Source organism: Leptidea sinapis, chromosome 12 (assembly GCF_905404315.1).
Source record: "Leptidea sinapis chromosome 12, ilLepSina1.1, whole genome shotgun sequence".
In the NCBI taxonomy this organism is placed as follows: Eukaryota; Metazoa; Arthropoda; class Insecta; order Lepidoptera; family Pieridae; genus Leptidea; species Leptidea sinapis.
In genome coordinates this window covers 3,772,242-4,013,860 of record NC_066276.1, presented here as the reverse complement: position 1 = coordinate 4,013,860, position 241,619 = coordinate 3,772,242, and the positions used below count along the sequence as shown (strand labels likewise).

The following is a 241,619-nucleotide window of genomic DNA, read 5'->3' as shown; positions in this document are numbered from 1 at the left end:
CCGTTTCTAGGTATATAAATATAATTTAAAGTGCCGAATTTAAGAAAATATTAATTGTTTGAAACATTTCGTCACATATTATGTACATAGATAGGTTAAAACATAAGATTTAAATCGTGAATAAATAAAAAGCCTCAAAGATAACTAAAATATTTCTTCTATCTTGGATCGTGATCATGTTCGCTTGTTTGCTTTTTTAGATTTTACAACAGCAGTGCCCACCTGGCTTGGTTGATTTAATTAAATACTTCCGCAACGCGACGTGATTCAGATACGAAATACTGATAAGAAGTAATTCGTTCGTAAAAATATTGAGAACAGAGAAGATCTTTAAAAATATTCCGACTATTTATCATGTACGTATCTCAATTAAAGTTTTTATAATAATACTAGCTGACCCAGCAAACGTTGTAATGCCGATATTAAAATCGCAATACAAAAGTAACTGTTGATCGTAGATTGGTGAAAATTTGAAGATGCTTGTATTTTTTAATGCTGACTCATAATTTTTACTGTTATTACAAACAAATTTAAAACAAATGTCAAAAAAATTAAAAAAAAAATTGGCGTTGATCACCCGTAACATTTAGGGGGATGAAAAATAGATGTTGTCCGATTCTCAGACCTACCCAATATGCACTCAAAATTTCATGAGAATCGGTCAAGCCGTGTCGAAGGAGTTTAACTACAAACACCGCGACATGAGAATTTTATATATTAGATGGCAAACTCTTTAAAAAGAATTTTAGCTACGCTACAGACTCTGTTAGAAGTCGTAATAAAAATATAAAAATAGCTTATAATATTATTACTTAATTAAAATCTTGAATTAATAATTTTCTATTTTAGATTTATGAGATATTAACTGATGCCTGCGACTTCGTCCGCGAAGATAATGGATTTTTAGAAATAATAGGCAAGTTTGGAATTGAAGATTATCTCATGTTCTATTACAGTTCCGGTTCCCGTTTTCGCTCCTGTTCCCAACATATTATATGAATATCTCGAGGAAAATGCTATGGCAAACTAAACCTAGTATTGGTATAGTTATAGCTCATTGACGTGAATTTCAGTTTTTCACAAATCCCACAGGAATCATGGTATTTTCCGGGATAAATTGTAACTTATATCCTTTCCCAAGCTTTATTCTATCGCTGTACCAAATTGCATCAAAATCGGTTCATTAATTCCGGCGTAAAAGCGTAACAAACAAACTTACATTTATAATATTAACAGCCGTACCCGCCCGCTTCACTGGGCAAATTTAAAGAAGGAAACAAATTAAACTTTATTCATCTTATTACAAATATAATTAAAAAAAACAAGGAACCATCTTGGATAAATTTCGCATCGAATGGTGGTAGTTTCATGTCGATAGGATCAGTGGTTTAGGCGTGATTGAGCCTGAAACAAAGACCATTTTCATTCAATAATAATAATAAAATCATATTGACACACTTTTGCACAAATTATTGCCCCAAATTAGGCATATAGCCTGTGTTAATATATATATAATAACACATATATATAATAATAAAAAATGAAAATGGTCTTTGTTTCAGGCTCAATCACGCCTAAACCACTGATCCTATCGACATGAAACTACCACCATTCGATGCGAAATTTATATATATATATATATATACTAGCTTTTACTCGCGACTTCGTCCGCATGGAATAGTTACTTTGCGCAGCATTTATAATATGTTAGGATACTTTGCATAAAAAAGAATCCTGGGAGAGTTTCTTGCGCCGCTACTTCTCTCTCAGAGCGCCATTTGTTTCCGAAGCGGTAGTAGTATAAGAAATGACATCAAAAAGAATTCTAAAGGAATCAATTTTGAGAAAATAAATGCCTTTTTATACCTTTCCAAATAATACACACACACAAACTGCTCTTTACGCCCGCTCAGCGCTCTTCTACGATACAGCGTATATTCCTTGTCATTGTGGACAATTTCTATAATAGTATTTCCCTACGAACTTTAATCTCCTATTTCATACCCATGTAGGTCAAAGTTTCAAAAATGCTGAAACGAATGTTTATAAACTTACTTCTTATCAAGTAAGTAAATAGGTACTATGTTACATGGTTTCATCTCCGAAAATGACGAATTCCCATGCAAACTTTCCTTATTTCAACCTGTTTATAGCCTTTTAAAAAAAATAGTAGCTTATTTCCTTTACTAAGATGTTTTCTATTTTTGTTTCAAATATAATCAAAATCGAATTCGGAAAGGTTAGGCGTGAAAGCGTGACGTTATTTGGATATACATACGAATTTTCATACACTATTACATCCCTACACAGGTTGAAATTTTAAAAACGATATAGACTAAATACTTATTTATTTCTTATCAATACAAAGCTAAATGATGCATTGCATGATCTTCGATAATGACGAACTTCCATACTAACTTTTATCCCCTATTTCAACCCCTCCATTTATTATTTCGCAAAAAAAGATAGCCTTTGTCCTTTTCTAAACTCTTGTCTATCTGTGTACTAAATTTCATCAAAATCGCTTCGATGGTTTAGGCGTGAAAGCGTAACAAACAAACTTACATTCACATTTATAATATTAGTAGGGATATATATATATTTATATAGATAGTAGGGATATCATGTCTAGTGTTGATGCATGCTGTCATATTGTCTACATTCTTTCTCCACATCATTCCTACATTTTCAGACTCCTTTAGTTCTTAAGATGGTTTATGATGTCGTGCAACTCTATAAGACCACAACCAGAAGTATCATCTTCAAAAGAGCACGAAGTTTGTATCTTTGCCAACAACCGATTTTCGTAAGTTCATAGCTGAAGCTTGGGGCGATTTGGAAGCGAGCCAAGAGGCGCTGATTGCTACTATTGACTCAGATATAACTTCATATCGACTGGTATTAAATTTTCCTTTGTAAGAGATTAATTGCTGCTGCTCTCGAACAGCCAATGGCTTGGATTAATGTTCTAATGTTTCAGATTTGTGCTTACCAAAAGCTTTATGTACGGTTTACTTTTTTTAAGGATTATTTATAGCTCTTAAGTATTGCTATGACATGAAAACGTTTACTTTTTCTTATCGTATACCTATATACTTGAATGAATGTAATATATCGTCACTCACCTTACTTCTACTAAAACCAAAGTACGTAAAAATTTCTAAGTAGAATACGGCAAGGTGGGGACAGAGGATGCTTGCCGGCGATTACTACGTGAGTGCCGGCAGAATACTTAGGGCTAGCACTTTCGAGCTATTAAATGACAATCTATCTGTAGTATATATATATATAAAATCTGTGTGTAACAGTTTTTGTTGTCATACTCCTCGGAAACGGTTTGATTGATTTTTATGAGTAAATCTGAGAATCGGTCGTAATCTGTTTTATACCCTAAAAAATTTTGTTATTGCAAATTTATGTATTTGTTTATAGGGTGATACAACGTTTGCCGGGTCAGTTAGTAATTTTATTATGAACAATTATGTATCAATCTGGTATGGTAAGTAAAATTCAGATTTACTCTTGTTGTCTGTTGTGAGTAGTGACTTTTCAATAATTATATATAAAAGGCACATATGTTTAGGTGTGTATTACATATATGATGTTAGCGAAGATACGTACTAAAATGTTTGTTCAACGATTCCTTCGTGGATGCGATGTTGACAACCCTACACGCGTTTCGCGCTGTAGTCTTATGCTGGGGCTTCATTATCGGGCGATGTTTCGTGTCGCGCCAAAAACATCATCTACGCGATGTTCTTGGCTATATCTATGCGACAGATATGAATTATATTGAAGCGGTGAAGTGTAGCCGTTTGAATGACACACATCGCAATGCGGCGAATATTCGCCGTAGCCCGCTAATGAAGCCCGAGCATTATGTGTTCTTATTATTAGAATTAAACAGGGCCGAAATGCTTATCCATTACACTGACAACATCGGAATCAAGTAATGTTTAATTATAGTAATTTTTGTGATAGAAACTTCATTAATCTCACAAGTTTAAATTTAGATTTAAATCATGATATAATATTATGTGAATAGATTTATGATATTTTATATCTAGTCACTCTATAATAGTAGAGCAAACACAACGGTAAATTAATGAACTTTATAGTTTTGATAATAGATGGTGCAGGAACAGGAACTCCAAACTAGCATCGTCTTAATTTACTGAGTAAACAGAACTAAGCGTAGCTGAGTGTAAGATAGCTGTACTTAGGATTACTTGTGCAAGTATCGAAGAGAATTTATGTTCGCTTTAAGTTCGCCGCTGTGAAGATTGGAAAGGTCTTGGTGAGGAAATTGAAAGTCATTGTTTGTGTATTTCGGATGCAATGGCGAAATAATGAATAAAGTTTGTGGAAGCATTTGCGGGTGGCTAATATCAATTGATTGCTCGTGGTTAGCTTAAACGACCAAAATGCTTTTCTCGTGCTATATTTTGTCACATTGTACAAACGAATGAATTACCTCACATTTAAGAAATTAAAACAAACAATATTATGCATTAACTCATTATAATGTATGAATTAGTAAAAGTAAAATATTTTTAAGAATGAGTTAAAACGCGAATGTTACTTAAAAACTTACACAAGGCAAACCTATCATACGATTTCAAGTCATTCTTCACTAAATATAATAAACATTAGTAATTAAATGTTATGGGCAGCGCGTATCAATTACCATCAGCTGAACGTAGCATCAGCCCGTCTCGTCCTTTATTGTCATAAAAACAAAACTTTCAAAATTTTCTGCGAGGGACTAATATGTCTCAATCTATGCACACATCAATTTCATCTCATTACATTTGTGCCCAGGTTACCACCTATGTCATCATTCCGTCTCCTTTGGAGTATTGGGTGTTGTCCGATTAAGTTTAAAAAAATAAAATAAAAATTATCCCCTTAGCATTTTGTTACGAAATTCAAGCAATTCGAATGCGTGAGTTAGGGTAAGTTTTGATCATAAAAATTTGATTGAACATAAAAACAATAACAGAGATAATTTATTGAAGTAGGCGTTACTTTGCGGAAATCCATAACTATCCAAACGTTTTGAGTTTTCTTTAGTGTTTAATGCGGCAATATTTGTTTCTCCTCTACACGAGGCATCCTTATGAGATGTTGACTCGTCAAACTCTGGCACGATACGCCACGGTTGGTACTGAGGCCAAATACTAAAGACAAATATTGGCGGAATTAACACTAATGAAAACTCAAAACATTTGGATAATAAGAGAGAATTTCTTAATTCAGAGATTTAAAAACACAGGCATTCTTTATACACAATAACTCAAAAGTGTTTGCCGATATCAAAAGCCACTGTAGAACAACGAACGCAACAGAAACTTTACTATTTGTGGCTGACAAGAAAATCGATGAAATTCCAACTGCTGCTGAGGATTGGATTTATCACGATCTGACTTACATAATATAATAGTTTAATGGTTTCCTATATTTTGTGGGCTATAAATCTCTTATTAATAATCTGCTGTGTGAATTTCAACTAAATCTTCGTAAAGGAGTCGGATCATCCGGTTACATGATAGCAGAGTGGCGTGCATTGGTTTTCTAGCTAGGTATGCACTGTAGAGTCCTAGTTCCGCTTTACGGCCGTTCCCAATATTCAGTCTATCTCTTACTTGAGATAAAAATCGTAACTATTGTCGACCTTTCTGTCCTGATAAACTTATCAACGGTAACTCACCCTACCCGTACACGCTGCAGCTGTATGTCAATGGGACGACGTATAGCTTATCAGCAATAGAAGTTTGTATGGAAATTGCAATTCACACGTCCCAATATAAGGCGATAAGGATGACTTATCGGGCATATTGGGACAGCTTCAAATTATTGACAGATAATTACTGACAGTAGAAGCTAGTAATTTATCTCTATCTGTAGATAGTATATTGGGAACGGCCGTTAGTCGTACAGCGCTAGACAAGTTTTGAGGTCTAAATAATGAAATTTTTTGTGCTTCGTATATAGTTTCGTATTGCAGAGGAAACCTGTTTTTTTAATATCTGTTATTGACATTGTTTGAATTATTTACAATATTATTTAAGTTGATGTTCTGTAAAACAATTTTATATTGTTAAGCAAATTATTTTCCGTTCACATAATCATATATCATAAAAGTTAATGATTCTATCGTGTACCATGTACTACCAATATCTATACTTGTTTTACAGAATAGCTTAGAATACAAATTGCGTTATACCTCAACATGAAATTGCAAAGTAATAGCTTAACACTTAAGTTGTGTCGGGTAAAGTTATGATTTATCTTTGTGTTATGACTAAGCTAAGCTTACCCTTCTGATGGACGGCATACAACTTCTAAAGTAATTGTACTTTCATTAGTTACAAGCGGGCATTAACGTTTTGTATTTCTATTACTTTGCAACTTTTACTTCTTCGTACTCTTTCGAATTATGAAGACTTATTTTGACGTCTAGATTTATTTTCTATTAAAGAATACATAATAGTACAAGTACGGAAGTCTCACTCCGCAAAATCAGCGAATAATTCAGTTCTCACAGCGTAACTAACCTACATTTTCATTCACCTAGAAGTTGCCTCTCTTTCTATCGCGTGACTCTTACCTCTTCTAACGACCTTAGGGTTGACAGTCTGTGAAGTAGGTGACGTCACTGCTCGCTTGTGAGTCCCTACTAGCTGGCCTACTCTGTAGAGACCGCTGCACGTATTTACGATTTCGATACCTACGAGTGAGACAGGCCTATAACAGTACACCTTCAGTCTTTGCCTAAGATAATAATAATAGTAATATTATAGCAGCTGTTTTTATTTAAATCCGTGTTACTCACAGAACATCGGTGTTGGTACAGGTCAAATATATTCAGAACATTCGGAGGTCCTTCATCACGGTTATTGTAGTGGGTTCACGATAACGTCCCATCTCATACTGAGGTGGGCAAAGACGCTTTAAATAAATAAATTTAATAAGAATAATATCTATTAATAAATTTATTTAACGACAGCAATAATTGCCTACTTACTACTTCTAAAAACTAGTCTTGTATACCACACACACACAGAAGACACCAGTCTTCTCCACTAACACAACTATGTAGTGATTCAGCTTCTTTGAGCAATTTTTCAAATACTTTAATCCAAAATAGGATATGGAATCAATTATTGAACCTCAAAACCCACGCAAAAATTTATAAGTCAGACCAGAAGAAAGGTGCAAGAATCTCAGCGGGCTTCTTTTCTATTATCTTTATAATTTATATAGCGTGAGGGAGGTCGCTCCATACCTAATCTGTGATCATTTATGCTATATTACCCTTTACTACATAAATGTCTTTTGAATTATAATATATAATAAAAATGTACATTTGTACTTTGATTGTATTTGTGACCATTGTCACTGTCTGCTGTGCCATTGTCTAAGATCAGGTGTTGAAGATACTGCTTCAGCTTTGTCACAGCCCAAAGGTGTGCGTGCAGGGCTGTGACAACGTTGGTATAATTATAATGGATTATTGAAATCAATTCAGAATAACATAATTAATACATAAACTATGTAGTCTTGCCATAAATAATGAATAATTTTCAATTGCAAATAACATTTATTACTTTTACAGTGTGTTAGTTTAATATATTAATATAAAAGAATTAAAATATAAAAAGCTTATTCAAAGCGGTCTCCATTGGCTGCAATAAACAGTCCTTTAAACGTTGAGGCCAATTATCAATAGAAGCACGCACTCTTTCCATGGGAAAATTCTTCACTGCCAATCGTACGGATTCCTTTATCGACTTTAAATTATCATGGCATTTAGAGCGAGCCATATTCTCTAAAACTGACCATCAATCATAATCCAGCGGGTTAAGATCGGGACTAGACGACGGCCACTCTTCAGCTTTGATGAAACGTCCGAAACGTTCGTTTCCAACCAAGACTGGTTAGACCGAGCTTTATGACCCGAATCTTGCTGGAAGGACCATTCTTGGTTATTGAACATGATCTTGTTAAGGGGCTTCACTGCCTTCTCAAGAATGGTATCTTGGTACTAAGACTTGTGCCGATGCTGTGATACCTTTTTCACAAATTTATGGGTCAGTCACTCCTTCATAGCTAATACCCGACCAAACCTTCACTGAAGTCTTATTTAATAACTACATGAACGATGCGGGACGCGAACCCGCTACCTCTCGCTTTCCGGCAAAGCGCTCTTACCAACTGAGCCAACCGTTTGAGTGACGTATCGATGATAAAATCTTGTATGTTTTGTTGAACTCTCAGGTTGTGGCTTCATCTACAGAGTCTACTTTGCCGTTGATAACCTGCTCAACCCTAATATTGGCATATTAGGAAATTGACTTGAGATGTCGCTCTTGTAAATCTAAACAATTTGTTATATTTCAAAGTGATAACCCTCACTTCTAGGATTAAATTTATTATAGATATAAAATTTGGAAAACAACTATATATATTATATCTTTGAACGAGCTATTCTTGTATATATATATATATATTTATATATAATATAATCTGAATATCGGAAACGGCTCTAACGATTTTCATAAAATTTAGTATACAGGGGATTTTGGGGGCGATAAATCGATCTAGCAAGGTTTCAATTTAAAAAATGTAGTTGTTTTAATGAGAAACAGCTACAATAACATTATAAAATACAAAAGTAAATTTCGCCACTATATACTTACCTATAAGACTGTAATAGCTCAGATGGGATATTTGGTGATTCGAATCCAGATGTCCTATTAGTCTATTTTGTTCAAGTTTTGTACATTCTTAAAAATTCGAGCAAGGTTCGGTCGTCTGGATATTATATTATAATGTGTTCATTCCAAACAAATGCATCTAATACCATTTAATTACAAACTTATCACGCAGTTAATCGTTAAAGTAATTGAGCCAATATGATAAATGAATGCAAATTTATACATAGGTCATCAGAAGAGCTCATCAATTATTATAACCGGAGAGGCGACGCGGTATATTGCTGTGGAATCAAAACATACGAATAAATCAAATTTCGATTTGGCACTGCCAGAGTGCATGTTGATCGCGGCACGAATTGTGAATAAACAATCTGCCAAACTAAGTCTGGCCACTAATATTTGTTGCTGAAAATTACAATTTGATTTCAGATTTAGTGCCCGAAAAATAATTAAGCCCGATTAGCAGGGCATTGTTGAAGTTTTGACTACTTGCTTACCTACCTTGGGAATGGACCGGCCGCCATTAGGCTATTCAATTTATTATATTACCAGCTTTTATTCGAACTTCGTCCGCGTGGGATACTATGAGCAACTATGGGCAGAATTTTTAAATTGTTAGGATACTTTGCAAATAATACAAACACGAACTGCTCTTTATGCTGCCGGCGCGTCGCTCTTCTACGACAGCGTATATCGCTTGTCATTGTGGACAGTCTCTTTAATAGTATTTCCCTGTGAACTTTAATCTCCTATTTCAACCCCATGTAGGTCTCAGTTTCCAAAATGTTCGAACAAAAGTTTATAAATTACTTCTTATCAAGTGCCTCATTACAAAGTTTTATGGAATCATCTTCGATAACGACGAACTTCCATACAAATTTTCGTCCTGTATTTCAACACCGCTATTTTTTTTCGCAACAAAAGGTAGCCCATGTCATTTTCCAAGCTCTATTCTATCTCTGTATTAAATTTCATAGAAATCGGTTGAGTGGTTAAGGCGTGCAAGCGTAACAAGCAAACTTACATTCACATTTATAATATTAATAGGATATAAGTAGGGATTGTATCGAAATTTTATAACAGAAACAGTCCACAGAGTTTCATGCAGCCGTTTTTCTCAGGTCTGAGGCATACATTTTCGAATAGGTGGTAATTTTTGACTTTCAATAACTGATTTCAAATCGTATTTTGAATAAATATATTTGAATTTGAAAAACGTACATTCGTAATATAAGTAAAGTGTTAGTAATCAAACTGTTAATTTATCATTCATCATTTCAGACCGAAGACGCGGGCCTATGCCTTCCCCAAAGGTCGCCATGACGATCGGTCCTACGCTGCCCTCATACAATCTACTCCTCTGATCTTGACCAGATCTTCGTTCCATCTTGTGGGGGGCCTACCAACACTACGTCTTCCGGTACGTTCCGGTCGCCATTAATTCAATATTGATTTCAAATTGAATTTCTTCATTTTAGTGTAGTTATTAGACATGCATGTTAGTACGACGCACTAAGAACGTCTTATACTATTATTAATTGTTATTTATTTATTAAAGCACACCACACTATATACAACAAAATTTTCTTAACCTTATGTTACAATTAGTAGTTCGAAAGTATAGGACAATTATGGTGAACATAAAAATTACAAAAACTACTCTCTAATTACTTCTGAAAAATAGAACTTATACTATCGCTACAATAAAAACAAAATAAGTAATACACAAATGAAATTTCAAAACAAAATTTTATGAACGATGCGGGGCTCTGCCAACTGAGCTAACTGTTCGAGTTACGTATCGTCGTAACATATTAAAAACATAACAAATTGTTTAAAATAAGAAATGAAAGTACAAACTGTAGATTTAACCTATTAATTGAAACTATGGAGAAGAAAAAAAAATAGAATAACTACTTATTTGACTAATGCAGACAATAAGAATCTGACCAGCCAATTAGCGAATATATCATATTCGGAATTGGTATCGTTTAACTGTATTGCACTGGCGTAGAATTTGAAAGTATTACACTAGTATTTAAAGTAGGTATTATAAAAAAATGTGCGTTTTAAAAAAACCGACTCCAAAAACTGAAAAGTATCAAATAACTAAATATTTAATTTAATACACCCGTATTAAATTAAATATTTAGTTATCGTACCTTTAATATAATTAGGTTGATATTTATATGTGCTACCTATTGATAGGTTTTAAATCTAATTTATTAAGGTTCTAAATCTGTATTTATTAAGCTTGTGTGGCCTTGCGTGTCTGTCCGCTTGGGTTGTTTTGTTCTAGACGAAGCTATCCCGCCTCAAAGTCACGCGTGGCGAGTGTAGGTTATTACATTTGGCTTGGCACCGAGTTCAAAGCTATCAATATGTAGCACATACAAATAATAGTATTTTATTAATATTAAAGGTAAAGGTTTGCATAAGAGGTGTATTAAATTAAATTTTTAGTTATTTGTTACTTTTCAGTTTTTGAAGTCGGTTTTTTTAAACGTAGTTTATTTTTTATCTTTTACGTTTTCGTGTCACAATGTTCGTTCCCGTACTCCTCCGAAACGGCTTGACCGATTCTCATGAATTTTTGTGAGCGTATTGAGTAGGTCTGTGAATCGGCCAACATCTATTTTTCATCCCCCTAAATGTTAAGGGTGGTCCACACGATTTTTATTTTTTATTTTTTTGACATTTTTATTTAAATTTGTATGATTATGAGTCAGTCTCAAAAAAAATACATACAACTTCAAATTTTCACCCATCTTCGATCAACAGCTACTTTTGTATCGCGATTTTAATATCGGCAATACAACGTTTGCTGGGTCAGCTAGTCTTATATATAAAATTCTCGTGTCACAATGTTCGTTCCCGTACTCCTCCGAAACCACGTGACCGATTCTCATGAAATTTTGTGAGCATATTGAGTAGGTCTGAGAATCGGCCAACATCTATTTTTCATACCCCTAAATGTTAAGGGTGGTCCACACGATTTTTTTTTTTAATTTTTTTGATTTTTTTTTAAATTTGTTTGATTATGAGTCAGCATTAAAAATACACACAACTTCAAATTTTCACCCATCTACGATCAACAGTTACTTTTGTATCGCGATTTTAATATCGGCAATACAACGTTTGCTGGGTCAGCTAGTAATAATATATAATCAACCTGAATGAAAGCTCCAAAAAAAAAAAGCCGTATACAGAAAACAATTATATTGTCATCCAGGTAGAAAAAACTTTTCATATAAATGTTCATAAAATGAAAACTACTGGGCCAAGCTATGTAAAATTAAACTATTTCGCATCAAACAAAAGAAGAATTACGTAAATCGGATCATAAGCCTCAGAGAAATCGGTGTACACACATTTAAAAAAAAAACGATCGAATTGATAACCTCCTCCTTTTTGAAGTCAGTTAAAAATTGCAAATATTGCAAAATATTGAAATTCAGTGCTATTCATTTTCAATATCAATTAAGACGAGACTGATATTTAGCCAAAATACTGAGGTAAGGTAAATGGAAACGCTCGATGTAATGAGGAAAAATGTTTATTCTTTAAAGATAGTGGTTTACATTGATGATGATTGATTAAACATTGATGTTACACGAAATTTTCCATGTGACTTTGCTTACACTTCTGGATTTTACAATAATTCATGTAATTTGTTGTTTAAAGTATAATAGGCAAATTTAACGCTGACTAAGTATTTATTCATCTTTTGTTTTGTTGGGGTGTTATTATCAATATAACAGCCAACTTTCCAGTTGTTGTAGATGAAATTAAGACATAAAAATAAAAGAAATCAAGGTAAAGTTTTATACCTCTGGCTGTTTTAAAAGCAAACTTTTACTAATCAAACTTGTCTCTACGATATTCAGCGGCTGTCTTTCTTTATGTAAATTTTGGAACGAGGTTCCTTATCGAATGCTACGGGCTTGGCGGATGGGAGCTAGGCAAAAAAAGTGTGAGATTTTTTACTGTCATGATCCCGTCTGAGTCGGCCGCGTAGGGATTTTGTTGAATCATTATTTCAACTACAGCTTTCTAGTCAAGTTGGCTGAGTAGTCTAAGATTTGAGCTCCTGTTCACGAGAGGGAGAGTATGGGTTCGTACCCCACGTCTGGCAAAGATTTTTATACGAATAAAATTTGAAAACGATGAGGGACTCGAACCCATGACCTCTGGCATTCCTTGCCAGTGCTCTGCTAGCTGTGCAAACCGTTCGAGTTACATATCATCATAAAATCTTGTATGCTTTGTTCAACTCTCAGGTTGTGGCTTCATCTACAGGATCTTTTTTACTTTACAGTTGATAGCCTGCTCAAATTTTATTTGTGTATTAATCCTTGAAGTGAGGGTTATCACTTTAAAAACATAACAAATTGTGTAGATTTACAATAGCGACATCTTAATTCATTTTCCAAATATGCAATTCAGCAGGATGGAGCCACTTTCACGTTTTCTGGAAAACTCATTTCGAGGAGGGGGGACATTGAGTGTACCACAAGGTATTCAGATCTCTACCCGAATGATTATTTTTTGTGGGGATATCTTAAATCAAGAGTCTATGAAAATAATCCAAGAGCAGTGAAAAAGTTGAAGCCAAATATAGTGCAAGAAATTAACGTTATTCCACGAGCAACTTGTCAACACGTTTTTCAAAATCTACAAGTTCGACTACATGAATGTCAAGAAGGTGGAGGTGGTCACTTATATAAAACCAATGAGATTCGAAGTTATATTTTATTGCATTTTGAAACCGCTGATACAGTTAAGGGCCATTTAAAAACAGTATTAATGTGTCCTTCCGAACGAATCACAATGTCAGTCGAATATGTAATGGCAAAGATCGATTAAATAATTCCGAAAAATCCGGCGCTTATAAACTAAGTTGTGACACTTGTAACGGGGTATATATAGGTCAAACAGGTCGAAATTTCGAAATTAGATTAAAGGAACATATTGCCGCATTTACGAATAATCATCCCGAAAAATCACACTTCGCGAAACATTTAATTGATACAGGTCACTCACTCGGAAACAATAATAATTTTAATATTTTACATACATGTGAAAAAGGATTTCGCTTAAATGTGTTAGAGCAATTAGAAATAATAAAACACAAAAATAACAATATGTTTACATTGTTGAATGAACAAACAAATTTAGTCCCATCACCTTTGTTACGTGTCTCTTCCGGGGGTAATACGTCACAACAGCCGACCAATCACAGCGCGTCATTTCATGGGACGAGGGTATAAAAGAGCGGCTTTCGGCTCATTTGATTCGTCTGCTCATTTGATGTGTTTGTCTCGTGCCAGATTTGTGCTAGACAACACGTCATGAGGATGCCTCGTGTAGAGGCGAAACACGTGTCGAATTGTTTTAAAAACAAATATTGGCGGAATTAACACTAAAGAAAACTTAAATAATTTGTATGATTGAAGGAGGCTCTTATGCCACTACGTATTAATATGCAATTCCTATTTGTATTTCGCTTTAAAGGGCGCTGTAGCTACTGAAATTACAGCGAATTACTATGGCTTATAAATGAGGAGATCCGTAGGAGAACTATAGTCAACAACATAGCCCAAATGATTGCGAAACTGAAGTGTGCAGTGGGCAGGGCACATAGCTCGACGGACAGATGGCCTTTGGGGCAGAAAAATCCTCGAATGGCGACCACGTACCGGAAGACGTAGTATTGGTAGGCAAGATGGACAGACGATCTGGTCAAGATCGCTGGAATAGGTTGGATGAGGACAACGCAGAACCGATCTTTATAGCGATCTTGATAGGCCTTTGTTCAGAAGTGAACATCTTTTGGCTGGCATTTTATTTTTATTTAGTGTTATAATGAGCCCTAACCGACACTTTCTATCTATATATGTGATCGTTTTTATTTAAATCTATATGACTGTAAAAAATAATTATTTAAGATTTATTACCACGAAAAAAGTATGTTTAATCATTTGTGTATTTTCGTCAAAAGCGAAACACATAAGTTTTAACACTTGTTTGAATCACTAAATTTGACGATGACTTATTGAAGTTTGAGGCTCTGACAAGGAATAAGAGAAATGAGAATATGTAAAGGTTAGTAATATTCCTGCGGCCGTTCCCAATATTCAGTCTATCTCTTTACTTGGGACAAAAATCGTAACTATCGTTGACTTTTCTGGCCCAATAAACTTATCGACGGTAAGACACCTTATCCGTACACGCTGTCTGTCAGTGGGACGACGTTTTGCTTACCAGCGATAGAAGTTTGTATGGAAATTGCAATTCACGCGTAAGATATATAATAAGGCGATAAGAATGACTTATCGGGTATATTGGGACAGCTTCAGATTATTGATACCTAACAACCGACAGTAGAAGGTAGTAATTTATCTCTATGTGTAGATTGTATATTGGGAACGGCCGTTAGGCACAAACACAGCATTAGTTATAGCATCTCGATAGTTAGCTACGTATCACAGTAAAATCGAATGTTGATGAATTATGTACACTTATGAATGTTTGCGTATAATATTATATTATGTAGGCGCTGTTTACCGTGTGGTGTTTGACAAGCTAACCCGATAGACGATTAGATTATTATTTCATTATATTCAGAGCGTAGTCCATTTTGAATGCATTTGACTTGATATAGGTATATAGATAGGCACTACATGGGTATACATTTTTAAATGAAAATAAGAGTCGAGACGAGCAGGAGAATCAACTGATGGAAATTAATACGCCCTGCCCTTTACAATGCAGTGCCGTTTAGAATTCTTGAGATACCCAAAAATTCTGAGCGGCTCTACAACTGCGCTCGTCACTTTGACACATAAGATGTCTCATTAGCGCAGTAATTTCACTAGCTACGGCCCTTCGGACCGAAACACATTGATTACAAATTACTGCTTCACGGCAGAAATAGGCGATGTTGTGGTACCTATAATCTAGCTGGCACCCTGTGCAAAGGAGCCTTCTATTAGCTTAATACAGCCTCATTTTGCTGTTGCTCTATCCAATAGAATATGGAATAAATATACACTGTTAACAGTGTCATGGTCATGTTGAATTTCAAGTCATAAAATTTGAAACCTACTTACCTACCAGCGTAAGGGAATCCCGATCTTATCCCTTGCAAATTAAGGTCTATATGACATTACTTGAAGTTACATAAATAACCTGTTTATTCCTTATTTTTCTGCATTTTTTATAAACTGGTCTCCGCTGCGCTCCAACTAGACAACGCAGGCTTAGTCGCAAAGTGCGTCAACTAATACTACGCCCAAGTGGGTGTACTCGTGCCAGTCTCGAATAATGTGTGACGTTGACGTGCCACATGTTCTGCTAAACTTTGATTATAATTGAAACTAAAATGCCGGGTTGCGTAGTAAAACTTTTTTAAATATAATACTACAAGAAATAAGAAAGACACTTGAATTACGTATCAGTAAGTATTTTGTATTCTATTAATTTCAATGTAAAATAACACGAAGCGTATGTCACAAAATTTTAAAGATGCCATTGAGTGTCAAGATGCCACGCACACAAGCATCTAATAGTTGCCCTAATAGAAAAGCTATTGTTCTCAGGTAGTGCGGTATCTGGTTTGAGGCTTAATTTAAGGAGTTCCGTCATATATTATGCTTCCCATAGATATCATCATAGACCTGGATTTTTATAATTGTATTAATCTGTCCAAAGCTAATTTGTAATACTATTAACATTTGACATATGCCCACTCCAATTACTCAAACTGTTTAATTAATTTGCAATTTAGATTAGCAGTGCTACATAACTTTATTCCTTTGATGTAGGTTGTGTCAGTTTGATAAGCATTTCAATGACATGTTTTAGTCAGATAAATGGCAGGTTTCCAATTTAATGTACTCGTCTTTACCACAGTAGACGTAATATTACGTTATTACGTTATAATATTTATAATTACCAAAAAAGACTTATTAAACTTGAAATTGATTTCCTGGAAATGCGGAGAATGGCAGCCCAGTTGCTTTTTCTTTACAAACTCATGAACAACCAGTCCAGATGTACTTCAAAATATTGGCATTTGTGTACCAGCATTTAATTGTCGATTAGGAACTTATTCCCCAATATTTATATAATTTTATAGAAATAACTACGGATTAAGCTTCAATTCAAATTCAAATATTTTTATTCAAAATAGGATGTGACATCACATATTGAAAGTCAAAAAAACTACCACCCATTCCAAACTGAATGCCTCAGGCCTGAGAAGAACGGGCGCAACAAACTCAGCGGGCTTTTTTTCACCAAAAAATATGTTGTACAATTAAAGTAACATTTACAAAGTAACAAAGTAACATTGTACAATTAAACTTATTATTTAATAGCCTGAGGGCGGTCGCTCCATTCCCAATATGTGGTATCATTAAGAAAGTCATTTATGTTATAGTAACCTTTACTACACAAACGTTTTTTAAAAATTCTTTTGAATAACGTAATACCTTTGTTTAGAACATTTTCTGGGATATTGTTGTAAAAGCATATACATCGCCCGACAAAAGACTTGCTAACTCGATATAGCCGAGTAGTAGGCATTATAAGCTTATGTCTGTTCCTGGTGTTAACATTATGATTATGACGTTTTCTATCAAACTCATTTAACTTTTATAATAAACAGGTTTCCTCGTTATTAAAAAGCTTAAATATAAATTGGTACGTAAGTAATTAGCAGTAAATTCATTACTTTTATTTTTTTAAATTTGCTATCATAGCATTATTCTTAGCATTATTTAGTATAGTAACGTTGTGAATACCTTTAATTTTGATCATGATTAATTAGTAACACTTATTAATGTTTATCTTATTTGTATATGTTCAATTATGTATCTAATTGGTAAGCCTTATTAAATAAATAAATATGTCCTATATAATATAATATACCTCCCATTTCATTTAAATTTTATTTCTTAGAATAATACCTCCACAAAACCAATGAATAATGACCGCTTTTAATATACGATTACTTGTTTAATAGTAAATTAAAAATAATAAATACTATTTAGAATCAAAATTATATGTCATGTCATGAAAGTAAGACAAATTTTGTGAAAAACCTAGGAAATTAATTATGATTGCAAATTCTAACAGCCCAAATAATAATATGTAGAACACATTATTCTATTGCATCTGTGAGAAATTTAAAGAGACGTGTAAAGTTAAAATCAATAAAGGCAAGGAATGATCGAGAATGATGAAGTGATTTGCTTACTGAAATGACAAAAGAAGGAAATCGTTAAATATAAGTTGCAGTCGTCAATTTAGAATTGCTATTGAATTACGAAGAAATCGGCCGTAAGTCAAAAGGTCAATATTAGCTTACTGGGTCCAATCAGTACAAATAACGCACACTTACACATTCATATTTATCCATACGATTCTCGTTTCGGAATTCGGCGAGTCAACATCTCCTGAAGATGCTTCGCGTAGAGAAGAAAACGTGTTGAGTTGATAAAAACCAAATCTTAGCGGAATTGGCATTTTTAATTATGGATTTTCGTAAAATAGCACCTAATTCAATAAACTTTCTAACGTTTGTTTACTCGTATTTTCAAAATTAATTCGTAAGGATTGTATTACGTAATGCTGGGTGTTATGACAAAAGCTTGAATCAAAATCCCCTCTCTTATGTCAGTGAGTTCTTTTTAAGAAACTTTCATCTAAATTCCGTAAGTGCCGACATCCATGAGACAATAAAAAACATCTAAAATTTGTTATACATACGTCTAGCAAAGTGGCTGATAAATTAACGATATCACGATAACGATGCAAAAAAAGTATAAAAATAATTGCGTATTTTTATACAAAAAAAAATATTGAAATAGGCGTTACTTTGCGGAAATCCATAATTATACAAATGATTTAAGTTTTCTTTAGTGTTAATTCCGCCAATATTTGTTTTAAAAAACAATTTGACTCGTATTTCGCCTCTACACGAGGCATCAGCAGGACGTGCTGTCTCGCCAAAATCTGAACGAGACTGGTCTGACTAGTCACTAAAGAAAACTTAAATCATTTGTATATTTTTATACAATCTACTTAATCTAATTCTAGTTATGATTATTGTAATTTTTGGAGTCAGTGTCATCTAAGATTGGTTTGTAACTAACTACATACCTATAACTATTATAGGTGAGATGTGCTTGAGTTGTGAGGAGGCGAGAGGCGAGAGCGGGTCGCGGCGTAAGGACACCGATTCCGAAAACAACAATAATCGTAACTAGAATTAGATTAATTAATTAGATTGTATAAAAATATGCAATTATTTTTATACTTCTTAGTGCATATTAAATCTATTATTTTGGAATAGTGTTTTTGAAGTCGGTTGTTTTTTTGTTAAAAATTTTTTTATTGGTATAGACCAAGGTGACCAGGTCATAGGACCTCGTAACTATATCGTCCAAGAAGTGTTTGGGTACCTGTTTTGGAATGTCAAGGATAAAATAAAGGCCCATCCATGTTAATTTCTCTGGCAGAATTCCTTTTTTCATTTTTTTTGTATTCATAAGTTATTGTAACGGTTCGTTCCATGTTGTTAGTAATTTTGGCAATTTTTAAGCGATTCGTCACTTTTATCGCCATCTTGTTTCACCAATCAAGACTTTTTCACTCTGTGTCAATATGGCTTCTCGTGTTGTTTTAGTAAATAATTTTATCAAGGAAATAAAAGGAACTCTGTGAATACTTAACTAGACTGATTGAAAATAAAATAGTTAAAAACTCTAAATAGCAACAGCAAATTTTCAATAAAACATTTAAATAAATGAAAACGCCTTGTATTGGCAATTTGAGAGGTGTTGGAGCGGGGGATTGAGCCCTCTTCTGCAGCACAAATATTGTATTAATATCGGCAGCGCTGCCCCACAGCAATATACCATAGGACATAATACTATGGAAGTAACTAAAGTATACAAGTCGCGCCGCATCTATGTCAGTTAATTGTCTAACCTTTTTAACCGCGTATGCTGCAGAACTAAGTCTGGTCGCCAATTCTTCAATATGGGGGCCCCATTGTAATTTGGAATCCAGAGTAATGCCAAGAAATTCAGCAGATTCCACCGATTTTATCACCTCTCCGTTTAACAAAACACTTGCATCAACATTTTTGACATTTGGTACTGTAAATTTTATATATTTCGTTTTCTTGCGATTTAACAACAGGTTATTAGCGCTAAACCAGTACACGATGTCAGATAGAATATCGTTCACTTCGTCATACATAGCTTGGTTTCTTTTCACTTAGAAAATCGGTGAAGTGTCGTCCGCAAACAATACTACCTTATGTTTTTTCTCTATAAGATTAGGAAGATCATTTATATAGATAAAGAAGAGGAACGGTCCAAGAATAGACCCTTGTGGTACCCCCATACTGAGAGGAGTCCCAGGAGATCTCCTGCCATTCACGTCGACCTTCTGAATTCAGAAGATCGAGCGCAGTCCCCTTTATGCCATACTGACATAGCTTCCTGACCAGAGTTGAATGTTGAACACAATCAAAAGCCTTAGATAAATCACAGAAGATGCCAAGAGCATTCTGCGATTCCTCCCAGGCATCAAAAATATTCTTGATAAGCTCAACACCTGCATCCGTTGTTGAACGTCCCCTAGTAAAGCCAAATTGTTAAAGAGAATAATATGATAGCGATATTGCTATCTGTCTTTTATAGAAATTAAATAGGTGTAACCTATCAGATGTCAAACTAAATCTCCCTTTGTTAATTTTAAGTGAATCATAGAACACTACGTTTAATGCATTCTACAAGTGTTAATATTTTGTCCTAAGGTACTCTATTATTATTGTTAGTTTAGTTTAGTTTAGTTGTGAAGCTCTAGGAAGTACTAAGCAACAAAAAAAAAATACATTTAGGTAGGTTTTTTTATTAAAATAAGGGACGAGAGAAGCTAGGCAATCAGCTGATGATAATTGATGGGCCCTGCCCATTACAACGTAACTGTAATGCAATTATTGAAAAACCCAAAAATTCTGAGCGGCACTACAATTGCGCTCGTCACCTTGAGACATAAGATGTTAAGTCTCATTTGCCCAGTAATTTCTCTAACTACGGCGCCCTTCAGACCGAAACTCAGTAATGTTTACACATTACTGCTTCACGGTAGAAATAGGTGCCATTGTGCTACCCATAACCTAGCCGGCATCCTGTGAAAAGGAGCTTCCCACTGGTAAATGCTTAGAAGTGTGGGGACAGCTGTCGACGTGTGCAAATGACGAGTCGCGAGTCAGTTGTCTCCGGGCCCCGTTGCGCATTAGACGAGTGTTTATTTATATATAATGGTCGTGTAATTACTCGTTTGATTTAATCATGGCCCATGAGGAGATGACTCAATAGAAGTAATAGTAGTGGACTTATTGTTATTACCTCAGAATTGTTCTGTGTTCTGAGGTTATTACTATCTTTCTCGATTGTAGTTATACCAAGTGGCACCCTCACTTTCTTTTTAATCTCTTTGTAATCTCGCCCGTAATGAGAGCCCCAGGACCAACATAAATGGCTTAATATCGAGACGGCAAAACCATTGCCCTCAAATACATTTAACTAAAGTTCAACGTTACAATTATGGACATCCGAGGTTCGAGAGGGTGCAGAGATCGAATTTGGGATCATTATTTAAGTCCAGTGTTTTTTTGTGCAAATAAAGTGTCACATTAATGTGGGACGTTTTTATCTAAGAAGAGGGAGAGGGAGATTGACACCGATTGAGATAAAATGAGAAAGGGCGAACGTAGCATAAAGCACATGGCATCGCTAGTAAGTAGAATAACTTCGCTACTAGTGTTGTATCATGCAGGTTTAGTGCGCGGCCGCGAGTAAGTTGACCATCTTCCCTACTCGAGTCATATCGTATAGGTTGAGCGCGCGGCCGCGGAAACGTAGAACATATTCCCCACTTGCTTTGTATCGTGCAGATTCAGCGATAGTAAATTCGCGTCTAGCTATAGCCCAGCCCAGCTATCGCTATGATCGGTAAATATTTTCCTCCTTGCAGTCTTTCCAAAAAAAAAAAACTAGAAAACTGGCAACTAGACCAGTACACCATGTCAGAAATAAAAATAAAAGAAATTATATGAAACAGTTTAGATACCTATTTATTTTAGATCGTATTTAAATCGAATTCCAAGTCCGTAAACTTATTGTTTCATGAACTACAGTTTCACTCCATTAAGTTCACATCACTTAAATACGGAATACAGACAAACTCGAAAGCGCTGGAACCATTCAACCTTAGAAGTTTGTCAACTTATTGAAAATGCCTTTCAAGTTTTCGAAATGATTAAAAGTGATATTATATTTGGACTGGACCAATCGCATGTTGATCTTATTAGTAGATATAGTTCAATAATCTATAACGCTTATCTTGATCGATTGTATTAGGTGTTAAAAGGTTAAAAAAAATATTTGTTAATAAATTTATTGAATTAAGGTATTTCCTTTGCTGTCTATACATTGCGGTAAAATTTTGGGGACTGTAACTCAAAAAGCTCTATGAAGGTATTTTCTATTTTGTATTGCTTCTTGAGAAGTAATTTCTTTACCTTGTAAAATATTGTCCAAATCATGGAATAAAAGCTTGTCAGTTGGGGCAGGTCCAACGAGCAGATAGAGTTTCTAAATGTAGAGTAAATCAGTTTCTCGATCATCACAGGAGTGAACGTCGTAATATGTAAACATGCGATTATTGTATGGAATCCACGTTTCATTACATGTTCTCTTCTCTCCAACATTACTTCACTTCTGTGACGGTTCAACATTATAAGTGGTAACGCCAGTTGTCCAAATAACACACAACCTTTTCCTTAACCCCCTACACCTTTATCCTAGCAACTTAGCCGGTACAAGTAAAGAATAAACCGCGAGCCGCGACATCTATGGCCGTATGGCGTAATACACATTCCGTCAAGTAACCGCACGCGAAGGTTGAGCTCCCGCAACATTTAAGTATAAATCCAGGAAATCCTCGTATTCCTGTTGATTTGCCTCCGTGAGATCGTTGTGATTTCTTCGTTAAGTGTCCCGCGATATATATATTGTGGTTCGCCAGCACACTCAGGCGAATATAAAAGAACCCAGGATGTAGTCAAGGATGTGGACAAATACTACAAAACAAGAATAATTCAGTTTAACAATTTTAGTTAAAATTAGTTCATAAATCATCATGACGTGATCACAATGTGATGTGAAATTATTATTAAAAAAACATTAATTAAAAATACGTGCACGTGCACCGAGCCCTACAAAAACGGCCACACTCTCGACACTCGAGGCATTCGTGCTCAAGCTGTCGTACGGTACGGACCTTTCTGGGACGTCGTAACGCTGCTGTGTAATATTCAAAGGTGCTAAAATACTCGTTGCAGTTTTCTTTCCATGATCCAATTATAAGTGATCACCAGCAAGTCAACAGTAGTGATCACACCTTTAAAAATAATACAGAGGCTATTTCTTCGTCATATACTATTAAGAAATAAATCTATATCTCACTGTTTCAAAAACCGTATATACTTACGGTACTAATCCAGGATACTACACGAACAAAGTATTAACAGAGACTTTTTGTCCTCATTTGCAACACTTTCCGCTCGAAAATCCTGTTGTGACATCCATAATATTATTTAATTTGTTCATCCCTAGGCGCCTATACACCTCGCTGTCTTATTAAACCGTATCTTAGCTACGAATTTTCATTTGCAACAGCGATCCAACCCTCAGCGTGAATTAAATATTTTTGTATCTCTTTGTTCTCCACAGTAACACAATTGTGAATTATTTTCTGAACAAAAAAGGACTGAATTAATTCTTTTCATTAATGAGTTGTTTAATTTATCTCCATTAATTAATTAGAGTAGCAATTGAGAAGAAAAGATACAGAGATGTATGTTATCTTTTATAAAGAATCAACAGTAAAATAACTTATAAATCTTTTCAACACATATCGCATTATGAGTGAATTAAATTTTCAATGCAAGACATGGAATTTTTTTATAAGTATGGTCACATTTTTATTTGAATGCAATGAATTGATAAAAAACAATAAAACTTGCAATATATTTTAATCTTAATCTCACTACCCAAATATTCATGTCAGTATATCAACATCTCAAAGTATCTTTCTTAGTGAAATCTAATATACAGGGTGGTGTTTTGAGAAGGGGGGTGATGGCCAAGTCGGACAATACGAGACTTAGAGAAATCCCTCCGAGAGCCCTCGATTTATAAGAAACCAATAACTGCATATTTAGTTTTTTTTTAGTTTCATAAACTTTTGACGGAAATCGATCCGAATTATTTTTCAAAAAAAAAAAAAAACACAGCTATATTTTTGGACCAATGGACTCTTTTGCTGATAAGGATCAATCTTTGTCAAGAAAACTCTGAGTCTCGTAGTTTCCGACTTGGCCATGACGGCCCTTTTTAAAAAACCAGCCTGTATAAAATTCTCGTGTCCATGTGTTTGTTACCAAACTTCTCCGAAACGGCTGAACCGATTCGTATGAAATTTTGTGTGCATATCGGGTAGGTCTGAGAATCGGCCAACATCTATTTATCATACCCCTAAATGATAAGTTTGACCCACTCCTAAATATATTAATTTATTTTTTTGATATTTTTTTTTATTCTTCAATTTTCGCCCTTCTACGATCTACAAATATTTTTGAATCGTGATTCTTATATTATTTTGTTCCATCCACAAATCTGCAATAGGGTTGCAAGATGGCAATCGAATACAAAAATAATGCGCGCGGCTTGCTATGCTCGTTTCGCGCACACAAGACGTCCAAACTATGAGAACTTGTTTAATAGTGTACTTTGTACTTTCACGATACATTGCAGTTAGTAAATACATACAAATAAAACCACCACCAGCCCCGGCCTCTCTATTCGACATGTTCGTAGCAAATGAGTGGAAACAGACATTCGCGTACACAATTCGCTTTGCGTTCGTTTAAATCAATCTAACATTACACGTTACACTCATCTGAACCTGGCTTTAGAAATAATTGTATATATATATGTCTTAATTTGAATGTTTGATGTAGGTAAAAGTCAATTAACAGTCACGAAAGGTAAATAAAATATTCCTTAAACCGAGACGTGACCTTGTTAGCTTGTTTATAGCAAAGGAATTTATATCAAAGTAAATTAAGACTTCAAGCCGCAGTGGCCAGCCAGCTTAGCTTATTTAATGAAATATTTTCGCAACGCGACGTGATTTTGATAAGAAATACCTAATGATAAAACGCCAGTCATTCCTTGCCCGTCTAAAATTTAAAGAATTAGGAATTGGAATATGGAGTTTTGTATGTATTCGTTTGGACTTTGCTTATAAGTAATTCAAATTAAAATATTTTTATTAATAGCTTTTATTAATATTAACTATTGAACGTCAAAAACTACCACCTACTCGAAGTAGTGTGCCTCAGGCCTGAGAAGAACGGGCGCAAGAAACTCAGCGATTTTTTTTGTTGAGATACAGTATCGTTCAATAAAATTTATTTATTTAAATAAAGTTATTTATGTTATAGTAACCTTTACCACATAAACGTATTTTTACATTTCTTTTAAATTCCATTATTTTGTTTTGTACATTTTCTGGGATTATATTATAAAAGCCCAACAAAAGACTTACTAATTCGCCTTAGCTGAGTAGTAGGCATAACAAGTTTATGTTTGTTCCTCGTATTATCTATCTCAGTTTCTAGCAAATTCTTCAATGCGTATGAAGTGCAGTGTAATGAACATTATCAAGAATACTCATATTGAGATGCGACATTCAAAATGTTTTTTTCTTTAAATTTTTCTCTTCATTTCTAATAATAACAAAAGGTATGGGTATACTCGTATAATATATACATGGGTGCCTTCAAACAAGCGCGTATACCCTCTTTAAAGGCTGGCAACGCTCCTGTGATTCCTCTGGTGTTGCAAGAAAATGTGGGTGGCGGTGATCATTTAAGGTAAACGTAAACCCGTACGCTTGAAATTTCTATAAACTAACACTACTTTCATTTTTTAAATACTTTATGATGTGCAACTCGGGAAGACCACAACCAGAAGTTTCATCTTCAGAAGAGCACGAGGTTTGTATCTTTGCCAAAAACCGGCTTTCCTAAGTTCATAGCTGAAGTTTGGGACGATTTGGAAGCGAGCCAAGAGGCACTGATTGCTACTATTGACTCAGATATAACTTCATATCGACTGGTATTAAATTATCCTTTGTAAGAGATTAATTGCTGCTGCTTTCGAACAGCCAATGAGTTGGATTGAAGATGTAATATTTCTGGTTTGTGTTCAACTGATTAGGATAAGCTTTGTATAAATTTTGAACGCATGAGAACTATGACCGTAACTTCTTGTAAATCTACCGAAAACATGTACATATAATGTGTTGAGATAGGAAGTGTATCCATTTAAGAGATTTCTTTTTAATACTTAAACAATTTTTTAAATAATGTATCATATCGTATAAACAATTTGTTATTTTTTTAAAGTGATAACTCTCACTTCTGGGATTAATTACACAAATAAAATTTGATAACATAATTTATGAACGATGTAGGTTCTATTGCAAGCGCTCTTTCCACTGAGCAAACCGTTCATTTCATCGAGCAAACGGTTACCTAATAGTCAAGACAATTTTACAATATCATGACTATATCAAATCTAAAATATCACTACGGGGAAGCGTACCAAGAATACTGGCAGCATTTCCACGTTGGATTGTTGGAGTGACGTGTAATATTGGGGTTGAGCAGGTTATCGACTGTAAAGTAGATCCTGTAGATGAAGCCACAACCTGAGAGTTGAGCAAAGCATACAATATTATCAACGATACGTCACTCGAGCGGTTGGCTCAGTTTGTAAGAGCGCTCGCTCGGAACGCGAGAGGTCGCGGGTACGAATCCCGCATCGTTCATAAAATTTTGTTTTAAATTTTTTTTTTGTGTAATGAATGTAATGTTTAATTTATATTTTATTTAAAATAGCTGCAAAATAGGGTTTTCAAAAGCCGTCGTCAATTAACAGTTTTATTTTTTCACAATTTGCATTTATTATGCCTACATAATTGAATTAAGATTCAGTATTTGATTACTAAATAATGATCGTTAGTGAGCGAAGTGCGAATGAAACGAGTGAATCTAACATATTTCACCACAAGAACCTTAAAGTTATATAGATTGAAAAAATTATTGACGATAAAGACTTGTTTTAAACATACCTGCTTAAATCTTAAGTCAATCTTATTACATTTCAAGAATAACAGTTTATTTTTTTATGACAATAACGGATAGGATAATCAGGGGGTTCAGCTGATGGTTATTGATATGCCCTGCCCATTACATTGCAGTGCCGCTCAAGCTTCTTGAAAAACCAAATAACTCTGTGTGGCACGTCATTACTGCTTCACGGCAGAAATTGTACCCATAATCTAACCGCCATCCTATGCAAAGGAGCCTCCCACTGCTATAAATGAATTAGTACACATAATACAAAGGTTTATCTATTTCACTATAACTATTCACTAAATCATAGGAATCCAGTTATATAACACTGCTTATTTGAATTGCAAATTAATTATACAGTTTGAGTGATTGCAGTGGGCATGTGTCAAGTTCTAATTATGATACAAATTTAACATATAGACCAAGAGCTAGTGGCTATCCGAGTAACGGTATGTCTTTTAGGCTAGAAATTCTTATGATGATTAGTTATAGCTTATTTAGTACAATAACCATCACCTGGCCACGGTAGATTAATAAAAGAAGGACTCCGTGTCACCTGACATAACAGTGAAGCACCAAAACAAGCCGGTAAATGAGTAAATACATAAACTAACACCAGCCGATGGGCCGCCATTATGAGATTTGCCAGCGTCTGTGACAGATCAGTTTGCGTCGCAATAAAATATTTAAAAATACCGTCGTGCGTTGTGAAAAAGTGTAAAAACGAAACTATAAAAGTATTTGTGGCCATATATGATTATTTAAGGGAGAAAATATTGTGTAACATCTATGACCCGTCACCGCACAGACTCTAGCATAAAGGTGCTTCACTTGCGAATATCACGGCGCGGAGTCCTTCTTTTTTTACTAGTCCGTGCACCTGGCAAGCCTCAGAACTGCACGTCATCAACCTCTATATTTATGAAAGTGTTGGAAACATTTAAAAAAATTCTGTCAAGGACTTATGCTAGCCAAAACCACCTTTCAATGTACCAACTTACATTAAATCGCTTAAAGAAACGCGTCTATACATTTTTATAGAATAAAGTTTATTTTAATTTATACATAGTACACCCTTAGGTTAACCTGTTAGGTCAAATGCAATGGAACGGAACCCTTCTAGATGCGTTATCTCTGTCACAGCTTTGTTCCAAAACTATAAGAATTATACTGTTTAAACTTGGTAAATAGATGTATTCTGTGAACCGCATTAAGATTTTTACACATAAATAGAAGAAAAAAAAATTTGGGGGTTACCCATACTTAGAACTGAAATTCAATTTTTTTTTCATCAAACCCATACGTATGGGGTTTATGGATAGGTCTTCAAAAACGATATTGAGATTTCTTATTTTATTTATTTCTATGCTGAATTGTTTGCGTGAGAGACACTTCCAATGTGGTAAAATGTTTGTCACCCCCTCTGTAACTTCTAAAATAAGAGAATAATGGGACTAAAAAAATATATGATGTACATTAATTAACATGCAAACTTCCACCGAAAATTGGTTTGAACGAGATCTAAAAAGCAGTTTTTCTTTAATACGTCATAAATCGTATTATCAGTAACTTTAATTGAAAAAAAAAAATCGCTAGTATTTCAACATCGATCAAAGTTACAACGAAATACAAGAACTTTTTTATATTCTTTACTTGCTGCTACGGAACCCTTCATGGGCGAGTCCGACTCGCACCTGGCCGCTTTTTTTAACTCTGAAACAAATAAAATTATACCAGTGGGAGGCTTCATTGCATAGGAAGCCGACTAGATTATGGGTACCACAACGGCACTTATTTTTGCCGTGAAGCAGTAATGTGTAAATATTACTTTGTTTCGATCTGAAGGAGCAGGTAGTGGAATTACTGTGCAAATGGGACTTAACATCTTATGTCTCAAGGTGACGAGCGCAATGGTAGTGAGGCTCAAAATTTTTGGGTTTTTCAAGAATCCTGAGCGGAACTGCATTGTTATGAGCATGGCGTATCAATTACCATCAGCTGAACGTCCTGCTCGTCTTGTCCCTTATTTTCATAAAAAAAACAAAATTGTATAAAAAAGTCAAGCTAACACGAACAAGTTTTTTTTATATGTTTCCTACACTTTCAAAAATATAGGGGTTGATGACGTGCAGGGCTGAGGCTTGCCAGGTGATGGTTATTGTACTTAGCAAGATATAACTCATCACAATAAGAATTTCGAGCCTTACAGACATACCGTTACTCGGAGGGTTGACTAGCTCTCCTACTAATAAGCGCTAGAGTTCAAATATAAACTTAATGATATTTTAAACCTTTCAGCTTTGTTCATTAATTCAAAATGTTTTTACATCCTACTATTCCTAATAATATTATAAATGCGAAAGTTTATGAGTGTGTGTATGTTTGTTACTTCTTCAAGCAAACACTAATGAATGGATTTTAATTAATTTGTACAATAATAGCTTACACATGAGAATAACACATGGGCATAATATATAAACATAAGATAGTGTAAATTATCCAGAATGTAACGATAAATATCAATATTGCCACCACCCACATTCTCTTGGAACACCAGAGAAATCACAGGAAATCTACTGAATACCAATAGAAAGCCACATTGTTATGAGTGTCATATTTATGTTATACAGAGCGTCCCATAGTTATGGGACATGAAGGGAAAGTACCTTAAATATCGTAGATAGGGTAGTTATTTTTAAAAGTTACTTATTCTGCATTCAACATATCCAACAACTGAAATGGATATGGGCTGGACACATGATACGAAGTAAGACTGAGAAATGGACTAAAGAAGTGACAGAATGGTGTCCAAGATATAATACCAGAAATAAAGGAAGACAGCATCGAAGATGGGAAGATGATATTCTAAAGATGGCAGGTCCGACTTGGATAAGGACAGCAAGAGATATTTCTTTGTGGAGAAAACTTGGGCAGGCCTATGCTGAAAAGCAAAACAATCTAGAAACCGGTATCTAATATAGTAAATTATTACATAAGTACTTTTATATAATCAAATTAAAAAAGTAGATTTAGGATTAGAAATGTAACTGCACTTATTTATAGATATATATAAAGGCTTTTATTATTATTATTATTATTCTGCATTCAAAGATTTTCTAAAAATTACTTGCCTCGTCTGGGAATCGAACAGACTGAAATGTAAAAAAATAAAAACACCCCTACTTTTATGATACCAATCGAAAGAATGGCCAAAAAATAATAACTTTTCTTAAGTAACATAGTATTTTAAAAGAAAGGAACAACGTAAAATGTTTGAGTCAAATTTCAAGAAAGTAATTTACTGCTGAAGACGTTCGAAAAGTATATAAATATTGTCATACCATAGATAGCATTGATTATTTGAGGCATGTAATTTTTAGAAAATCTTTGAATGCAGAATTACTAACTTTTAAAAATAACATAAAGTCTTCTTTCAGTAAAATACGCCATCTTCGATATTTAAGGTACTTTCCCATGTCCCATAACTTTGGGAGGCCCTGTATATTAACCCGAATAATAAGCAACTGTTTCGTGATAGTCATATCTGTCAGAGAAAAAACAGTAGAACACTAAGGTTTGCCGGATCAGCTAGTACTTATATATAAATTTGTGATGCAAGCGTAGTAGTAGCTCAAGCAAACACAACGGTAAATTAATGAACTTTATAGTTTTGATAATAGATGGTGCAGGAACAGGAACTGCAAACTAGCATCGTCTTAATTTACTGAGTAAACAGAACTAAGCGTAGCTGAGTGTAAGATAGCTGTACTTAGAATTACTTGTGCAAGTATCGAAGAGAATTTATGTTCGCTTTAAGTTCGCCGCTGTGAAGATTGGAAAGGTCTTGGTGAGGAAATTGAAAGTCATTGTTTGTGTATTTCGAATGCAATGGCGAAATAATGAATAAAGTTTGTGGAAACTTTTGCGGGTGGCTAATGTTAATCCATGGATCACAATTCCATTATACTTGATTGTTTATATTATATTAAACATTACTGAGATATAGAATTGTTTTGTTTTTATTTATCAACGAAAAATAATTTGCGTTTTTTAAATTATAAGTTGAGTGATAAGAAAACTTGATTATAGATACGTGCATCATTGAATTCTACCATTAACCTATGAAATATCCAAATTTCGTAGCGGCATCGCAATTTACTTCTGATGTGCAGTAACTACGACTTAGGTGTTTTTGAATATTCGCTATGGTTTTTTTTTATGAAATTAAGCGAAGAGACGAGCAAGACGTTCAGCTGATGGTAATTGATGCGCCCTACGCATTACAATGCAGTGTCGCTCAGGATTCTTGAAAGTCCCCAAAAATTTTGAGTGGCACTACAACTTCGCTCGTCACCTCATTTGCCCAGTAATTTCACTAGCTACGGCGCCCTTCAGACTGAAACACAGTAATGTTTACACATTACTGATTCACGGCAGAAATAGGCGCCGTTGTGGTAACCATAATCTAGCCGGCTTCCTGTGCAAAGGAGCCTCCCGCTGATAAGTAAGTACAGCTTTGCCCAAACAAATTCGAAGCATCGTATACTTAAACAATTCGTTATTTTTTAAAGTGATAACCCTCAATTAATTACACAAATTAAATTTTAAAACAATATTTATGAACGGTCCTTCCGTGCGAGGGCTCGTCCACTAAACCAACCTTTCGAGTGAATAATGTCTTACATTATTCACCTTAGTTAATAAATATGATATGTCTTGTTCAACTCTCAGGTTGTGGCCTCATCTACAGGATCTACTTTACAATTGATAATCTGCTCAACCCCAATATTTGCACATTACGAAATTGACTTGCGATGTCGCTCTTTTAAATCTAAACAATTTGTTATTTTTTTAAGTGATAACCCTCAATTCTGGGACTTGATTATGAGTATTATGGCATGGAAGAATTAAAAAAAAAACAAACACTCACGCACTGAAAAAAAATTGGTATTTATTACACGCAGAGGTTTTCATGACAAAAATGGCAATGAATCTTTTAATATTTTTGGGTTAAGGAAAACTTTAATTGCTTAGTTTGTTAATATGCTAATATTGATTAAATATTTTTTGTCGATGATCTTCCTTTATTACATTTAGTTTTAAAAGAAGAAATAGAAGTTTTTAAAAATGTTCATATGTCTTTCAGGAAGAAATGAAATCAACTTAGGAAATTTTTATTGAATTAGGCGTTACTTTGCGGAAATCCATAATTATTCATTATATATTATATTGCCAAAATCTTGAAGATTTTGGCGAGACAACACATCCTGAGGATGCCTCGTGTAGAGGCGAAACACGTGTCGAATTGTTATGAAAACAAATATTGGCGGAATTAACACTAAAGAAAGCTTAAATCATTTGTGAAATCAACTTATATCGGTTAGTGAACCTTTGGTACTAATATTGTGTTAAGCAGATATGATCAGTGAAAACGCAACGAATACGCAACAAATAGTTTTTAAGTGCATACTTTATGATTTCTTAATATTTTTTAACATAAGTTCAATTCAAACCATTAGCTGTTCGAAAACACAAGTAATTAATATCGTACAAAGGAATATTTAATACCAGTCGATACGAAGTTATATCTGAGTCAATAGTAGCAATCAGAGCCTCTTGGCTCGCTTCCAAATCGCCCCAAACTTCAGCTATGAACTTACGAAAATGTGTTGTTGGCAAAGACAAACCTCGTGGTGTTCTGAAGATGGAAGTTCTGGTTCTGGCCTTCCGGTATTACATAACACAAGAGACCTTGAAACCTAACTCTGTAAAATATTATAGTTTTATTTCATTAGCTATGTATTAAAATAAAGCAACCATATTTTTTTATTTTTCAGAAGTTTTTCAACCAGTGTGTGTTGCCAATGATGATTTATGGTACGCTCAGAGGGCAATGTAGAGGGCTATGCTCGGAGTTTCCCTTTGAGATCGAATCAGAAATGAGGATATCCGTAGGAGAATCAAAGTTACCAACATAGTCCAAATGATGGCGAAACTGAAGTGGCAGTGGGCAGGGTACATAGTTCGACGGACAGATGGCCGGTGCGGCAGTAAAGTCCTCGAATGGCGACCACGTACCGGAAGACGCAGTTTTGGTAGGCCTCCCACACGATGGATAGACGATCTGGTCAAGATCGCCGGAATACGTTGGATGAGGGCAGAGCCGGTCCGATCGTCATGGAAATCTTTGGGGTAGGCCTTTGTCCAGCAGTGGACGGCCTAGCGGCTGATGATGATAATGAACCATATTTTTTTTTTCAAATTAAATCACTACATATTATAAAACAAAGTCATCCGCCGCGTCTGTCTGTTCGCGATATACTTAAAAACTACCGCACCGATTTTCCTGTTGTTTTCACCAATGGATAGCGTGATTCCCGAGGAAGGTTTGAGTATATAATTTCAGATTTTGTATTCATTTTTGGAACAGTTACGGTATATTTAATTGGAGGTCTGGTAAAAAAAATAAGCTGCCTGGGAGCTTTCAACGAAAACGTTGTCTAAACCCTTCGAGATATAACAAAATAGCGTATGGTGGAATTGTGTATCATATATAGGTCTATAGAAAAATCCTCCATGGCATATGTCTATCTATTAAGGATAACAGACTATATGTATAGTGAAGACATCCTATATTAAACTGAATCCTCATATACCTAATCAAATGAAAATGGAAATCAATTCCAGCTGGATAATTTGATGCTGGAATTAAAAGGCCGGTGCCAAGCTGTTTGCTTAGACGATTAGCTAACGACTACGTAGACTGTATAGTTCTATTCTCTACCATGTGGTTCAAATATTACTTCACGTGAAAAGTTAAAATTACACGAAATTACGATTTTTACTTTTTTTTCATGACAATAAGGGCCGAGACGAGAAGGACGTTCAGCTGATAGTAATTGATACGCCATACCCATTACAATATAGTGCCGCTCAGGATTTTTGAAAAACTCATTTGAGCGCATTTGTAGTCCGCTCAGAATTTTTGGTTTTGTCAAGAATACTGAGTAATAATGGGCAGGGCGTATCAATTACCATCAGATGAACGTCATGATCGTCTTGTCCCTTTCTCTTGTAAAAAAAAAATCCAAAGAGGTGAGTTTACATATTGTGCACCTGAACAGAAGTCTATGACTTCAATGATATCTCTTATTTTATGTTAAACATTAATACATACAATGCTCAAAAATTCTAAACCCAAAAAATCATGTTGAGTAACTCATATATAAACAACTTTGAGTTGAAGCCAATTTTGTCGAGGCCTGTTTATCGAGAATACGATGGAAAGAATTATTTAATAAACTTAACAAGGTTTACACGTGCAAAAGCAAATAACGTTATTAAATAACGCCGAAGGTATAAATTCTCAGTCACTCAATCACTCAACTTGATATGAAGATTGTTCGGCAAGCTTTTAGTAATATTTATAGTTTGATAATCTTGTATTCTTCACAGTTTCATTGTCATTTAGAACAAAGTTATTCGGCTATTTCTGGCATTCAAGAGACAGAGGGTCTTCCACAGGTCCTTTGCATGCCGAACTGGAGATTGACGTTGTTGCTGTGGACGGTTTTAAGTATTTTTCCGTGTTGGACTAAGGTGAATTATCGATAACTCATCGATAGCACCTTAGCCCAGCACTAGTTGCACTTGAATGGCTTAGGAACAATGAAATAGTGAGCAGTCTAAGCGAGCTATCGGAACCCTTCAATCCAAAACAAAAATGTTATTTTGTAGCAGAATTAGGCATACCAACGGTACTCATCTAGCTTGGATCCTGTGCAAAGCGAAGCATTTTCCTTAATTACATCAAGTAAACGATTGAGCATAATTGCATCAAAGTATTTTTTATTGAAGTACCAGCTGACCTGGCTAACGTTGTTTTGCCATATAAATTATATATGTAAACCTTCCTTGAGCTTCAACGAATCTATTACATAGGTTTCATTGAGATCGGTCGACTAGTTCAGGAATTATTAGGAAACATACATTCTCTTTTATATATAGATAGATATTAAAAACACTATAAATCGTCTCAAAAAAATTTACACTACCACTACAAAAATATTATAGAAGATTTGCAAATGTAGTATGAAGTATTTTTATTGAAGTTCATTTGAAAACACTTTTGCATCGTTACTAAAGTTTTTAACACTATCACCGATTCGTAAAGCTGCTCATAAGATGAAGAATAAGAAAGAATCTCTAAAATCAGAAAACTTTGAAAGACCCGTATACCCGTCAATGAAGAACTTACAATTAACATAAACTTATATAAAGCTATATTAAAGAATAAATTTATAATATGCAACGGAAAAGTAATTATTAGGCGATCTAGTCTGCAGACAGCTTTCTTCACTTATTTACTCACTTGTTCAATATGACTTTTAATGTGCTGCTTTAAAAATGTGCTTTAACTACTAAACCCGTGCAAATCTGCTTAAACCCAACTCTGCAATGTATTTTGGCTGGACCCTTAAACTTTTGGTCGGAAGTATGGTATTATTTATTAGTTCATCTATCCATCTTGTATTTTAACTATAAATGTTAGACGTGATCGTGTCGGACTTCATCAGAGCAGAAGGCTTGCTCTAAACGCCATGATAATTTGGAGTCCCTAAAACAATCCGTACGATTGGCAGTGAAGAATTTTACTTTTAGACTGTATTTTTTAATGTGAAAATAAGGGCCGAAACAAACAGAACGTTCAGCTGATGGTCAATGATACGCCATGCCCATTACAATGCAGTGCCGCTCCGGATTTTCAAAAAACCCAAAAATTCTCGCTCGTCACCTTGAGTCATAAAATGTTAAGTCTCATTTGGCCAGTAATTTCACTAATTACGGTGTCCTTCAGACTGAAACACAGAAATGTTTACACATTACTGCTTCACGGCAGAAAGAGGCGCCGTTGTGGTACCCATCATCTAGCCAGCATCCTGCGCAAAGGAGCCTCCCACTGGAATAGCAGCCGATGAATGTTGTTGTTTATTATTAAATTGTAAAAGTAATAAATGTTTTTATGTTTAAATATTATGTCAAAACGTCTAGGCCGAACTTTTAGAGAACCTACTGGGAAATCATAACCCAGCTCATACTGATGAAAAGATGTGTTGTTATATAATCTTGATCAAGTTTGTCTTAATAGGCTTTCGTTCTCTTTGCAAATAAGATGGAAGACCAGTTGAGTGTTCAGATTGATTTTAGATCATTTCATAAATAACTTTACAAACTTAGGTGTTAGCCGGGGCAGCTCTTTGATCGTACAACATGCTTAAGCATGTGAACTTAATGAAGTGAGTTTTGTTTGAGATACAGAATTAGTTTTTGAACCTGAGAGTTGATGGACACTAATGGGATGGTCTTGTCTGAGGAATCAGTTGAGAAGGGATCGATTCGACCACACGCTTACAATATACTATCGTAGAGACCTAGAAAGCGTGCGTGCAGAGAACAATTTCTTAGCAGTTTACTACTGTTTACTTATTTATTTCAAGGAATATCAACAGCCATTTACACAAAATAAAAACCAATAAAAACGTAGGGCTAATTACAGATATTCACTTATAGACAATAGAAGTAGTAAGAAGCAAAATTATAAAGAGTAAACATGTAATATCTATATATATAAAAATGAATTGCTGTTCGTTAGTCTCGCTAAAACTCGAGAACGGCTGGACCGATTTGGCTAATTTTGGTCTTAAATTATTAATGGAAGTCCAGGGAAGGTTTAAAAGGTGAATAAGTATGAAAGTGGTCGGAATCAAATAAAAACAACAATTTTGTTTTTCCTTTGATGTGTCCCCCGTCGTCCGATATTTGTTTTGTATGGACATATTTTATATGAGAGAATTTATTGACGCATGGCTTGACAGTTCTGCTGTAAAACAATTTCACTGCAACAACAGGGAGCATTCTTGATGTTATGATATATTATTGACAAATTTATATAAAACAATATTTTATTTATTATATACAGAACAACGTCTGTCGGGTCAACTAGTTATAATATAATAATAATTACACTTAATATTTACAAGTCAGTCATCGGATTCAAAAAATGATTTCATGATACATTGTTTCATTGCGTTAACAGTTGTATTAAAAATATCAAAATTAATTATTTCACTGCTTAGATTGTTATAGGTGGAGCTAGCCCGCAAGATATGACTATTGCTTCGGTAGTTAGTAGATGATTGAGATACATACAATAAACGGTTAAAGCGTAGTGCAGTTGACGAAGTTCTCAATGAAATTGTCGAAAGAAGATCTGCACAATCAAACATATTTTGAGCTATTTTCATGAAGAAAGCCATTTCAGAGATCATACGTCGTTTCTCAAGCGGCAGTTAATGTTGCTTTTTACAATGTTGCTCGTAGGACTTTGAATTGTATCTGTGACATTTCTAACTTCTGGGATGAAGTATACAAATTAGTACCAAAATTTATTGATACATTCGCGTGCGGACAGATGGGTAATTTGTTACTTAAACTTGAGACGTAAACTGAGAGGAGTGGGTTCGAATCCCGCATCGTCCACAAATTTTGGAACAAATTAAATTTGTAACGAGTACAATATCTCTAACGGAGAGCCAGAAAGATATAAAAAGAATCCGAATCAATTATTACTGTAACAGTGGGAGGCTCCTTTGCACCAGATGCCGGCTAGATTATGGGTAGGTACGGTGCCTATTTCTGCCCTGAATCAGTAATATGTAATCATTAGTGTTCTTCAGTCTGAAGGGCGCCGTTTGTAGCTAGTGAAATTACTGGGCAAATGAGACTTGACATCTTATGCCTCAAGGTGACGAGCGCAGTTGTACTGCCACTCAGAATTTTTTGGTTTTTTTAAAATCCTGAGCGGCACTGCATTGTAATGGGCAGATCGTATCAATTAACATCAGCTTAACGTCTTGTGCATTTTTTTCATAAAAAAATATATTGAAAAGTCGTAAACAGTCAGCCTTGAGCATTAGCTCCTTAGTATTATCAATATTAAAACGCTAACACATACATCTATCTCGCATTGTCGGGCTAGCAGGTCATGTATACGCTCATATATTTCAAGTCTATGGATTTGAGAGTGATTAAACAATTTATATGTATTTATATGGATCAGTCATTCTTAAGCTTTATGATTACATAATAAGAACATGGAGTTCCCGGCATGCGCGTGAGACACAACCGCCTCGCTCGATAGTTCTTACCTGACTGTCCGCTCGGCGCCCGCCCGGCACCCATTCTTGACCGCTTTCGCACCGCACACCGATTACACCCAAGCCAAAACGAGAACCGACAAGTACCGAATCATATCAAAATAAACTCCGGTAACAAAATGGTAAGAAAAAAGAAATCTGGGATGTTATAAGAGAAATATGTCAATTAAGCCCGCAAAAAACCTCGGCTAATGAATTATTAAGCTTGGCTTTCAATCCCCTGGAAACCCTAGAAGGAGTTAACAATTTTTTCACTAATGTAGGAAGTTCATTGGCTAACGAAATATTAAGTTCCACCAATAAAACCGAAGAACAGTTAATGTCCCAACAGGGAACATATGCACATAAAGGGAATCCAATGATGTTAAACCCCACAGATCCAATAGAAATTAAAGGTATTCTGGGGAACATAAAAATTCGCTGCGCACATGGCGATGATGGCGTACCTGCGAGTATATTGAGAAAGTTCCGGGATATCCTTTGCTTTCCTTTTGATCATCTTTGTAACCTCAGTATGATGACAGGTACTTTCCCATCATTATTCAAGCAAGCGATAGTTGTTCCAATTTATAAGAGTGGTGATAAGCTGTCCATCTCAAACTACAGGCCTATCTCACTACTAAGAGCCTTGAGTAAAGTATTGGAAAAGATGGTTAATTCAAGACTAAATAGTTACCTTGAACAACATAACCTGATAGCAAGTAACCAATATGGTTTCAGGGCTAAAATATACAGAAGATGCTGTGATCTCCTTTTCCAATACTGTCACCAAGCACATCGATCAAAGAAACAAATGCCTGGATGTATTTCTTGACCTCAAGAAAGCGTTTGATACCGTGTCCATACCTCTCCTACTCCGAAAAATGGAAGGCCTATACGAGGAATTGCACTTGACTGGTTTAATAATAACCTATTAGGAAGGACGCAAAAAGTAAAAGTATCAGAATATTTTAGCAAGAACCTAATGTGACACATGGCATTCCCCAAGGTTGCACGTTGGGACCAACGCTTTTTTTAGTATACGCTAATGAAATTTGTAACATAAAACTAGATAATACCTAACTTATTGCATTTTGCCGATGACACTGCCATAATATTTCATGGCAGAACGTGGAATGAGACCCGCACAACAGCTGAAATTGGACTTAGTAGGATCACAAAAACATTGTGAAATAATCTACTCACCATAAATGCTCAAAAAACCAAGTACATTTGCTTTAGCATAACGCGAGTCACCCAGCCCCCTTCTAATTTCAAACTTAAGCTACACACATTTCCCTGTAACAAATTAGAAGTCACTCCTAATGACTGCTCCTGTGAAGTACTCGGTAAAGAAGTAACCATGAAGTACTTGGGACTTGTCATCGACGAAAACCTAAAGTGGCACCCACACATTACAGCACTTGCTAATAGAGTCAGGAGGCTAATCCCCGTACTTAGAAACCTCCGTGACGTTGCTGACACCAAATTGACAATACAGGCTTATAAAGCACTATGTCAATCCCTACTGATCTATTGCATATCTGCGTGGGGTGGAGCAGCCTCCTCACACCTTATTCAGGTATAAAGAGCGCAAAGAGCTATCATAAAGGTAATGCTCGGTAAACCTCGTAAATTCCCTACTGAGGAACTATACAAAATCACTGAACTTCTTACGGTACGTCTGCTGTATATAGGGAGAAGCGTTACATGTTACCATCGGATACACCGAATTCCACCACTGGACAGTACTCCCCGACGTCGACCTGTAATACACATTCCCCGAACAAAGAGTTCATTTGCACAACGCCAATATAACTACATATTTGGGACGATATCTTTTCAAAAATATTAATACGAAACTTAAAATTATGCATTGTAATATATATGAACTTAGACATAAACTCAAGAACATGTTAAGAAACCTAAATTATGAAGCTACTGAAAATCTTATTCGTTAACCACTACATATTTTAGGTATAGCATTTGATAAATAAAAAGCTAAACACAAACTCTCACACACACACACACACATACACATACACATACACACACAAACACACAACACACGCCCTAAATTATATATAAAATAGTTTTTGTGTTCATAATTTGTTGCATAACTTCCATTGTTAGACCTTAAAATATGTTGATGTTTGTTATTTTACATTTTACATTGCGCAACTGGGAAAAGACTGACCCCCATGTCACGGGCTGTCCTAGCTTGGGGGTCGAGGGTAATTTTAAGCAAAATTGTATTTTTTTGCAACAAATAAAGATTTGTTATTATTATCTTTGTACTCGATCGTGTCTCAACATTCTTGATTACGACCACGGACTAGTAAAATAAGAAGGACTCCGCGCCGTGATATTAGCAAGTGAAGCACCTTTATGCTAGTGTGTGTGCGGTTACGGGATATCAGATACACAATTTTTTCTCCCTTAAATAATCATATATCTATAAATAATTTTATAGTATTGTTTTTACACTTTTCACAACGCATGACGGCATTTTTAAAATATTTAATTGCGACGCAAACTGATCTGTCACAGACGATGGCAAATCTTATATTGGCGGCCGATGGGCTTGTATTACTTTAAGTGTATGCGTCGGATTATTGTATTTACACGTTTACCGGCGGTGAGTGGTTTAAGGTGACACGGAGTCCTTCTTATTTTACTCGTCCGTGGTTACGACATGTGTATGTACATATTCAACGTATTCACTACTATTCAGTATCCTGATGTTTGTTCCCAGTGAACTCCTGCTGTGAAAGAATTTCATTAAAACAAAAGGGAGCTAATTTTAAGAAATAATTCTCGATGTTATGGAATATTATCGAAAAATTCATAAAAAAACAGTATTTACTATGTACACAACAGCGTCTGTCCTTCAGCTAGTGTATATTATTTTTTGATTACCTTATCATTGTAAACTCTAATAACAATAGATTCATTAGATTTATTGGCAATATTTTTCGCTTTTATAATAATTTCTGATATTCTATTCTCTGTACGTCACTTTTATAAGAGGTTCTATTCATTTTGAAGTTTATTCGTTGTATTATAAAATGTTAACTAAACGTGAAATGTGGTTCAATTGTTTATTTCCAAAATATATTCACAAAAATAATAACCCTTGTGATTAAAAATAAATAATTACTAACCTAAAGTAAACAATAACATAGCGGTTTCTATCGCGAATATCCTGTCAGTTATAAAAGTAGCTGGTATTGTAGCTACATAATAGCATTTATTTTGTAAAAAGCTCTGAGACAGAGAAGAATAATCAAAAAAAATAGAGTTTGTGCTATTAATTATTGTGCCTGAGAGAAGCAACCCTATTTTAAGGCTCCCTTTGAATTTGATAGGTAAATACGAGTGGGAGGCTCCATTGCACCGGATGCCGACTAGATTATGGGTACCAGAACGGCGCCTATTTCTGCCGTGAAGCAGTAATATGTATACATTACTGTGTTTCCATCTGAATGGCGCCGTGCTAGTGAAATTACTGAGCAAATAAGTCTTAACGTCTTACGTCTCAAGGTGACGAGCGCAATTGTAGTGCCGCTCAGAATTTTTTGGTTTTTCAAGAATCCTGTGGGGCACTCCATTATAATGGGTAGGGCGTATCAATTACCATCTGCTGAACGTCCTGCTCGTCTCGTCCCTTATTTTCATAAAAAAACCTTAGCTCTTAAGCTCTAGTAGAGATCTTTACATAGATATTTAGAATCTTAGATTAGGGATTTGTCTTAATGTTATTAATACACGTTAATGATGATGGGGTGCTCTCCAGTACCAGCTTCTGCCATTTGACTGCATACAACGAAGCTCGAATCATCGACGATCCAGCCATCTCTGATCGGCTTGATTCTTTGGCATTGCGTAGAGATGTGGCTTCTCTCTGCATCTTTTACCACATGGGGAGTGCTCAGAGAATCTGCTCGGGTTGATTCTACCAGCCAAATTCCACCACCGGACATTACGTGCAACGTACCACTCGCATCACGTTGACGTCTATCATTCCATAACCGCACGTTTTGCAAGAAATTTCTTGCTTCGCACAGCCACTTTGTGGAATCAATTACCGGCTGCGGTTTTGCCGAACAGATATGACTTAGGGACCTTCATGAAAAACGCATACTCCCACCTTAAGGGCTGGCAACGTATTTCTTGACACCTGTTGTTTCAGATGTCCATGGGCGGTTGCCTCACCTCTCCCCATCCCGTGAGCCTTTTGCCCGTTTCCCCCCTCTTATATAAAAAAAAAATATTTATGTCAGGCTTGTGCAATACTCGTCCATTGACAAGTTTGCTTCATTACAATCAGTCTATAGTTCTTGTGGGTTTTTTCTTTTTAGCCTTCTTGTTATGGTGACACTCAGTAGGTGCCTTGTATATCTTAGTGCTTTGAGTTAATTAATATTACTAAAACTGCATTTTCCTACAAAACAAACAACTAGGAAACCAGAAACCAGTTGCTGATCGATAAACCAGTTCTTGTAATAACATTACCTTGATGCAATTTATCGAAATAGATCCTTATACTATCTTTACTGAGAAGATCGACATCCTGTTAAGAGTGGAGATAAGTTTTAGTTCATTTCATAAAGTTGTAAACCATTCCCAATAACTTTACAAACTTAGGTGTTAGTCGAGGCAGCTCTTTGATCGGTTTGAGTGTTTAGTTTTCGAGTTTGTCTGTACATCGATATATTTAAGTGATACGAACTTAATGGAGTAAGGCTTTTGTTTAAGAAACTGAATTAGTTTTCAGTCTTGTAAGTTCCGCATTGCCTGGTTCAAATCAAAATATATAAAATGAATCTCTAGTCTCGCTTTAACTCAGAAACTTGACCGACATGAATATTTCTCTAATGATTTTGTTTTCCTAATTACAGGGATTGTTTAAATTAAAGGAAAATTGTAAAAAATCAAAGTTATGGCTGAAAAATCAAAAATTGAAAATGGTATTTTTGTACAGATTTGGGATAAGAGTACAAATCACTTCATATTATAAAACAATGACCTACGCCACGTCTGTCGGATCGCGATAAACTCAAAAATTACTGAACCGGTTTTCATTTTGTTTTCACCAGTAGATAGCGTAATTCTCGAGAAAGGTATATAATTCAGTATATAACTTGTTAAGTTTCTGTACATATTTTGTATAGATTAACGATAATTTTTGGAGGTGTCGGAAAAACTAAGCTGTCTGAGAGCTTTCAACGAAAACGTTGTGTAAGCCATTTGACATAACACAAAATCATGTATGGTGGAATGTTGTATCTTATATAGATCTACAGAAAAATCTCCAAAGGCAGTTCTCTATCTCTTAAGGATAACACACATTTTACATTTTTTTTTAATACATCTATACTTATAAATAAAAATTGGAGTGTCTGTTTGTAATATTGAAATAACCGTTTTTTACTTCATGTATATGAAAATATATATACGGTACATACACCCAAAATAACATTTTAAACAATTTTTTGTTTGTTCCGGCTAATCTCTGAAATGGCGGGACCTATTTTGGCGGGACTTTTATTGGCAGGCTTATCGCCTTATATTGACGCGTGAATTGGAATGTCCATACAAACTTCTATCGCTGGCAAGCTATAAAAAAATACGTCGTCCCATTGACAGACAGCGTGTACGGATAATGTGAGTTACCGTCGATATGTTTATTGGGACAGAAAAGTCAACGATAGTTACGATTTTTTATCTCAAATAAGACATAGACTGAATATTGGGAACGGCCGTAAGACTACAGTATTCCCGAATATTTACTTTTTATTTCTTTGGAAACAGCAGCGTCTGTCGAGTAAGCTAATTAATAATAAAATAAGAGACGAATGTTTGTTATTCTGTTTACAAAGGTCACAGAGTGTTTCCATAGCAACTACAAATTGATTGATATTATAATAAAAATTGTTCATAGAATTGTAAGCGATATTTCAGTTGTAATTATATCTTTAGGCCATTAAGAGCAAAGAGCGTGAAAATACTACGTAATAAGAGTCGAAACTGCCAAAGTAAAAATGAAATGAAATTTAGCTTAGTATGAAACGTGCCGTGATTTGACATAAGTATGTTTGAAATAGTCGTAGTTACAGTGTAGGGATTTGGCGATGAAGTAAAATCCGGCTTAGTGTGAAAGCGAACAGTTGCTTTAAACGTAGTGGATTTCGACTATCACCGTTTTTAACAGGATTATAGCCGTCATCTGTCAATCTATCAACTACTGCACTTTTCATACAATCAAGTGAATCGATTTTTTCTTAGAGAGTTTGAAATTAATTATTATGTTATATGCGCATGTAACATATTGCTGTATGCCGATCAGCTGCTATTTTGTTATTCGTGTTAACGACGGATATAAAGACAACTTCTTATTAATTTTACGTGATAAAAACCTTTATTTTTAATTTTTTTATCACATTTTAGTGCCTGTCTTAAATAACTCAGGTGAAATGTAGGAGCATAATCATTGGAACATTCACGAGTTCCTTACTAATGATAAAGTCTAGATTTTTGTCGTTAGGTCATAAAATAACAAAAAAATTTATGATCAAATGAAGTTTTATCTTCAATTGGGCAATAAAATAGATAAATACCCTCATTCTATGACATGTTTGATGTGTGTGTTGCGGCTGCAATACCGCACTTGGCGGGAGCCGCGCGGGGAGTGCGGGAAGTGAACAAAACCTGTCCTAATTAGCGTTCAAAATGAATTAATATACATTTAGAGAAACCACTAGTTCAATGTATTTTATTTTATTGCCACATCATTCCAATAGTATATAAAATATTATAACCAGCGCAATACATATTATATACAATCTCTAGTACGTGAGTAACATTGAAAATGTTTAGAACTAGCCAGTTAGAAAAATTGCTAATGAAAACTTTTTTATGAATTTCAATTTTAGAACTCATTGGTAACCTAATGTAGTATATTGCATTCATTTATCATTTGTTTTTGTGAATTGGCAAATCTAGAACTCTTGTTAAACGTGAAAATGAACCTAACGCGAAAAAATTTTCGGTCAATGATTTATTATGACTTCCGTTGTGGGATTACTCAGCAACAAAGCTATGATAGGCTGCGATTAGCATATTTTCCTAATGAAGCCTCATCTCGTGCCCCTATTTACAATTGGTTTAACGAGTTTTAGCGTGGGCGTAGCAAGCGATGATTCGCGTGAGGGATGTCCTTTAACTGCGACTACTGAAAACTGACACATATTAAAGAGGTTAAAAATTAATAAATTTTCTTGCAATTGTACACAAGTTTGCTGTCAGCTGTGCACTAAAAGCAACATGGTCAGCGCGTACGGATACGCGCTATGTTCGACCGACGGTCAGATCTGACGTCGGTTGAGCAATAAAAGTAGCCTAAGCAATCAACATTTTAGTCCTTCGAGCCGGATGTACATATTAGAATATGATGCGGGAATACAATAAAACAAGTCACAAGTAAATGTCCATACTATTCATAAATACAAAGAACAGACATATTTCTAGGTTTTTATTATTTCCCCAACCTCTAAACAATAATGAAACATTGCCATTTGTGTCACGAACATCTCTGCTAGTAATAAATACAGGGCAAGTACAAAAATCCTGTCGCAGTTTCAATAACAGTCCACAAGTATAACAATAAATTAGGCAATTTGTGGTCAATGCGAGCGTGTTGGAACTTCCAACGAGGTGTACCGTCAGTAATTAATTCTCTCATTCCCACTCTTAATCAAGCATCCGTAGTTACTATTGATTCTGTTGATCGTTTGGGTACTAGAGTGATTGGATGCTCTTCGTTTGTTTGAACAAATGCCTATGTTTCATTTTGAACATAGGATTTTCTGTTATTTACGCAATTTGTTAGATCAGGCACTTATCAATGTTTTCTATTCAAAAGCGACATATATAGCACGACTTCATTAAACGATGTATTTACAGTTATTTGTGCAAAAATGTTCAAATGTTTTAATAAATAACTAAGCCATCGTTTGTATGATATGTCGATTTTTTGACTTTTGCGTAGTATTCCTATCTATCCTAAAACCAAATTACTTAGATCATTTAGACGTACAGATAGACTGAGGTGGACAGTTGACCTCTATCCTATGAAATGCAGGCACACTAACATAAATTGACATACAAATCGTGAGTGCAGTGTGACGTAGGTAGCTTGTCATGCACACTATAGTAATAAACCTGGCCTATTTACATAGGTTATCTAGCAGCAAGAGGGTCCAACTGGACATTAAATTATTTTTTTAATGAAATTATGAAACTTATTTTATAAAACACTTATATTTTAATGATAATATAATATTTTAAAAAACTTATGTACAAAAGACACAGTGTGAATGAAGAAAAATAATTAGTATCTTGTATAGACCAGAGATAAAATAGAGAGAATGTGGTGTAAAGTCTTTGGAGGCAAAAACAAATAAATACTGGCGAAACAATTTCATATTTTTTAAAGTGATATCTCTCAAGTCTGGGATTTCTTGGACGTAATTCCAGGAAAAAACCACAGTCATGTCGATAAGGAGTTAGAACACAAAACTGGTCACGTGATTCATATTAATAGACTGACAAAAAATAGCAGCCCTACTGTCACTCTTTAAATGGCAACATGACTTAGTAGCCCAACCCACACCTATGTTTTACACTAATACTGATTAAACTTTAAACACGAATTCCTTCAAATGTGATGTTTGTGGCTTGAAACGTTTTTCAGGAACTACGTCCAATTATACTAAATTCAATTTGTGAAATTTGACGGAGTCCAAGAGGTCATTTGGTTACAAACTTAATTTATAGAAATACTGGCTGGTAATGCTGGAATATAAGTAAGGAGATATATTTTGTTTTTTAGAAATGGAGGTATTTGTTTTCAGTTACGTGCGGTTATTAAAATAATATATGCGTGTGCTTGTAAAATTTCTGTAAAGATCAAGTTAATTAAAATTAATAGGATATTGTACGTTCCATCAAAATAATGATTGACGCACAGGTTTGTCTTTTTTATTCCAGAGAACTTAAAAAACTTTAGTTCATTTTAGTGAGAAGAATAGTTAAAATATATTTCCTGATCTAAATAATTACGAATTCATGTTTGCTTTTACTAATCATGCAGCGAGAGGAAAGCAAACATTGTGAAAATAGAATTTGAAACATTAATACGAGTATGTACCAGGACATCATAAAACAGCGGAGCAGCTAACAAACCTCTATTCTCATTCGGGGACAAAAGCCTCTTCATACAAGAGGTCTGGGCACTATGCAAGCGGGTTGCAAGGATAGCTATCTAAACATAGAAATGTATGGAATACTTGGGAAATTGTATGCTCTACTAAGAGGCAATTTAGTTTCGAGCTTCTACTATATATGCTATTATTTATTAATGCTCATTTTTTGTTTGCATAAGAAATGATTGAATTATTCCACTATTTCCACCTTACCTTAGTTAGCTGGGAAAAAAATGTGCAGATCAAGTAAGTCCTATTAAAAATTCATTGCATAACATATACAAATAAATACCATATTATTATGGCAACAATGAGGTTTATATTTCTGTAATTTTCTTGTTTATAATATGAGAAGTATTTTTTAAGTACCAGTAACATGTTCTAGCTTACGTTTGTGTGTTGAACAATAATAAATAAAAATAATGTAATATAATGAATGATTGACTGTATTAATTCACATATTATCTCTTTAATCCGTGGGATATAAAATATCAAATGTATGCATAAAATTGAAAGAGTTTTAATAGAAATTCTAGTAGTTGAGTCCTATGAGAGGTAAGAACAACTGACATTGCCGTTTCCAACTTGTATGATCGAATGTGCTTGCTAGTCATCCCCACCATCTGGATGAGTGGCGGTCCTCTACAGTGCGGTTTTCAAGGAGCTTTCTTCCACCTACTACAAAGCTGTGGAATGAGCTTCCTTGTGCAGTGTTTCCGGGACGATACGTCATAGGTACCTTCAAAAGGGCGCGTATACCTTCCTTAAAGGTCGGCATCGCTACTGTGATTCCTCTGGTGTTGCTAGAGAATGTGGGTGGCGGTGATTCACTTAATACCAGGAGACCCATACCCACATTTGTCCTCCTTTTCCTTAAAAAAAAATACATTCACGTATTGCATTATAAACAATATTCCCAAATAATCACGAATTATATATAACATGTTCCATCCATCCTGATGTCTATATTCCTGTAAGGTTGCTTATACATTGTTATTCTCTAACATGTTAACATTATACAAAAACAAAATAGAAATTTGAGAACCACAAAATTTTCTAAGTGAATAAAAATGTATAAATAAAAAAAAATTCAACTTAAAATCTTGACTTTGTATGGGACTTATAATCCAAATTTTCTATTTTATGAAATAAATAAATTTAAAGCAATCTTAATTCAAGAAAATTTATCTGCAATTAACAAATCTATGCTATCGTTAGCTATAACAAAACACCGCTACCGAAACTATTGTCTTTAGAAACAAAAGTTGGGCGTCTCATCAAACCAAATATTTTTTAGAAATTTGACCTTGATTAATGATGACATTCGACTTGTTATGAAACAATTACTAATTAAATTATGACGAACTACAAATACTAATTTATGTTCCGATAAAACAGTCGTTATAAAGGTTTTTTATTTATAGACTATTTTTCTTGTTAAATATCAGAGACACATATACATATATACACAAAAAAAAAAGAATAACATATATGGTAAAAGAAAATGGAACTATATATTGCTCAAAATCGTAAATGACTTACCAAATTCTATTAGAGACACCAGTAACACAAAATCATTGTTTTTAGGGCGATGTAAGAGGCATTTCTTGGGAATGATTGCCGCTGATCATGGCCACATACTCTAAGAAATGCCTATTACTAATGGACATAGCCTGGTTGTCTCATTGTATCATTTTTTTATTATTTCTATTCTTTCTTTGTTTTTATTTTGCTTTGTCTCCTTTTCTATTTAATTCAGTCATGTTATTATATGTAAATTGTTTTTCGACTTTAATTCGATATTTTTAGAATAATAACTATTTAATATTAAAATATTTTAAGTTTAAGATAAGTATACTCGCTATTCCTCACATAAACACAAAGTTTCATGAGAATGGCTTAAATTGTTTAGTTATTTGTTCCTTGTATATTTTAAACAATAAATAAAAAAAAATTGTATTTTAAAAGGAAATACATCACGCCTTATTAGTTCTAAGTCATTAAGAGTTCATTCACTTTTCAAAAGTATTTTATTAATATTACCAATATTACAACTAGTTCTACTTATTTTGTGGTCAATTAATCATTTAATTCATTGGAAGGTCTAAAAGTCGTCAAATTAATATCAATAATTAATAAAATCATAAGCCAACCCGGCACGCACGTACGTCAAGTAAATTGCCGCCGCTCTGCCATGTGAATGTAATTAATTGTCCATCACAACCACGTGGGGCCAATTTTCTTATTTATCGGCTCAAATGCCCCTCCATTAGAGCGTGGGTTATTAGGGCTAACTAATTAATGGCACTCAATTAGGTTTTATTTGCTCTATGTGACTTGTGTAGAGTTTCATTGTAACGATGTTGCATAAATGGATATTCAATATAACGTTTATAGAAATCTGTGATGTGTTGCAAGAGTATTACATTTCATCAGTCCTTTTTTCAATCAAACCGCAATTATAATAAAACTAGCTGACCCGGCAAACATTGTTTTGCGATATAAAGTATAATTCACGCGATTGTTTTATAAGTAATAAAATATTGCCTATGTTATAGCCTGTACATCATTTTGTTCTATTGTCAATAGTTATTGCAGCGCACGCAAAAATAGGTTTTCGATTTTACACCTTGTGTTACAAAATAGCAATTTTATTACGGATCCCTAATTTTGAAAAAAAAACATAGCCTATAGCCTTCCTCGATAAATGGACTCCCCAACACTGAAAGAATCATTCCAATCGGACCAGTAGTACCAGAGATTAGCGCGTTCAAACAAACACTGCAGCTTTATAATATTAGTATAGATTATTAGTATAGATACATGGCGATAATTTTTCATTTTGGGATACCTAATTTATTTTTCAAATTTTATTTGTGTATTAATCCTAGAAGTGAGGTATATCACTTTAAAAACATAACATATTGTAAGTATACCTAATTTGAGTTTTTGTCACGGTAGCTTAGCTTGTAAATCTCTACCACATTGAGGGCTCAAGCGGTTGAGTTAATTACTGATGGGAGCATCAAGGTTGTTATAGAAAAAAAATGCCGTTTAAACATAAGACCGCCACCATTCATCGCTAAAATGTCTTCCCTTGTATCTCTCACGGCATCAAGAAACATACAGTTCCGTTCTCATGTTAGTAGTCAAAGTCAAATAAACTTTATTCAAATAGGCTTAAACTAAGCGCTTCTGAATCGTCACTATAAATTTTATTTTAAACTAGCTGACCCAGCAAACGTTGTATTGTCATCTAAAGTAATAAGAAGAAATTCAATGATTAAAATTTTTGAGGTTAAAAAAATAGATGAATAACGATTCTCAGACCTACAAAATATTATTAAATCGTCCATAAAATCTATCGTACTAAAATAATTATTATAGTCTCTCAGAAATTTAATTTGTGAAACTTAAGATTTATCAATCTAAATAATCTGATAGATAGTTAACAACTCTAGTGAATCTACCAGCTATAGTTAGCTACAATTAAGTTTTTTTTTTATAAGATAAAAACTTTTAAACTATTTTATAAATTTGATTTCTGAACGACGCCCCACACATCGAAGGAAATACAAAATCGTTGTTTTTATTTTATTCCAAGCATTTTCATATTTATTCACCTTTTAAACCTTCTCTGGACTTCCACAAATAATTCAGGACCAACATTAGCCAAATCGGACCAGACGTTCTCGAGTCATAGCGATACTAACGAACAGCAATTCATTTTTATATACATAGATAGATATATTACTGAATCTACCATATGCTCGTATAAACTTGAGCTCGTGAGAAGAACATATAAGAAAGTGAACGCCCACTCTTTTCAATCAAATAGAGTATTTTACAATGGCTGTAATATACAATATATGAGTCGTGCTTACATAATATAAATTATTTCATGAAAAGTAATAACTAAATGTATAAATATAAATTATCGTATATTGGATGCATCAATCTTTAGAGCTTGAACTCATTGTTTGTGTAAGGATCCTTCGTGAACATGATGGTCGTGATTACTGTCACAATTAGTAATTGCATTCAACAAATACAATGTTTCATTAACTCTAACAGGTCGACCTGGCATCACTAGCTGCACCCATTTGGTGTACTCAGTAAGGCGAGACATTTCACCGTAAGCCACCGCCTGTAGCTGTATAAGGCTAGAGTTACTATGGATGAGAGTTCTGACGAAAATTTGTTCTAATGAGTTCTGACGGATTCGTCAGAAGAAACAAACGCCTGGTATCCAACGACAGTGTTTACACTGGCAACGACGAACCCGTCAGAACATGCACGACGTCGTCAGAACCGTTCGAGCGTTGCCAGTGTAAACACTGTCTTTGTATACCAGGCGTTTGTTTCTTCTGACGACGTCGCATCTCGCATCCATAGTAACCCTAGCTAAGGCGTGAATTTGGCGTCACATAGAGTATTGTTTTCACCTCTGGGCGGGCGCTTCCCAATAACAGCTTATTCCATTTGACCGACCGCATACAACGACGAACGGCCCGAATCATCGACCATCAAGTCATCTCCGATCGGCTTGATTCTATAGCGTTCCATATAGATATAGGGTTGTTTCAGTTGATACGAGCAGTCGAGTTCCACCACCGATGCTGCATAAGTCCCTCAATATCCGGAGCGTTGCAATCGTACGGAGCATTGTCAAGTATGTGTACATTAGCAACAATTGTCTCGCAGTGAATTAACATAACGTAGATTTTTACGTCTTTTTTATGACAACATGGGACGAGGCAAGCAGGATGTTCAGCTGATGGTAAAATTACCATTGTTATGGGCAGTGCGTATAAATATACGCACTGCCCATAACAATACAGTGCCGCTCAAGAATCTTGAAAAACCCAATAATTATGAGTGCCACTTCAATTGCGCTTGTTACCTTGAGACATAAGATGTTAAGTCTCATTTGCCCAGTAAATTCACTAGCTACGACGCCCTTCAGACCGAAACACAGTAATGCCTACACATTACTGCTTCACAGCAGAAATAGGCGCCGTTGTAGTACCCATAATCTAGCCGGCATCCTGTGCAAAGGAGCCTCCCACTGGTCTATAATACAAGTGAAGAACAGGTTGGAATTACATTGTATTGAACTATGACTATCCATTCGTTCAGCTGATGTATCTATAAGGCGGTCAATTCTTCGTAGAATCCACCTAAATTGGATTCACTACCTGAATTTCCAGCACAATGATGTAATCAGTTCAGTCAATCAGCAGATCCCTTTCATAGTATTGTTACGTTACATTTAATAATGGTCTAGACTTGATAGATCCTATATTGCTTTCTATTGTAAATATGTTCCCTTGCTATTTAAGTCTTTTTTGAATTGACTAGTTTTGGGTCATTGTTCATCCTAACTCAAACTACTACTTTCTTATACTCAAATTTGAGTTAATACCAAAACTGCTAAAACGATTGTTCATTGCTCATTAATTTCGTAAACCAGTTCTTAGGAAGTATATGATATATTTAATCGCAAAATTTTGAAGATTTTATTTATTTGCCAAATAAACTAATTGATAGATAAGAAAAATATAGTTACTGAATACTGGGTGAGCGTGATGTAACCGAATTCAAAGCGAGCGAGTGAAGGTTTATATTAAATGATATTATGTACGGTTGTTTAAACAGATTTTCAAAATCTTCTTTTTTCTTATAAATTCAATGACGCCATCCATTTTGCATCATTTTCTAAGATAATTTATACGAGTAGCGGTTGTTTTCAATAATCTATCAATCTTTAGTTTAACTTACTAGAGATAGACAAACATATCCTTTTGCGCTTACTTACATTTTAATAACCTATCGTCATAAAGCATTGAACTATAACTATATTGGACATAACAATGGATAGATAAGTTCTTGTCATTAAACGGTTATAGCAATGCATCAGATACATTATTGAAACCGGTCGTAGATAGCGCCACTTACTGATAGATACCGCATAGCAACAAGTTAGGTATTACTTTTTCTACACCTCTTGTATCTGTCATTTATATAGCCACGATCATTAATATAAGTACATACTTTATTAAGTCTATGAAAAACTCTATAAAAGCAGTAGGCACAAATAAATATTGTTTAATGCTTAAATCATTAGACTATACATTTTAATGTCAATGTAAGAAAACAACTTGTTAATATAATTTGCCAAGATGCTTCTATGTATATTTTGCTATTTTTCAATTTTCCCGGATTGGCTATATCGGTGTAACCTTTGCCACTCCTTGAAGGAAATATGAAACCACTTACCAGAGATAAGTACTTACAACTTTTTTGAAGTTACATAAAGTGTATATATGTCGCAGGGAAATGATGATAACAGAGATTTGGTCAATTCCCTAATTAAATTTAATCAAATCACGGAGTACGAGTATGCTAAAAGAACAACACGATTTTATCATTTCTCTAAACAAATCTAGTGATTTGATCAAATTCCAGAATTGGTTCCGTGAAATGACAATAAGTGATGCCACGAAGGGGATGGCCATCCTCTTCGTGTTTTTTTTAATAATATGGGCCTGTCATGTCTTGAGATTTGATTTTGAAGACTTTGAAGAGAATGGTGCGTTAGCTTTTTATGAGAGTGGGGGAGTGAGCCAGGGGACAGAAGACATCTCCATCCCTCTCCTTCCCCTCTCACCTCCTCCACCTGCAACACGATACTATATTCTTACCTAAATTATGTCTAAGTCTTACCACATAAACCTTTTAAATAACAAAGAAAAAACTTTTTGTCATTTCACGGAACCAACTCTGGCATTTGGTCAAATCACTAGATTTGTTTCGAGAAATGATAAAACCGTGTTGTTATTTTAACATCCTCCGAGATATGACCAAATCATTGTTTTTATCATATCCATGTGACATATACAATTTATCAATATAACTCTTAGATAATAATTAATACTCTCATAAATGGTATCCTTAGTCAGCAATATAAGTTATTCCTCACAAAACAAAACATCTCAATGATATACGATCCGACATTGTTTTTATCATTAACTATAATGTTCTAGATGTCTTATGTTACCGATATATTCATCCATTACTCTATAAAGGCGTAGTCATTTATTACAACATACAATCGAGCCTATTAATTTGATTTCCCATACACAGTCAGCTAACGAGATTAGCCTGCGGTGAAACGTAATTTGTACCAGTTAAGGAAAATGTTAGATATTTTCTCAGGTTCTAGGGAAAATATACTTATAATAACATGTTTATTAGTGTAAGTGCTGCAGAGCAGTTATATTAGTTTTTAATCTAAAATGGTTATTTATTTTTATTTCACAATAGACAAACGGGCAAGTAGCTTTTATCTGTAATATCGGAGATCTTGAGGTGATATGGGTGAATTTTCACATGGATGCCACTGTCAGATCTGGACGAAATTGCAATGGCACTACACAACGTTACGTTGTTCCTTTCTTTTAAAATACTATGTTACTTAAGAAGAGTTATTAAGTCTTTGGCCATTCTTTCGATTGGCATCATAAAAGGGTGTTTTTTTATATATTTCAGTCGGTTCGATTCCCAGACGGGCAATTAATTTTTATAAAATCTTTAAATGCAGAAGTACTAGCTTTTAAAAATAACATAAAGTATTCTTTCAGAAATATAGCCTATCTTCGATATTTAAGATACTTTCCCTTCATGTCCCATAACTTTGGGATACCTGTATAGTTATATGTAAAAATATAAGTTTCGGGATAAGTAGTCACTAACATATAACATATAATTTACTAAAACCTTCTCCAAAGAACGCTGCATCTTATGAAATAAGTACTATTCCGGTCGGTTCAGTAGTTTTATAACTGATGGAAAAAATAGCTCTCCTTTTTAACCGACTTCAAAAAAGGAGGAGGTTCTGAATTGGTCGGTATATTTTTTTATGTTACCTCAGAACTTTCGACTGGGTCAACCGATTTTGATGATTCTTTTGTATTACAAAATTGGTGCTTCCCGTATGACCCCAATTTTGACATCCATGAGAAAACCATAAAAGTATTAAATTTGCATTAAGTATGTGCATGAAAAATGGACGAACAACTCAATATCAATTGAAACGATTTCGATTATTATTATGTTTATTAGAAACGATGTACTTAAAGGGTATTTTCATAAAAGTTTTGTGTAGTTCTGACTGCGGGATCCATAATTAAGTAACGGAATTCATCAATTCTTAGGATCAAATTAACGATATTTAGTCGAATCGTTTACATGCTATCCAGATTATTTGAGTTATCTGCCATAATTTCGTTATAGTACGGCTTTTGTCGTAGTCTAACATGATGATCAATAGAACCCCTTAACGACTTACGGTAAGGGTGTGATTTGTGGCAGAGTTTCAAACTGTCTGTGGTCAAATTATATTACGCTTACGTTTATTGCGGCATTGCATAATTTAGTAGGACTTCACATATTATTCAGACATGTTACTTAGTGTTCTTCAGATTAATTAATAATAAAAAAATAAATTAACAAAACAATCAACGATTCCAAAACAATAGATAAAATATACACTATATACATAAAGTATAAATATTATTGCATAATTTTATACAACCTAACTAATTCTAGTTACGATTATTGTAATTTTTGATTGGTGTCAGACAATATAGTTTTATAACAGCTACATACATAGTTGAGAGAGTAAGATGTGCTTGTGTTGCACCCGCGACTTGACGAGACGAGAAAGAGAGAGAGAGGATACCGATTTCAAAGATAAATATAATCGTAACTAGAATTAGATTACTGCTTTACTACAGACAAAGGCGCTGCTGTGGTATCTAAACCATATTCTGTGCAAAGAATCCACCACTGGTAATGTACGAAATATTAAACTAATCTTAAATTATCAAATAAACTTTAAATTTAACAGTAATGCCTTATGGTTAAAAGCAGTACACTAAATTACTCAATAATAACGTTAAATTAGCAGGTAAGTGCAGAACCAAACAACAATTAGTATAAATCATTCTGTAACCACAGCCTCAAGCATCCTGTAGGCTTTTCTTTCCAGAATCCATTCGCTCAATATTTCAAAACGACAAATTTCACGTAAACATACGTTTGAATAATTACTAACACGGTACTAATTCGTACCGGTGACGTATGTGAACGCTAATGGATTACAAATACAGATCTTGTCGCATTGGTGATAACTATCGCCTGATTTCTATATTCATTCATCTCGGCTAAATATTTTAATCTATTTGCTGTTTTTGACATTTCAATAACTGTTCCTGGTTGTGATCGAACGTTAAATTGAAAAAAAAAATTAATCTCTTTTTAATATATATCAGGTATTTTAGCTTGTAGTGTGTGACAATGTGACAGACCTGCGTTTTCTATTGTCTTTTTTATGTACACGATTATTTGCACAAAATTATTAACGCGCTTCGTAATGACGACCTAAAATGTTTAAAATGTCGATTTAATTATAAATCGAATAAAGTTACTCTATGTTTGCAAAAGATGGTGTGAATCTAAAGCTTTTTTATATAAGAAAAATATATAAATAATATCTCTGGGTGCAATATTAGGATTGGTGTGATCTAGCATGATTCTAATTGTTTCTCTGGGGAATGATAATATATTATTTCTTTGATTTATAAAAGTTATTTATTTGAGTCATCAACATTACATATATTACACATTTATATAAACTTTTGCTAGGTACAATTCTGATAATAAGTATATGTAACAATTAAAGATGAACACGTCATTCGGTTGTGGCATTGTGGTTTATACAGACAAAAATGTCTTAGTACTAAATTTATATAAGGTAAAGATATAATTTATGTGGTTTACAATGATGAGAATATAGGCACATAATACTTGGAAAAAGTAAGTCAGAGTTCAAGGTTGATGTGCAAGAACTTTTTTTTTTATTTATTTAGATGCTGCATTAGTGGAGTTAAATTAAATATATGTTTTATGGTGTAACAATTAAACATTTTATAATATATATATAGTTACATAATAACAAACTTATAAAACAATTAAAATAATTTCCATTAACTGACATTGAAATGATGTAAAAGGATGGTATGTTTAAAACAATGAGAAAATAAAAGGTGGTGTACGAAATGAAGGTATATTATCACATTTGCACATAAGTATGAACATATATTACATACTAGTTAGATGCTAGAACACTTTGAATTGACGCAATGTGCGCAATTTTGAATTAATATAAGCTCCATTTTACTATGTCATATATTTTGACTAGTATCGCAAAGCTCTAACATTATGTTTAATATTTTTTAAATTGTAAGGATACAGATTTGCGAGTGTGTTTCCTTTTCTATTAGTCAAGCAGTAACATTTACACATCCAAATAAAAGTTGCTTAACACGAGAGTTAAGAGATCAATTGAAAGATGTAAATAGTTCTAGGACACACTGGTGAGCATGCATGTTAGAATTCAGATAACTATGTGACGTTCGTGGACACTTGGCTTTTGGCCAACTTTATGCCAAGCACGTCATAGAAGCGTGAAGATATGTATGCTAGCATTACCAAAGATTCTAAAATCAAGTGAATTACGCCTTTAATTCAAACAAATTTAAATTTCTTTAAAGCATTTCGCTAAACTATTGCTTTCAATATCATAAGTCAATCCAAAATTTGCATTTCACTATGGACGCCCACATAAGTATGTTACAGTCATGAACGTTGAGGCAAGAAGCGAGAACGAAGATCATTCGGCACTCGTCGTGGCTAGGGTGTAATTGGCATGCGGTGCGAGTGCGGGCGAGCGCAGGCATTCAGGGAAGAACTATCGAGAGAGGCGGTTGTAACCGGAACACCACTTTTTATTACCGTTTGTGAAGTGTTGCATGATGATAACGTTTGTTGGGTGTTTTTATACCATGTGTTTGTAAGACTGTGTTTTACTTGCTGTCGTGTTAAGCACCCACAAAAATGGACAGCCACGAGGATTCTGACGCGACCGTGCTTGCCCCGTCTAGTATAACACTTGATATTAATAAATAATATAGTTTTGTGTCTCCTAAATAATGGAGGGCAGGTCTATTTATATCTATCTTCTTTTGATTAATGTTTTTTGTTCGTAACATATTATTATCGTTCTTTCATTTTATAAAATTTATCTTCTTATCGTTTTTAAATTTTGCTAACTGATTGTACTCACGCCAAGGTTATAGAAGACATAGTGATATACTTATATTGTATGAAATAATACAGATATATATAGTAATCGAAATGATTTGTAAAACGATGAAGCTGTGAATATTGACTTCATCAAGATTGGTAATGAATTTCTCGCCACTTTTTCTCATTAAAACTCAAACTTTTCCGAAGAAGTGATAAATGTAAAAAGAAAAAAAAACTTTTGACATTCCTGTAATTTCCTTGATCTAAATGAATAATGTGATTTTATTTGATTTTAAAGACGATGATAAGCATATTGGTCAAGTATCGTAAATTAGTTACTAATGAGAAGCCTGGAGCGGGTTTGATTTTCACAAGGATTACACAAATATAACTGAAAACAAAATTTTATGAACGATGTGGGACCCGAACCCGCGACCTCTCGCGTTCCGTGCGAGCGCTCTTTCCCACTGTGCCAACCCTTTCAGTGTCGTATCGTCATAAAATCTTGTATACTTTGTTCAACTCTCAGATTGTGGCTTCTTCTACAGAATCTACTTTATTTGTGTAATTAATCCCAGAAGTGAGGGTTATCACTTTAAAAAACATAACAAATAGTTTTCACAAGGATGTCTAGTTCTTGCATATAAAGCATTCCGCTTTAATTAATAATATCTTTTCATATTACTTAAAATATTTTTTTCGGACTTAGAACACCAACATATCAACATAATTGTAGCGGTAAAAAACACCAATGCGACAATCAGATGATACCCTGTTAGTAAATAATTTGTGTTATTTAATGTAGCTAAGTAAAATACATTGAGGTTTTTGTTCTAACTTGTATGACTTTGATTGATTTGTATCAACCCTAAGCCGCGCCTGATGAAAATAAGGGTTATATCTGTTCAATCTATCCACATTCGAGGCTTAGTTGAATATATCACAAGGTAATAAGCTCAAATTATCGAACTCTGTTAATCCCATAATTGTGAGGAATAAAGTTGAGTAAAGAATCTTTTAATCAATTTTATTTTAAAGCTTTAAACGCGTGTTTTAATGACAGTTTTTAATCATTAGATTTTTTTAAGCTTTTATGGCTCGAGTTCACCAACTACAATAAGATCGTTGATTACGTAACCGCTCTATTAACAGTTGTTTAAACAAGCCTTTTTTCGTATTCACAATGTATTTTTAACTAACGGTTTGCCAATCGATCGTTTTTGAATGAATGAGTTACAAATGATCCAATGATGTAATATGACTGCGTAAAGATGACACTATATTCATTTATAATTGCTCTTAACCAAATGACATCCAAAAATGGAAGGGTAACATTGGAATGCTGTAAAATATAATGCTTGTATTGTCAAAGTTATGTCCATAGCGTGAACGGCTTATTAACTTTCTTTCTGTCAATGTAAATTGCCATTGTTATTGTTGCCAAAGAAACAAGTAAACAAACATTGCATGTTATTTTTCTCATTTCGTTGTTTTCCTTGTGGAAAGTGTTGTGAATCAAACAACCGCTCGCTGAGAACTGACTTTATTTAAAGATACCCACATATTATTATAGTGTTCATTAACAAAATATCACAACATCTTTTCCCTTATTTTATAAAGTTAAAAAAAAAAATCATATAAAATATACTTAAACTAACTGGAATTATGTATACGTTATAATATACGTAATCCAATCTTAACATTTCATTGACTTAACTTTAGCAAGTTTTAGATCATATCATTATACAATATTATAATTAGGTACTGTTAGTATTGCATTATAAAAATTATATTTATTAGCTGACCCAGCAAACGTTGTATTGCCGATATTAAAATCGCGATACAAGAGTTTGATTGTAGATGGGTGAAAATTTGAAGTTATTATTATGTATTTTTTAATGTTGACTCATAATCAAACAAATTAAAAATAAATGTCAAAAAAATAAAAATAAAAATTTGGCGTGGACCACTCTTAACATTTAGGGGGATGAAAAATAGATGTTGTCCGATTCTCAGACCTACCCAATATGCACTCAAAATTTCATGAGAATCGGCGAAGCCGTTTCGAAGGAGTTTAACTACAAACACCGCGACATGAGAATTTTATATATTAGATTTAATCATGCTTCATTCCATAAAACCGTTAACGTTGATTTTAATTAATTATCATCTACCTATGTACCTTGTACAACATTTTTAAACTAAATTGGCACGTTCGCAAGTGTCGATCATAATAATTTTTACTCTTGACCTACTTACTTAACATGGTCTGGTAGTCTGAAGAGTCGCGGTGCGGTCTGAGTGTAAGCTCGTGCGTCGGAAGCCGGGTCTTTAGTTTGCGTCCCATGAGCAATTCAGCGGGTGAGCTTAAGCCGTCGCGAGGGCACGCTCTAGGGTTCAGCAAACCTAAATAAAAATCTGATCCTGAGTTAGTCGCTTTAATTAACACATTCTTTATAGTTTGTACGCTTTTTTCACTTCGGCCGTCAGCCTGAGGATAGTTAAGTGACGTAGTGATATGCTAAAAACCCCATTTTGCCCGAAAATCGGCAAATTCTTTCGAACTGTAGGCCAGACCATTGTCCGTCAGGACTTGAGCTGGAATTCCATAATTGTTATTACACACATATACACACAAACTCTAAAAAATTATAATAACGCTAGCTAACTTCATCTTTTCCGTTTACATGAATTACTGTTCACCGCTGTCACCATGTTGTGAATCAAACAACCGCACAACCGCTCGCTGAGAACAGCCTTTATTTAAAGGTACCTGCATATTATTATAGTGTTCATTAACAAAACATCACAACAGAAAGTCAAAATAGGAGAAAAACAGAAGCAAACACTAAAATCATCTAATACATTTAATTTACTACCTCATGGAGCAAAACAATTGTAAAACTATGTGCACTACTTGGCTAAGTCAATCAATCGGTTTACCTAATCAATGGTTAGTGCATCATGAACACAAAAATATTAGTTAAGGCTTAAACGGCCGTTTATAAACAGCAGTTTATTATTTAAACGTGTGTTGGTGAACTCGGCTCTCATAATAATGATACAACAACAAATTAATATTCGATTCCAATTGATGAGCATAATTAAGTGACAATCAGAATAAAGATTTTTATCTCTAAAAAAAACAACAAGGACATATCTTCATATGTAATTGATTTTTGAGCGTGATTGTAAGTAGCCCTGCCGATTACGCCAAATATTTTATAAGTACGTAAATTAAATTTGAAATCAAAATTTATGAAGTTGTGGGACTCGAACCCGCGACCTCTTGCGTTCCGTGCAAGTTCTCTTCCACTGAGCCAACCATGCGAGTGACGCATCGTTGATAAATCTTTTATTTCTTGTTCAACTTTCAGGTTGTGACATCATCTACAGGATCTACTTTAAAGTTGATAACCTGCTCAACCCCAATATTTGCATATTAGGAAATTGACTTGTATGTCGTTCTTTCAAATCTAAACAATTAATTTATTTATCACTTTAAAAAAATAACAAACTGTTTAGACTTACGAAAGTCTTCAAAAGGTATAAATAAAATGCTTAATTCTTGTACGATGGTAACTTTTGCGTGCATTTCGGCTCGCACCGATTTTTCATGCTATGACCGTTTAAAAAAATAACAAAATTTAAAAAAAAATACACTTTTAAAGGATTAATAAGCGTATAATTGTAACTGTGTTGAAACATTGGTTTGTTTCGTAAAAATTAAATTTTATTTTTATTTAAGTTACGTTTCATCTGCAGTCCTCCTGAAAACGAGATCTAGAAAGGTCTTGATAAGTCGGGTTAACTAAAATGAAAAATGTAACTTTTACGCAAAAATGTAGTGTAAAAACACAGTTAAAAATCACACGCGTTTATATCCTTTAAAAGTGTTTCATTTAAATGTGTAACACTCGCGTTAATCAAAGAAATAATAATAAGATAACTAAAATAAAAAATGATAACGTTTATGTGTTGCGGGACTTGTCAGAATGTGTTATTTCTCGATTTAAATCTTCTAAAGCTTTGTGGAGGTTGAAACACAACATAACATCATGTTAGCACAGCTGCCTTGTAGTCCACGAGAGCATGCTACAAGTCTCGGGAATGTTATTACTTTAGAATAGTATTTCTGTGAAATATCTAACTCACCGTTGGTTTTTATCATGACGTGAGCATAATAATTTTAAAATTGTTAGTATTTACTTATTTATTTTGGACTTAAATTAATAAAAAAAATATATAAATCGCTAATCTTAAATTGTAAAAATATTGTTTAGAAATTTGTTCGATGCTATGGCTGGTCCATGCGTCATGCTCGTCAAGGGGTGGCTGGATGATCTTGTTACCGGGAGGTCTGCTTGATGTGTTTTTTATTATTATTATTTCCTTTAAAGTTAAAGTTATTAAATATTTTATTTTATGAAATGCTCACCTAATGCCTCTATTTATTTACGGTATGTGTGGATTGATGCATCTATCCTCAACTACTATACTCAATAACTCTTGTGTATATATATAAGAATTAATTTACTTTTGACTTACTCGTGTAAGCCTTTCAGTTTTTGACATTTGAGTATTTTTGTTGCGTCACTTTGCAAATATTGTAATTGAAATGATTTGTAAAACAATTAAAATGTAAATCTTGACTTAAAAGAGTGGCAATGAGTTTCTTGCTACTTCTTCTCATTAGCTCAACCCTTTACGAAGTAACGGTAAATTCAATAAGAAACAATATTTTTATTTATTTTTTTGACATTCATAAGTGTCATTTCCGTGACCTACGTGAATAAAGTGTTTTTGAATTTGAATTTGTTGAATTAACTGAACTAAGGTGAAACTGTACAAAGAGCTGTTTTATTAATTGTCATTAATTGCCATCAAAGACGCCAGGAAAATCACTGTTTTCCACATATTTTTATATCAGCCATCAACGGCCCATATTGTATTTTGAAAGTCGAGAATAATATAATTCCTCATTAATCAAATTAATCCCCTACAGTTCATTTTATTATTATCATCCGTCCATTTTATTATGATCACAAGGGAACGCTTACAAATAGACATTTACGTCAATACTACTAATTGTAATAGAATATTGAAGAGGCTACCTGAGTAATAATTTAAATTTAGTTTAGTATGAAACGTGCTGTGAGATTTAACATAAGTTTGAAATAGTAATTACAATTGGGCGACGAAGCATAATCCGGCTAAATTTGAAAGCGCACAGTTGCTTAAAACGTAGTGGATTTCGGCTATCTCCGTTTTTTACAAGATTATAGCCGTCATCGTCAATCTGTTGCTGTTCCCAATATACTATCTACAGATATAGATAAATTTTCCTTCTTAATAAAACCTTCTTCTGTCAGAAATTAGCTGTCAATAATCTAAAGCTGTCACATTATACCCGATAAGTCATTTTTATCACCTTATATTGGGACGCGTGAATTAAATTTCCATACAAACTTCTATCGCTGGTAAGCTATACGTCGTCCCATTGAGAGATAGCGAGTACGGATATGATGAGTTACCGTCGATAAGTTTATTGGGACAGAAAAGTCAACGATAGTTACGATTGTTTATCTTAAGTAGGCCACAATCAGAGATAGACTGAATATTGGGAATGACCGTTAGAGAGTTTTGCTAGGCTGATATAGCCCAGTATAGCGACCCATATCGCCCAGAGGTAAGATAGCCTGTCCACTGAGCTAGAGGTTCTGGGTTCGAATCCTGTTAGGTGCAAAATTAATATAGAATGTTTTTTTCCGAGTCATGAATGTTTATATATGTATTTAAGTAAGTATTTCTTATTACGAGTAAATATATATCGTTGTCTTGCACCCATAGTTATCCACCCATTGTTTGGGGCAGGAAAATGTGTGTAATATTGTATCAATATTATACTTTAATCGATAAAATTATTTTTATTTTCTTTTAGTGACACTGAGAAACCAATAATTAGATAACACCCATGGTAGGCTTACAAAGGATGCCGGTTAGTTGTTGATCACAGCGACTTTTACTGCCTCGAAGCAGTATTGTGCAGTTATTTGTGTTCGGGAATGAAGGGCGCTGTAGCTAGTGAGACTTCGAGACCTAGACAAGGCAATAGCAAGGCTGCATTTTGGGCTTAATCAAGAATCCCATGCGGCACCCATTACATTAACTACTTGCTTGCCTCATCACATATTCTCATAAGACACTTAAGGATGTACCAAAAAATTACGACTTGTGTGGGTGTAGTAGGTATGTACCTATCTATATTTCCTTTTTAAACTTTTTTTTTTCTGTTATTTCAGGTCAGACTGCAATTCTTGTAAGTAAATATGTTTTTATTTGATTAAATGTAACATTTATTGGCAGACCTGAAATAAATATAGAGGAAAATAGAAACTTTTTTTAAATCATTGCAGAAAACGTATGGTATTTTTACTAACACAATATTAGTTTTAAGTAATAGGGAATTGTAAATGGTAGGGTAAAGTATGAAATTGCCGTTTTATTGTATAAGGTACTTCGAATTGACATTGAACATTCATGGTTTGAGATTTTTGAGTGAAACTTTTTTCGCATGGTACCAATGTAGTTCTTCTTAAGGTGTGCAACGTTCAATAATCGACTTTCAGTCGTTTTTTATTCAGCTTAGACAAGAAAGATGGATACTTCGAAAATTTTACTGATGTTTGAATACGAATTCCGACACGGAACTAACGTGGCAGAAACAGCTCGCAATATCAATGCTGTGTTTGGAGAGGGGACTGCTAAATGCTAATAAAATTGAAGAACGAACGTCGTGGAAGACCGCCCACACAGGTAAATAACAATAAATTGAAAGAGATGGTGGAAGCCGATCCTAGCCAAACTGCCTAGGATTTAGCAGCATGGTTTAACGTTACCATACCAACAATATTGACTCATTTGCATCTAATTAATGAAATAAAAATTTAAATGAAAAATGGGTGCCTAGTGATTTGACTGATCTGCAGAAAGAAACGTGTGTTGAAACTTGTATTGCCTTGTTGATTCGATACAGAAATGAAGGAATATTAGATCGAATTATGGCATGCGATGAGAAGTGGATTCTTTACAATAACTAAGCAAAAAATGCAATGGCTAACCCCATATCAAACGCCGCAATAGTGTCTTAAAGCAAAACTTACCAATAAAAAGGCAATGGTAACTGTTCGGTGGTCTCGGCATGGTGTTATTCACTATAGCTTTCTCCGATCTGGTCAAGCAATAACGACAGATGTCTACTGTGCCGAACTCCGAACAATGATAGCAAAACTAGCAGTGGAGCAGCCCCGACTCATGAATCGATCTTCACCATTATTGCTCCATGATAACGCGAGACTTCATACTGCACGAGAAAACGTTTTAACTTTACAGGAACTGCAATTAGAAACATTTCGTCACCCTCCGTATTTGCCTGACCCTGCTCCAACGGATAACCATTATAAGAAGTTATCTTCTCGGCAGGTGGTCTAAAATGCTTTCACACAGTTTTTCGAATCTAGATCACCAGAGTTCTATCGCAAAGGCATAAATGACGTTCCTATTAGCGGGAGCAATATATAGGTAATTATGATAATTATTATGCTAAAAAAAAAATGTGAAATTAAAAATACCAATTTCAATCTTTCATTACAAATCGGCAATATCATACTTTAACCCCTAATATTTATTATGTGTTACAATACTTTTTGGAATGAAAATTGATTGTTATTTCATGAAATAGATACATAATAAAATTTAATCTAATCTAATTCTAAGAGTAACAGAACTAGTAGATATATTCCTTTGAGCGTAAACTTTATAAAATAATTCATTATGGCATCATGTTTGGAGATAACTTATTCATGAGGTAATTTAATTGTTCTGGTTAACTTCAACCCTTCATTCCCGCGAGAGTCAATGTTGAACTCAAAATATTATGAGAAATATCAACCGGAGGACTTGTTGGCAAGTTCCCCAGTAATCTTGTTTTCTGGAAACCTGTTCTAACATGCTTACTTATACTCAGCTAATTCAAGCTCTAAAGGTTGATGCATCCTTAAGTAGTAAGTAGCCTTACTTGTGTATGACACCAGGGGGAGTGAGAGAAGAGCAGTTGACAGGCGCATTTACTCGAGTGGCTACAGAACTGAGCTATGGCAAGAAAACTCATTTGTGTGGTCTCTCCACAATTGTAGGTGTTGATTCTGTTGCGGAAAATATGAAAAACACCTTGTCACATCGTAAGCAAATACAAATCTATATTAATAGGAGAAAGAATTTGTAAGGATATGAACCCTATCGTAAGAAGTCAGAGCCCTAGAGTAATTTACACGCTTTTTTAGCATGAATGTGCAAAGAATACAATAATAATAATAAATTTCTTTATTGGGGTAACAGAGGCCCATATTTTGTTAGTTACAGGCTTAAAAATGATATATATACAATATATACTACGGTCGTAGTCTCTGCAGCAACATGTTTTCATTTAGTCCGATAAGTAATAAATAGTTCTTAAAGCGATATTTGAAACAAACATATATTGAAAGTAAACTCGCCTACTCGTATGGTCCAGATTTTTGTGAGCTAACTGAACCACATATCAAGCAATTAACCTACTGAGTAAGAAGTGAAATAAAGGCGACTTTTATAACAGCTATAATACAATAAAACTATGAAATTTTTTATAAAATCTTGGATGTTTAATAAAAAGTAAAAATATTTAAATAAAACTAAGAATATTCGTTTTATTTGTAAGTGTCGGAGCATTTTGAATTGAAAACTTATTTAGCGGCGTCGAGCACTTTACTTGGGATGGGTATAAAAAGTGAAACACATGACCTGATCAAAAATTCGTCAGAGTAAGACAGTCGTTGAAATTATGGATGGAAGTTGATTTTTCTGAGAGATAAACTTTTTAATGTAAAATAATTGTAATAGTTCTGAAGTGTTAATTTAATGTAATATAAATTGTCATTGGTTGCGCCACTTAGCTTCGTTACGTAGAATGAAAGGGCTAACTTGGATCGCGACATTATTCGCGAAGCGACCGTGAAGAGTATACGTCGACCCCCGCATCTCAAACGTGCGTTCGATGCGCGCGCGCGCCGCTACCTCATATAATAAACTTTTTATTTAATATTTTGAGCTCTTCATAATTTACATTAATTTGAAAATAAGCTATGTCTGTGGTAATAAAGTGAAGGACGTCCTGGCGAGGCCTACAGAAGATATCAAGGTTAGTCCCTGGAATTTTACTGCATTGAGGTAATTGGTATTACAAGGAGACGAACCCCGCTACCTTTTTTTCCATACAGTCCACTCAAAATAATCTCTTAGATTACCCATTGCGACTAGTCATTTTTGTGTAAGATAGCACAATAATACAATATTGTAAACCACATAAATGCTAGTACTTTTATACCTACTGATAAATAGAGCAATTCGTGCGAAATTATTAACAAAGCATTCCAAAAAATTCAAAAATGCACAACGTTCATCTTCAAGTTTTCACTTCTGCTCCCGCTCCCACTCCCGGAGTGTAACAAGTTTTTTTATCTACTAAGCCGATGTAGGCAGTTGATTTACTAAGTACCATATATTTTATATAATAAAATAATCAAAAAATAATATTCACATAAATCGACATATGTATAATACAGTAGTTATTATTCTCATATTTATTGATCGTCTTTTCTGACTTTATTCAACTTCCTCTTAATTCGTTCGGTATATGCTGCCACTATGTTGGACAAGAGTGGCAGAGCTGATGACTTCTCATCATCCTTCACTCCCACTTCAGCACAAAGCTCGCCACGTGTTTTACTTTTACTCGGCATGGCTGTCTCTGTCACCATCACAGATGCTGTATATAAATATCCGTTCCATTCCAGATATTCCCTCACAAGTTCGTTGATGAGCAATACCTCCTCTGTCGGCTCCGGGATGGTGTTTTTGTCCAAGTCTTCCCGATTTCTCAGTATGTCCGTGACTTTTGCTCTTATCTGTAATATTTTTATAAAAATTAATTGCTGTTCGTTAGTCTCGCTAAAACTCGAGAACGGCTGGACCAATTTGGCAAATTTTGGTCTTAAATTATTTGTGGCAGCCCAGGGAAGGTTTAAAAGGTGAATAAATAGGAAAATGCTGCTAAATTAAATAAAAACAACAAATTTGTTTTTCCTTTGATGTATCCATACATATTTACAATTCATCGTCGCGCGTTGCGAGGTGCGGGTGCTTGAATATTTTCTCCGTATTTTTATTCAAATTATTGCGATTCAAGTTTTAATTATTATTTTAAAAGTAGTGTTTCATGTTAAGTTAATATAAACCTTAAATATTACTTAAAATTACAGTTAGTAAGTGTAGCTACAGTGATTTACGAACTAAACAATTTTAAACAAAATCTTGTTCTGACAAACTTGCGGAAACGCGTAAGCGACGCGTCTTGCACAGCACTTACGACCTTTTTGCCACAAGCGTGCTATGCAGCGATGACACGAGCAGTTAGATCGTCGTAAACAAGGTATTATTCATAACACGTTAATTACCTACATATTTTGTACTGCTAAAAGATTGAATATTGTCATTGAAACAATGAGTTCTTGTAGTGGTTGTAAGCAATCCGTCGCCTCTGCTGAGAGATTAACCTGCTCCTTGTGTCCTAACCACTACCATTATGGATGTATTGGTTTGTCGAAGGAGAATTTCTCGAAGTTGTCTTCAAAAGCCAAGGCCGCTTGGAAGTGCCCAGAGTGCAAGATGCCTCGGCCAAAGGGTGACAACACCAACACCCCAGTGAAGACGTCGGATCTAGATCCATTGAGTGAGTCCAAAGTTCAAGTCGACTTTTCTTCATTCGACGAGCGTTTTAATCGGTTTGAGGAGGCAATATCGACAAAAATACATAATTTGGGATCGTCTTTGGCACACAACATCAACACACAGTTGGCGACACTTCAGAATCTAATACAACAGATACCAGAACTTATCAAAACCGTCGAGTTTATGTCTAGTAAATTCGACGAGATGCAAGGCGAAATTAAGTGTCTAAAATCGGAGGTGTCAACCCTTCGCGGGGATAATACTAAACTTCAGAATAGCGTGTGTGATTTAAACAATAAAATGTCGGAAATAGAACAGAGGGCACGCGAATCCAACTTAGACCTTCAATGTGTTCCAGAGTTCCCTAGGGAAAATCTTATTACTACGGTTATAGAACTGGGTAAAACCATTTCTTATCCAATCGCTGAAAGTGATATTATCTCATGCACCCGGATAGCTAAGGTCAACACAAATAGCAGCAGGCCGCGGTCTGTTATCCTCAAGCTCACATCGCCGCGAAAACGAGATGAATTTCTTGGTGCATGTTTAAAATTCAACAAATCGAACCCATTGGACAAACTGAACAGTTCTCACCTCGGCATAGCGGCCGATAAAACCCCTATCTACGTGTCTGAACACCTCTCACCAGCGAACCGTACTCTCCATGCTTTGGCTCGCACTTATAAAAAGGATCAAGGTTACAAATACCTTTGGGTGCGTCACGGTCGCATTATGATGAGAAAGGATGATTCGTCGCCTGCTATATGGATTAAAAATAGTGATTTTCTTAGTAAAATTAAGATCTAATTTTATTCGTATATTTTTTTTGTGGTTTAATGATTATCTGTAAATGCATAAAAGGCTCTGTTAGCAAATTTAGTGTATACTACCAAAACGCTAGAAGTATACGGGGTAAATTACAAAGTTTTTACTTGAATACCATGGAGTGCGAGTACGATATTATAGTTATCACTGAAACTTGGCTAAACAGTAGTGTGCTAGATGCTGAAATAATAAATGACAATTATAATATTTTTCGGAGGGATAGATGCAGCACTAGTAGTTCGAAGGATGAAGGTGGGGGGATTTTAATCGCTGTTTCAAAGAAATATAGCTCTTCTCGTAACACATGATGGGAAAGTGATAACGAGGACCTCTGGGTCACGGTTACAGGTTATACAGGAAAATCCTCTCAAATATTACACATTTGCGCCGTTTATCTACCTCCACCCATAACTTTAATTAAGCTTGATAAGCAACTATCTTCAATAAGTGAAGCCTTATTAAATACTGACAACGAAAGTGATGTCATTCTCCTCGGTGATTTCAATCTCAGCTTTATACATTGGGCAGCAGTAAAGTCGAACTTAGACGTAACTCTTACCCAATCGACTAACACTAACTGCAATTTAGGTTATCTTCTTACAGATTTTATGTCCCTTCATAGCTTTAAACAATATAATAACATCGCTAATAAAGGCAACAAAATTTTAGATTTAGTTTTTTGCAGTGGGTCACTGCAAGCTAAAGTACTTCCTTCGGATATCTCGTTAAGTAAAATTGATCCGTATCACCCACCATTACTTTCCGTATTTAATTTCCACAAACAGGAATTACTAAGTCCAAACAAAATTATAAAATACAACTTTCATCGCGCTAATTATGAAATTGTTAACAAAGAGTTAAGGGAAAATAATTGGGATAATATTTTCGAAACAACGGACACTATTAACCAAATGATAGAGAAATTTTATAGCATTATTAAAGGACTTATGGAAAAACACGTCCCCAAAATGACAGCTAGTAGAGGTAGATACCCTATTTGGTTTACACACAACCTTATCAGGTTAATTAAGGAAAAGGAGGCCTTCCGTCTGAAATACAAAAAAAACAAAATGTCCTCTCACAGAATACGATTTTCAAGAAGCTAGAAAAAGATGTCACACTCTAATAAATAGTTGTTACGTTAATTATAAAAAAAGTATAGAAGATTTAATTTGTAAAAATAACATGAAAGTACTGTGGTCATTTTTAAAATCTAAAAGAAAAAGTCAGGGAACGGTTCCAAACGTAATGACATTTAAAGGCACACAAGTATCGTCTCCCTCATCAATCTGTAATGCTTTTGCTGAACACTTTTCCACAGTTTATACACAACCAGATCATACGGACATTAGAATCAAGCCTAATATATTTTCTACCACAGATAATAACGCAGTTGCAGATTCAGCAAACAAATCTCTTTTCAAAATTTTATTAGACCAAAATTCAATAGAAAAAGCCTTGAAAAAACTAGACGATAGAAAAGGAGCTGGTCCTGATAAGATACCGGCTAATTTCATTAAAAACTGCGCTTCATCTCTGTCCTATCCGCTATATCTTATATATAATCGATCTCTGGCTACTGGGATATTTCCTGAAAAATGGAAGTCCGCTAATGTTGTGCCAATTCCGAAAAGCGGACAAGCGGATGATATAATCAACTACAGGCCAATTTCTATATTTTTGGTAAGGTTTTCGAATCTTTGATATGTCCTCATCTTTCTTTTCATTTGAAATCTATTTTAGTCCCTCAACAGCATGGTTTCCGCAATAAAATGTCTACCGTAACAAATTTAACTGAATTTACAACTCAAGTAATCGATAATATAGACAAGGGACACCAAGTGGACGCTATATATATGGATGTTAGTAAAGCTTTCGATCGGGTCAACCACTCAATGTTAATAAGTAAACTACATAACGCTGGCATTCAAGGAACTTTACTGTCCTGGCTCTCGTCGTTTTTGTTGTACAAACAACTACAAGTTGTGGTTTGCGGGTATCAATCAGATCCATTCATGGCTCCATCTGGAGTCCCTCAGGGATCCCATCTAGGTCCTATATTATTTTTAGTATTTATTAAAGACTTGTGTAACCATATAAAATCTTCAAATTTTTCGTTATTTGCTGACAACCTAAAGATTTTTAAATCTATCCAAAATCCGTTAGACTCGATTTCCCTTCAAAATGACTTAAACAGTATTTCCGAATGGTCTATTAAAAATAAATTGCCCCTTAATGTAAAAAAATGTCAGCATATAAAATTTACAAAGAAACGAATTCCGCTTAATACTTCATATTCTTTAAATAATGTTTTGTTAGATGAAGTGGAACCTTGGAATTATTTTAGACAAGAAATTATCCTTCAATACACACATAGATGTAACAATCAATAAATGTTACAAATTATTAGGCTTTGTTTGGCGTAATTGCAAAACGTTTAAATCATGTTTAGCTCTTAAAATGGTTTATTTTGCTCTAATTCGTAGTTTATTAGAATACGGCTCCACCTTTTGGAATCCATTCTATAAGGATCCTATCAAAAGAATCGAAAGAATCCAGAAACGCTTTCTTTTTTTATTGTCAGTACATGAAAAAAAACAGTTCGAGTTAACCTCTTATAATGATAGATTGCATTTCTTTAATATAACGTCACTAGAAAATCGTCGCTGGGTGAATGATCAAATGTTTCTATACAAAATTTTAAATCACAAATTAGACTGTCCCAATATCCTAGCCAAAATTAAATTTTCAGTGCCACGCGAAAGTGCACGTTTCACAAATTTCAAACCTTTTATTGAAAATTTATATAGAACTGAACTCGGTGCTAATAGTGTTTTAGAAACGATCTGCCGGGAGCACAATAATCTTTTCAAAACTATTCGTGTTGACATCCACTCCTCCTCCCCTCCGCATTACAAAAAATTATTGCAGCAATTTATGAGTGCAGAAACCACATAACGTATGCTTTGTTTTGATTTATATCCAAAATTTAATTTTTGGTATTTTTTTTTTCACTTGTTACTTCTACATTATAATAGTACAATACAATATTCTTTCATTGTAAACTTGCAACCCCGCACTTGTGCAACTCAAAAATGCATGCTGGTTTGCCTGAAATTGGATTTACACCATAATTTATACTTATTTTGTTATTTTTATAAGCTAGTAATAGTGTATAATCTGTTGGTGCACCTAAATAAATAAATAAATAAAAAAAAAAATTATGAGAGAATTTATTGACGCACGGTTTGACAGTTGTGCTGTGAAACAATTTCATTACGACAGCAGGGTGCATATTTTACGAAGTAATTTTTGATATTATAATATATTATTGACAAATTCATATAAAAACATTATTTTATTTATTATATACAGAACAACGTCAGTCGGGTCAGCTAGTCTGTAATATTTTTATGGCTATATCATTTTATTTCGATTTTATATTGTGTTATTTATTGTTTAGTTTTTGTGGTCATGTAGAGAGTATTTCTAAAATCAACACTGCATTAAAAAAAAACTGTGTTATTACAAAAAAGTTGAACATGTGTTGAACACTTGTTTTAAAAAAGTTGATAAACGAATAAAAGTGAACAATAAATCTATGAGTCGTCTCCAGAAGAAACAATAATATAAAAATTCGGTAATATTAATTATGTTATTACTTTTATTTGTAATAAGATGTAGTAAAACTCATACAGTACTTTAGAGATTTTTATTATATTTTACTCATTATTGTTATATTTATGAAATCTGTAACCTAAATTGTTACAATATTATATTCAAAATGAATTTCCAAATATAAATAAATCGAGGATAATAGTCACAAGAAATGAATTCCGTAAATTAATTAATTTTAAGTTAAGCATGTTATGGTTACCTTACCTCGGCCTGAAATTTATTCAGATGACCGCTTTTCTTCAAAAGATTTTTTATTGCTTCCAAGAGCTCTTTATCGGAAACTGCTTTGTTTTCGTTCATTTCATTAAAATATTCAATTAATTATGGATGAGATACTCGTTTCTGACGTAATTGATTTTGAAACATTACATTGATTGGATTATATTTTTTAATCATTGTGTCAGTTTGAAGCTGCGAATCACTTGTAAGAAAAAGTATATAATAAAACTCGTTTTGTTTATTCAAATAAGTATTCATCCCAAATGAATACCTTCCTTCAAGTCCGCCAACGCTCCTGTGAATCCTCTGGTGTTGCAAGAGAATGTGGGCGGCGGTGATCACTTAACACCAGGTGACCCGTACGCTCGTTTGTCCTCATTTACCATAAAAAAAATCCCTACTCTATGATTGAAATATATTGGTTCATATAAATCAAATATAAAAACAAAACAACAATAATCTTAAAAGTAACATTACTTTTAAGTATTTTTGTCAACGGACTATTGTGGTGTTTTTAATTATATAATAAAATTAAATTCTTATGCGGTTATTACACTTGACTGAATTTATTCATCTAAATTCAAAAGCAAATTTAGAGACACATTAGTAGCTTCTGATCATACTGTCCTAAATTTAGTTACTGAATCAGTCACCACTTAAATCGCGACGAATTCGTACGTGTCGTATAAGTACCAGGATGGCTCCAGTGTTGTCCAGCATCGAAATATTGGCCTTTGCCTAGGCCCTGGCCATTGGCTCAATTAAAATTGAAAAAATAAAATGAATAGGTGTTTTAGAACCAGCAGACTTCAGAAATGATCTACGAATGGATTCGAGATTGTTTGACATAATATAATTAAATCTTATGTCTCCGTTTATTCAAAAGCAAGAGACGTAGAGTAGATCTCTACTAGATTCTAATACTCCTACGAGACAGTATTAGTGCAAAAGAAATTTTGGCGCTGTTAGCCATAGCGAAAGTAAACTAGTGATGAAAACCTCAGCTAAACAAACATCGATGGTGGGAAACTATTTCCAAAAAAAAATTGTTTACAGAAAATAAACAAAATTAAATAAAAATGCAAAAGTACTTCAGTGTACTACGTTTCTCTCGCAGCCATTTGTATTATACGTCAAAATTAGTTCTCTTGACGCTCGTAGCGCTTCCAATAGGCACACAAAATTTGCTGTCAAACACAACTGCCTGTCTAGTGGTTTTTACTATATTTTTCGATCAGTGGATTTAAGTGAAACATTTCAGCTTATCAAGCACCCATGACAATGCAATAATATCAGTCTTATTTTTCTTAGCTTGTATGTTTGTATGTAACAGCATCCTTAAACGTGCTTTCCAACCACTTCAAATATCGGATTAAGGTCGGCCCGCATTAGAGCGGCGCTGCGCTTTACAAAATGAGCAATAGTGATTAGGATTAGGTCATTATTTCTTAACAAACGAATTATGAAAGGGAAAAATAAGAAGTAATTGATTGTTGAAATACCAAGGTCCAAGCTATCAAGAAGGCAAATATCACTATTTTTGTTTCCTCGCCTTCCTAATGATTGCATGATTTCACACTTACTTCAGAATGTCGAAGACAAAATTCGAAAAATTTTACAATGTGTCGCACAGAGCGTCACTGCACTGCGCGTGAAATTATTGTAGTGCGACATGTACCATACAAAATGATTGAAATAATATTTTGAGGCTTTGTGCCGCACAGTGCAGCGCTGCGCAGTGCCGTGGTAATGCGTTCCGGCCTTTAATTTGAACTTGGCAAACTTATCAAAGATCGATTGCAATTCAATAATTTATATAGTCTGTCCCATTTTTCTTACTGGGATCTTTAAAATGACGATCTTTTTTATGTCCGATACCCTGTAGCCAAAAACAAGGCACATGCTACATATATGTAGTACACAAATAAAATAAATACCTAATAACTAAATAATTGAAAAAAAAATCGCTTTAATAGAAATATAAACACAAGTTTAATATAAATGTTAAATAAGTTTAAATTAGGAATAGTATGATGATCAAAAATAACGAATTTTTTTATAAATTGTAAATATATATTATATACATATGGATATAATAGGATCATTGAGAAGTGTCCCAGGATTTTAATCACCATATTCAAATTCAAATTCAAATATTTTTATTCAAAATAGGATTTAAAATCACTTATTGAACGTCAAAAACTATCACCCATTCAAAAGAGACTGCCAAAGACCTGAGAAGAATGGGCGCAAGAAACTCAGTGATACAATAGGAAAAAAATTATAGACACATTCATATTAGAGATAATATTATAATAAGAAGAAACCATAACTGATTTATATTACTGTCATTCAAAATAAATATGTACGCAAACGTATTACAAAAAGAAATATTAAGACTGTATTAAGTTGGATAAAAAACAATGTCTCTCTCGGCGGCGCTTAAGTGATCCAATTCCAGTAATAGAGTTTGATTTGAGACAATTTTGTATGAGACACGGAAAACTCGCGTGCTTTCGTACGATTCGGTTTGTAATAGACTGTATTTCAGATGATATTGCCTTAGAAATGGAATCAAGTAATTGTCTGATTTCTTTCTCACTACCTTCAATGGCTCTGCACTTTGTATTATTGCTTAGGAGTGAATTGGTAGAAACCAATTATGTGGTGCATTGCGATTTTAATATTTATGTGATAAAGTATTGTTTTCGAGTTTTATTAATAATTGTTAATAATAGCTGTGTTAGTAATTTTCTGTGAAAATCTTAGATTAGGGATTTGTCTCCGCTGCGCTCCAACAAGATGCCGCACTACCTAAGAACAATAGCTTTTCTATTACGGCAACTATTAGATTCTTGTGTGCATGGCATCTTGACATTCAATGGTATCTTTTAAATTTTGTAACATACGGTTCGTGTTATTTTACATTGAAATTAATTAAATACAAAATACTTACTGATGATATATGACCCCAGTGTCTTCTTATTTCTATAATTATGCTACCTATTGATAGGTTTTAAGTCGGTGCCAAGCCCTAAGCAAAATAAAACTTAATATTATAAACCGCTTACTTACTCTAATTATTAAGTTCATCTGGTCACACGTGTCTGTCCGCTTGGGTTGTTTTGTTCTAGACGAAGCCAATCCGCTCAAAGTCACGCGTGGCGAGTGTAGGTACCTACTATTACATTTGGCTTGGCACCGACTTCAAAGCTATCAATATGTAGCACATAAAAATAATAGAATTTTATTTATATTAAGGGTAAAGTTTTGCATAAGAGGTGCATTATATTAGATTTTTAGTTATTTGATACTTTTCAGTTTTTGAAGTCGATTTTTTCAATACGTAGTTTTTTTTTTACTTTTTAGTGTCAGTAAGTAATAATTATAATCAACCTAAATGAAAACTCCTAATAAAACCATACACAAAAAAACCAATTGTATCATTCACGTAGACAAAAATTTTCATAAAAAATGTTCATAAAGTGAAAACTACTGGGCCAAACTATGTAAAATTTTAAATAAGACAAAATGGCAGCTTTTCTGCATCGAACTAGAGAAGAATCACGTAAATCGGATCATAAATCTCAAAGTTATCGGTGTACATAAATTAAAAAAATACCGATCGAATTGAGAACCTCCCTTTTGAAGTCGGTTTAAAATACAACTGATTACCACCGCCCCAAAAGTTTCGTATTAAATATTTCTAAGATTTTAAATGATAAATTCTCAAAAATTTGATGATAATTGCATAAAAATATATCATTACTAGCTGACCCGGCAAACGTTGTTTTGCCATATAAAGTATAATTCACGCGATAGTTTTATAAGTAATAAAATATTGCCTATATTATAGCCTGTACATCATTTTGTTCTATTGTCAATAGTTTTTGCAGCGCACGCAAAAATAGGTTTTCCATTTTACACCTTGTGTTACAAAATAGCAATTTTATTACAGATCCCTAATTTAAAAAAAAAAGGATACATACATACAAACATAGCCTATAGCTTTCTTCGATAAATGGACTGCCCAACACTGAAAGAATCATTCAAATCGGACCAGTAGTACCAGAGATTAGCGCGTTCAAACAAACAAACAAACAAACAAACACTGCAGCTTTATAATATTAGTATAGATATTTAAACCAGTACTTAGTTGTATGTCGTTTCTAGCAACAATTTCCGGATAGTATAAATTAAGGGAATTTTAACGATAAAATAAAAATATTTTAAACGCATAGTATCACGATATTTTACTGTAACAATGTTATTTTGATAATGAACCCAAAATAAAATTTATCAATAACTTAACTGTTAACATATTTTAAATAGTCTAATCACTATTTTAACCACGTATATTTACAATTTCAGCCATAATAAATATAACTGCCTTCGTAAGTCGAACAACTACAAAGCAATTTCAAGTTCATTTATATTTTATACTAGTTTTGTTCAACACTGGCATGGCGCACAGTTGATGGAGCATTCACTAACTTTGCCGTGGAATCACTCCATCGCTTGAGAACTTTCACTGATTTGCCTTTTATGAAGTAGCGAATTTTCAACGACTTGCAAATTGTATTCATGATATTCTAAGCGATGTACTAGCTCTGGGATTGTAGGAGAATGCCTGAAGCTTAGACCTTCTTATGATAATGCCAACATAGTTACTACTTACACGTCATTTTGTTTTGTTCGTTTTGTTAAATATGGGAATGTAATCGTGTAAATGAAATTGTAATTGTGTAAATAAAATTGTAATTGTGTAAATGAAATTGTAATTGTGTATTGTAGGGTCTTTTAGTAGGCTTTACGTCGGTTAAATTAAATGTAGCAGTAATTATTGATTGTGTTAGGTTTATAATATTGTTAAGTGAAACCTCAAAAATATTTGCATGTCTGTCAAGACGAAACATGTGCCTGCTCTTAAATTTGTAACAACTTTACTTGTGAATGTTTCTGGCAAATAAAGAACTTTGACTTTGAATGATAAATACTGTTAATAATTATCTATAGTTTTGACTAGACTTTTGAAGATAAGTACAATATTATGACTTTTTGCTGGTCTTCGTATATTCTATCCTTTTTAGTTAGTATTGAATGAAAGGACGACGATATGTTTCTGGCCACAACAATGCGATTTCAATCTATGTTGAATGTATGCCCTTAAATATAAAAATGAGTTCAGCAGTGCGTTATTAATGATGTTACGAGCTAGAATAATCATCTACAGTAAGCACCTTTTAGTTGGCTAATTAATTTGTTACCGATGAGCGTGGAGCATTTTTTTTAAAAGGACGATGGGCAAAAATATATGGAAAGTGGCACCCGACCCAATAGACATCCTTACTAATATTATAAATGTGAATGTAAGTTTGTTTGTTACGCTTTTACGCCTAAATCACTGATTTTGATAAAATTTAGTACAGAGGAAAATTTAGGACATAGGCTACCTTTGATTGCACAAAAATAAATGGAGGGAACGAAATAGGGGATGATTGTATGGAAATTCGTCGTTGTCGAAGACAAAACCATGAAACTTTGTATTTAGGCACTTGATAAGAAATAATTTATAAACATTTCTTCGAGAATTTATGAAACTTTGACCTACATGTGTATGAAATAAGACATTAAAGTTCACAGGGAAATACTATTAAAGATACTGTCCACAATGACAAGCGATATGCGCTGTATCATAGAAGAGCACTGTCAGCAGCGGAAAGAGCAGTTTGAATTTGTATTACTCGTATTTGTAAAGTATCCTAAAAAAATATGCCCAAAGTAACTTCAACACGGATGAAGTCGCTACAGCATTGGAAAGGAAATTTAATGTAGATAAAATAATTACCAGTTCGATATATTAAGATCGTCGTCAATAATATTTTTATATCAGTAATAGTTAAAGCTTTACCACGTGCTTAGTGGTAAAAGAACTCATTTTAAGGAGCAGTGCGTTATTGATGAAGTAATGAGCTGAGGTGATCATCGACAGTAAAAATGCAATGCCATTTTAGTGAGTATGACGAACCGAATAGTTTGTGTACGTTAACTACAAAATTACAAAAATAATGCCCACAAAGCAAGCCCACAAAGCGATTACTGCAAATACAGTAGTTTTTATATAAACCAAAAGAATATAATATATTCATGCTAATTTTAATGGTATTATTTCGTCACAGACATCTTTTACATATTGTTTCGACGTATACAATTTAGGGGAGAATTGAATTTATGTGCCACTCGTTGTTGTGGTGTCATTAAGGGTGCAGTCTGTAACAAATGCTCTGGGTATTAACGTAAGACAATTTGAGCTCAGTGGATCTTTAATGCATACGACACGATTTCGAGCTACGATCCATAAGTCTTTATAAACTAAACATATGTACTTTCCTTGCACATTTTTTTAGAATATAGGTTTTTTTATCAACTGTAAAGTAAATCATGTGTTTGAAGCCACAACCTTAGAGTTCAACAATACACATACAAGATATATCAACGATACGTCACTCGAACGGTTAGCTCAGTGGAAGAGAACTCGCACGGAATGTGAGAGATCGCGTGTTCGAGTCTATTTCGACTGCATCGTTCATTTTTTTGGTTGTTGTTTTGTACGTTGTGCATAATTATTAGTTAGATATATAACTTTTAAATATAAGACATTTTAAATTAGACGCGAGACTCGTGCCAGATTTTGGCGAGACAACACGTCTTGAGGATGCCTCGTGTAGAGGCGAAACACGTGTCGAATTGTTTTAAAAACAAATATTGGCGCAATTAAAACTAAAGAAAACTTAAATCATTTTTATAATTATGGATTTCCGCAAAGTAACGCCTAATTCAATAAAAGTAACCATAATATTAATTGTATATGTAGTTGGTAAGCCTTTCTTAATAAATAAATATAGAGAGTATGGCTGGCGGGGACCACATTTAATCATGACTCATTGAACAGTCAAGCGAACGAGTCATTAAGGAACAGTCCTTATTTCATAAAACACTTTTTTCTTTTCATCATTCATTGCAAAGTGCACCTATATGACTTTATTTTAGAATTTTATCCTGTTATCGGCTTTACGCCATGTCGGATGGTGTAACTGTCTCTCACAGACACTCTGGACAAATTACACCGCGCGGGTCTTGACCGGTCTTAAGAATCTCTTGTCGTCTTACATTTGTTTTCAATGACTGCTCTGTAGACTACGGCTGCCATTTCGTTTCAAGTAAATCTAGAAACGTTGTGAAGTGCAAAGTACACAGTTTAATGTGACTTAAAACGAATAAATGCAAACGATTTTGTTCGAAGACGACCGTCTTGGTACGAATTTTGTTTGATAAGTACTAGCGATTTACCGCTAGTTGCAGAAAGCATCCTTACAGTTAATGTTTCATTATATCACATGCTAACTTGGACTGTCAAAATGAAAATGAAAGTGACGGTATTTAATATATTTAATGATACATTAACTTTAAAGATGCTTTTTGCAACTAGAAGTTAATAAAATAAATAAATAAACAAAATAAGCCTTTTTGCTGTTACTAATTATAATTTTTATTTATCCTTAACTAATTGCTTACGATTTTTTAACTCCAAAGACTTCCACCTTTCTCTATCTCTCGCCTTTCTCATCCATTCTGGGCCAGCCACTCTCTTAAGGTCATCAATTATATACTTTTCCTTTCTCTTTAATTGGCATATCTGCATTTTTCAAAATCTCGCTAAGAGGACCAAAATCTTTTGTAGGTGTTGGCTATCCTTCTGTCAATTTCTTTAGGCATGGTGTCAGTTGCGGCTATAAGCTGACCTAGATAATTATACTCCTTTACATATTCTATTTTTCCATAATATTTGAGTTCGATTCAGGCAGGCACACGTGCCGCGTTATCTGTCCTCCTTCGAATATTTTTATTACCTGCGTTATCGCACTATCTGCTCAAGCCACCTGGGCTAGCTATTGTTATCGCGCGCTATTGTTCGGGACTCTGAGTCTCGCACCTGTTACGTTCCTTCGCGGAACGGAGCTTAGTTATTATCAGTGTTAATTACCCGGTTTTACGATCGTGTTAGTTAGCATCTGTGCTGTGTTTCGCGATTCTGCACGCTAATCGTGTGTGTTTGTGAGTTGCAGTTCGTGCCGTGTGTGTCTTCTCCGCGGGGGCCTACATCCAGTAAAGCGAAGTCTTAGGCTTAATTACTATTATTAATTTCTTTTAATTTTTGTATATTTCATTATTATTAATAGTATTTTATTAATGTACAAGTGTACAACTTAACTATAGTTGTCCACTTAATTATTATATTCCCCCTCTGCCTGACTCGGGCAGCGGGGGTTGTCACGCACTCAACTTAGCTAAATATTACAACCATGGCTTCACCAATGGTTGCCGACGAGGGCTTTTTCAGCGCTCTACTTGATAGGTTCCTTACGGAGAAGATCGCTCCGCTAATGACTGAGACAATAAATAAGACAGTGGATGCCGCTATCAAAGCGAAATCAAAAACTATAACTCGTCGTCTGACGTTTCGGGTTCCGACGGGGAATCCGAAATGGAATTAGGCAACATCTCCGATGTTAGTTCCGTGGCCTCGGTCAAACCGAGAAAGGTGATCACCCGATCAGCCCGCCCGCCTGTCCTTCAGGCTTACTTTGACGTGCAGGCGACCCCTAAGGTCCCCGCAGTCACTCCTGACCGCGCAAAGCCCGCGTACCGCCTCCGACCAAGCGCCCGCCCCCTATTTTTATAGGAGACCGAGGCCGCTGGTTGGTGATCAAAAATAGGATCCCGAAGACGGTAACGGTAAAGAGGTAGCGGACCACCGCGCCTTGACATCTCTTCTTAGAGAGCTGAGTGGGTTTCCACACGTACGCCCTGCCTGAGGAGAAGCGTCTGAGGGTCGTTATTAGGAACGTACCGAGAGAGATAGACGAGGCCGACATTCTGTCGGACCTCAAAGAGCAAGGTTACCCTGCACACGAGGTGCACCGTATGCGCGGCACCACCAACAAACAACCATTTAACATGGTTCTCGTCGTCCTCGACCTCACGCAAGAGGGAAAGGAAATTTTCAACATAAAATCGGTTTGCTCCCTTCAGGGCATCCGGGCCGAAGCTCCTCGCTACCGCGGGGGGCCCGGTCAGTGTCACAGATGCCAATTATACGGACACTCGGCACGCAACTGTGAACATACCCCGAGGTGTGTGAAGTGCCTCGGTAAACATGGCACGCCGGAGTGCCCTCGACCAGCGCAATGCGCGGAGCCCCCGGCCTGCGTCTTGTGCGGGGAGAAGGGGCACCCCGCGAGCTATCGCGGGTGTCCCAAGGCACCCAAACACAAGCGTCACTCAGGGCGCCGCCAGCCGCAAGGCAGAGCAGAGAAGGTGGAGTTCACTCCGACCTTCAAACCTGCGCCGCCTCCTAAGGTAAACGCCTGGGCGAGGTCTCCTCCGGCTGCCAACGCTGCCACAGAGGCCACTCTCGCGGCCCCCGCGCCCCTCCGGCCACCGCTAGCGTCTCGCCCGGCGGCGTCGGTCCCGCGACCGAGGCCATCGGCGCCCGCGTCCGCGGCAACAGGCAACCAAGGCGGCAGCGCCTTTGCCTTCATGTTTGAGCTGTCAGAGCTGTTCGACATAGATGAAATCACAGCCCTGGCCAGCAGGCTCGAGGCTGTCGACCCGCCGTCGCTCCTGCAAGTTATGGCAGACAACGCCAAAATATTCCGAGCCCTCACCGATATAGGGCGAAAGTATAAAAACATTCGCGATGCCTAATTACGTAAGCGGACGGGTTAAACCACATACGCTCCGTATAGCGTATTTTAACGCCCAAGGCCTTAAGCCTCAACCAGACTTGGTGAAGGAGTTCGCTCACGAACATCAATTAGATCTATTCTTAGTGCAAGAGACATTTCTAAAACCACGTATACGCGATCCGCGTATCGCTAATTACAACTTAAAAATGATCGCACTACCCGTATGGGCGGTACCCTTATTTATTTTAAAAGGTCTCTACACTGTATATCTATAGATCCTCCGGTCCTCACTAACATCGAGGCCTCTGCATTCCGAGTCAGTATGGCGAATCACCAGCCGATCACTGTTATTTCAGCTTATCTTCCGCCCAACAAACAAGTATTAGACACAGATATAGAAGCATTACTCGGCCACGGGGCCGCAGTCATAGTGGGCGGCGATCTTAACGCCAAACACTCCAGCTGGAACAGTAGAGCCACAAATAGAAACGGAATCTTATTAGATTCGCTGACAGACACGCTGAACTTTTCAGTAATAGCACCCGACGAACCAACACGTTATCCGGATAACGTCGCGCACCGACCCGACATTCTAGACGTTGCGTTACTTAAGAACGTAACGCTCAATGTAAATTCAATCGAGGTTTTTCACGAATTAGAGTCAGACCAACGGCCCGTCGTCCTAAATCTAGGCCCACCGGTTAACTTTCAACCACCGACGAAAACAGTGATCGACTGGCAACGGCTGGAAAAGGATCTCGAGTCTATCAAGTCCGACGACCTTGACCTTATACCGGACGTCATCGACTCGGTCGACACGGCTCACAGTGCTATCTCTCATGTGACGTCACATATACAGAATAGGATCAAGGCCTGCTCCAGGCAGGTTCCGACGATGCAACCGCATCGCCTAAACCTACCTCCAGAGGTCAGGAACTTACTCACACAGAAGCACAGAGCCACTAGACTTTACGATAGGTATCCGTCGGTCGAGAATAGGCGCCACCTCCGCTACCTACAGCGGATGGTACGGGAACGTATCGCGGAACTCCGCGGCGAATGTTGGGACCGCTTGCTCGGCAACCTTAAGCCATCACATGTGGCTTTCTGGAAGCTGCCTCGCGCGTTCAAACAGGAGCCGCCCACTGCCTCCTTTGGACAGACCGGGACTGCAGCCGGCGCTCGATGACGATGAGAAGGCTGAATGCCTCGTCGATAGTCTCGAGAGTCAGTGCTCTTCAAATGCAGCAGCCGACCCGACACACGTTGACGAAGTCGATCGTGAAGTTAAACGTCGCTCCGCTCTGAGCCCTTCAGGCGATGTAATAAAACCCACCTTTTACGAAGAGGTGAAGCTAATCATTTAGGAGCTTCACTCCAAGAAGGCCCCGGGGCCCGACACTATAAAGAATAGGGTTCTTAAAATCCTACCCCCGGTATCCCAAAACCCTATAAACCTAAAGCTAATCCGAGTAGCTATAGGCCTATTAGCTTAATTAACTTGATCGGGAAACTTTACGAAAGATTAATCCTCGCGCGTCTTAATCATTACATCGCGGAGCTCAACCTGATACCCGACATACAGTTCGGATTCAGAACCGCTCACTCGTGTCCCCAGCAGGCTCACCGACTCACCGAGTACATTCTCGTACGGCGTAAACTTCACGCTACCACGGCAGTCGTGTTTTTCGATGTCGCGAAGGCATTCGACAAGGTATGGCACAACGGCTTAGTATTCAAGCTGTATCAACTGGGAGTGCCAGACAGGCTCGTGCGTATCATACGAGCCTACCTTACTGATCGCTCCTTCCGATATCGAGTAGAGGGCACCCTATCCTCACCCAGACCCATCAGGTCTGGCGTGCCACAGGGTTCAGTCCTCTCTCCCACTCTTTTCTCGCTCTTCACGAGTGACATTCCCAAGTTTCCGAGTGTCCAGCTCGCTCAGTGCACTGACGATGCGGTACTCTACTTTGGCTCCGCTCTATTGAACCGCTCAACCTTGAGCAGGAACATCAAAGTGCTTCAAGCCGCCGTCGATGAACTAGGCAACTGGTTCAGAAAATGGCGGATTGAAGTGAACCCCACCAAGAGTGCAGCGGTACTCTTCGGTAACGCGAATAGCATCCGCGCTAAAAAACGACCGACCGACGTCGTTAAATTGTATGAAACACCCATACCGTGGGAGAAGGATTACAAATACTTAGGAGTCACGTTCAACAGCAATATGAACTTCAAGAAACATATTGATACGGTATGCAATAGAGCCCGATTTGTCCTCAGTCGCCTTTATCCACTTGTGTGTGGGCGAAGCAAACTTCCACTCAAACACAAAGTGACGCTGTACAAATCCATCGTACGGCCCATACTGTCATACGCAAGCGTCGTTTTCGCGCACACCGGACCGAGCTACTTACGTCGTTTGCAAGTAGTTCAAAATAAATTCACGCGCATGGCAACCGGAGCCCCGTGGTTCACCTTCACCGCGACCTAGAGCTTCCGACGATAGCTCAACACTTTAAAGAGATCTCGCGACGCTTCTTTGACAAGGCGCCTAACCATCCCAACATCTTGGTTAGAAAGGCATGCGGGTACACCCCCCCTCACCATAGTCTCAACCCAATAAGACGTCCCAGACACGTAACGGTAGACCCGGATGACGACATCACCATCGCGAACGCGACACTCACGCATACACCGACACAGACACGCACACACCGCCTTCGCAGGCGTAGGCGCGGTCGACCACCGCAAACCACTGGCACTCGTCGCTCTGACGATGGCCAGCGGCCCGCTCCCTAGATACACCACACATTGTTTTCATACCCGACGAGACGTTAGTCCTCGTCCTGTAATCGCTTCACTACACTCGCTCACACACGGACTGACTGACGGACTGACATACACCACTTACACAATCACAAACACACTCCACAAACAGACACAAACACAAACATACATGCACACAAACATTTACACTACGTACATACATACAAACACACATACATACAATCATAAACACATACATACACACTTACATACATTACACAAAACATCACCACACTCGCCGGCGAGTGTGTTCTTATCACCTTTTCATCTTCATTTTCATTCTCTCTCCTTCCCACATGCACACAGCCGGTCTGAGGTTCGAGTCTCCTTAGGAGACGCCCCGCGACTGTTGTTGCGTAGTCTTTGCGGCCTCCACGGCCCACGTCCTACTTCGCTATGAAAGCCAGGGCTGCTAACAGCACAGAGGAGGTTTTAGTCGGTATGGGGTGTCCGCTTACGCGGACACTCGAGTCCGACATATTACGCCCCGTTCCGGGGCGTAAATACGTAACCGTATTTCCTCCTCTCAAAAAAAAAAAAACATAATATTTACTAGAGGTTAGTCGTTTAATAATATCATTTATATATTTATGATTACATTTTTTATCTTAAAGTTTTCTAACCAGTAGTCCTATTTATTTTGTATAACTGTTATAAGAAATGTATCTGCTTCTTCTTGTATCATTTCGTCAGCGATGGTTAATCATTATAGATATTTTGGATGCAGCAACACTGAACAGAGATCCAAAGCTCAAGTCAGACGAACCCTTAAGGTTCTGATTATCCATATTAAGTTTTTATTTTAGTCAAACATTGTTAATTATGGTGTTAGAAATCATTATTTTTATTACCTATCTATTTTTAAATTATTCAATACTTTCTGCTTTTGTCCCTGTCTTCGTACGGTGCTCACGTTAATTGCTTTTGGACTTATCCTTTTTAGTTATTTATTGATTTAATTTATTGGAGAAAAAATAGAAACAAAAGATTAACTTTGCAGATGGTGGGGATGACATCCTTATTTGTGGTGTGTCGTGCGAAGGTGGAATTTGGCGGCAGGAATCAGTTGAAACAGCTCTTCGGAACACTCCCCGTGATAAATGCGGTAGAAGACTTACAATGAAGCGACGTCTATACGCAACGCCAAGTGATCCAGCCGTTCACGGAGCACTGGGACACTGGCAATTCGAGCTTCTCTGCTTTGCACGCGGTCGAATGGATCGAGCTGATACTGGGGTGTGCCAGACCAGAGATGACAGCAATACTCCATGTGTGCCGGCCCTGTGCTTTGTACAGCGCTAGAATGTAACTAGACTATCAATGAGGCATGTAAATGTGTCGATACGCATTATAAAGTGCATTTTCTAGATGCACATCAAGAATAAGTTTTGCATCTAGATACAAACCAAGGCCTCTGACAGATTTTCATGATTAAAGAATGTGGTCTCCTAGTTGAAAACTAGTATTTTGACACCTCCCTTCTTACTAGTTAGAGCCAAGATCCGATCCCGACGATAAGTCATATATTCTAGCTAAAATTGAGTGATAAGGATGACGATATGTGTTTGACCACAACTATGCGATTTCAATTTATGTTGAATGTATGCCCTTAAATATAAAAATCAGTTCAGCAGTGCGTTATTAATGATGTTATGAGCTAGGGTGATCAACTGCAGTTAATAAGCACCTTTTTAATTAATTTGTTACCGATGAGCGTGGAGCGTTTTTTTTTAAAGGATGAGAGGACGATGGGCAAAAATATATGGAAAGTGGCACTCCAATCAATAGACATATTTTATAAATCATTGGAAGGGAAATTTTATACAGATAAAATAATTACCAGTTCGCTTGTCTCAATTATCTGTCCGAGCGAACATATTTTGTTTTTAATAATATTGTTATGTCTTTGCATTTATGATCATACAAATAAGCCTCATGAATGAAAAAGAACATTAGCTGATGAATATTGGACCTTGGACTCTGAAGATATACCTACTAGGGAACTATTCGAAATCAAAAGGGATAGATATTTTATATTTCTTAATTAGAGTATTTTATTCTAATAATCTATTTTAACACAGATTAGGCGGTGGTTAGTCATATTATATTGAAACCATTGCTTATACCCGCTTCGTCCACGTTGAATAGTTTCTTTGGGCAGTTTTTTTTATCTTTTATGATACTTTTCATTTGAAATATATTATTTAATATACATACAAACTGCTCATTCCGCTGCTGGCAGCTCAGCTGGGACAGACAATCACGACAAGCGATCTGGTAATTATTTGTCTTCATAAAGTTTCCTTTCCAATGATATATAAATTATATCTATTGGGTCGGGTTTCAAAATGCCTTGGCTCCTTTGCTGTACGGTTTGTGTTCAAATTGAGAGGATCCTTTGTACAAGATGTTGAAGCAGTTTTTGTGCTTCGGATATTTTAAGCTTGTTAAATTACAAGACAACTAAGGCTGGGTTGCATGATATGAACCGTTATACTTAATATTGTTAAAGTTAAATTTAACGCGAGAGTAATGCTGACTTTAACATACACTGCGGAATGTGAACGACCCATATAGCCGAAAGAACCTGACTACTAAGCTAGAGGTTCGGGTCCGAATCCCGGTAGGTACAATAATTTATATGATGAATATGGATGTTTGCTTCCTACTCATGGATGTTCATATGTATTTATGTATCTTAAAGTAAGTATATTGCACTAAATATGTCCTGTAACCATAGTACAGGCTATGCCTAGCTTGGGGCGAGATAATTTGTGTAATAGTGTGTGAATATTATTATTGGTTATTGTAATATGTTTCACCTTCGTATTCCTTGGCATAGTTAAAGCTAAAAACTAAAAAAACTAAGTCGATACCGAATATTTATTTGAAACTTTTCACAGGTCTAGGTAAAAGTTATTGTTAATGTTTAAACAAAAAAACAACCGACTTCAAAAGCACTATTCCAAAACAATAGATTTAATATGCACTAAAAAATCTAATTAATTAATCTAATTCTAGTAACTAACAATTTATCTAAATATGTGTAGATTGAGAGTTGACTAAAAATTGTAGAGTTCCGTTACTTTGTCATGGATTCCGTAATCAGAAACTAACCAAACTCTCACCAAAATATCCTTGAAGTATATCGTTTCCAATAAAAAAAATCATCGAAATCGGTTGGTGCGATATTGAGTTATTCGTATTTATTATTTACTTTGCTATACTTATGTATAGCAAATTTAAGACTTTTATGGTTTTCTCATGGATGCCATTGTCAGATCTGGACTACAATGAGATCACACGGGAAGCACCAGCTTTCAAATAAAAAAAGAATTATCAAAATCGGTTCACCCAGTCGAAAGTTTTGAGGTACCAAACAAAAAAAAATACCGACGAATCGAGAACCTCCTCCTTTTTTGAAGTCGGTTAAAAATAGCTTTTACCTATTATATTTATGTAGCTTTAACTGGCAAAGATTGGACGGTTAACCGTTTAAGGTATAACGGTTAACCAAAAATTTACAAATACAAATTTTGCTTAACCGGTACTTTTACATGTTTGCTATTGTTAAAGTTTGTTGGTGCAAACCAGCCTAAGAATCTTATGAATGAAAGTGATGAGTAACAGTGGGAGGCTCCTTTGCACAGGATGCCGGCTAGATTACGGATACCACAACGGCGCCTATTTCTGCCGCGAAGCAGTAATGTGTAAGCATAACTGTGTTTCGGTCTTGACTTAACATCTAACGTCTCAAGGTGACGAGCGCAATCATAGTGCCGTCCAGAATTTTTGAGTTTTTCAAGAATCCTGAGCAGCACAAAATTGTTATGAGCAGAGCGTATCAATTACGATTAGCTGAACGTCCTGCTCGTCTCGTCCCTTATTTTCATTAAAAAAAAGGAGTAACATCGCATTAACGTCCAGGGCTTTCAAAAAGCCTAAGCGACACTGCATTGTTCTGCATAGAACTAGTCCCTATCATGTTATCCCTATACGTGATTACGTCACACATTCATAAAAAAATTAAAATTATTTATTTTATTACATGTAGTTTATTTCTTCTATCAATTTAATATTCGTCATTACTATCTTTCTTAAAATATCTACAATTGTATTTTTTTTAAACCTGATTTCCATAGTCGAATTCGCGAGTGCTGATCAGATACAGAATGTATTCATGTGTGTGTTCAATTGTTAATGTACTGTAGTAATTGTTAGTATGGGAGTTTTAAAAAGTTTGCACGATGCAGATTTCCCCTCGCAAAAATATGACAGGCAGTTTTGTATTAAGATATAGCACTATGGCTACTCCCCTCTGGTGTACGATTACCCTATTATACATTTAATAGAAAAAAAATGTAAGAAATTTATTTAACACCAACAAGACAACTAACAAAAGTATAATAATATTATTACAATTAATAATAAATGCTAAGTGTTGGCTTAATTATAGGTGTTACATATAATTCAATAACATAGATACAAACATATTTAATTAAAATGAATGCAAACATTATCGCTATATTTACAAATTGAATTAAACGTAAATGAATAAGAAATCAATAATATTATATTAGGTGAAATTGGCGTTTTGTATGGGAGCAACAAAAAGTAGAATATTTTTAAATATAATATATTTAATTAATCAAAGTATGAACCATTGATTTCTATGCACTTTTGCCATCTCATAGATAGTTCATTGATCCCTTTACTAAAAAAACCAGTCAGACGGGAATCAATAAAATCTGTGAAATCGATTTGGACTGCCCCATCAGAGTTAAATTTTTTCCCTTGCAAGAAGTTGTTCAAATTTCGAAAAAAATGGTAATCTGTTGGAGCAAGGTCCGGGGAGTACGGAGGATGTCTTAGACATTCCAATTGAAGCTCTTCTAATTTAGTAGCCGTCTGTTGTGCAGTGTGTGGTCTAGCGTTGTCGTGAAGTAGCAGTGGCGTGGAGCGATTGACCAGCCTAGGTTGTTTAGCCGCTAGCTTTTCCATCATGGTTTGCAATTGCTGACAATAGACATCAGCCGTACCGGCACTAGTCCAACAAACGCTTACAAGTAACTTTTTTGGGGTTAATTTTCGCTTGGGGCAGGATTTGGCTGGCTGGCCAGGATCCAACCATTGCGCTGAGCCCTTCGGATTATCGTAAAGAATCCATTTTTCATCACAGGTAATGATTCGGTTTAAAATACCTTCATTATTGTGCCGGCTCAGTAATGTAACGCAGCAGTCGACGCGTTTGCCGGTTTGCTTCAGTCAATTCGTGAGACCTTTCAAGCTTTTTAATCTTCCCAATTTGCTTCAAGTGAATTAAAACAGTTTTACCACTAACACCGCACCCTGCAGCTAACTCGGACGTGGTTTGCGATGGATCCGCTTCTACAATAGCCTTCAATACTTCATTATCAACTTGGGTCTCAGGCCGTCCACGGGGCTTGTTCTGCAGGTCGAAATTTCCAGAACCAAAACGTTGGAACCAAAAACGAACTGTGTTTTCTTTTGCAACATGACCGCCACATCATTCACCCTTCGAGTCGTTTCCGCAGGCACTAGCCACGGCGGAACTCGTACTCGTAAATAATGCGATACATACTTTAAGTTTTGCATTTTGTAAAATGAGTGACGCAAACAGAAAAAAACAGAAGAAAAAAACAAATGAATGACGGTCATCGAAGCACAAATACATGAGTAAATAGCTGTACAAATTTGAATTTGGAATTCCTTACCAAAAAGGAGAACATCGTGATTAAAGTGGCCTGTACGAAATACGCCAATTTCATATGTTAGGATCTAATATAATAATTAAAACATGCATCATTTCAATTATATAAAACAGACTTAAACTTATCAGTATTTATTAATTATTTGAATAAAATATACTTTTTGCCCATAATTTACAAAAAAAAAATATGAATATAAATGAAATAAATTCCGTTTAAATGACGAAATATTGGCTGAAAATATATCAATATCAACTTTTTTATCTTTTTCTTTATCCTTTTCTTTATTAACAGCAGTTGTTATGACGCCAATACATTTCTTATGTGATAATTTATATATAGCATTATAACTCAACATCAATCTATTAATTGGAGAATAGCGTCTTTGACGTGAGCGTGTGCTTTTTTCTACGAATGGCATAAAAGACGACGGCCTTATTGTCTTTAGTGGGGCACGAATATTTAATTGAGCTAATAAATAGGTACTATCAATGACGCCATTCACCAACTTATATAAGAAAGTAAGATCGAGGAGCTGTCTTCGATTCGAGAGTGACTGAAGCTTGAAGTACTATTATTTATCCTCGTAACTCGTAAGAGTTTTAACTAGATTATGATCGTAAGATAGATGCAAAAGAAATCTCTTTTGTATCCTTTCGATTCTTTGTGAGTAAATATTAAGGTGTGGATTCCATACAACGCTGCAGTACTCCAAGATACTAGATACCAAAGCTGAGTAAATAATTATTTCAGTGCGAGCATCCTTAAATTGCTTAAAATAAAGAACGTCGTGGATTGAAGTCCCGCATGCTTCATAAAATTTTGTTTTCAAATTTTATTTGTGCAATAATCTCAGAAGTGAGGGCTATCACTTTAAAAACATAAGAAACTATTGAAATTGACACACATAAGACTAAACAAAAATCCCCTAATCGAAAATAGGTCACTCAAACATAAAGTCATTCAAATGGAAAGTCAAAGAGCCAAGCTCTAAGGTATTCATTCAAAACGTATATCTACAGACGAACTGAATCGGTACAAGCTATCAAACAGTTCCTGAACTACGATTCATAGTCTAAGATCCCACTGCTCGATTCTCCAGGTACGTGTTTTTTTGATAAAACTTTTTTTTTTATGAAAATAAGGGACAAGACGAGGAGGACGTTCAGCTGATGGTTCTTGATGCGCCCTGCCCATTACAGTGTGGTACCACTCAGGATTCTTGAAAAACCCAAAAATTCGGAGGAGCCCTACAATTTCGCTCGTCACCTTGAGAGGTAAGATATTAAGTCTCAACTGCCCAGCAATTTCACTAGCTACGGCGCTTTTCAAACCGAAACACAGTAATGTTCACACATTACTGCTTCACGGCAGAAATAGGCGCCGTTGTGGTAGGTATCCATAAACTAGCCAGCATCCTGTGTGAAGGAGCCATCCACTGGTAGTAGGTAAAACTAATTTTAAATCTACCTTGTCTCTGTATTAGCGATTGCCTATAAAAAATTGGCCTCAATCACCAGTAATTAATTTTAGTTTAATTAATTTTGTGATTCAAATTGCAACTATATATGCTTTTAATAAACTTTACGTTATTTTAAAGGGAAATAATGTGTTTAAATGAAAAAAAAATGTTTGCTAGATCCCAGTCTGCCGCAGTATTAGGATTGCCAGGTGTAAAAATATACCTGTTCATATTTTTGCAGTATACAGTCACATGTTATTTTAATATAAAAATTGAAGTTTTATAAGTGTTGTGTGAGATGCGATTATTAAGATAATTTATTTGTTTGGTCTTACATTTGCTAGATAATGATAATAACTGTAGTGTACTGACATCTAGTCTTAACAGAGTATATTTTATCTATCATTGTCACTGTCACGACATTGACAGTGACATAAACCGTGTGACGTTGAGTGCTATATAAGGAATGCACAGTACAGCGGAAGGCCAGTTCTAATCGGCTATTGGTTGCGTGCAGACGTGTCCGGGTGTAGTGCTACATAGTAAAGAGTAGTTGTTTCACTCGTGAGCAAACGAGGAGCATTACAATAATCATAGATATATTATCCCACTGACGTTATTAGATTTGTAATGCAAATCATCGAGCGAGAACAAAGTCTGATTGCTTGCGTCAGTGTGAATTCTGAAGATTTTCTTTTATCGAAGAGTAACATCCAGGTACAGCACACGTACCCATTTCCAATCAGTTCTTATGCTGAATCTACGGAGTCTTTCCACAAAAGCGAGTTTTGTTTTGCTAACAACAAACATCAGGCCGTTACAGGCCGTTATCGTGTACGAAAATGGTCTCGTCTCTATCTCGCTCTTACAAGCCCTCTTTCACATTGACAATCTCTTACTTTACTATAATACATCTATGTTATTTACGGCCAGGACGTTATACGAATATTTAGTTTATTATATACATTATAAAAAATACAATAAACTGGTTAAAAAATAACAACACTACCTATTTATTTTTAAATTGAAAACATGTATTACACACACTGTGTCAAATATCAGCTGTTTCAGTTTATGCCATACATACAACCCATTGTCAGACGACTGTATTATATTCATTATTTACTCTTTGCTTTCGGACCTAAATAAAATTATGGAGACTAGCGTGTCACAGATATAAATATAAAATCCAAAGAGAATGTAAAAACTACGTATTGAGAGGCGGGACTACCTAAGTAAAAATTGAAATTTAATTTAGTATGAAACGTGCAGTGATTTGTCATAAGTTTGAAATAGTAGTAATTACAGTATGGCGAATGGCGACGAAGCATAATCCGGCTAAGTTTGAAAGCGGACAGTTGCTTGGAACATAGTGGAATACGACTATTTCCGTTTTTTACAAGATTATAGCCATCATCTGTCAATCTATCAATGACTGCACGTTTCATACAATCGAGTGAATCGCTTTTTGTAGAGAGTTTCGCTAGGCTAATTAACTATTACGTTTATAGAGAAGCCATGTCTATTATTATATAAAAACTTCATTTTTCAAGTCTAATCTAATTTTTAAATTCTAATCTAAGCACGATTTGAAAATGCGAAATTTTAAGTCAATTTCTTTAGTCAAGGAGACCATCAACCATAAAGTAGATTAGTAGTAGTAGTTCTATAGATGGTGTCACAACTCGAGTGTTCAACAAGATTTATGAATCATGCGTCGTCTAGACAGTTGACTTAATGGTCAGAGTGATGGGGCGTATCTCTAGGATCTGTTAGGATATTTTAAAAAAATCTTTAATATATATCAGTACATTTAAGTAGCATTTAATATTTGCTCATACCCTAGCTATACCAACGCTATCAATATCAGTACGTGCTTTATCCTCAAACAGAGAAATTTCAACGTTAGTCATCTCTACAACTGTTATTTGTTAGTTTATTTTTTGTTATTGTAATACTTATTCTATTTACACGGATCATATCATATTTAGTTCTCACTTGGTCCACAATATCTCATCTGTCTAAATAATAGTTAAAAAAACTAACGAACGCTTTAATAGGAAAATAAACTAAAAAGTAAAACTGTTTACAACAAATTAAAATTTGAAATTAGTTTAGTTTTGTTTTTAATGAAAGCGCTTTTTAAAGTTTTTTATCTTTTATTAATTTTAGCTTTTTTACATTATGCCAAATTTGTAGCAACGAATAATCGAAATTTACACAAATGCACAAAGACACAAACTGGAATATAGGAAATTAAAAAGTGCTAATCTTGTCGATCCTGGAACGGGTAATGGGATAGACTATTTAAATCATTGCATTGCTTTCAGTCTTGATAAGTTTGCGAAGTTTCACTCTAATCTATCGTTTCAAAGTAATCGCGTATTTGAATATAATTAAGAAAAGATTTCGTTACATAGATACATGCCATGCTAATAAAAGTGTGTTAAAAAAAGTGATAAAATAAATATTTTAAATTATGCCGCCGTGTTTTATTATAAAGTTTAGAATTGTTAGTGACAAAATTAATAAAAACTGTGAATTTTAAAATACCTGATTTTAATAAAGCTATCCTCAAAGGTCGGAAACGCTCCTGAGATGCCTCAGTGATGCAACATTTCAACCGTTCACCATCAGATGAACCGTATGCTCATTTATCCCCCTCTTCTATAAAAAAAGCCATAAAAGGTCATAATTGCGTCAGCTAGTATAAATCACAGGCACATCAGTGTTAAACTAGTTAAAATTAGGCTTATTACTACAACTGTGCTTATTTCTGCCGTGAAGCAGTAATGTGTAAGCATTACTGTGTTTCGGCCTAAAGGGCGCCGTAGCTAGTGAAATTACTGGGCAAATGACACTTGACAACTGATGTCTCAAGAAACTTTTAGATGTTATCTATCTTAACATAATAAGAGATAATTAAAGAATAAGACATCAATAGCGTACTGTCATTAACTCCATGCAACTTAACCTTAGTTCATTTGACCCATAATCAATCAGCAATAAATAGCAATGCATTTTCACAAAATACGCCTAATTCTATTAATTATAATCAACTATGTATGCATCCACATCTTTCAGGAGGCAATGACCACAATTCTCTTCTTTTCGACGAATGGTTGGGGTTAATGTCTTATATAATGTATTTTATAATATATTTGTGATATCTGTATAAATGTGCGAAAGTTTAGAAGCGTCAACTAAAAGTCTAGAAGTGGGTGATATTTATATATATTTTGTAAATTCCTACTCTCTGGGGAAACGATTCGAAAACGTTTCAAGCTAATAAAAGATGAGTTATGATCACAGTGAGGGTTTTAACCCGTAACCTTTTGCTTTGATATACCAGCTATCGAATGGACTCGATTAATAAAATATATTTAAAATGAGGTAAAAAGGACCAAAAAGTTCAAAGACAGTTTATAAATGTACAGTTTCTTCATTATAATTATTTTTTTCATTATTGATAAATCCATCATCATCAGTCATCTTAAGTCCTTTTAACATGGACTATGTGTCTGTAACGTTCAACAGTCCAGCCATATGACCTTTGATTTGATTTATACTTTTACCGTAAATCATTAATTTGGCAAATAGAATTACAACTAAAATATAATTTCATATAAATAAATCAAGGGAAATAAAAAGTAATAATCAAAATTTTCTATAACACTGCAGCTGGTTCCGAAAAGTATTTAATTTCAAACAACTATCATATTATAAAGATCTAATATTTTTGAATTTAATTCGCATGTCAAATTCAGTGATTCAATCTTCCAAATAATGAATGAGATAACGTAATTATAAGCGATTGATTGTTGTTTGGAACCATATTATATTTATTACCAAATAGGTTTTACGACTTTTATAATATATAAGAATGCATCAAATTTTATATATTCACACTTATAGACCATGAGCTATAGGGAAACAATGCCGAGCTCTCCCGAAGGCTCCCGATGAGTTGGAACTTAGAACGTAAAAGCCAGTTTAGTAGCAAGTTGAGCGCGAACAGGGAGGGTCGTGTCAAACTTTCCTGTTTTCGGTGTTGGTAAAATTATCGTGTGTTATACCAGTGTTTGGAACTCGATGTGAAGTGAACTAAAGACCCTTATTAAAATAAAAACTTGTTTCATTAAGTTTTTTTTTTAAATTTTAATGGGACGTGGCATCTAATGACTTGCAATTATTAATGTTGAAGTGTTTAGGTTGATGTCAAGATTATTTTCAGGTCAGTAGTTTTAAAAGTATAACATGAATATTCTTTTCAATGAGAAGCTTTATATTATAAATTCATAACTCTTGAGGGAGCTAACGTGACATATATTTTTTATACTTTTTTTTTGTTCAAGCACATATAAGGAAATTTTAAAAACTACAGTATAGTATAATATTGAATATGAACTTAATGTTGTATTTGAGAATTTAATAAAAGTATCAAATAGTATCATGGTATAGTTTGATTAATTTAAACAATTTTTTTTCTAAGACTAAAAATAATCTCCAGGGAAATTTTTCTTAGATCGTTTAGATTAGTTTTAACTATGGCACAACGGTGCCCAGTAGGAAATTTTTGAGAGCCGTTTTCTTATAAGATAAAATAAATAAATATATAAATGGCGTTTTTGGCTTTGTTATATAAAGCATATAACAAAAATTAATTTGGACCGACGAACGCCGGAATACGTTGGATGAGGGCAGCGCAAGATCGTCGGGAAAATCTTTGGGGGTGGCCTTTGTCCAGCCGTGGAAGTCTTCTGACTGATGATGATGAAATATTAATTTCATTAAAAATAGTTAAGATGTAGTTTAGTCATTATCACACGTTAATATTTGAGTTGTCTATACTCTTTTGTATTTTAAAATGGATGAGTTTAGAAAGTTAATCAAAAATTGCAATTATTCATTGGAACAGATACAATCGTATAAATGATACATTTAAGAGTACATTTACTGAAATCTAAGATTTTCTGGGCATTTATTATTTTAGAATCACCCTGGTCGTTTAGAGATTAGCTGTTATGATTGGACAGATATTGATGTCTTCAAAATTGGTTTTCTTTTAAAAATAATGTGTAAGCATTCCAAATATGCATTAGGTGAAAAGCGTTGTGTCTTTAAAAACAGACACATCATACATAATATAATGAAATGGTGACAAAGAAAGAACTCTACATTATTTTTTAAAAATATATCTTGAGAGTAGAACACACGTTCTACATAAAAAACAGTACCCAAAAATTGATTCTATAGAATTTTTCTCTATTTGTCTGTATATTATGTCAAACCAAAAACAACTAACTACTGAATAATTCAAATTTCGAATAATATTATCAAGAAGTGGGGCAAGATATTATATAGTTTAGATATGATCACGCTAGATCCAGGCTTAGTATTTTATCTACTTTATAGCCTCCAACAGCGTAATTTATATTGATATGATGATTCGTAAAATTATTTCTTTTATTATCTCAAAAACTGAATAGTCTCTGTGCGTTAGTTTTACATCACTCTTTACCTATTACTACCATTGGATTAATAACCTACCCATAGATTTAAATTAAAATTCATATATTTTTATTCAAAATAGGATGTGATATCACTTATTGAAAGTCAAAAACTACCATCCATTCCAAAAAGTATGCCTCAGACCAGAGAAGAACCGGCGAAGAAGCAATATCGTAAATTATATCTTATATAATCGTAATCGTCAATGAAACTTATTATTTAATTGCCTGTTGACAGTCGCTCCATTCCCAATCTGTGGTATCATTAGGAAAGTAATTTATGTTAACATTTACCACAAAAAAGTTTCTTAACAATTCTTTTGAATTTCGTAATACATTTGTTTTGAACATTTTCTGGGATCTTCTTGTTGCAAAAACATATACATCGCCTCACAAAAGACTTACTTACTCGACTTAGCCGAGTAGTAGGCATTATAAGTTAAGTCTGTTCCTGGTGTTAACTATACAAAGAAACGGGACAAAGGAACACCCCACTGACCTAATAGAGAGTCTGTTCTGTTTGTTCAACATTGATAACCTCATTTCCTAAATCAACCAGACTAACCGAAGTAGAACTGACACAAAAATAATTTAAGAAACTCGATTATTTTAATGCTTATTAGCACTTTTAATACTGTTTCGGGAATAAAAAGGAAAAATACATTATTGAAAGTACTACAAGTATTAATAAAATAAATTTTCAGGAATCTGGAAATCTTATAAACCTTAAGTAATGCTGCGTATCAGAATAAAAATATCAAGTCAAGTTTTGTCTCTCATATTTGTGCTTGCTACTAGCATTTCTAATATATTGGTTTTAAGATTTTTTAACTTTGATTGCTAACACTACATTATTTACTCATACGAGTAATATATCATTATTTTGTATTAAAGAAACAATAGTCAATCTTTACACATTATTAAAGATAAAGTAAGACTCCTTTCTTCTCTTCTTATACAACTTCTACAAGTCTAGCCTACAAGCTGCATCACGTCTACAAAATCAAGTAATTTCCTTACAAACTAAATTGATAGAAATAAAATTAAAGTTAAGCATAATACAACAGTTGAGATTAAAAGAATAATATTACGTTTATCTTGTATATTATTCCTCATTCGGCGAATTTTTCGCGAGTGGCTACCTCAAATTTGTGTAAACATAGTCAAAGAGGTTGTACAAATTGGTCCTGATTTGATTGGTCCTAAACTGATGAATTGCTTGCTGTTTACCCTTTTTTATTGAAGTGAACTCAACTCAGTTGCCGCGTAGAGCGATTTTTGATAAGGAAAATTGTAGGTTCGCGTCTCAGTTGACCTCGACATGCCCGTGACGTACCTAGTAATTAGGTGTGCATGTTATATTGTAGTGTATGATAGATTAACCAATGATCGCTTCCTCTTAAATCTCCGTGATCATTATATTCTTAGATCTCACGTCCAACATGAAATGCAAGAGCGTTTGAACCAAAATTGAAGTAATATATATTTTTTATTTAAGTAACCATAAGGCTTTAATACGAGTTTTTCAATATTTTATAACAATGCGATGATTGTATTTGTTATGGATGAATTATGTTGAAAATTTAATTTGCTTACTTTATTTGTTTTTAAACAGATTATGACTATTCTTTTTTAATCAACTTAAAACTAAAAAAAATACTTTATTAATCTATATATATATATATATATACATATATATAAAAGAGATTGTATGTTTGTATGTTCCCTAATAACTTCTAAACTATTCGACCGATCTCAATAAAATCTATTGTATTAGATTCGTTGAAGGTCAAGGAAGGTTTACATATATAATTTATATGGCAAAACAACGTTTGCCAGGTCAGCTAGTACGTTGATAAAATTACTTTTAATAAAATATTTCTTCAAAAGCCCAAAAATATAAATTTTTGATGCTAAAAAGTTTGCACTGTTGGATAGTAAAATTTTAAGATATTATATTAGAAGAAGTACATCACTTACATAAATAATATAAAGTTCATAATTCCAAATCTGAAAACTGTTACTGTTACTGTTCTGAAAAAATGACCTGAAATTTGAAATATTCGTGGTTATTGGAGTGTTTTCGTGCTATTAATTAGGTACTTAACTAAAAAAATACTAGAAAGATTGTTTTTCTAAGACTTAATGACAGTCTGAGAAAACTTTTTTCTCATCACACTTACATCTTTCGTAATTAGATTCGCTGAAGATAGTCGTTAGCAGTGACTGTAAAGTTGTATAATTAATATAATTTATAAAATAATAAAATGATAAGCAAGTTAATTCTGCTTGCACTCCCAACTTATCTTGACAAAAGAAAATAACAAATAAAATCTACCATAAAACATCGCAACCAGCAGTAACGATAGAGTTTTCAGATTAAACTTGTCAGTGAGAGACTTCTTTGTGCAGGATGCCAGCTTAGTGGTTAAAAACATATGCCACTAAGCCATTATGTTTCTCGGTTTGAAGGACGCCATAGCTATCAAAATTAATGCGCTAACATCATCAGCTGGAAGAAATCCACTTCTGGACGGATCGATAATTTGGAGTTGGGTACTACCTTTTTACGGATAATTCTATTATGCACTAGCATGTAATATTATTTTGCATGTGTGTGTTATAGTTCGGTTTATGGCCCTAATAACAACCTGTATAGCCGAGTGGTTAGCGATCCTACCTACTAAGCTAGAGGTCCCGGGTTCGAATCCCGGTAGGTGCAAGCATTTACATGATGATTATGGATGTTTGTTTCCGAGTCATGGATGTTTAAATGTATTTATGTATGTTTATATGAATTTATGTATGTTTAAGTAAGTATATTGTATTAAATATATCATTATCTTGTAACCCATAACACAGGCTATATATGCTTAACTTGGGGCAAGATAATTTGTGTAAAAAGTGTGTCAATAAGGCTCAATTTACGACCAAGTGTGTTAAAAACTATGTCTAATTGTATTTTCGATACTATATTACAATACAACATTGTAAACGTTAAAAAAATGGAAAATATGATAGGATTTTCTTGCTTCGACCAACCAAATGTTTTGGTAAAAGATAATAGATTTCTCCCAGGACCGGTACGTGAAGCCATTCAAAGTAAAAAACACTCAAATTTTGATAGGGAATACGGTCTTAGGATTATCTAACACCTAATATCCAATAATTTCTAAATTAAAACCCCAACTACACATACCAAAAATGAAGAGGACACTGTCAGTAAATTTTGCCAAATCCATCAGTCTACAGCAAATACCATCTCCGCGTAAATAAATGGCACTAAACTTCAAAATGACAAATACTATCTTGACACATTCATCTGCAGTTCCCCTTAAATAAAATAAAAATAAAAATGTAACTTTTACGCAAAAATCTTATGAAAAAAGATAAAATTATTTATTAATGAAGCAACTTTAACACACGAGAAAAACTATTGTTTATAACCGACGATTTCACCATTAGGTTTCGATATTAAAGTATTATATTTGAGAAAAACAATTTCGACTGATAATTACGCAATTAAATTGTAGTCATGGCTACGAATATGCTACACCGTAGCGGCGTACGTAACTCTGCGTAGAGTGGTCTACTTGAATTTTGACATTTTAATGATTATACTTGAAACTTAGGCAATTTGATTTATACTTTACATAACTTACTAGCTGACCCGATAGACGTTCTTTTGTACGTAATAAATTAAATACTATTTTTTATGAATATTTTTTAATTAAAGTCAATAATATTTCTGCAGAACTGTAGAACCGTGCGTCAATAAATTCTCTCAAAGAAAATATGTCCATACAAAACAAATATTGGAAATAAAAATAATTATGGGTCCCAAATCGAAATAAAAACTATCCTATCTCTCAAGTTGGACTAAACTGCATTCTACGAAGTAATCCCCATTAAATTCCGTTCATCCGTTCCGTTAGGAGTTCACTGGAAACAAACATCAGGACACTGGATTTATGATGGACCAAGGCTCATGAAGATACTATTGTATCCAAATTTATCATTCTATCCAAATATATTCAGGGCGATTCTAAATAAGTACATGTGCCTTTAGCGTTGCAGCTCCTGGAAGATTTAGTTAATCTATTCTCAAAAGTGACGCAAACTGTTAGCATTGTTGGATGAGGTCGCTCAACCAACAATTACTATCCGGGGAGTCCTAAATTATTATCTAACGAATATTTAAAAAAATTAACTCGCTTTTTAAGTAATCTAATACAGTTGGCGCTGGGACTACTGTTTTAACTCCCGAACATAGCAAACGTCGAAAATTTTCAAAGTAAATGCTGCGAGATTACTTGTTACACTTCCTGGTAGATATAGTTTTTACTACATATGATCACAATTGTAACAAGATTTAAAATCACTTATTGAAAGTCAAAAACTACCACCGATTAATAAGTAATTATACTAATACCCATACTTGTAAAGTGGGAGGCTCCTTTGCACAGAATGCCGGCTAGATTATAGGTACTACGGTACCCATGAAGCTGCAATGTGTAAGCAATACTGTGCTTCGGTCAGAACGACGCCATAGCTAGTGAAATTACTGGACAAATGAGACTTAACATCATATGTCTCAAGGTGACGAGCGCAGTTGTAGCGCCGCTCAGAATTTTTTGGTCTTTCAAAAATCTGAGTGGCATAAGTGGCATTTTCATAAAAAAAACATTCTAAATAGGACGCCTCAGACCTCAGCATCATATTAAATATTATTTTAATGTTATGAATATTGTTTAATGCATTTATTTTTTACAGAAATAAAAAACTATCTACGAGAACGATCAACCTAAAACTAAGAACCTTAAAAATAATAATAACATTATATTGTTTCATTTTAACACTTATTATTCATAAATTATTGCATAATACACATACTATGAGTATTATGTTTAGTGCTGACTTTAGTATGAAACCTAAGAAGTGAGGAAGTTTTAATTTACGAGCAATGTTACCGATTAACGGGATTTATTTACTTGTAACTCGACCTGCGTCGGGAAATAGCTTCTATTTATGTACAATGGGTTACTTCAGGAGGTTTCCGTTTAAAATGAATAAGTTAAACGGGAGACGCTGAATGAATATCCATAATTATTATAAGGAAATGTTTTAAAATTCGACTCATCCTTAATTAGTTCTATAATGTGGTGTTTAATATAATGTTGTAATTTATATTTGAGATTTAGAAACTGAAATTTATTCATACAATAATGGGATTTCTTTATACAAATTAAATTTGATAACAACATTTATGAACGATGCTGGACTCTAACTCTCAACCTATCGCGTTACGTGCGAGCGCTCTTCCTCTGAGCCAACTGTTCGAGTGACGTCACGTTCATAAATCTTGATATGTCTTCTCTTCATCTACAGGTTCTTCTTTACAGTTGATAACCTGCTCATTTAGATGTCGCTCTTTCAAATTTAAACAATTTGATCGCCTGGCCAGGCCATCCTACATCGTACATAAATTTATTTTCATATTATTATTATTATGATTTGTGTAATTAATTCCAGAAGTGAGGACTAAAAACTTAAAAAAAAATACCACCTGTCACTTTGCAACACCAGAGGAATCACAGGAGCGCTTCCAGCCCTTTAGAAAAGTGTACGCTTGCCCGGGCTAGGTTGCCTCGAGTCAACTAACGAAGCGTAATCAATTGGAGCAAAAATTATATTATGTTGCTAATGTTATTACTTAACTAGTTGACCCAACAGAGTTGTATTGCCATATAAAGAAATAAAAAAAAAAACAATAATTAACATTTTTGGGGTATAAAAAACAGATGACGACCGATTCTCAGACCTACGAAATATATCGTACTACAATAATCCTTATATTCGATTGCCATCTTGCAACTCTATTGCATATAAGTGGATTGAATAGAATACTATTAAAATCACGATAAAAAAATAGGTTTTGATCGTAGACGGGTGAAAATTTGAAATTATATGAAAAAAATTTATCAAAAAAAAATAAAAAAAAATTTAGGGGTGGGTGACCCTTATCATTTAGAGGGATGAACATTTTTGTGTATATCGGGATATTCACACAATTTTTCAAACAAAATGGCTTAGCGGTTTTGGAGGAGTTTAGTAACAAACACCGGAACACGAGAATTTTATATATAAGACTAGCTAACCCAGCAAACGTTGTATTGCCAATTAAAGTAATAAAAAAAATGCAATTATTAAATTTTTGGGGTATAATAAATAGATGACGACCGATTCTCAGACCTACAAATTATATCATACATAAAATTTATTCTATTCGATTGCCATCTTGCAACCCTATTGTGGCGGATCTGTGGATGGAACAGAATAATATAAAATTCGTGAATAAAAAACAGGGGTTGATCGTAGAAGGTTGAAAATTTGAAGTTGTACGTATTTTTCAATGCTGAATAAAAAAATTGTAAAAAAAAATATTTAGGTGTATAAACACCCTTATCTTTTAGGGGTATGAAAATTAGATATTGGCTGATTCTCAGACCTTCCCGATATACACACAAATTTTCAAACAATTTGGTTCAGACGTTTCGGAGGAGCTTGGTAACAAACACCGGGACACGAGAATTTTATATACATAAATATAAAAAATTGTTGTTAAGCTTAGTAGATGTCGTGTGTAAGTTCACTAAATTTTCAGAATAACGTTAAGTAATCCTAAGCTAAGTACAGAGAATATAATGTTGAAAAAGGAACCGTAAAGAATATTATTCTATAGCTCCACATTTTAAGTCGCGTGCAGGCGGTATTTTAACGAGTAATTTTTCGTTATTACAAGCCCTGATCCAATGTGATTACAGTTTTAATTAATTGAGTAAACAACAGTCTTAAAACGACTAGGCTTTATAGCACTGTACAGCGACCCTTTTGGTAACGGCGCAATTTGAAATGTTTTAATGGAACAATTTCATGTTAAAGACCTTAAAAATGAACATTTTTGTGACCCTTTAGCTAATCTAAATTTGCCACTTTACTCTCTAAATGGCTTATGGAAAATATAAATGAAATTCATAAGAAATAAGCATAATTTAGAAATTATGATAAAAGACAAAAAATAGTATATATTAATCTTAATAAGCGTTAAACTTACTGCATTTATTTAATAAATTTACCTATAATTCATATAATAATAAAAGCTATATTATTATAGCTTCCTGCACTGCTTTTTTCTTCTCAAAAACAATCAAACGCTTCATATTATGCGATTATTTTTTGCAAAGGTATTCAAGGATTTCGCATTAAGTATACATACAATGTAGATTATAATAATAAGAGTTAATTGATCCAAAAATCCATACAATATTGACCTGTCTTTGTTAGAGCTTCCCACAAAAATATCCTCAGAAAATTCGGTTTTATCTTAAGAACATGACTCATCTTACATCATTTGGATAATTTAACAAAATAACCGTGAAAAATAGCAATTCTCTGAATCAAATGCGAGCTCCACCTCGAAATACAGCGCGATTTTTGCCAAAGTGGCTTTGACAGGAAAAAAGTAAATTTGATGAAGGTTCGCGAATCTGAATGGATATTAGAAGTTTATTGGGCTACCTATAAAATTGATTTAAGCATTACGTAATTCTGTAGAGTAAAATGTGTGAATTCGATTGATAAATGGCCGTAAACAGCGAATAATAATAACCCCTTTATGTTTATTTGTTTAAAGATAACCCTTTTTATAGTTAATATTTTACATATTATCTTCTATGTTAAACATTTTTTATTTCTGTAGTGTAATTTTGAACATATTTCTTGTGTTATTGTGTTTGTCACTTAGATAACTTTCCCGCCATTTAAAATAGTTTTTTATATAAAATTTTGTTGGGCAACAAAATGAAATACAGTGCTTTGCATAAAGTCAATATTCTATAGTCGTCGGTTGTTTTAAAAATATTTCAATAAATACGTGAACGTGGGATTAATAATATATATAATATTAATATGAATAAGCTACGAGGCAGCCACTTTTTTATTTAAAATAATTTTGAAAATGCAAGATTTTTGGAAGTAAATTTCGGCGAAAATGGAACAGAAAATTGTTAGAAAAAAGAAGAAAAGTAAAAGATATTGTCTCAACATTAAGAAATAAATTCGGAAAGAAGGGTATATTATCTAAACTTGTAATTTATTCTTAAGTTCCCAATTACCAATTGCTACCTTAAAGGAAGGCAGTAAACCCTTGTAACAGGTGTAAAACCTGTCAGAGCAAGAGTACAGACTACTGTATCTGTATTTATTAATGCTGACTATACCTGCACATTAGCAATGATAGCATCTTACCAGTTTGTACTCCAGAGTATTTATGCACACCTAGTATTATGTCGAAATTTTGGTCACTTTAAAACCTTTTTTAAAGATTTAAATTAAATATATTATTAATTACTAAAAAAAATTAAGCATAAAAGAAGTGGACACATCTATACTTTTAACTTTTGTGTTGAAATTTTCAATTAAATATTATATTAAAAACTAGCTGACCCAGCAAGACGTTGTATTGCCGATATTAAAATTGCGTTACAAAAGTAACTGTTGTTCGTAGATGGGTGAAAATTTGAAGTTTTATGTATTTTTTAATGTTGCCTCATAAGCAAACAAATTTAAAAAAAAATGTCAAAAAAATTATATTATTTAATTATAAAATTTGGCGTGGACCACCCTTAACATTTAGGGGGATGAAAAATAGATGTTGTCCGATTCTCAGACCTACCCAATACGCACTCAAAATTTCATGAGAATCGGTCAAGCCGTTTCGAAGGAGTTTAACTACAAGCCGCGACTTGAGAATTTTATATATTAGATAAAATACTCGGTTGACTTCACAGTGGTCCTGGGAAAAGAGCTACATGACAATAGTTACCGCCATAAAAACAATACGTGAAAAGATCAAACTTGATTCCGTAAGTTTCTAGGTGAAAAAAGAAAAATAAAGAAACAAAGAATATAGAAGTTGAAAATAATGATGCCTTCCTGACAAGGGCGTGTAAGGGAAATACATAGAACCAGCCTATCCAAAAAGTGCCATATGAAGGGGAATCACATTTCAAATGGATTGATTGGAAAATGAATATAGACTATAGGATTGTTAAGAGAATAAAGTAACCAGACATCAAGAAATTAAGGAGAGGTAACAAAGAAGAGAAGCTTTAGAAGAATCACAGCTTTTCTTCAAAGCCAAGTTTAGATTAGCTAAAAGGTACTAGGAAGATATAGAGGAAAATATAAGAGAACACGGAAAAAAATTTATACCAACAAAGGTTTTCGAAAAAGAGGCAAATAAGTGAAATAAATATAATATATATGGGAATGAATAAAAAACGGCAAAAATTAACTTTCTGGCTAAATCACTGAAAAATTTCATTATGTATTATCTTGTATGGAAGAACCAAAATTTTTAGTAGAAGCATTGAAATTAAAAGACACTGATACAAAGGAAGTTTGGTCCTGAAGTCCAGTCTTATGAGTTAAAAAAAAACTACGGACCTCTGGGAGAAATAACTATCAATACCCTTCAATACTTGATAGCCAATAAAGATAACATCATAAGAAAAAATGGATGTGCAAATTGAAACTCCATGACCAGCTACAGAAAGAGATTTACATGATCCTACATAAAAACGGGTCATATTATAGTGTAAATGTTAAATATCTCAATCTATAGACTTAAACAGTGTTTTCTCTGCTGGAATAAAGTAGATTTCATGAATTCATTTAAAAAATCATTAAGTCTTTAGAGTATGATTGTTGTTTGAACTGCTTGCAACAAAATAAATTTTATGTGTGTGGATTATTATTATTATTATCCTACTAATTTTTAAGATAATTAAGTAAATAGGTTGAAATGGTAAATCAGGGTGCGACCAGTGAAATGTTTTAATGTATGGAGGTTGAAAGAGAGTATTAAAAATGATTTAAAGCTACACCAAAGTTATATTGAAAAATTTCTGCACGACATTAAAGTACAAGACAGTTTAAATATGTTAACAACCTGTAAAGCGAACTTCAAGTTAGAAAAATCTGAGGAGTACTCATGTCGAAAATAATGTGGTATGTACGACGACTACAAATTACAGATATAATATTAAGTTGTACTGTTACTTTTTAATATTAAATACAATTATTACAGTACATTAATTAAATTCTACCAGTGGGAAGCTTCTTTGCACAAGATGCCGGATAGATTATGGGTACCACAACGGCGCCTATTTCTGCCGTGAATCAGTAATGTGTAAGTATTCCCAGAAAATGTACAAAACAAATGTGTTACGAAATTTAAAAGAATTGTTAAAAAACGTTTGCGTGGGAAGGGTTATTATAGCATAAATGATTTCTTAATGACACCACGGACTGGGAATAAAGCGAACACCCTCGGGCTCTTTAATTATAAATGTTTACTGTACGATATTACATTCTAATCCATATTTTATATTAAAAAAAAAAGCCTGCTGAGTTTATTGCGCCCATTCTTCTCAGGTCTGAGGCAGTCTCATTTGAATGGGTGGTAGTTTTTGACGTTCAATAAGTGATTTTAAATCCTATTTTGAGTAAAAATATTTGTATTTGAATTGATTTTGAAGTAAATGTCAGATTAATGCCCACCATGAACATTATATCTATTTAAAGAGATAGTAAGGATATCTTAAGTGAACAGCTGATTATTGTATAGCTGATAAAAATAAGAATTATGACAATGTAGCAATAGAAAATTGTAATGGTGACGAGGAATCTGACGTTACATTTAGAAGTTCTGTTTCAGGATTGTTGTATAATTGCAGTATGCAATAACAAAAAATAGGTTGTCAACTGCGTGATAAATTTGATGGTTAATGAATGCCCATAATATATTTATTCAAACAAAACAAATCTTGCAACTATATTTACAATAATACTATGACTACATAAAATTAAAACTATCATTACGTGGAAGCGTACCAAGAATACTGGCAGCATTTCGGCGTTGGATAGCTAGGCTGATCCTTTGACCGAAATAGCTGCCAGCGCTTGGATTTCCAGTAGCCTTATTGAGGCGCGAAGATAGTACTTTAAACATTCTCCGCGCCTCTGGGCCCCACGGGCCTTGTATCTCGACAGCAAACGGCACAAAGTTGTATGATGACTCACTGAGACCGACATATTTGCGATGCTTTTTGTCTTCGGCAGTCGAAGCAGTACCCCATAATGCCTTGTTCATTATGTTAATCATCAAGTTATAAGTGTATGTACAGTACAATGAATTTACAGCATTGCTGTTGGATTTTTAGACCACTGTGTGCGTTTTTTTTATGTGGCGCAAGGATCTTAATTGCATACTTTTTTTATTTAAATTAAAAGGTTTTGGTTTAAATTTAAAGATTTATAAAAAACGCACTTGTTAAAAATGCTCTACATCCAAATAGTGAATAAAGATAATATGCCTCAACCTACCGCCAAGTGACTGAGTCATTCACAGACACAATTTGACACAGTTGGTATTCTTGTGATCTTAAAAATAGTTTTCATTATCAAAGTACTATTGCCACTTCCAATTTAAAGTTGGAATCTTAGTGCATATTTATGATATTTCAGGAAACTGTTCGAAGTAACAAACTGTTTGGAAACTTTGTTTCTCTCGGATAAAGGAAAATTTTAAGCTTGAAGCACTCTAAATTAAAGTTTTCATGGGCCATGTTTTATTCAAGATTAGTTAGAACATTGTGCATTTTTGTGAACTATTTGAAAGTGCAGCTTAAATGCATGGATTTAAAGTTTCAAGTAAAGATGAGCCGTTCCACTTATCGATTTCAAGAATGAAATTTCGAGTGCTACGAACATATCGTAGCTCTTTTGAGCAGATTGGATTCTCAAACACATAATACTTACATGCAACGTAACTGAAATTATTTTGCTTTCTACTTTCCAAATCATAAGCTTGAAGTTAAATTAATGCTTACGCCTTCTTCATATGATACTGGTATACTTCCTTGCTTTAAATTCCTCACAAATTGTAGAATAATTTCTGCTTTTATGATGGTGATATTATTTTGATCTTAAGTCTTGGGTTAAGTAAATTAAGAACTCTCGCGTCGGAATCCAATACAAAACCTTATTTTCTTTATATAGTTTTGTAGATGAAACATTTTTGTAGAATTTCAGCAGTTAGCTAATGAGGTTTATGACATAGTTCGCAGACAAACAGACGGCTGGATATGCCTACCAGTTACCACTCAACTAAGTCGAGTTGTTAAGTATTTTGTGGGGCGATGAATATTTCAATAATATTTATATATTATAGTAAATATTTTAATTCATAATAGGATATAAAATCATTTATTAAAAGTCATAAATTATATTATCACCCATTTGAAAATGCATGCTTCAGACTTGAGAAGTACGGGTGGAAGAAACTTAGCGGGGTTCTTTTGTTCTTCAATAAATATCGTACAAGAATTTTTTTTATTTAAAAGTCTGAGGGCGGCCGCTCCATTTCCAATCTATGTTATTATTAAGAAAGCCATTTTTGTTATAGAAATCTTTACCACACAAACGTTTTTTAACTTTTCTTGTGAATGACGAATGTTTCGCGTCTACACGAGGCATCCTCAGGAAATGTTCACTCGACAAACACTGGCATGAGACTGAATTGAATGAGTTTTTTTTTTTTTTTGCGCCCAGGCAAAGGGAAAGGGCTACCCTCCGGGATTACGAAGGGAGGGAGGTGGTGAATGCTCATGCATACCAACGCAGCCTAAGGCTGCGTTGGTTATGTGGGACTCACGTAAGAACCTAAGTGCCTACCCACTAAACACCACCTGAGGTTGGCTTTGGGCAGTGTGCCCTCTAAGCCTTCATCGTAGGCGACCATCTCTCGGGGAAGAGAGGCGCAAGCGGCACTCCCTAAGGAGTGTTCGCTGGGAATGCACAGAAGGTGCTGTCTAATAGAGACTTGGCGACATCAGAAGGATGATCACAAACGGGAGGTGAGGCTACATGTATCTGGTACCTGTCAATCCAGGTCAGACGAAAGATTGAAAGAGGAGAAATTTTAAAATAGTGATTTGGTTAGATCGAGTGATACGCCCCTAGGCTTCACTCGTACCGCACTATGTGGTAAGCGTTAAGCGCTTTAGGTATTACAAGGAGGCCACCAAATGGTGGTGCTCCGCCAGCGCAAAGAGGCGCTCCTTGGAGGACTTAGCCGTCCTGAGTTTTCGTGCCAGGACGGAATGTCGACTTCGCCTAGTGAGGCGTAGATTTCTTCCAGGTCTTTCAGGGTGCTTTGCACCTGTGACTGAGCCTGGGGAGGTACTACCCGCCTGGGGCCACTGAATTGAATGAGCCGAAAACCGCTGTTTTATGCCCTCTCGCATGAGTTGGCGCGCTGTGATTAGTCGTCTGTTGTGACGTATTACCCCCGACAACGATACGTAACAATGGTGAAGTAACCAAATTTGTGTGTTTCGCCTACACATTTCATACAACATTCATCATTTAAATAAAATCTTTTGAATTTCGTAAAACATTTGTTTTGAACATTTTTTGGAATCTTGTTGTAAAAACATATCCTGTCGTCTGTTTGTCAGCGCACTATCTCATAAACCTAATTACCTTACTACAGCCATTTAAAGAGCTTTTTATTATTTTATTAGCTTTTATATTCATATCCGACTCGAGCTTGGTCGATCTTAATTACTTAACCCAAGGCTTAACATCAAAAATCTATCACCATCATAATAGCAGAAATTATTCTACCAGTGCTGAGCAATTTAAAGCAAGGAAGTATACCAGTATCTTATGAAGAATGTGAAGCATTAATTTAATCAATATGGCTTATTATTTGGAAAGACCGGCAAATTAGTTTCAGTTACGTTGCATGTAAGTATTATGTGTTTGAAAATCCAATCTGCTGAAAAGAGCTACGATATGTTCGTAGCACTCGAAATTTCATTCTTGATCGATAAGTGGAAAGGCTTATCTTTACTTGAAAATTTAAATTTAAGCTGCACTTTCAAATCGTTCACAAAAATGCACAATGTTCTAACTAATCTTGAATAAAACATGGCCCATGAAAACTTTAATTTAGAGTGCTTTAAGCTTAAAATTTTCCTTTATCCGAGAGAAACAAAGTTTCCAAACAGTTTGTTACTTCGAACAGTTTCCTGAAATATCATAAATATGCACTAAGATTCCAACTTTAAATTGAAAGTGGCAATATTACTTTGATAATGAAAACTATTTTTAAGATCACAAGAATACCAACTGTGTCAAATTGTGTCTGTGAATGACTCAGTCACTTGACGGTAGGTTGAGACATATCTTTATTCACTATTTGGATGTGGAGCATTTTGACTGATTGCATTTTTATGAATCTTATAATTTAAACAGAAGTTAAAAAAGTATGGTAATAATGATCCTTACGCCACATTAAATTAAAAACGCACAAAGTGGTCTAAAAATCTAACAGCAATGCTGTAAATTCACTGTACTGTACATACACTTATAACTTGGTGAGCAACATAAGGAACAAGATATTATGGGCATTCATCATAGACCAAGTATAGTAACTAGACAAATTGATAGCTTCCGTCTCACTCACATGAGAAAAAGAAAAACTTATGTGAGTCTTACGTAAAGAAATTAAATGGAGTGATTAGATTTTTTGTTTCGCCATGCGTGCTGGTTTTTTCAAGGTCAGCACACCCGGTGTGCTAAACAAATTTGACAGCGCTGCACAGATATTTTGTTTACTTTTATTTGCGTCTATTAAAATAAGCTGTTATTGTTGTGAAACGTGTGAAATATCCACTATTTATTCAACATCAGTGACAATTTTAAGTAGAATCGAAGGAAATATGGAGCGATGTTGTTTTACGATGCAAAAGTGATAGAGATAGATCACTTGTGTTATATTATGTACCTACACATATAGAATATTATCTGTTTCATGTTGGCCACGCCAAACCGATGTCTTGTTACTATACTTGGTCTATGGCATTCATGATAACCTAACATCAAATTTGTCACGTAGTTGACAAACTGTTTTTTGTTATTGCATAATGCAATATTATTATAAAACACTCCCGAAAAAGAACTTCTCTAATCTATATTAATATATAAAGCTGCAGTGTTTGTTTGTTTGTTTGAACGCGCTAATCTCTGGTACTACTGGTCCGATTTGAATGATTCTTTCAGTGTTGGGTAGCCCATTTATCGAGAAAGGCTATAGGCTATGTTTTTTTTTTTCAAAATTAGGGATCCGTAATAAAATTGCTATTTTGTAACACAAGGTGTAAAATCGAAAACCTATTTTTGCGTGCGCTGCGAAAACTATTGACAATAGAACAAAATGATGTACAGGCTATAATATAGGCAATATTTTATTACTTATAAAACTATCGCGTGAATTATACTTTATATGGCAAAACAACGTTTGCCGGGTCAGCTAGTATGATATAATACTATAGATGAGTAGCATCAAAAAGAATTCTAAAGAAATCAATTTTGAGAAAATAAATGCCTTTATGGTCCTTTTCTGATGTGTGTACAAACTTCAATTAAGTAGTTTAGGCGTTATCAAACAAATAAAATTTGCTTTTATAATATTGGTAAAGATTCTGACATAACATGAATTCTTTTTAAATACATACAATAAATAAATATCGTTTATATCGTAGTAAATAGAATTACATAAAAGGTACATAGAAATACTTCACCAAAATCTTGTCAAATATATTAATAATATTACCGAAAATATGGCCTCTAACTTTGGCCGTTACGAAGTTGAAGCGATTATTGCCGATTTTGCGGTCGTAAGGATCGATAACGATTTTATCAGAACTTTTAATAGAATCTGCGAACAATGAATGTGTGTTCACGCATTGTTCGGAGATCTTTTATGTGTGTTCTCAGTCCTGATTTATTTTAATGACATCGTTGCGGGAAAGTTCCTGCACTAGCACCGCGAATGGTTGATCATAATATTTTGTTTAGACTCTACATTTTCTTTTATGAAATGAAACTTATTTTAATAGCAAAAAGGCCGTTTTTATTCCGTACTAAAAATTAATTATCATTTGAAAAACCAAGAATGTTAAGCTATAAACTATATAATGTCTTAGTTCGGCCTGCCAATTGGCAAAGGCCTCTTCCAACGATATCCACTCTTGTCTGTTTTGGGCAACTCTTCTCTAGTTAGGTTGTCCTGTCAATTTTATTTTCCGCTCAGGATTCTTAAAAACCCCAAAAATTCTGAGCGGCACTACAATTGCGCTCGTCACCTTGAGATATAAGATGTTAAGTCTCATTTGCCCAGTGATTTCACTAGCTACGGCGCCCTTCAGACCGAAACACAATGTTAACACATCACTGCTTCACGGCAGAAATAGGCGCCGTTGTGGTTCACATAATCTAGCCGGCATCCTTCGCACAGGAGCCGGCTCCGGAAAGACAACTTTCTAGAGTGATATCTTATTAATTATCAAAGTGCAAAAGCAATTATCAAAGTCGATGAGCTCAGTGAAAGAAACCAAAAATTCAACACTCAGAACAAACTCACTCATAATAGTTTAATGAAATTTATATTTACTTAGAAATAAGAAGACTTTTTCATATAAAATGCGAAGAAACTTGTTTCCCATTCTATTTTCTTGCGAAATATCAGAACAATAAAATACAAGTCTACCAAACCTTACCTCAAATGCAAATAATGCATTGTTTAGTAGCAAACGGTAGAAAATGTCGCAAATATCTCCACTTTCTTATTATTGTATCAAAAAAAAAATCATCATAAGACTTATGGTTTGTCATAGGTATCGCACTGGATGTTTTTTTATCTCTTTGTTACTACAAATGAGGATTATTCTCGAATGGTATCTATTAGTGCAGGGCAAAGTGGAGGGCCCCAGAGTGCGAGGAAGTCACCCATGCGATTGACCGATCAAATTAAGGCTGCTGTGGGCAGTCCATTGAACGAGACTGTCGGCCAGCGGGGAAAAGTGGCGAATGATCGTGGTGCGAATCACATGTGCCCCAAAAGATGTCACTTCGTGATGACCACGACCGCTCTGTTAAGAGTGTCACGAAGAAGAAGAATATTCGATAAACAACTTATTAACGGCCGTTTACAATAACCTATTCTTAGATTAACTTACTAGAGGTAGACAAATCTATCCTTTTACGCTAACTTACATTTCAATAACCTATCGATATAAAGCATTGGACTATAACTACATTGGACATAACTATGGATAGATAAGATCTTGTCACTAGACGGTGACAGCAATGTATTCGTAACTAGAGATACGTGATTGAAAAGTAAACATCTTGTTTTTTATAATAAATATTACGCCTTGCTCATTACAATACAGTTACCTCAGGATTCTTGAAAATTTTTGAGCAGCACCGCCATTGCGCTTGTAACTTTGAGTAATAACGTAATAAGTCTCATTAGCTCAGAAATTTCAATAACATCCCTTCAAGCCAATACCAGTGCTGTTGCGGTACACACCTACCTAGCATCCTGTGCAAAAGAGCCTCCCACTGGCACAAAATAGCTAGATATGTCAAGATTCATTTACGCCCGTAGATTCATATCAAATTTTATAACTCTCACAAAATTTCACCGTTCGATGTGACTTTAGTTATAATAATAATCTCATATGTTCAGTAGTGTTTTGTGAAGTTTGAGAGTTTCAAATAGTATTTTATAACAAACTTTTCCCATTTATAATATAATAAAGGGACCCGACTGTTCTGTCAATAGAAAAAAACGATAAGTATTCGGGAATAATTTTGTCCAAAACACTCCGATGGGAAATGTTAAATCAAAGTTATTGAGTTAAAAACGAAACAAATACGTATTTCTAAATGATTTATAAGATGCAGTAAATGATAAGAATTAGTATCGCATTTGTGTAAACAGCTTTGTCATTACCGCTTTATAATTTCCAATTTTTAGAAGTATTCAAATGTATATATACAATATACAATTTCACCTTACATTATTTTCTTACATCTCTAAGGGTTTAGACAGCGTTTTCGTTGAAAGCTCCCAGAAACCTTTTTATTTTCCTTCATCAAATATCGTTATTATATATTTAATGTATATACAAAAACTTAGCAAATTATATACTTAAACCTTCCTCAAGAACCACACTATCTAATAGTAAAATCAGAATGAAAATAGGTGCAGTAGTAGTAGACAGACAGACAGACGCAGCGGGGTACTTTGTTTTATAATATGCAGTGATTTTAATTCGGAATATCACTCTCCGATCGCACAGTCCCTCATTTTGTATAGATGAATATTGAATTCATCGGGATTTAAAAGATTAAACCTTTTATTAACATTTATTGCTGACTAAATGAGCACTTTGTTTAAAAACGAGGCCACTTCGTGTTATTATGAAATGCATGGATTCTCATATAACTGACATAGAATATTTTTCCCTCGATTATTGCTCATAATATATTCTACACAGAAGAACATTTAGTATTAAAATAATAAATTGCTTTCAGAATTTATCTTTTGAATAGCTTTAGATTTGAATGAGTTTTAACAGCTTAAACTAATTTGATTATGTGTTCCTTGAAAATAAGGTTTACCAGATAAGTGCTGCTTATTTTGAGTTGGTATAAAATAACTTCCTAGAATATTTAAAAATATTTCGTTATTATTATAATAGGTTCAAAACTGCTTAGTTTAATTAAAATAGTAGTCAAAAGTTGGATCTAATATAAAAAAAATTGCGTATGTAGTAAAATTAATAATTTATTCATTATTTTATAACATTAATTATTAAACCTTCCGATATCGGAAAATTTTGGCGCGCGCGTAGCGGTCTATCAATCCATATTATTTTACGTGTATTAAAAGATTGCTTATAATTAGAATAATTTGAGAGAATGTATCAGAAAGCTATTGAAACTAGCTATAAGACCAAGCAAAATAAACCATCTTATAAAAAAATATGGGTCTGAACTTAGTCAGGGCGTAGTGTGCAATACGGTGCTTTCGATTTTGGTGTATCTGAAAAAACTAGTGCCATATGGCACTTCCAGATTTTCGAAGGTCTGACACTTGTTATTGAATATATTATAAATTAAGCGTCACATTTTAAATCAATTATTTGAAGCACAATTTTTCATATAGTATAAAAGATTGGAAGTAAATTACGTGAATTTACTTCCTACTGTGAAAGTTTCTTGTAAAAATTACTTCAGAAACATTTTCTTACGAAATGTTATTTTATTTATTTTGTTTTAAGATTAAAATGATTAGGTTTTACAAAAAGAAAGCAATAGTATTACCCAAATGTTTTCAACACCAAATAATATGAATGGTCGTCGTTTAATTGGGTCCCTAGCAAGAGTGCGGGTAGTGTAGAAAGCGAAACGAACGCGAAGCGAAAGCAAGTTCACCAAGTATCTATTCAATAGTCATTAACAACCACAATTTCACGGCCAACGTTTGAAGTAAGAAATGTTTATTCACTCACTCATAGGTATATAGATATCGTTCAGGGTACTGTAGAAGAAACTTTTTCATAAATCGAGATTATTAAGATGTGGTAACTTAAACTAAAATAAAGGTTAATGCTTAAACGAAGAATTTGTCTCCGCTGCGCTCCAACTAGATACAACACTACCTAAGAACAATAGCTTTTTATGACGGATTTTTTTTATAGTGTAGTGTGTATTGGCTAATTGTAAACATGCTTGTTTGCGTGGTATCTTGACACTCAATGGCATCTTTCAAATTTTGTAACTTATATACGCTTCGTTTTATTTTACATTGAAATTAATAAAATACAGAATACTTGCTGATGATATTTGATCCCAGTGTCTTCCTTATTTCTTGTAGTATTATTAATACAAAAACTTCTACAACGCAACCTGGCACTTTAGTTTCAATCATTAGCAATGTTTTACAGAACATGTGGCACGTCAACGTCACACATTGTTAGAGACCGGCTCGAGTACGCCTACTTGGGCGTAGTAAAAATTGTCGCACTTTGCGACTACGCCTGCGGTATCTTGTTGGAGCGCAGCGGAGACCTAAGGTTAATGGTTCCCCATATCAGCAACTTGGGTACGGGAAAACATATTTCACGATTCAATATATTGTTTCAAATTTTATTACAACAATTTCAATTACGTAAGAAATCAAAAGCTTACAATTACGTTCCAAAATTTCTGTTATATATTACAATACACTATATAATTTAATTTATGATCCATCCGAAGGTGACAGGTCAATCGAAGTTGCCAAACACGAACAAAGGAAATATCAGATAGGTAAAGACAATGATGTACAACTGATTACTCGAAGATAGATAGACTCTATATCTCAGATAATTTATACGTCTAAGTAGAGTCTCTTGCTGTTAGACAACCGATAGAAACAGGCCAGGAATTTTTAGTGTGCGTGACAGGCTACGTTTAACACTCGCGGTTCGTATGACACTTTGTGTGCGTGCATTGCTCAAATTAGATGTTAGTTCTAAACTCAATTTTTTTTCTACGTTTTCGACTATCTAGACCACTGAACTCTACTACATACCATATGACTGACGGCTGTCAAAGTGCTTTTGTGCCTGTTTGATATTAGTCATTTTGGCGCTGTTGGCCATGTAGCGAGAGTCTGTGGTACTAAAACGAGTGATGACAACCTAGTGGTCAACACAGATAGTGAGAAACTATTTACAAAAAAAAATTACTTTACAACGTTGATTTATGAAGTATGTTGGCCATGTAGCGATAGTCTGCGGTACTAAAACTAGTAATGAAACCCTTACTTAACATCGATAGATGGTGGGAAACTATTTACAAAAAAAGTAAGTTCTTTATTACGTCGATTCTTTAAGTACAATAACACGGAAAACGAACGAAATTAATTCAAAATGCAAAAAAACTTCAGAGTATTGTACGTTCCTTCGCAGCCCTTTATATTATACGTCAAAATTTGTTCTCTGGACCCTCACGAGTGGCGCTTCAAATAGGCACAAAAAATTTGCTGTCAGGCACAAAAGCACTTTGACAGCTGCCAGTACAGTGATATATAGTCAGTCAAGGTCAGTGGCTGGAAAATATAAATAATCAGATATCCAAAAGTAGTTTTCATTACGTATGTTAAAGTATCACTTTGTCTACTTTAAGTACTTTTCGTAATGTAAAGTTTTTACTTCGCTCTTTTTTAAATTTTACCGATAATTTTTAACAATAATTGTTAATTGTAATAATTGTGCTTTATATTATTTCCAATAACCTACTTTATCAAAGCCAAAGCCACGGCAAACAGTACAGTAAACACTGAAAATTAATCCAAAAACAGTTAGGCGTTTGACAAGTGATATTTGTCTTTAAAATGAACTAATTCATCAATCACTCACCAATTAAAAGTAAAATTTTTGCATAAGGAATTAACAAAAATTATTCATTCTTATTGTTTCTAATTAACGTTAATTGTGATCTATCTAACGCTTGGTTTACGAGGCCCCAAATGTAATAACATTGCTATTGTTTTTGTATATATTACTAGCTGACCCAGTAAACGTTGTCTTGCTATATAAAGTAATAAAAAATTCAATAATTAAAATTCTTGGAGTATAAAATTCTATAAAATATATAAAATAAATGGGATTCTCAGACCTACCAAATATAACGTACTACAATAATCATTCTATTCGATTGCCATCTTGCGTATCTGTGGATAAAATAAAATCAATCAAAATAGGTGCTCATCAAAGAAAGTTTGAATAAAGTAAAAATAAAAAAATTGTCAAAAAAAAATAAAAAAAAATATTATAGGCGTATGGAAAATAGATGTTGGCTGATTCTCATACATACCCGATATACACACAAATTTTCAAACAAATTTGTTTCGAAGTTTTGAAGGAGTTTGGTAACAAACACGAGAGTTTTAAATATATGATATTTTCAATGTATAACTCCATAAAGCAGTTCGGTTGTTATCACCACCTACGCCGTAAATAGTTAAATACTTTCACGCCAATATAGGTCGCTCTTTCACTCATCCACTAAGAATAGACATTGATTTGTACTCACACCCGTGCATTATTAACGAACCTTCGGCATTGTCATAACGACTGACAGCTCGTTAGGTTCCAATAATATTTGTGTGAAGAATTATTCTATTTTTAAATACATAATGTTATTCTTGTGACTTCCGTTATGGAAAAAAAATAATGAATCGATTTCTCGTCAATGTGTATAGCGATCAAATAAAATGTTTTATGTTGATTATAAGCCCACGCATAGAAACCTATATTTTTATTTGTGGAAAAGGAGGACAAATGACCGTAAGGTCATCTGGTGTTGAGTGCTGGTTAGAGACGCCGCCGCCTACATTCTCTTGCAACACCAGAGGACTCACAGGAGCGTCGCTTCATTGCGTGTCTTCAACCGCATTTATCACGGGGAGTGATAACAACACCTGATTCATGCCGCGGAATTCCACCTTCGCACGACACGCCACAAATTAGGATATCGTCCCCACCATCTGGATGTGTGGTGGTCCTCCACAGTGCGGTTTTCAAGGAGCTTTCTTCCACGTACTACAAAGCTGTGGAATGAGCTTCCTTGTGAGGTGTTTCCGGAACGATACGACATGGGTCCCTCCAAAAAAACACGCGTACACCTTCCTTAAAGGCCGGCAACGCTCCTGTAATTCCTATTGTACGTGTATTGCAAGAGAATGTGGGTGGCTGTGATAACTTAACACTACCCGTACGCTCGTTTGTCCTCCTTTTCCATAAAAAAAGTGTACGCACTTTTTTGGTTTAACTAAAATGTAGTGTTACTTTCTACATTTTTAATACTCAATAATCTGATATCTATTATCTATCTATTTTTACATTTTATGATATGAGACGATCAAGTCGTCCTTATTTAAGATTATTTGGAAACTGTATTTCGATATGTCATTCTTAATTTCCAAATCTATATGGGTCTGATGCTTATATTAAATCTCTCAACAAAAATTTAAGACCAACAATCATTGACGATAATTTAGAATGCAGATTTTATGTCTCCAATCACACCTGACTTTTAATTTTAATTAATAGTTATTAATTTCAAAATCCATTTGTACAGTAAGCGTCTGTGATGACGACACATCTTCGTGTGCAATTATGTTATAAGTAATAAATAAACGGTATTTTGTGAGCATTTTATAAGCGATTGTTATAATTATATTCGCGACCATATTTTAGGAAAGGAAACGACCCGTCCCACGTCGCCGCCACAAGCAGTACCATTTACGTGAGATCGACATAGCCTGTCACAAGAACTCAACCAACTAACAAAAAATAATGTTCATAATATATTATTAGTTATATAAAACTTGCTACTAACTTCAAAATCTTTTTTTTATGAAAATAAGGAACGAGACGAGCAGGACGTTCAGCTGATGGTAATTGATACGCCCTGCCCATTACAACAGGATTACTGTACAACCTAAAATTCTGAGCAGCACTACAGTTATTGTGCTCGTCACCTTGAGTCATAAGATGTTAAGTCTCATTTGCCCAGTAATTTCACTAGCTACGGCACCCTTCAGACCGAAACACAATAATGTGTACACATTACTGCTTCACGGCAGAAATAGGCACGGTCACCACCAAGTCTAGTATTATTTTTTATAAATTACGATTTATGCATAATCAAAGTCAATATTTTTAACCTGTTTTCAGGCTCATTGACAACACTGCTAAGATAAATAAATACTTTGAAATATGATATATTTATTATGTGCATGTTGCAGTGTTATTATGCATTAGCTCAACCATTCACGAAGTAGCGGTAAATTCAATAAGAAACAATACTTTTAAGCTATTGCATAGCTTCTATTGCGGGCCTTGAGCGTGGAGACCGAATCCAGAAATTCCGTAACGAAAATATCCTAACAAACCCCATACTAGATGTATATAGATATTTCGCCACGGTCATTACAGTTGCCGTAGAACAGCGGTTATCACGATGCTTTTTGTGCAGAAGGTCCCAGGTTCGAACCTGGCATACGTCTTGATTTTTTTTAATTTCTTTAATTTTTTTATCACGTTTCTTTAATTTTTATTATTATGCCAAGTATTTTTATTTAGTTTCACTTGTCCTGTTGTCTGTCTGTAATAAAATCTTGCAAGTTAAATTTTACTCACTTCGCGTTTGCTTTTTTTTAATTAATTTTATCAAAAATAACCTCAATGTTATTACTTTTTTTATTTTCACTGTTGTTTTTTTTAAATATTAATAGTATGAAAATGTGTCAGTAGACAGTTGTGGTCCATTCAATGGGAAACGAGTGCCATCTTGTGTTAAAATATAAAACTATGATAAATAAATGTATCAGTTTCTTTTCACTTTTTTGGATCACTTAGTGTATCCAAAAAATAATCCGAGCAACTGGAGTAGGTACACTGAAAAAGGTTCGAAAATACTTGGTACAAATGGTAATAAATTTCCACTTATTTTGGCTGGCGATTTCAACATCAACTTTGCTGATAAAAAATCAGAGCGGTTCACAACTTTTCTTTCGAAAATATTGAATTTGAAAATGAATAATGATCCACAAGAATCCACAACAAAATATTGGACCACCATTCACGCGGTATTTTCCAGATATTTAGAAGATATCAAGTCCGAAACTTATGTTTCTTATTTCAGTTACCATAAGCCTATAGTTTCAATGATAAATATTCCTGAATAACCTACATGTATTTTCATATAATAAAAATATTTTGAACAATATTAACTTGTTATTTATTTAATAAAAGAAAAAAAATTGTTTTCTTATCGGTCACCACGCTCAAAAAGTGTAACTTGAATTAATATCAAAGAAAAATAAAAAAAATACTGCATAAATAAAATAAATAAATAATTATAATTGCATAAGTTGATAAAAAATGCTATGCAATAGCTGTACCGTCTTTTTATTTATTTTTTGACATTCGAAAGTGTCATTTCCGTGAGCTACATGAATAAAGTGATTAGTTACCTAGATGAAGCCACAACCTGAGAGTTGAAGAAAGCAAACAACATTTTATAACGAGGTGGTACTCGAACGGTTAGCTCAGTTGGTTAGAGCACCGGCACGGAACGCCGGAGGACGTGGGTTCGAATCCCGCTGCGTTCATAAAATTTTGTTTTTCAAATTTTATTTGTGTATGAATAAAGTGTTTTTGAATTCAGTAAGAAAAGTCTTGAACAATTTTTTAAAGGAACACTTATACACGACAATTAAACGTTAACAAAAGATATTCTCGTAAAGTGCAGTTCCCGACTTTCTACTTTATTCTTTATTTCAGTCACCATTCAGGTCCATACTTCCGATCTAAGGAAGCTACTACATTTCTGTTTTTTAAACTTGGATTGAAAAACCCTTCTTTCATCATTATCATCCTCCATATTATCACCAACCACAACGGTTATAAATATTGATAAAGATTTATTCTCAGGAATAGAACAGGTTAATTTTGCTCTAAATAAAAATAATTGTTATCCTAATATTATAAAGGTGAATGTCAGTTTGTTTGTAACGTTTTTACGCCAGAGCTCCTGAACCAATATAGTTGAAATTTGGTACAGCGATAGACTAAAGCTTGGGAAAGGACATAGACTACATTTCATCCCGGAAAAATCCATGGGTCCCGCGGGATTTGTGAAAAACTGAAATTAGCGTCAATGAGCTATAACTATACAAATAGTAGGTTTAGATTGCCATAGCAATCTTCCTCGAAATGAGATTCATATAATATGTTGGGAACGGGAGCAAAAACGGGAACTGGAATAGGATATGATATAATCTTCAATTCCATACATGCTTATTATTTTTAAAAACCCTTCATCTACGCGGATGAAATCGCGTGCATCAACTAGTAAAATATAAAGCCATAACAAAAACCGGAAATAAAAATTACTTACCCTGTATTTAATATACAAGTTTTATTATAACATTAAATCTATATGTACACAAGAATAATTTGATCGGTCTGAAAGTAATTATAATGTAGTTTAATTAATTATTACTTCGCCCAAAGAGACATCAATATCCAAACCAAACATCAGCATTTATAAATGGCCACTATTATAAGTTTAAAGAGATCGCACGAGCTCACATTAATTTGAATAACGGCTGAATTATTTGAAGTAATTGTACATTGAGTAGACAATTTGTATACTGTATATTATATGTCATTCTATTATATTAATTAGTTTATTTTCAATAAATTTTTCGCATCTCTATTTTATAAATACAGACAAACTTTTTGGCAGAGTACGAGCTCTGACTAAATAATAATAATAATATAATAATAATAATTTTGAGACACTTTTTACACAAATTATCTTGCCCCAAGTTAAGCATATATAGCCTGTGTTATGAGTTACAAAACAACGATATATTTAATACAATATACTTACTTAAACATACAAAAATACATTTAAACATCCATGACTCGGAAACAAACATCCATATTCATCATATAAATGCTTACACCTACCGGGATTCGAACCCTCTAGCTTAGTAGGTAGGATCGCTAACCACTCGGCTATACAAGTCGTCAAATTGGCCCTTTTTAGAGTCTTGCATTTATTGATAGATAATATTATTCCTGGATCACTTAGCCACTTTTTTGGGAAAAGGATTTTTTTTATGGATAAACGAGCGCACGGGTCACTTAATGGTAAGTGATCACCAACGCCTACACTCTGCTGCAGTACCAGAGAAATCACAGTTACCAGCCTGTATCCGCTTTTTTTAAGGTGCTTATGTCGATTTATCCTGGAAACACCACATAAGAACTCATTTCGGAACTTGAAAAAACAAAAAGGTCTCATTATTGTAGCCGACACCTTTTAAAATATTAACTATATTGTTTTAAAGGTTATCAAAATAGTTATTTCTTACACAAATAAAATTTGAAAACAAAATTTATGAACGATGCGGGACTCGAACCCACGGCCTCTCGCGTTCTGTGCGAGCGCTCTTCCAACTGAGCCAACCGTTCGAGTGACGTATCGTTGAGAAATTTTGTATCCTTTGTTCAACTCCCAGGTTGTTTCCAGGTAGCTCCCTCGTTTAAATTTTATTTTTGTAATTAATCCCAGAAGTGAGGGTTATCACTTTAAAAATCATAGATATTTCTGTTAAAGTTTGTTGATTTAAAAAAAACAAAAACGTTTTTCTATGCCTTAATAAAATCCAATTGTGATGAGATTTTTTTAGAGGAATTGATTGAGTTAATTGAAAATTAAGCTCGTATGTTTCGCGACAGTTTCGCGCTTCAATTTCGTGACAGATGGAAAGGTAGAATATTTTTTTTTAAACAAACAGAGGAATATATTGAAAAAAAAAACACGATTCTGTATTTATATAAAATAAGCCTTAATTATATTCTGCTCAAGATGATATCAAAAAAAAAAAAATGTATTATTTGGTTGTATGTAGAAGAATTCATTATTAATTCCTTGCCATATTTGAAAGTAACGTTTAAAATATTAATAAGTCTGTTAAAAGTCTTTTTTTGGTGTATCCACGTAAAAAAGCATTATTAATTATTCATGCCAATAACTCATACCTGGAGTGTAAACCACTTCACAAAGTGCTCGAAACATAATTAAATTTAAATTGCAAATTTACTCATAATGTTATTGTGCATGTTTACAAACAACACTTTAAGTTAATCACTAAATATATGCAAACAGAACCTTTAGTAAAAACGCACATTTTTTATTTTTCGTTTAACGTTTTTGCCAATTACATTTACAAAACGAGAATGCTTTTCTTTTTTATAGCTCGTACAAGTAAGAATACTGGGATATTTGTGTTGTCCACAAACTTTTGGCGCTCCACTGTTTATTTCCACAGTAAATTCGTGCACATTCTTTGTTGGAACTGTTTCGAGTAATTCAACAACAGACACTAGAAATATATTCAATAATCAATAATGTTATAATGCATAACGGAGCCGTCATAGCCGATATGATTTTGAAACTGAAGTGGCAGTGGGCAGGGCACATAGTTCGACGGACAGTAGTGGGGCAGAAAAGTTCTCAAATGCTGACCACGTACAAGAACTCGCAGTGTTGGTAGGCCCCCCACAAGATGGACCGACGATCTGGTCAAGATCTTTGTGTTCTTCGATATAATTTCATGGGATGTCTTGTAAATAGTTGGACGTAATTCCAGAAAAACGTTCCAAACCACAATCATGAAAATGAAAATGAGTTAAGAACAAAAAACTGGTCACGGGATTCATATTAACGGACTGACAAAGTATGTATGTATATAGCCCTATTGTCACTCTTTAAATGACAATAATAGCCCAACCCTCACGTATGGAATACACTAATATTTATTGAACTTTAAACACGAATTCCTTAAAATGTGATGTTTGTGGCTTGGAACGTTTTTCAGGAACTATGTCCAAGTGTTGGAAGAAATAATAACTTCTGATGCACCCAGAAATTAGCAGTTCAAATAATTTTAGAATTAATATAATAACATATTCTTTAAGAGAAATAATAAAAAATATATATTGATCAGTCAGCATCAATATCGTCTCATACCCAAGATATGTTTTTTGTTCTTAATAAAAAACTATTTGCTATTTAATTTGTCAAAAGCCCTTGTGAAATCCTAAGCCTAAGCCTAAGCTAAGGAGTAAGAAATGAAGTATATAATAAACTTATTTCTGAATGATTCGTATATTATAAAGTAATCAACAAGGAACAGTTTGTCTAGTAGATTTCATTCTTAGATTAAGGGTTGGTCCCCGCTGCGCTCCAACTAGATACCGCACTACGTCCTTCTCATTTCTTTTAGTTTTATTTTTACAAAGTTTTACTACGCAACCCACCATTTTAGTTTCAGTTATTAGCAAAGTTTAACAGAAAATTTGGCACGTTAACGGCACACATTGTTTGAGTCTGGCTCGAGTACGCCCACTTGACCGTAGTATTAGTTGCCGCAATTTATTACTACGCCTACGGTATCTTATTGGAGTGCAGCGGAGACCAATCCTTAATCCAAGATAATATAGAGATATAAAGATAATAAATTAAGTTTTGTAAGATCACCTATCAGCATATTGGTTTTGTACAAGCGATATAAATTTAAATTGATCATTTGATTTATAATTACATCAAAATGTTTTGAGTTTTCTTTAGTGTTACTTCCGCCAAACTCTCCACCACCAGTCCAGAGCAAGTGAACGTCTCCTGAGGATGCCTCGTGTAGAGGTGAAACACGTGTCGAATTGTTTAAAGACAAATATTGGTGGAAATATTACTAAAGAAAACTCAAAACATTTGGATATTTATGGATTTCCGAAAAAAAACGCCTACTTCAATATTTTTTTATAATTACAGGTAAAATAGAAAATTTCTCCAAAAGGAGATACCTTTTGGAGAAATTTCCTTTCCAGAAATTTTAAGCTTACGACTATATTTTGTTATATTTGAAAAACTAAATGGAACTCTTTTCGAGACTTTTCTACACTCTTACGAAATCAATTGAATGTACTCTTAAAAGTAAATTCCATTTCATCTTACCAAGTTATTTGATCTCATATCGTTACGTAACTTAAGTACGATCACGTATAAAGTTCATATTGTCCGCCAATACCCAGACTTATGCTATTCTAGTACTCCAAATAATCGATATCATATTCAGTCACCGTTTTTGTATTCTTTTTGCGTTGATCATAGAGGCACTTGTAAACATTAACTCCAATATAATTTACTTGTGTTTTCTATTAAATGCATATATTATTTAAATCAAATCAAATCAAAAATATTTTATTTCGTAGGTAAATTGCATTACTCTTAAAGTATGTTATGTTTTCATACAGCTCGTTCGGAAGGCAGATTTCCTTCGAGAAGAACGAGCAAGAAACTCTAAGGTCGCTCCTTTCAAAACAAAATAGTAATACAGGTTCATATTTTCAATTAACTTTACAAATTAAATTACAATATATGCAAAGTGATGCAACAAAATACACAAACGTCTATTACTAAATGCCTTGCACGAGTAAGTCAAAAAAATGTAAATTAATAAGTAAAAACATAGTTATAGTTATTGAATACACACTTAAAGTAAAAAAGTAGATGCATCAATCCACTTATAAGGTAAATAAAATAAAGGCATTATGTGAGCATTTTATTAGCTATTATATTTAAAATATATATTCATAATTACTATAACTTTAAAAAGAAAAGGAAATAAAAGAACATATTGCCTTCTTTGAGCTATTTCACATTTGATTTTCGAGTGTGTCGGCCCAGCCGCATCACTACGAAGCATTTAAAGCTATCCTAGCTTTCACACTGTCTCCATAACATTCACCAGTCATTTGAATTTTGTCATACAATGAATTTGGCACATACTCTTAAAAATATTATTAGATCTTAGATTCCACTGGTGTTGCAAGAGAATTTGGGCGGCGGTGATCACTTAACACCAGGTGACCCGTACGCTCCTTTGTCCTCCTTTTCTATTAAAAAAAATATATTTTTTTATTTAAATTTCTCTAAATAATCGCCTCCTTTGACTTGCCGCTCTTTAAATGAAACGGTACTTAAATAAAAGAAGATAAGTGGATTCTTTCGTCTCTCCGTTATTTAGAGTTTTCTTGTATTGAACTTTCATTGTCATTGATTATAGAGCAAAGGCTGCCGTTTGCACCATATTATATTATAATATATGTTAGTATTTAAGTTATATTTTGTTAATGTGGTTTCAAAAAAGTGTAATAAATAAATAAGTGGTGCCCAATGCTCTTCTGAAGCACTACGTACAATAACTAATAATTAGTGATCATTTATAATACTTTATTGGCCTTAGAAATAAACTTGGTATAAAGTTATAACTGATGATAAACAAAGAACATGCCATATGTTTACAATATCGTTGACAACACTGTCAATACAATGATAATTCTGAAGTTTTCCGAATGACAAGCTGCCTTGCAAATAAACGCGGGAAGCATTATACGTCCGAACAAACCATTCGTAAGTAAAATGTCTATTTGTAAACATTTTACATATTCTTGGTTTATGCTTAGTTATAACTTTATGGCAATTTTATTTGCAAGGCCGTTAATCTTTTATATATCAGTTATATCTGTTATTAGGTAATGTCAAAAACAGCTCTAACTTAAATATATTTGGATGACCAAAAGAGACTGAAAAGGCTGCACTGATTATGGAGTGTGAAACGGAAAATGTAAATGTTATAACTGCATTTTAAAATTAATTATTTCGTCAAACAACATAGTCACCAATTAGCGGCATCACCTAGCACACTAATTGGAAATTAGTGAAACGTTGGGATAGTATCGTACAAGTATTTATATATTTTTAATTATTCATTTGGTTTTAGTCCCTTAACAAGTATCTTAATATATTATATAAATCCAGTGTCCTGATGTTTCTTCCCAGTGAAATCCTAAGATAATGATCGGATCACTTCATAGAGTGCAGTTTAGTCCAACTTGAGAGATAGGATAGTTTTTCTTTCGATTTGGGACTTGTTTATTTCCAATTTTGTTGTGTGTAGACATATTTTCTATGAGAGAATTTATCGATTTATTGCCGCACGGTTTGACAGTTCTGCTGTGAAACAATTCATTATAACGACAGGGAGCATAATTTACGAAATAATTCGTGATGGAAATATTATTGATAAATTAATAAAAAACAGTATTAATTTATTTATTTGGTACCGAACAACGTCTGTCGGGTCAGCTAGTAGAAAATATTATAACAAAGTAAATATAGGAGACAGAATATGTTTTAAGTGTGGTTTTACAAACAATGCGGAAATCAAAAATGTAATTTTGAGAATATCTGTCTGTTCGTTTGTTTGTTTGTAAAAATAAAACTCAATAGATAGAGAAATTCAAATATGTTTATTCAAAATAGGATTAGACATGACTTATTGAAAGTCAGAAACTACCACCCATTCCAAAAATAATGCCTCAGAACAGAGAAGAACGGGTGCCACGAACTCAGCGGGCCTTTTTTTCATAAAAATAAATGGTTACAAAGTAATATTGTACAATTAAACTTATTATTTCATAGCCAGAGAGCAGTCGCTCTAATATTTGTGTGGTAACGGTCGCTATTATAGCAACCTTCACCACACAAATATTATTTAAACAAGTCCTTTGAATATCGTAATACTTTTGTTTTGAACATTTTCTGGGATCTTGTTATAAAAGCATCACCCCAGCAATCACCCCACAAAAGACTTACTAACGTGTTAACATTATTTAATTAACATTTTGCAGAGATATGAATAGGAATATTTGCATGCTATTACGATAAATGCAAGCATAGTATTTTTGCTTCTATATAGCGTCCAGGCGAACAATGTCGCGTTTTGCAGCTTGTTTTAATATAATGTTTCTTTGTAGCGTTACTTGAAGAAAATACTATATGGTTATAAATTATAACAGTTAATAGTTTTACAACAGCTGGTACAAGGAACTCAAAATTTTGAACAAAATACCCTTAATTTACGTAAATTAAGACTGGGTGTTAGGGAAATGTATAATTTTCAAAGAAACACTAAATTTCTTACAACTGTTTCTGGTTAGAATAGAACATATTTTTGCGGTTATAAGCCTATTTATTAAGAGCAGTTCGTAATCTTCGAAAGAATAGGTAATGTGTGCGCAATTAAGAGGGAGGAGGGAGTTCAGATATATAACAACCTGCCCTCAGAAATAAGAAATGCCAAAACATTGACTTCTTTAATAACATATGTAGGTTGTTTTATGTCTTATCTGTTTGCCTAACCTTGAATTGCATTCTGTACCCACCATAATCATTGTTGTTAAGTACCTACTATAATTTGTAAAATATTAATTTCTCATGTAAGTGACAATAGGTCTTAATGAGAATAAAGTTATTTAAACCTAATTAAGCGCTGTGGGCTTAGCTATTTAATATATTATTTAGATTGATTGAGAGACCGAAGGAAAAATACAGTGGTAATGAAATCACAACATATGTATTATTTTAAGAGCCTGATAACTTAAATTTAGCTCCAAAGGGTTTAAATTTTATTCAATTCATCAGCGTATTACAAAATTTCTCAAAGAAAGCCAAAGAAATTCAAGTAATATTGTATAGAACCTTCAAATTGATTCGAAACTCGAATCGCTAGTAGATTTAATTCCTTTTCAAGACATTTTCCGACAGTGGATTTTACTTATTTCTATAAACTGTATATATTTTATTATTGATAAACAAATGTCGGAAATCTGATTTTGATATACGTTTTGACTATGAACTATTATTATAATCTGATATATTAAATTCTCTTGTCACAGTGTTTGCTACCAAGGTCACCCGAAAAGGCTGAACCGATTTGTAAGAAATTTGTGCATATCGGGTAGTTCTTAGAATCCGCCAACAACTGTTTTTATAGTCCAATTTTGTTTTTTTTTTTTATTAATTTGTATAGCAATATTATTTGTTCTTTATTACAATTATTAAATAGTCATACCAATGACGTTCTATACATATAAACAATGCACATCATACAAAATCAAAGTCGAAATATACCACATGCCACAAATGACACCGTAATAACCTTCGACTGCTATATTTATACATTTCTGCGTTTACTCTAGTTTTTTAAGATATTATTGGTCAATAAGCAGCTATGTAAATACATATACAATACAATTTCAGTTTCAGGTGCGTATTTTGGATTAAGAACCCGATTTGGACAGTGACATCAGTGGAGTAGTAGTTAGATATTTTTTTAAACACAGACGAAAAAGAGGGTTGCTATAAGTTTTACTTTCGTCGGTCTGTCCCTATTTTCCGATCAAGTTGTGTTCAGTCGAGGGTTTTTTACGTTTTTAATCAAAAATCACACTCATATTATAAACGGGGAAAGTTTGTATGTTTATTTATTGGCTTGTGTTTTTATTAAATATACTATTTTTATTTACATAGAATTTAAATTCAAATATTTTTATTCAAAATAGGATGTGAAATCACTAATTGAAAGTCAAAAAACTACCACTCAATCCAAAATGATTGCCTCGGGCCTGAAAAGAATGGGCGCAACAAACTCAGCGGGTTTTTTTTATCAATTTCTATCAATATTTTTTACAATTAAAGTAACATTTACAAAGTAACATTGTACAATTAATATTATTAAAAATAATTAATATTATTTAGAAGCCTGAGGGCGTTCGCTCCATTCCCAATCTATGGTATTATTAAGAAAGTCATTTATGTTATAGTAGCCTTTACCACACAAACGTTTTTTAACAATTCTTTTGAATAACGTAATTCTTTCGTTTTGAACATTTTCTGGGATCCTGTTGTAAAAGCATATACATCGCCCCACAAAAGACTTGCTAAATCGACATAGCCAAGTAGTAAGTATAATAATTAGTTAAACTGGTTATTCAAATATTAAGTTCCTTGAATTAAATAAAATTTGTCTTTTAGACTTGGATATCTTTTTGATATATGCTTACACTAAGCAGATATCAAAATATATTTGTATGATAGCTTTTGTCAAATTTTAAATATGGTTAAATCCAAACAACTTAAATCCTAGTGATGAAATATAAATATGCTTATTTGGTTTGCAAATTTCTTCACATCACTCTCTTGCTACCAACTGGCGTCAATTCTCTTTCATTATCTCGTGTACAGGAAAGCTGAAGAATATTAGCTTTTACATATTTTGTAAATAAGTATCAAATACCACTAGGTAACGATACTTCTGTGATAACGTTTAAAAAGCACTATGTAGTATGTAATTTTTCACGTTCTTGTTAGCCGTTCACATTACACAAAATACAATATTGCTAATCGTTGCTCACCTTTAAAAAAATTTTAACAAAAAAACAACCAACTTTTAAAACTATAGATATAATATATATTAAAAAGTATAAAAATAATTACGTATTTTAATACAATCTAATTAATAAATTTTTGTGTTGGAAGCTTATTATAACATAAATGATTTTCTTAATGTTACCACAAACTGAGAATGAAGCTGACACCCTCAGGCTCTATACTTATAAATATTTATTGTACTTGATTGCATTGAAATCCAAAAATAAAAAAAAAACCCACTGAGTTTCTTGCGCTCGTTCTTCTCAGGTCAGTCTATTTTTAATGGATGGTAGTTTTTGACGTTCAATAAGTGATTTGAATACTATTTTGAATTTATAATATAATGTTTCAATGTCTGAACATTATAGAATGATTATAAATTTATTAATCACAATTTCGCTCCATCTTACTAGACTCGTAAGTTTTTTCTTGCGTGTAGTAAAACACGTCAAGCGACAAAATAAAGGTGGTATGCCCTTTCAAAGACAAAGTCAGACAAAAATAAATAACCCAGATATTCTACAAGAAAGCCTCTTAAAGTAAAACAAAACACTCTGTAAATTTGCATCTGTTTGTAAAACAGGATCAAATATAAACGCTAGAGACATCTTAAAAGCTATTAGGTGTATTGTTTTAACGAATGCTTACTTTAGGGTTGAAAATATTTGCATTCGTGCCGCGTTGAGGGCGCCTGAGGGCCATCAACACGCGGTAGGTCAAGACTTTTTAACTGGTGAAAATAAAACAGAACAGCTCTTAGAACTTTACGAGTGAAGAGACCTGGGTTTTTTTACTTTTCCAATTGTCTGCCGGTAGAATATTTCACTTTACTTAGGTTTATATAACAGATCAATCAGTCTCAATTGTTAATTTTAGATTTATTTACACAAAACAAATCTTTTAACTACATTTACAATACTATGACTACATAAAATTAAAACTATCATTACGTGGGAGCGTACCAAGAGTACTGGCAGCATTACCGCGTTGGATAGCTAGGCAGAACCGTTGACCAAAAAAGACTAACGGCTGTTCCCAATATACTATCTACAGATAGAGATAAAGAACTACCTTCTACTATCAGTTATTAGCTGTCAATGATCTGAAGCTGTCCCAATATACCCGGTAAGTCATGGTTATCGCCAGTTCACTGTTGCAATTTCCATACAAACTTCTATCCCTGGTAAGCTATACGTCGTCCTATTGACAGACAGCGTGTACGAAAAAGATGAGTTACCGTCGATAAGTTTATTGGGACAGAAAAGTCAACGATTGTTAGGATTTTTTATCTCAAGTAGGCCACAACCAGAGATAGACTGATATTGGGAATGGCCGTAAGACACAGAACATATTGGAAAAGGGAGTCGAAACAGGCGAAGTTTCACGAAGTCTTCTCGTTGAGAAGTCGTTAGTTAGGCTGAATGATCACCTAACCTAAAGTTAGCACTATGTCCGTCCGCTTATGACTAACATAAAACGAAGAATTGACCACGAAAAAGTTGCTGAATACGCTTAGACAGTTTACTTTGAATCAAATTACACTAATGCGTTAAGTCGGTGTGTATGCATGTAGGTTTAAGTTTAGACTTTAATTGGGTTCCATCTTTAGACTGCGTGTGCTTGTCATCTCAGTCTGATCAGAAGATTTTCCAGTTCATCATAAGCAAGAAAAGTTAGCTAATAATTTAAAGCTTTTTTGCAAAGATGTAATCTCATAGGATCATTTGATAGATTAACAAATTGGATTCGTTTTATAAATCCTATGTCAACGCGGATAAATATACGAGTAACAGATAGTACAACATAAATGTTGTCACAGTGTCGTATTCAATTTTCAGTTTCTGTGTTCAAAGAAAAAGTTTGGAAAATAATGAATTTACACAACGAAATTCCAGCCTATAAGTTGATTTGCTATCTTCTCGTTGAGAAGTAGTTAGTAAGACTGAATAATCACCTAACCTAAAGTTAGCACCATGTCCGTTTGCTTATGACTAACATAAAACGAAGAACTTACCACGAAAAAGTTGTTGAGCGTATCGTTTACTTTGAATCAAATTACTCTAATGCGTTGTTTTAGTCTCCCTTTACAAAAGTAGGGAACCCCTTGCAATTTCCTTAGATTATAGCCGCACGCAAACCCGACATTAATGTATTTCATTTCTTGCATTTATTTTTGCATTATCCTTCATTCATAAATGTGTAATTGTACTTAGGTAGCAAATGTGCCTGCTCGAATAAAAAAAATAACAAAGACAATGAAATAATTATTCTGATGTAAGAATGTATATTTTTTCTAATGATTAGTAAAATGGTACCGCAAATGATACTATTACTACATAACTACAGCAATCTTTAAACACTTATTATTTTGTACACTTCTGAATTATACGTATTTTAACCGACATCGAAAAGGAGGAGGTTGGATTAGTATTTTTTCCTTAAAATCTCCATGCCCTGCAGTATCACAACGGCTACTGCAATGGTGCAGGCATTGGGATCATCCAAAGGGGAACAAACATTGCTCCAAGGGTTGGATGCAAAAAAGAAACGCATCCTACCCCAATCTGCTGACTTGTGGTGCCAAATACGGCGAGTCGCTGGTAGTCTGTGACGTGGGCGTTGCGCTCTAGGCCTATAGGCACTACCCTCCTAACCAGGCAATTGTCAGACGTTCCGAGAGGGGCGTCAACACAGACCTGGTAACTATCGAGATGTGTAGTAGCAGAAGATTTAATAAGGAAGCCATGTGCCTGTACACATCCGGCCATACGGTAATGCAAAAATATGCACAGATTGCCCTGCGTAGTCTGTGGTACGCGACCCAAACCATTCGGCATTGAGCCCGTTGAAATCAACCAAAACTATCAACGAATTCAGCGGAGGGGATCTGTGCAAGCACGTCGTCAATTGCTGCTTGAACGCAGCCTATGAGATGATCCGTTTCTGCGTTACCACTATGGAACCTATAGACCCACGCATAGATGAGGACAGTCCTCAAAATCTATACCGACCCAGAGAGTACATAGGTCCCTAACCTCAAAATTGCCGCGATGGCGAGTGCAGATATCCTCCCTAACGTATACACATGACCCGGCATGAGGCAAAAAATTAAGCTCAATTATGTACCCGGGGTACGTTAAATATGACGTAAAAAAACACAAAGCCGGCTGCGCCGTCTCAAGGCTGGTCGTGACGGCGTTTAAATTGTAGTGAATTCCCCTGATATTGCAAAAGTTCACGTTGAGCATGGAGCGGAGTGCCGTGGTGTTACTGCCTCCTAGGACATGCGCGGCCCAGAATACGACGGGCAGTCCGAGCGAGAATGCTCGGGGAGAGATGCTCCGGCTCAGGTGCAGTCGGTATCCTCCTGGGGTAATTTCTCTTATAGAACCGCTGTCCTGTGCGAGTGTGGAAATTAACCCGGACGAGTGTTCTGACGTCATAAGACGATAGTCACCCTTGGGCCTGGGACTATTCTTTTTATTCTCTTTTATTTCTCTTCTCCCCTATTTCGCCCCGGCGAAGCACAGGGCAAAAAAAGATAAGGCAATAAAGATAAATTAACAAATTGGATCTGTTTTATTAATTCTTTGTCCTCGCGGATAAAAATACGAGTAACAGACAGTACAACATAAATTTTGTCACAGTGTCGTATTAAATTTTCATTTGCTGTGTTCAAAGAAAAAGTTTGGTAAATAATCAATTTACACAACAAACTTCCAGCCTATAAGTTGATTAGCTAACAAATACAATTGGCTGGATAAGCGAGGCCTCTCGAGTATTTAGTTTTGCTCGTCTCGCCGGCGTATCTGCTAATTAATGTTGTCTAAACATAATTAAACTACATTCCCAGCTTCCATTTTGCTATTGAAATAAATTGTATTATTTGAGATTTATTGAAACGTTTTATGTCAGTTGCAAGAGGGTGGTTATTTGTGTTGGCAAATGAGTGTTTGCACTTTATTTATTAATTTGCATAGTTTTTATTATTAATATAAGATGTACAACGAAGAGTATATTCCTTTCACTTGATATATTACTACTAGTGTGTTATATATGCATATTTGCTTATGGAGCAAAAGGATTAAGAACCTTTTTACCAGTGGGCTCCTGTGCAGAGGATGCAGTCTAGATTATTGGTACCACAACGGGGCCTTTCTCTGCCGTGAAGCATTACTGTCTTTCGGTGTGATAGGCGCCGTAGCTAGGGCAAATGAGACTTAACATCTAACGTCTCAAGGTGACGAGCGCAAATGCAGTGCTGCTCAGAATTTCTCAAGAATCCCGAGCGGTACTGCATTGTAATGGGCAGGGCGTATCAATTACCATAAGCTAAACGTGATGCTCGTCACTTTTCTTATTTTCATAAAAAAAGGTACCCGCCCATTTCCATCCAGAACACGACAGCACAAACGCGTTGTGCACTTTAGGAAAGAAAATATAATAATATTAATAAAATACAATAATTTGAAAGTTGTACCTAGTTGATAGGTTGTAAGTCGGTGCCAAGCCCTAAACAAAATAAAACTTAATATTATAAACAGCTAACTTACTATAATTATTAAGGACATCCGCCCGCTTATGTCTGCCCTTCCCTTTTTGAAGTCGGTTAAAAATATATCTATATATCAATCTTCTATTTATCTATTTTAATATATATATTTCTTGTGTGCGTGTGTATGTCACTGAACTCCTCCTAGACGGATGGACCGATTTTGATGAAACTAGAAAGTTTCATCAAAATGTGTGATTAAAAAAAAAACACAGAAGTGTGTCTTCAGGTGGATTCGAGGATGGTTTAGATTCACAATCGAACTACCTCCTAAACGGCTGGACCGATTTTGATGATATTTTTGTGTGTTCCAGTGAATTTGAGATTGGTGTGTGTCTTCAGGTGGATTTGAGAATGGGTTAGATTCACAATTAAACTACCTCCTAAACGGCTGGACCGATTTTGATGTTTTTTTTTGTTTGTTTCCGTGAATTTGAGTTTGTTTTAGATTCTCAATTCCGTCCATATTATATAATTCTCCTACTCATGTGTATGTTAGTGAACTCCTACTAACGGCTGGACCGATTTTTTAAATTTAAGACGTATGTACAGGACAACGTCTGTCGGGTCCACGAGTCTTTATATATATAATTCTTCTGTGAGTGTGTATGTCACTGAACTCCTCCTAGACGGCTGGACCGATTTGGATGAAATTTTTTGTGTGAGTTCAAGGGGATTTGAGGATGGTTTAGATTCACAATTGAACTACCTCCTAAACGGCTGGACCAATTTTGATGATATTTTTGTGTGTTCCAGTGAATTTGAGATTGGTATGTGTCTTCAGGTGGATTCGAAAATGGTTTAGATTCACAATTAAACTACCTCCTAAACGGCTGGACCGATTTTGATGATTTTTTTGTTTGTTTCAGTGAATTTGAGATTGGTTTAGATTCTCAATTCCGTCCATATAATATAATTCTCTCCGTCCATATAAATAAGAACTCCTCTTAACGGCTGGACAGATTTTGTAAATTTAAGACGTGTGTACAGGACAACGTCTGTTGGGTCTTCTAGTATATATATATAATGAAAATGGTCTTTGTTTGATGCTCAATTACTCCTAAACCACTGATCGTATCGACATGAAACTACCACCATTTTGATTCAAAATTTATCCTAAATGGTTTATTTTTCGAATACCAATGTTCCTTCATTATTTTTTTCCTTTTAAAAGTCGCCCAGGGAAGCGGGCGGGAACGGCTATTCTAATATATAATTATGAAATAATTATTATTAAACATTGTCCGTTTATTATTAACAGCAATTCATTTGCATAAAGTTCTTTTAAGTTTAAAAGGAGAAATGTAAATGACGACAAATCGATGAATAAATTTCAGTTCGTTACATTAAACATCTAAAGTGACTTCAACCAATGACTATACTTTCTACAGAACAAAAGCTTTAAGTTCAACCTATGCAAAGCTCTTTGGTCAGGAGCTTATTCGATTCAACATTTTTATACAGGAAATTGGATTCTCCTACGTCCGCATATATCGAGTGAAATAAGTAAATCCATTTGCTCGGTTTACCCTTTATGTAACTTTGGGAAAGCTTAAGCTCATATGCATACCAAAAACTGTTTAATATTGTGAACGAAATTTTTGATACGACTCTTTATTAACTATACGTACGTCACAAGTTATTAAGCTGTTGTCGGCAAACTTTTTAATACCCGACTCAATTTGTGTTACACAAAAGTATTAAATTTGGAAAGTAATTTTCTTTTGAATAGGATATTCTATATAAATCTTTTGAACGTAAGCCTCAAAAAGATTTGTACTTAAATGTATTTTTGAACATTATTTATAATTATTGTCAATAAATTAATTCACAATTTATTAAATACAAGTAAGTGCCCGCATATACCAGCGTGGAAATTTAAATGGGGTTCGGAATTAAGCATGAAATTTATGAATATAAGATATAGTATAAAATATATTCAACCCCCAATTAGGTATAAGACTTTGGGGTTGGATAATTTTTATGAAACTGAGATTCAGCAAAATTGAATCAGGTTTTGCGGTTATTATAGAATCTTTACAAAAATATCGATTATCGAAGCATTTTCGGTGTAATGGCATTAGTAACCAAAATACTTATTAGCTTATTTAGTCAGTCCTAGAAGGGATAGTACATTATACTATTATGTTTCATCTCTTCGGATGTACCAGTGGGAGGCTCCTTTGCACAGAATGCCGGCTAGATTATGGGTACCACAACGGCGCCTATTTCTGCCGTGAAGCAGTAATATGCAGTGAATGAAAATTTTACTTGCTACGGTGCCCTTTAGACCGAGACACAATAATGCTTATACATTATTGCTTCAAAGCAGAAATAGGCACCGTTGTGGTACTCATAATCTAGCCGGCATCCTGAGCAAGGGACCTTCCGACTGCTTATTAGAATACAACTTATACAATAGTATATTGAGCAAAAAGCGACAAGTTGTCGATTGCCACCGATTAGGTAATCGACAACGTCGCATGAGTTGCACATACTATTTTGTATTACAAATGCGACGATCTATGTATTATTTTTTGTAACTTAAATTATAATTTTATTATTTAAACTAAACTGTCAGACGCGACAACCTCAATTCAGTTTTGATATTTCGAAATTTGCGTGTGTCAAGTATAATTTTCGTGCGACAACTTTTCGCACTCAATGCACGAATTTTAAAATAGGCAAACGGCTCTTTATCAACCGCAAAAGGCTTGTCCCAAGATACTACTTTTCCCGCATGAGTAATACAAAATGGCTTTTTCTCCAATCCAATAATATCAACACAAAGGAATCATAATGTTCTAAAATCCCTTTCAGCTAAAAATTGCAAATTTAATAGAGAACAAACGCAAAACAATAATTTCTCAAAATATTTCATAAGCCATTGTAGTTTTAATTACAATTTACTGTTTCATGGCAGCACAAATAATAAAACTGGAAGCCACATACATAACAGGCATGAGTAAGAAATTTTCCGGGAAAGCGAAGAGGCTCTAGCTTTGTTACTGAAAACATTAAACGCCTAAAAGCCTGAAACAATGACTGGTTTATAAAATAGGTACCTAAAAGCTGTCATGAAAGTATTTTGCTTGGGTCTAAGTTGTAAAAGAAATGTTAGAGAATATGAAATCATTTGTCAGTTTTTTCCTCGGTGCTTTTATAGGCTTTGTTGTGTGAAAAGCTGTACTTTGTATGTCGTTTATTTGGAAAATTTTCACTTAAAAATATTTCATGGATGAGATTCGATCCCTTGACCTCGCGGTGTTTCGACTTCACAATCATAATAATCATTAAGTAGAAATATTCGAACTATAATTAGAAATAGAAATAGAACTATAAATCTTTCAGCCATATTTTCAACGACCGTTGTACGAAATTCCAATCAGGCCATGTGACCTGACGCGAGTTTAACATTTTAAACCTATCCAAAGAAAAGGAAGTTTCACTTCAAAAATAGTTTATTTCATAACTTTATAAAGTTAAAGGTTAAATTTCCGTGGTTTAGCAATCTTTCTGTGGTCGGTGATAAAAAAATAAAAGAGTAAAATTCAACATTTCAGAACCAAATGCAACAGACTATTACAATAGTGCAACGGCTTTTAGATAGATAGGGCATCATAAGAAATTATATAAATCAAAATTAATAAGTTTTAAATATATATATATATAATTAATATTTATAAATAAGAAAATGAGGTGGTATATATTGGTTGTAACTGTATATGTTATTACCTATTTGTTACAGATAATAATTATTTTCAAAATTCCGCCAAATAAGAATTTAAAAAACATTCTTTATTCTCGTGTCAATTCGACGGGGATACGACAAAGTGAGACTTTTTAGCGGTGAGCGCATAAATTTGTGCCTTATTAGAGTAAAACTCTATTAAATTTTGCGGTTTATAAACTGAGACTTGGCATAGCATAGTCTCATTTTAAGACACAAATTTAATCAAAAGTACTTTTTGTTGGTATTTAGTATTATCATGTTGGTTACATCGCTATAGACTTAAGTTAGTTTTTTTTACTATAAATTTATATTATTAGTGATAAGATGGTCTTAATAGTTACCTGTTTTTAATGACATGTCTAGCACATTAAAATGCAGTTACACTTAGCTCATAGTAGTAATGTGTTAAGTGTTTTTATTCAATTTATGATTTATATATTATTTTTATTTATATATATATATATTTTATTCTTAACTCTTAACTTCTTATTAATAACTTAATGAATCAATCCGAACAGCACCTCTGAACCAACATCTCTACGTAACGCCAAAGAATCAAACTGATCAGAGATGACTTGATCGTCGATGATTCGAGCCGCTCTTCGTTGTATACATCATTTAAATGGAGCTGGGGAGCACCTGCCCAGAGTTGAGAACAGTACTCCATGTGAGCCTGAGCATTTGCGCCTTAACTAGTTGCAGGCGTTGGCATATAGTGAAGTATCGCCTTACTGAGTACACCAAGCTTATTTTAAACCGAATTTACGTAAGTGACCATTTCATCTGCAACCAGACATCCTCTGCACTTACGGCTGTCCGTTACGCCGATTGTGAAAATTTACATATTTAATTTTATGATTATAATGAAAATCTTATAGCTATTTGAATACAGAACAAAATAAAACTTATATTTCGTATTTTTATCTTCGAAATGATAAAGTATTCATTTCTGTACTGGGTATTAGGCACACACTGTATTTTATACTTTTGTTGATACCATTTTCCAATCATCAATACAATACAGGTATTTAATTGTTTCCAGATATTTGAAGATGGCGTAACTGCGAGCAGGATGCAGACAGCAATCCTTGTGTTGACGCTTACATGTGTCATTTCCTTCACGTGTACACATGCTAAAATAGGTAAGATTATAGACTAATGGCCTTACAAATAAACATGGTATAAAGTAATAACTGACGACGTCGAATTAGCTTTCATGGAGTAATGATACGAGTATGGGTACCTTAAAATAAACCACATACACATTTATCAAGGGGAGCGCTAAGAGGAGCTGTTTGAGTTTATTCCAGCGGCCGAATTCCACCACCGTACATTACGTGCAAAGTACCGAACAAGAAAAAAGCATACCCACCTTAAAGGCTGGCAACGCATTTCTAGACACCTGTTGTTGCGGATGTCCATGGGCGGTTGCCCCACCTTTCCCCATCCCATGGGCCTCTTGTACGTTCGCCCCCCCCCCCCCCCCCTCCCATATAAAAAATACACTTTGTAAAATATATTGTAAGCAAATCTTGGCTTGCCACACATAGATTTAAAAAGAGTAAGAAGATGTTAAGAATTGAAATAATCGATGTCAAATTTAACAAGGAGAGAGACGTATAAACAAGTTTTACTATTTATGTAGTCAAAAATAATTATTGATGGTAAAATATGATTATTTTAAAATAACACAACTTAGATTATGGATTGGTCTCCCCTGAGCTGCAACTAGATACCGCACTACCTAGCTTTTTTATTACGACAACTAATAGATGCTTGTGTGCGTGGCATCTTGACACTCAATGGCATTTTTCAAAATTTGTAACATACGCCTCGTGTTATTTTACATTGAAATTGATAAAATACAAAATACTTACTGATCATATGTGATCCCAGTATTTTTTTTATATCTTGTAGTATTATTTTTATAAAGTTTTACTACGCAACCCGGCATTTTAGTTTCAATTATTGGCCGAGTTTAACAGAACATATGGCACGTCAACGTCACACATTGTTAGAGACCGGCTCGAGAACGCTCACTTGGGCGTAGTATTAGTTGCCGCACTTTGCAACTACGCCTGCGGTATCTAGTTGGAAGGCAGTGGAGACCAATCCTTAATCTATGACATAAAATATGACCTTTCAACATTCACCCTATTATATAAACTTGGTACTAAGTACAAACTTAAAACGGAGGTGTAAAGGCGAGGCGAATAATACAGAAAAGATTTTTTTTTATTCATTAACATTTACAAAATATATATTTATTATTGTCTATAAATAAAACCGGTAAATTTTTATATGATTACAAAGCCTACTTTCGTTTGACTTTAATTGTTAATGATGAATGGAATCTTTTTGAAGTAAACAAATTTATTTATATTAAAGATACGATTTTCGTATAGGATTTGTAATAAAAAGCTTCAAGGAAACAAGAAATTTTACCTTTCTCTACCGATGTGAAAAGAATCTTTAAGCGAGAACCTTTTTTACAAAGGGTTCGTGCATATACAAAGCGGTTAAGAAATTTTCAAGCAAAGATTTATTGGTTTTCTGAATTTATTGCCGAAACTATCAAATTTAATCCTTAGTCTTTCAATCTATTTTAAATGGAATTAGAAAAAATATTTACTGTCTTTACTCTTATATCCTATAGTTTATGTATTTGTTTATTTACAATAAGGTTCAATAACAGATAATAGGTCAAAATTATCATCTAAAGGTACAAGAGACTTTGTGTGATCCTGAGATCCAATTGAAATCGAATACAGCATTCATGAAATACATTAAGATAAGAAAAGTGGACACAACAGAAATTAGAGAAAATGCGGTTTAAGTTTGACATAAAATTACCAGATCTTAAATATACAAAATACATAATTGAATATCTATGGGTAATGCCTGAAAATAAATGATTTATTATTATTATAATTAAAGCTGATTGCTGAAAGACACAGCGTATTTAACATATTTTTCAGCTCAAACCATTTCACCGCGTACAACGCCTTGTGCCTGAACTGTCGAAAATCCAGTACTCTATACATGACTCTATGATGACTGGGAGAATCCCTGTTTTAACTATGAATTCCACCGTTACACGACACGCCACAAATTGTGCAATTTTTGAGTAACTTTCTGCAACTTTTCAGCGAAAATGTGTAATGAACATCTTTGGGGAGTGTTTCAAGCACGATACAAAATGGGTACCCTCAGAAAAAGTTACCCGCCGAAACATAAAGTGTACAGCTTTGGACACATTTGGAAACCGTTTTACGATGGGAGGTAATCGGGTAATTAATAATCCTCGTTGGCATAATAATATAAACGACAACTGCTACTTAGTATGGAGCAGAAATATTATTAAGTACTTGCTATTTGCAGGGCGGAGTTATTGGCTGTCCCACAATAAATACCTAGATTTATACTTTATTAATAAATTGTCTAACAAAATAATAAATAAAACCAGAACTACGTTTTAACCAAGACGACTCTGCTTGTTTTATTATTATTAACATCCATCAATTTAATAAAATGTAGCTTTAATTAGTAAGACATTTACGTTGAACTTATAGATAAAAGATTTATATGAAATATTTTTGCAGTTTATTATGGATTAAATATGATATGTCTGAAAGATAAACTTTTTAATGGTTTTTGACCATGACGTAAATAATAATAATATTGACACACTTTTCACACTAATTACCTTGCCCCAAGTTAAGCATATATAGCCTGTGTGGTTACAAGACAATGATATATTTAATACAATATACTTACTTAAACATCCATAAATTCATATAAACATACATAAATACATTTAAATATCCATGACTCGGAAACAAACATCCATATTCATCATATAAATGCTTGCACCTACCGGGATTCGAACCCGGGACCTCTAGCTTAGTAGGTAGTCGCTAACCACTCGGCTATACAGGTCGTAAATTATTGTTTCTTTACTCAAACTCGGAAAGTAATGTTGTTTTGATCTGCTTATTGGCTGGAATATGCTGCTTCCCTCCATAGAGAAGGATAAACTCATTCGAATTACTTCCCACCTAAGGGCCAGAATGAACTTTAAAATAGAACTGCTGTCAGCTGTGAAGTTTTGTAAAAAAATGTAAAAAAAAACGAATTAAAAAAATGCTGCGGCCATGTGTCTTTCTAAGCAGCCAGTGTGCACTTATCGCATACTATTTTGAGCGGATTAAGCCGCAATAATTACGCGGTGAGTTCCATATTTAAAATTTAAAAAGTCGATATAAATTGATGGGATACTAATGTATCTGTGACGGAATTAAAAAAAAGGTTATAATCTTATATGCTAAGATTTGAATATTAAAAATGAGTTCAAGCGATTCTGAAATGTTGACACCAGATTCAATTAAAGACGAGGCAAATTCAAAAGAAAAATATATAAACACATACAATGATTTTATAAAGTGGCGAGTAGAGATGAATATATAAAATCGTTTTTCCGTAGTGTATTTCTTACGTATTTTGATGGACTGTATAGCAAAGCCTTCTACGCTATGGAACCGATATTAAATGCTCATGAATACACTTAGTTTAAAAAACAATGTAAATTTCAAAAAAATCCATAATTCAACATCATTTTTGAAAAGACAGTCTCAGGGGCTTAAGAGTAGGAAATCTAAGGTTTTCACCTCTCATGAAATGGTTTTTTTTAAATGATCCTCCTGACGAGATATATTTTACAGTGAGTAAGTTTACCTAAGTATTTATGGATTTATTCTTAAAATGAACGTATTTATTACACAAATACTAAAAACAAGTGATCGGCAAAAATAAAATCTAAGATATGCCGAAGCAGATAGCAACATATTTGAATTTACCAAATTGTGAGCAGTATACCGGATATTGTTATAGACGAACGTCAGCAACAACGATTCTGGGGCAAACAAGACAACGTTAAAAAGACATGGAGGCTGGAAATCCAGCACGAAGGCTCCGAAGGCTACACTGAGGATTCAGTCCAAAATAAACTAAAACTTCAATCAAATTAACTGAAACTATAAAAATTCCGCCATGGAATCCATCGTTTGATGAAATACTAGAGTCTCCTACTTTTACAGATATATATCAAACAGCATAAACATTCCAAACAAAAATGTAACTTTTAATTTCACGAATGAAAAGTATAGTGTTAAGACGGGTAAAAGAATCAATTCCTACTCAAACTATAGTCTAAATACCTTGGAAATTGATTCTTTCGACCCTCGGTTAACAATTTACTATTCATCACCTGTTATCAGTGTCTTCAAAAACAATTGTATATAGTAATTACATATACGTAGTAAATATCTTCAAATAAAATATTTACTGCGATTAGCAATAAAGAGAAAGTTTTACTTGATTTGATCAATGAGACGATTTTGGAGATTTTTAAAGATTTAATTTATTTGATCAATGAGTAAATGTAAAATAGTAAAATTATTACAATGAGTCGAATTTACAGATACTTCTAACGAATTAAACAAAATCAACAAATAAAATTCACCAAATCAACTTAGAGAATAGAAACTGTCATAGTACCTGTTGTTGTTGCGGAACTCCTCGAACTTTATTCTGATAGAAACAAAGTATGATCCATTTTTCATATGTTTGCCTATTCTTTATAAAAGCTGCCTTTTAATAAAGAAAAAATAAATTTCCTTTACACTGTTCTATTATCTCTAGTTTCATACATGACTGAACTTTTATCAATTGGCCGTTCACTTCTCTTTGACGCCTGGTACATATCTTAACATATATAAATCCAGTGTCCTCCTTAATTAATGAATGAATTTTAATGGAGATTACTTAATGGAGTGCAGTATAGTAACAACTAGCGAGATAGGATAGTTCTTTTTTCGATTTGGGACTGATAATTACTTTTATTCCTAACTAGCTGACCCGACAGACGTTGTTCTGTATATAATAAATAAAATAATGTTTTTATATGAATTTGGCAATAATATATCATAACATCATAATTCATTCATCAAAATTAATTCGTAAAATATGCACCCTGCTGTCGTAATGAAATTGTTTCACAGCAGAACTGTCAAACCGTGCGTCAATAAATTCTCTCATATAAATTATGTATGGATACATCAAAGGAAAAACAATCTTGTTGTTTTTATTTAATTTAGCAGCATTTTCGTATTTATTCACCTTTTAAACCTTCTCTGGACTTCCACAAATAATTCAAGACCTAAATTTGCCAAATCGGTCCAGCCATTCTCGAGTTTTAGCGAGACTAACGAACAGCAATTCATTTTTATATATATAGATATTTGTTTTGTATGGACATATTATTTTCTATGAGAGAATCTTATTAACGCACGGTGTGACAGTTCTGCTGTGAAACAATTTCATTATATCAACAGGGAGCATATTTTCCGAAATAATTCCTGATGTTAATATCAAATATTACATGAGCCTGGGTTCGGATTCCGGTAGGTGCAATGATTTATCAGCTGATGAATATAATATATATTTTTTTTATAATATATATTATGTAATAAATAATACAGGCTATGCCTAGTTTGGGGCAAGATAATTTGTGTAAAATTGTGTCAATATTATTATTATTATTGACAATTTCATAAAAACGGTATTTTGTTTATCGTGTACAGAACAACGTCTGTAGGGTCAGCTAGTAGGGTCTAGGTTTGCTGCAAACTGTGAAATCATTATAAAATGTACGGATAATACAGTTGTCTATAATAAATAATATCTCCACTTGAAAGAAACGGGACAAGCACGATAATACCAAGAATAAGAGAATAACATCATTCAGTAACAAGCATTCGAGAGGTCTCACGCTACAATACCCTACTTGAAATTCTTTGTGAAGCTATATTGTGTGGCGCATACTTTGCAATCTTAATTTTATTTATGTTGTATTCCAAGATATTTTATACTTGATGGGATATTTTTTTGTTCATTTTCATTGTTGTCTAAATCTGTTGATGTTTTAATTGGCGTTATATTGTTTTCCACAAGAGTGTTGCTTCTTTTTACTGAAGTATTGGTAATGATAGCATTATAATCAAAATCACTTCATTCATGTAGGTCACGGAAATAACACTTATGAAAGTCAAAAAAATATTTTTCTTATTGAATCTACCGCTACTTCGTAAAGGGTTGAGCTAATGAGAAGAAGTAGCAAGAAAATCATAGACGACTATTGCTTATAAATTTAATATTATGTGGAAGTTACCTTTGAACCAGGCTAAGAAAAGTGAGTAATATTGGTACATTTATTAATTTTTTTCCTGTTAAAATATCATGACTGGTATAGATCGAATGCCGCATCCTTTCCGAACTTTTAGTTTGGAAAGGATGCGGCATTCGATCTCAAACAAACTCTTCAGATATTCTTCAGTGTTTTGTTCTAAATTTATTCTTTAATGTTACTAACAGTTTAGCAGAGCAGATAAATATTTTATAAATTAGTTATGGGTATGTATGTGGAATGTGCATTCAGGTTTCAGCTGTTATTTTAGTTAATAAAGATTTATATGGACATAATATATTTATACATCTGGTCAAGATCGCCGGAAATAGTTGGATGAGGGCAGCATAGGACTGAGCATTGTGGAGATCTTTGTCGGAGTTCTTTGTCCAGCAGTGGACGTCTTCCGGCTGATATGATGATGACACATATTTTTAATATTGTTATTAAGGGCTTCTTCATTTATTGCTCAGATATGACCCAGTACTCTCTGAACGGCTGGATCACTTGGCGTTGCGTAGAGATGTCGCTTCATTGTGTGTCTTCTACGACATTTATCACGGGAAGTGAGATGAGATGTTTTACCTGATTCCTGCCGCCAAATTCCACCTTCGCATGACACGCCACAAGTTAGGATACCATCCCCACCATTAGGATGTGTGGCGGTCCTCCACAGTGCGGTTTTCAAGGAGCTTTCTTCCATGTACTACAAAGCTGTGGAATGAGCTTCCTTGTGCAGTGTTTCCGGGACGATACGACGCGTGCGTACACCTTACTTAAAGACCGGAAACGCTCCTGTGATTTCTCTGGTGTTGCAAAAGAAAGTGGGCGTCGGTGATCACTAAGCACCAAGTGACCCGTACTCTCATTTGTCCTCCTTTTCCATGAAAAGTATAGACTAGTAACTCGTACTTCGTCTTTAAAACAGGCATCCAAAAGAGAAGGCAAAGCAAAGTCAATTTTTGCAGTGCAAATTTAAAGGAAAATGAGTTAGTTTAGTAAGATATAATACCTACCTTATAGATATTATTGTTTTAGGCCTATTTAAATAACCTTCTCTTAGTTTCGTAGCAATACCATAATATTATAATATACATAGCAACATTTTAATAATTTTTATGGCATTTTTCAACGAGTTTTACGAAGGACCACATTTCTATAAAGTTATTGTAATTAAAATGTATTTAAAGTTGTTCATGAACAATAAATATGAGACATGAGACTAGATTATGATTGTTTTACAGCGATAGTAATGACTGTACAATATTGTATATTTTTATTGAAAAGAGCGCAAAAAAGTATGCTGGGAGAGTTTCTTGCTCCGCTCGTTCTCTCTCAGAGCGCCATTTATTTCCGAAGCTTTATCCTTTTCCATTTATCTAGTATATTAGAAATTACATCTAAAAATTCTAAAGGAATCAATTTTGAGAAAATAAATTCCTTTTTATGCCTTTTATAGGAAAGATTTTATTGAGTAAACATTGCTTAAAATCCTAAGGAATGTGTGTTGTGAATTCGACTCCCAGAGCGGTCACAAAGTCCTCTATTAAATAAAAATTTAAAGTAAATAAGAAGAAACTCTAACGTACCAGAAGTTAAAATTTTATCTCTAAGTTTCGCGTTAGATTTCCCGTGGGCTTAGCAAACCTTGCTACTTAGTGCTAATGCCACTGTTAGTTTAGGACTTAGGAACAAGTATAATACACCTTGTTCTAGTTTATAATTACTTATTTAAATTTTACAATGCTGCTCTAAAATGTTCAGCTAAGAGCTGACTTGTTTAAAAACAGCCTTAAAGGTACATTTATTATGTAATAAAATATATTTTTGGACTTTACACCTTAAGAATCGATTTTCATATAAGTCGCCCGGTATGAGAAAAATATGGAGAGTAAAACCTACTCATCAAATGGGATAGTAACGTTTTTGGTGCGCATCATTTCTCGCGCACCCTTTCACTTTTTAGTTGTGTGTGTGTGTATACTTGTCTGTAGCCACCATACACAGTATACTGCCTGATAGCTTAAGCATGTAGTATAATATATCTATTAGGCTGTGCCAAAATGTAACTTCCTTGATGGAACCTAACCTTTTAAATTTGGAATTTTGAATTCCGCTTTTAACAGTTGTGTTTGGGCATTTCCTGACATATTTTGAGCGTTAAGGATTTATTTGACTTTTTAATAAATACGCTTTTATAAGCTTCTGCTGTATGTCTGTTTGTAACTGACTCCATTGGACTTGATATTGTTTAGTACCTGTTCAAAGACAATCGTTCTTCAGGAGTAAACTCCAGTCGTGCGTCGGAGCTGACACACACACTGTTTTATGGCTCAGATTAAAGTTTGGTCTCCGCTGCGCTCCAAATAGATAACGCAGGCGTAGTTCCAAAGTGCGTAACCTTTTACTTCGCCCAAATGGGCGTACTCGAGCCAGTCTCGGTGTGTGGCGTTGACGTGCCACATGTTCTGTTAAACTTTGCTAATAATTGAACTTAAATACCGGGTTGCGTAGTAAAACTTGGTAAAAATTATACTACAAGAAATAGATAGACGCTGGGATCAGGTCATATAATTTGTAATTATTTTGTATTTTATTATTTACAATGTAAAATTACACGAAGCGTTTGTTACAAAATTATAAGGATGCCATAGAGGTTTTTAGTAACCTTTACCACACAAACGTTTTTTCGGAAATTCTTTTGAATAACGCAATACTTTTGTTTTGATCATTTTCTGGGATTTGTTGTTTAAGCATAATAAACATCGCCCCACAAAAGACTTACTCGACTTAGCCGAGTAGTAGGCATTATAAGCTTTTGTTTGTTCAATTAACATGGTGTTAGCGTTGTTGTGGTTATGACAGTTTCTAGCAAATTCTCTTATGTGCCTATGCTATGCCTACATTACATTATTCTTTAAATTTTGCTCTCAATGATTATTTATTATTATTCATAAGTATCACTCTTATTACAAGATGGCATTATCCAAATAACATACATTGAGTATACTCAATACTGAACTATAGTTCAGTGTTCTGTATTTGTTATGTGCGGTACTGTATTCAACACATTCTACCGATCTATACAACAGCAGATATCGCCAAATTATGTAAATCGTCATTTTGACGCAGGACACCGTCATAAAGACAAAAGCTATTCATTGATCCATATTCATATAGAAACTGCTATCCTCACTATTGCAGAAATAAGATCAACCAATATCTTTATCTATATTTGTAATGCAGGCATTAAAAGTAAACAAGATACTTAGTCAGCTCCTTTTAGCAGGGAATCACGCTCACACTGTTATTTTTATTATTTTATTTTTAATCTTTATAATAGTGTTACGGTACTTAATTTAGTATTTTAAGATTTTAATTAATATTGTAAATTGCTGTGTTTATGTGTGTTTTTTGTATGCTAATAAAGTGTTTCTACTTCTATTTCTAAAAAGATTTTTACACGCTTTTTATTAGCTTCACCTGTATGTATGTTTGTTTGTAACCGACTCATTAACCGCGATTTTGACCCTCTCTAAACGACCAGATTTCGTTCAAACTTCGTAGATTTCTCGAGGACCGATGACAATATATTAGTTTGATACAATTATTCTATTTTTCAATTAGTTTAATAAAATTTTTATTAATTTATAAAAAAAAATATCTATCGTCTTCAATAAGGAATTGATATTTTTAATTTCGACTATTATCTTTCAACCAAAGCGTGTTTATTAGTTTTTTAAACTATTTTTATTGACATATGTCACACAATATAATTGTCAGAATATTTTATTACTATAGTATACAAAATCTACTGAACACACACCTACATTTCTACAACTACAGAGAAAGTGAACGAAATTATATTTATTATGTAGCAACTGCTTATATAATATATTTATTTAGGTATTTGTAAGTATTAAAATGATTATTATCTAGCCTAAACATTATAATCATTAAAACTATAAGCCAATAGATGTTTGTCAATCAGTGCAAGCTTATAATTATAATAGTACATACAATATTCCTGTATTTTTTATGGAGAGAACGTATCCTGATATTAAGTGATCCACCCACACTCTGCCACAACACCAGATGCATCACCGGAGCGGTGCCGACCTTTTTCGGAGGTGTACGATCATTCTAAGTTTTTCGAAAACACTTGTTCGAAGTAAATCCATCGAACAGCATTATATTACAAATATTGCTTAGTAGATAATTACTTGTTACCATGTAAACCACGTACTGCCTTCAGTAAGACAGTACGGGCCGGTCCTAGGTACCATTAACCATTCGTCTATAACCATTACAGGACCGGCTCGAGTAACCATTTTAACCTTTATTAACAATGCATAGTAGAAATGCAGTACGCGTGTAACCATTGATCGGTCCGGTCCTAGTTACCATTAACCATTCGTCTATAACCATTACAGGACTGGTCCGAGTAACCATTTTAACTATTGTAACCAATTAATAGAAGAGATCCGTGTACTCACAAGTAGAACCACTAATTATAGTTATTTAGCAAGTGTCATAGATTAATTTAGTACCTTAAGTAAATAAATATTTTTACCATAAAAACCAAATATATATATATCACCCCTAACTGCACCGCTTTTCAACATTACTGTAGAGCACAGTTTCTCAACCTTATTTTGCTCACCGCCCACTTTGGGAATATGTTTTTTTCTAGAGTATTTTCGTGTATTTTTTATTTGACTATATTTTAATAATAAATATCTACTAATAATAATCTATCGTCGCCCCATCTGTGCCATCTCAATGCCCCCTAATTTTCTCTGGGTCTTCTACTGCCCCCCCGAAAGTTTCAAACGCCCACGTTGAGAACCTATGCTGTAGAGGAATGTCACATACCCAGATGGTGAGAAAAATATCCAAGTTTGAGGAGTGTCGTGCAAGGTGGATTTTGGCGGCAGGAATAGAGTCAAACAGCTCTTTAGACTAATCCACATGATAAATGAGCTAGAAGACACATATGTGGTAGAAAATACATACACATAATGTGTATTTTATAGCTTTGATACCTTACATGTTGTGGATCCAATATTATTGACCTTACTTAATTTACATTGAAATCTTAAAAATGTTCCTGAATATGCATTGATTTCTTAAATTTAAATTAACGCATATGCATTTTTCAAAATTTTCTGCATACTGTTATAAGTTTTATACTGTTATAAAAATATTTTATTTCTTTCAAAGCCCATTCTTTTTTTAAGACAATTACCCATTTTTTTCTTATTTATATTGTAATCCCCATATAATTTTCTGTATGTGCACTTGTTGCCGAAGTTGCTACGGCTATCCCCATTGAAGAATGACGCTGTAACAATTTCCAGGGTAACAATTTTTTTTTCATATAAGAAAAGTTGAGGCTAACCTAGAAAATATACAATCAAGTTGGCAACAGACGCGTGGATTCATATCGCACTTAAAATGATGCTAAATAAATGTCATGGCCAGATTCTTATTGTCATAACTTGCAAGGTTGAAGTCTACATAAGCCGTGTGATATTACGCTATGCATAGAAACGCGTGTTTGAATATTTCTTTTAGCAAGTCTTGTACTTGTAGAAGGGCTGATGGGCGAATCACTAAACGCAATAATATTCTTAATCGAATACAGATTTTTGTTGTGAAAGTTTCCTGTTTTTAAAGTGAAACAGTAATGTGTAACGAATATTATGTTTCGGTATGAAGGGCGCCGTAGCTAGTGAAGTTACTGGGCAATTGAGACTTAACATCTTGTGTCTCAAGGTGACAAGCGCAAGTGTAGTGCGGAATTTTTGGATTTTTCAGGAATCTGTGTCCTAAACAGTATATCTGAATGCCTCTTTATGGGGTCATAAGGTCGAGGCACGTTACCGGTGTTTGATGACACTAAGCTTTGAAATTGAAGTTTATAATATGTAAGTACCTTAGTTTAAGTGAAAGGTCTCGTTTAACTTTATTAGATTTGCTCCGCTGAAATCATAGTCTTCTTTAATTTTGCATTGGCTTATGGTCTGGCCCAATTAATGGAGTCGCTATTACGCCATTATTGTATCTTTCAGCTTAGAGTATGATTTGCAATATCATTCATCAAGCTTAAGATAAACATAAAAAATTGTTATATCAAAACCAACACACAACGTTTGATGATTAATAAATAGATTAACAACATTCACTGCTCCAGTAAACGTTATCTCGTGCCGCAAGGATAGATTCTTACGAAGACATGGATAATACATGCGGGCTTACGTCCTCAACGGTTGGTGAATACGCTAGAAGATAATTTGGGCTCGCTAATCATACGCCTGCTCCCTTTGTTGAAGGGTAGGGCTGATTGATGATACGATGTTTATATGTGTGTGTTAATCTTATTGTTATTCTATATGTGTTAGTGCATCAAGGTGTTTGCTCTATTATTCACTACTGATCGGCTCGGCTGTTCCCAATATTCTATCTACAGATAGAGATAAATTACTACCTTCTTCTGTCAGTAATTAGCTGTCAATAATCTGAAGCTGTCCCAAGTCATTCTTATCGCCTTATATTGAGACGCGTGAATTGAAATTTCCATACAAGCTTCTATCGCTGGTAAGCTATACGTCGTCCCATTGACAGACAGCGTGTATGGATAATGTGAGCTACTGTCGATAAGTTTATTGGGACAGAAACGTCAACGATAGTTACGATTTTTATATCAAGTAAGAGATATACTGAATATTGCGAACGGCCGTAAGACGTTGCCCGAAAATCAGAAAGAAGATTTCCTTTTACTAATGCGAGTGTTACACCTTTAAGGCGACACTAAATGCCAGCGATATGAGTTCACGGCTGCCGGCCCGCCATCTACGTAACAAAGCCAATATTTTCAAAATTCTTGCGTGGAAAACAGTTTATATGCTTACAATCCTCGTTATTCACTACTAATCTGAATAAATGAACCTACACAGAAAAGTACAAGCTATAAGAATAACTTTTCTGAGAGAAGTACCAAAAAAATGCGACACGCCATGGCAAAAACCTTTTTTTTAGTTCAAAACGGATCGGCAGTGTTAACTATAACCAACAGCAAGCATTAGCAACCTACAAATAAGACTTAAGGATATGTGTAACAGGATTAAGTAGTGTTCATACCTCGAAATGCTATACTTTAACCACAAAACTTGTCTGAAAACACCATGTTTGCGTGTTTTCTGCTTACTCTTCGCCTTAAGTCAAATACTTTTTAAAGGATTAAAACGCGTGTAGTTGTAACTATATTTTTACAGGGGTTCCCCCTGAGTGCGTAAAGTCAAAATCAAAGTCAAATAAACTTTATTCAATTAGGCTTGAACTAAGCACTTTAGAATCGTCACTACAAATATTTCTTTTAAATTTATCATAATATGTTCGTAAATGGTTGAGCTCGCGAATCTCAACAGCCACTCTATTCAATCACATAGAGTTTTAGAGTGGCTGTAATATACATAACAAATTAGTTGGTGCTGCATCCAATATATGAGTCATGTTTAAATAATATAAATTATTTCATAAAAAGTAATAAATAATTAAATGTATTAATATAAATTATCGTATATTGGGTGCATCGACCTTTAACTCATCGTTTAAGTAAGGATGCTTTGTGAATGGTCGTGATTACTGTTACAATTAGTAATTGCTTCTAACAAATACTTCATTAACTATAACAGGTTGAACTGGCACCACAAGCAGTTTACGAATTGACGCATGGACCAGCAACGTACTCCGCAAAGTTCATGAATCGTAGGCTTACGTTTAGACAACAATCCTACTAATATTATAAATGTGAAAGTTTGTATGTCTGGATGTATGTTTGAACTTCTTTAACGCAAAATCTACTGAATAGATTTTGATGAAACTTTACAGTAATATAGCTTACACACCAGAATAACAAATAGGCTATAATTTATAAAACTATAGTGTGAATTATACAAAATATAAAAGAAGTGTGATTGTTACTAATGAATACAACTAGCGCCATCTCTTATCAACTAGCAAGGAAACGATCAATACAATTTATATGGTAAAACAACGTTTGCCGGGTCAGCTAGTCTAATATAAAAATACACTGAAAAATATACAAATACACTGAATAGGAGTTTTGATCCTTAAAAGTATTTTATTAAAATTTCTTTTGACTTTTAAGAAAGAAAAGAGAGAATCACACTATTTTATGCTGTATGACGTTTTCTCACAGTACATTTTCAGAAAAATTACATTTCACTTAATCTTTTTGTATACTATAAGCTTCATGATGCTACACAAGTTAAATTTGAAAACAAAATTTTATAAACGATGCGGGACTCGAACCTACGACCTCCCGCGTTTCGTGCGAGTGCTCCTCCAACTAAGCTAACTCAGTTGGAAGAGCAGAAGAAACGCGACAGATCGTCGGTTCGATTCCCGCATCGTTCATAAAATTTTGTTTTCAAATTTTATTTGTGTTTTTATCCTAGAAGTGAGGGTTATCACTTTAAAAACATAACAAATTCTTCATTATGATGTTTATTTGTCACTTAATGAATATTTCAATGTATTTTTGTATACCTCGAGAAAAGTATTTGTGCATGGATGAAAAATATGCGTTATCTATAACTTTTAGTTAAAGGTCATGAGTATGCAAATTTCAGACAATAAGCGCTGAAAGCATAACAAACAATGTCTCTGTCGAATTATGTTCGGGTACATTACTTCAACGTTAAATTTACAAAATATCGCCATCATGAAAGCACTGATAGCTCATTTCAAATGAGAGAGTTCGGATCTTCATGAATATTGTCATTAAAGTGTTTCATTTGCAACATTGCATTGAAATTTTAGTACAGTATTTTCTCGACTAAAAGCTAATGAATAAAATATTCAGTAAATTTAGTCAACCAATCTTGCAATATAATATATATTATGTGAACTTTAGATGGGAGTTATTTAATATTTGATTCAGGAATTGAAATTTGGCATTGTTTTGGATACCACATCGGTTTAGAACTTAATACATACATACATTTAAATAGTATTTACATTCTTAAACAATTGTTAATTTTACGACCTCTCGCGTGCGAGTGCTCTTCTACTGAGCCAACCGTTCTGGTGATGTAATATTCATAAATTTTGATATGTCTTGTTCAATTCTCAGATTGTGGCTTGATCTGCAGGATCTGCTTTACATGATACTGTTGAACAAGATATCAAGATTGATGAACGTTACGTTACTCGAACGGTTGGCTCAGAGGAAGAGCACTCACACAGACCGCGAGAGGTCACGGGTTCAAGTCCCGCAAGTTAAGATTTTTGTACAAATTATGTAAGGGCATCTAATAAATAAATTAAAGTTATTTCTTCTAGTTGAAGTCAAAATCCACTAGAAAATCTTGTATGTGGTGATCATAAAACTTATTAACAAAATGTTCATTATATTTTTTTTTGCCAAAGATACTTTACACCTTCTGGCATTAATTTTAAAATTTATATTTTCAATTTGTTTGCAATAAAGATTATTATATTTATAGGCCCTCTTTATACATTATGTACCACACCCTCGTATCACCCTATAAATATGATAACATTTCCTCGCAGAAGATAAACAGACCAACGCATTAACTGAGTTTATTTTTAGAATATATCTTTAAATATAGAACTATATTAGAATACTATACAAATATAAATATGAGTGTTTGTCGAGCTGAGCTAAGTCCTTTTATGTCACCATTGCCGTGCAAAATGTTCCTACAGCGTCACACTAAGTCGACATCCCACTTTTGAGCCGACAATCCAGCTAAAGCCGTAAGATGTTTTGAGGACCTCTTTGTGTACTTATGTTCAATTGAAAGTAACAATAATATATAGGTTTGTTATTTTAGTTTTTATGCAGTATGTAAGAATATGATATGAAAATATCATATTGCAAAATATTTAATAATCTATAAATAAATTGAGATAATTGACTGCACATTACAGTACAGTGAAGCTCATCATCATCATCATATCAGCTAAAATACGTTCACTGCTGGACAAAGTCCTTCCCCAAATATCTCCACGATGTTCGCTCATATTCCGGCGATCTTAACCAGGTCAATGGTTCATCTTGTGGGGGGCCTACCAACACTGCGTCATCCGGTATGTAGTCGTCAATCGAGAACTTTGCTGCACCAATGGCCATCTGTCCATCGAACTGTGTGCCCTGCCCACAGCAACGTCAGTTTCGCAATCATTGGCATTATGGCAATGTCAGTGTTTTTTGGTTCTTCTTGGATTATTTTTATTCTGATAGGATGTCGCAGGAAAACTCCAAGCATAGCCCTCTCCATTGCCCTTTGAGCGACCAAAAGCCTTCATATCAGACCCATAGTGACCACGTCTGCGAAGTATGACTTACAATCATCACTGGCAAAATACCCTGTTTGAAAACCTTGGTCTTCAGACACTGTGGTATTTGGGACGAGATGTTTTAGAGAGCTTCCCGAACACAAGCCATCGGAGTTGGATTCGACGAGTGGCCGCTTTCGCGAAATTGGACCTCCCTAACTGGATTGTATGTCCAAGGTAGACATACTTGTCAACAGTTTCGAGAGAACAGTTCCCAACTGTTACGAGAATAGGTGTGACATGGACATTCGACATGGTCTTTTTGTTGTACATATTCATTTTAAGACCTACTCCATGGGAAGCTGTATTGAGGACATCAAGCATTTAAGCCATGACTACGATATTGTCCGTGAATCGAAGGTGAGTAATGTATTTGCCGTTAATAATGATCTCCAGTCTGATACAGTCAGCTTACACACAGTGTCAATACTCGAAACAAACATAAACTCGCCATTCCCTACTAAGCCCCGTAAAATTGCTAAATTTTTTAAAGTGGATTGTGTTATATTTTATAATAAACTACCAACTGAAATTAAAATATTACCTATTAAAAAATTTAAATGTGCCGTAAAAAATAAATTAACATCTAAGGCCTTTTATAATGTGAAAGATTATTTGAATGATAAAGATAGTTGGAATTAATGTTCTAAATTTTGGCGGTGATCACTTAACACCCGGTGACCCGTACGCTCGTTTGTCCTCCTATTACATAAAAAAAAGCCTACCACTGGTTAAATAATTGTAATAACATCTATCTGCAACTTTGATCCTATAGAATTCTGTTCAAAAATCTATTTATTTATACGAATACTCTCGAAAATCCTTTGAGTTTCGGAATAAATATACCCTTTGTCCTTTGACGTGTATGTGACTTTGTTCCCATCGTGTGTGAAAAATTGTTTTATTATTAGTTTGCTAGTTAAAAATGGTAACGTATTAAAATAAATTATTCCTGATAAGGATAAAAATATTACTCTACAAATATCATCCAAACAATGCATTATATGACGATGTGTAGCTAGTGCCATTTTCCAGTTACGGTTGACAGATGAGATTTGCGAGGATAGCGACATCTGTTGACAGGAATTCATTTTATATTTGACATAATATGTCTTAACAGATTTCGTAGATATAAGAAAAGGTCTGTATGCTGAATGTTAGCTTATGTAAAAAGAGAATTTTCTCTGTAGCTTTGTTTTGACTTATCTCCGAAGTGGTGGACCGGATTTTGAAGAAAATATATTCAATGGCATTTGCATCATGTTGTAGGTCAGGGTGCTTGAGCTAGAACTGCTGGCGATCTACCTCAAAAATTGTTAGCCTACGATCGGCTTCAAGTATAAACAATTTGTTATGTTTTTAAAGCTAACACTCAATTCTAGGACACTCACTTCTCCACAACAACAAAGCAAAGATTTTATGACGATACGTCACTCGAACGGTTAGCTTAGTTGGCAGAGCACTGGCACGGAACGCCAGAGGTGGTGGGGTCGAGTCCCGCATCGTTCATAAAATGTTGTTTTAAAATTTTATTTGTGGCTTCAAGTATGTGTCATGAAGGATTGTCGTCTAGGTAGAGTGTCACGAGGACAATGACATTAGTTTTGCGCACAATAATTTGCATTTTTAAATGCATATTTTTCATATGCTCTAAAATGTCAATGAAAAAACTCATAATTATACAAACTAGCGAGTTTATTGGTTTTTACAAGAGTTACTTCGGATGTAGAATCTGCATGTCCTGAGCATACTTTTCAAAATCTGTGAATAGCTCTATATCGGATTTTTTTCCCGAGATCAACTCAAAAAGCACTCGCGATCGACCATTTGAGCACCCCTGTTGTTGAAATAATTCAAATATTGATCAATAAGATTGCTATTCACTATTAGTCACCAGCCGTACTGTTGTATTAAATAATAATTATCAAATTTATCAAGTTTACTTAGAACTTGATTGATGATATTTGAATTTGTTTTGTGGTACTCTACCTTTTGGTTACTGTTTTCCCAAGCCGGAGCTCATAACAAATGAATTAGTATTCAGTCCTAGATTCTGGAGAGGGAATCACATGGATCATAAACCAAATTATACTCTGAGATTATACCACAATGGTCCGACATGATGGCAACGCTCCCTGGCTTAAAACGTCAAATTTCGAAAGGGCTAAATAACAATGGTAGAATAATGATTAAAGGCATGCACATTTTAATTATTTCAGATTTAAATTAAAAAAATCTTTTATGTTAAGATCTTGTGTTAGTCAGAAAACTAATTATGCTTTTTATGTTATATATTTTTGGCCACATATATTAAATTTTGCTTTTGTGTTTTACAGGCATACGTAAGAAAAACCTGTGTTGAAAAGGATCTTTCCTTCATTATTGTGATAAGGAACCCTTAAAATATTCTCTTAAAATATATTTTGAGCTGAAATATAGTATATTACAAGTTAGTTAGTTTAACAACCTTTATAGATGTATAATAAAATGATTTAGGAGCAAAACAACCAACCGTTCTTACTCAACACAATTTTCCTTGCCATTTGGCTCTTATTTTTATAAAGCTTTCGACTTAGAATTCAATTAATTTTTACATCGATAGGTAACTATGTTTAATTGGACATGAAAGAGGAGGTCGCTTTATTCATTAGAAGTATTTCAAACTTATAAGTCTTAATTAAAAGTTCGAAGGCGTCTATGATTTCACGTTCCACGTTTACTGGGATATGGAAGATTGTTTTCAAAGTAATGTTGTGCATTATATGTTGATGTGCTGCGTAAAGTTCTGCTTCAAGTGTCTGTATATAGGTCACGTTTATAACTAGTATTAAATCCTGAGAGGTACATTTTCAATTAAATTTTAGCTGTTTTCTGGTTCATGTATATGTATGAAAGGCATCATCATCGTCATCAGCCGGAATACGTCCATTGCTGGACAAAGGCAAAGATTTCCACTACGACCGGTCCTGCGTGCCCTAACCCAATGTATTCCGGCGATCTTGATCGTCGGTCCATTTTACCTACAAACACTGCGTCTTCCAGTTCGTTCGAGGACCTTACTGCCCCAACAGCCATCTGTCCGTCGAACTATGTGCCCTGCCCACTGCCACTTCAGTTCCGCAATCATTTGGCATAAAAGGCATTTATTGGCATAAAAAGTATTTTCTCTCACAATAATTCAAAATGGATTCCTTTAGAATTCTCTTTGATGTAATATACTAGGTCCTACTACCGAAACATGGCGCTCTGAAAGAGAAGAAGCGGAGCAAAAAACTCTCCCAGCATTCTTTTTTGAGCTTTCTTTAATAAAATATACAATATTGGACTGTCATTGCTATTGCTATAAAAATAATCAGGCTGTCAAATCACTTAGATATTCAGCTGTGGAGTAGTAAGATTTACGACAGAGTAATTTTTTAATAAAACATTTAAATTGATTTATAGACAATTCCTGAACAGTGGCAGGGGCTTAATTATAAAATTGTATACATTTACCTACCCTAAAAGCTATTATGTATGTATCTTATGAGGCCTACTAGAATAAGTTGCAAACTATCCCTTATTTCAAGTGTTATAATAATGAAAATCACTATTAAGAGCGTAAAGTGTATGTAGAATTTTAGGTGATCACTTGTGTGGTCTCTTATTGCATTAAGAAGGGGTTCTACGTTACCAGGTCTTCCAAATGACCTTTATATTAGTGTCCCTGAGGGCTCGGACACAATATGCCTACGGTAAGGCGCCGGCCATCTTGCAATGTCACTGTTTCTGTTTTATATTTCATTCGTCTTCTTAGTACCAATAGAAGAATAACTTCTTTTTCAATTTTTGTCCATTTATCTGAATAAGCATCTTCGAGAACACTGAGTGGGAAATATTGAGATTGGATTTTTTTCACTTAAAAAGTGATTGTCAGAGAATATTTGCAAATATCCTGGGTTGGATTTATTATTTTGTATATAGGTTATTTGATATTAGGTATTTAAGTGTAAATTGAAATATTAGGTATTAAAACGCTTCTGAAGTAATTTTTTCGATTGTTGAGATCACTATCATTATTGTTTGTGTAAAAGTAACGGAATATAATTTAAATGCAAGTGACGAAATAAAGAACTAAACACACACACAAAACCAAAAACAAATTAACAGTATTTGAAGCTCCAAGCCACTAATCGACATCAATAAGTATCAAAAATGCACAGCCAATCTTCATAAATAACACGAGACTACCTGTAGCAAATATCGTGTGCTGAATAAATCATTTGATTTGAAACAAATTACCCTCGTGGATAGACCGATATCACGCGCCTGATCGACCCAGTTATAGATAAAACCAACAAACCTGACACAACAAGCCCTTCAATATGTTTTTATATTGAGGAACTTCTGCGCGCCATTTTGTCTGTGTAGATTTCAAAAACTTTTGTATTTGGAAAAATTACGAACTGATAGAAACACAAATAAAAACAATACACACAAAGGGTATAAAGGCCAAATGCATAACAGGCATTCATTTTCTCAAAATTGATTCCTTTAGAATTTTTTTTCATGTCATTTCTAATATACTAGACACTACTACCGCTTCGGAAACAAATGACGCTCTGAGAGTGAAGCGGTGCAAGAAACTCTCTCGGCATTCTTTTTTGAGTTTTTTTTTAAATCAAATATACAATGTAATAAGTTGCATACTTATTATATTTAGTTCAAATATTTTTTTAATCTTTATTATTTTTAATTAAATCTCAAATAGGATTTTCTTGTAAATGCTATTGGTGAAAGCGCAGTGTGCCGTCAAAGACTTGTTATACATAATTAATATTACAGTTCCTAGATATTTTCGGTGGTAAGCGATATTTTAAATTTTGTTTTGATTTTATATTGTAGCTTTAACAAATCCACCATTAGATTTATTAAAGCGTAAACAGTCCAAAAATAGACGCGTTTCTGATGCCATTAGATGACGAGTTTTTTGTGTCCCAAACCCTTGATTTTATTTCTGCTGAACTTAAAGAAGTTAAAGCTATAAGGTTATATGATAATTAATTTAATTTTTTATTTTATTAAATTTTTTATCTCATATGAATTTGTAAAACTAAAAATAATCTCTAAATATAAGAAAATATAATTTAATTGGAAATACTACATCGTATGTTTTTTTCTGTTTTAAATAATAAATTTAAATGTTTTAAATAATAATTAATTTAAAGATATTATAATATACCTCAACATTGATAATTATATCAAAGTTAAGGCTCTGTTACATTTTTAAAATAGAAAAACAATAAAATCTTAAGCTAAATTATAAAAAATAACGACGAAATAATAAAAAAACAAGTTGTGGGAGTTACTGTGTCTCTCCTTAATGATTTGTACCACTTTGTTTGGATATTTAACGTCTCTTGGAGCTAGAAAAAAAGCGGCCAAGTGCGAGTCGGACTTGCCCATGAAGGGTTCCGTAGCAGCAAGTAATATTAAATGAAAGGCGTAGTCCCTGACTCATGGAAGTCAGCCCTTGTCCATCCGATCCAAAAAAAAGGAGACAGTTCGGATCCGGCAAACTACAGGCCTATTGCTATTACCTCCCTGCTCTCCAAGATCATGGAGCACAATTAACCGCCAGCTCTTGGTATACCTTCAGGGTCACAAGTTGATCAACGACCGGCAGTACGGCTTTCGACATGGTCGATCGACTGGCGATCTTCCGGTATACCTAACACATAGATGGGCGGCGGCTATTGAAAGCAAGGTTAGCCTGGATATAGCAAAGGCCTTTGATCGTGAATGGCACAAGCCGCTTCTCTCAAACCTTCCATCATTTGGGCTTCCCGAGATATTATGTAAGTGGACCGCCAGCTTCCTCACTGGGCGCAGCATACCGGGCATTGTCGACGGTTATTGCTCCAATCCCAAGCCCGTGAACGCTAGAGTGCCCCAAGGCTGTGTGCTATCTCCCACGCTGTTTCTTCTGCATATCAATGATATGTTGGACACCTCCAACATACATTTACATACCGGACACATATTTTACCACTTTGGAAGTGTCTCTCGCGTTTCAAACTATTCAGTTTAGTAAAAAAAATGATGATATCATTTTTGAAGACCTATTCATAGATGGGTTTGACACGTATGGGTGTGATGAAAAAAAATTTTGAGTTTAAGTTCTAAGTACCCCTAAAATTTATTGTTTTTTCTTCTATTTTCGTGCGTAAAAATCTTAATGCGGTGTACAGAATACATCTACTTAGCAAGTTCCAACCGAAGAGTTCTTATAGTTTCGGAAAAAAGTGCCTGTGACATACGGACGAATAGACAGACAGACATGACGAACGTGTAAGAGATCATTTTTTTCCATTTGGTTACGGAACCCTAAAAATACTTCATCTAGTGCACTTTTTCAAGTGTTTTTGCAAAGGCACCAGACAATACTTATACTAAGTATATTTTTGCTTTTGGTCAATTATTTTATAAGTCACAGAATGTTTATAAAATTTAATAAGTTTCAGCATAGTTATTACCTATTAAAGGTCCTACACTTCCACGTTATTGAATGTCGTATATTAAAGCACATAAACTTGGAGACTCGGTGTAATCCTCGAAAACGTTGGCTTCATAATGATACCCTGCAATCTAGTGGTCACTGGAATAATTGCGTTTTCGGAAATATGTATTCTAATTGTGCTATATTATAATATAGTATTTTCTTTGATAAACGTGACTGTTACACATTTAAATAAAACACTTTTTAAAGGATTAAAACGCCTGTAATTGTTTAATCACTTAACACCAGGTAACCCGTACACTCGTTTTACCTCTTTTTCCATAAAAAAATGTTTACTATAAAATGAAGGACTTCTTGATTTTTTATATCATAAATTGATCTACAATTTTGATTTCTTACGTGAAAGATGTCAGCGATGATATCCTATCCTATCCTATTTTAAGGTTTGGTAGTATTTAAAAGTAATTTGATAGCAACCTTTACCAAAATACTTTAAACAGTTCTTTTGAATTTTCCATTGGAAATTTATTGGAATTACGCATGGATTTACGCATGAGTGAAAGTCGAAACAAATTAACCTCATGTTTATTTTTAATTAAAAGCACAAAACACATTTCAAAACATTTAATTACAATACCAAATATACATAAACAAGATTTAAAAATGTATAAAAACATTGCGAGTCAGTTTTTAAAACTACGATTTCAAAATTAAACCGTCTGTAAATGCAGTTAACTATTTGTTGACCGCGAATTATATAAGTGTACTTAATCACAAAATATGTTGACATTTTACCGTTTCAAATCCTGAATACATTTCATGCTTATTTGAGCTTCATATTTCATTTAAATGTCGCGCAATGTTTCAAAAGGCTCATAGAATGATTTTTTAAAGTACCATTACTGCATTTCACATAATTTAATGGTTGGTTTAGTGGGAACAAAACAGTATCAGTGAGAAACATGTATGTAGAAAATTCAATGCCCAACGATGGTTGTTCTAACATGACAATCAAAATTACTTTATTGTAACTAAATTTCAAAATTTTTGAAGTGTAATTTAGTTAATAAATCATTTATTTCAGATATATGGCCCATAAAAAATGCATGTTGAAAAAAAAATACGGGTTGCACTACAATGCCGGCAGAAGTGAAAACTTGAACATTAACGTTGTGCATTTTTGAATATATTGGGAATAATTTCGCACGAATTGCTTTATTTATCAGAATACAATTTACTAGCAGTTATGTGGTTAAAAACAATGTTCAGTAATTGCACTATCGTACACAATAATTTAACACTTCAGAAGTAAGTATTTAACTACATTTATCCATAATTTCAACGGCTGTCTTACGAATTTTCGGTCAGGCCATGTCCTGACGCGATTTTATACTTTTATATCAATCCCAAGAAAATTCCTCAACACCGCTAAAGATTTTTCACTTCAAAAGATACAATTTATATTATTTGCATATTATTTGTCCATTATAACGAATTTAAATTAACCTTAAATAACATAATATCATAGGACAACACTTCATTGATATCAAATATAATTTCAGTTTTTAATATAAATAGGTTGTAAGTTAGGTCAGCGCTATTTATTAAATTCTAATGTCTTTTTATGTGATCCATAAAGGACGCGGCCTTACTTCTTACATAAATTGTAAATTTTAAATAAAAAAAAAATCACAAATTCACCTGATATGTCATACCCATAACAATGCAGTACCGTTCAGAATTGTTAACCAAACTCAGAAACCAAACAATTTTTTTTTAAATTAAAATAAGGGACAAGACGAGTAGGACGTTCAGCTGATGGTAATTGATGCACCCTGCCTAGTACAATGCAATGCAGTTCAGAATTCTTGAAAAACCAAAAAATTCGCAGCGGCATTACAACTGGGCTCGTCACTTTGAGACATAAGTTGTCTATTCTCATTCGCCCAGTAATTTCACTAAGTGCGGCGCCCTTCAGACCGAAACAGTAATAATTACACATTACTGCTTCACGGCAGAAATAGCCGCCGTTGTAGTATCTATAATCTAGCCGGCATCCGGTGCAAAGGAGCCTCCCATTGGAATAGCTTCGGTCTTTGATGCCCTAAATCAATATTGATCACACATTATTGGGCTGTCCATTCCAATACACGCTAGTATGTTCCAAGTTTATTGTGTGGACTATAAATATAAATACCAATTTTAATTCTATCATAACGTAGTCAATCAATATGTAATTTGGTCTCGCATTCGCGAATCTAAAAACGAAATTCTCAGTGTATGCTCTGAGCACCCAGAGAATCCTATACTCCAGTACAGGCTTTCGGTGCATCGTGACATTAGCCGGAAATAGTTTTATCAGTAAATTACCTTTTGTACGGACCCCCCTTTAGGGAAATTTTAGTTTTAAGTTATTTTATTAAGTACTATCATGTATAATAATTTTATTGTAACATCTTATTCTATTTTATTCAATTTATTGTTATGGGTCTTACATGTCAGAAATAAATGACACATTATTATTAATACTATTCAAGATTAATATATCTATTATGAATAGTTTTAAGTTCTAACTTTACATGTTTGAAGTACATACAACGCTGGTGTATGATTTTAATTACATTTAGAAAATCTCCTTACAAAATTGTTGTATTTTCATGAAAGCGTCTTTATACGACAGTCTATATTCATATAGTCGTCTGCTTTTCAATGCACCAGACGTAATTAATATTGAAAGATGTTTTGAATATCTTAGTTTCTCTATTTAACATGTTTGCGAGTAAAAAGTTTAAATGAATAATTTTGTAGTACTTTCATAAATCTCTGGTACTACTGGTCCGATTTGAATGATTCTTTTAGTGTTGGGTAGTCCATTTATCGAGGAAGGCTATAGGCTATGTTTTTTTTTTCAAAATTAGGGATCCGTAATAAAATTGCTATTTTGTAACACAAGGTGTAAAATCGAAAACCTATTTTTGCGTGCGCTGCAAAAACTATTGACAATAGAACAAAATGATGTACAGGCTATAATATAGGCAATATTTTATTACTTATAAAACTATCGCGTGAATTATACTTTATATGGCAAAACAACGTTTGCCGGGTCAGCTATGTCATATAAAATCTTCAAGTTAAGAGCATACTCCCAAGTAAAGGACCAGCAGCTCATTTGTTTATTTCCATTTACAGCGTCACAATTTATATATACATATAAATAAAATTGGAGTGTCTGTTTGTAATATTGAAATAACCGTCTTTTACTACATGCACATATATGTGTACATATATATACGGTACATACATATAATTTTTTTACAATTTTTGTCTGTCTGTCTGTGTGTTTGTTACGGGTAATCTCTGAAATAGCTGGACCTAATATGAATGGATGTAATAAGGAGTAACTTGGATTATTTTTGAAAAATTCTTTTATTTTAGAAAAATAAAGTAATGTTGCAATGTCGAAGAAACGGTCTAACTCTAAAAATAATTTATTTGGCAAAACAACGTTTGCTGGGTCAGCTAGTATACAATATGAAGTAGAAAAATAAGGACAAATCTCATTACAGTACATGATAACCATTGCAGTAGATATAATATATTTAATTTCTTGACCCCTCGTCTAACGGATGTCCATGTGTGGTTGCCTTACCATTAGAGCATCTCACATCTCATATCACGTGAGCCTCTTTCTAGTCTGCCCCCCTTTTATATGAAAAAAAAAAATAACGGATTGTACTCCGGGAGTCCTGGCAGAAGTGAAAACTTGACCATTAATGTTGTGAATATTTTGGAATGGTTAGGGAATAATTTCGCACTACTTACTTTATTTATCAGTATAAAAGTACTAGCATTTATGTGGTTAAGTACAATTTTCATTTATTGCGTATCGTATACAAAAATTACAATTTATATTACATAAAAAATTTACACTTCAGAACTTGTACAATTTATTTTGCTTATTTTACATTTAACAGTTTGTCTCTCATAAAAATCTAGTTTCATGTATAATTTCAACAATTCCTTCACCATTTTTATTACCAGCATCATCATCGCCAATCTCTCAAACGGATGCAATAGGTTTTTGGTAGCTGAAGTAAGACGCGAACAATTTTGATTCGAATCTATTTAAATGTTTAATAAAGACCGCATCAACAATAGTTTTGTATTTCGTTGTGCGATAGCGATCATTTAATGTCTCACTAATTTTCGATCAGCCAAGTGTCCTAACGCGAGTTTAACATTTTATACCCACCCCAAGAAAAGTGCCCAATGCCGCTAAAGAAGGTTTCACTTCAAAAGTAAAAGCGTCGAATTAACATAACAAATGAGATCGAAAAATGAAAACTCAATGGTACGTTACTGACGAGGATCAAAGCTTGGAAGTTACTGTTGTGAGAGTCAATGGTTCCAACTAATATGGAAGTTATATATCTGAAAATTTTTACAAATTTACCCAAAACAAAAGCCTACTAACGCATCCTTATTAACTCAGGATAAATTGTGAGCCTTTATTAACCTTGGATTAATAAATCCAAAAATAACTGGGATTAATTATTCATCAATATCGACTTAAGTGGCTCTTTACCCAACTCTTTTCTCTGCATTATTTTCGTACATTGTTACAATTAGAAAGACTAAAGTGGAATACATAATTATATCAAGCGTTTTTCCCAACTTTCATGGTCAAGACAATCAATTCAGAAAATTTTCAAATCACGTCGAAGTAACTTTCACTAATATTTCGCATAATTAGTGTTTGTGTCTACTAGTTACAAGAAATGTCTGTTAGTATTAAAAATACTGATAGCTACAGCCGAATTTTCACAAGGAAAAAAATTAATTTATAAAAATTGTTAACGTTATTTATTAATACGGCTTTACTCTCGAATTATCGGTGTTGGTACCGACTCATTACGGTCGGACGTCATTAGGGTAAGCGTTGTGGGTTCACGATAATGTCTCGTCTCATTCTGCGGACTTGTGCCTGTAGTGCGCGGCTGGACAGGGCGGGGGGCGCGGGGTGCGCAGGCGGTGATGACGAGCACGGTATCACTGACACTGTGTCACTATTGGTGTCCACGGGTCCACAAAATGTACTCATAATGTCACGTATGGTCAATGGTCAATAATCACTGTCAATTTAGTAGTACTCACACCGATAATACGTTAGTAAAGCTGTATTAATAAATAAAGAAAGAAATTATTGCCAATAATGAAGGTGCTTCGATATGCGAGATACATACAGTAAAAGAAACGAGCTAAATGTGTGCTGTCCCGATCTGCGGGTGAAAAGGACAGAAACATTATTTTCACTGAGGAAAACATTTCCATGATTGAAGAGTACAACAAGCAAAATGTCAAAGTGTTTGCTCTTATCTCCAACAAAACTTACCAATGGATCGGATCTGTGCAACATGGTCATCATCCTTTGTCAGTTATGGTTTGATGGGGGGTGTCTTATCAAAGAGTCACAAATTAATAAAAAAAAATATTTTTTGCATTATATTAAATGTTTCGTGGCTTGTGCACTTTTCTAAACACCCAATGTTTACCAGTAGGAGGCTCCTTTGCACAGGATGCTGGCTAGATTATGGGTACCACAACGGCGCCTATTTCTGCCGTGAAGCAGTAATGTGTAAGCAATACTGTGTTTCGGTTTGAAGGGCGCCGTAGCTAGTGAAATTACTGGGCAAATGAGAATTAACATCTTATGTCTCAAGGTGTCGAGCGCAATTGTGGTGCCGCTCAGAATTTTTGGGTTTTTCAAGAATCCTGAGCGGCACTGCATTGTAATGGGCAGGGCGTATCAGTTACCATCAGCTGAACGTCCTGCTCATCTCGTTCCTTATTTTCATAATAAAAAACCACTAATTCAGTTACGCGTTTATGTACTCCCGCCATTATTCTCATAAAAACCATACAGCTTGAGTAATGTTGCATTCACATCATTTGTAAAGACGCAAAATGAGCTTTGAACTTCGCTGGCTTCATTTAAATATAACTTCGTGACATCAAATGGTACTGTAAAAATTTCTGGGTTATTTTTCGAGGGATATTTTTCATGTTGGCAGACGGGCTTACCTGAGTCCCATACATCATCATTAAGCTTTGTTTATTTAAATCATATATGCTTTTATGGCCCATTTTTGCTTTCTCGTCGAGATTTATATCATATGTAAGTAATTGGAAAATTTTAATCTATATTTGAGACAAATAGTATTACCCGCCGCGATGGCAAGCGTCCTGATGGAAGGGCGCTGGTGTGGGACGCGACTTGCGTCAAATTTCTGGCTCCTTCTCATGTCCAAGTTACGTTAGTTAGAGCTGGGGCTGCTACTTCGACTGCCGAAGACAGCAAACGTCGCAAATATTATGTCGGTCTCAGTGAGTTTATTTTCTAAGCCTTTTTTTTATGGAATAGGAGGACAAACGAGCGTACAGGTCACCTGGTGTTAAGTGATCACCGCCGCCCACATTCTCTTGCAACACCAGAGGAATCACAAGAGCGTTGCCGGCCTTTAAGGAAGGTGTACGCGCTGTGCCCACCCCAGAATACGAAGGGCAGCCCGAGCGAGAGTGCTCGGGGAGGGATTCTCCGGCTCTGGTAGAGCCGGTACCCTCCTAGGGTAATATCTTATTACGGACCGCTCTTATAATATTTTGTTGGGGGAGGAGGGATGGCCTCCGGTCCTCGACACTAACCTATGCGAAACATAGCGGCATATAAAAAACTGAAATAATAATATAATACTTTTTAATTTAAGTTATTTGTAAGTTAAATTTAAGTTTAACTGTTATATTATAACATAAAAAATCAACTTGATTTGATCCAAATTGATAAAGACTACTAATATTATTAAGTTGACCAAAACTCCTCATTTAAAAATAAAAATGAAATGTATCCAAATGACTACGTCAAGTAATATGTTTTACCAATTCTACAATTATTAGTATTCGTTCAATTAAAGTTATAGAAATACAATAAAAGCTTCAAAATCATTCAATAAAGGTATTAAATATAGAAATATTAAATAGCGGACTGTAAAGGATGACCTACAAAAGTGGAATACTGTTATCGTTTTAATTAATTCGTTCTGAGCCGACATTCAAATTGTTAAATTAAATTCTCGTGTTTAAATAAAAGTTTTAATTTCATTTATCTATGTCAGTCCGACATGATTGGCAAATTAATATGAATGCGAAAGGGATTTGTGTTACCATGTCGCCTATTTCCAAATAGATGCAACCTATGAGATGATCCGTTTCTGTGTTACAGTGGTAACGCAGTAAGTTTAGTGATAGGACCTGTAGACAGACGCGTAGATGCAAACGCGATCTTCCGAGTCTACTCGAAGCCGAAGATTAGACAGGTCCTTTCAAAATATTTGTATCCGTCATATCTTAAACATGTGCATGTGGTATTGCAACAGAATAGCTCATCTCCTCCCGTAGGTGTTGTAAGAGGTGAATTAGGGAGACAGAGAACGGAGGATGGGCAGAAGACTCCTTCCGAGAGAGCAGCACCATCTACTGCGATTGCCAACCCGCCTATTCCTTCCGTCTGAAATGATGATATCTTAAACTTGCTATGTTGCTCGGTCAAGCGTCTCTGCAAGAAATCATAACGCCGGCTGCGCCATTGGTGGTGGTGTACGAAGTTTAAGTTGGAGTGTATTTCCCGAATGTTGTAAAAGTCCGCGTTGTCCTCAACAGAATGCTACTGGGCTGCCCGAGCGAGAATGGTCGGGGCAGTGACTTTGGCATATAGTACAGATAAGCCTAAATACAATACAATACAATACCTACAATAGAAGCACGTATGTGGCGTACCACGAGTAACAAACCCGTAAAATCTTTACGTTTTAGCAACGGATGTGAAACAAAATATTTGTTTTACCTCAGCAGTTTTTATGTGTCTTATTTGCAAAGTATCTTAAAAATATAAAATATTTTGCAAAGCTGATTCTTCTGGCTTTATTAAGGAGTGTTTAAGTTTTCTAACAACAAATTTTATATTGGCACTAACTTTAATATGGTTTTTTGTGTTTGAAATAGTTTGAAATATTCTTCCGTCGAATGTTCCTAACAGGCCTTGCGAACAGCTCCGTGAGAAGAGTGTACAAGTCGATAACTATATCTGTACTCGGTGCATTGGTATTGCATATATTGATGATTTTAGTGAGGACAAGCTAGGAGAAATCTAGTCCGCTGTATATGCGTTTCATTTATCAAGCTGTATTTGGGGTCGTGAATTCGGCATTTTCTCGAGAAGATGTGAAATGTTTGTTACATCGTACCTACTCCTCTTTCTTTTCCCGTTCCTCCTAGTTGCGTTACAGTTCATCTTGGATTGGATTGGTAACTTTAAGCCTTGAGGACCACGATTTCTGTATATACCTATCAACATATCATCTATCTATTCCATTGGAGGAGGTGCAAAGTTAGTGGCTCTACATCTATACAAATGCGATAAGTTTCTCGCCATTCAGTTGTGGCTTTGAGTACTTGTGGAGATTTTAATAACATTGCAATATATACTTTTTTAACAGCAATTACTATCATAGTTCTAAATTTATTCATTACGGCTATGAAATACGATTACTACTCTAACTGCAAACATAATATTAATATTCTAAAAGCCTTTCTGTATCAAGTTTCAGAATAATTCACTCTCGGAATTCGCAACTATTTGCAGATTTGGCAAGACTCGATACCTACTCGTATAGACGCCAACGTTTTGAATGATAAATTGCGGAAAAAATGATAACGTGTATGAGCTCAATCCGTAAAGATATTCTGGACATTCACGCTCATTAGTCAGCAGTTCCACTCGGCGGGAAACGTCATTAATCAATTGGTTTTTATTTAACGCTGCCTCGGCGGAAATGTGCAAATAACTGTCGGGGCTTTTTGTGACGTGTGTAAGAGTACATTTACTTTTTTGATTGCCAGACAAACAACAATTTCGATATAAATTCAGTGTGTTATAATAATACTGATGACTAGAAGTACGAGCTGTGATTTTTATCTTCTCGTATGTACTAAAGATTCAGGACGAACTATTTATGTGATATTTCTTTTACGAAAAAAACAATACGTGTAGATGTTTTTACGAGAGGCATAAAAATATCTTGTAATTGCGAAATGTTCTATTAAACTTTGCTAATAATTGAAACTAAAATGCCGGATTGCGTAGTAAAACTTTGTAAAAATAATGCTAAAAGACACTGGGATCACATAATTTTCATGAGTAAGTATTTATTATTTTGTTAATTTCGATGTGAAATAACACGAAGCGTATGTTACAAAATTTGAAAGATGCAATTTCGTGTCAAGATGCCGCGCACACAAGCATCTAATAGTTGCCGTAATAAAAAAGCTATTGTAAATAGGTAGTGCGTTATCTAATTTGACCGCAGCAGACACCAATCCTTAATCTAAGCTTGTAAATGAAGCTTTTTATTTGAAATCATGTTAAGAATTTCCAAATTAGATAAATTTAAGGATCAAAACAAATTGTATGTGCTGTTTACGTGATTTGTTTTTTAATATTTCATTGTTAGACATACTATCTATATAATATTTATTTTGATGCCAGCTCGTTTGAATTATTGCTCGGAAAACTAGGACGCAATCTAGTTGCTCATGAAGTTGATTTTATCGATGTGAATCTGAAAGGGTTACGCGGTGAACTTATTTGCGCGAAGAAATATGTGTAGGCATTACGATACCAGTTAAATATTTCTACAACCTACTATAGGACATTGATCTATTGAAATTTTCAGTAAGATCTTTCCGACATCGAATATATAAGCCATCACCAACAGGTTCTTACCCAGTTAGGCAAGGCAGAAAGATCAAAAGGAGAAGGTAAGGAAAGTATACTACAATATCACTCATCTTGTACCTTTCTTTCTTTTCTTTTTGATTAGAAAATGTGACGAGACAAGTAAGCGTTACATTAATTTCATTTGGAAACAAAATTTATGAACTATGCCAGTGAACCAACCGTTCGGGTGACGTCACGTTCATAAATCTTGATAACTCTTGCTAAGCTCTCAGGTTGTGGCTTCACCAACAGGTTCTACTTTCCTTTTAGTAAGCGTTCCCTTGACGATAAGTGATACACCATGCATGGTGCCGCTCAGGATTCTTGTATCGCAATAGTGCTCGAGATCGCTTTGAGAAAAATAACATATAAGTATTTGTGCACTAGAAAGATCCTTTATCCTATACATAATAAGGGAAAGCGATCCCGTGTTGAGTGTTGGAATATTTTTACAGTTATATATGGCAGAAAGCAGTAAAGTTTTTCAAATATTAAACATTTATCTTGTTGTAAACCAGATAAAGTTGTTATTTAAGTAATATTTTTTACTGACATTATCAATTTAGAGGGACTCAGATTAGACAATGTCCCATAAGAATTTTAATTACGGTTGTGGAGGTCATACATTTATTAAATAGAAGGTTATTTAAATTCAAAAATTACAGACTTTGTAATAAAAGAGAAAATTAATTGTGATTTAATTGAGAGTGTACTGACCCTTTCATAACTCGTTTTTAAGTTGAAAATCACTATGAATTTTTTATAATTAATAAATTGGGCCAAATTCAAGGACTGGTCTGCGCTGCGCTCCAACAGTGAGTGACTAACATACGCTTCGTGTTATTTTACATTGAAATTAATAAAATACAAAATACTTACTGATGATGATGAATGATGCCAGGAAATGAGTAAGTGTGACGAATAAAAAATGCATGTCACCGAAATGAAAATGTTGCGTTGGTTTGGAGGTGTTACTCGGTCAGATAGAGTTCAGAAGGAGTATATCCGAGGTACACTTAAAATTGCAGCTATACATCATGAAATGCAGAAAGGCCGATTATGCTGGTATGGGCATGTAATGCGTAGGGACGAACACCACATGAAGATGCTAGGCCTAACGCCAGTAATGACCCAAGATCGCAAACAGTGGCGAGGAAGGACCTACAGGAGGTCCGGCCCCAAATAGGGATTGTGCAAGGGGAATATAAACTACTTACTGATATGTGATCCAGTGCCATTCTTATTTCTTGTTGCATTATTTCTACAAAGTTTTACTACGCAACCCGGCATTTTAGTTTCAATTATTAGCAAAGATTAACAGAACATGTGGCACGTCAACGTCACACATTGTTCCAGACTGGCTCGAGTACTCCCACTTGGGTTTACTACTAGTTGTCACACTTTGCGACTACTAATCCTAGATTGGTGTGCTATTGTTTTGGGAAGCATACTCACGATATATTCTGCTGATTTTGTCTCCACTGTGACAAAATATTTAATCCTATTTTTTATTGTTTCAGGTTACTTTTGGCACATAACAGACTTCCACTACGACCCGTTGTATACTCCACATGGCGACACTAGAAGACGTAGGTACAAAATAATATAAAAGTAAATAAAGTTAGTTGATATACACTCCGCGCGTTGCAATAGGGAAGGAACCATGTCAAACTAACGCCTGCGTTACCTGATATCAGCAATATTAGTCGTCAGTATGCAAGCCGTAGATAGAAGAGGAACAATAGGTGTGTCATTAAAATGACAATAATTGTGTGACAGAGACAGATAAATTAGATTGGTATTGAGAGTAAGCGAGATACACTACAATATCTACTACCCCTTTCGCGGATGCGATTTTATTGTTAAAAGGCATAAAAGGCATTTATTTTCTCAAAATTGATTCCTTTTGAATTCTTTTTGATGTAATTTCTTATATACTAGATACTACTACCGCTTAGGAAATAAATGGCGCTCTAAAAGAGAAGAAGCGGTGCAAGAAAACCTCCCAGCATTTTTTTTGCGCTCTTTTTAATCTAATATATAATATGGTATTGTTATTGCTATTCCTATGAAATAATCAAAATCTAGTCCCATGCTGTCGGATCACTTAGATATTCAGCTGTGAAGTAGTAGGATTTACGACAGAGCCTTTTCTAATAAAACATTTAAATTTATTTATGATGAACAGTGGCTGGGACTTTATTATAAAAGTGTATACATTTACCCTTAAAGCTATTATGTATCTTATGAAGCCTACTAGAAATAGTTATTTAGATCCAGTTCATCGGCTCCCCACTAACAAGTAATGGTAAAATACTATTTAATTTAAGTTCAAATTTAATAAATTCTGATTATTTATACGTAATTAACTGATTTGGTGTGAATTCAGATGTTATTTAAAATGAGGATGTCGACGTCGAGAGACGTCGTTGTATATTAAATTGTACAAATAGTTCAGAACGAAAACATGAAAACATAACACACGTTACAGACTATTGCTATCTCATTTACATATGCTGACAGCGAATCTAGTGTTCATCTTCTATCTACGATGCAAACGGTATAATTCAGTCACATTGGCTATAACTATAAAGACATACTATTTACATACCTTTTGGGCTTATTATTGTAACAAATAACATCTAACCGTTGTAACAATTGGAACAAAGTTTGTAAAATTGTAAAATTTGTAAATTGTAAAATTGTAACAAAGAATATCTAACCGTTCTTATGTGCTTGAAAATGTCAAGCGACTACATGTGAAGGGGAAATTGGAACAGACACCGCATTTGGAAGAGGTGCACAGATATTGTGACTAAGTACAAAGTAGTTTTTTGAGTTGTGAGTTTTGTGATGTAGGCCTGGACTGCTTGCGTCACTGATGGCGGCCTGTGATGAAGCAGTATAATTTATATTTTATAACTACATATAGAATGTGTGATACCCGACATCAATTAATGCTTTTGTCTTCGTGGATCTAATATACTCGTATTGACACGAGAGTGGGTCAGGGATTGGAAATAATACTCCGCTTATAGGAACGAGTCTTTATTTGCGTTCACTTTTTCTGAACTTGCACTTCGCCGGTCTGCCGCTGTTCCTCTTGTGGGCGGCGGTACATTCAACGCGTCACACCGCACCGAACACTAAGTCTCTTCTATCTTCTTCTTCTTGGAACACTTCCACTTTTCACTACTTCTTCTTTTCTTCTTCTTCTTTACACTTTCAAGTCAGAACTAGAACTGCCGTAGCAACGTGCAAGTGTGTTTTCGGTTTCGAACTCAAATGTACATTTTTTTACGCTTTATAAAATCAATATGTGTTATATCTGGACAAGCCTGTTACAAGAGATTATTTATTCCTTATAGCTTTACAGTCTTTTTATTTGTTAAAACGTTACTCAATCGTAAATATTTTCTCATTCGAAAACAAAAAATTTCTGTGAATCTCCCCTTGCGTTCCGCGTATGGTTCCTTCATCTCCCGAGCTAAAATCTTTTGCTTTCGGGCAGGATTTCTGCGAATTATTTCCCTTACCACCTTTTTCATACGAACATTACGGCCAGATTTTTAACTGTCACGAAAAGAGGAGGTCACATTGTACCTATTAATAACTCGGTACACAAACATTTTGCTAATACCAAGCGTAGGTATGGAGAGTTTTAAATTTGCATTTGCCTCCAAACCTACTTTGTGTAATGCAATCACAGCGATTCAGTTCATGGCAAAATATTTTATAATGTACTAGCTGACCCGACAGACGTTGTTCTGTATATAATAAATAAAATAATGTTTTTATTTGAATTTAGTATTAAATTTAGTCTTAGATAAATCGGTTAAAGATAATGGTTGAACTTTAAAACTAATATCAATTCCTGCCTCATAGACGATAGATAAAAATTATAAATAAATTACAAAATTCGTATTTTGCAAATTGAAAAATGGTAATTTTATCAAATTAATGCATTGTCATCGGTCCTCGATAAATCTGCGAAGTTTGAACTTTCTGGCCCTTTAAAGTGGGTTAAAATCGCGCCCAAATGAGTCTGTTACAAACAAACATACATACAGGTGAGTCTAATAAAAAGCGTGTCAAAAGAGCACATCACTTGAAATGTCACTATCACAAACGATAACCGAAGTAAAGAAAGTTCTCGCGCACGTAGCGGTAATCGTCACTCACAAAGATAGAAGGACTCTTTGTACAAGGTATCGAACGACATATTGGTTGTCATATGTCAAATATTTTGGTTGCGTTCAGAAATTTAATTTGTGACAAAACTTAAGATTTATCAATTTACAAAAAATAATCTGATAGATAGTTAATAACTATGATTAATCTACCAACTATAGTTAGTTAAAATTAAGTTTATTTTTACCTCCTGAGAAATTTAGAAAGATGTAAAAATTCTAATTAGTTATTCATTTTAGACTATTCTTTCAATTTGAATTCTGAACAACGGTGGATACATCAAACGAAAAACAAATTTATTTAATTCCGAGCATTTTCATATTTTTCTCACCTTTTAAACTTCTATGGACGGACCTCCACACATAATTCCAGATCAAAATAAGCCAAATCGGTCCAGCCGTTCTCGAGTTTTAGCGATACTAAGGAACAGCAATAAATTTATATATATATATAGATTCTCGCCAGTGTAATGTGTAATGATTGTTCATTGAGAAAACTCAATGAACATCATATTAAAATGACAGATTCCAAATTCAAATGTAATAATTTATTTTTTTAATTGTATCAGTATTTACAGCCAGACTAAGTATATGCCAGCTGTTAAATGCATGACTACCGTAAGTTTCTAAGTACTGTTAGCACCAACGCATTAGGAATTAATTTCGTAAGAGCCGACATTCTGTGTATTAACAGGATACGTCAAATGTTTTATTAATGCCAAGCCAAGCAAAAAAAGCTTTGCCCTCGTACGATTTCGTACGCATGAAGTTTAGAATCAAGTAGATGGGTGGGATATGGTGAAGGGGCACCTGTTTCCGCAATTTAACAACTAAGTTGGGTCCATTTTGCGTGCATCAAGTAGATGTAATATTTTTATTTTTGTATCTCAATAAGATGTTTAATTTTGTGTAACTTTGCTTCACTATAAGTTAGAGCCACATAAATTAGGAATACATCGGTGAAAACTGCATTCAATGCCATGATATATTTTTGCGAGGTGCGCACAATTGATGATAACAAACTTCAATTTTTTTTGTTAGGACTTAAGTTGCTCTAATAAAAACCCCCCAAATTAGTTTTTCTCAAATATTAATAACGTACGTAAACGTATCTGTAAAATAAATTATTTATTTATTTTATATTTATTCGATATATGACATAAATACATGCGGTACAATCATTTTTTTTAATTAACATAGTCTTTAACAGCTATCATAATATAAAAAATCTATGAAACGAATAAAATTTTAAAAACAACAAAATTTTATGAACGATGCGGGAATCGAACCCACGACCTCCGGCGTTCCATGCCGGTGCTCTAACCAACTGAGCTAACCGTTCGAGTGTCGTATCTTTATAAAATCTTTGTGTAAAAGTGTATGCTTTGTTCAACTCTCAGGTTCATAAAATTTTGTTGTTTTTCAAATTTTATTTGTGTATTTATCCTAGAAGTGGGGGTTATCACTTTAAAAACATAAAAAATCTATGAAATGTTAAAAATCAAGATCATGTTGATAAGAACTCTTAAACAAACTATATTATATTGATTCCTATCTAAATTGCATTCCTTACAATGTTAAGGAGTAGATACTCCAAAAACTATATTATAAGCAGAACGAGTACCACACATTAAAGGCATAAAAGGTATTTATTTCCCAAAATTGATTCCTTTAGAATTCTTTTTGATGTCATTTCTGATAACTACTAGATACTACTACCGCTTCGGAAACAAATGGCACTCTTAGAGAGACGGAGCGGCGCAAGAAACTGTCCCAGCATTTTTTTTTTGCGCTCTTTTCAGTAAAAATATACAATATTGTACAGTCATTTCTATCGCTAAAAAAAATCACAATCTAGTCCCAGGCTGTCCGATCATTTAGATATTCAGCAATGGAGTAATAGGATTTACGCCATTTTGATTAGAGCCACTTTTTTATAAAACATTTAAATTTATTTATAGATAATGCCTGAACAGCGCCTGGGACTTTATTATAGAAGTGTGTACATTTACTCTTAAAGCTATTATGTATCTTATGAAGCCTACTAGAACTAGTTACAAGAAATCCCTTATTTCTAGTGTTATAATAATGAAAATCACTATTAAGAGCAAAAAAGGTGACGATTTTTTATTAAAATACAATAGCCGAAAGCACTATCTTTTGATGACGTATAATATATTTATCCCGACGTTTTCGCTTCTTTGGAGCATTCATGCACAGTTGGTACCTATACGTATTTATAATAATGAATTTAATTCGGTTTAATTCTATAATGAAGACTTTTTGTATCGCTGTGACTTAAAATCTATCAAGTTATTGATTTATAACCAAACTGTGAAAAAGCTTTTAGTTATATATACATATAAATAAAATTGGAGAGTCTGTTTGTAATATTGAAATAACCGTTTTTTTACAAAATCTATATGTATTTCATGTCATTCTGTCTGCCTGTTTGTTCCGGCTAATCACTGAAATGGCTAGACCAATTTTGACGGGATTTTTATTGGCAGGTTGCGGATGTAATAAGGATGTAACTTAGGCTACGTTTAAAAAAGAATGTTGCAATGTCCAAGATAAGGTTTAACTCTAAAAATAATTAATATGGCAAAACAACGTTTGCCGGGTCAGCTAGTATATAATAAAATTGCCATCGCCCAATATTTAATTATCATAATATATAAGCTAGCTCGGAAGCAAGTTTAAGCAGCTAATCTCGGTCACTGAAAGCTGCCATTGACTCTGGTTAGAAGCCTTATCGTTTCTGACCGCAAGCCTTTAACGTGAATCATTCTCATGACATTTAATATCCCATTTATATTGGAACGTCTCTAATGACAGTAAATTTAGTTTTGATTCAGAATTGAAACTGTATCACGCGTTACTATAAGGAAATCCATAAAAAAAAATTGTTTTAATGTACTTTTTAACTGGAAGAAATCAAAGGGTTATAATATATACTGAAATATATTATTTTTCTGAAAACACAAGCACACTATTTCTATCAACAAACGATTTCAATAAGATAGTGACTAATTAAGAAAATTAGTTTAATAGAAATAACATCAGATATTCCACTGGTATGTGTTCAAATGTAAATTGCTATCTATGTCTTTAAATTTATTTTTATTAATATATTTAAACAGTATTTCAGATTGTTATAATTCTTATATTATTTGTTACTTCATAATTATTATCTTATTACAACGAAAAAAGCCCATTTACACTAATCAAATTACTTATTAACATTCAAAGAAAAAATAAAACTGAATTTAATAAAATTACAATTAAATAAAAGTATGTTAAAAAAACTAAAAATCACGCTTTGGTTGAAAGGATAATTTTTGAAATTTAAAATGAAATCGCGCCCGTCGGTTACAAGAAAATATACATACAGGTGAGCTAATAAAAAGCGAGTAAAATTACTTTTGTTATGTCAAAATTCTAAAAAAAAATCTCAATCTAAAATTACAAATTCATATGCGTGTTGTAGCAACTATATTCAGTGCACTTACAGTAGTATTATGTAGATTGTAGGTACTAATATTAAGATTATTTTTATTGCAACTAACTGGTTTTCCTTACATACATCCTTCCTCCAAAAGCGCCTACACCTTCCTTAAAGGCCGGCAACGCTCCTGTGATTCCTCTGGTGTTGCAAGAGATTGTGGGCGGCGGTGATCACTTAACAACAGGTGACCCGTACGCTCGTTTGTCCTCCTATTCCATAAAAAAAAAACAAATTTTAGCAGGAATAACAGTTTGTCTAATGTTTATAAAATTTTTCCTTCGAGGTAAGTACTCTGATGATTTTATGATTTCCATTCAGGAGACCTATTGTATAACCTGTATGTAAATTAAAATCTAAACAGTTTGACTTCTGCAGACTGCCGCCGAACGGATGAGAGAGGAAGTTCAGGACACCACAGGGCGCTTGGTCGGTTTGGTGATTATTCCTGTGACAGCTCGTTAGAACTTATACAGTCCGCCTTGAAGTATATGCGTACTAGGCATTCAGAGAATGTTGAGTTTGTTTTGTGGACTGGGTGAGTGTTCATTGTTATTATTACAAATATGTATTTATTTTACCTAGAATAACTGTCTGGCGATAAGTTTTTAATTGTTAAAGACGTAAAGTAGTCTTAATAAAACTTATATCTATTTCTTTACTAAGGAGTCCTTAAAGGAACAACAAATAAAAAAGAATTTCTATCTACATTAGAAATGACTTTAAATGCCATTGGCTTAAGGCATATAGGTCTTCAATCTGACTGGCCATGTATATATATAATATAATATAATTACGCACTGCATTTTGCTTACTCAAATTTTTTTTGTGGATTCTTTTTAAAACCTATATTAGTGAAATTTATGTATAAATTATTTACAAATGCTTACTTGTGCATTTATAGTTTATTTTGATACAAGTAAGCTAAATTGCTCATTATGAACGAGGCTGTGGGTTGCAGCCCGAGCCGTGGCCGAGGTCATAAATCATCCGAGTGCCTAGTGAGTCAGTTGCTCACTAGTTTCATACGCACTTTTTCAACACACTTGCGAGAAATAACAAACATGTACGATACAAATAAAATGTCAAAATTATGGGAAATGGCGCGTAAGATTTCTTTTCTGCACGCGCCAAAAGTAAGGTGATTGATTACATATAGCCTACTTCATAGTTTTAATTTTGGTGATAAAATGAAAATAGGAAATATTATAGGAAATTATTGTGAATTATAAATAATTTGATAATAATATATGTTTTTTCGTCTTAGTTAGAGACACATTTATTTATACCTAAAATGTAAATGGATTTTCAGCGGTATAAAACCTCTTTGTTCTAACAAAATACATTACCCTGTTAAAAAGAAAATTCTCTGTTTACTTTCATATAATTTGCAGTTACGGACTAACAAAAATTTTTATGCACGTGTTTGTTATAGTTCGTTTTATGGCCCTAAAAGAACGACAAAATAAGCCTGACTTTACGAGCAAGTGTGTTGAAAATTATATTATTTATTTTTTAATTATAATGATGATGAATATTAAAATAAAAAATATATTTTAGGGACATTATAGCTGCAAGATACAATGTAAATGAAGATGAAAGGTACCAGGCGATCAGAAATATAACGGAGCTACTCCGAATGACCTTTAGTTCTCACTTCGTTTTTCCGGTACTCGGTCACACGGATCCCGCGCCTTCTGAAAGTCTTACAAATTTGTGGAGTCATTGGTTACCGATGGAAGCTTTACAAACTTTAAGAAACGGTAATAAGTTTTCGTGGTCTTTAAAACTTTCATCAATGAAAAGTTAAAGTTGTTTTTCTCATTTCTTTCAATCTCCACCTATTGCACAATAAATTATTCCAAAAATAACTTTATATTTGAAGTTGTGCTGAAGTGTTTCCTCATAATAAATGTTAAAATAAAACACATTTGCAAGGATTAAAACGCGTGTAATTATAACTTTATTTTTACATTACATTTTTGCGTAAAACTTACATATTTATTATTATTTTTGTTATCCCGAGGTTTCAAGACCTTTCCAGACCTCTCTGTCCCCCTGATAACGAGATCAGCAAAGATCTTGAAACGTCGGGTTAGCTAAGAATCTAATTTAAAAACACAGTTACAATTACACGCGTTTTAATCCTTTAAAAGTATTTTATTAAAATGTGTTACAAGGAAAGTACATAATTATGTTTCAAATATAACTTTATTAATGTTATTTATTTGGACGTATCTTTAAAATACTTAATGTTACCTATTTTAAAAAATATCGATCCGGAAAAATACTTTCAACATACTGCACATGAGAGCCTAATCTCTGTCTTGAATGAAAAGAGAAAATTATATTACTAATTTCATAAGTATGATATATAAAAAAAAATCAAAAACTTGTCTTATTATTTTATTTTACAGAATATAAATGATAGCATAATGGCCTTAGATGAAGGATTGGCCCCTACTAACTAGATACCGCACTACCCAAACACGATAGTTTTTTTTTATTACGGGTACTATTAGATGCTTGTGTACGTGGCATCATGACACTCAATGGCATCTTTCAAATTTTGTAACATACGCTGCGCTCCAACTTGATACCGCAGGCGTATTCGCAAAGTACGTCAACTAATACTACGCCGCAGTGGGCGTACTCGAGCCACTCTCGAACAATGTGTGACGTTGGCACACCACATGTTAAACTTTGCTAATAATTGAAACTAAAATCCCGCCGGGTTGCGTTGTTAAACTTTGTAAAAATAATACTACAAGAAATAAGAAAGACACTGGGGTCACAAATCATCAGTATTTTGTATTTTATTAATTTCAATGTAATTAAGTGCCAAGATGTCTAATAGTTGCAGTAATAAAAAAGCTATTTATTGTTCTTAGGTAGTGCGGTATCTAGCTGAAGCGCAGCGGAGACCAATCCTTCATCTAAGAGTGGTCATATACATTAATTTTCTTTCCACCCTTTTTTCATTGATATAGTTTTTATTTTGCCTGTGTCGTCAAGTTTATTGAAAAAGTAATCTACTTAACTGCTTTACTTTATTTATATTCATAATATAGTGGTTGGTGTATTTCTGAATGAATTTGAAACGTTTTTTTATTAATACAGGTGGTTACTACACGATAGAGCAAACACAAAGTAAATTACGGATCGTGGCTCTGAACACGAATCTATTCACCGTTCGTGAGGAGAAGAGCATTCATGCGAGACGCCAGTGGGAATGGCTCGATGCAGTCTTAGAAAAAGCAACATCGAACAAAGAAATGGTAATAGCACCTCTTTCAATTGATTCATTTTAAATTTAAATTTCCATTCCATAGAATAACTGTTCTTGTGGCGCGTTTAATTATATATGTGGAAGGGGTTGGTAATTTAACGCACATAATAATAAAACTGTTATATCTGTATTTTAAAGTATCCACACTTAGAATTAAAAGAAATTTAGGCCATAGTGTCCCCTTACAATTCACAATAAGTAATGCATACTCGAGCTTTTTTTTTTTTTTTTTGCGCCCAAGCAAGGGAATGGGCTACCCTCCGGGATAACGACGGGAGGGAGGTGGTGAATGCTCATGCATACCAACGCAGCCTAAGTCTGCGTTGGTTATGTGGGACTCACGTGAAACCTAGGTGCCTACCCACTAAACACCACCTGCAGTTGGCTTTGGGCAGGTGCCCTCTAAGCCTACATCGAAGGCGACCTTCTCATGGGGAGAGAGAGGCGCAAGCGGCACTCCCTATGGAGTTTCCGCTGGGATAAACATACTCGAGCTTAGCGCTCTGGCTTATATAGGGCACAACTGTCTACCGTGATGATGCTACCAACTGTTAGTACGGACTAATTGGGATATCTTATGGTAGTTCGTGACGTTGGTAGCGCTTGCTAACACATCGTGCTGGCATATAGAAGTCACTTAACAGATCTTCACCATAGCGAGTGTTTGTTATCCTAGAGGTTACGGGTTCGATTTCAGCTAGGTGCAAACATTTGTTTGATGAGTGTTGATATTTAATTCAGGTTGATAGATGTTTTATATGACGAGGCACGGCTGGTAACATGGTCAGGATCATCGTGGTTGTCCATTATTGTGGGCGTTTAACATGACAGCAAGTAAAATACAGTCTAACAAACACACTCGGTTACAAACGGTAAAATCGACAATCGTGCGACACAACCGCCTCGCTTGACAGTTCTTCCCTCACTGATTCGCCTAGCGAAAAAAAAAGAGAAAAAAGCGATTGTATGACACGTGCAGTCATTGACAGATCGACAGATAATTGCTATAATCTTGAAAAAAAAACGTAAATAGCCGAAATCCACTTCGCTTTAAACAACTGTGCGCTTTTAAACTTAGCCGGATTATACTTTGTCACCTTAATATTGTAATTACTATTTCAAACTTATGCCAAATCATTGCACGTTCCATACTAAACTAAGTTTCAATTTTTACCTAGGCAGTCCAGCCTCTTATTACGTAGTATTTACATCCTCTTTGTCACTGACTGCGTTCTGCTCAGCGCTAACGTGGTGCCCGCTCTCGCCCCCACTCGCAACACACGCAATTTAAACCAGAGCTAAGACGAAGACCGAATCATTTTCGTACACACTTTTTGGCTCGACTTTCTTGACTACGACATATATTTATTGGAAATAGAAAGATCAGCAAGACAATAAGTTGATGATAAGTGAAACGCCAATTACAATGCAGTGTCACTGAGGTTTCTAGAAAAACCGGAAATTTTAAGACGTAAGATGTTATCAGATCAGCCCCGTAAATGTCAGTTGTAAATATATAGTTATCTGGCACCCATAGAGAACTGAATTATTTGGGTCTAGATGATTTGTATGAAATAGAATTATTGAAAATTATTACCTTAGACTTTATTCCTGGACATATTCTGGAGTCGTATTAGTAAAATATTTCGGTCAAAAATAAATAAAACCTTCCGAGATAGAAGTCTTACAAGACGTTGTGGCACTCTCAAATATGTCACGTTATTATTTGTCTATGATTTTTTTTTTTTTGGAAGAGACGGACAACGGAACACATAATATTATAATCATATGTGGTCAATGAGGAATCACAAAGCGTTATATTAAAATCACTGAATGATTACCTGCTGCATATCGGTAGTGTAGAGAATACTTAAGTATTAAATTAATAACGTCTTAGCAAAGAGGATGTAAATACTGCGTAATAAGAGGCGTGACTGCCCTAGTAAAAATTGAAATTTAGTATAGTATGAAACGTGCAGTCATTTTGTATAAGTTTGAAATAGTAGTAATTACAGTAAGGCGATTGGCTACGAAGTATAATCCGGCTAAGTTTAAAAGCGAACAGTTGCTTAAAACGTAGAATTCGGCTATCTCCATTTTTTACAAGATTATAGCCGGTATCTGTCAATATATCAATGATTATACGTTTCATACAATCGAGTAAATAGCTCTTTACTTACGGCCGTGCCCAATATTCAGTCTATATCCGGTTGTGGAGATAAAAATCCTAACTATCGTTGACTTTTCTGTCCCAATAAACTTATCGACGGCAACTTACCTTATCGGTACACGCTGTCTGTCAATAGGACGACGTATAGCTTACCAGCGATAGAAGTTTGTATGGAAATTGCAATTCACGCTTCCCATTATAAGGCGATAAGAATGACTTATCGGGTATATTGGGACAGCTTCAGATTATTGACAGCTAATTACTGACAGTAGAAGATATTAATTTATCTCTATCTGTAGATAGGATTGGGAACGGCCGTTAGAGAGTTGCGCTAGGCTAGTTTTAGTTAGAATTCTTAGGTAAACTTTCGTTGTAATAAATATCATTGTGTCAATTCTATTGTAAGGGTTTAGTTTTGTTTTTTTTTCTTTTACATTAGATATGACGTTTCTATTACTCAAATCTCATAAGCAGTACTTTTAAAAGTATTATCGATTCATTATTCTTCAGCTAATTAATAATCTATAAAATTATTAGTCTTGTGATTAAAGCTTAGCTCCTCATCTCTTTTATAATGATTATAGATAATTAGTTTTCCAGGTCAAATGAGGAAAATATATTAGTTTTTCTATCGCATCGAAGTATCCAAAATAAAATATGGGAAAAATAATTCTTCATACGAACTCATCATTCATAAATATTATGTACACTACATATTGATATTCATATAAAATTAAACATTAATAATCTTATTCAACGTTCGCCATAAATTTAAAATGAGTTTATCATCGACTCGGGTGGATTTATCGGACTGATACTTTTTAAAATACAGTTTCGCATCAACCGAGTAATGAATAAATTATTCAATGAAATAATAATATATTCGTTCAAGCTATATTGGGATCGAAGTAAAATTGAATTTTTTATTTCATGCAATAGTTTTTGTGACTTTGGTTAGTTATGTTTTGATTACATTTAAATTTGATATTGGGCGAGTGTTTTTGAAGTTTTATTTAACTTTATAAAGTCAAAAAAACGTCGACTTTTAGCGAGTTGATTTAAATTTGTTTTACTTTACAAAGCTATTGAAATCATTACACAGTCCTGCTAATATTATAAATGTGAAAGTAGATTTGTTTGTTACGCTTTCGCGCCTAAGCCAATGAACCGATTCTGATAAAATTTTGTACAGAGATAGACTTGACTTTTGATAGATAGACTAATGTGGAGAAAAGGGCATAATCCACATTTTTTCTTTAAAAAAGGGCATGAACGGGTTGAAATAAGGGATGCAAGTCTGTATTAACTTTCGTAATACATTTGTTTTGAACATTTTTGGGATTTGTTGTAAAAGCATATACATCGCCCCACAAAAGACTTATAACTCGGCTTAGCCGAGTAGTAGGCATAATGAGATTCTTGGTGTAAACATTATGGCTATGACAGTTTCCAGATTCACATAAGTGATTAATATAATTTATTCACTAATGTTTCACATACATAACACTATCGAGAATATATTCAGAGGCGACAGTTAAAATGTTTAATTACTTAATTACCAAGTCTTTTTTATGAAAATAAGAGACGAGACGAGCAGTTGTTCTGCTGCATGTTGAGCAGACGTTCAGCTGATGGTTATTGATACGCCCTACCCATTACAATGCGGTGCCACTCAGGATTCTTGAAAAACTCAAAAACTCTGAGCGGCACTACAATTGTGCTCATCACCTTGAGACATAAGATGTTAAGATTTGCCCAGTAATTTCACAAGCTACGGCACCTTTCAGACCAAAACACAGTAATGTGTACACATTACTGCTTCACGGCAGAAATAGGCGCCATTGTGTTACCCATAATCTAGCCAGCAACCTGTGCAAAGGTGCCTCCCTCTGGTAAAGATAAAGATTGATCTATTATTATTATTTTATATTACTATTATTTATATTAAAAGATATTTATGCTAGTGTGGACTTATGATAATATTCAACATTGTAATTGTACCAAACATACAAATTACACATAGCTCTCAAATAAGGAACTCAGAAGTTTTGTTAATACTGCATGGTACGGTACATAAGAAACGATGAAATAATTCGTGACCTTATAAGATAGATGTAGGCGTACAAAATATTAAAAAAAATCTAATATATAAAATTCTCGTGTCATGGTGTGCCGGACCGAACTCCTCCGAAACGGCTTGACCAATTCTCATGAAATTTTGAGTGCATATTGAGTAGGTCTGAGAATCGGACAACATCTATTTTTCATCCCCCTAAATGTTAAATGTGGTTCACACGAATTTTTTTTTAATTTTTTTGACATTTTTTTAAAAATTTGTTTGATTATGAGTCAGCATTAAAAAATACAAACAACTTCAAATTTTCACCCATCTACGATCAACAGTTACTTTTGTATCGCGATTTTAATATCGGAAATACAACGTTTGCTGGGTCAGCTAGTATTATATAAAAGCTCATGAGCTAAGACTTTACCATCATTTGAATGCCGAGGCTATCCAGCTCGACAACATGGATCTGAAGACTCAAAAGAATTAAGCCTTTTTGAATGAGTGTAGAGAAAAGAGTATCATACACTAAAGAACCCTTCATATTGCCTTTAATAGAGACAAAAAGAGATAAGAGCTAATGGAAATTTTATCAGTTTAATTTAATTGCTTATACGCATAAGGCTAGATGTAATTAAAATTATAAAATCTAAGTTTTACAAGAAACCTAATGATATTACTGAAAAATCTTGTTAAACATGAAAGACATATTATCAGGTTGAATATTGTTTCTAACACATATATACATTGAATATTCTAACATCTTTTAAATTTTCTAGAAAACTTTGTAAATACATATGAGGCTGTGTGAGGCTTTTAAGTAATAAGGCCATTTAATATAATAAATGTCAAACTTACTGAAAACCTTGTCAGACATAGAAAGACATATCATACTGTATGGCGTTTTAATTGATAAGTCCATTGTATTTAGAAAATGTAATATATTTACAAAAAAAACCTCGTTATGTACGAAAATATATCAGGCTATTTATATAGGTAATACTATAAGATGATTAATAAGTCCGTTAATTTTTTTTTTAATTCTACTGTAAGCGCCCTGTATTTTCCCCGGGGCGTAAAAAGAATAGGGAAGTCCCAGGCCCATGGGTGTCAGAAGAGGCGACTAAGGGCTTTTTAGAAGTGGGAGAGTCACGCTGCCGTTTTTTGACGTCAGCACAATCGGGCCAGACTCATCCGGGTTAATTACCACACTCGGTGTGTAGTGCGGTGAAGTAGCGGCCTAGTGCCGCTATGTTTCGCATAGGTTAGTGTTGAGGACCGGTGGCCATTCCCATTGACGGTAGGGACCTATCCACTCTCTGGCTCCGCGTAGATTTAGAGGACCGCGTCCGCATCTATGCGTGTGTCTACAGGTCCCATAGTGGTAACACAGAAACCGATCATCTCATGGGCTGCGTTCAAGCGGCAATTGACGACGTGCTTGCACAGATGCATCTCCGCTGAAATCGTAGTCTTGGGTGAATTCAACGGGCCCAATGCCGAATGGCTTAGATCACGTATCACAGACTACACAGGGCGATCTGTGCATAATTTAGCATTGGCGTATGGTCTGTCCCAATTGGTTGAGTCGCCAACGCGGCTCCCGGATGTGGATAGCCACATGCCTTCCTTATTGGATCTTCTGCTGACTACACATCCCGATGGTTACCAGGTCTTTGTCGACGCCCCTCTCGGAACGTCCGACCAGTGCCTGGTCAGGAGAGTAGTGCCTATCCGACGCCAACGTCGCAGACCACCAGCGACCCGACGCGTTTGGCACTACAAGTCAGCAGATTGGGATAGGATGCATTCCTTTTTTGTATCCTACCCTTGGGGCAGGGTTTGTTTCCCTTCGGATGATCCTAGTGCCTTCGCCGTTGCAGTAGCCGATGTGATACTACAGGGTATGGATATTTTTATACGAAACTCTGTGATACCGATCGGTGGCAGATCACAGCCCTGGTTCGATGCGTCTGTTAAAGCAGCATCTGACTGCAAAAAACAGGCCTATCGAGCTTGGGTTGCGGCGCTGGGCACAAAGGATCTGAACTGCATAGTTCTTAAGAGAAAATACAACCGTACCTCCAGATTTTGAAGCGGCAAATCGCCCGTGCAAAGTCAAAACACGTCGTCAAAATCGGCGAGCAGCTTTCCAGTTACCCGACCGGAACACGCAAGTTCTGGTCGTGGTCGAAAGCTGCTCTTGGTAACTTCAGCCAGCCGTCCATGCCGCCGTTGCACATGAGGAATGACACCCTGGCCCATACGGCAAAAGAGAAAGCCGATCTCTTGTGCGCTCTTTTCGCGACGATAACGGAAAAACACCGCCAATCATCCCGCGGTGTCAGAGCTCTATGCCTGAAGTACAGTTCAGACAGAAAACTGTTAGGCGAGCTCCGTTTTCGTTGTACGTCAGGAAGTCGAGCGGGCCAGATGGCATTTCTCCAATCGTGCTTAGAACGTGTGCCCCTGAGTTGACGCCGGTGCTAACGCGTTTATTCCGGCACTTTTATTCTAACGGCGTAATCCCTGACTAATGGAAGTCAACCCTTGTCCATCCGATCCAAAAAAAAAGGAGACAGTTCGGATCCGGCAAACTACAGGGCTATTGCTATTACCTCCCTGCTCTCCAAAATCATGGAGTGCATAATGAGCCGTCAGCTCTTGGTATACTTAGAGGGTCACCAGTTGATCAACGACCGACAATACGAGTTTCGCCACGGTTGGTCGGCAGGTGATCTTCTGGTATACCTAACACATAGATGGGCGGCGGCTATTGAAAGCAAGGGGGAAGGCCTGGCAATTAGCCTAGATATAGCGAAGGCCTTTGACCTTGTATGGCACAAGGCGTTCTTCTTAAAACTTCCATCATTAGGGCTACCCTAGAGCTTGTGCAAGTGGACCTCCAGCTTCCTCACTGGGCGCAGCATACAGGTCATTGTCGACGGATATTGCTCGAACCCGAAGCCCGTGAATGCTGGAGTGCCCCAAGGCTGTGTGCTGTCTCCCACACTGTTTCTTCTGCATATCAATGATATGTTGGACATATCATTGATATGCAAAAGACAGACACTTGGGAGACACTTGTGTCTTCTATCGAGTCCTCTCTTGAGAAGGTCGCGGAATGGGGAAAATTGAACCTTGTCCAATTTAACCCCCAGAAGACTCAAGTTTGCGCGTTTACCACTAAAAAAAACCCCATTTGTCGTATCACCGCTCTTCGTCAACACTTCTCTTAAAGCCTCGCCTAGTATCGGAATACTGGGTCTCGAAATCTCGAGCGATTGCCAATTTTGTGGTCATCTGGAAGGCAAAGCCAAATTGGCTTCAAAGAAACTGGGCGTCATTAATAGAGCACGGCAATACTTCAAGCCGGCCCACATACTAGCGCTCTACTAAGCGCAGGTCCGGCCACACATGGAGTATTGCTGTCATCTCTGGTCTGGTGCACCCCAGTATCAGCTCGATCCATTTGACCGCGTGCAACGCAGTGCAGCTCGAATTGTCGGGAACCCAGTGCTCTGTGAACAGCTGGATCACTTGGCGTTGCGTAGAGACGTCGCTTCATTGTGTGTCTTCTACCGCATTTATGACGGGGCGTGTTCCGAGTTTCACCTGATTTCTGCCGCCGAATTCCACCTTCGCACGACACGCCACAAGTTAGGATATCATCCTCACCATCCTCCACAGTGCGGTTTTCAAGGAGCTTTCTTCCACGTACTACAAAGCTGTGGAATGAGCTTCCTTGTGCGGTGTTTCCGGGACGATACGACATGGGTACCTTCAAAAAAAGCGCGTACACCTTCCTTAAAGGCCGGCAACGCTCCTGTGATTCCTCTGGTGTTGCAAGATATTGTGGGCCGGCGGTGATCACTATAAAACAGGTGACCCATGCGCTCGTTTGTCCTCCTATACCATAAAAAAAAGAATAAAACCAAATAACGTCTCAGGAACTATTTAAGTGTTGGAACACAGAGCACTGATCACTTTTATAAGTTATCCAGAAATACGATCTCTTATTCGACAAAATAAAATAAACCAAATTAAACGTCTGCTATTTAATGCTACGTAGTTTTTGAAGTTATACTTCTTTAGAGGCATTATGAAAAAAAGATGAGAGTGAAATATTAAGATGCGCGCGCATCACTGTAACACAAAAGTAATAGGTTGAAGTTGGTTCCTAAAATTTTCTTGCGTCATTAATTTTTTTTTTGGTTTCATCATCCAAGATTAGGCAGTCAAAGGGTTCAAGCCCATACAGCCGTATTCGCTATTATCAAAGCCACTTTGCAAGATTTTTACAGAATTGTTCTTTCTAAAAACGTAGAATAGCACGAGGAATAAGTTAGGCCAACGAAGTATAACTTCTTGCGTGCATACATAAGTACACACACACATTTTTATAAACTAAATCAAAGTAAACTGAAATGAAGTAGAAACTCACCTCGTTATTTATAAGCATGGCCTTGTTAATTATAGTTTACGGGGACGTTATCGTAAACAATATTTCACCTCAAATAGAGTTTTAATAACGGCTTCACAATCGGCAAAGCGGCAACGCAACAACGGAAGTGAGCCGGGAAGCCTGTTTCCGTGTACCTAATAAATTGTAGATTAGAATTTCATAAATCTAATCACCTATGAAATTGGGAAATTATCTATGGAAATATAATTAATTACGAACAGTAATATTTAATGCAGTGGTAATCGTCACTTATATTAATTAAGTCGTCTGAGACTAAATGAAAAAAAAAAATTAAGAAATAAAGAAAATTAGGTTTAGTTCGAAGATAAATGCTTTCGTTATAATAATATAATCATTTTCTTAAACAAAAAGGAGATTATTTTTGAAAATTTGGCCGTCACAGGACAACCGGAGAAGATGTGAAATACCTCAGTGGACATTCAGAATTTGCCATTGTCAGCTGATGAAAACCAGTGTTGTGTGGGTGTCTTTTGCACTAACACAACAATATACTGAGTCAGCTCATTTTTCCATTTTATTATTTTAATTAATATTGTAAATTGTTAGGTTGTGTGTTTTTTTCGTTGCTAATAAAGTGATTTCTATTCTATTCTATTCAAACTACATCCTTAACTCTCAGAGTTTCCTCGAAAATGATTAAGACCAGGTTTTGAATAGCGTTCAAAGTCAGAAGCATTTTCAAATCGAGGTAAATCTTATTGGTTGTCAAATAGAATGGCTGTTTCGCTCTGCTACATGATTTACACTGCTGAGGACAGATTTATTAATTCCGTGACCTGAGAAATGTAATATTTCACTTTTATGTTATGGACAATAGAAAGTATTTCTCGTTGTTCGTGACATTTTTATTATTGAAATAAGTTTTCTCGTGATCTCATTTTATAGACCTGACGATTTAATATCAGACATCATCTTTGATTTTTACTGAAGCGAAGCGCTTGTCTATTTCATCGTTCATGTTTTCCGGATAGGATTTGTTATTGAAAATTGAGTTTAGGTATTGAACTGATTATTATAAATCTGATGAAATTCGTGAATACAATAATAGCGACACAGGTCGCAATTTTTTAAGTGAAACTTTTATTACATTGTCTCAAACGTTTTCGTCTGTGTGTTGCATGTCGCGTGACGGTCTGGCGGCGCCTATAGTTCGCAGCAGCTGACCGTGTAGTGTATAGACTATTCCTCATTTGTGCCAGTGCTATTTTGTTTGTTTTTGTCAGTGTTTAATGTAAATGTTATTATTTATTAAAGTGAAACTTTTATTTGCGTTTGGTAAACAAAGACACAGCTAGTGAGGCCAAAAAACTGATCAACGAGGAAAAAGCAAAGAATTGTGTTTAATTAGTTAGTTTCACTTTTACCGTGGTTTCATAAAACCACACAATCCTTTTTTTATTGTGTATATCGATGTATAAACTCTTTTTGGTCTTCAAATTAATGAGCTGCATTGGTAAGCTCTTACAGTTGTCTCTAAGAGCTTCGAAGTTTACGAAAAAAATATTTTCAAGAACCTACCTCGTAGTATTTCTGGATCAAAAACTGTATTAATTATTTTAGAAAGATATGCTGAATCAGTCTTTCCAAATTAAAAAACCATTAGTTTTGTTCATCTTTTAATTTCAACGTTCAAAGATAAAAATTGTTACGTTTTCAACAGCGTATGAGTTAAAAGTTTACTTAATTTGGCCTTTACAAATATTAAGTTTTTATTGTTTATTTTTAACATAATTTACTCATAAGGTCAAGCCTGCCCAAATGAACTTGATGTCATCGATTGATATTTTAAATAAAAATATTTTTAGACAGTGTTTATAAATACTTTGGACTTTGCCTTTTTATTACTGTAGTATTGTTGTCTTTTTATGTTCAGTTCACGTGTGTGTGATGTGTTGGTAGATCCTCTAGTACATCAACTTAATCTTTAAAAGCAGCAGAGCGATACAGCCGTGACGTCATAATCAATGATGTATCCGCAGCGTATTGGCTGCTAGTAATATTTTGACACAAATTAAATTTGAAAACAAAATTTATGAACGATGTGGGACTTGAACCCGGGACCTCTCAAGTTCCGTGCGAGCGCTCTTCCACTGAGCCAACCGTTCAAGTGACAAAAAGTTCATAAATATTTATGTCTTTGTTCGACTGGTTGTGGCTTCATCTACAGGATCTACTTTACAGTTGATAACCTGCCCACCTCCAATATTTTCATATTAGGAAATTGACTTGAGATATCGCTTTTTTAAATTTTAAAAATTTGTTATTTTTTAAAGTGATAACACTCACTTCTTAATTACACAAATTAATTTTGAAAACAAGGAAATATATTGACGGAGTCAAATCAATATATTGTTTTGTGAATGCAAGCACTAACGGTATAAAGTTGGGCTACAAAGAATGTCGCTGGAGTACTCTGGCACCTTATGATGTCCTATCGAACACTTGGTAAATGGATCAACAGAGCGTTATCAGGGATACATGATTTTGCGGTTTTGGTGTTAATACACTTGGTCCGTGGTACAAAGGTGCGGAGATTTTATTAAATACTAGCTGACCCGACAGACGTTGTTCTGTATATAATAAATAAAATAATGTTTTTATATGAATTTGTCAATAATATATCATAACATCAAAAATTACTTCGTAAAATATGCACCCTGCTGTCGTAATGAAATTGTTTCACAGCAGAACTGTTAAACCGTGCGTCAATAAATTCTCTCATAGAAATTATGTATGGACACATCAAAGGAAAAACAAATTTGTTGTTTTTATTTAATTTATTTGTTCACCTTTTAAACCTTCTTTGGACCTTTCTCTGGACTTCCACTAATAATTCAATACCTAAATATGCCAAATCGTTCCAGCCGTTCTCGAGTTTTAGCGAGACTAACGAACAGTAATTCATTTTTGTATATATAGATATAGATGTACTTTATACCCGTATATAGGTATTGGATCATCATCATTATCAGCCGGTAGACATCCACTGCTGGACAAAGGCCTCCCCCAAAAATCTTCACGACGATCGGTCCTGCGCTGCCCTCATCAAACGTTTTCAGCAACCTTACTACTACCGGGCCTACCAACACTGCGTCTTGCGGTACATGGTCACCATTTGCGGTTTTTTCTGCTCCACCGGCCATCTGTCCATCGAACTATGTGCCCTGTTCACTGCCACTTCAGTTAAGCAATCATTTGGGGTATGTCGGTGACTTTGCTTCTACAGTAAATAACTAATAATATAGGCAAGCTCTGGTATTTCTCGCCTAACAGATCAGCCAGATGACAATGCTGCCATAATCCTTTGAACACTTTCACGTGGTGATAATTTTTACTACTTTTAATTAATGATACTTACTGCTGAATTAAATTTGCTGGAGAAACATACGAGTGCAAATCTATTTAATCCTACCACAGCATGCTTTTTCATAATAATATATTCTCCAAACTCAAATATGCAAAAATATACTCTAATAATATATAAACAGTAAAAAAACAAAGTGTTTACGGTTCATTACACCAAACACAGCGGTGGTACAAACCAACGTACTTATAAATGACCAGAGATTGGAACTTGTGGACACTACGGTATCACGTTAGATAAAAAGCTTCAGTGGGGTCCACATATTACCCATCTAGCAGATAGACTCAGCTCTGCGGCATATGCAGTTAGAAAGATTAGAGAGTACACGAATGTTGCGACCGCCAGATTAGTATACTTCAGTTATTTTCACAGCATCATGACGTACGGTATATTACTGGTATATTACGGTCATGCTGCTGACATTAACATAGTGTTTGCTCTGCAAAAGAGAGCTGTTCGTGCTATATATCAGCTTGGTTATAGGCAGTCTCTCAAAGAAAAATTTAAAGAAATAAATATTATGACTGTTCATTGTTAGTACATTTATGAAAATTTTATATATGTTCACAAAAATCGTCACCTTTTTGCCCTTAATAGTGATTTTCATTATTATAACACTAGAAATAAAGGATTGCTTGTAACTAATTCTAGTAGGCTTCATAAGATTCATAATAGCTTTATGGGTAAATGTAAACACTTCTATAATAAAGTCCCAGCCACTGTTCAGGCATTATCTATAAATAAATTTAGATGTTTTATAAAAAAAATGGCTCTATCGTAAATCCTATTACTCCACTGCTGAATATCTAAATGATCGGACAGCCTGGGACTAGATTGTGATTATTTTATAGCGATAGAAATAACTGTACAATATTGTATATTTTAATTGAAAAGAGCGCAAAAAAAGAATGCTGTTCTTGTGTGAGTTTCTTGCGCCGCTTCTTCTCTCTCAGAGCGCCATTTGTTTCCGAAGTGGTAGTAGTATCTAGTAGTATAAGAAATGACATCAAAAAGAATTCTAAAGGAATCAATTTTGAGAAAATAAATGCCTTTTATGCCTTTTAATATCGGTGCCAATCGGTTATTATTCTGTTTCTTAATTAAGGATTAAATAAGAGCTAACAAAGAATTACCCTTCTACGAAGTATCTTGTTTAATTAATATTGAGCGTAGATATTAAATTAAACCCTTGTTAGTTAATAGTATAATATCGACCCTAGTAAGAACTCGAGTCGTAACATAAAATAAACATTTATAAATATAACACTTTTTAAGGGATTAAAACGCGTGTAATTGTAACTTTGATTTTGCATTAAATTTCCTTCCCACAAGCACACAGCCGGTCTGAGGTTCGAGTCTCCTTAGGAGACGCCCCGCGACTGTTACTTCGCTGTGAAAGCCAGGGCTGCTAACAGCACAGAGGAGGTTTTAGTCGGTATGGGGTGTCCGCTTACGCGGACACTCGAGTCCGACATATTACGCCCCGATCCGGGGCGTAAATACGTAACCGTAATTCCTCTTCTCAAAAAAAAAATGCATTAAATTTTTGCATAAAAGTTACATTTTATTATTATTTTAGTTAACCCGTCAAGACCTTTCCAGATCTTGTTTTCAGGGAAACGTTACTTATGTTTAACCACATGCGTTAAAACACTTAAAATATTAAAATCCTTTATAAAGTGTTTTACTTATATGTGTAACACTGTAACACGCGTTAATCAAAAATTCTAAGCATTAATAAGTCAAAAATGCTTAAATAGTACCATTAATTTACACAAATTTATTACAATTATTTTACAAAGGAGGTTCACAATCAAGAGTAATAATTTATTCAATTTAGTTTTGTTTTTCTTGAAATATTCATTCACAAACAAACAAATAACTGTTAAGTTTAACCCTGGCACAGCACACTAAAAACTTGTTTATACTACTCATCATCTGTATGTGTGGCGTTCCTCTCGTTATTCCTGAAGGAACTTTCTTTTATGAACAACTGAACTATTAATAATATCACAAGGTTGTGAACGGAATATCCAGTAATAATGTATAACAACGTTATTGCTTTGTCGAATCATATGTAGGTAAAGCGAAACTTTATGATTAATTTATAAAAAAAACTTGACTTTTAAAAGATTATCCATATTCAAATAATAATAAAATAACCGAATTAATAAATGATTGATGATGACACGAAACTTAAGAGGCAGTGGGCAGGGCACATAGCTCGACGGACAAATGGCCGTTGGGGCAGTAAAGTCCTCGAATGGCGACCACGTACCGGAAGACGTCGTGTGGGTAGGCCCCGAACAAGATGGACTGACGATCTGGCCAAGATATCGGGAATAAGTTGCATGAGGGCAGCGCAGGACCGACCGTCATGGCAATCTTTGGGGGAGGCTTTGTCCAGCAGTGGACGTCTTCCGCCTGAAATGATGATAATGTTGAACCATATTAAATTCATCTATTATTTTGAATGAATTAATATCTTAGTTGCAACTTTAATGAAAATAAGTCCTTATGATGAACATAAAACTCAAAGCCATGGATACTAACGCAATAAATTTCCTCTCTCTACGACACTCAGTCTCAATTTCTAGTCTAAAACATTCGTTCCATTATGAAGGCAGGTCACCATTTGTTACGTTACTCGTGCAATCCTTTGTAAGGTTTCATAATTGTGGATGCGGAAACACTGCTCGGGTATTAACGTCATTTGTACAACTCAACTTGAAATTATATTTGTAATATTAAACTGTGAGACATTTCTTTTCTATGTACTGTTTCTTTAAGCACTATCTTTATATATATAATTTCTTCTGTACGTGTGTTGACAGTGAACTCCTCCTGTTTAGGAGCGATTTGAATGAATTTTTTTGTGTGTGTTCAAGTGGAGTCGAGGATGGTTTAGATTCACAATTGAACTACTTTGCAAAAGGCTGGATTTTGATGTTTTTTTGTATGTTCCAGTGAATTTGACAATGGTTTTAGATTCTCAATTCAGTCCATATATAATTCTCCTGCATGTGTATGTTAGTGAAATCCTACTAACTGCTGGACCGATTTTTCAAATTTAAGATATGTGTACAGAACAAAGTCTTTCGGGTCCGCTAGTTTTAATATAAGTTTAAGGTTGTATAAAAGACTATCTAACCAGACAGACACTATTCTGTCAAAAAAAAAATGATTAAAATATTCGGGAATAATGTAGTCTAAAGCCATCGGAAACGCGTATTCAAAGATTAGTTTATAGTTTATTGTAGTCAGTGATTTTATTGTAGTACTAAAATGATAAAGATTAATATCGTATTTGGATATAGTATGTGATCCTTAAAAGAAAGACTATTCTGTAGAACTATATAAGATACACAAACCTGCCATATATTATTCTGTTATATCTTAATGGGTTTCGATAGCGTTTTCGTTAGAAGCTCCCAGACAACTTAATATACTAAAACCTTCCTCAAGGATTACACTATCCATTGATGAAATCAGCATAACAATGGGTGCAGCAGTTATTGAGTTTATCGCGAACAGACAGACAGACAGACGCCGCGGGTGGATTTTGTTTTATAATATTTATTGATTGTGATTACAACGTGCTTGTTTTGCAAACGGAAGAGGCTAACTGATATATTATATTGTCACAGATACACGCAACAAAATAAGATTTCCTGATCGATAGTAATAATATTATTATTGCTTCAACAAAAGTTTTTATACTGTGACATCAAAACTAAAGAGTTTTTATATAAATTTACATAGCACTTTTATCTAAGTACTAAATTGTGAACGTCAAATATAATTTTGAATAAAAGTTTTCTGGAACCTTTTGATTTCATTAATAGCGTGCAGCCACTAAAAAAGTGAAATATTTTTGAGCCATAGCGGCGACGACAGATATTCCCGGAGGTCGCATCATACTGACAGCTCGGATAAAAAGGTCGTTCACTAAAGAAACCGCTTTTTAGACTTTAATAATTTATGAGCAAACTCTGCTTGGTCAGGCTTTTGATGAAACGTGTACTTAAGCTTTAAATGGACACATAATATGAGCGTGTTCTAATTATTATTATGTGACTTTCTGTTTTCAATTATGATTTTTTTCATTTATTGTTTAAAACATAGCATACAATAATATTTCTACATCTAAATACCATGAAAAAGCAGGGGTGCTCAAACGGTCAATCGAGTGCTTTTTGAGTCGATCTAAAGAAAAAATTCGATATAGAACTATTCACAGATTTTGTTTTAGGTAACTAAAATCGGTAATTACGTACCATCTTATGAAAAGTGTGCTCAAGACAAGCAGTGTCATGCAGATTCAACATCCAAAGTCACTCTTTAGTTAAGTTTCGAACTTTAGACACTAGAACGCGTTTGTTTTTTAAGAACCAATAAACTCCCAATTTTGAATAATTATGACTTTTTTCATAGATATTTTGTAGCAGACCTACACTTGCCTTGTCTAAGAAGTGCATATGTCTGTCATAGTGACACTCTACCTTCACGACAATCCTTCATCACACATACTTGAAGCCTCTCAGAGACGATCGATCGTAGTCTAACAATTTTGAGGTAGATCTCCAGCAGTTCAAGTTTGAGCACTGGGGGGATCCCAGTAGGTTAGGGACCCTAAAGGGTCTCGGTAAGTTGTCACTCGCGATTTCAGCGTTACATTAGAAAGAAAGAAAGAATTACATTACAATAATTAAATGGTATATTAATATCTACATTAGTCTACACATAAATAGTGTTGTTATTCTAAATTTGTTTTTTTTTTTAATAAGCCTCTTTATATTCCTTTCTTTTTATATAACGTAATCAAAATAAGTTAAAGGCGTCTTTGTTTTAAAAACCATGTTTGTTAAAAACGAAATTTTTGACAGAACCTTAATTAAATTTTTTAATTAGTTGCGGACATCCAATAAAGGGTTAGCATCCTTAAGGAACGTTCTAGCAATTAAATGTCATTCAAGAAAAATAAAATGTGGATTATTTTATTAAAACAAATACACACACTTCCTGTTGTTTTTTTAAATGATAATAAGGGACGAGACGAGCAGGACGTTCAGCTGATGGTAATTGATACGCCCTGCCCATTACAATGCAGTGCCGCTCAGGATTCTTGAAAGACCCAAATATTCTCAACGGACTATAATTGCGCTCGTCACCTTGAGATATAAAATGTTAAGTCTCATTTACCCAGTAATGTACTAATGAAATATTAGCAACGGCGCCCTTCAGACCGACACTGTAATTTACACATATATATACATAATCAAGATATGAAAGCAAGGGGGAAGGCAGTTAGCCTGGATATAGCGAAGGCCTTTGATAGTGTATGGCACAAGGCGCTCCTCTTAAAACTTCCATCATTTGGGCTTCGCGAGAGCTTGTGCAAGTGGACCTCCGGCTTCCTCCGTAATCATGTTGATAATCATCATCATCCGATAGGACGATACGACATGGGTAGCTTCAAAAAAAGCGCGTACACCTTCCTTAAAGGCCGGCAACACTCTTGTGATTCCTCTGGTGTTGCAAGAGAATGTGGGCGGCGGTGATCACCTAACACCAGGTGACCCGTACGCTCGTTTGTCCTCCTATCCCATAAAAAAATCAAGTCGGCATCCTGTGCAAAAATACTGAGTGAGTACTGGTAAATATGATGGACACGTATGGATGATGGTCTATGGTTTTCAAAATGAGAAATGCTGTTTTTTTTCGTCATCATATTATTGTCATGAATCAAATTTTTTTTTGCTGTAAAATTTGTAGTTACAATCCGTTTACTTTGAAATATTATGTTGATTTTTTTTTTATTATATTGAAAAAAGATTATTAACTGAGTAAAATAGTACAAAGTCTTGAACTGAACATACATTATGTTGTGAAAATATGGAAATTGATGGAAATAAAATCATTTGTTTATTTGGTGAGGGTGTTCATTGATAAAACAATATTTTGAGACCAGCAATATCGTATTACAGTTGCTAACAGCGATTTAATTTTCAACTTTCATATCTATATGATAAATTGTATCACTCTTTTTCAATGAATAATAAGTTACCTGACGAGCATATTTCAATAGAGGTTTCAATCATGAATATATTAATAATTCAGGACAAAATAAAAACGACTCCATTTCAAGCTATTTCTATTTTCGCGGCTACGGAAAGCCTGGGATTCAGAAGCAATTTAAATAAATAAAAACATTTCGTGGTACAGCTAGGTTATTTGTTTTGTTTACAAACTGTGCCAGCCGCAAGATACAGCCTGGAGTTATAACAACTTTTTAAATATTCTAGTATTTATTTTTGTTTCATGAATCTGATAAGTTATGTGGTATTTGTATCTTCAAATATTAAAAACTGGACTTTCTGATTGGGGCAATACCACGGAATACTGAAATTAAAATTAAAATTAAAATTTATATATTTTTTATTCAAAATAGGATTTTAAATCACTAATTAAAGGTCAAAAATTACCTTCCTTTCAAAAACATAATATGAATCAAACCTGAGAGAACGGATCGTTACATTAAAGTTTAGTAACGGCCGTTTTCAATAACGTATCTACCCCTAGTTTAACTTACGGATACATTGCTGTCACCGTTTAATGACAAGAACTTATCTGTCCATAGCTATATCCAATATAGTTATAGTCCATTGCTATCTGTCAATAGGTTATTGAAATGTAAGTAGGCGTAAAAGGATAGATTTGTGTACGTCTAGTAAGTTAAACTAAGGATAGATAGGTTATTGAAAACGGCCATAATTCAATAGCCTGAGGGAGGTCGTCACAAGATATGATATGTGAAAGTCATCAAAGTAACATTTGCTACATTAAGGCTGGCGAGCCTATGGACTTGATGATTTCAGCGGAGCTAGGTTATCTCTCTCGCACAAAATCGCCATAGTTTTAATTCAGAATTAGAAGCATCTTTAATTTATTACAAACATAATACAATTTCTTTAGAAAACTTACATGTCATGTTAAATAGTATTGGTATAATTAATAATATCCGCCCGGTATCCCCGGCCTAAAACCCCCCCACGATATACAAATGGCAGCACGTATTAAAAAAAGACTACTCCAGGACGCTACCAGGCTATGTAGTCCTGGAGAATCCGTACCTAGGCGTCCACAATTAGGACCTATACCTAATAGTGGATGCCCAGGCTGCCCCGCGTATTCTGGAGTGGGCAAACCTGAGCTGACTCGTGGCAAACAGAACAGAAGGCTCAGGAGGATCGAATATTATCATTGAATTTTTCTAAACCCTCCTCCACATTCGCTGTGGACTTTTGCAACATCAGGGGGTTTCAGTCAAATTAAAATGCCGTCCACTTCCGCCTGGAAAGATGAAGCTACTGACCTAGGGTGCCACATGCGGTGACAGCCTAAGAAGTGGGGCAGTGTTAGGCGCGTGACCGGCACAGTGCTACGGATCAGGCAGTGGTCCGACGACCACAGAGAAGGGCCAACGGAAACTAGGTAGCCGTCCGGATGTGAGGTCAATAGAAGGTCCAACAGAGAAGGTGTATGATCTTCCACATCTGGGATTCGCGTTGGCGCAATAACCAGTTGCGTCACACAATTTGCTAAGGCGAAGTCGGCGTGGTGGGCGTTAAACTCGCCAAGAAACATGATCTCTGCAGTAGGGAACTGCTCCATCACGTAATCTGTAGCCACTTGGATGTGTTCAAGGAGCCGGTAAGTCTCTGCGTTTCCGCTATGGGACCTATACAGGCATGCATAGATTCGCGGATGGCCGTCGCAGTCTACACGCAGCCAGACGATGGATAGGTCCTGTCCTTTAAGAAAACTCAGGCGTCAAGAACAGATATCCGTCCTGACGTAGATGCACACCTCAGCCCGTGGTATAAAGGAGTATTCCAGATTATACCCCGGGTATGAGAAGTAAGATGTATCAGCCAGAGAGGTAATCTGTGTCTCGGTTATAAAGAGCAGGGCCGGCTTCGCCGTCTCCAGGTGGAAGTGTACGGGAAGTGTAATTTGACATTGCAAAAGTCCACAGCGAATGTGGAGGAGGGTTTGAAAAATTCAATGACACATCTCGAAATATAGGTATTATAACATATGCTTATATTTGACCAGGTGTACATCGTGGGACACGCCGCACCAGGCTCTGACTCGCGATACAACGTGCTATCTGTTGACGCAAATGGAAAATATCTGAGATTGGTACGACGGTACGCCAGGATCATAGCTGGACAGTTTTTTGGCCACTTACACGTCGATACTTTCCGTGTTATTTATGATAAAGGTACGTGTTACAACAGATTATTATAAGTACTTTATTTACGTATATATAATAGAAACTCCCATGAATGTAAAATTGCATTGATCGCCTGGATACTACCACAAAATTATGATAATACTGAGTTGCTCTTACGATACATACGCTAAAACAGACACACACACACACACACACACACACACACACACACTCACGCATACACACACACGCTTAATCATATTTCATAAAGTTTTCAAAGTATGCTATTTTACGGCTAAGAAAGCGCGGAGACTCCTGGCACAACCATTATTTAATGCTTAATAGGAGGTTCTTGCCACTATTTGTTAAGGAAAATGTGTTAAAACCAATAAAAAAAAACTAACGAATGCGTACGTAAAAATGATCCAAACTTTTGATTTTTGAGTCACAGATGTATTTCAAATAAAAAAAAATCCGTTTTAGAGACTGCCGGTAGAAGTGAAAACTTATAACTTTAGTAGTATTATAATTTGAATTTTCATAAAGCTTTAACACAATTAAATTAATAATTTAAATTAATTTTAAAACTTATTTTCAATAATATATTAATCAAACAAAAACGCTATTTCAAAAATGCACACATATAACACACATTGAACTTTTTACTAAATGAAATGAAATGAAATGAAATGAAATGAAATGAAATGAAATTAAATTTTATTTGCAGGAAACATTGTACTTAAGGTGTTAACAATATAATAGATAATCCAATATGTTTCGTCAATTGACATGCAAAATATGTTACAAAATTGTCTAATACACTAATCGTACTGTTATATTGAAACATGTCGGATTTCACAATGATATCAAAAATATTTATAAAATGAAATTTAAGATATTATAATATGAGACGTAAATAACTTAATAATTCATTTAGTACCTATGTATAATATTAACAAATTCAATGTCATAAAAGTATATTAATTTACATATATTATTATCAAATAGACTAATTCATTTTGTATTGAAAAATTCATTTAAGCTATAGAAGCACTTATTTGTTAACCACTGATGCAGTCTTCTTTTAAAAACTTTGAACGGTAAATCTTTCAATTGGGCAATTTATTATATATTTTCACAGACATGCTGAAACAATTTCTACTAAAAGATGCAGTTCTACAGAAGGGCATTATGAGTTTATTTGGATACCTTGTGTTTAAAACCTTCTGGCTTTTTTTTGTATAGAAATCACACATATGTTTTTGAACAAATAGGCTTATTTCATAAATGTATAGGCATGGCAGCGATAGAATTTTCAATTTTTTAAATTCATTCAATTTCACTTAAAAATACATATTACACAGCACCAATGTTGCACAATACGTCTACTGTATAGCTACAGATATACTGCTAGATAGACTGCTGCAGATATAAGCATTTTGGTGACGCGAACTCACGAGATTTCACCCATCCAAAAAGTGTCTAACTTTAAATATAAACATATATTATTTTTTTAAATTATTTATTCATCGAGTGCGCCAGTCATTAGCATGTCGATAACGCGATCTCATAAGATTTTCGCCTACCAAAAATGCCCATTACGGCTAAAGAAGTTTTCACTCCAAACAGGTTCTTGTAACATCTATTTTAAAGTAAGATCACTAGAGAGCTTACTTTTTTTTCAGAATGTTTATTTAAATTTACTAATCAATAAAAAATTTATTTGGCGTTGATATCTAAATATTCATTAAGTAACCAAATTAATTTTGTCGCGTTTCCATTTTGAAATAGCATAAGATTCGGTAATTTTAAAAAATTAGAAATTTTTGTATTTTTTTTTGAGTCAACAACCGCTAATGTAACCAAATAATACAAACGTTTATACTCTTTGCAGAACAACCAGTGTCTTGGGCACTGTTGGCTCCATCTTTAACACCACATCGTGATTTTGGAAGTTCATCCAACCCTGGACTAAGACTGTACAAATTTGACTCAGATACGGGCAAGGTAAAAAATATTAAATTTATTTATTTATATAACTACAATACATCCATCATTTAAGTATAAGATAGTTAATGGATCGATTTTATAACAGGTATATGTTGTTTGTTTTTTTAATGATGAGATCAGCAATAACCCTACCTGATGTTAAGTGATTGGCATAAAGCAGTGCCAACCCAGTGAAAATTCACGGAATCAATTTTAGAAATAATTTATTATTATCCGAATCATTTGATAAGCTTCAAAACAACATTGCACATTACTGCTTCACGACAGAAATAGGCGCCGTTGTGATACCCATAATCTAGCCGGCATCCTGTGCAATGAAGCCTCCAACTGGTGAATTTATATCTCAACAAGAAACTACAATTACTTAAAATTTTATTTTAAATTTTGCAATGAGAGAAGTAAATACTTAGACTGACCTGTGATTTGTTTATGGTCATATGACAGCAAATTTTTATGTGAAGAAGAAAAGTATTTTTCCTTACTATAGTAATAGTAATTATATAGTATCCACACACTTTTTGTATAGTATTAATACCTTCCGTGGACCTTAAGGAGCATGAGAAAAATTAGTCGAATTGGTCCAGCCATTCTTGAGTTGTAACCCTTACCAACATTCATTTTTATTTATATACATAGATCCAAATGTTTTGAGTTTTCTTTAGTATTAATTCCGCCAATATTTGTCCTTTAAACACGACCTTTGACACGTGTTTCGCCTCTACACGAGGCATCCTCAGGATATGTTGAATCGCCAAAATTTGGCACGAGACAGACTGGCAGTTTCGTGCCAGATTTTGAACTCAAAACATTTGGATAGTTATGGATTCCCGCAAAGTAACTCCTACTTTAATAAATATATAGATAGAATAAAATGAGAGTGAAAAAGAGTGAAATTTTGGGGGTGACCACGTGACAAGTGACCTTTGTCTTCGTCTTCCATAAACAAGAGTCGCTAAGAAAATTAACCAAAATCTGTCATTTCGTTTGCACAAACAAAACCGCCAAGTAAGTCTAAAACACGCGCTGTATCGTTTGACTTTAAAACTGTAGCCAAAAAGCTGGTAAAAGGCTATTAAAAAGCTTTTCCAGTCTCCACTTGAGTCACGTAACTCGAGTCGACTAGTCAGTCGAAGTAATTCTAGTAGCCCCATTAACGTTAAAGTGTTCACAAGTAGCTACTTCGCACGGATAGTATTCGCTCTTTGGTATCTAATATCGTTAATCATGCTACGTGAGTAAGTAATTATTTTTTTACTACAATGATCTATTATTTATTGTGTAAAAACAAGATTACAGAGCCCCTTTTAAAACCAATATTCCAATCTACGATTAATAGTAAAATTTAAAACAAGTCAATATTTTTGAGCATTGTAATTTATTTCTGTTCTTCCTTATTTTTAAAATTTAAATAAGGCATAGAAATCACCAATTTTCGGCAATAATCAATAATTACTCCTGTAAAGACTGTTTATAAATTAGCCTTCAATGCTTAGATTGAGGATACGTCTACGCTGCGCTCATTTGGCCAGTAATTTCACTAGCTACGGTGTCCTTCAGACCGAAACACAGTAGTGCTTACACATTACTGCTTCACGGCAGAAATAGGCGCCGTTTTGGTACCCATAATCTAGCCGGCATCAGGTGCAAAGGAGCCTGAATGCCTATATGTATCCTATATCATGTTCACACGAAAAAAAGATTTCTAGAGATTCTAAAGAGTATTATTATTAAAATAATATTGACACACTTTTACACAAACTATCTTGTTCCAAAATAGGCATAGCCTGTACTATGGGTACAAGACAATGATATATTTAATACAATATAGTTACTTAAACATACATAAATACATATAAACATCCATGACTAGGACACAAACATCTATAAGTGATTGCACCTACTGGGATTCGAACCCATTAATTCGAGCTTAGTAGTCAGGGTCACTAACCATTTGGCTATATGGGTCGTCAAAATGTATAGATAATAGCCACAAATTACAAAGGATTCAAGTTAAATTCAGTGTTAAATGATGCATTTTATTCACAACAACAGGTGTTAGACTACACGCAATTCTACCTGGATTTAGCAGCTGCAAATAGGGCGGATAAAGCCTCGGAATGGGTGACCGAATATAATCTGACGCAGTACTACGGACTACGAGATGTCTCCGCTGAATCGCTTCACAATTTAGCAGAGAAATTGCGATTCAATTCTCCTCAAGAAACAACTTTCTTTGCCAAGTAAGTGAAGTTTGAAGAAGTTTCTTTAAAATTTATGAGAGAGTAGGAACTCTGTATGGCATAGGTTCATTGTTGTGCTGAGATCAACTTCATAATGTATGAATATTTAAATATGTTTTAATACATTTAAATTTAAATATAAGTATGCTAAAGAGAAAGAATTTACCAGATTATGATACAAACCACATACTTTTAATTGAATTTTGATAGATACCTTTTGGAATGGCTGGTAGTTTTTGACTTTCTATAAGTGATTTTATATTCTATTTTGAATAAAAATATTTGAATTTAAATAGCAATCGATTGTAGCTTATTAGTGCTTGTAAGATTTCTTACAGATTTTCTCAAAATTATTATTAAGCAAATTAAGCATTTCAAAAGATGACAATGAGAACTGGGTTGAGAATCTTTGAATTTGCTTTAGTTTTTTCGTACTTAACTTATTCTGAATGAATTAACAATAATTCACACATTAAAATAGCTTTAAGTTGTTCAATACAAGTAGAATGTCATTTTTTAAATAAATACTTTTATCAACTGACTTTTGTTGATTCGAAAATAAAACTATAATCCAAATAATAGTTTAGAAACATAATAAATAGAATATGTTTAGGGTATTCGTACGTCCTCTGATACGAAGCCTCCTACTGGTAATATAATACTACAAGTTCAATTACTAGTGAACTTAGTTTTAGTGCCTTTCAAAATCATGTACAGATAATAGTTATTTGTTCAACAAGTGAGCAGTCATATTATGCTGCGAGTGCTGACTTTAAATCACGAATTGGCGAAGTAGTCTAGAAAACTCGCTACGCTCGTGATTCTAATATAGACTACTGAGGTAGTGAGTGATTTAAAGGCACGAGACAAAAAAAAATATCTCTCGTGTGAAACATACAAATTTTCACCTCGACTAGCGAGAAAAGTGTTATAATTAGAGAAAAAATTAAGATAATATTTAACAATGTTTATTATAAATATCATTACTAGTATTTATTTTAAATATTAAGTCTTTAAAAAGGCAATAGTAAAATTTATAAATCTAAATTTCGATAAGTAACATATAAATTTTTGTGGCAATGAGATAGTACACTAGGCTAAAATGAGTTTCGCAACGCACCGGATCGCATTGATTATTTTTTTAACGAGGATTAATTCCCCGATGTATGGTCACGTTGGGTACGAAATTTAAATGACTTTGCCTCACGCTCGCAGCACTTTTCACGTAGCTATAGCGCCCTTTTCATGCTGGAGAGGTAAAAACATATTTGTAAGCTCATTGCAATAATTTTAGTATTAGCTAATATCCTCAGTGAATATTTCCTTGGGAAATTTTCTCATATTATTCACCAGACGACAAATCCATTAAAATTTTATTTCAGATACCTTCGAGCTCATAATGTAAAGTATGATGCAGCAGATAACTGCGATGGTGCTTGCGCCCATCAGCATTTCTGTGCGATTACTTGCTTAGAGCACATATCGTACCGTCACTGTGTGGAAGCTGCAGCAAGTGCATTAGCAGCATCAGGAAAATCTTCTCCGCTCGTCGCTTCGCTCATTAACATAGTGCTTACCATTATAACAATCATAATTGTTGCTAAGTAATTTCTATAGCTACTGTTTTATAGTCATAGTAATAATATGTTCATTATATCAAGTAAATATTTTATTCATGGCAAATAATTTATCATTTTAGTTACTCTAAACAAATATTGAAATACTATAAGTATTAATACTATTAGTAGAAAATCTGTTGGTTCAATTTCATACAAATTGAAACCGTATGGTTAAATGTATTCGTAAGAATGCTTGATTGATTTATTTTACTGTAAGGTTTTTATTTTATTTAAATGTTTTAACTGTTTTTATAATCAAATTTAAATTGTATTGTACTGATCTGTTCTAAAACTCTTTTAGTTAGAATAGATCTTAAACATACTTATATAAATAATATTTTGTTGTTTTGTAAAGACTATGTATTTAGCCTTTGTTTCTTATTAGGCCTTGCTATAATATGCAACGTTGGCTAGAAATTTAAACTAACTGTAGTGATTATGGCCTGAAAGCTTTATTTATAATAAAGAGTATTAATGTGCTCAAGGCAGCTTGTGATATAGATATTACAGACACGGTGAAAGATGAAACCATGATGAACAACCATTTCTTATTTTATTTACTGAAGCCTGTTACAATAAGGGCGTACCTTCAATACTTAGTACCGTAGTTGCTGCTAACCTTCGAGGAAAAATAGAAATGTAATAGTGCAGTAAACCTTAAAAAGTAAAGAATGTATAAGAATAGACTGTCTTTTTTAATTAATATGTCGTATTTATCATGTAACAATTTTCTACAATAGAGTAGTCCCTATAACGCGGGATGCTTATAACAGGCTTATATATATTATCTCAGTTTAAATGTTCTATATCGGCAATTCTCCATAACGAGGAGATCTGGACGCGGAAATCTATAATTTTATAATGATTTGTGCAGTCTATGTATAGCTTCGTGTACATTTTCACACCTAAATGAAATAGTAAAACTAAGCAAACAATTTGAAATACTTGTTACGAATTGTGATTAATTATTATCATTATTATTATAATCACGAATTACGAGGTCGTAAGAAAGCGTTATACGGAAACTTATTCCTATAACGTAGAAGCACTCGTTAATGGGTGCATTACCTGTATTTGAATGCAAAATTAATAATTCAAGATTGAAATGTCATCGAAATTTGAGACTAATGTTGGCTGAACCCAAGCTGAACCCATTCTTTCACGGTTAAGCCAGTGTGCACGATCCTGTTCAAACTTAGTTCAACTGGTTGTACAAACAGTTCAACTTCGTTCACTTTGATGTATGCTGAAACCGACTTCGGAAGACGAAGTGAAATGTTTGATCAAACTTAAAAGTTATAACATACGCTCAAATGCCCACACCACACTTCACGACTTCGCTACAGAAATTGAAGTTGAGTTTGTTGACAGCGTTATAACCATGATTTACTATGATTAAATAGTCAAAGAACTTGCAGTTTTATGAGCGAATAGAAATAATACATTAATTTTAACAAAAAATTTTTTAAGTTCTGAAATTATAATAATTCTCTATTCTGCAGTATTTGAATAATATTTTTAATTCGCTTCGCATGAAATTTTCATGACCGAAATGATTGCATGAATTCATGACACTATGCCAGTAGTATATTGACGTACCAATTTTTTTTTTTAATTACTATAAGATTTCAATCAGAATTTTACGAAATTCTTCATTCAAAGAAAAATTACTATATTAATTTATATAACCAGCATTAGATCGATTTATATAATTTGATTTAATGTTTATTTATTATAGTTGAATTGCAATCTTAAGACGAGATCTTAATTTTATTTGGCGACCTTAGATTTAGAATTGGTCTCTGCTGCGCTCCAACTAGATACCGCAGGCGTAGTCGCAAAGTGCGGCAACTAATACTAATCGAACAATGTGTGACGTTGACGTGCCATATGTTCTGTTAAACTTTGCTAATAATTGTAACTTATAGGCCTTGTAGTGCGTAGTAAAACTTTGTAAAAATAATACTATAAGAAATAAGAAAGACACTGGGATCACATATCATCAGTAAGAATTTTGAATTTTACTAATGTCAATGTAAAATTACACGAAGCGTGTGTTACAAAATTTGAAATATGTCATTGAGTGTTAGGATGCCACGCACACAAGCATCTAATAGTTGCCGTAATAAAAAAAGCTATTGTTCTTAGGTTGTGCGGTATCTAGTTGGAGACCAATCCGGCATCGAACTTGGCGACTTATTTTTCTTCCAATAAAAATCTTGATTGTATGTACGTTCATAGTTGTTTTATGAAAAAACTCATCTTGAAATATTATGTGTGTATATTTTTATAAAATAAGGATTTAGAATATGTAAATATGTCTAATAACCTTTATAGAATGTAATTCGGTGTTTGTAAATGAGGAACAACTAGTGGTTAAGCTTACTATTAATATATTCATGTGAGTCAGTTTTCATTGCATAGAACAAAGAATAGATAACATTTGAAATTGTTTTTTTTTTCGTCACAGTACGTTGTACTTAGTTTTAAGTTACTTAATGTTTCGATTGGTTTTAATAAACGATCTAATTATTAAATGCTGTTTTAATTTGTGCGAAGAATGATCGAGTAAGTTAATATTTATCGATATCTATACTTTGAATTATAATATTACAAATGATTACAATACCTACTAATTTTAAAGTTAAAATATATCAATTAAATTATTAATGATATTTTATAGATCTATAAACGAATTGCATGATAGCCTACAAAACTTGTATAAAATGAAAGATTTTTTTTAGTAAGTTTGTATAAACTTACTCTGTTCGCGATAAACTCAAAAACTACAGCACCGATCACGCTGTTCCCACCAATGGATAAAGTGGTTCTCGAGAAAGGTTTTACTTTATAAATTGTTAAGTTTTGTGTTATATTAACGATATTTGTTGGAGGTGTCGGAAAAAATAATCCGTATGAGAGCTTTCATACCGGAAATGCTGTCTAAAGCCTTTGAAATATAACTATAAAGTAAGTGCTATAAAAATAAGGTATGAGACGATCAAGACGTTCAGCTGACGGTCATTGATACGCCCTACCCATTACTATGCAATACCTTATAAGATGTTGTCTCATTTGCCCAGTAATTTCACTATCTACGGCGCCCTTCAGACCGAAACACGGCGCCGTTGTGGTATCCTTAATGTAGCCGGAATCCTGTGCAAAGGAGACACTCCTTTGTACAGCATTGCATTGGTGAAAGTATGTATCTTATAAAGGTATACAGAATAGTCTGCGACGGTATATGTCTATCACTTAAGGATAACATAGTATATCAATATATATTTTTTTCTATTGACAGAGCAGTGTCTGTTTGTTCAGCTAGTATGTATATATATATAAGTAACGTAAAGCCGAATTGTAATGTAAGGTTGAAATTGCGAGTGACAACTAACCCAGATAAACCGTTTGAGGTTTTCGTGGTATTTGGATATGTAACTTTTTTTAAATGCTAATAATAATCGGCAAAACCAGATCCAAACCAAAACCAAAAAGTTTAAAAAAATAAAGAATAGCCATTGGCAGTCCAAGGCATGCGTGACAAGTTGTATTGGTTGAGAATACAACCTTTCCTTTGTTTCTATAGAGCTATTATTTCGGAGTTATAAGGGTGTGTTTTAGTATTGGAAAGTATAATTAGCGATGTAATGGTCGATAAAATATGAGGACATTAAGGGCTGTTTTGCATTGAAAAGAAAATGCTTCGTTGTGTTGAGACTGAAGAACATAATGTGCTCTCAGCTCAAGTATTCCAGACAATTTTTATCCATACCATTGTTATATTTATTATATATCTTTTTTTAAATACACATTTCTTAAAATTGTATTGTAGTTACAATGCCGCCTGTTGTAAGAGGTAGTCAGATGTTCGGCCATCTATAATAATATTAATTTATTTACCAAGTTACTTTAATTAGCTGAAAAAACGTCGAAAAGTATAGAATAATCGTTCATATTGATGGGTGTTATTTTACATATAGATACATCGATTCCTCCAATGAAAAGCCCATCAATAATTTCGTTAATTTCTGTATTCAGACCTACGGATAAAATCTAAGTTAATCCGAATAGATGGACGTCTCGGATCTGATCTTATAAGGCCATTAGATCTTATTCAGTAGAGTATCAGTATCATTCAGCCTCATGCAACATAAGCATTTATTAATATACAAATTGTGCCGTAAGTACCTGTTTTACTAGTGGGAGGCTCCTTTGCACAGGATATCGCCTAGATTATGGCCACAACGGCCTATTTCTGCTGTGAAGAAGTAATATGTAAGCATTATTGTGTTTCTGTCTGAAGGGCGCTGTAACTAGTTAAATTACTGGGCAAAATATGTGACTTAGCATCTTATATTGCAAAGTGACGAGTGCAATTATTGTGGTGCCGCTCAGAATTTTGTGGTTTTTCAAGAATCCTGAGCGGCACTTCATTGTAATGAGCAGAGCGTATCAATTACCATCAGCTGAACGAGTACATCTCGTTCCTCACTATCATAAAAAAAGTTTTATTAGTAAAATACTGGTATATTTACTAGGTGCCCTTCAAACATGAACAAAATAATTTCACATTAGTACTGCTTCATGGCAGATAAAGAAGATATTGTAATACCACCCTAAATTTTATTTTGTTTTTATTCTTAGTTACTTTGTTTTACAGAATATGTTTGATTATAAAGGCAATTTCATCCAGGATGGTTCAAGTAGACAGTTCCTTGACACTAGATGTGTGAATAAAGCAGATTATATATATATATAGCAGATTATATATATATTTCCGAAGGTACAAATTACTATGGTGATAGAGATTTTTCATCGTATTCAAGAACTAATAATAAAAAAAAAATATAGTTCAAAATAAGTATTGAGATAAGAAATATAATGCTTGGTACAAATATAATCTATATCGAAACGTGATTCTAGGGAACGTTTAAGGCTTTCAAATACGATCCAATTGAAACGATTGTTGAAGATTTTATATTTCAAAAGATGTATAAATATATCCGTTTAACTCTAAGTCATACATATATATAAGTAAAATTGTAATGCTGAAATATGTGATCAGTATTGACACGGGAGTGGGTCAGGGATTGGAAATAATACTCCGCTTATAGGAACGAGTCTTTATTTGAGTTCACTTATTCAGAACTTGCACTTCGCCGGTCTGCCGCTGTTCCTCTTGTGGGCGGCGGTACATTCAACGCGTCACACCGCACCGAACACTAAGTCTCTTCTAGCTTTTTCTTCTTCTTCACCTGGATCACTTGGCACTTTTCACTACTTCTTCTTTTCTTCTTCTTCTTCCTTCACACTTTCGAGTCAGAACTAGAACTGCCGTGGGCCACGCTTAGTACGGCTTATATACCCCCGGATCTGTTCCATTTTCAAAATGATTCTCCCATTCCATCTTTAAATTTAAATTGTACTAGAAAATTCTTTTAACTATTTTTATCATGCTTACACATTTTCCATCCCTTTTTTTCTGTTCGATTTGATCCTGAACTTACTAGAAATTTCCATTAACTTTACAAAAACCCAAAAAAATTCCATACACCGGTAGGTGTATCGAACCCGGGTCTGCAGCGTCTAAAGTAAACACTTTTCCGCTGAGCTACGAGTATTGCTGACGGAGCTGTTGAAATTAACAATGTCTTGAAGTTTGATAACTCTCGTCATATACTTCGAAGCGTTGCTACGCAACAGTACTTACGCTGAGTAAATCTGAGATATAGAAGGCCACCCGACTTTGTTTAGCAAGATTTGAATAGATAAATTAATCCTTTTTATTCAGTCAACCTTCGATCATTGCGCTTGCAAAACTGCAAATATATTGGGATGACAGAACACAGAGATAATTTATTTCAGTGCATGGAATACCACTGAAAATCTCATATTTTATTTTCGTACCTACAACATGTATTTTCACCTAAATGAATATTACAAAATGTTTTCTACCCCATTCTATATAGTTTATAGACTAAAGTATATAAGTTATTTTCTTTATTAAAATAATTATAACGCTCAGGATTATTCATAAATCCAAAAATTCTGAGCGGCACTACAACTGTGCACGTCACCTTGAGAGATAAGATGTCAAGTCTGATTTGCCCAGTAATTTCGCTAGCTACGGCGCCCTTCAGACTGAAACACAGTAATGCTTACACATTACTGCTTTATGGCAGAAATAGGCGCCGTTGTGGTACCCATAATCTAGCCGGCATCCGGTGCAAAGTAGCCTCCTACTGGTAACGTTAATTATATCAAATCGAGTAAACTATAATTATACAAATAATAAAGTAACTCTCCATGTAATTCTCACAAACTGGTAGGGAGGTGCTACTCAGAATTTTGTGAGGAAACATCACGCAAGTACCTAGCTCAAACGTCTAACTCGTCTCGGAAAATATTTTTATCATCAAATCTATCTAAAATATAAAATTCTCATGTCGCGGTGTTTGTAGTTAAACTCCTTCGAAAAGGCTTGACCGATTCTCATGAAATTTTGAGTGCATATTGGGTAGGACTGAGAATCGGACAACATCTATTTTTCTTCCCCCTAAATGTTAAGGGTGGTCGACGCCAAATTTTTTGATTCAATTTTTTTGACATCTTTTTTTAATTTTGTTTGATTATGAGTCAACATTAAAAAATACATACATCTTCAAATTTTCACCTATCTACGATCAACAGCTACTTTTGTATCGCGATTTTAATATCGGCAATACAACGTTTGCTGGGTCAGCTAGTATATATATTGACACGGGAGTGGGTCAGGGATTGAAAATAATACTCCGTTTATAGGAACGAGTCTTTTATTTGCGTTCACTATTTCTGAACTTTCACTTCGCCGGTCTGCCGCTGTTCCTCTTGTGGGCGGCAGTGCCATCAACGCGTCACACCGCACCGAACACTACGTCTCTTCTATCTTCTTAGTTCTTCTTCTTGGAACAGTTCCACTTTTCACTACTTCTTCTTTTCTTCTTCTTCTTCTTTACACTTTCGAGTCAGAACTAGAACTGCCGCAGGCCACGCTTAGTACGGCTTATATACCCCCAGATCTGTTCTATTTTTAAAATGATTCTCCCATTCCATCTTTAAGTTTAAATTGTACTAGAATTTTTTTTTAATAATTTTATCCTGCTTACACATTTTCCATCGCTTTTTTTCTGTTCGATTTGATCCTGAACTTACTAGAAATTTCCATTAACTTAACAAAACCCAAAAAATTCCATACACTGGTAGGTGTATCGAACCCGGGTCTACAGCGTCAAAAGTAAACACTTTTCCGCTGAGCTACGAGTATTGTTGACGGAGCTGTTGAAATTAACAATCTCTTGAAGTTTGACATTCTCGTCATTTACGTTGCAGCGTTGCTACGCAACAATATAAAAGAGAATGTATGTTTGTATGTTCCCTAATAACTCCTAAACTATTCTACCGATCTCAATGAAATCTTTTGTAATAGATTCGTTGAAGCTCAAGGAAGGTTTACATATATAGTTTGTCGTGTCACGATCCCACCCACTCACTCACCCACGCATTTACCATATCTCTACTTATAATGGAAACTGACATAAAAAGTACAAAATTCACAGCTATTTTAGAAGGCGGACAATATAAATTGAAAATATTGTTTTGTATCTATATTCTACACATGATATTGATACAGAGTTTGTTCTTACTTTCGTACGACAAGCAATGATTAATACGAGGACTTTTATTGTGCTACTTATAAACGCAAAGAAAAGTTTTTCCAAGTTTAAAACTTTTTGCCCTTATTTTACCTTTGTCACTAGAGAATTACATGACAAAGTGAAGTAATTTTAAGCTTTGAGTAACTTTACACTGCGTTTATTAGTAAGCTAGTTATTGTTATTATATTGTTAGGGAAAGCAGATGTGGGAGGATTACTTAACAACTTGTTATTTTTTAAAATGATAACCCTCACTTTTGACCGTTTTTAACAGTTGATAACCTGCTAAACCCTAATATTTGCGTATTAGGAAATTGACTTGAGATGTCGCTCTTGCAAATCTAAACAATGTGTTATGTTGTGTGAAGCCACAACCTCAGATTTGAACAAAGCAATATCAAGATATATGAACTATATGTCACTATAACGGTTGGCTCAGTTGAAGAGCACTCGCACGGAACGTGAGAGGTCGCGGGCTTGGGTCTGTAGCTCGTCTGAAAGTGAAATGGGGTATCATGCAGACTTACTAGTTACAGTTAATATATACTTTTATAAACGTTAGCCTAGTCGTTATACAAAGCTAATAGCAGAGTCAATAAAAACTTACCTCCTCTTAGTTAAAACATTCTGATATCCTCGAAATTACTATTCACAACAGCACTTCTACCAGGCATCCTGAGTGAACGAAATAGTTTTGGACTTATCATAAAATCTGCCACAAGCAATTTGGAGTTGAATAGAGAAAAGCTTAAAAGTGAGAGATGAAACCACACACAATGTCTCTGGGGTCGTATCATGTTGCGCATAGTAAGCGACATTTGAGCTTCTTCTCATGCAAATTTATGCAAAACGCAAAAGTCGATACGAAGCCTTTAGTTGGAAGGCGTTTATATTAAATTATGTGGAAATTTTATAGGTCTTGGTCGACTGACAATATACATACTTGGTAGACATCTCTTTATACTAGCTGACCCAAGAGACACTGTTCTGTCAATAGAAAATATTAAGTTTTATGTAAAAGGAGAAAACTGGTTGTAAATGCATATAAAACGGCCCACAAAAGACTTACTAACTCGATTTAGCCGAGTAGTAGGCATTATAAGATTATGTTTGTTCCAGGTTTCTACCAAATTCACATAATCTGTCTATGTACATTAATAACATTATCAATTGAGAGGCAACAGTCAAGATTTTTTTTTTAATTTTGCTCTCAATGATTCTGAATTGATCTTATCTGAATCTGAACAATTAAGATGAATAAATTAACAAGTTATCGTCTTTAAAACACGATACAACTTAGACCTTTCTTAAAATCTTTCATTGTTAGTAAGCCACTACGAGCCATAAACAATAATCATACCAAAGCTCACACAAGTGTGGTATATAATTTACTATAATCGATACTGGGCCGACAAGCAAACATATATTATTATTTCTCGACAATTATGTGGCAGGTAAAAGCGATAAAATCAAGGGCACGAATCGCGTGAACTTTTCCGTCGAGGCGTGAATGCTTGACACCCTATTTACCCATATTATTGCTTACAATCATCCGTCCGACAATTTTGGCCATGTCGCTTTAACAACTTTAGTCATTCATATTATTTTACAACCAATTAGTCGAGGAGCATTGGCGTAAGAGTACCGAAATCTATTCCACCAAAATTTTTTACCGTCTTCAAAAAAGTAGGAGGTTCTCAATTCGTTGGTTTGTTTTTTTTTTTATGTTTGTTACATCAGAACTTTCGACTGGGTGAACCGATCTTAATAATTCTTTTTTTTTTGTTTGAAAGCTGGTGCTTCCCGTGTAGTCCAGATCTGACTCCATGGTCCATAACAAAGTAACGGAATTCTTCAATTCTTAGGAGCAAATTAACGATACTCGGCTGAATCTTTTTTATGCTATCCGGATATTTAGGTCACCAACCGTAACGTCGTTATGATCAAGTAATTGTTGCATGGAGACTGTGTTTTAATGGTGAAATGTAAACAACATTTTGATAATACATAATATATCATTTGATACATAATATATCTATCTACCTACTAAGCTAGAGTTCCAGAATTCGAATAGGTGCAAGCATTTATATGATCAATATAGATGTTTGTTTCCGAGTCATGGATGTTTATATGTATTTATGCATGTTTAAGTTAGTATACTGTATTATTTATATTGTTGTCATGCAACCCATAACACAGGCTATGCGTAATTTCGGGCAAGATAAGTTTAGTAAAAGTGTGACAATATTTTTATTATATCTATTACTTATTCCATTGGTATTATAATGTTGAATACGGTAGGTTGAATATAGCTCCCCTTCAACTATTATTTATCAGCCATAACTCTGAAGTATAGGACCCGAATATAAAACTTAACAATAAGAAACTGTCCCAAAAGTCTGCAAAAGATATTCTGCGGGGATAGGAGCTAGTTATCTGAAAAGTTTTACATGATATGGAAAAGTTTTCAATGAAGGCAGTGATTTGGAAGGGTTTTTATGATTATTTTCAACCCTCGTATGTAAATCCTTTGTAAAGTATGTGGTTTTTATGTAACAAAATATATTTTGTTTGTAATATTTCATGTGATTTTTGTAGATCATGTTGGAATCACATTATAAATAAAAATATTTTCAATTACTTGATTTTGCAGTGATCTGTCTTTATTCGCATGTTTTTCTACATTTTTTTTGTGTAATGACTTCGAAGTTTGTAAGTACTTATTAATTTTATCGGTAATATTAAAATTTAACAATTTTTTGAATTTTCAATTTGCAATTACGATAATCGACGCAGTTTTTTCAGCCTCATAAAGAATATTTGAGTTCTTTTTTTGAGTAATTGTGAAAATTCACTTTTTTCGATTCAGTCAGCGATAACTCACAAACGAATCAACCTATTTTAAGTAACCAAATTTAAGTAGCAATTTGAATTATTATTTGAAAGGTTACATTCTCAGTTTAAAAAATAATAATATACGTCAGTATCAACAAATTAAGTTTTTTTAAATAAAAAGTCAACCATTTACGTACCTACCTATAAAAGGTACGATTAGTGGAACTACTGAAGAAGACCACCAATGGCTACGAAACTTGAAAATTATATCTGATATGGGTGGTGACTAGATATAGTTTGTAAAAACTACCAGTAGTGCTATTGATGCCGGCTGATCAGAACATCTTTATAAAATAATGAAAACATGTATTCTTGTCATGTTAAATCAAAATTTTAGCATTGCATGTAAAAAAATATCCAATATTCAAATATCAAATCTGTTTTTTGTCAAATGGTGCCCGTTTGTCAAGGTATTATAATAAAATATACTTGTAGCCAAATTTAATTGATACAAATGTGTGAGATTCACACTTAAAAAAAGCATAATTATGAGAACGATAATAATCTTCCCATAACGCGTAATAATATTAACACAATATTAATAAAATGATAATTTAGTAAAATTTGAATTGAAAGTTTAAGTGCAATCAGCCTTCAGTAACATTTTTCTAAATTTGAACTAAGTATTTACCAATTAAGTAACTCTACCAGTGGGAGGCTCCTTTGCACAGGAAGCCGGCTAGATTATGGGTACCACAGCAGCGCCTATTTCTGTCGTGAAGCAGTAATGTGTAAGCATTACTGTGTTTAGCTAGTGATGAGCGCGATTGTTGTGCAGCTCAGAATTTTTGGGTTTTTTGAGAATTCTGAGCGGCACTGAATTGTAATGGGCATGGCGTATCAATAACCATCAGCTGAACGTCCTGCTCGTCTCGTCCCTAATTATCATAAAAAAAAAAATAGCGCACTTTCTTCAAATTTTAGGCAACAAATTTAATACTTTCGCTCCCAACATTAAAATTTTGGGTAAGAAATCACTTCACCTTTATTGAACTCCATTATTTCAGCTAGAATTTAATAAATCATCTCCATCGTATCGATCCAAAGCGACCAAACTTTAACCTATGTTTACAATCAAACATTCCTGCCGATTTTAGAACAACCGTCTTATTTAATTAATGAAATAACATTAATTGCTCAATTTATCACACAAATAAGATAATTTAAGTACAAATTGAAACAGAAATTCGCACGTTACAATAATTAAAAGTTAATTATTCGTACGTTTCATGTACTTACTGTAATTAGTTAATTGTTAATATATGAATTAGAGTTATTGTGAATTAATTTTCGCTCTAAGCTGCGATGTGTTTATTTCTGTGATGTAATATAGGATTTAAATCTGTTTACATGATAGTTATTTTAAAAATAAAACCATTTAATTGGCTCATGGCTCGTGAAGCCCAGAGGCGCGGTGATAGTAAAAAAATGGGGCTACTTTAAACCCAAGCGCTGCCAGCTATTTTGGTAAACGTTTTAGCATTCTCGTAACTATCTTACTCAAAACCTAAGTATTTTTGGTTCTTTTCCTAACCCCTTCTCGTGGTGATAGTTTTCAATGTAAATATTTTAGTAAAAAAAAACCTACAGAAGTGATATTTTCATCAAGACGTTGATAATTCTACAAATTATTTCTAAATTTCTATATTCATAAAATTAAATCATCCTCAATATATAATGTAACTATAATTCTTTCCAGACTGATGTTGTTCATACACAGAAATGAGCAAACAAAAGGTTGTCCCCTTCTCTTGTTTTATATTGTGATAAAAAGGAAAATAATGGACGAGACGAGCAGGACGTCCAGCTGATGGTAATTGATACGCTCTGCCTATTACCACCCAGGATTCTACAAAAACCCCAAAAAATTTTTAGCAGCACTACAATTGTTCTCGTCAACTTGAGACATAAGATGTAAATTTTCATTTGCGCAGTAATTTCACTAGCTACGGCGCCCTAACTTACGAAACTCAATAATGTTTACATATTACTCCTTCACGGCAGAAATAGGCGCCATTGTGGTACACATAATCTAACCGGCATTCTGTTCAAGGGAGCCTCTCACTGGTAAAATAGTATAGCAAATAAGGACCTTATGTTACGCTATAGCATAGCGTTCACATTACTCATTCATTATTTTAATATATGTCAAGTTTAGTTGACCGCTATCTTTAAAGAGTGTGCACATTATCGACACAATGGATTTAATACTGTATAGTCTTGAAAGCTCATCAAGATGATGACAATGCGGAATTTGACACTATCTTGTCATTAATGCTATGATAGAATAAAAATGACAAAGCATGGATATTAAATCATATAAAATCATAGAAGAGAACGTCGTGATTTAAAACTTTTCGAAGATGGAAGAAGTAGAAAGATGGCGGATCACGATATAGCACAGCATGTACTTAGCACAGGCTCAATTTTATTGCATATAGTAAGCCAATAATATATCCCACAGTGATGAGTGTCGATATTAAAGTATGGTGCGCGATATTTTTGTGCTATGCACTATAATATGCTATTATATTATAATTGTTTAAAAACCTTTGTGTGGTAAAGGTTAGTATAACATTAATGACTTTCGTAATGATACCAATGATTGGAAATGGTAAGTTAATTAGATAGTATTACTTTGCAATCACATTTTATTGAAGAACAAAAATGCCCGCTGAATTTGTTGCGCCCATTCTTCTCAGTTCTGAGGCATTCGTTTTAGAATGGGTGGTAGTTTTTGACTTTCAATAAGTGATGTCACATCATATTTTGAATAAAAATATTTGAGTTTGAATTTAATTATAAATTAAATCGTAGTCTGAAAAGAGCTTCAGACTTACAATATATTATAGACAAACAAAAAGAGAGAGAGAGAGAAAGAGAGTAGAAAATCTATAACGGGAATACAGCAAGATAGAAAAGGAAAGCGAATCTATTAATACTAAGCAAACGCACACATTGGCAATCTATTGAACGCATAACTGAGCAGTCACGTAGTATATACGCTAGTTTTACGTTTAAGTCTATTGAAATTCAAATTAAAATTCAAATAAATTTAGTCAAAATAGGATTTAAAATCACCTATTGAACGTCAAAAAGTACCACTCATTCAAAAGAGACTGCCTCAGACCTGAGAAGAATGGGCGCAAGAAACTCAGCGGGCTTTTTTATAATATAAAATATGGATTACAATGTGATATCGTACAATAAACATTTATAACTAAAGATCCTGAGGGTTTTCGCTTTATTCCCAGTCCGTGGTGTCATTAAGAAAATCGTTTATGCTATAATAACCTTTCCCACACAAACGTTTTTTAACAATTCTTTTAAATTTCGTAACACATTTGTTTGGTACATTTTCTGAGATCATATTGTAGAAGCATATACATCGCCCAACAAAAGTTACACCTACTCTTTCTCCCTTACTACAAAGCGTACTTCTTACTAAAATGAACGAACGTTAGATCATAAAAGGCCTGAGGAAGTTTTCATTTGAAACAGTTATAATATACTAGCTGATCCAGCAAACGTTGTATTGCCATATAAAGTGATAAAAAAAACAATAATTAAATTTTTTGGGATATAAAAGACAAATGACGACCGATTCTTAGATCTACCGTATACTCATATCATAGTACATAATATATTTTGTAGCAGTTATTATCTTCGATTGCCGATCTTGCGGATCTGTGGATGGAACAGGATAATATAAAAATCGCGATACATAAATAGGTTGTTGATCGAAGACGGGTGAAAATTTAAAGTTGTATGTTTTTTTAATGCTGAATAATAAATAAAAATATTTGTCCAAAAAATGTTTAGGGGTGGGTGACCCTTATCGTTTAGGGGTATAAAAAATAGATGTTGGCTGATTCTCAGACCTACCCGATATACAAACCAATTTTCAAACAAATTGTCCGTTTCGGAGGAGTTTGGAAATAACCACCGGGACACGAGAATTTTATATATCATACTAGCTGACCCAGCAAAAGTTGTATTGCCGATATTAAAATCACGATATAAAAGTAACTACTTATCGTAGATGGGTAAAAATTTGAAGTTATATGTATTTTTAATGCTGTCTCATAACCAAACAAATTAAAAAAAAAAATGTCAAAAAAATGGCGTGGACCACCCCTAACATTTAGGGGGATGAAAAATAGATGTTGTCCGATTCTCAGACCTACCCGATATACAAATGAATTTTCCAAAAAATACGCACTTTGGTTATAAACACCGGGACACGAGAATTTCATATATCATATTTCAAATGTAGCGGTACTAATTTCAAATTGTAATGTAGGTACTGTATTAGTTATGTAAATAGTCAAGTATATTTACTAGTTAAATTTAAAAAAAACTGAACCAATTACCTATTCCACATTTCTATTATAATGGGTACCATTGTACCACTCGAGCTACAAAATCCATTAGAAGAAAAATTGTGAAACGAGGCATTTTGCCTGAACAAAGGGCCATCAATCTTGATCAAAGAGACAACCTCAAGGAGTGAGCATTCTTTTAAAACTGAAGACTTGGAAGAAAAAATTTTTCCTTATCTTAATGGCCCGGATTAGATCTAATAGAATATATTAAGGTGATTCGTTTAAGACGGATAACCATAACCCGCATAAATTGTTAAATAGATTATGTGTTTATTGATTTAGTATTTCTCCTAATTATATTAAAATATATATTAATGATTGAAAATAACCATCATCATTGGTATATTTGGCTTCGAATAAGATGTACCTAGACAGGCGGTCAGACACACAGACACACGAATGATTCTATAATGGTTCCGGATATTTTTTTTATCTGGTTGTCTGGCGGTCCTCCACAGTGCGGTTTTCAAGGAGTTTCCTTCCACATACTTCAAAGCTGTGGAATGAGTTTCCTTGTGCGATGTTTCCGGGACGATACGACATGGGTAGCTTCAAAAAAAGCGCGTACACCTTCTGAAAAGGCCGGCAACGCTTCGGTGTTGCAAGAGAATGTTCACGGTGGTGATCACTCAACACTAGGTGACCCGTACGTATAATAATGATAATTTTACTCGGCGACCATCATGGATTCCAAAATGATACTAAATTAATTCTAATACACAGCAACCATCTCAGATTTGTAAATTGAAATAATATTGAGAATCACCCCCAATTTAATTTCAATTTCAATGTATGCAAAAGTTATGAAATTACTTACAAATAAAATAATAAATATGTATTTAAATCTTATTTAAAAGCTATGTTATCTGTTCTCTAATTACCCGAGTAAATCGAAAAAAATATCCATACTTTTGAAATCATAGTTTTGCGCGGCGGCCATCTTGTATTTCAAAAATGATTGAAATTCTTTCTAACCCCGAAAAATTAGGAAATGACGAACATATACAAACGTGACTATCGTAAGAGTAGTCATTACGTGACAGCGTTAAAAACAAACATACTAACCCACATTTAGGGTTGTAAACTATAAAACGAATCTATCCAACTATTCAAACTGCCACTAAAGAAAACTAACTTAATAATCATAGAAAAATACAATACTGGAGAAAATCGTTTGAAGCTGTAGAATTATCAAGTGCCGAAGAAATCTCTTCAAAAGCTAGGTTTATTTAATGAAAATAAGAGGTTAGACGAGCAGGACGTTCAGCTGATGGTGATTGATACGCCTTGCCCAATACAATGCAGTATTCTTGAAAAACCCTAAAAATTCTGAGCGGCACCTTGAGACAAGATGTCAAGTCTCATTTGTCCAGTAATTTCACTAGCTACGGCGCCCTTCAGACCGAAATACAGTAAAGCTGCTACTGCTTCACGGCAGAAATAGATGCCGTTGTCGTACCCATAATCTAGCCGGCATCCTGTGCAAAGGAGCGTATCACTAGCTTACTTTAAAATTATCCATGTAACCTTAACAAACACATAATTCATTATTAAGGCTCTTAAAGTCGGATAAACTGCCTAAACTCCTTGTCGGCTGGGCCACGTTATTTTAACGTGTAATTTATATAATCAGAAAAGTCCAAACAAACCCGCAAACCGCAACAATGTTGAGAACATTTGCTTTGAAACAACAATGCTCCTGTTTTGCTTTGGAGTTTCTAAAGCCGTTTGTTTTCATTTTTATACCTGGTAATTACAAATTTAATTAATAAATGAATGTTAGAAAGGTCAATGGTTCACACTTCACACTGATGTGATATTCAGCTAGAGGATAATTTATCTCTTATGTTTCTGTTTCTTAGTCAAAAGATTCCTAAGAAGAATGATAGTTAAACAAATAATAAAAATAAATTCAAAATGGCGCATTTGTACTTTGTTAAAACATGCAGGTAGTAAGGATAATAATAAGTTATTGTAGTTATACTTCTTTAGGCGCGTTATAAAAAAAATATGAGAATGAAATTTTAAAAGTAACAGGGTGAAGTTGGTTTCTGAAATTTTCTGACGTTTGCGACACTCGTTTTCAAGCCCATATAGCCGTATTTAATAATTAAGAGAGCAGATGTCATATCGCTACAGTTAAATAGAATAACACGATAAAAAAAAAATATATCCCGATACGTGGGAGAAAAGTACAGAAATATACATTTAACACTTGTCTTCAGTGAAAAGTAAGTAAATAAAAGTACAGCTTCACAAGTAGTTAGAAAGTACAATCTTTTTTTTTATGGAAAAAGAGGGAAAACGTACTGGTAACCCGTACGCAAACGTGCGTACTGGTCCGGTACTACACCTGGGGTTAAGTGAGCACCGTTGCCCACATTCTCTTGCAATATAAGAGGAATCACAGGAACGTTGCGGGCCTTAAACGAAGGTGTACGCCCTTTTTTTGAAGGTGCCGGCTATTTTGTCCCGGACACAACACACAAGGAAGCTCATTCAACAGCTTTGTAGTGCCTGGAAGAATGTTCCTTGAAAACTGTACTGCGGAGGACCGCCATACATCCAGATGGTGGGGATGACATCTCAATTTGTGGCGTGCTTTTCGGAATGCTCCCCGTATAGAATACGGTAGAAGACACACAATGAAGCGACGTATCTACGTAACGGCCACGTGATCCAGCTGTTCACAGAGCACTGGGTCCCCAACAGTTCGAGTCACCTGTCGAATTGTTGGGGACCAAGAAAGCTCAAAACATTTGGATAAAAAAACGTGGTCACAATCTTGCATCCGTTATGGTTTTGTGGGGGTGTCTTACCAACCAGTTACATAACTTTCTTTTTTTTTTTAAATTGAGCGAAGACTCCAACCAAAGTGTATCATGAAACTGTCTTAACCATTTTATGAAACCTCTACTTTGCAGCAAGACTCTGACAAGACGCATCAGTCACAGGGCACGAACTTCCAAAGCGTGTCTTTTTTTTATGAAAATAAGCGAAAAGACGAGCAGGACTTCAGCTGATGGTAATTGATACACCCGGAACATTACAATGCAGTGCCGCTCAGGATTCTTGAAAAACCCCAAAAATTTTGAGCGGCACTACAACTGCGCTCGTCACCTTGAGACATAAGATGTTAAGTTTCATTTAAGCTCAGTAATTTCACTAACTACGGCGCCCTTCAGACCGAAACACAGTAATGCTTACACATTACGGCACTGTTGTGGTACCCGGTGTTAAAGGAGCCTCCCACTGGTGTCTGGAAGTCAATGTTCCAGACTATATAAGAGCTGAGGATGAGCTCGCCTGACCTGGACAGACAGATTAAAGTGGATACCAGTGGGAGGCTCCTTTGCTAAGGATGCCGGCTAGCAGACTTAACATCTTATGTCTCAAGGTGACGAGCGCAGTTGTAGTGCCGTTCAGAATTTTTGGGGTTTTTCAAGAATCCTGAGCGGCACTGCATTGTTATGTTCAGGGTGTATCAGTTATCATCAGCTGGACGTCCTGCTCGTCTCGTCCCTTATTTTCATAAAAAACAAAATAAAAGACATATTTGTAATTATTTAAGCCAAAGGTAATTTCAAATCATATTTTATTTACTCAGGAGACTTCAATAAATAAATACATATAAGTTTTATTAGGATTGTATTACGTCACAAAAATTAAATGGTTTTTTATTTGTAACATAACTTATAGCCACAAAAAGTAAAAGTTGTATCAATTGAATGTAGCATTATTATAACTTCTGTATTTAATACATTTTCATAAGCTACAAACTATAGTACTTTCATCCCCCTCTTAAATCCCACAGGTGTAAATTTTAAAAACACTAGACCAAAATTTTATTTTAATCAAGTGCCTAAATATTAAGTTTCATGGCATTATCATCAATAATGACGAACTTTCATACAAACTTCCACCCTTATATCAACTCTGCCAAGCCTTTAATCCGCGATAAAAGATAGCCTATGTCCATTCCCAGGCGCTTGTTTACATCTGTACTAAATTTCATCAAAACCAATCTTCAGTCACATTTATAATATAAGTAGAGGTTTGGCACCACACCACAATTTCACGATATCGCTAAGAATATTTTACCTAACCTGTTTTAAGAAAAAGTATGCTTGAAGTTGTTTAATTTTCGAAAAAATATTTTTAGCAATCCTCTCAACATATTATGGTACTCACTGAATACCCCCTGTATTCAGAATAAAAGATATTTATGGATGACACAATTTCCAATTTTTTTTAATATTTAAAAAGAAACATCTTTAAAAAGTATTGTAGATAGTTAGAAAAAATAAATTTATTCATGAACAAAATGATAAGAAAAATTTAACCAATTCAGCTAACTTGAATAATCACGAATTGGAGTGATTGTGTACACGTAAGTTCAAGGAAAGCGTATATATTATGAGTTACAACGCTATATTCGAGTAAATTAACTTTGTCAATTTGCAAAAGACTTCCTCCATTAAAACTTGGGAGTGTAATATTTATTCAATAGCTCTGGTGATAACTTTCTGCGTCGTAATTGTGATGACATTATGTTAGCATATTCTGACAATTTGCACAATAATTTATGAGTAGCATAAATATTATCTATATATATAAAAATAAATTGCTGTTCGTTAGTCTCGCTAAAACTGAAGATCGGCTGGCTCATTTTAGTCTTGAATTATTTGTGGAAGTCCAGAGAAGGTTTAAAAGGTTTATAAATATGAAAATTTTCGAAATTAAATAAAAACAACAATATTGGTTTTTCTTTGATGTGTCCCCCGTCGCGTCGCTCAGAAATCAAATTGAAAGAACAGTTTAAAATGTATAACTAATTTGAATCTCTGTATCTTTCTCGCTTTCTCAGGAGGTAAAAATCAAACTTAATTTTAGCTACATATAGTTGGTAGATTAACTACAGTTGCTATGTATGATGGCAATACAACGTTTGCTGGATCAGCTAGTTAATAATATATTATAAATAACATAATATTATTTACGAAAAATAGAAGCGTATATAAAGGCTAAATAGATATATTTATAATGAATTATCCCAATTAGTCTTAAGTATATTATTTAATTTAATCCATTTAGTAGCAAGGAAAGTTTTCATACATAATATAGCAATTAAGTCAATTCCAAAATTCTTTTAAACAGTTGCATATTGATGATGACACTTCAACAATATTCAAATTTGAAAAAAGCCAATATTTATATATCGAAGTCAACAATGCTCTATCTGACATCGTGTATCGGTTTAGCGCCAATAACTTATTGTTAAATAGTCATAAAACTAAATAATATTTTAAATTTCTATACTTAATATATTAAAACATAAGGTCAGCATATTCTGACAATTTGCACAATTTACAAGTAGCATATGCTAAATAACATAATATTATTTACGAAAAATAGAAGCGTATATATAGGTTAGATAGATATATTTTATAATTAATTATCTCAATTTGTACTACCTAATAGATTTAGATTAGGGAAAACAAATATGATTGTGAAAATATAAATAGAAATTTGTTGAAATCTTAAAACATTTTTTTTCTTTATTTATTCGAGGGTTTTTATACCAATGTACATGTCAGCCCAGAAAAAACATTTGGTTTCAATAAAAGATCTATCTTGTAATGAATTTAAAATTTAATTCATTTTTAATCGCATTAATAATGCGTGTTGACGCTTTAGTTGTTTTTACAGATTCAATCCTACTCCATAGTAAAAATGAATTAAATTTTAGGTTTTTCTTGGGTTGAACCAACATGGCAGGTATGATTTTATATGCCCAACAAACAGATGAAAGAGCTTTTTAAATAATCTTTTTGACTCCATAAGATCAGGATAAAAGGATGTAATAGTACTTTATAAGCAACCATTTAAAATTTTTTGAATTGACAAACTTGCTACATTATTTATGATAATTTGTTGCTACAAAACTAAGTAAATTAAGTATTAAATTTAAAACTAAACTGTAAATGATCGCGCCCGTAAAAGAAAGATGCCTATACGAAAGATTTAGTTTTCGAATCATTGTCTTACAACCTAATTAAAAAAATAAAACTTTATAGTAAATAGTAAAAAAAAATGTGTAGTAATAAATTCAAAACTATTCTCTAGACTGATGTGTATCCGAGAATATACTCACTGTTTAAAGACTGTTAATATCAATGCAGTGCTTTTTCGAACATTTTTCGACAGCTTAGTATGACACTTTCGGTAGTAAAATGGAGGGCGATTAAATCACACAGATACAAAATTCTCTATAAATTCTAGATTAAGGATTGGTCTCCGCTGCGCTCCAAATAGATACCGCAGACGTAGTCGCAAAGTGCAGCAACTAATTCTAACTAACTAACTAACTAACCTGATTCCTGCCGCCGAATTCCACCTTCGCACAACACGCCACAAGTTAGGATATCATCCCCACCATCTCGATGTGTGGCAGTCCTCCACAGTGCGGTTTTCAAGCATTTCCTAAGAAAGAAATATTCTCAACAAAAAAAATCATTTGAAATTAACAATGAATATAATGGGAATAGGATGAATATGCCACGGATAAATTGAGAATTAACTTGAAGATGTAATAGCCATATAAAAAGTCATATAATTAAAAATAAAGTTTTTATCGCTTAAATAAAATTAATTTTTATTTATATTGATACGTCAAAGTAAGTTCTATTTTCAAATCTTTCCAGGAATGCAGGAATAATAAAAGGAATCTCCTTGGTGATTGCAGTTCTTTAGACCAAAAGGTTTCCCAGGAAAATCTCAGATCATAAAGTATATTACCCTCTCGCCGTCCGTTTATACAGAGATAAATGGTATATAGTTACACCGTTGTTCTATTTTATTTGAAGTGTGGCACGAAATACTTTTAGCGTAGCTTTTTCTCGGAGTGAAAATATGTTATGTGGAGCGAGCTAGTATATCGTGAGTGGTAGAAAAAAAACAGCCAAGTGCGAGTCGGACTCGCCCATGAAGGGTTCCGTAGCAGCAAGTAAGTTAGATTTATGCTTATGAAATTAAATGTGGTTTTTTATATTTTGAGTTGATTGAAAGAAAGATAAATTGAGGTTTACGATTTATGTGGTATTAAAAAAAAACTACTTACTACATCTAGTTCAAATCAGTTTTGGGTGGAAGTTTGCATGGTAATGTACATCATATATTTTTTTTAGTTTTATCAATCCCTTATTTTAGAAGTTACAGCTGTTACACACACATTATACCAATTTGGAAAAGACTCTCGCGCAAACTATTCAGTTCAGAAAAAAATGATATTAGAAACTTCAATATCATTTTTGAAGACCTATTCATAGATAGCCCACACGTATATTTTGATGATAAAAAAGAACCCTAAAAATACCATAGTACCTAATAAAGCCGGAGTGCCGGCAGAAGAAGACTTGAACAAAGAAATTCAAGTATAACTATTGCCTCAGGGAGTCTTCGCTAATGACAAAGCTAAAAAACCAAATAATTAAACTGTAAAAATATTACACGGCTGAGATTCGATCCTTCAATCTCGCGGTGGTTTGGTTTCACAATCACATGCTTTCTCAATATCTGAGTGTTTCACATAAAAACACACCTCATGTCTCCACAATCTTCATCAGGTAATAAACAATTAAAATAACCAAAAAACCTAAGTCACAATCGACACAGTATACATATACAAGTATAAGTTTAAAAGTTACATTTAAGCTAGCCATTGATCAAAAAGACGAATATGCAATAACCTTATGTTAATAAAGACTTTGTTATTGAAACAACCCAAGGCGTAGAAATACATATTTTAAAAAAAATATTTTCCTGATTCAACCCAGGTGAAACTAGAGCTGGTAAATTCTAAAATAAAATAAAGTGCTGTGACGGTGTTAGTGAGGACAGGTATAGCTGGCAAACATCCCAATGAAGGTTCGGATATGACCAGCTAGACACTCCCATGATGTTTAACGCTTTACGCCTTGACGCTCAGTTTACTTCGTAGATTTTTACCGAATATTATTTACTTGTGCAAGGTTCATGTTAACGTTACTTCAAGACATGTTGAATTTGTCGACGGGTTTGCCTATTGCCTTAAATCATTTATACGTCTAGATAGAATATACGAAGTCGCGGGTAAGAACTAGTATCTAAAGGATTAAAACACGTGTAATTTCATCTGCAGTCCCACTGAAGACGAGATCTGGAAAGATCTTGAAACGTCGGGTTAAATAAAATAAAATTTTTACTTTCACACAAAAATCTCATGTTAAAACAGTTACAAATACACGCGTTTTAATCCTTTAAAAGTGTTTTATTTAAATGTGTAACACTCGCGTTAATTAAAGAAAATACTAAGAGCTGCAATCCAATTTGCAAATATATCATTTGCAGATGGATTGCAGACGATTTTAACATAATGCTTGCGTTTTTGTGAGAGGAATGGATGAAGTTAAGCATATATACCCTGTGTTATGGGTTACAAGACAATGATATATTTAATACAATATACTTACTTAAACATACATAAATTCATATAAACATACATAAATACATTTAAACATCCATGACTCGGAAACAAACATCCATATTCATCATATAAATTGGTTGCACCTACCAGGATTCGAATCCGGGACCTCTAGCTTTGCAGGTAGGATCGCAAACCACTCGGCTATACAGGTCGTCAATATGAATATTTATTTGTAAGTTACCTACAGTATATTTACATATGTAATGTTGTTTATTTGCAATTAATTATTTACTTTCATATTGTAATTGGCTCACACCGTTTAACGACGACCGATATAGCCGAATTGTTACTGACCCTGACTACTAACCTAGACGTCTCGGGTTCGAATCCTACCGGAGGTGCAATCATTTATATGATGAATATGGATGTTTGTTTCCGAGTCATGGATGTTTATGTGTATTTACGTATGTTTAAGTAAGTATATTGTATTAATTATATCGTTGTCTTGTACCCACAGAAGACGTTATATGACTGGTTTGAGGCAAGATAATTAGTGTAAGAGTGTGTGTGTGTGAGAATATTATTATTATTATTGAAGTATAAAATAAATAGACTTTGACAGCTGTGAAAACGTCGAAAAAAATAAACTTTAGAACTAATCTCTATTATAAGGTATTCACGCACACTAAACGTATATTCCTGGTCTGTTTTTATCGGTTGTCTTACAGCAAGAGACTCTATATAGATGTATAAATTATCTGAGACCTGTTCTACCAATCTATTACCTGTCAAGCAAAGAGTTTCAGAGCCAGGATTTTTTTTTTATGCATTTTCATGTCAGAGCACGGACGAGTTAAGTAAGAAGGACTCCGTGTCACCTTACATAACAATGAGGCACAAAAACAAGCCGGTAAACGTGTAAATACATAGCCCCACGCATACACTTCCGCTAATACAAGCCGATCGGCCGCCATTATGAGATTTGCTATCGTCTGTGTCAGATCAGTTTGCGTCGCAATAAAATATTTTAAAAATGCCGTTGTGAAATGTGAAAAAGTGTAAAAACAATGCTATAAAAGAATTTGTGGATATATGATTATTTAAGGGAGAAAAAATTGTATAACTGGTATAGCCCGTAATCGCACACACACTAGCATAAAGGTGCTTCACTTGCTAATATCACGGCGCGGAGTCCTTCTTTTTTTACTAGTCCGTGTGTCAGAGTATATCTTTTGATATTCAAACATGTTCTGGGTATTCTTTTAATAAACTTTGATGGAACAAAGTCACCTATGTTTGGATTGTGAAGTGCGTATGAAACGTTTTTTCTTCACTTTGTTTCAGCTACTTATAATGTAAAGTAGATTTTCAATAATGCATTTAATCACATACAATCAAAAATCGATAAGAGGACTTATACATACATACAGTAATATATATATATATAGCATAAAGACACTTTATTCATCTAGGACAAGTCAACACTTATGAATGTTAAAAGTATTTTCTTTTTCTTTTAACCAGTTACCACCACTTCGGGTTAAGCTTAAATGAGAAGAAGTGGAAAAACACTCATTGCCACTCTTTAAAAACACATTTACAGCTTTATCGTTTTACAAATTATTTTAACTACAAAAAAGTATGTAATCATGCAACAAAAATACTGAAGGCCTTAAACGAGTAAGTAGTATAAAAAATTAAAAGGAATAAATAAAAACACAAGAGTCACACATACTGTAAAAAAAATAAAAAAAATAATACTATGCGAGCATTTAATTAGGGATACAAAAATATTATTTATAAAACTATAAATATTATTTATAAAATAACTTCTATTTTAAGTAAGAACATGAAGCTGAGTTTCTTAATACAGGATCATCTAGCCATCACAAGTAGCGTCCGTTTACGAGCATGACGCATGGACCAGCCATCGCCTCCCTGGACCAAATTTTGGAGAGTGGAACGACCCGCCCCACCACAAGCACAAAAGCATGACATACAAGCGAGTATGGTGAAGCCTATTTACTATCTTATTTGTCTGTATACCTAACATCTTATTTACCAATACTGTACATGCTTTCGCAACATGATCCCAGAAAATGTTCAAAACAAATGCATAACGGAACTCAAAACAATTCTTAGACATCGTTTATGTGGTAAAGGATAGAATTAAATAAATGTTTTTTTTTAATGACACCACAGATTGGTAATGGAGCGACCACCGTCAGGTTATTTAAAAGTATAAATTTAAACAGTAGAAGAAGACCGCTGAGTTTCACGCACCCGTTCTTCTCAGGTCTGAGACGATAACTTTAGAATGGGTGGTAGTTTTGAATCAAAATTGTAGATATATATGACTATTCTGAAACATCACAGGAATTAGAGATGAAAAAAAGTTTCTGAAATATTTTAATTTATCTGTTGATAAAGGCGTCAATTCTAAGAACGACAGTGTATGTATTTTCCCAAGTCAATATATGAAACATACTTACATTTCGTATATTAGGTACTAGCAATGCCCCGCTGTTTCACTCACGTAGATACCGATCTCGTGGTAGTGGAAAGTCAACTAAATCGGACTATAGGCTATATTTCTTGTGCACAGATTTTACAGATATCAATGCCCCTACTCCCCCACCTAAGTCACCTCAGCGTCACCCACCCGCACCGCATTTTATTATTGTTGCATTCTTTTCTTTAGATTGATATTTCTAAATTAATTATATCTTTTGAATAGAATGTCCGATTTTGATAATTTAAATAGTATTTTACATTTAAGTATTAAAACGGTCTTTAATGAAATATCAACACTATCATATATCAACACCCATCTCATAATGATCCCATTAAAAAATTAATGGGATTATTATTATATTTAAATTCAAATTTAAATACACTTTATTCATGTAGGTCACGGAAATGACACTTATGAATGTTAAAAAAATAAATAAAAACATTGTTTCTTATTGAATTTACCGCTACTTCGTAAAGGGTTGAGCTAATGAGAAGAAGTAGCAAGAAACTCATTGCCACTCTTTTAAGTCAAGATGTGACATTTTAATTGTTTTACAAATCATTTCAATTACAATATATGCAAAGCGACGCAACAAAAATACTCAAATGTCAAAAATTGAAAGGCTTACACGAGTAAGTCAAAAAAAGAAAAAAAAGTAAATTAATACTTATAAACACAAGAGTTATTGAGTATAGTAGATGCATCAATCCACACATACCGTAAATAAATAGAGGCAATAAATGTGAGCATTTCATAAAATAAAATATATAATAATTTTAACTTTAAATGAAATAATATAAAATACATCACACCATGGGATCATACAGAGGTATTAATAATACGGTTTGATTGTTGTCGGGTCGGCACTTCAATCAAATTTTTAAAATGTAAAAGAGTAGTTATAGTGGCATAACTACTGTTTGCCTATTTTTTTGGAAAATGTAATATATATTATGTCATTCAATGAAGATGCAGCTTTCTAATGGTGATTTTTTTTTAAATCGGTTCGGTAGGTTGTTTTTGTGAGAAATAATTACAAACATACATACAAAAACACAAATTTTTCTCCTTTATAATATTAGTTTAGATAGTTCATTCGGATTTAAAATGAATGTGAATACGCAACCTACATTTTTACAGTTATATTGAAGGATAAATATAAAAGTAGTTAATCTACCAACTATAGGTAGCTAAAATTTAGTCTGTTTCTTACCTCCTGAGAAAGTCAGACAGATGCAAAGATTCTAATTAGTTATTCATTTTAAACTATTCATTCAATTTGATTTCTGAACGACGGGGGACATATCAAAGGAAAAACAAAATTGTTGCTTTTTTTTATTCCGAAAGTTTTCATATTTATTCACCTTTTAAACCTTGTCTGGACTTCCACAAATAATTCAAGACCAAAATTAGCCAAATCGGTCCAGCCGTTCTCGAGTTTTAGCGAGACTAGCGAACAGCGATTAAGAAGAGACAGTGAATCGTTGTCTAGTATAAGAAGTATGCGATAAAATATGACATGAAATATGTTTCTATGATATAAAAAGGCATTACCTACAAAAAGGCAATAACACCACGAAGACACTTGTTATACAATAAAGCCTCCCTATTTCTTTTTCCGGATGTTCGTCGCACCCCCGAGATTTCAAATGCTGATGAAATTTTCTGTGAAGTGAAATGTTATTACAACTATTTCTATTTATACATATTAATGAAAAAAATTTGATGTTAAGATAAATAGTTAATAAATCATTGTATTTGTTGGATGCAATTACTAATTGTGACAGTAATCACGACCATCATATTCATGAAGCATCCTTACATTGTTGATACATCCAATGTGCGATCATTTATATTTATACAGTAAATTATTTATTACTTTTTCTGAAACAATTTATATTATTTAAACATG

General features: G+C 34.3%; 2 protein-coding genes and 2 non-coding genes across 6 annotated transcripts; 1 reads left to right on the top strand and 3 right to left on the bottom strand.

Moving 5' to 3' along the window:
* Positions 1–67,298: 67,298 nt before the first annotated feature.
* Positions 67,299–74,306, bottom strand: LOC126967131 (centrosomal protein 20-like). The gene is made up of 2 exons (XM_050811555.1): positions 74,153–74,306; positions 67,299–68,622 (listed from the first exon to the last, which is right to left on the bottom strand). Exons 1-2 carry the CDS (start codon positions 74,246–74,248, stop codon positions 68,299–68,301), a joined length of 420 nt encoding a protein of 139 aa, XP_050667512.1. The 5' UTR covers positions 74,249–74,306; the 3' UTR covers positions 67,299–68,298.
* Positions 67,706–216,271, top strand: LOC126967124 (acid sphingomyelinase-like phosphodiesterase 3a). 3 transcript variants are annotated; one of them, XM_050811545.1, is made up of 10 exons: positions 67,706–67,856; positions 143,661–143,760; positions 178,099–178,167; positions 184,652–184,811; positions 185,834–186,036; positions 187,394–187,551; positions 207,766–207,934; positions 209,781–209,893; positions 211,949–212,136; positions 213,519–216,271. In XM_050811545.1, the coding sequence occupies exons 2-10, from the start codon at positions 143,691–143,693 to the stop codon at positions 213,742–213,744; spliced, it is 1,356 nt and encodes a 451-aa protein (XP_050667502.1). In that variant the 5' UTR covers positions 67,706–67,856; positions 143,661–143,690; the 3' UTR covers positions 213,745–216,271. The 3 variants fall into 3 exon arrangements, with proteins under 3 accessions (XP_050667502.1, XP_050667501.1, XP_050667503.1); XM_050811544.1 differs by lacking the exon at positions 67,706–67,856 and adding an exon at positions 97,951–98,170; XM_050811546.1 differs by lacking the exons at positions 67,706–67,856; positions 143,661–143,760 and adding an exon at positions 175,595–175,670.
* On the bottom strand, positions 126,397–126,469 carry Trnas-aga (transfer RNA serine (anticodon AGA)). Its single transcript has one exon. It is a non-coding gene; the product is annotated as a tRNA-Ser (tRNA).
* Trnas-gga (transfer RNA serine (anticodon GGA)) lies at positions 182,037–182,110 on the bottom strand. Its single transcript has one exon. It is a non-coding gene; the product is annotated as a tRNA-Ser (tRNA).
* Positions 216,272–241,619: the final 25,348 nt, after the last annotated feature.

Bases quoted from the DNA above. Each gene is read 5' to 3' on its own strand.
- LOC126967131 (XM_050811555.1), bottom strand. From the start codon at position 74,248: ATGAACGAAAACAAAGCAGTTTCCGATAAAGAGCTCTTGGAAGCAATA. The intron at 68,623-74,152 runs GTAAGGTAACCA...AAAATATTACAG, and splicing joins TGAATAAATTTCAGGCCGAG to ATAAGAGCAAAAGTCACGGA.
- LOC126967124 (XM_050811545.1), top strand. From the start codon at position 143,691: ATGCAGACAGCAATCCTTGTGTTGACGCTTACATGTGTCATTTCCTTC. The intron at 143,761-178,098 runs GTAAGATTATAG...TTATTGTTTCAG, and splicing joins GTGTACACATGCTAAAATAG to GTTACTTTTGGCACATAACA. The intron at 184,812-185,833 runs GTGAGTGTTCAT...AATATATTTTAG, and splicing joins GAGTTTGTTTTGTGGACTGG to GGACATTATAGCTGCAAGAT.